Source organism: Ranitomeya variabilis, chromosome 6 (genome assembly GCF_051348905.1).
Source record: "Ranitomeya variabilis isolate aRanVar5 chromosome 6, aRanVar5.hap1, whole genome shotgun sequence".
In the NCBI taxonomy this organism is placed as follows: domain Eukaryota; kingdom Metazoa; phylum Chordata; class Amphibia; order Anura; family Dendrobatidae; genus Ranitomeya; species Ranitomeya variabilis.
Genome location: NC_135237.1, coordinates 58,676,439 through 58,964,796, shown reverse-complemented (window position 1 = coordinate 58,964,796; position 288,358 = coordinate 58,676,439). Strand labels below are relative to the sequence as shown.

Here is a 288,358-nt window from a genome sequence, read left to right as displayed (position 1 = left end):
TGCACTGAGTTGCCGCCATGTGATTGGCTGATTAGAAATTAAGTGTTAACAAGAAGTTGGACAGGTGTACCTAATAAAGTGGCCAGTGAGTGTATATATATACTGTATATATATATATATATATATGTATATATATATATATATATATATATATATAACCTGTACGTACGTGCACATGTTGTGTTGTAGTACATTCAGGTCATTCCTATAATTTTCCAAGGTGTTTGTAATGTGGTTTCATATATTAATATTTTGACGGCGGCTTAGGAAGTCATTGTATATTTCAGGTTTCCAATATTGTTGAAATGTGAAAAAGCAAAATAAAGTTCACTGATATCAGATCTCAGTATCCATGAATTTTATCACTGCCATCTAACCATTTTGAATTGAACTGACAGCCTTTCAATGCCTGGAAGTATTTTTCATTTAATAAAAAATGTCACTGTCTCTGTGTATAAAGCAACTCTAGTTTTCTGAATTGTTTGCAAACGCTCTCAGATCATGTTGATTTGTTGTATTGAAATTCAATGGCGAGCCACTGAAAAAGGGCATTCATTACATATTTTAAAATGTCAACCTAATTTCCACTCTTAGCTTGACTACAAAGCAATTTTATGAAATGTCAAGACGGACTGTTTTTTTTATTTCATCTCTGCTTAGTTAAATTTGGATAAAATTCCCATTGAATAATTCGCAGTTCTGTTAAGGTCTTGAAATGAAATGAAAAGAATGGTTTGCTTTGACAATAAATATGATAAAATGGTGTCTGAAAGGCTTGAGACAGTAAAAGTGAGGAGGAGAGAAAATCAAAATTGAAGGACAAATCTATCTCTATGCTGAATGTTCTAATTGTATAATACCAAAATGCAGCTCATCACATACAGCACCTAAAGTGCCCAATCCTGGCAGCCGGCATCCTTTCTAAAATCAGTACAAAGAGGTTAAAAAATGTCACTTGGAATCTTAATTGGTTGCTATGCAAACATCAATTTTTATTTGAACTCTGTTTCTTTGACCTGCGGGGTTTGCCTTCCTGTCATTATGGCTTTTTAGATCTGAATTTGTCCTTTGAAAGCCAAATTGTCTATGATAAGCCAGAAATTGTCTATGATAAGCCAGTCATCTTTTCTTCTGGATTTTGGAACATTGCTGCAGGGATTTCTATTAGTATTTCAGATGCAAGACCAGTGGAGAACAGCTGATTGAGGGGGCAACAATTTTCAGGGAATAAATGACCATAAATTTGCATCAGGCTTAAACATTCATGACAGAAGCTTGTGCCTGACACCCATCAAACCTATTTCACTGCTTGATGGTGAAATATGTCAATTCTTCAGAATCCAGTGGTGTTGCTTGGCATCACACAATAGACCTAGAAATAGAAATAGAAATTTCTTCTTTACTGGGATAAATATTCAGCTACAATTTACAGTATTACACATTAATGCATAGATAGTGCTGCTAGGCATGTAAGTACTACCATACACCGCATATACTTAATACCAATTTACTACACACATATATAATGCCACTTTATCATACACATATACAGTACTGTTATATCATACACACAAAAACTCACACATTACACAAACAAACATACATCCATATTACACATATACATAAAATACCCAGGCATATAGACACATTTAAATACACATTGCACATATATAAGTGTAATTTTGAAAATTGTTGTTAAGTGTGCTTCCTGTGAGTTTCTCTCTGCACCTTTTTCTAAATCTTCTTTCTATCCCGATAAACAAATTCTGCATAGATTAAGTTATAACAGCCAGTATGATGCTCCATCTTTAGCAACTTTCTGCAGTATACATGCTATGACACTGAGTCACTTCACGCAGACAAGCCAAGAGCCATGATAGTGAAGGCGTCCTAGGTCAAAAGCCAGGAGGGTATGTCATAAACAGAGGGAACAGACAAAGGCGTAGTCAGATAACGATACGAGTTCAGGTAAAATGGATGGTCAGAACGGTACAAGGTCAGGCAGCAAAAAGATCCACAAGCAGAACACAAGGCACAGGGAGGGAGACAAACCACACATACCTGAATGTACATCTGGCAGAGATCTGTGAATGAAAGCCCAACTAAGCAGCTGGACAATCATCTGGGACAGGGAACACCTGAAGGCAGCCCAGAACCTCCCAGTCTCAGATTGGCTGGCTGAGCCATCAATCAAAACACCGACAGCTCAGCACTCTCCTGCACCAGACTGGACAACTGAGCTGTCAGTCAAAGTACTGACAGCTTCAGCATGCCCTTATACCAGATTGGAAAGCTGAGCCGTCAATAACTGCATCCCAGACACATTGAGGGGTGGAACCGTGCCACACCCTGTGTAGATTTAGCCTTTAGTGGAGATTATTGCCATTTTGCCATATATTTGATAGCCACAGCATCTTCTCTAGCTCCAGTAAAATAATCAAAAAAGGGAAAAATAAACAAAAACTAATTAGATTGAAGAAAACACTTATTCATTAAAATGTACTATAAACAGGGTAGCAGTGATCCGTTGACGCATTCTAAGATTGCGGTGCGGTCAAAATGCGTCAACAGATCATCACTACCCTGTTTTTATCTACATTTTAATGAACATTAAATCAACTAAGTTTTATTTTTCAGTTTAAATTTCTGCCACATTTTGCTTCTTTTTCCCTTTTTTGCACTACATAACGAAGAGAGAGGGTTAAAGAAACTCATGTCCTAATCCTCCCTCCACATTTAATTGCACTTAGTCTCACTTCTTCAATACAACACACACATCATAATCTTAGGTTTGTGTACAGATGTAAGTACTCGATTGTCGACTTGTTGTTAATCTTAACATAGATGTTACCCTGTGCATTAAAAATGACAGTTGATTTGGGGTACCTCTAATAGGGTGGACATTTTTCAAAAAAAGCTATAAAGTTTCCTATTTTTTCAATTAAACATATTGGTTATGTTATCTGATAACACGGCTAAATCGTTGATTTCATGCAGCGGTCAGTAACAAAGTAATCTGTTGCAATTTGATTTACGGTACATATTTACTTTTTTTCCTTTAGAGGGAACCTTATAGGTGATTCATGCTGCCCTAACTGCAAGCAGCATTTATCAGCCACTGGTTGTACTATCACAGTAAGGTATCTTCGACTCTGAAACGCTGCGGCATTCCAGACAAAAACATACTTTTAATAGCTGCCGGAGACCAAGCAGCACTGTGCACTAGTCATACAGGCGGGTTCCCGGCAACTTCTCTCCATGTTTCAGAGTAAAGGTACCGTCACATTAAGCGACGCTGCAGCGATATCGACAACGATGCCGATCGCTGCAGCGTCGCTGTGTGGTTGCTGAAGAGCTGTCACACAGACAGCTCTCCAGCGACCAACTATGCGAAGTCCCCTGGTAACCAGGGTAAACATCGGGTTACTAAGCACAGGGCCGCGCTTAGTAACCCGATGTTTACCCTGGTTACCAGTGTAAATGTAAAAAAAACCCAAACACTACATACTTACATTCCGGTGTCCGTAACGTCCCCCGGCGTCTGCTTCCTGCACGAACTGAGTTGACTTGCTTTTGGTGTCAAACACGACGATACACGCCGATCTGACAACCAAATAAAGTTCTGAACTTTCAGCAACGACCAGCGATATCACAGCAGGATCCTGATCGCTGCTGCGTGTCAAACACAACGATATCGCTATCCAGGACGCTGCAACGTCACGGATCGCTATCGTTATCATTGCAAAGTCGCTTAGTGTGAAGGTACCTTAAAACACACATGACTGTGATTGTACAGCCAGTGGATATACAATATAAAAATACTAAAGTGCACATAGGATAACCAATTTAATATATCTAATGATGAGAAATACACCCATTAAATATATAAATAGTCTCCTATAAAGTTCAGGTGTGCTGGAGAAGCGAATCGGTTTATTCTGCGCTGCCATGTGGAAAAGATGAAGGATGCCAATATGAGTGTAGGTGGTTTATTTGTCAACGCGTTTCGAAGTATGCATACTTTTTAGCCCAGGGATGAGGCAAACACACATCAGAGAGTATAAGCTTTTGATTGGCAAGTCAATAAACCACCTACACTCGGATTGGCATCCTTTATCTTTTCCACATGGCAGTGTAGATTTAACCGATTCACTTCTCCATCACCTGCACTTTTATCCTTTCGTGGGTCTGCAGCAGCCTAAGAGTTATCAGTGGTTGTGTGCACACAACCCGACCAGATGAGCATCATTAGACAATTCCTTTTGGCTATTTGCGCTTTGTTTCTCCAGTCTTTTATTTGGCTCTCTTATGAACTAATTACACAACAACGAGAGAGTAAGCCTTAAAAAGCCATGGAAGAAAAGTCACATAAAAATTATAATATTTGAAGATCACCTAGTGAATTGGATCCACTAAAACTCAATGCCCGGGTAGGTACATAGACACCGGGCACTGATGCAGCTGACAGGATGGCATGTGGGAAGCGAGGACATGGCACACTCAGAAATTTTGGGAGCAGCCAGGACTGAAGACGTAGAAGTCAGCAGTGAATGAAGCAAGGTAAAGCAATGTATGCACAGAGGGTAGAGTACACCAACATTCATTTCTTGAAAGTCAATCCTAAAACATAGGTATTTGCCCTAATGGACCTTAAATAGGATCATGGAGATGACGTCACTGAGCCATGGTGGGCAACCTGAAAAACCCAACGCGGAGTACAACATAGGGCAACAAACCAAGGTGAAACAAGCAAAGGCCCGGATACCAGGTACAGGTTTGCAGTGTCAGACTGCTCAAAACAGAAGATTTCTGTATCAGCTCACAGAGTCTGGAGTTTTTCGAGTCTAATCTCAAAAGATGTCTCCTTTTAAACCACCCTGGATCGGCATCTATTCCTCCACAATATGCAATATCCAGGGAAATGCTCTAGCCCTAATGCTCTAAGACATGATCCAATAGCGTGAAACAGTAAGAATTCATTTATTAGGTTCAATATAATTTACTCATTTAGCTAAATCAAATATAGTTAATGATCTTGCCAATTTAGTCCTTACCATTAGAGCTCATGATCCTGATGGTTGGCCAATTAGCTTACTTGCAAAACATCAGCTTCAAAAACTGACTGTTCACTTGTTTTCTAGTATATCCCACCCCTTGAAAGGTTCATGACTCAAGCAACAGCTATCCTGAGCTATGGGTCTTATCTCTTTTTTTTGTGTGGGGTCTTTGTCAATGTTTTCTTGAAGATCACTTATCTTATGATAACTCTAACGACATGTCTTCTCAAACCGTGACTTTGAATCACTATATTCAATTTATTTATTTAATTTCCCAGAGGAGCATTGCACGGCGAATAAGCCTCCTTACCTTGACAAGCCAGCTGGTATGTCACTCTCCATAAGGAGAAATGTTACCCCTTAGACCCCAGTCCAGAGCCTCTCACCTAGCCAAATCAGTTCTCATGCTTCGCACTGACGAGGGCCAACAGCCTGAAACACTGTGTCTGCGAATTGAGATACTGATTTGGCTTTTATCCTAAGTCATATTGCACGACTCGTTAAAGGGTTGATTGTGACTTGTAGGATCGCTACTTCCAACAGGTGGCGCTATAGAGTTAAGTCCTCTTTTTCTCGGAAGAGGCAATTTGCATATATTCAATTTATAAACTCATCCAGATCATGTCATATCTACAAAATAGAGAAAATTCCTTTTTCATATTTTGAATAGCTCAAGTTGAGTCTTGTAGGATAGAAATCAATAGCTTGCTAGATGTTATTTTAAGGTATCATTGTGTACAATAAAGTAAGTCAGGGTTTTGTAGAGATTAGATCACAGCTCAAAGTGTGAGGTCAAAAAAAGGTTGAAAGTCTACAGGGAAATTGAACGCTTTCGCTCAATAACTACTCTGGGTGGAGAAACATGTTGTTTGTTGGCCTTTAAGGAAGAAGAAAAGTTGAAACTATATACCGCCTCCTGACGGTTACTAAATAATTTAAACTTTATTGCTCGGTATACTAAAGTCATAAAGACCTGAAGGAAGAGCAAATAATAAAAAGTAATTATCTTCCAGAAACTGACTTTCAGATGATGACAGGTCATGGAGGAAGTCTTTGTTTCTACTGAGTACACAGTTTTGCTTGAATAGAAATTGTGTGCCCCTTTTATTAATCCATAATCCCTTTATTGTGCGATCAGCCTCGGTATTCTAGGCTGCTAGAGTTTGTACTTACTTGGATTTACACAGTGTAAATAATATCTGAATATATTTCATGGGTGATAAGCCTACTTGTATTATACAACTTTCTCGTTTTATGATACTAAAATCCAGTAATAGTTCGTTAATAATTTAATAAGTTCCTATCATTCTATGTTTTTATTTTTGAATGTGTATGCATAGGGAGCAGCCTGTAGAACAGCAGCTTGCTCCTTTATAGCATAGGAGAGAAGCTGCAGCCTGGGCTTGTAATAATAGGATTTAAGACTACCATAGACTCCATATAAACAATGCAGCCAATTACACTGACTGATCTTAAGGCCCCGTCTCACATAGCGAGATCGCTAGCGAGATCGCTGCTGAGTCACAAGTTTTGTGACGCAACAGCGACCTCCATAGCGATCTCGCTATGTGTGACACGTACCAGCGATCAGGCCCCTGCTGCGAGATCGCTGGTCGTGTCAGAATGGCCTGGACCTTTTTTCGGTCGTTGAGGTCCCGCTGACATTGCTGAATCGGTGTGTGTGACACCGATCCAGCGATGTCTTCACTGGTAACCAGGGTAAACATCGGGTTACTAAGCGCAGGGCCGCGCTTAGTAACCCGATGTTTACCCTGGTTACCAGCGTAAATGTAAAAAAAAACAAACACTACATACTCGCCTTTCGGTGTCCAGGTCCCTTGCCGTCTGCTTCCTGCTCTCACTGACTGCCGGCCGTACAGTGAGAAGTGAGAGCACAGCAGTGACGTCACCGCTGCGCTCTGCTCTCAGTGTACGGCGGCTCAGTCAGAGAGCAGGAAGCAGACGGCAAGGGACCTGGACACCGAAAGGCGAGTATGTAGTGTTTGTTTTTTTTGGTAACCAGGGTAAACATCGGGTTACTAAGCGCGGCCCTGCGCTTAGTAACCCGATGTTTACCCTGGTTACCCGGGTGCTGCAGGGGGACTTCGGCATGGTTGAAGACAGTTTCAACGATGCCGAAGTCGTTCCCCTGATCGTTGGTCGCTGGGGAGAGCGGTCTGTGTGACAGCTCCCCAGCGACCACACAGCGACTTACCAACGATCACGGCCAGGTCATATCGCTGGTCGTGATCGTTGGTAAATCGCTAAGTGAGACGGGGCCTTTAGCTGTGCTTGACAGAAGAACTGAAAAACAGCCAACAATGGTGAAAACACAAGGCAGTTACTTTGCAATTCTGGGTTCAAATTTGTTCAATGACACTTCGAGATGAGCTGATCAGGCAAAATTCTAATTCTGCCCAGAAATTTGATTCACATTCAGACCCCAGAGAATAATATATGGAGGGGTTAAAACATAAAAAAAAATATTAAACTCATCTGAGCATGGTGGCTCAGTGGTAAACATTGTTACTTTGCAGCACTGGGGTCCTGTGGTCAAATCCCACCAAAGACAACACCTACAAGGAGTTTGTATGTCCCCCCTATGTTTGCGTGGGTTTCCTCTGGGTTCTCCGGTTTCTTCCCACACTCCAAAGATATACTGATAGGGAGTTTAGATTTTGTGCCCCATGGGGACAACAAGAGTGTATGAGGAAAACAAAATAACATGTCCTTCTGCCGCTGTTCTCTGGTTCTCTGCTGGCTCCCTTGTTTGAGCCCCGATCTTCTTCTCTTCAGTCTTTACTCTTCGGTACCTCAGGCGCTGTGTAGGAGTCACATGAAATAATGACTTGTTTTCCATCATGACGTGTGGAGCAACATACATCATGATATCTTGTGAGGCCTAATAGCTGATTATATCTCAAGTGACCTCATGATGTTGTGTCAGAATCCGAAAAAGACTGGATATAAAGAAAGGAAGCAGCAGAGGAAAGGATGGGAGCTGCAGTGGTGGGACAGGTCAGGAGTATTATAATAATGATGAAAACATATTTTTGTAAGCCCTTCCTGGCCCTAAAATCAGATTACAAAAATAATATGGTTCTGCCTAATTTGTATTTTTTGGAGGAAATTCTCCAGAATTTGATTCTCTTCAAATTGGTTCACTTATTTCTGATGGCGAAACACACGCATTTTGTCTGAGTTTCCGAGTTTCCACCAGGTCCTGCAGTTTCATTCCATAATCCAAAAGCATAATGATAACTTATTTGGCATCCTATGAAATTGGTCTGAGTATTCTGTGTAAGATAGTTAGCCTTAGTGACCAATGTTGCTGCAGAATATGCTGATGCTATATAGGCAACAAAAAAATAAATAATATTACATAACATATAGGGATGAAAACCATAATGTAGAGTGATGGGAGGTGCAGATCGGGACAACCAGAAACCTTCTTGTCTGTTTGGGCTTATAGGAATGGAAGTCATTCATCTAAAGAATTGGATAGCTGACAAGTGAAAAACGTGTGAAAATAGACCCGGGAATAGAAGATTATGTTGAATACTTTCATTATAGATTCAGGAAAGAGAGAAAGACAAAAAAATTTATAATTCTAAAATATAATACAAACAAAAAATAAATAAATGATGGAAAACGACATTGAGTATGAGTGCATTCCTCAACATGTGAAGCCCAATACAGTAATGCTATCATATCAACCCATGCAAACACTTATTGTGTCGTAGGTTGCTTCTTCCATCTGAATTTCCTCTGTCTGCTCTTGATTAGTTAGCATCAATCAGTGAAATCAGTGTTAATTAAAGAGACAGATCATAGCTGCATATGTCTTGTCATTATAAAGCCTATTTAAGTTCTTCTTCTTCCTTTCTTCCAGGTCACAGGAATGACAAGAGAAATTCAGCTGCCTCATGTCTTCACCATGTCCTGTCAAAACAACATGATTTGTATTTAATTACTCTGCTGCCTGGGTACATGAATCATTGTCACTTTGTCCAATATATTTACCAAAGAGAGAGAGGGAAGCGCCTGATTAAAACTGCTCTGGATGGCATGAAAAGTGAGTGCAAATTTGAAAGCAAGCCAACATTTAATGTAAGAGGAGACGTCTTATATGCATTTATTTTTTGTATATATTATGTAATATTTATTTTGCAGGTAAATATTATAGACATCTGTATTGGTGTGCCATGACATCAATAAGTGTTTTCATGCAAAACTGACGCTAAATGGTAATTGAGTAATATAGCAATGTCCCCTGATGTTCCATTGTGCCAACATTTGAGATTTAGTTCATTGTTGTATTTTTGTCAAGTTTTCTTTTCTGTATTTGTTTTTTTTTTTTGTTTTTTTTTTTTTTTTGTAATGTGTGAGTAACTGCCAATTAGTGACTTTTTTTTTTAATTTGCATTAAAATTAATTAAAGGATTTGCACTTTTTTTCCATTTTCTTTTGTTGTTCTGGTGTTTAATTAATGTTTTGATCTTTTACATCAATTTGACTTTACCAGATGTTTTACACTGATTCGTCTAAAGTAACTTTTTAAAAAGTATCAATTTTTTTCCCAAATGTACTCCAGTCCACCCAAGAACAATGTGGTGATACAAGTGGTTAAAAGGGACCTGTCACAGGATTCATGCTGTCCAAATCATGGGCAGCATGAATCAGATCCAGGAGGCATGATTGCAAACAGGTATACAGGTCCTTCTAAAAAAATTAGCATATAGTGTTAAATTTCATTATTTACCATAATGTAATGATTACAATTAAACTTTCATATATTATAGATTCATTATCCACCAACTGAAATTTGTCAGGTCTTTTATTGTTTTAATACTGATGATTTTGGCCTACAACTCCTGATAACCCAAAAAACCTGTCTCAATAAATTAGCATATCAAGAAAAGGTTCTCTAAACGACCTATTACCCTAATCTTCTGAATCAACTAATTAACTCTAAACACATGCAAAAGATACCTGAGGCTTTTAAAAACTCCCTGCCTGGTTCATTACTCAAAACCCCCATCATGGGTAAGGGTACCGTCACACAGTGGCATTTTTATCGCTACGACGGCACGATTCGTGACGTTCTAGCGATATCATTACGATCTCGCAGTGTCTGACACGCTACTGCGATCAGACACCCTGCTGAGAATCGTACGTCGTAGCACATCGTTTGAAACTTTCTTTCGTCGCTGGATCTCCCGCTATCATCGCTGGATCGTTGTGTGTGACAGCGATCCAGCGATGCATTCGCTGGTAACCAGGGTAAACATCGGGTTACTAAGCGCAGGGCCGCACTTAGTAACCCGATGTTTACCCTGGTTACCAGCGTAAAAGTAAAAAAAAAAAAACCGTACATACTCACCATCTGATGTCCGTCAGGTCCCTTGCCGTCTGCTTCCCGCTCTGTCTGTCTGCCGGCCGGAAAGTGAGAGCAGATCACAGCGGTGACGTCACTGCTGCGCTCTGCTCTCACTGTACGGCTGCACTCAGTCAGAGCAGGAAGCAGACGGCAAGGGACCTGACGGACATCAGATGGTCAGTATGTACTGTTTGTTTTTTTTTACTTTTACACTGGTAACCACGGTAAACATCGGGTTACTAAGCGCGGCCCTGCGCTTAGTAACCCGATGTTTAACCTGGTTACCAGCGAACCTCGGCATCGTTGGTCGCTGGAGAGCGGTCTGTGTGACAGCTCCCCAGCGACCACACAACGACTTACCAACGATCACGGCCAGGTCGTATCGCAGGTCGTGATCGTTGGTAAATCGTATAGTGAGACAGTACCCTAAGACTAGCGACCTGACAGATGTCAAGAAGGCCATCATTGACACCCTCAAGCAAGAGGGTAAGACCCAGAAAGAAATTTCTCAACAAATAGGCTGTTCCCAGAGTGCTGTATCAAGGCACCTCAATGGTAAGTCTGTTGGAAGGAAACAATGTGGCAGAAAACGCTGTACAACGAGAAGAGGTGACTGGACCCTGAGGAAGATTGTGGAGAAGGACCGATTCCAGACCTTGGGGAACCTGAGGAAGCAGTGGACTGAGTCTGGTGTGGAAACATCCAGAGCCACCGTGCACAGGCGTGTGCAGGAAATGGGCTACAGGTGCCGCATTCCCCAGGTAAAGCCACTTTTGAACCATAAACAGCGGCAGAAGCGCCTGACCTGGGCTACAGAGAAGCAGCACTGGACTGTTGCTAAGTGGTCCCAAGTACTTTTTTCTGATGAAAGTAAATTTTGCATGTCATTCGGAAATCAAGGTGCCAGAGTCTGGAGGAAGACTGGGGAGAAGGAAATGCCAAAATGCCTGAAGTCCAGTGTCAAGTACCCACAGTCAGTGATGGTGTGGGGTGCCATGTCAGCTGCTGGTGTTGGTCCACTGTGTTTCATCAAGGGCAGGGTCAATGCAGCTAGCTATCAGGAGATTTTGGAGCACTTCATGCTTCCATCGGCTGAAATGCTTTATGGAGATGAAGATTTCATTTTTCAGCACGACCTGGCACCTGCTCACAGTGCCAAAACCACTGGTAAATGGTTTACTGACCATGGTATTACTGTGCTCAATTGGCCTGCCAACTCTCCTGACCTGAACCCCATAGAGAATCTGTGGGATATTGTGAAGAGAAAGTTGAGAGACGCAAGACCCAACACTCTGGATGAGCTTAAGGCCGCTATTGAAGCATCCTGGGCCTCCATAACATCTCAGCAGTGTCACAGGCTGATTGCCTCCATGCCACGCCGCATTGAAGCAGTCATTTCTGCCAAAGGATTCCCGACCAAGTATTGAGTGCATAACTGAACATTATTATTTGATGGTTTTTTTGTTTGTTATTAAAAAACACTTTTATTTGATTGGACGGGTGAAATATGCTAATTTATTGAGACAGGTTTTTTGGGTTATCAGGAGTTGTAGGCCAAAATCATCAGTATTAAAACAATAAAAGACCTGACAAATTTCAGTTGGTGGATAATGAATCTATAATATATGAAAGTTTAATTGTAATCATTACATTATGGTAAATAATGAAATTTAACACTATATGCTAATTTTTTGAGAAGGACCTGTATATTTCTCTGAAATATTTGAGTAATACAGTGTTTTTATTCTCCCAACATAATGCTCCTCATTTAAACCAAAATGCTCTCTTTTGTTCTCATTGGTCTGCCTAGCATTGTTCCAATATCCTTCTGACTTGACAGGAGATCTTTAACAAAGAAGATGGGCAGAAGTGTTATTTTGGGAGATGAGTGGCTTTCTGCTTGCAAACCACACTATTGCTGTTCAGTTTGCTTCTGATGGTGGACTCATTAGCATTAGCTAGTATAAGAGAGGCCTTTAATTGCTTAAAGTTTACCTTGGGTTCTTTTGTGACCTCACAGACTTGCTCTTGGAGTGAGGTTTGTTGGTTGATGACTCCTAGTGAGAGTAATAATGGTCTTGAATTACATCTATCTGTGCACAGTCTGACTGTGGATAGGTACAGTCAAAACTCTTTAGAGATGGTTTGGTAACCTTTTCCAGCCTCATGAGCAACAGGAACTCTCCTTCTGAGGTCCTCAGGAATCTTTGATTCTGCCATGATACATTTCCAACAGACATGAGTGGTGAAGAACAGACTTTGATAGATTCATGCTCTTTAATTAAAACAGGCTGCCCACTCACACCTGATTGTAATCCTATTGATTTAAAGCAACAGACTCTAAAGGCCCCGTCTCACTAAGCGATTTACCAACGATCACGACCAGCGATACGACCTGGCCGTGATCGTTGGTAAGTCGCTGTGTGGTCGCTGGGGAGCTGTCACACAGACAGCTCTCCCCAGCGACCAACGATCAGGGGAACGACTTCGGCATCGTTGAAACTGTCTTCAACGATGCCGAAGTCCCCCTGCAGCACCCGGGTAACCAGGGTAAACATCGGGTTACTAAGCGCAGGGCCGCGCTTAGTAACCCGATGTTTACCCTGGTTACCAAAAAAAACAAACACTACATACTCGCCTTTCGGTGTCCAGGTCCCTTGCCGTCTGCTTCCTGCTCTGACTGAGCCGCCGTACACTGAGAGCAGAGCGCAGCGGTGACGTCACTGCTGTGCTCTCACTTCTCACTGTACGGCCGGGAGTCAGTGAGAGCAGGAAGCAGACGGCAAGGGACCTGACGGACATCAGAAGGCGAGTATGTACTGTTTGTTTTTTTTTACATTTAGGCTGGTAACCAGGGTAAACATCGGGTTACTAAGCGCGGCCCTGCGCTTAGTAACCCGATGTTTACCCTGGTTACCAGTGAAGACATCGCTGGATCGGTGTCACACACACCGATTCAGCAATGTCAGCGGGGCCTCAACGACCAAAAAAAGGTCCAGGCCATTCCGACACGACCAGCGATCTCGCAGCAGGGGCCTGATCGCTGGTACGTGTCACACATAGCGAGATCGCTATGGAGGTCGCTGTTGCGTCACAAAACTTGTGACTCAGCAGCGATCTCGCTAGCGATCTCGCTATGTGAGACGGGGCCTTAACTTCAGCTTCAAATTATCTGCTAATTATCTGCTTACTTTTGCCATTCACAGACATGTGACATTTGATCTTTTTGCTTCATTACAATTTGACAAGATCTAATATTTTTGACTCATTTGTTTGAATTAGTACTCTTTATCTACTTTTAAACTGCATCAATGCATCAATTATTCCAGGTACACTTGTACATAGCATCAACTAGGTATGGGATCAAAATGTCCATCAAACCCACTTTTGATTCCTATTTTAATTGATACTATATCTGTGAATTTGATAGTATGAGCTCTGAGTTATCCTTATGATATTGACATTGTATTTAAATACCTATGATTATTTTCTGTATTTAGGATGTATGGTTTAGATATTGTAGTCCTTTCCATAATATTCATTTACTGCTGCTCTATTGTGGTATGCATAGTATTCATTCCACGCCCCCTTGGCATTTCTTGGGATTTACTACCTTTCAATCTGGAATTTCACAGGTTTTTTTATGGTTTGCATCAGTTCATGTAAAGAACATGCCTACAACTGTGAACATTTAGTTTGCTTTTTATTGTGAAGCAAACAACAAATAGAACGAAATAACTGAAAACTTTAGTGTGCTTAACTATTCACCCCCCTAAAGTCAGTACTTTGTAGAGCCTCCTTTTGTGGCAATTACAGCTGCAAGTCGCTTTGGATAAGTCTCTATGAGCTTTCTACATGATGACACTGGGATTTTTGCTCATTCCTCAAGGCAAAACTTCTCCAGCTCTTTAAAGTTAGATGGTATAGACTGTTGAATACAAATCTTCAAGTATGGCCACAGACTTTCAATTGAATTAAGGTCTGGGCTTTGACCAGGCTACTCCAAAACATTTACACATTTCCCCTTAAACCACCAAGTGTTGCTTTAGCAGTATGCGTTTCGTCATTGTATTGTTGGAAGGTGAACCTTCTTCCCCGTATCAAATCACTGACAGACTGAAACAGGGTTTGCTCAAGAATATCCCTGTATTTCTCACCATTCATCTTCCATTGGGCCGTGTTATATGGTAGTGTGTGTCACTTCAGCCTTATGAAGATAATTACTTGCAAAATAAATTCATACCAAAAGGGGTGAATACATATGCACATGCCAATGTTTAGTCATTTGATCTCATAAATTTAATTTATTCCTATAATTCTCTCACTTCACTTTATCAACTTAGACTATTTAGTGCTGATACATCACACACATATTGAATTACAAAAATATTTAAACACAGGTTTTAATGTAACAAGATAGGTTAAAAGCCATGGCGGTGAATACCACCTTATTGTATAGGGTTTCTGGTTGTTCCACCTTTTTTATTGTATGGATTCATTTTAATTGTTTTTATTAAATGCATTTTCAATAAAGTTTGTGACTTTTTTATTGTATTCACACTACTTGGTAATTTACATGCCTCTTCTATGTGTTTGTAATCTAATACTTAATTACACTGAGAATTGTATAATACCTTGGAGCCCGAGTGATAAGCGAACCATGTAGGGGGCATGTGCCAACTTTTGCTTTAGTTGGTCCCTTGATTACTATGGTCTTCTGATGCACTCATTCCCGACACGCGCTGTTAGATTTTGAGTACGCCCACGAGTTGGCCTACATAGAGGTTTTAATCTGTAATTTTACATTCACTGGGGACTGATATATTCTTCCTCAGTAGGATACTTTTTTATGTACTCTAATAGTCACATTGTATCCAGTCATTTTGGTTTTACCTCATCATGCCTCACACACTATATAGCACCTTATCTCTTTAGGGTCATACTAGGATCTTATAGAGAATGACCACTTTTGAGCATGGGCACCACTTTCTTGGGATTTTAGGGTGCCAACCTCCATGGTCAGGTATTTTGTCTGTTACGTGACCATGTATGTTTCGATATCTGGATAACGCATCTATATTATCTTGAATTTCATTTCTGGATACAGCGGTTTATTCATTACTATTAGGGTATTTGCCCATGTTGAGTATTTGCTTGAAGAAATTTCTGCAAGGTTTCTTGGTGCGTTTTAGCATGTGTATTTTGCATGCGTTTTTTTACTGTGCATTCAATGGGTCAAAAACGCAGCAAAACGTGCACAAATAATTGATATGCTGTGGATTTAAATGCACAGCACATCCTGAAAGGAAAAATACTGCGCAATACTTCCGGATTCTCATTGACTTTGCTGTCATAAAGACTCCCTAGCATTTTTGGGCCAATTCGGAGCAGGAAAAAAAAGCATAAAAAATGCACCATGTACACACAGCCTTAGTGTCTTTTGTTTCTGATTATGCTCTGGAGAAAGATATTATTTATGCTTCATTTTAGCACTTTACTTGATTTTTCAGTGCGAAAAAAGGTGAAGTACGTGGAGCAGAGTCACCATTTACACTTATCGTTAGAGTGCCAACCTCCACTGGTCATGTACTGCATTGTTAGGGACATACAGAGTCTTTCTTATACAGATATGTGAAAAAGTATTTGTCCCCTTCCTGATTTCCTACCCTTGCAGTTTGTGGGATTGAGGTCAGGACTCATTGATGGCCATTTTAAACAGTTCATTTTATCTTTTTCAACCATTCCTGTGTACTTTTGGATGTGCGCTCTGGGTCATTGTCTTGCTGAAGGACTTATGCTTTTCGACTCAAACCAAGTTTTCTTATACTGGGAAGAACATTTCGCTCTAAAATCTCTTAATAATTCTTTGATTTCTTGATTCCTGGGAAATTGTCAAGGCCTCCAGTACCAGACACAGCAAAGGAAACCCACAGCATTATGGATCCTCCACATTGCTTAACTGTTGGTAGGGTATTTATTTCCTTATTAGCTTCATGGCACCATCTGTAAACAAACTGTTGCTTTGCATTGCCAAAAACCTCTATTTTTGTTTCATCTGTTCACAGAATATTTTCCCAGAAGGATGGTGGTTTGTCAGTGTACTCTGTGGCAAAGATCAGTCATTCCTTTTTATGTATTTTCTTCAGCAATGGTTTCTTTCTTGGCCTTCGCCCATAAAGCTCTCCTTGGTTTAGTGTGGGGCATATGGTACTTTTTGAAACCATGACCCAAGACTGTTCAAGGTTGGCTTTCAGGTCTTTAGATGTTAGATGTGGTGGTTTTTTTTCCACTATTCGTACCAACCTTTGAAGACATCTCTTGTCAATTTTCCTCTTTCCCCCACATCCAGGGAGGTTCTTGACGGTATAATGCTTGGCAAACTTTTTAATAACATTGCGCACTGTTGAAACTGATATACATGGTCTATTTTTCCCTCACATTGATTTTTGTTTTAAATTATTGTTTGTCATATGCTCTTTTGCATTTAACAAGAGTGCTATATACAAAAAAACTTTCACTTTTTTATTTCTTTTTTTTTCAGGATATGTTCTACATTATGTACTTAACATTCATGAGTGCCAATAACGATGAGTATGACTGTATCTGTTTGCCTACTAGTTCCTTGAGTGTATGGTTAATACAAGATATCACTACACTATAATATGTTTTGTTTTTTTGCTAATTATTGTTTTTTGTTGGTAATTAGTTTTTATTTGTTTGGGTTTTAATAGTGTTAATAAATATGATTTATCTAAGGGAATAGCTTTGTTGCTTGCTAAAACTATACAATTAACACTTCCATTTTTTAAAATGCTCTTACTTTGCAGCATTTCTTCCATACATGCCAGAAACTCTTGCACAGCGTTGGGTATATATATATATATATATATATATATATGTATATATATATATATATATATATATGTACATACAAATTATTGGCTAATGCAGATAGTAAGAGAAGCAGCTAATCTTTTTTGGAGACAGATTACATATATTTGCTCTATAAAAAACTCAATTCACTTTAAAACAGTGGAGCACTTCATGACGTATGAGAGATTTTATTGAAACAAAAGCCAGAAGACTCATAGAATTACTGTAATCATCTGCATGACTCGGATATCTGTTTCATATTATGAAGAAGACAGGAATTGTGGGTAATGGGAAATGCTCGTTAAATAACACGGTGTCGCAATTCAGTGCAGAAAGGATCTGGCCTCTGTGCACAGACTAATGATATTGTAATGAGAAACGCTGCACTAATTCAGTTTTTCATTAACAGACCAAGTTCTAAAGTATCCCCCCCACCACCAAAATAGGAAAAAGCTGGGAACTGCTTTCTGGATTAAACAGCACTTTGGCCATTGATGAGAAAATGTTTGTCCTGCTACCAAAACACATTGTTTAACAGGTAAGGTTTGGAAATATTAAATAACATTGGAAAGCCTGCAGAATAAACAATGGCTTTCAATGGACCTGGAATCCATTCAAAGGATTCCCATTGTTCAGATGATGTTATTGAAAACACACCTGCAAGAACTTCCTGTGATTCACACACCTTCAAAACTCAAACTAAAGTTCGGACTCATCCCCCCGATATCCCAGTAATAAAATCTGAAATATATACCCATATTATAAGCCACGGTAGTAGTCTATAGGAGTCCTATTAAGATTTATTAGGAACTAGCTGTACTACCCGGCTTCGCCCGGGTTAATGACTGCTGTTAGCAAAATAGAATGTGTTAACAAAAATTTATTCTGCACACAAAAACCACAAAACAAATAGATAGAAATGTAATTATTAAAAGGCAAAAACTAAGCAAATAGAAGCATTTCACAACATATATTAGCTTTGTTATACTGAGAATGTCTTTGTTGCCTATATTAACCAATCAGAGCTCAGGTTAATTAACTGTAGCAAAATAGAAGCTGAGCTGTGATTGGTTGCTATTGGCAGCCTGATAAATCCCCAGCCAACAGGAAGCCCTCCCCCCTGGCAGTATATATTAGCTCACACATACACATAATAGACAGGTCATGTGACTGACAGCTGCCGTATTTCCTATATGGTACATTTGTTGCTCTTGTAGTTTGCTTATTAATCAGATTTTTATTTTTGAAGGACAATACCAGACTTGTGTGTGTTTTAGGGCGAGTTTTATGTGTCAAGTTGTGTGTGTTGAGTTGCGTGTGGCGACATGCATGTAGCGACTTTTGTGAGATGAGTTTTGTGTGGCGACATGCGTGTAGCAACATTTTGTGTGTTGAGTTGCATGTGACAGGTTAGTGTAGCAAGTTGTGTGCAGCAAGATTTGTGCATGGCGAGTTTTGCGCGTGGCGAGTTTTATGTGTGGTGCATTTTGAGTATGTGCAAGTTTTGTGTGAGGCAACTTTTGCATGTGGTGCAACTTTTGTACATGTGGCAATTTTTCTGTGTGTGCAAGTTTTGCATGAGGTGAGTTTTCCATGAGGTGAGTTTTGCACGTGTGGCGAGTTTTGCGTGAGCCTAGTTTTGCATATGGCGAGTTTTGCATGTAGCGAGTTTTGAGTGGTGACTTTTGTGTTTCGACTGTTATGTGGCGAGGTTGGTGTGTGTGTGTGGTGAAATGTGTGCTGAGGGTGGTATATGTGTTCAAGCACGTGGTAGTGTGTGGCGCATTTTGTGTTTGTGTTCATATCCCCGTGTGTGGTGAGTATCCCATGTCGGGGCCCCACCTTAGCAACTGTACGGTATATACTCTTTGTCGCCATCGCTCTCATTCTTTAAGTCCTCATTGTTCACATCTGGCAGCTGTCAATTTTCCTCCAACACTTTTCCCTTCACTTTTTCCCCATTATGTAGATAGGAGCAAAATTGTTTGGTGAATTGGAACGCGCGGGGTTAAAATTTCACCTCACAACATAGCCTATGACGCTCTCGGGGTCCAGACGTGTGACTGTGCAAAATTTTGTGGCTGTAGCTGCGACGGTACAGATGCCAATCCCGGACATACACACATACATACATACACACATTCAGCTTTATATATTAGATATACCTGTATGTAATCTCCTGTATATAGTATATACCTGTGTGTCATCTCACCTATATATAGTATATATCTGTGTGTCATCTCCTGTATATAGTATATACCTGTATGTCATCTCCTCCTATACATAGCATATACCTGTGTCATCTCCTCCTGTATATACTATATACCTGTAGGTAATCTGCTCCTGTATATAGTATATACCTGTGTGTCATCTCCTCCTGTATATAGTATATACCTGTATGTCATCTCCTCCTGTATGTAGTATGTACCTGTATGTCATCTCCTCCTCTATATAGTATATACCTGTGTGTCATCTCTCCTGTATATAGTATATATCTGTGTGTCATCTCCTCCTGTATATAGTATATACCTGTGTGTCATCTCCCCTGTAAATAGTATATACCTGTGTGTCATCTCCTGTATATAGTATATAGCTGTATGCCATCTCCTCCTGTATTAGCCCTCGTTCACACGTTATTTGGTCAGTATTTTTACCTCAGTATTTGTAAGCTAAAATGGCAGCCTGATAAATCCCCAGCCAACAGTAAGCCCACCCCCTGGCAGTATATATTAGCTCACACATACACATAATAGACTGGTCATGTGACTGACAGCTGCCGGATTCCTATATGGTACATTTGTTGCTCTTGTAGTTTGTCTGCTTATTAATCAGATTTTTATTTTTGAAGGATACCAGACTTGTGTGTGTTTTAGGGCGAGTTTCGTGTGTCAAGTTGTGTGTGTTGAGTTGCGTGTGGCGACATGCATGTAGGGACTTTTGTGAGATGAGTTTTGTGTGGCGACATGCGTGTAGCAACTTTTTGTGTGTCGAGTTGCATGTGACAGGTTAGTGTAGCAAGTTGTGTGCAGCAAGTTTTGCGCATGGCGAGTTTTGCGCGTGGCGAGTTTTATGTGTGGTGCCTTTTGAGTATGTGCAAGTTTTGTGTGAGGCAACTTTTGCATGTGTTGCAACTTTTGTGCATGTGGCAATTTTTCTGCGTGTGGCAATTTTTCTGCGTGTGCAAGTTTTGCGTGTGGCGAGTTTTGCACGTGTGGCGAGTTTTGCATGTGGAGAGTTTTGCGCGTGGCGAGTTTTGAGCGGCGACTTTTGTGTTTCTACTTTTATGTGGCGAGGTTGGTGTATGTGTGGTGAAATGTGCACTGAGGGTGGTATATGTGTTCGAGCACGTGGTAGTGTGTGGCGCATTTTGTGTGTGTGTTCATATCCCCGTGGTGGTGTGATTATCCCATGTTGGGGCCCCACCTTAGCAACTGTACAGTATATACTCTTTGGTGCCATCGCTGTCATTCTTTAAGTCCCCCTTGTTCACATCTGGCAGCTGTTAATTTGCCTCCAACACTTTTCCTTTCATTTTTTCCCCATTATGTAGATAGGGGCAAAATTGTTTGGTGACTTGGAAAGCGCGGGGTTAAAATTTCACCTCACAATATAGCTTTGACGCTCTCAGGGTCCAGACGTGTGACTGTGCAAAATTTTGTGCCTGTAGCTGCGACGCCTCCAACACTTTTCCTTTCACTTTTTCCCCATTATGTAGATAGGGGCAAAATTGTTTGGTGAATTGGAAAGCGCGGGGTTAAAATTTCACCTCACAACATAGCCTATGACGCTCTCGGGGTCCAGACGTGTGACTGTGCAAAATTTTGTGGCTGTAGCTGCTACGGTTCAGATGCCAATCCCGGACATACATACATACATACATACATACACACACACACACATTCAGCTTTATATATTAGATTGTATTAATATTGTGACAAAACATTCTGTTATCGTAGTGTTTTCCCTCCTGGGTGAGGAGGACTTACATAGCGCCACTCCCTTACATTAACACTTAACCTGCTTTGGTGTTGTTCCAGCATTCTCAGCATGGCCAAGTCATATATTCATTTAAAGGATAGACTTGTCTTTCCCTAACGACCTCCATATAATGTTTCTTACGGTGACTGTTCAGAAGACTTTTTCGGATGTGCTGCCTTGTTATTGTGCCGCTAGAAAAGAAGATTACAGCGTTATGCACTGCACATACCCAATGCCCAGGCTAATGTTAAACCATTGTACCTCAAACATGGAACAAACATGGGATAAATAAGTTGGTGTTTTATTTTTTAACCCCTTGGATGCTGCAGTACAGTGGGGAGAACACTAGTTCTATCCATCACTCCTTGTCCTGATGCTTTTTTGTGGCAACCTTGAGCCTGAAATAGTCTTCAAATCGATTTTCCACATATGTCTGCCTCTTCCTCCAACATGGCCTCATGGATTGTCTGAGAGTGCAACACCGACATAGAAAAAATGCTTAGGAATAACGTGTATGTCAAAATATCATAGAATGGATAATGGAATAGAGGATTGACATTTGAAATTAAACTACAGATCTGTAGTTTATATTTGTAAAAGGGTTCAGTTCTAGCCTGAAACGCGTAATAAAACTACTTGCATCAACCTCGGAGTGTGGAACTTTTCTTCTCCTCCAAGGTCATTCGAATGCCTATCCTCCATTCCATTATCCATTGTGTGCAGAAGAAGAGGATCTTCTACCTGCTGTCGGACTGGAGTAGATGACTTAAAGGCTTTTATTGTAGTTATGACATTCACAACTCCACCAGGTGAGCAGTATCTTACCTCCTACCCTACACTTATCATTCCATATTACTCAATGGGTGCTTGACTATTTCTTTTCTTCTCTTAAAATATTATACAAGTGACCAAGTAATCACTGTTTCAAAAAAGTACAAAATAGTATAAATAAATGTTTTATATCACTGCACAAAAGAAGCTAAAATTTGTTTTTCTCTCAACTTTTTGCATGAGACTAGAAGGAAGGTGACTTGTGTTGAATCATTTCACTTGGTGTTGGTGCTGTGTGGTGGCCATTGCCTGGCAGGATGAGCGTTGTGGGGCACCGGAGCTGCCATGGAGCTGGTATGGAGTTGTGGCATCAGTGTCTGTCATGCAGTGCAACAACTAATTGATTAGGGAAATGCTTAGAGGTTTCCTGTGACAAACAAGTGGGCTCAAACATTCTGATCAAAATGATAACTAAGGACCTCATGTTTTGAACATTTTGATTAGCCACAATAGGTAAATGTATAATATTTGGAAGTGTTGTCCATATTTTTCTCTACAGTTATAGGATACGGCTTTTGGAATGCAACAATAAAACTAAGCCATTGCTTTGGTCTTAAACATGTCCAAAAGTAAAATAATTTTTCTTCTAGGCATGGATTAATTTAAAGTAATAAACAGGGGCATACTGACCTTCCAGCACCCCTAAGATCCAGCACAGGTCTCTCCGGAGGGCTCCAGTTGTGGTGTTTGCTCCATTTGGAAGTCACAGTACCTCTGCAGTCGGTAATTGGCTGCAGAGTTCAGGTAACTAGAAGAATGCATGGTCAAACAAACGTCCATTTTTCATTTTGAACTAAGTGAATCTGAAGTTCTGTATAAAAAATGGAGCTCTGATCCCAATAAAGATATATCATGTCATATGAACAAACTTCTGCAACTATTTGGAAATAAACTATGAAATTATAGGAACAACTGTATCACTAATAAAAGATAACAACTACATTTTTCTAAAAACGGTTTCTAAGTAATCACAGTAATCTGCTTAATATCAGGAATCTTTCTAACAAAAAATGCATTCCTCAATAAAATACTAATGTGACAGCTACTAAGGTAACACTTTCTGTTGTTACTACATTATTGTGCAATTTTCAGGATAATGCAGCACAAATTATCCATCTCTAATCTGCGCCGAGCACAAGTATAACACTTTGTTTACCTGGTTTAATACAATTGCATTCTTATCGAAAACAAACATTTTTTTTGCTTTTTTTTATACAGTACATTTATATCTGCTCTCCTAAAGTAGTGAGATCTGTTGGTTTGTTTGTCTCATTTTCCTAGCTCATGAGTGGAATCTGGAACCTGGGTTTTCCAACAATTATTTTGTAATGACAGTAGTAGGGACCAGTAAGTACTTGAGTTGAATTGAAATCTACTTGAATTTCTTTTAAAATCCATATTGTAATTGGCTGTTATTTTTCTGAGCTGTAGAAGGCCATCAAAGGGGTAAAAAAATCATCCATGTTCAACTTATGGCAGCACGCTGGCTCAGTGGGTAGCAGTGCAGCTTTGCAGCGGTGGGGTCCTGGGTTCAAATCCCACCAAAGACAACATCTACAGAGTTTATATATTCCCTCTGTGTTTGTGTGGGTTTCATTTCACACTCCAAACACATACTAATTATTATTTATTTATATAGCACCATTAATTCCATGTTGCTGTACATGAGGGGAATTTAGATTCTGAGCCCCATTGGGGACAGTGATGATTTCTGTAAAGCGCTGCAGAATATGATGGCAAAGCAATGCATAGCAATCCGCTAACCTCTCCTGCTCCTGACCATCATAAAACTAGTCCTCTTTACATCATCTGTTTACCGCTGCCGATATCATCCGAGTGCAGTCCGACATCACCGTTCTCAGAAGTTCTCCATCTTCTCCAAACCTGTGCTTCAATTCTCACATGCAAGAGAATTGCACTAAGATAACACTCTGCTCAAACCAAACTAGGATCAGAGCATGAACTGAGTCTCATTAACATAATTGAGCCAATTCTCTCACATGAGAAAACATACGCTCGTCTGACCCTGGCCTTAGTCTTATGCACCACCACCAAGTGAAGTAAAGCTCTACATAGTTTTTGTTCAAATCAATGTGCTGTCATTATAATGCATGGATATTCCAGGTCTTTTTAACAGAAAATATGCTCTTTGTGGCTATTCTCTGCGGGCTAATAGATCAGAGCCCTGAAAATGGGACAACTTCACATTAACACAGAATATCCTGGATATTTCAAAATCGGCTTACCAAACCAGTCAATACCTAGTGATAACTTTGAAAGAACACCAAGATTTGCTTAACTGTTAGAGGGGTAAGAGGAAAATCTTCTCAAAGTAAAAGACAGTATGACTAATATATTGTGAAAGCTTAAAACCTGTAATAAGAAATCTGGTCTGGAGATCTAGAAAGGTTTTAGTGACTATGACAATTGACTGAATGAATGTTAAGAAATAGAAATTTGTATCCATGTAGTAAATGGATATGATCTCACATATTATTATTGTAGCCTTGCTAGAAAAAAACTTTACTGATTACAAGACTAGTGTCATTGAGGTTCCCAAGAAATTTTTAAGGTGGCTAAAGTTTTTTATTCTTCCTACACTTGAATGGGGATTATTTTTTCTAATCTCTTACAATCTCTTTAGTGGATCTGTAAACCTACAAAAGAATCATAATAGTAATCAAGAGATAATCTAACCTCCACAATCAGTAAGACTTTTTTTTGCTAGTGCCCTTTCAACAAATGATCAAGGTAAAATTATTTGAATTGCTAAATATATATCGATATCCATTGTTTAATGTTACAGTACACAAAGATTCACACTTTTGAACTTTTGATCTATTGGGCAGGAAACCATAAACTTGCTTCCTGTTTCCTGTCCATCTATGATCAGAGTAAATAAACAGGAAATTATGTCAAACAGAACAATGGTCCTAGTGACAGCTGCCACTTTTTGATGGAGAAAGACATATATACAGAGGAATTTCTTAAGACTTGTTTTTAAGTAGGTTTTCTTGCATACAAAAGTCACAAATTTGGACCCAAGACAGAATCCTTGAGCCATGAATTATCCCCCTGTAACCAATGCATTAGTTATAAAACTGAATAATATTTGATCTATAATGTACAGCATCAGGCAGAATCAGGACTAAAATAGTTGAGCTTGGTGCATATTCATCTGAACAAATCTTCCTAAATTTGATTCTGTCAGATTCATTCAATTCGTGGTGTGAGATTTGATTTTCCAATAGTACCCTCTTAAGGCAGGTACAGACGACCGTATGTTCTCCATCTGAGAAAAACAATTGTGCTAATCACACTCTGATGAGATTCTGATCAGAGGTTCTTTAGAGTTTTATCTGTTTTTCTTGGATATGGAGAATTAACAAAAAAAAGTTTTTCCATCTTCTCTATTCAGTTTGTCCGTGTTATCCGAGTGAGATCCGAAGTTTTCCACAGACCCACAGACATGAATGGGTGAGCACCATCTGATCAGCTCAATCATGCATGCTGTGATTTTTTGCCGTAATCCAAGGAAAAAATCTGAAATGTTCATGGCCTCATTAAATAACATTGGTCGGAGTGCTACCCGATGTTTTGACTAGATTGTCGTTTTTTTATCCAGTCTCTGGATCGCACTAGGACCAAAACTAAAGTCATCTGAACAAGCACTTATGCTCATCTCTTCTCAGCCTTCCCCATACCTGCCATGTTTCAGCTCCCTGCTGCAACCTCCAATCAACCCCTCCAAGTTCTTTTCCACTTGGTCTTCTGGGGAGTGTTGTCATCAATGTTGTCACATAAAGCACAAGGTATGTCAATGAAACGGACAGCATCCCGTTGGATGTGATGCATGGCTGGGTCTAGTCGCAGTGACGGTGCCCTCTAGAAGATCCAAAGGGAAAAGAAGAATAGATGAGCTGATCAAAGTAACAGACAGGGTGTGGGTAGCAGTGACGGGGCAGGTATGAAAACAGCTGAGAAAAGTTAAGAATAAGAGTTTATTATTTTGCTAACTTCTTTTAACCTCAAAATCCAGCAAAATCTCACTTGACCAACTGCCATTTTGCTGGATTCTTGCAATGCGAAAAGGAAAATATTTGCCTAAATCCTCTAATTTTGTGAAAGAATAAACTCAATTGATTCGCAATATTGCCCAAATTGTCATTGGGACTCCTTATTATAGTCTACTAGTGTGGAAAATAAATTCAGAACAATAATCATCAAGCATACCATGAAATTGTGGCCGAGAGTGAAGAAATATAACTCTCCCAACATCAGTGCCCAAAAATTACTGTGTTAACAGGAGAACTCCAAAAAACATGGAAAACAAAAAAACGGAGTAAAAAAGTCCAACAGAACATAGTAGCAATTAAAAAGACTTTTATTGAGACAAAATCACATGTAAATTAATTAGTAAAACACTAATGTAGCACATACAGAGAGGAAATATGGAGGAGACATGAAGGTAAGCTGGGTTAAGAAAGAAAAGCTAAGTACATTCTGAGTAAGCTAAATAGTAATGACAGTCATTAAACCATAATGCCCTAATGGCTTAGGAAAGCTGAAGACATATATAGGTGCCAAAGAGTAGTACCCCATAATAGCTCCTAATCAAATGGTCATTCATACATGCTTACTAGTGATGAGAGAGTATAATCGTTGCTCGGGTTTTCCAGAGCATGCTCGGGTAATCTCCGAGTATTTGTTAGTGCTCAGAGATTTAGTTTTTGTTGCCCGCAGCTGCCTGATTTACAGCTGCTAGCCAGCCTGAGTACATGTGGGGGTTGCCTGGTTGCTAGGGAATCATCACATGTAATCAAGCTGTCTAGCAGTCGCAAATCATGCAGCTGCTGTGACTAAAATGAAATCTCCGAGCAGTCACAAATACTCGGAGACCACCCAAGCGTGCTCGGGAAAACCAGAGCAATGAGTATACTCGCTCATCACTTATGCTTACCGATAAGTAAACAGATGGCTCCCCCAACTTCCCCAGCAGCCTAGGAGCTATTATGGGGTACTGCTTTTTGGCACCTATATATGTTTTCAGCTTTCCTAAGCCATTAGGGCATTATGGTTTAATGACTGTAATTCCTATTTAGCTTACTCAGGATGTACTTAGCTTTTCCATCTTAACCCAGCTTACCTTCATGTCTCCTCCATATTTCCTCTCTGTATGTGCTACATTGGTGTTATACTAATTGATTTACATGTGATTTTGTCTCAATAAAAATATTTTTAATTGCTACTATGTTCTGTGGGACTTTTTTCACTCTGTTTTTTGTTTTCCTAGTGTAGAAAATAAGTATTTGATACACTGTCGATTTTGAAAGTTTTCCCACCTAAAAAGAATGGAGAGGTCTGTAATTTCAATTATAGGTACACTTCAGTTATGAGAGACAGAATCTAAAAAAAACCCCAAAAAACAGAAAATCACATTGCATGATTTTTAAATAGTTAAATTGCATTTTATTGCATGAAATAAGTATTTGATCACCTACCAACCAGCAAGAATTCTGGCTCTCACAGACCTGTTAGTTTTCATTAAGAAGTCCTCATACTCTGCACTTATTCGTGTATTAATTGCACCTGTTTGAACTTGTTACCTATGTAAAAGACACCTGTCCACAAACTCAATCAATCACATTCCAACCTCTTCACCATGGCCAAGACCAAAGATCTGTCTAAGAACACCAGGGACAAAATTGTACACCTGCACAAGGCTGGATTGGGCTACAGGAGAATAGGCAAGCAGCTTGATGAGGAAGCTACAACTTTTGGCGCAATTATTAGAAAATGGAAAAACACAATCTTTCTTGGTCTAGAGCTCCATGCAAGATCTCATTTCGTGGGGTAAGAATGATTCTGAGAAAGGTCAGGAATCAGCTCATTATATGCATAGAAGAAAACAAAAAGCTGCAAATCCTTGCTGCTTATAAAGTCCTTTATTCCAAATGGTGGGGTGTGCAGGTAAAACATGGGATATATGCAGGAGGGGGTGAATAATGGCCATTATGGGGCTAAACAGGCGCTTATACAGACCTGTAGAAGCGTCTGTTTAGCTTGAGATGGACATCGTTCACCCACTCCCACACATATCCTGTTTTTCACCTGCACACCACTGAAAATGTCCCATCATATGGAATAAAGAGCTTTATAAGCAACAAGAATCTGGTTAGTGCTGCTTTTCGTTTTCTTCTATGCATATACTTAGTACAAAAGTCTAAGCATATGCTTCACCACATAATTCTTTTTAATTTTCTTTGTGCCTACTGATAGAACAGGAATTGATGCGTTGCGTCAGATATTGCAGCCTGGGGGGTCATGCAGATCCACTCGCTGTTATCATTGGAGCGAACAGCTCCCCCTATGGTCCGTACAATTGTGCGATTGACTGATGACCAACAGAAAAGACCGTATGCTGTTTCCACCAATGATCCGGTTATCAGGAAGCTAACAGTGAGCATAAGGTATATACACTTCCGATTCCAACGCATGGAATATATGTATAAACTCCCGATACAGTCACTGCAAACTCCACGATAACCCAAGTACTACTCGCTGCCACCACCAGTCGTGTTTTATACAAGCTGACTGGAGGCCTGGTTCTGATTCTGGTAGTGTATAGCTTCAGGATGTGGATTAAAGAACAAAATGGCTCAAACTATTACATTTTATATTTAATCCAAAACGATGGGAAGTGTTTATAAAAGATATACAAGAGATATTTACAAAGGGGACAAAACAATACAGCATTTACAATTACATAAAATAAAACATGATTAACAAAAGAACCTACTATGCACATCACAGAGATGATTCAGCCTAGCGGATGGAAGCAATCCAATTGAAAATGTCTGTTTAAAGGGATCAAGCCTGCAATTGTATAGATACCTTCCTCAACATTAAACGCAGATCATCATGTGCCTTGACTTGATCTTTTATCAGCACCTGAGGTACATACAGAACAGACCAAAAGTTTGGACACACCTTCTCATTTAAAGATTTTTCTGTATTTTCATGACTATGAAAATTGTACATTCACACTGAAGGCATCAAAACTATGAATTAACACATGGAATTATATACTTAACAAAAAAGTGTGAAACAACTGAAAATATGTCTTATATTCTAGGTTCTTCAAAGTAGCCACCTTTTACTTTGATGACTGCTTTGCGCACTCTTGGCATTCTCTTAATGAGCTTCAAGAGCTAGTCACCGGGAATGGTCTTCCAACAATCTTGATGGAGTTCCCAGAGATGCTTAGCACTTGTTGACTGTTTTGCCTTCACTCTGCAGTCCAGCTCACCCCAAACCATCTCGATTGGGTTCAGGTCATCTGGCTTAGCACCCTTCACTCTCCTTTTTGGTCAAATAGCCCTTTCACAGCCTGTGTGTTTGGGGTCATTGTCCTGTTGAAAAATAAATGATGATCCAACTAAACGCAAACCAGATGGAATAGCATGCCGCTGCAAGATGCTGTGGTAGCCATGCTGGTTCAGTATGCCTTCAATTTTGAATAAATCCCCAACAGTGTCACCAGCAAAGCACCCCCACACCATCACACCTCCTCCTCCATGCTTCAAGGTGGGAACCAGGCATGTAGAGTCCATCCGTTCACCTTTTCTGCGTCGCACAAAGACACGATGGTTGGAACCAAAGATCTCAAATTTGGACTCATCAGACCAAAGCACAGATTTCCACTGGTCTAATGTCCATTCCTTGGGATCTTTAGTCCAAACAAGTCTCTTCTGCTTGTTGCCTGTCCTTAGCAGTGGTTTCCTAGCAGCTATTTTACCATGAAGGCCTGCTGCACAAAGTCTCCTCTTAACAGTTGTTGTAGAGATGTGTCTGCTGCTATAACTCTGTGTGGCATTGACCTGGTCTCTAATCTGATCTGCTGTTAACCTGTGATTTCTGAGGCAGGTGACTCAGATAAACTTATCCTCAGAAGCAGAGGTGACTCTTGGTCTTCCTTTCCTGGGGCGGTCCTCATGTGAGCCAGTTTCTTTGTAAGCGCTTGATGGTTTTTGCCACTGCACTTGGGGACACTTTCAAAGTTTTCCCAATTTTTCGGACTGACTGACCTTCATTTCTTAAAGTAATGATGGCCACTCATTTTTCTTTACTTAGCTGCTTTTTTCTTGCCATAATACAAATTCTAATAGTCTGTTCAGTAGGACTATCAGCTGCGTATCCACCAGACTTCTGCACAACACAACTGATGGTCCCAACCCCATTTATAAGGAAAGAAATCCCACTTATTAAACCTGACAGGGGACACCTGTGAAATGAAAACCATTTCCGGTGACTACCTCTTGACGCTCATCAAGAGAATGCCAAGAGTGTGCAAAGCAGTCATCAAAGCAAAAGGTGGCTACTTTGAAGAACCTAGAATATAAGACATATTTTCAGTTGTTTCACACTTTTTTGTTAAGTATATAATTCTACATGTGTTAATTCATAGTTTTGATGCCTTCAGTGTGAATGTACAATTTTCATAGTCATGAAAATACAGAAAAATCTTTAAATGGCAACGTGTGTCCAAACTTTTGGTCTGTACTGTACACCCCGCCACCGCTGGGATGATCTCATGTAAGCCGGGTTGTGGGATGTTCTCAACTCTTCAGGATTTTATGAAATTCCCAACTTATGTGATATCTTCACTTCTGATGATCACAGAAGTTCGAGATCGCCGCCATATTTTTTAGCAGGATTTTACCATTACCCAGAGTCCAAGCATGACATAGCTGCTATCAGCTATCACCCACTATTGATTTGTGGCTAATAGGCAGGGGTTACATTGATGAAAAAACATGCGTCCTGAAGCTGAAAATGTATGTCCCATCACTATCGGATCTATACAAGCTACAATATTCATATTGTTCTTCCAGAGAAATAAGTGTGGGGTCAATATTCAACATTTCCCCCTGAAGGGAGCACAGTATTTCCTGGGGACAAAGGAGGCGCTTTCACCTCTCTATCTATGTGTAAACACTTGTCTATTTTGTTATTCAACCCTGCGAAAATACATTTTCTATTCAATTACCTGTCCGTTCTATAAATCTCAGTCTTTTACAAAAGACATCCTAATTCTGTCACCTGGGCACTGCTGGGAGTCTGGGCTTTAAACGGAATTTTAATCAGAGTGGTCACTTCGCTTCCTTCCTAATCTATACATATCAGTCTTATTGATTTCCTATATGCTAAACTGTACAAATCATTTTACTAGTCACAATTTTTGGATTGTAAGCCCTTTTTGCTACTGCAATTCTGTGTTTCTATGAAACATTAGAAAAATGATGCCTTTATACTTCGTCTTCTCACACATATCCAGGAATCAGCCCAGAACTACATGGGAGGACCTAGTCAATGGCCCAAAGAGAGCTAGAGCTAGAAACACACTACGCCATCAAGGATTAAAATAATGCAGGACACACAAGGTCCACCTGCTCATGCCAACATATGTCCAGGCCCATTAGACGTTCACTAATGACCCTCTGAATGAGTCATAGGAGGCATGGGAGGAGGTCATACGATCAGATGAGACAGAAATAGAACTTGTTGGCATCAACTCCACTCACCGTGTTTGGAGTAAGAAGAAGAACCCCCATCCCCACATATGAAGCATGATGGGGGAAACAAGATATTTTGGGGGTGCTTTTCTGCAAAGGGGACAGATCAACTGCACCGTATTGAAGGGAGGATGGATGGAGTCATATATAACCAGATTTTGGCCAACAACCTTCTTCCCTCAGTAAGAGCAATGAAGATGGGTCGTGGCTGAGTCTTCCAGCATGATAATGATCAAAAACACACAGCCAGGGGAATTAAAGAGTGGCTCCGTAAGAAGCATTTCAAGATCCTGGAGTGGCCTAGCCAGTCTACAGACCTGAACCCAATAGAAAATCTTTGGAGGGAGCTAAAACTCAATGTTGCCCAGTGACAGCCCTGAAACTTGAAAGATCTGGAAAAGATTTGTATGAAGGAGTGGGTCAAAATCCCTGCATCAGTGTGTGCAAACTTGGTCCAGAACTACAGAAAACGTCTGACCTCTGTAGTTGCAAACAAAGGTTTCTGTACCAAATATCCATTTTTCTATTGCATCATATACACTCACCGGCCACTTTATTAGGTACACCTGTCCAACTTCTTGTTAACACTTAATTTCTAATCAGCCAATCACATGGCGGCAACTCAGTGCATTTAGGCATGTAGACATGGTCAAGACAATCTCCTGCAGTTCAAACCGAGCATCAGTATGGGGAAGAAAGGTGATTTGAGTGCCTTTGAACGTGGCATGGTTGTTGGTGCCAGAAGGGCTGGTCTGAGTATTTCAGAAACTGCTGATCTACTGGGATTTTCACGCACAACCATCTCTAGGGTTTACAGAGAATGGTCCGAAAAAGAAAAAAAATCCAGTGAGCGGCAGTTCTGTGGGCGGAAATGCCTTGTTGATGCCAGAGGTCAGAGGAGAATGGGCAAACTGGTTCGAGCTGATAGAAAGGCAACAGTGACTCAAATCGCCACCCGTTACAACCAAGGTAGGCCTAAGAGCATCTCTGAACGCACAGTGCGTCGAACTTTGAGGCAGATGGGCTACAGCAGCAGAAGACCACACGGGTACCACTCCTTTCAGCTAAGAACAGGAAACTGAGGCTACAATTTGTACAAGCTCATCGAAATTGGACAGTAGAAGATTGGAAAAACGTTGCTTGGTCTGATGAGTCTCGATTTCTGCTGCGACATTCGGATGGTAGGGTCAGAATTTGGCGTAAACAACATGAAAGCATGGATCCATCCTGCCTTGTATGGAGCATCTTTGGGATGTGCAGCCGACAAATCTGCGGCAACTGTGTGATGCCATCATGTCAATATGGACCAAAATCTCTGAGGAATGCTTCCAGCACCTTGTTGAATCTATGCCACGAAGAATTGAGGCAGTTCTGAAGGCAAAAGGGGGTCCAACCCGTTACTAGCATGGTGTACCTAATAAAGTGGCCGGTGAGTGTACATATTTCATGCAATAAAATGCAAATTAATTATGTAAAAATCTTGCAATGTGATTTTCTGGATTTCTTTCAATGTTCTGTCCCCTACGGTTTAAGTGTACCTAAGATAAAAATTACAGCCCTCTCCATTCTTTGTAGGTGGTACAACTTGCAAAGTCAGCTGTGTATCAAATACTTATTTTCCCCACTGTATATCACTTTATATTGACCTAACATTAGTGTTGGTCTTTCCCTCAAATTAGGCTTTAAAATTGCTTTCACTTCAATTACACTTTTATGACAGTGTCCAATTTTTTTCCATTTTGACCACATTTGAAATTATCTAAACTGGGTGAGTGTCATCAATTTGCAACTGAAGAACAGGATAAAAAATGTGACTAATTCAGTGCAAAGTCATCCAGCTAATTTTTTCTGGTCTATAATAAATAACACTTGCTTCTAGACAGAATCCTGTCTTCATAGCACTAATTATGTCTTTCCCTGCCACTGAGGGCGATGATTAAAAGTTTTCATAAGTTAACTGTTTATATCACAGTACACTCAAGAAACTTACAACACTCAAAACAAATCTTCTACATCTTACCTCATTGCTGGTTGTTCAAAAGGCAAACTAGCGGGTGTCTAAGAAAACTTTTCATTAAGTATGTTTCAATAAAGGGAACCTGTCACATTCAATATGCAGTTAGATCTTCAGGCAGCTAGTTATAGAACAGAAGGAGCTGAGCATATTGATTGACATTGGACCCAGTTTCATTATTTTTCTGTCTTGTGGTTTTCATTGCCATTTTTGTGCCAAATTTTTCAAAATGGTGCATGTGCATCCTGAATTTTTCACAAAGTAAAACATGGTCTTAGTTATTGTCTTTTACCTTTTGGGGGCTTTTAAGTGCAAAAAATAGCATGTTTTAATACATTTTGCAAAAATTGCTGCCGTCCATAAAATCACTTCGGGGAGAAACTGGAGTACGTTTGGGCGCAAATTTATCAGCTTTACAAAAAGATGCAAATGATGAATCAGGAGAAAGCAACTGGAAAATCCAAACTCCAGCCACAATGGCAAGCAAAAGAAAAAAAAAAAGGTGAACACATAAAACAGACTTTAAGAAAGGTGCAAATTAAAAAAACAAAATTGAATGCAAATGAAAAACAGGAGAAAAAAAATTGGAAAAAGGTACAAATGCACTGATTAATTGGCCCCATAGTTTTGTAGAATAAGATTTATCACATGTTCATTTTTTATTTTCTGCTCATTCTCGGCTTTGGAGTCCAGTGCACAGTTCTAATTGCTGACAGTTATCTCTGTATGATTTGCTGATTTTTTGGAAGGGGATGGTGGAGCAGCTTGAACAATTCATGAGTCAATTAAATGTCAATTCATGTAACATTTGATTGACTTATAAGTTTCACACTAGGAGGCTGGAGTTCCTTGACATCAGCATACATGTTGATAATGATGCCTACATTCAGACTGATGTCTTGAGGAAGTCCATGTCTGTTAATGCTTTGATGCATGCCACATCCACCCATAGTGCAGCCACTATTCGTGCTGTCCCGGTTGGTCAGTTCTTGAGGATGAAGCAGATCATCGGAGGAAAGATTTGAGATGCAGACTAGACACTTCAGGTCTAGGTTTGAGGATAGGGGTTACAGTCAGAGGTGCATTAAGGTTTGTTATAGAGGAACTAAACTAACATCACACAATTCATTCTCTACTCATCATCTAAATGTAAGAAGCAGGATGGGAAGGTGAAATTTATTTCATCCTATAGCCATGAGTGGCAGAACATGAGAGCAATTCTGAGTAAACATTGGTCAATTCTCAAAACCAAACTGTCATTATAATCTTGTTTACCAGCTGCTCCTCTCATGATCTCTAGACGTATAAAAAACTTAAAAGATATTTTAGTTAAAAGCAATTACACATACCAATTAGTAAGCCCCTTTGGAAGTCGGGGTCCCAATCCAGGCTTTTGACCATGCGGCCTCTTCTTGCTTGCACCAATGTCCTTCACAGCACTATTTTTGATTCTGCAGACGGACTACAACATTTCTCCATCAAAGAACACATAACCATCCATTATTGTCTTTCTGGTATTGATTTTTTACCACTCACAAAAAACTTGGGGGAAGAAGCCTGAGACAATTTATGACATCTGTGGCCCATACTACATGTCCAGAGGAAGTTATTACCAATTGGCAATGCATATTGTTTGCTGGATATAATATGTTATATTTTCTTTATATGTTGTTGGGCTCTCCACCTCTTTTCCCTTAATGTTCCATTCGGGTCTCCCAGATGGAGGATGATTGCTATATACCTTTTTGTATTTGTTGCCTCTGGGATTGGCGTGTGCATGCCCTCTTCTCCACTCTGACCTATACCCCAGCATCTTCATACCATTCTGCGCATGTCTGGGAGACTTGGCAATGCATCCTCGCTCTCATCCAATGCGTGGTAATGGTCTGAAGGCTGGGGGTGGATTATCGTCAAAAGTTGGCCAAAATTCGGTAAATGATTGAATTCACTAGGAGCTCTTTTGGATGTCAGTGTTTCTGGTAGCAGCATAGACAGCAAAATGACCCACACATGTGCATACTGATTACACATGGATGACATCCGTGTGTCATCAGTGTGACACTTACCGGCGCCTGGGAGTTAGTGGTACTGTTTGTGCTGTTCCCCTGCACCAGGAGCTGAAGTATGGTGTCCCCCTGTATTTTTGACAACCAGCCAGGCAAAACTGAGAGCTGCAGGCTGCAACCCTCAGCTGTCAGCTTCAGCAATGCTGAAGTCTATGCCACAGAGCATGGACTATTAGAGTTCTAATCCCATGTGAACTGATATTATGTTGCTCTGACATAACATGTGTGGATTTATGCTCCATTACATATGTGCTTTTGTGTTTGTGATTATTTTTTCAATAAAATACATGTTTTTATCAAGTAGCATGGACTCAGGTTTCTCCTTATTTGTACTTCACTAACATTTTGTTTGGTACCACGAGCCCCCCTTGTTTACTGTAGTCCATCCTTGCATGGCACCCACCTGACAGGTGATGACAGTTCAGAACTTAGATATTAAATTTAGCTGTTAGATATTGTTATCCCTTCCGCATCCTCCTCTGCTTCCACCTCTTCCTCTGGGACCACCACCTCCTCACACAGACTATTCAGTGTGCTCCAGAATGTAGATGACCAGAATAATGATGCTGATGATGGCATTTTCAGCGCAAACCACCTTAGTAGCCATTTTGAAACTATGCACAAGGGTGCAGAGGTCCTTCATCTGTGCCCACTCCGCAAGCGTGATTTGCATGATAGCAGGGCTTCAGCTCTGCTATGTATAGCAAAAATCATGATTTCACAATGACAGGCAGGGGAGACACCCAGCTGTAATGACAACCCATCAGAGTCCCCCAATCATGTGACAAGGGTTCTGATGGGTGGGATTTGTGATGCACTTCTGGCTGGCACTTGTTAAATACCGCTGTCAAAGATCGATAGTGGGATTTAACTGACTAACAGCCGCGGGTTGTGCACTGAACCACCCGCGGTTCACATGACAGCTGTTTTAATCAGCTGTCATGTGCGGGGAAAGATGCAGACCCAGCGCCAGAGCCACATCAAGGTCGGGGACATGAAATATGACATAAATATACAGTATGTCATATGTTGTGTAGGGGTTAAGGGAATCTTTGTTGAGTCAGTAAAAAGACAATGCCAAAACTTTGCTGTCGCCTATTATTTGATATGACTAGGGGAAAAGGTTGTTGTTTGAGGCTATGATTATACCTACCTAATGAATGGATATTTATTTGTATATCCTCACCAGTGGGATTAAATGGCAAGAAAGATATTCAGCCCATGGCATCACACTAAACATTTCATATATTGACAATGCACAAATAAACCCTGATACAGAGGCCAAGGTAGCATTCCAATTCACATGGTGGTTACGACATAACCTTCAAATTAAGGACATCTGTGTTATAAATTCTTTGCATTCTGTTAATTAAAGAAGAAAAACCCATGGCTGCGTAGCCCACTGTTTCTGTACAATAATAAGCACAGCATAAAGGAAGTCATGTCCTGTATGTAGAGCAAGGAAAGTCATTCTGAGCACAGATTGATCTGGGAAAATGATTTTGTACTGCTGGCAGTATAATGATTCCGGTATTCCTGGACATTATTAATAAGAGATAATGGATCATGCTATTGTTGGATGAGGACTTATAAGAATATGACCTGCTTGCTCCCATTTTATGTGACATTTTTTTTTGTTTTTTTATTTTACCCTTCTAATTTTCATGTAATAAAATTGTATAGCAGTCATTGTAAAAACACAGACTATTCCCAAATTACTAGCATGAAAGGAATGATAATGAATTAAATAAAACTGCTAGTTTCTCATTTTTATTAGATATTATTTACAGTCTTCACAAGGTTCTGGGAACGTTTTGCTGCTTTTCTATGACTTTTTTTCATTCCACACAGTGATACTTGAAAATTTAAGACCTTTTTTTGTAAGAGTAGAGTATATGCGATGTAAAGTAAAACTCCTCACAAGTGTGTAAGGGACTTGGCTATAAGGGTTTTGTGGTCTTAGGGTACAAGTTTGTGGTCACTCCATGTGACTGCAGGCCTTTGAATCCTCACAATGTGCAATATGCATGCTGTCAGGATTCCCTAATGCCGGTTCCGGAAGTGGGTGTGCGTTTTATCGCAGATATGCGATTTGCATATATGCTGTCACATGCCGACTACACGTACATGGCCTTTCTCAATGCAAGTGACTTAAGCGAGTCCGGACATGTCTAGTTGGAATGTGATCAGGAGTATGCAAATCGTGCCGGCACTGGAGAATCCTCAATCCACATAGTGTGACTGCAGACTTGTACCCCAAGGCCAGACAACCCCTTTAAGTTTATTACACGGAAGGCAATCCACACTTTAGTCCAGGGCTATACAGCGACATGTCACTTCAAACAAAAGGATCACAGCGCTCCATCCAGATGTAATATTTTTCAAAAAGGTAGCTTTATTATGCCATCAAAGCGACGTTTCGACCAATAGGTCTTTATCAAGCTTGATAAAGACCTATTAGGTCGAAACGTCGCTTTGATGGCATAATAAAGCTACCTTTTTGAAAAATATTACATCTGGATGGAGCGCTGTGATCCTTTTGTTTGAAGTTACCTGATTGTCCTGGAAGGTTCCCTGGACTTTGAACGGGCGCCCCAGCAAGTGAGTGCTGTCAGCCATCTCTCTTTACTCTTATACAGCGACATGTGTCGCTTGACATTGAAATTGCACCAACAAATTAAAACATTGAATGTAATGATTTCTTATGGTATTGCTTTGCGACTTGTGACATACTGCAACTGCAACATCGAGTTGCAAATGTTTTCAAATATGTTGTATATTTTCTTTCTTTGGTCACAAGACGCACACAACACACCTGCCATAGACCTCAATACAAGTTGCACATAACACACCTGCCATAGACCTCAATACAAGTAGTAACACAACTTGTCTGCAACTGTTTTATTTACTGCAAAATTACAACTCTAAAATAGTTGAGCTTTCAGATAATTGCTGTCGTACGACTTTTTTTTTGCCATGTAGCCCAAGCCTTATCTGACGTTTCAATCCATGGAGGACACTGGTAGGATGGTAGATATGTGGCAACAAGAATCATGGAGTAGATAGTAATTTTTCTGATTTATATGCTACTTAAGTCACAGATGGAATTCTGTTGAGGTCAAGTGACTGGAATGGGGAGTCATAGGATGTGCCTCTGATGATGTGCTGGTCCAGAAACCCGATTGCTGCAGCCATTGTTCCTTTACTGTCGCAAAGTTCACAGAAATTACACTACATTAAATGCTACTTTTTCTAGTTTACTTAAAATATTATAGGCCAGAAGCCAAAAAATCCTCAATTAGTAGAAAATGGAGGGAGGGGAGGGGGTGTAGGAGGGGGTGTGCTTTAATAGTAGTGGCAGGTACCAATACTGTACAAATGGGGCTGGGTCAACCAGGGTAGAGTATGGGGTCAAAAAAGATATCAACCCTATTACCCTCTGCTCTGATCCCTACCTAGCTTGGAGGTCGACACCCTCCAAGCGCAAATGGCGCCCCTGCTTAATGTCCGCTATCTCTGTTTTTCCCTATTGTGCACAAGAAGTGATACCATTTAGTAGAAATCGCTCATGTATAAAACTATGCACAATGGTAACCTATCACTGACTCAAACCACTACAATGACCAATTCACCATCTACCCAAACCAAGCACAGGCAAATCATTGCAGCTTAATGATGGATCAAAACAAGAATTCACACACAGTGGTAAAACGTTGCGTGTAGTCAGTGCATCACAGGATGGGATGATATATTTTGTAACAATTATAGTGGTACACTCAGGAATCTCTTGGCTTGAGACAAATAAAGCAACAGAACTAAAGTGCAGTGTAAAGTGTGTATTATTCAAATAAACACAGGTGCAAGGCGTGAGCAAGTTCAAACACAGCAAACAAGATGATATCAGGAGAAGTGCCTTAGCAGCTCTGCTGCAGGCAAAGTCAGTATTTTATATGCACAAACGTGGCTGCAGCATGTGCACAACAGTTCAAGTAAATAGCAAACAAGGTCCTTCTTAGGAGTAGTTCATTTGTAGCTCTGCTATGGGCAAAGTCTTATGGGTGTAGCACCCTCTGTGGTGAAGCAGATAATCAGACACAGTTCATACTAGGTTTGGCAGTCACTAGAAAAGAGTCCAGAAGCAGTGCAGAGCTTCGAGTCCAGAAACTGTCAAACTGGCAGCGGATACCAAACTAGATTGGCTGTAGCAGGCAGAGCTTACGTGTCCTAGCAGGCAGGAGAAGATTGCAGATAGACACAGACAAAAACAGCTTGCAGCACAGAGACCACTGAGAGCTGAGCAGGTTTGCTGAGGAGGCGGAGCCGGAGTATCTGAAGAGGAAAGTCTCTTGTAGCACAAGCCAGGAATTCTAGCAGAATACACAAGCAAGGAGTTGGATGTGAACCAGGGTTATAAATACAGGGAAGGCGGATCACATGAGCAGAAACGAGGCAGCAGACGCCATCTTGGAGCATAAATGAAACAGCGAATCCAGAGTCCTGACATTACTCCTTCCTTAACAGCGGCCTCAGGATGATCCTGGACCTGGTTTCTCTGGGTATCTTTGATGAAACTGAGCAATCTTCTGTGGGGCACAGATGTTAGCCATGGGTTCCAAGGAGTCCTCCTCAGGTGGATACCCCTGCCATCTTATTAGATACTGAAGTCAATTCCTGCGGATCCTGGAATCAATGATCTCTTCCACCAAGAATTGTTCCTGCCCGTCTACCAGTACGGGTTGTGGAGGGGGCACACTGCATCCCTGAAATATATTAGGAGAGACAGGTTTATAGAAGAGACATGAAATACTGGATGTACCTTCATAGTCCTTGGCAGCTTTAGACGGCAGGCCACAGAGCACACAATACCGCTGATCTTGAAAGGACCGATGAACTTCTGTCCCAGTTTCTGTGAGGGAACGTTCAGTCTTAGATTCTTAGTGGATAACCACACTGAGTCTCCTACCTTAAACATGGGTGCTGGCTTCCGGAATCTATCAGCTGATTTCTTGTAACGTTCCTGGGCTGAGGTTAAAGATTCCTTAAGAACTTCTAGATTCTCCCTCATAGTAGTCAACCTCTCCTCCACTGCCGGAACTGGAACATCAATCGGAGATCTAGGAAAGATGCTAGGATGATAACTTAGATTAGCGAAGAAAGGAGTTACCATAGTGGAGGCACTCTGAGAATTGTTGTAGGAGAATTCTGCTAAAGGAAGTAGCTCCAACCAATCATCCTGAAGATGGCAGATGTAGCATCGCAGATATTGCTCCAAAGTCTGATTTGTTCGCTCGGTCTGACCATTCGTCTGAGGATGATATGCAGAAGAAAGACGAACATTAATATTAAGTGCAGCACAAAACCCCTTCCAGAATCTTGATGTGAATTGTACTCCACGGTCAGAGATGACTTCATCTGGGACCCCATGCAGCCAAAAAATATTCTGAATCACTAAGTTCACAGTCTCTTTTGCCGTGGGGAGGCCGGCACAAGGAACAAAATGAGCAGCCTTAGTCGGATGATCAACCACCACTAGGATTGTATTCATACCATCAGAAGTAGGAAGATCCACAATGAAGTCCATAGAAATTGAGCCCCATTGGCCATTGGCGAGCTGGAACTGGTACTGGTTGAAGTAGACCCATAGGAGAAGCACGAGGAGTCTTATAATGAGCACATACCTCGCAAGAAAGAACATAGTCCTTAGTGTCCTTCAGGCAAGTTGGCCACCAGAAGAATCGGCTCAAGAATTCTTGTGTCTTCTGTAACCCCCTATGACCAGCCAACTTGGAGTCATGTACCAATTTGATAATCTGCAAACGTATGGCCTCAGGTATGTAGATACGCTGATCACGGAACCACAAGCCTCCTTTAATGACAAGATTGAGATCCACAGGCGGGTTAGCAAGATATACATCACCATCATAGGCCTCCTTGATCTCCATCCACAGGTCTGGATCATGGATTACTCCGATGAAGTTGGCATCCGATAAAATGGTCTTGGGTGGGGCTCCAGGTATGGAATCCGCAGAATGGATTCAGGACAAAGCATCAGCCTTTCCATTACGTGAACCTGGACAGTACGAAATCACAAAATTAAATCGGTTTAAAAATAAATTCCACCAAGCCTGACGTGGAGATAGACATTTAGCAGATCTGAGGAACTCTAAGTTGCGATGATCGGTCAGTACTTTGATCTGTTGTGCAGCCCCTTGCAGATGATGCCTCCATTCCTTAAAGGCTGCAATAATCGCTAGAAGTTCCTTATCTCCCACGTCGTAGTTACTCTCTGCAGGGGTAAGCCTATGGGAAAAGAAAGCACAAGGATGTAACAGGGCCTTCTCTCCAGTTCTTTGAGAGAGAATGGCCCCCAACGCCCAATCAGAAGCATCCACCTCCACGATGAAAGGAATTGCTGGATCCGAATGAATCAAGAGCGGAGCTGAAGTGAAACATGATTTAAGCCGATCAAAGGATTCCTGACCCTGTGAAGACCACTGAAGGATTGCTTGAATCTTACCAGATTCCATGTTTATCCCTTGAGGAGAGATGACATACCCCAAGAATTGTATTTCAGAATGATGGAAATCACACTTCTCTGGTTGGATATAAAGATGGTTTTCTTGCAAACGTCTCAAAACCATCTTGACATGTTCTTGATGTTCCTGTAGAGAATCAGAAAAAATTAGGATGTCGTCCAGATAGATTACGACAAACTGATCCAGTAAATCTCTAAAGATATCATTGGCAAGTTGTTGAAAGGTTGCAGGGGCATTGCACAGCCCAAAAGGCATCACCAAGTATTCAAAGTGTCCATACCAACATCTAAAAGCAGTCTTCCATTCATCACCAGGACGGATACGTACCAGATTGTATGCCCCACGAATATCCAATTTAGAAAATACCTTGGCATGATGGATTCTTTCCAATAGTTCTGGAATCAAAGGCAAAGGATATCTATTCCGGATGGTCACCTTGTTGAGTTCCCGATAGTTGATACAGGGTCTCAGAGTCCCATCCTTCTTCTTCACAAAAAAATGGGTGCCCCTGCTGGTGAGGAAGAAGGATGTATAAAGCTCTTGGCCAAATTCTCATCTATATACTCCTTCAAAGCTTGCAGTTCAGGAGCCGCTAATGGATATACATTGCTGAAAGGAATGGCTGCCCCTGGAAGCAGTTCAATAGGACAATCATAAGACCTATGTGGTGGAAGCTGATCTGCCTTCTTCTTATCACAGATATCCGAGAATTCCTTAAACACTGAAGGTAAAGTGAATACAGGTTCTGGAGGTTCCGAATCAAGGGACTTTGGTAGAGTTTCTGTTAATGTTGAATCACTTCTTGTTGGAAATGTAATCTCTCTGGTCTCCCAGTTGATTGTTGGATTCTGTGAACGCAGCCAAGGAATGCCTAGAATCACAGGAAAATGAGGAGAAGAAATTAAGAAGGAGAGCTGCTCCTGATGATCTGGCTCCAATACAATGGTAAGAGGTACGGTCTCCTGATCGACAGGCCCAGAAACTAAAGGTGACCCATCCACTGTCTCCATGGCAATTGGGGAAGCTCTATGCAGAATATCTATACCATGTTTCTTGGCAAAAGCAATGTCCATGAAATTACCCCCTGCACCAGAGTCAATCATGGCTGCACTAGAGATCCACTGTCCAGAGCATAAAACTTTTATAGGAAGTGAACAGTGAGAACTCCTCTCCTTCTGCTCAGTAGAAGAAGTAGTCATTGAGAGTGCATGGAAAACAGCATTCACTGGTAGACTAAATTCAGAGACATCTGACTCAGCATCACAGTTATCATATTCCCCTACTGCTGCTAACACCTTGTTAGGCCGCTTGGGACAATTGATCAGGAAGTGGTCAGATTGGCCGCAATAGAAGCATAGACTCTCACGGAAGTGGTGTTCCCGGCGTTCATTACTATCACGCTTCTGCACTTTGCATAGGCACCACCTCAGACTCCCGAGTGGCTTTACCTGCAGGTTCCTTGGGAGAAAGGGAATAGTTAGACATGCAATTAAATACTGCCATTTTCTCCTGTCTTCGCTCAGTAAGGCGAATATCAATGTGTACACAATGTTGGATAAATGTTTCTAGTTCTTGTGGTGACTCAGAACGAGCTAGCTCATCCTTTATAACACTAGACAGACCTCTCCTGAAAATAGGCAACTGTGCATAACAATCCCAATTAGTATCAACTGCTAACCTTCTAAAATCAGTGGCATATTCAATTACTGAATGTTTACCCTGGCGTAAAGACAGTAAGGCGGTCTCAGCAGAGGCACGACGGTTAGGATCATTGAACATTAAGGCCATAGCAGCTAAAAAGTCTTCCAAAACATTTAGACATGGGTCACAAGACTCGATCATTGGATTTGCCCAGGCGAGTGCTCGTGATGTCAATAACATAATTATACACAACATCTTAGAACGATCAGTGGGAAAGCGGTCGGCGTGCACATCAAAATACAACATACATTAGTTTAGAAAGCCACGAAATTTGTCACGATCGCCATTGTATCGAAATGGTGGCAGCTTAGGAGGACTGGCTGCCTGCGGTTGCCCTGGGGGTGAGACCGCCTGAGTGGCCATCTGAGCACTTAAGTCCTGAAAGGCCTGTCCATACTGAGACTCCATGCTCTTAAATTTATTTTCATGGGCGTCCATGCGAGTACTCAAATCCTGCAGAGTCTGTCCAAACACCTGCTGATTACGTTCCAAGCCTCCCACCTTACTCTGCAGAGTGCCCATCTCCTTTTGCAGAGATCTCATCATAGAGAACAATTGTTCCAACTTTGGCCATGTGCACACGTTGCGGATTTCTTGCAGAAATTTCCTGAAGAAAACCGGAAATTTTCTGCAAGAAATCCGCATTTTTTTTTTTGCGTTTTTTTTCCGTTTTTTTCGCTTTTTTTTTAGCATTCTGCAAGCGTAATTAGCTTGCAGAATGCTAAAGTTTTCCAAGCGATCTGTAGCATCGCTTGGAAAACTGACTGACAAGTTGGTCACACTTGTCAAACATAGTGTTTGACAAGTGTGACCAACTTTTTACTATAGATGCAGCTTATGCAGCATCTATAGTAAAAGATAGAATGTTTAAAAATAATAAAAAAAATAAAAAAATGCTTATACTCACCCAGACATCTCATCAGCGGCGTCCGTTCGTCTTCCTATAGCTGGTCTGTGCGCACAGGGCCTTCCGTGACGTCACGGTCACGTGAGCGGTCACATGACCGCTCACGACCAATCACAGGACAGTGACGTCATCGGCAAGGTCCTTCGCCGCACATCAGCTACAGGAACCGAACGGCAGCGTGCAGCGGTGAGGCGGGAACACTGCGCGGGACATCGAGGGTGAGTATAGGACTATTTTTTATTTTATTTCTTATTTTTTGACCACTTATATGGTGCCCAGTGCGTGGAGGAGAGTCTCCTCTCCTCCACCCTGGGTACCAACCGCACATAATCTGCTTACTTCCCGCATGGTGTGCACAGCCCCGTGCGGGAAGTAAGCAGATCAATGGACCCCTAGTTGTGCGGAATCCCTGCAATTCCGCATTTTTAAATAACATGTTGCTTTTTTTTCCGCTATGCGATTTTTTCGCGGAAAAAATCGCAACATTTGCACAAAAAATGCGGAATACCTTGTAAATAATAGGAGGCATATGTTAGCGTTTTTTTCGCGTTTTTATCACGTTTTTATAGCGAAAAAATGCGAAAAAAACGCTAAAAATCCTGAACGTGTGCACATGGCCTTAGGGTCAGTAGCCATTGTCTCAGCAGATTCCTTATTTGTCTTGTGTATCCTGTAACAATTATAGTGGTACACTCAGGAATCTCTTGGCTTGAGACAAATAAGGCAACAGAACTAAAGTGCAGTGTAAAGTGTGTATTATTCAAATAAACACAGGTGCAAGGCGTGAGCAAGTTCAAACACAGCAAACAAGATGATATCAGGAGAAGTGCCTTAGCAGCTCTGCTGCAGGCAAAGTCAGTGTTTATATGCACAAACGTGGCTGCAGCATGTGCACAACAGTTCAAGTAAATAGCAAACAAGGTCCTTCTTAGGAGTAGTTAATTTGCAGCTCTGCTGCAGGCAAAGTCTTATGGGTGTAGCACCCTCTGTGGTGAAGCAGATAATCAGACACAGTTCATACTTGGTTTGGCAGTCACTAGAAAAGAGTCCAGAAGCAGCGCAGAGCTTGGAGTCCAGAAACAGTCAAACTGGCAGCGGATACCAAACTAGATTGGCTGTAGCAGGCAGAGCTTACGTGTCCTAGCAGGCAGGAGAAGATTGCAGATAGACACAGACAAAAACAGCGTGCAGCACAGAGACCACTGAGAGCTGAGCAGGTTTGCTGAGGAGGCAGAGCTGGAGTATCTGAAGAGGAAAGTCTCTTTTAGCACAAGCCAGGAATTCTAGCAGAATACACAAGCAAGGAGTTCGATGTGAACCAGGGTTATAAAGACAGGGAAGGTGGATCACATGAGCAGAAGCGAGGCAGCAGACGCCATCTTGGAAAAGGGCAAAAAGTACCACAAATGAAACAGGGAATCCAGAGTCCTGACATACTTCTAATCAAAATATGCTCAAAGTTTAATGTCAAAGGTTTATTAAGCTAATTATCAAATGATATATACAAAAAAAAACTTTCAAAAAAAGAAAGTATTCTATAACTTGACAAGTTTCACCTAAATACAGTTGCGTGGAAAAGTGTGAAGGTTCACAACTGTTCCATGTTTTCACCATTTGTTTTGTAAATAATGTCTCTCACTGTGGTTCTCTGGAGTCCCAAAGCTTGAGAAATGGCTTTATAATGCTTCCCAGACTGATAGATCTCAATTACTTTGTTTCTCATTTGTTCCTGAATTGCTATGGATCGTAACATGATGTCTAGCTTTTGAGGATCTTTTGGTCTACTTTACTTTGCCAGGCAGGTCCTATTTAAATGATTTTTGGATTGAGAACAGGTGTGGCAGTAAGAGGATGTGGCTAGGGAATTTTAACTCTGCTTCCCGAAGATGTGATAAACCACAGTTAATTTATGTTTTAAGAGGAGAACATTCAATTTTCCACACAAGGCCCTGTAGGTTTAGATTTCTTTCTCCCTTAATAATACAGACCTTCATTTAAAAACTGCATTTTGTGATTACTTGTGTTATCTTTGTGTAATATTTAAATTTGTTTGGTCATCTGAAACATTTAAGTGTGACAAACATGCAAAAGAATAGGAAATCAGGAAGAGGGCAAACACTTTTTCAGAGAACTGTAAGTACATCAGGAGTGCAAAAAGATATATCCTTGACTTTAAATCTGACCTCTCCAATAAGTACTGAAGAGCCCAGAAGTGGCACCAGTTACGTCCCCAGGGTCCAAGAAGGCAAAGCATGTGCACCCTCCCCCCCATCTCCAGTTTATAGTAATTGAGGATTTTTTTGCCTAGAATATTTTAAGTAAACTAATAAAAATACCAATTTATGTTGTGTAATTTCTGTTAACTTAGTTGATAGATTCTACACTCTGACAGTATCTGTTAAATCAGTTAAATATTCCCTGTAGCAGACTAACTGAGCGATCTGTGCAATATACATTTAATTTAAAGGTTTCTGTTGGATACCTCCATTACTAATGCAATAATAATGTGTTCAAAAAATAAAATCACTTTATTAAAAAAAAAAAATAAAATACTACTCGATGCCATTCCCCTTTGACCATTTTATTAACAAATTACATCCCATGCTGGTCCAATGTAGTCCACGAAATCCAGTGTAGTACAAGACGGGAATCTTTTAAAATGTAGAAATACTAGAACACAATGTCAGTAAGAAAAACTAAAGAAATCTCTGATATTTAGCTTTACATGCTTATGAAACATGCTTAACATACCCAGTGCTGTCCTTATACTCTTGATTGCAGATTTTGTCTTATTTTTACATTGCAGCATGGTGGGCCCCATGTTCTCCTGTCCGACACGGTCCAGACTTGACTCCAATTGAGCATATCTGGGATGTCATTGGTCGACAACTGAAAAGCAACCTGCCAGCAGCGGATCTTGATGATTTGCACATGCACATTCATTGCATCAGAGCATTCTTCAGACAACCATTAATAACATCACTGATAGCAGCTAAGATGTGCAAGTGCGAGGATTTCTGTGTGACGCTCATATTCAATGCTGAATAATTTGAGATATTTTTAAAAATTTGTTTCCATTTTTTCATCATTTGGATATCATGATTTCCATCATTCCATGACTTTTCGTTCTTGGTATTTCAATTTTAATGATGAAGGGTATATTTCTTGACACAAAACCTCCTGAATTTAAACGCCTTTTCAGTCATTGACTTTAGGTGAAAATAAAAGAGATATTTTTCATCCAATAAATAGTCCACATTGACCAAAGCTGTAAATTTCCTCTTAAAAAGCTGCCACCCATGTGATTCTATGTTTGTATTTAAGTAGATTATAGATCGCTGACATTAAATGATATTTAGGGTCTGGAGCTTATTAATAATATCAGTTCCTGCCACAATCCTCTGAGACGCACATCGCTGCACAACTGGTGTCAGAGCATAGGCATTTGGCCAGAAGAGTTAAATTGCCTTTTTGGGCTATGAGGAGCACAGTCTAGCACTCGGCATGAGATGAGTCAGGACTGTTTGCTGTAATGATACTGAATATTTACAAGAGACAAAATACCTTTGAAAAAAGAATCTGCTGAATTAGGAAAGCGCTTCTGAATATTGTTTACTTTTTGATATTTACTTGTATACCTACAACCAGTTTATTGAAAGGATTATTCATTTATTATTCCTCCAATATTGTCAACAGATTTTATAAAACAAACTTCATACAGTATAATAGAAAATAGATCTCAAGGTTCCTTAGACCTGATAAAGAAGGTTGTACTTACTTTGAAAATTAATTTCAGAATGGATGCAAAATTCTTAAGCAAGTATTAAAATGAACATTTTACCAACGAGACTCAGGAAATGTTCATTTTCAGAAAATTTTCAAAAAAGATTTTACAGCCATTGTGACGTGGATATTTAAAGTAAATATACAAGTCCCTCAGGTCTAAGAGACCTATTTAATAATGTACAGTATGTACTTTGCATCCGAAAGATCTGCTTTAAAATCATTTTCGTACCAGGATTTCCGCTTTTTCAGTCTTCTTTTGGCTGATCCACATTCAGGTAGTTTATGTACAGTGGTGGGGGTAGGGTTACATGGAGCAGGAGGACTACATGGCATATGACAAGTAGGCCTCTAGTGATAATAGCCTGCTGATAAAACACTGATTTTAGTGAAACTGCAATAAGCAGCCCATTAAGTGAAACAACGCCGAAATCAGGGTGTCTGCCCCTATATCGTGCAGCTCTCAGATGACATAGAACAAACCTGATAAAAAATTCCTTTTAAATTGCATGCAAGTTCATAAAAGTGCAAGTGCATAAAAGTGCATAAAAGTGCAAGTGCATAAAAGGTTTTAGTACAACCAAACATGCCCAGGACCATTGTATTCACTTAACTAGAACAGGTCAGATGTGGCTGCGCAGGGAGCTACTGGACTTCTCCTAGCAATGCTTGCTCACAAGAACCGGACCATCCTCAAAGAGATATAGAGACTAGTGATGAGCGAACATGCTGGGATAAGGTGTTATCTGAGCATGCTCGGGTGCTAACAGAGTATCTTCAGCATGCATGAATATTATGTTCGAGTCCCCACTGCTGCATGTGTCGTGGCTGTTCTGCAGCCGCAACACATGCAGGGATCCCCTGTTTGTTAGGCAATCCCTGAATGTGTTGCAACTGTCAAATAGCTGTGAGACATGCAGCTGCAGGGGCTCAAACATAGTATTCATGCACGCCGAAAACACTCTGTTAGCACCCGAGCATGCTCAGATAACACCTTATCGGGGCACGTTTGCTCTTCCCTAATAGAGATCCATCACTGCGCAATCACAGTAATGGCTGTAACAATCGGAAAGACTTTATAAACTATATACATTGGGTGTGTGACGCCCGGCAGACCGAGGTGCCCAGCACCAGATCAAAGAGGTCCGTCTCTTGAGGGGGATGTCACTAGTGGCTTGACCCGGTGCTGTGGCCTCAGGCGATGCACAGTGCAAGGGATATCATGAAGGAACAGACACTTACTTGATCAGCAGCAGGTCCTCTCAGCTGTGATAACCCCGATCCTGGATCGATGGCTATTATCCAAATGAAAGACTGAGGCGCTGAAACGTTTAACCAGTTTACTTCAACAAAAAGGATTTGCAACCAATACTGTCACCGGAGTCTGTATAAGAACTCTGAATTACTTTGACCCTGTCAGGATTTCCACCTCTTATTATGCGCAGTTTCTGTATGGCCCTGCTGCTGTATGTGAACTGGCTGCCGACCCAATCTGTCTCTTCTGTGCTCTGGTTCGACGGACAACCCGAGTCCTTTTTGTCGGCTTACCCCCTTTGGGAGTACCGCTGAACTCTGTGTCTGTTGCTGCGTCTTACCCTGGTGAAGCTGATATCACCTCACTTTCTTCCGGTTGCTGTATTATATATAACGAATATAGCCACGGATCCGGTATCCGTCTCTGCGCCTATTTTGGGTAGAAATTATTGCTACCCGGTTCTCACAATGTCCTTTTTCTCTATTCCTCTTTTCCTACTATGGATATTACGGGCCTATAATCCGTCATAGGGCTGTTAAGAGTTCAGTTATACGACCTCTCACTTTCAGCTCCTCAACCCAACTGCCAGTCCTTTTCTCAGACCAGAATAGATCAAGGGGAGTCTCTGGAGCTCCCCCTTCTGGCCGGAGATGGTAGTGCAGTCTTGCTATTTTAATATTTGTATTTGGTGTCAATAACTATTTTTGTGGCAAATACCCCTAGGAGCGCCACAGGTGGTAGTACCATAAGCTACTAAACATAAAAAAGGAATATTTAAGATTTGGGATTACATGGCAATTTCGTTACCGAACATCAATCCGTAAAGCTGGTGCATTTCATCGTTATGCCGGTGAATGGAGTCGCGTTATGACCCTTAGGGCCCCTTTCCACTTGCAAGGAAAATGGACGAGTGCAATCCGATAAAAAATCGGATTGCACTCGGACCAATGTTAGTTAATAGGTGTCTTTTCATTTGCGATTTTTTTCTCAGCCGAAATCGGACTGAGAAAAATCTGGATCGGCTGAGAAAAAAATCGCAGCATGCTGCGTATTGCTGCGATTCTCGGACGAGACTCGCCAATGCAAGTCAATGGGTGCGAGAAAAAAATCGCACAGCACTCGCACCATGCGAGTTCTGTCTGATTTTTATGCACCGGTGTCCTTTGAAAAGCCGGCAATTCAGCGTGGTGTACAGTAAAATCACACTGACAGGTTAGAATAGAGTAGATATATACACATAGAATAGGTATATATACATATATATATGTCAGTGAGACACCTATATATGTATGTTTATATTTAATTCAGCGCTAGATAGCATAAAAGCCGCTAATTCAATTGCCGGCTTTTGCTCTCTCCTTCACAAACCCGACAGGATATGAGACATGGTTTACATATAGTAAACCATCTCATATCCCTTTTTTTATTACATATTCCTCTTCACTAATGTTAGAAGTGACTGTGTGTCAAATTTGGGGGCTGTAGCTATGAAATTAAAGGGTTAAATGGCGGAAAAAATTGGCGTGGGCTCCCGCGCAATTTTCTCCGCCAGAGTGGTAAAGCCGGTGACTGAGGGCAGATATTAGTAGCCTAGAGAGGGTCCATGGTTATTGGCCCCCCCTGGCTACAAACATCTGCCCCCAGCCACCCCAGAAAAGGCACATGAGGATTGAGGAATTTAGGACCTGAAAATTACATCACGGCTTTGTGATTGGTCGCTGAGCGGTCACGTGGGCCGCCGCGACCAATCACAAGCCGTGACGTCATCGAAAGGTCTTTCAAGCGCCATTCTTAGGAACGGAAGATGCCGGTTACCAGCGGCGATGTCCAGGCTGCGTCGGAGAGGTGAGTATATCAATATTTTTTATTTTAATTCTTTATTTTACACTTAAATATGGATCCCAGGGCCTGAAGGAGAGTTTCCTCTCCTTCAGACCCTGGGAACCATAGTATCCCATTGCACTGCATTGGGTTTCGTGTTTCGGCCGACCCCGACCCCGACTTTTTTATAGGATCGGCCGATTTCACTCGACCCGACTTTTGAGAAAGTCGGGTTTCGTGAAACCCGACCCGATCCTATAAAAATAAAAGTCGCTGAACCCTAATACACACTACTAACATCAGTAGTGTGGAATATGCAAACAAAAAGGGGATATGAGATGGTTTACTGTATGTAAACCATGTCTCATAACATGTCGGGTTTGTGAAGGAGAGAGCAATTGAATTAGCGGCTTTTATGCTATCTAGTGCTGCATTAAATATAAATATACATATATAGGTGTCTCACTGACACATATATATATATATATATATATGTATATATGCACATTCTATGTGTATATATCTACTCTATTCTAACCTGTCAGTGTGATTTTACTGTACACAGCACTGATTTGCCGGCTTTTCAAAGGACACCGGTGCGTAAAAATCGGACAGCAATACGGATGTCATACGGATGACATACGGATGTTGCGATTAAAAAATCGCATGACACTCGCATGACAATCGCATGATTTTCCTCCGTTTTTTCGGTCCGTTAATCGGACCGTTTTGTCTCTCGCAAGTGGAAAGGGACCCTTAGGGCTAAGACCATAACAAGAAAGTCACAAAAAATTCAACTGCTTCTGACTTTTTGCCATTTGCTTGTCACAGTCACTGTTCCTTAGTAGTTGCAGTGCGACCCCATTCACCGACATTATGACGCAATGTATCAGCTGCATAGAGCAGCCGCACGACCTATGCTGCTACCAAGGACACCGTGTAGCCCCAGCCTAAATAATAGCAAACCTGACCGTCCATATTGGTTTGGTGAGACCCGGTTCTTAGAATATTTAGACCATGTATCCAGCTGAAATGAAACTGAAGGTCTATCTGTTGCCTAGTTTTGTAGTTTAATAACTATTCAAGATGTTTTCACTTCTAAACAATTGGATGAATGATTAATTTTTTTTTGTTATTTTCTTTTATTGACTTTTTATGAGGTCAGAGTCATACATTAACAGAAACTGGTGAGGAGTAGCAGAGACTCAGCAAAGGAGCCCAGGGAAGGGGGGAGAGTAAAGCACAGTTTTTAATAAAACATTAAAAATGTCATAAAAGCTCAACCTCTCTACGAGGGTGGTCATCTCAAAGAAGTTGATCTTTTGGAGAGGTTTCAGCCATGGGTGAAAATGGATGTCATTAAACATGTAACTGTTATTGTGAGCAACCTCAATACTGATCAACAAAGGTCATCACAGAATATGGAAATTATAACAATTTTAGATGGGACAAAAAGTTAGATAAGGTTGAATACAAATCTTACATTTTTCATAAGTTATTGAATCCAAAGGAGAAAAAGATGTCGAAGGATTTTCCACTAGTGAAAGCAACAGCAATGACTTAGGACATGCTAATGATGTTATATGCAACTCTTAAAGAGAAAAAATATCTATAGACATTCATTAGAAAATTTGCAAAACTGTGTAAAAAATGTGACCACATTAAATTTGAATTTGAAGTGGTTTATTAGCTAAAATTTAACAAAGACATCATTGTTCAAGAGAGTAATGTCCATGGAGGATGGCCACAATATAGCATTCCCTTTTATCAATACCCATCCCTGTTCTTTCAGAATAAGTGTTCCTCCCAATCAGCACAAAAGACAACAAAAACGTGACACAAAACCACATTTACTGTAGTAAATATATATGTTTGTAAGGATAAGTATACACAGAGCATAAGATTCAGGTTCAGTCATAAGAAAAATACGTTGAGAAATCCATTGATGCTAATAATTGGCAAAAAATGCCAAGGAAAAAGAAAAATACTAGGAGTTGAGGTATAGTTAAAGTGACCCTCTAGTCCAGTGGTTCCCAACTTTTCTTACTTTGAGAGCCACATTCAGCTCTGAGAGATGATCACAAGCCGCATGCATTGCCTTACCATCCACTCGCCCACCTCAGAGCCCCCTATTAGGCCTCTTTCACACTTCCATTTTTTTAATCCGTCACAATGCGTCGGTGCGACGTATCGACGGATGCGTCAAAAATAGTGAAAAACGGATGCAACGCATCCAGTATTTCAACCGATCCGCTAGACGGTTCTGTCGAAAAACTGGATCCGTTGCATCCGTTTTGTCCATTTTTACCATCCGTTTCATCCGTTTTTTTGATGGATCCGTTTTCCATGCCTAAAAATGGGAGTCTCTCAAATGTGATTGGCTACTGGAAAATAGGGAAACCAATATATTGACTGGCTGGCTGTCTTCAGGCTGGCAGGAGTCTTGCTGGCACATTTGGGGGTGACACCCCGGCCAGGTTTATATACATTTGGGGCCTGTCTGGCCAATTGGCTACAAATTACTGATTCTGAGCATGCTCAGTGTAAAAAAACTGATTCCAGCGCTGGATTCCGTCATACGGCGTGTCACGACTGATCCTGCGTCAATAGGCTTCCATTCTAGTCAACGAGGTATGCCACAGGATCCGTCGCGACACATTTTCCCGACGCAGACAACAAAATGTTACATTGAACGTTTTTTCCAGACAACGGTCCGCCAAAACACGATGGATCCATCGCACGACGGATGCGAAGTGTGGCCATCCGTCGCGATCCGTCACTAATACAAGTCTATGGGAAAAAAAAGGATCCTGCGGGCATATTTGCAGGATCCGTTTTTTTCCCAAAACGATGCATTGCAACGGATCTGAAAAGACGGAAGTGTGAAAGAGGCCTTAGTGGTATATTGATAGCCAAACCTTCCCTGAAGAAAATACAGAGACCTTGCTCCCATCTCCCTTATAGGCAGTTATATAAAGCGGCTCCTACTCTATGTAAAGAAACAAGTCCAGCTCTCCAGATAATGCCTGATTCTGATCCTGTCCGGAGCACAGATAGTGTTTCTGCTAAAGCACTTGAACATGAAAGCAAGGAGAAAAGATCAAGATTCACAGATATAAAAATCTTTTTTAGTTGATGCATATTAAAAATTCCAAATAACATCCACTGGCGTGTTTCTGGTGCCATGACTAAGTGTACTTGATGAACTAGAAACGTGTTGGTGTTTTTTATTGTTCTAAGGCCCCTTTCACACATCAATTTTTAGCCATCAGTTCCAATCTGTTCTGTCTTTCAGAATTATAGTATAATATTAATATGTGCAGTCTATGTAGCTGTTTGAGCAGTTCAATTTTTTTTAGGTGTATTTTTCTACAAGAAATATTTAGCAAAGTGCAACTGGATTTACATGCGCATGCTATTTATATGACTGGGAAAAATGTAAAAATGTCATGCTGTTTGCCTAGCACCGTAACTATGTTGTGAAATTTATTGTGTCCGTTTTGTTATGGTTATACAGATACTAGATAAGTGTAACTTATCATCTAAAATGTTTGCTAAAATATGTGTTTTCTGTGCTTTGGAGATAGTTTTATTTTTCCGTTTTCCACTCAAAAAAGTGATTATATTTGCTTAGATACAGTTGTCATTGATAGTTAAGTAGAAAATAGCATATTGTGCAGTAGATAAAGAGGCTACCCTGGACTCTTTTTTTTTGCTTATGGTCCTAATTACTTAGCAACTATCTGCCTGCTGCTCCCGATGTCGATCACTGCATGCTCAGAGCGTTCATGGACCACTCCTGCCGGTGACTCAGCAGCTTCCACTGATGTCATGTCAACAGCACAGTTTCTTCTCCTCTGCTCTGTTGACAGGGCATGAGTGTTTATGACATGCTGATTGAAAACTGGCTCCCTGCTGCATACTGCAGGGAACTGGCTGTCTATCAGCATGACGTTGGCAGTGACGCCCTGTCTACAGAGCAGCCCGAAATAGGAAAAACTGCTCTGTTTATGTGAAACAGCAGAATCTCCGCAGGAGTGGTCTGTGATTGCTCTGAACCGGCAGCAGGCCGAAAAGGCAGCTACTAAAAAAAAAATAGCCCCCGATAACCTTTTTAATATAGTCATGCAATTCTATAATGATATAGGCTGTCTAGTTATAAAGGGAAACCCCAGTGGTCAAGTCAATACGGACAGCAGTGTTTATATATACAGTTCATAAATATATGTATGAAATCACAAATGTTTTGTGACCTTTACATCCCCAGTCAGTGAGTCACCTTGGTTTTTTATGGATTTTATTATCACCTAATAAAAATTTAATTTTAACGCTAATTTTTTTGAGCCACTTCCTTTTGTCCAGAGAATTACTCTTACTCAAGCCTTGTCTAATAATATGTTGGAAGTATCAAACTTTTTGGTTCAAAATTTTGTCGAAATTTTGACTATTAATTTTCGTTCTAAAAAATGTTTAAAAGGACAGTGCACTGAAAGATATCAAGACAATGAGACAATCTAGACATATTGATGCACACAAAGAAAATCCCCCAGCACTTCAGAATGACCATGTAAAATTAATGAAAACGACTTTAGTCTAATCATGTAAAGCAATGAAATAATCATTCAATAGTCCACGGTTGCAGAATTTTAATGAGATTTTTCGCTCTGTTATGTAGGAGACCTATCCATCATTCTCTGCATAGATCACATGCTTTATGTGATTGTTTCAAAAACATTCAGACCATTCATGCTCCCATCTTTTTTCTAACTCATGACAAGGGAGCTCTTTAGCCCCCATCACATGACCTAGGCTTCCAGACATGGTCTTGGATTTGAACGTAGCACACGAGGAACAAAAGAAAGTAAACATTACACCAACTTTTGTGTAAGAACAAACACCCTCTGCTGAGTAAAGGAAGTTTAGTTTTTCCCACATCCACTAGTTATTTCCCGGTTGTGTGATCACTGCTATAATAAAGACATTGCTGAGTCTGTGTATTTCACCCTTTAAGAAGACTATTGTTTATTGAGCTTGTTAAGAGTGGTGCCAATGACTGAATCTGAATAAAGAAAACTGTCGGAGCTCCAATTAACTGCACTAATTCCGTAGAAAAGTGAAAAAAAAAGAAAGCCATGTATTTATGTTAAAAGTCTGAATTTAGCAGTTTGTGCACACAACCATTAAATTACCAAAGGCTTTTATAGGTCCCCAAACCCACTAAAAAATGTAACGGACAGTAATGAGAGATAAACCAGTTGGTAATATTGTTCCATTTTACAATCGTACTGCTACATGTAGACTTTTAATGTTTTTTTTCTATGTCCTTTCTTTAATACATGCATAGCAAGGTCTTTAAGCTTTTTTTTAAATTTATTCTAGAAGATTGTTTTTGCAAAGTTATGCTTTGTTACCTTATTTGTAAAATGTGCAATCACAACTTTGATTGTTTTAGTATTTGAGTGGAAAGGAGCGGAGTGTTTGAAATTCTAGTTCGCAGGCTTTGCAAAATTTTCCCTTCAAATTCGATTCACCATACATTGTAAAACCTCTAATGGACCGGAAAATAAATATTATTATTATCATGCTGGTGCTGTACATGAGAAGGGGTTACATACAAATTACAGACATCACAAAGGCTATGTGCACACGTCAGGATTTCTAGCAGAAATTTTCCTGACAAAAAACGGACATTTCTGCCAGAAATCCGCATGCGTTTTTTCCGCGTTTTTTCATGCGTTTTTGATGCGTTTTTTGTGCGTTTTTTTCCAAATGCATAGAATTGCGGGAAAAACGCAGAAAATCCGCAAAATTAATGAACATGCTGCTTTTTTACCACAATACATTTTTTTCGAGGAAAAAAATGCACCATGTGAACAAAACATGCAGAATGCATTCTAAATGATAGGATGCATAATGTATGCATTTTTTATGAGTTTTTATAGCGTTTTTATCGCGATAAAGCGCGAAAAAACCTGAACGTGTGCACATACCCTTACATTAAACAAACTAAGGCTGGGGTCACACATGCGAGTTTTACGGACGTAAGAGCGCAGAAACTACGTCCGTAAAACTCGCATTACATACGGCACAATTATTCTCAATGGGGCTGCTCCTATTAGCCGTATATTACGGTTCAGTATTATACGGCTTTCTACGGCCGTACAAAATCGCAGCATGCTGCGTTTGTCAGCGTACTGCGCAAATAATACGCCAATGAAAGTCTATGGGGGCGCGAAAAATACGGATTCCACACGGACCTGCAGTGTGACTTGCGAGAAATACGCAGCGCTGTTAGTGAAAAGTCGGTAATTCAATTGCCGGCTTTTCATTTCTCCTGCACAAACCCGACAGGATATGAGACATGGTTTTCATACAGTAAACCATCTCATATCCCCTTTTTTGTTGCATATTCCACACTACTAATGTTAGTAGTGTGTATGTGCAAAATTTCAGCACTGTAGCTGCTGAAATAAAGGGTTAAATGGCGGAAAAAATTGGCGTGGGCTCCCGCGCAATTTTCTCCGCCAGAGTGGTAAAGCCGGTGACTGAGGGCAGATATTAATAGCCTAGAGAGGGTCCATGGTTATTGGCCCCCCTGTCATGATCTCAATGGCAAGAGATCATAGCATCAGCATATATAGGAACTAGCTCTTGGAAGATGGAAACTGAGCTGACCATGAACTAAACCTAACGCACAACTAGCAGTGGCCGGGTAGCATGCCTACGTTGATTCTAGATGCCCAGCACCAGCCGGAGGACTAAATAAAGCTAGCAGAGGAAAATATTAGTCCTAGCTCACCTCTAGAGAAATACCCCGAAAGGAGACAGAGGCCCCCCACATGTATTGGCGGTGAATCAAGATGAAATAACAAACGTAGTATGAAAATAGGTTTAGCAAATTTGAGGTCCACTTACTACATAGCAGAAGACAGAAAGGACTCTTTCATGGTCAGCTAAAAACCCTATCAAAACACCATCCAGAAATTACTTTAAAACTCTGGCATTAACTCATAACACCAGAGTGGCAATTCCTGTTCACAAGAGCTTTCCAGACACAGTAACGAAACTACAGCTGTGAACTGGAACAAAAATGCAAAAACAAACATGGACAAGAGTCCAACTTATCTAGTAGTTGTCTAGGAGCAGGAACAAGCACAGAGAGGCTTCTGATAACATTGTTGACCGGCAAGCAACTAACAGAGCAGCAAGGTTATATAGCGACTCCCACATCTTGATGGGAACAGGTGAACAGAGAAGATGAAGACACCAGTTCAATTCCACCAGTAGCCACCGGGGGAGCCCAGAATCCAAATTCACAACAGTACCCCCCCCTCAAGGAGGGGGCACCGAACCCTCACCCGAACCACCAGGGCGATCAGGATGGGCCCTATGAAAGGCACGAACCAGATCAGAGGCATGAACATCAGATGCATTCACCCAAGAATTATCCTCCTGGCCGTATCCCTTCCACTTGACCAGATACTGGAGTCTCCGTCTGGAAACACGAGAGTCTAAGATTTTCTCCACAACGTACTCCAACTCACCCTCAACCAACACCGGAGCAGGAGGCTCAACGGAAGGCACAACCGGTACCTCATACCTGCGCAATAATGACCGATGAAAAACGTTATGAATAGAAAAGGATGCAGGGAGGTCCAAACGGAAGGAAACAGGGTTAAGAATCTCCAATATCTTATACGGGCCGATGAACCGAGGCTTAAACTTAGGAGAAGAGACCCTCATAGGGACAAAACGAGAAGACAACCACACCAAGTCCCCAACATGAAGACGAGGACCAACACGACGACGGCGGTTAGCAAAAAGCTGAGTCTTCTCCTGGGACAACCTCAAATTGTCCACCACCTGCCCCCAGATCTGATGCAATCTCTCCACCACAGCATCCACTCCAGGACAATCCGAAGATTCCACATGACCAGAGGAAAATCGAGGATGAAACCCCGAATTACAGAAAAACGGGGACACCAAAGTGACACCAAGTTATTGAGAGCGAACTCCGCCAATGGCAAAAAAGCAACCCAATCATCCTGGTCAGCAGACACAAAACACCTCAGATATGTCTCCAGGGTCTGATTAATCCGCTCAGTCTGGCCATTCGTCTGAGGATGGAAAGCGGACGAAAAAGATAAATCTATGCCCATCCTAGCACAGAATGCCCGCCAAAATCTAGACACGAATTGGGTCCCTCTGTCAGAAACGATATTCTCAGGAATACCATGCAAACGAACAACATTTTGAAAAAACAGAGGAACCAACTCGGAAGAAGAATGCAACTTGGGCAGAGGAACCAAATGGACCATCTTAGAGAAACGGTCACACACCACCCAGATGACAGACATCTTCTGAGAAACAGGCAGATCTGAAATAAAATCCATCGAGATGTGCGTCCAAGGCCTCTTAGGAATAGGCAAGGGCAACAACAATCCACTAGCCCGAGAACAACAAGGCTTGGCCCGAGCACAAACGTCACAAGACTGCACAAAGCCTCGCACATCTCGTGACAGGGAAGGCCACCAGAAGGACCTTGCCACCAAATCCCTGGTACCAAAAATGCCAGGATGACCTGCCAACGCAGAAGAATGAACCTCAGAGATGACTCTACTGGTCCAATCATCAGGAACAAACAGTTTATCAGGTGGGCAACGATCAGGTCTATCCGCCTGAAACTCCTGCAAGGCCCGCCGCAGGTCTGGAGAAACGGCTGACAATACCACTCCATCCTTAAGGATACCTGTGGGCTCAGAGTTACCAGTCGAGTCAGGCTCAAAACTCCTAGAAAGGGCATCCGCCTTAACATTCTTAGAACCCGGTAGGTATGACACCACAAAATTAAACCGAGAGAAAAATAATGACCAGCGCGCCTGTCTAGGATTCAGGCGCCTGGCAGTCTCAAGATAAACCAAATTTTTGTGGTCAGTCAATACCACCACCTGATGTCTGGCCCCCTCAAGCCAATGGCGCCACTCCTCAAAAGCCCACTTCATGGCCAAAAGCTCCCGATTCCCAACATCATAATTCCGCTCAGCGGGCGAAAATTTACGGGAAAAGAAGGCACAAGGCCTCATCACGGAGCAGTCAGAACTTTTCTGCGACAACACTGCCCCAGCTCCGATCTCAGAAGCGTCGACCTCAACCTGAAAAGGTAGAGCAACATCAGGCTGACGCAACACAGGGGCAGAGGAAAAACGGCGCTTAAGCTCCCGAAAGGCCTCCACAGCATCAGGGGACCAATCAGCAACATCAGCACCCTTCTTAGTCAAATCGGTCAATGGCTTAGCAATATCCGAAAAACCAGCAATAAATCGACGATAAAAGTTAGCAAAGCCCAAAAATTTCTGAAGACTCTTAAGAGAAGAGGGCTGCGTCCAATCACAAATAGCTTGAACCTTGACAGGATCCATTTCAATGGAAGAGGGGGAAAAAATATATCCCAAAAAGGAAATCCTCTGTACCCCAAAAACACACTTAGAACCCTTCACACACAAAGAATTAGACCGCAAAACCTGAAAAACCCTCCTGACTTGCTGGACATGAGAGTCCCAGTCATCCGAAAAAATCAGAATATCATCCAGATACACAATCATAAATTTATCCAAATAATCGCGAAAAATATCATGCATAAAGGACTGGAAAACTGACGGAGCATTTGAAAGACCAAAAGGCATCACTAAATACTCAAAGTGGCCCTCGGGCGTATTAAATGCGGTTTTCCACTCATCCCCCTGCCTGATTCGCACCAAATTATACGCCCCACGAAGGTCAATCTTAGAGAACCACTTGGCCCCCTTTATGCGAGCAAACAAATCAGTCAGCAACGGCAATGGGTATTGATATTTAACAGTGATTTTATTCAAAAGGCGATAATCAATACATGGTCTCAAAGAGCCGTCTTTTTTTGACACGAAGAAAAAACCGGCTCCTAAGGGAGATGACGATGGACGAATATGTCCCTTTTCCAAGGACTCCTTTATATATTCACGCATAGCAGCATGTTCAGGCACAGACAGATTAAATAAACGACCCTTTGGGTATTTACTACCCGGGATTAAATCTATGGCACAATCGCACTCTCGGTGCGGAGGTAACGAATCAAGCTTGGATTCTTCAAAGACGTCACGATAGTCAGACAGGAACTCAGGAATTTCAGAGGGAATAGATGATGAAATGGAAACCACAGGTACATCCCCATGAGCCCCCTTACATCCCCAGCTCAACACAGACATAGCTTTCCAGTCGAGGACTGGGTTGTGAGATTGCAGCCAAGGCAATCCTAGCACCAAATCATCATGTAGATTATACAGCACCAGAAAGCGAATAATCTCCTGGTGATCCGGATTAATACGCATAGTTACTTGTGTCCAGTATTGTGGTTTATTATTAGCCAATGGGGTGGAGTCAATCCCCTTCAGAGGAATAGGAGTCTCCAAAGGCTCTAAATCATACCCACAGCGTTTGGCAAAGGACCAATCCATAAGACTCAAAGCGGCGCCAGAGTCGACATAGGCGTCCGTGGTAATAGATGACAAAGAGCAAATCAGGGTCACAGATAGAATAAACTTAGACGGTAAGGTGCAAATGGAAACAGATTTACCAAGCTTTTTAGTGCGCTTAGAGCATGCTGATATAACATGAGTAGAATCACCACAATAGAAACACAACCCATTTTTCCGTCTAAAATTCTGCCGCTCGCTTCGGGACAGAATTCTATCACACTGCATACTCTCTGGCGATTTCTCAGTGGACACCGCCAGATGGTGCACTGGTTTGCGCTCCCGCAAACGCCTATCGATCTGAATAGCCATTGTCATGGACTCATTCAGACCCGCAGGCACAGGGAACCCCACCATAACATCCTTAATGGCATCAGAGAGACCCTCTCTGAAAGTCGCCGCCAGGGCGCACTCATTCCACTGAGTAAGCACAGACCATTTACGGAATCTTTGGCAGTAAATTTCCGCTTCATCTTGCCCCTGAGATAGGGACATCAAAGTTTTTTCTGCCTGAAGCTCCAAATGAGGTTCGTCATAAAGCAACCCCAAGGCCAGAAAAAACGCATCCACATTGAGCAACGCAGGATCCCCTGGTGTCAATGAAAAAGCCCAGTCTTGAGGGTCGCCCCGGAGCAAGGAAATCACAATCCTGACCTGCTGTGCAGGATCTCCGGCAGAGCGAGATTTCAGGGACAAAAATAATTTGCAATTATTTCGAAAATTCTGAAACCCAGATCTATTCCCCGAGAAAAATTCCGGCAAAGGAATTCTCGGCTCAGATACAGGTGCATGACAAACAAAATCTTGCAAATTTTGTACCTTCGTGGCGAGATTATTCAAACCTGCAGTTACACTCTGAAGATCCATTGCAAACAGGTGAACACAGAGCCATTCAAAGGAGAGAAAAAAAAAAAAAAAAAAAAATTTCAGCAGACTACTTATTTCTCTCCTTTCTCAGCCAAGGATTTTAACCCTTTAGTGGGCCGGTCAAACTGTCATGATCTCAATGGCAAGAGATCATAGCATCAGCATATATAGGAACTAGCTCTTGGAAGATGGAAACTGAGCTGACCATGAACTAAACCTAACGCACAACTAGCAGTGGCCGGGTAGCATGCCTACGTTGATTCTAGATGCCCAGCACCAGCCGGAGGACTAAATAAAGCTAGCAGAGGAAAATATTAGTCCTAGCTCACCTCTAGAGAAATACCCCGAAAGGAGACAGAGGCCCCCCACATGTATTGGCGGTGAATCAAGATGAAATAACAAACGTAGTATGAAAATAGGTTTAGCAAATTTGAGGTCCACTTACTACATAGCAGAAGACAGAAAGGACTCTTTCATGGTCAGCTAAAAACCCTATCAAAACACCATCCAGAAATTACTTTAAAACTCTGGCATTAACTCATAACACCAGAGTGGCAATTCCTGTTCACAAGAGCTTTCCAGACACAGTAACGAAACTACAGCTGTGAACTGGAACAAAAATGCAAAAACAAACATGGACAAGAGTCCAACTTATCTAGTAGTTGTCTAGGAGCAGGAACAAGCACAGAGAGGCTTCTGATAACATTGTTGACCGGCAAGCAACTAACAGAGCAGCAAGGTTATATAGCGACTCCCACATCTTGATGGGAACAGGTGAACAGAGAAGATGAAGACACCAGTTCAATTCCACCAGTAGCCACCGGGGGAGCCCAGAATCCAAATTCACAACACCCCCCCGTGGCTAAAAACATCTGCCCCCAGCCACCCCAGAAAAGGCACATCTGGAAGATGCGCCAATTCTGGCACTTGGCCACTCTCTTCCCACTCCCTGTAGCGGTGGGATATGGGGTAATGAAGGGTTAATGCCACCTTGCTATTGTAAGGTGACATTAAGCCAGATTAATAATGGAGAGGCGTCAATTATGACACCTATCCATTATTAATCCAATTGTAGGAAAGGGTTAAAAAACACACACACACATGATTACAAAGTAGTTTAATGAAATAAACACAGCGGTTGTTGTAATAATTTATTGTTCTCCCATTCCATTTCCAGGACCTCGCTTGGCAACATAATAAACGCACAAGATACATACCTTCTGCTGTCAGATCTCGTCCCACGAAGTAATCCATCTGAAGGGGTTAACTAATATTACAGGCAGGAGCCCTGCAAATGCAGCTGTGCTCCCTGCCTGTAATCCCCAGCGAATGAATGAAATGTAGGTCATTGACCTACATTTCCTTCAGTCGCGGTGATGCGCCCCTGCTGGATGTTCTCATGAACTGCAGCCTGGGAACTTTTTCCCACGCTCCAGGTCATATGAGGACATCCACCAGGGGGCGCATCACCGCGACTGAAGGAAATGTAGGTCAATGACCTACATTTCATTCATTCCCCGGGGATTACAAGCACGGAGCACAGCTGCATTTGCAGGGCTCCTGCCTGTAATATTAGTTAACCCCTTCAGATGGATTACTTCGTGGGACGAGATCTGACAGCAGAAGGTATGTATCTTGTGCGTTTATTATGTTGCCAAGCGAGGTCCTGGAAATGGAATGGGAGAACAATAAATTATTACAACAACCGCTGTGTTTATTTCATTAAACTACTTTGTAATCATGTGTGTGTGTGTTTTTTAACCCTTTCCTACAATTGGATTAATAATGGATAGGTGTCATAATTGACGCCTCTCCATTATTAATCTGGCTTAATGTCACCTTACAATAGCAAGGTGGCATTAACCCTTCATTACCCCATATCCCACCGCTACAGGGAGTGGGAAGAGAGTGGCCAAGTGCCAGAATTGGCGCATCTTCCAGATGTGCCTTTTCTGGGGTGGCTGGGGGCAGATGTTTTTAGCCACGGGGGGGCCAATAACCATGGACCCTCTCCTGGCTATTAATATCTGCCCTCAGTCACTGGCTTTACCACTCTGGTGGAGAAAATTGCGCGGGAGCCCACGCCAATTTTTTCCGCCATTTAACCCTTTATTTCAGCAGCTACAGCGCTGAAATTTTGCACATACACACTACTAACATTAGTAATGTGGAATATGCAAAAAAAAGGGGATATGAGATGGTTTACTGTATGTAAACCATGTCTCATATCCTGTCGGGTTTGTGCAGGAGAAATGAAAAGCCGGCAATTGAATTAGCGGCTGTTCACAGATATCGCGCTGAATGAAATCTAAATACAGACTATATATATATGTGTCTCAATGACATATATATATATATATACTGTATATATGTTTTCCCTAACATTTGAGCACATAAATCCATTAGATGTCGGTTTTGCAAGCCTGCGCGAAAATCTCGCAGTACGGATGCCATACGGATTACATACGGAGGATGCCATGCGCAAAATACGCTGAAACACCCTGACTACGGATCAATATTTTGGGGACATTTCTCCGTATTACGGCCGTAGTACGGACGTATAATACGTGGCGTATTTTCTTACGCCATGTGTGACCCCAGCCTAACAATGACAGACTGATACAGAGGGGAGAAGACCCTGACCTTGCGGGCTTACATTCTACAGGATGGTGGGGCTTATGTGATTGGGTCATTATCCTAGTGCAAAACCCAATTTCCCTTGAGCTGAAAAACTGAAGGTTGGACAGTCTCCATCAGGATTTACTGATAGAGAGCCGCCTCACGTCATCATTCTACCACCACCACGTTTGACTATTGATATGAAGTCCTAATGGTAGTATGTGGTGGTAGCTTTACATTTGACATAACGGGAACTTGGTCTTCTAACAAGTTCCATATTTGACTCATCAGTCTACAGAATTACAGAGACCTTCAGTTCTTTAAATTTTCATCTGTTTTTTTTTTTTGTTTGTGACCCCCTGAATGAGTTGTTGATGCACTTTTGGTTTACTTTTGGTAGGCCATCACTCCAGGGTAAACCAACATTGTTCCAAGGTTTTTTAATTTGTGGATAATAGTTCTCAATGTGGTTTGCTGAAGACCCAAAGCCTTAAGGTACCTTCACACGAAGCGACGCTGCAGCGATAGCGACAACGATGCTGATCGCTGCAGCGTCGCTGTTTGATCGCTGGAGAGCTGTCACACAGACCGCTCTCCAGCGACCAACGATGCCGAGGTCCCCGGGTAACCAGGGTAAACATCGGGTTGCTAAGCGCAGAGCCGCGCTTAGTAACCCGATGTTTACCCTGGTTACCAGCGTAAAAGTAAAAAAAACAAACAGCACATACTTACATGCGTCCCCCAGCGTCTGCTTCCTGACACTGACTGAGCTCCGGCCCTAACAGCACAGCGGTGACGTCACCGCTGTACTTTCACTTTCACTTTAGGGCCGGCGCTCAGTAAGTGTCAGGAAGCAGACGCTGGGGGACGCGCAGGTGAGTATGTGCTGTTTGTTTTTTTTTACTTTTACGCTGGTAACCAGGGTAAACGTCGGGTTACTAAGCGCGGCCCTGCGCTTGGTAACCCGATGTTTACCCTGGTTACCAGTGTAAAACATCACTGGTATCGTTGCTTTTGCTTTCAAACACAACGATACACGGCGATCGGACGACCAAATAAAGTTCTGGACTTTATTCAGCGACCAGCGACATCACAGCAGGATCCTGATCGCTGCTGCGTGTCAAACTAAACGATATCGCTAGCGAGGACGCTGCAACGTCACGGATCGCTAGCGATGTCATTTCGTGTGAAGGTACCTTTAGCAATGTCTTTATCACACCTTCCAGACTGGTTGGTTTTTCAGTGACTTTGCTTGGTATCTGTTCTTATAAGACTATAAGGAACCAGTTTTGGACTCTGCAATGCAAAAAGTCTAATTAAACTCCAAAGCTATCCATCTAGGTGTAAACTGATCGAAAATTAAAATTTGCATGCAAAAAAGTAAGACATGAGAAACTGTTTATAGTTCATTTTTTTGAGGGGATAGGGGGAATTAATAAATATGCGATGTGCAGTTGCCAAAAATGAATATTTAAGTAGTTAAGCAAAAAGTAAAATGTATGTCAAAGTGTTTTTTATTTTGTCTTTTTTTCTTTTAAATTCTGCCCTCCCCCATAACACAACTTGCATAACTTTAAAAAACTAAGTCACAATGTAAATATATGCACAGAAAGTAAGTTATACATGAACAAAATCCAATAGTGGACTTGCCACCTCCAAATATACTACATATACCAAAACCACACCCAAATGGTAAAAGGTGAAGAAAAAGAGGCATGAGCAGTTGAATTAAAACATGATATTTTTATTAAACAAAAACAAACTATAAAAACACAAGACAAGGAAATTCAAGGAAATACTGATGGAACATATATCCAAAGAAAAAGGAGGAAACAGCTGTATGGCACTATATAACCTTTTAAGAAATTCAATTATATTTGTGGGAACCAGCCCTATCAAAATATAAAAATATATAGGTATAAAAGTGGCACGTGCATATTGGGAGGTTTTTAACTGAAAAACCGTATCACTATAATGTGAATAGCACCCGATGACTAGCCTACAGCTTAATGTATATCAGGTTACAAGCTGTACAATGTCTTAGTGCTACAGTAATACCATATTCAAAAAAAGGTTTTATTAATATATTTTTATGCGGTTATTATAACAGTAATCCAAACTATCATAATGTAAAATGCTAATATACCAGTACCATATGAACTAAACTGAAAGTGCCCCGTGCAAGGATAATACACAGATATAATCATGAATGGCGGCAGTTTAGAAAAAATACTTAGTGCTGTATAGATGCAATAATTTAAATTACTCACATATACGACAGCGCCGTTTCGCTATAGTAGCTTCTTCAAATGGGGGCATGTCACATGCCCCCATTTGAAGAAGCTACTATAGCGAAACGGCGCTGTCGGGGTCACTGATGGACATATAAAGAAAAGGCACATATATATGTGAGTACACAGGTTTTTTTGCTGTTATAATCTACCTCACTTGTTAACTACCTCATGCACTAGACACCTTTAGGTGATCTGATGTGGTACAGGCACATTGGCACTTTATCTTTTAAAAATTTAAGACCATTATGGTATTAACTTTATTTAAATTATTGCATCTATACAGCACTAAGTATTTTTTCTAAACTGCCGCTATTCATGATTATATCTGTGTATTATCCTTGCACGGGGCACTTTCAGTTTAGTTCATATGGTACTGGTATATTAGCATTTTACATTATGATAGTTTGGATTACTGTTATAACCGCATAAAAATATATTAATAAAACCTTTTTTTGAATATGGCATTACTGTAGCACTAAGACATTGTACAGCTAGTAACCTGATATACATTAAGCTGTAGGCTAGTCATCGGGTGCTATTCACATTATAGTGATACGGTTTTTCAGTTAAAAACCTCCCAATATGCACGTGCCACTTTTATACCTATATATTTTTATATTTTGATAGGGCTGGTTCCCACAAATATAATTGAATTTCTTAAAAGGTTATATAGTGCCATACAGCTGTTTCCTCCTTTTTCTTTGGATATATGTTCCACAGGTATGGCATTGCATTGTCAAATGGAGTGATAGCCTTCCTTATTCAAAATCCCTTTTACCTTGTACAAATCTCCCACTTTACCAGCACCAAACCAACCCCCAGACCATCACATTACATTTTCTCCAGTTTTTTGGTATTAAACACCTTTACATTTTCCGCACAACTCAAAAATGCACCAATATTTTTCAACTTTTGTCATTGTTACTCTAGTCCCAGCTAGTCCTGCCAAAGTGTGAAAAAGTTCGGCGGGAAGGGCACGACGAGACAAAATTATCAAAATTTATACCACTTCAGTGGCATCAATGACATCGGAAATCTACTCCAGTACTTTACTGAATTAACATATCTAGCGCCTTATTCATTACAAGGTGTGCGCCTCAACAAATTTCAGTGGTTCTCTCATTAAGACTGGCTAACAATATGCCAGTCTTCATGTCTGGGGCCCATAAAATCTGTGCCACGTGAGCCCATGTGGCTGCTAGTAAACCTGAAATAACGCACATTTCGGAGCAGTTGCAATAAAATAAAAATTAAAAATTCTACAAATATGGTTAGAAAAATATTTAGAATTGAGAGTCCTCAGTGGTTAATACCTTTTAATGGCTAACATGGTACCAAGATATATATCTTTCCTGTAACAAATATGGTTAGTATTTTTGATGTAATACATATTTGTTCAGTCATGTTAGTGGCTTTGTCCATTCTGACTTAATTTCTTGAGATGGCAAATGACTGCTGCTATAACTAGAGATGAGCGAATATGTTCGGAATGGGTTGGCGAATCTGAATTTGTCATATTCGTGCCATATCGGTACGCTATTCTTGTAGAATTTATGTTTGATGATTGGTTCCGAACATATTCGGTAATTTCTACCCCCATTGACCCCATTGACGTTCAGCTGTGTTCGTCAAATATTGCAAAAACATAATCGGAATTGAATTTTGAAAAATTCTCTCAACTCTAGTTATGATATGGACTTCATGTGATTGCATTCATCTCGTAAACAAGAGGATTTGCGATTAGCAGCACTGGAATAGAACAGAACCACTTTGAAACCACTCAAAGATTGAAGAATTTATTATCAGAATTGTAATTGTTTTATTTTTGAACAAACCATGAGAATCAACATATTCAGCTGTGCTTTACAAATTATCATCTCATTTGCCTAAAGAAACACACATACTGTAACGATATAAATAAGTTTATAAACATACTGTAACATTGTCATAATTAAGTTTACTCTATAAATACATATGCACTATTGTCACAATATACACAATGTAGAAATATATACATGCTCTCACATACAAACCAATATACACACTACTGGCATCATCTCACTGTATTAATAGTTGCCAATAGGCCTGAGACTGACCAGAAATGATCTGACACAATCCTAGCAAATTAGGTCATGTTTTCTTCTGTAGATGGATGAGGTTTATACAGAATTCATCCCAAAAAAAGGTGTCGCAATCTGGTTTTATATTGTAACATCACACATACTGTACACAGTACTGTGATATCAATACAATAGTGATCAGCCATTTAATACAAAATCCAACAGTCTCACAATACAAAACAGCCTATAACTAGTCTAAGGGGTAACGCTTCTCCTGTGGAGAGTGCCGTGCTGGAGGAAGGAGATTCATAAGCCATGCAATGCTCCTCAGGGAAATTAATTGTGCAAGCATACTCTTCAGTGAGGAAGAGGACAGGAACTTGAATGCCACCTATTGGAGGTAGCAATCCTAAAAGTCAATATCGACCTTTAAACAAGCTTTTGTCTTAGAATAAAAAGATAAACCAGATACTCCATTTACAGGCGTGTTTTTTGAGGTATTTCCCTTTCCCCTCATCCGAACAAAGCAGTAGGTCTGATTAGGCTACTTTAAAAGCTTCAGACAGAAGATCTAAGGGGGAACATTTCTTTTCTGGAGTGCCAAGCTGGCATAATAAGACCCGTCAGAGGACTTTCACTTAGCCAAACTAGGCATCCTGTTTTGCTCTGATAAGGGGCAAACACTCCAAGACACGTGTCAGCAAATTGCACTGATGAGGGGCAAGCAGTATGAAACATGTGTCTGCAAATTAAGTGTCTGGTTTGGTTGTTTATCTTAAGTCATGTGGCAAGTCTTGTTAAAGGGTCAATACTGACTTTTAGGATTGCTACCCCCAATTGGTGGATTTAAGTTCTTGTTCTCTTTCTCTCGGAAGAGGATATTTAAATATTTATTTTCCAGTAGGAGCATTGCATGGTCATTAAGTCTCCTTTAGCAAGCTTGTCAACTTAGACAGCTGTCGGAGGCCTCTCACTAAAGGTACCTTCACACTGAACAACTTAACAACGATAACGATAGCGATCCATGACGTTGCAGCATCCTGGATAGCGATATCGTTGTGTTTGACACGCAGCAGCGATCAGGATCCTGCTGTGATATCGTTGGTCGGAGCTAGAAGGCCAGCACCTTATTTCGTCGCTGGATCACCCGCTGACATCGCTGGATCGGTGTGTGTGACACCGATCCAGCAATGTCTTCACTGGTAACCAGGGTAAACATCGGGTTACTAAGGAGAAGGGCCACGCTTAGTAACCCGATATTTACCCTGGTTACTATTGTAAAAGTAAAAAAAAAACCAGTACATGCTCACCTTCTGATGTCTGTCACGTCCCCGGCGTCCGCGCTGCTGCTCAGAGCTTCCTGCACTGAATGTGGCAGTGCCGGCCGTAAAGCAAAACACAGTGGTGACGTCACCGCTCTGCTTTAGGGCCGGCGCTTACACAGTGCAGGGAAGCGGACGCCGGGGGACGCGACAGACATCGGAATGTAAGTATGTAGTGTTTGGGTTTTTTTACATTTACACTGGTAACCAGGGTAAACATCGGGTTACTAAGCGCGGCCCTGCGCTTAGTAACCCGATGTTTACCCTGGTTACCCGGGGACTTCGGCATCGTTGGTCGCTGGAGAGCTGTCTGTGTGACAGCTCTCCAGCGGCCACACAACGACGAAACAGCGACGCTGCAGCGATCGGCATCGTTGTCGATATCGCTGCAGCGTCGCTTAATGTGACGGTACCTTTAGCTAAATCAGAGTTCATGCTTTGCACTGATGAGACGCAAACACCTGCCTGCGAATGGAGTATCTGGTTTGCTTCTTCATCCACATCATGTGGCAAGGCAAAGCTCAAAATCGATTTTCAGGATTGCCACCACCAATAGGCCGCACTAGAGTTTTAGTCCTCTTCCTTTCTGAAGGGAATATTTGTAGATAGCCTATAAGTAGATGCACTCTAGTATGACATCAGTCTGTGAATATTCACACCATACTGTGACATTGTGTCAACTACAAGTACTATACATACACTCACTATTGACTGAAGCCTATACATAATACTAATAATAACCATGAACTTCTCTAATATTCTCACATTTTAGTAAGCAAAAAGATAAACACACATACAAAATTATTCTGCAATGATCACTAGAGAGTTCAGCCTATAAATACACACATGCCCATATAAATACAAGTCTATTCCCAGCATGACCTGGTTTATGAGCGTGAATTATTCTAGTAATAGAGCAAATAAGTAATGAGGAAATCAAATTGCACGTCACGTCCCTGGAGGTGCCATCAGCAGAATATAGGTGCTGTATACAGTCGCCTGTTTGCTCTGAATGCAGGGAACATAAAGGCTGCTTATTTTGCTAATGTGATCGCCCCTAATAGAATGATTACATTAATGTCCTGGATGCACAATTGTATCATCCTTGTATTTATTGGACTTTTATGCTTCAAAGGGAGTTAAAGTCATCAGGTATAGGAGAGCAACAGGGATTGCAATCACTCCACCTATTTATTACAGTAGGCATATATGTGCAAAAATATATATATATACTCTACACTTATGGTATTTATATTATTTTATGCTTTTTACACAAACTGTGAAAGTGACTTACAGTTGCATATTGTATGTTTACATTGCGTTCCACGAGATATAGTTCAATGAATTGTCATTTTTTAGGTTGAAACGCTCGCTCTGTGCATTTAACTGAAGATGAAAAAAGAGAAAATTCAGCCTGAGAAGGTCAGGAGTAGAACATTTTATTAAAGTAAAGGAACAATCTAGTAAAAATTGATATGCTGTGTTATACCTAGTGCTTGGTCTGAGGGGTGGTGCAAGACACAAAGATTCAAAGAACATTAAAGTTAAAATCACTGTTTTATACCTTACCCCATCATACCCTGCACAGAATTTCCCAAAATGTCTTCTTAAAATATAGTTATAGGATTTATAGAAATAACAAAAGACTGACTGACTCTTCCATTTACATGCTTTAGCACTACAGAGTGCAATTTTATTTGTTTGTTATGTATATTAACTAAAGCAATTGTTACCATCCACCTCTCGTGTCTCCCCTTTTCCTCATAGTTTGTAAGCTTGCGAGCAGGGCCCTCATTCCTCTTGGTATCTATTTTGAACTGTGATTTCTGTTATGCTGTAATGTCTATTGTCTGTACAAGTCCCCTCTATAATTTGTAAAGCGCTGCGGAATATGTTGGCGCTATATAAATAAAAATTATTATTATAATTATTATTATAGAGATGGCACCTCCTGGTTCGCACTTGTACACACCAGTTTTCTGATTTGGACATGACAGTCAGTGTTTTGTTATTTTTATATTAGCTCTTTGACCGAGCACTCCACCTTCCAGCCCATAGCGGTTTTAATTGCAGCAAGATCCTACCTACCTATAAATTTAGGCTTTAGCCTTAGAGAGGTATTCACACCAGATAGATTCCCAGAAAAACCGGAGATGGCCTTGTTGTTGGTTGCTGGGCATGCAAGAATTGGCCAATTATGTGCTAAGCATCTCCTGTTTGTCTTATTATCTAGAGCAGTAATGCTGTTCAGATTTCCTTTATTTCATATTTACATGCTTTAGCACTACAGAGTGCAACTTTATTTGCTTGTTATAGGATTTTTAGGCTATGAACTGTTTTAATTGTTCATTTACTACTTATATGCAACAGTAAGAAATTTGTTAAATAGTCTTAATTAAAAATGTGCTGTGGTAGAGGTTAAACTATTCCTGTATATAGCTATCTATGCTGTTGCTTCTGGCTTATGTCTGATAACACACCTGTTAAGAGGATGGCAGATTTTTAAAAAAGATGAAGATTAGTATGCTCCTTCAAATATAATATATGAATAAGGCATGACGCATAATGCTACAACAGTATTGAAGGAGACTATTATCTTGAGGTTCTAACAGTCTTACATGGGGCAAAAGTTTGACTTTAAAAGCAGTTGAAATGAAGTAGCTAGTTCACAATTGGTTTCCACTTGCATCACTTGGCTGACCCTTGCCACAGTTTGCTGACACCCGGCAGAGAGCTGTTTTCCTCAGACAATAAAGATAGACCTAATAGAAATTTAGCCCATCATCAATGTTGGACAAAAGAAACAATAGACTGGGTGTTTCTGCTCCTTTATTTAGCAATTGGTAGTAGAAATTAGCAGATTGATCTCTGAAGGATCGAGTTTGAGTCTATTTTCCTGAAATTTTAGGTACTGAGTGATTTTGAACAATTTATGATTCGATTCATGATTCATAATTCGCGAAAGCAAACTTGGCCGGCACCATTTCCCTCGCTGGAGAAGCATGAAAGAGCGAAGCAATGTAGATTTGTGTGGCTGAAAGGACACAATAATGCCCAACAGCTATGATTTCACATCCTGGTTTATCAAGTGGATTATCATACCTTTTAAAGTTGTGTATCGAACCCCACTTGGTCATTGGAGAACAGCAGTTTCCCAGTGGAGTAGAGTCAGGTGCCAGACTAGTGCTATGCAGGACTCAGATCTTGTTGGAACAATATGTATTATTCTTGTGGGAGATGGATATTATTCTAAGTGACACTTTATTTAGAAGCAGAAAAGATAACTTGGATTGGAGAACATCCAGACATATAACACGTATGTGTGGGTGCAAAAATGCACAAGATTCCAATTGTTAATATTACACATTTTTTCTTTTTATCTCAGGTGCAAAAAAAGTTTTCTGGGACAAAAGTGCTCATTTTTCAAGTTTACGAGTTTCTGATTTCTTCATAAACTATGGTGCTCCACAAGTAAGGTTGGCAAATGTGCTTGCAGAGATGGGGTTAACACATAATTAGCAGAAATATATTAGCAAACTGGAAGCTTGCTTTCAGAGATGCAGTACCTTGATTGCAGAGACTATGTGTGAACAGCACCATGTAAAGTGACATGATGTTGGTAATCTGGAATCTTGATTGCAGAATGATATAAGATGACCATATCTTGATAAGCTGTACTGAACATGAAAATAGCATTGCTAGTAGAATAGAAGTCAGGAGTAGCATGGAACATAAATAGACTCGTGCCTGGAGCTAAGCCAATTGTCTAGTTACCTTACCTGCTACTCTCTGCTTTTGGCTCCTAGCTAGAATTCAGCCAAGTAGAAAAATGAAATAAACTCTAGACAAACAAGTGGATATTAATGTTTTTTAAATATTCAGACACATGTAGGAACCTAAGCTGCTTGAGTTTAAAGGCCTTGGGTGATAACCTCAGAGATGCTTACCGGCATACCAAAGAAACCCGTCACAGGCTAGTACAGAGGGAGCCAACATTAGGAGAAAGGATCAAGGTCCAACGCAGAAGCTGGAACAGGTGAGATACACTCAAGAGATACATACGGCTCTCAGGCCCTTTGCATGTAACTTCTCAACTTCGGGTGACTCATAGTTTTACTTATATATCTTTAGTGTGGCTCAATGTTACCTTTCATTTCTAAAAGCAAGCTAGTAAAGTTTCAGGACTTGCGCTATAACTAAAAGAGAAGTCCACTACTGAATTATACTTGTTGCGAAGATAGTCTCATTACATGGCTCATCTTCAAGTGGCTTACAAGAGAAAAGTGTAAAACCTCTGTATTAAGGCTGGGATCCCTACACTCCCCTATACTAATTTTCTGAAGGACAAAATGATGTCTGGCCCAAGAGGTTTGAGACATTTAAAGTGGAAGATCCAGTCACATCACAATATTATTTCCTAACTGATCTCAATGATATGTACTGGAATTTAGATTTCATCCTTTTACCGCTTGCCATGCCCTGTATTGTGCATACTAAGGATTGCATTAGCATTTCTATATTTCTGTCTATGACTAATTCACTGCAGAGATTGTCAATGATATAGTTTGACACTATAATTTGGGATAAATTATGAGTCATGATAACAAGGTAATTCTTGGGAAAGCTCTTTTATTTTCCAGCATGTTCCTACCTATAATTTAATTCTCATGCTCTGTTTACAGGAAGACAAATAATGTAATTGATAATACTCTGGGGAAACATATCTCAAATCATGAGCGTATCATATCTATAAAGATGATGAATTAAAAAACACATCACAAATGCTGGGAGCCTTATTACAGGCAACACCATTATTATCAACGCTGATCTACAACTCCAAATACCCCCAACAAGCTACTTATTTATTACCCAATTAAACACCATAGGATCTCTCAATTCAATATTTAAATGAGCTCAAGATACGATATACCACAACATCCCAATTGTGTATTAATCAAAAGAAAGAAGGAAGGCGAAACGCGCGTCGGGGCGCCAGGTCCAGGGTCCAGGTCTTTAGTTGGAAGTAAGTTCAGCGGGCACCATTGGCACCATTAGTGCTTTATTTTACAATATTATTAGTAATCTTAGCTGTAATTGTACGCTGCATTGACAGCACATTTGCGGGTCTTTCAAGCGCTATAAATAGTGTTTGGACATCTATTTAACTCTATATAGGCAGCCCCTTGCTTACTTCCTGTCCTTAAAGGGCCAGTTATAATATTTTTTTCATAAAATTTATATATATATTTTTGGGCCGCCAGATTGCTAGGGCTCTAATTTGAATTATAATTAGTGGGGAATATTGGTACTATTAGCACCTTTTTATTGCTAGTATTTATAGCTGGATTTTGTATGCTGCACTGACAGCTCATTCTTTGAGTTTTCAAGTGTTATAATTAGCACTTGGATCTAATCCTATATTATACAGGTAACTTTCACCCTCTTGCTTACTTTTTCCCCTTTTTCTGCAAGAGCCATCTATATTATTCGTTTTAAAATATTTTCCCACTAATATATATGGTTCAAATATTTATGGCTTTGAAATAATATATTTAAAACATCGGCAATACTGATTGTTTCTTACTACTATACCTGGTTATAATTCCCTATGTACCTGATTTTGGTGGGTGGTACTTTACTTCTATATATATGTAATTTGTGTATGTATAATAAAGTATTTATGTTTTAAAGAAAAAGCTCTTTTTCTCTTTTGATTAATACACAATTGGGATGTTGTGGTATATTATTTATTACCCACTTTTGCCAAATTTTAGTTAAAAGAGTGGGACCTTGTTCAGGATTCTAATCTCTTGGCCAGAATGGAGAGTGGTTATTTTTATTTATTTTACTTATATAGCCTCATTAAATTCCACAGCGCTTTCCCGACATCATCATTACTTTCCACACTGGTGCTCATAATCTAAATTTCCTATCAGTATATCTTTGGAGCGTGGGAGGAAACTGGAGAACCTGGAAGAAACCCATGCAAACACGGGAGAACATACAAACTCCTTACAGCTGTTTTGAAATCAGTATCCCAGGGCTGCAAACAACAGTGCTAACCACTGAGCCACAATGTTAGTTGCAAACAGTATCTCTTACTCTGAAGAACATCTTTTGTCACGCATTACACAGTTTCATATTAAGGTGCACTGTGTAATGCTTCATTTCTCCTGCGGAGGCACTACAGGGAAATTGAGCACTTACTGCCGATCACTCTGTGATCATCATATTTTCAGAAACCCTTCTAACAAATAGAGATTGTTTTAAGTGAAGGATTGGGAAGGGAACAGTGAAGCAGGGATACATTTTCTTTTCTGTTGAATGATCATCTTTGTAAAACATTGACTGCCCGGGTCTTCCAGAGCCAGAGCTATTTCTTGTTAACAACTCCTTGTTCTAGCTAATAGAGGAAAATCTTAAATGAGAGATCATCCTTCTACTTTATCTCTATGCCCTATTGGTATAATTTACACTTATAGGATCTTCCATTTTCTTTTTTGGGAACATTTTGCAGTCATTAATAGGTAACCTTCCAGGTGCATAGTTCACTTCAGAAGATATTTTTCACTCTAATTTTTTTTTTTTTTGCTATGGCTACACTGCTTTAGGAGAAGCCTTTTTTTTTTGGGGGGGGGGCAGATTCCATCAAGAACAAGATATTTTTCACAACCTCTTCAGAAACAAAAAAGCTCAGAAACCTCTCATATGAAGAGCAATGTGTACTTTCCATAGAAATAAACAGGAAAAGTTTTCCAAGTATGTGTTTTTGAAGAGGATTTTGGAAAGGATCTACAAAATCCTAAAAATACTTGGTGTGAACATAGCCTTCTAACTGTACTGTATAGAGTCAAATACCTGTGTGTCCATCAGATGACTAGGCCAGAAGTAAACAGCTTAGGCTACCACTTAATCAATGCTAGCTGATATCTTAAAGAGTTAGGCTACTTTCACACTGGCGTTAACTGCATTACGTCGCAATGCGTCGTTTTGCCGAAAAAACGCATCCTGCAAAAGTGCTTGCAGGATGCGTTTTTTCTGCATTGACTAACATTAGCGACGCATTTGCGACACAATGACACACGTCGCAACCGTCTTGCGACGGTTGCGCCGTGCTGTGGCGGACCGTCGGGAGCAAAAAACGTTACATGTAACGTTTTTTGCTCCCGACGGTCCGCTTTTTCCGACCGCGCATGCGCGGCTGGAACTCCGCCCCCACCTCCCCGCACTTCCCCGCACCTCACAATGGGGCAGCGGATGCGCTGGAAAAATGCATCCGCTGCCCCCTGTTGTGAATTTGGATTTTGGGCTCCCCCGGTGGCCGCTTGTGGAATTGGACTTGTCATCCTCTTTCCTGTTTCACCTGGTTCCATCAGTAGTGGGTGTCGCTATTTAAGCTCATTTCTCTGGTGGTTTCTTGCCGGTCAACAATGTTATCTGATGCCTCTCAGTGCTTGTTCCTGCTTCTAGACTACTACTAGATAAGTTGGACTTTTGTCCATGTTTTGTTTTGCCTATTTGTTCCAGTTCACAGCTGAAGTTTTGTTACTGTGTCTGGAAAGCTCTCGTTGATCAGGGATTACTACTCTGGCGTTATGAGTTAATGCCAGAGTTTAAGGTAATCTCTGGATGGTGTTTTGTTAGTGTTTTTCTGCTGACCATGAAAGTATACTATCTGTCTTCTGCTATCTAGTAAGCGGACCTCAAATTTGCTAAGACTATTTTCCTGCTGCGTTTGTTGTTTCATCTGAACTCACCGTCATTATATGTGGGGGGCTACTGTCTTCTTTGGAATATTTCTCTAGAGGTGAGCCAGGTCTTATATTTCCCTCTGCTAGCTATTTAGGTCTTAGGCCAGAGCTGGGCATCTAGCTATAAATAGGAAATGCTACCTGGCTATTTCTAGTTGCGCGGCAGGCTTAGTTCATGGTCAGTATAGTTCCATCTTCCGAGAGCTTGTCCCTCTATAGGCTTGCTGTGATCTCTGCCTGCAGAGATCATGTCAGTTTGACCGGCCCAACAAAGACCCAGGTTGAGAAAGGAGAGTTATAAGAAGTCTGCTGGAATTTTTTTTTTTTTTCCTCCAGTCTGCCTTGCTGCAGTCTTTTTTCTCTCTCTCCTCCTAATCTCTGTATGGCTCTGTGTGCACCTGACAATAATGGATCTCCAGAGTGTAACTGCGGGTTTGAATAATCTCATCACGAAAGTACAAAATTTACAAGATTTTGTGGTACATGCTCCGGTATCTGAGCCGAGAATTCCTTTGCCGGAGTTCTTCACAGGGAATAGAGCTAGCTTCCAGAATTTCCGAAATAATTGTAAGCTTTATTTGTCCCTGAAGTCTCGTTCAGCTGGAGACCCTGCTCAGCAGGTTAGGATTGTGATTTCCTTGCTCAGGGGTGACCCTCAAGATTGGGCCTTCTCATTGCCAGCAGGGGATCCTGCGTTACGCGATGTGGATGCGTTTTTTCTGGCCTTGGGCTTGCTTTATGAGGAACCTCATTTGGAACTTCAGGCAGAAAAAACTTTGATGGCACTATCTCAGGGGCAAGACGAAGCTGAAGTTTTCTGCCAAAAATTCCGTAAATGGTCTGTGCTTACTCAGTGGAATGAGTGCGCCTTGGCGGCAACTTTCAGAGAAGGTCTCTCTGATGCCGTTAAGGATGTTATGGTGGGGTTCCCTGTGCCTGCAGGTCTGAATGAGTCCATGACAATGGCTATTCAGATTGATAGGCGTCTGCGGGAGCGCAAACCGGTGCACCATCTGGCGGTGTCTATGGAAAAGACGCCAGAAAGTATGCAGTGTGATAGAATTCTGTCCAGGAGCGAGCGACAGAATTTTAGACGGAAGAATGGATTGTGTTTCTATTGTGGGGATTCTACTCATGTTATATCAGCATGCTCTAGGCGTACAAAGAAGCTTGATAAGTCTGTTTCCATTGGCACCATTCAGTCTAAGTTTATTTTGTCTGTAACCCTGATTTGCTCTTTGTCATCCATTGCCACGGACGCCTATGTTGACTCTGGCGCTGCTCTGAGTCTTATGGATTGGTCCTTTGCCAATCGTTGTGGTTTTGATTTAGAGCCTTTGGAGACTCTTATTCCTCTGAAGGGGATTGACTCCACCCCATTGGCTAATAATAAACCACAATACTGGACACAAGTAACCATGCGTATCAATCCGGATCACCAGGAGATTATTCGTTTCCTGGTGCTGTATAATTTACATGACGATTTGGTACTGGGATTGCCATGGTTGCAGTCTCACAACCCAGTCTTGGACTGGAGAGCAATGTCTGTGTTGAGCTGGGGATGTAAGGGTATTCATGGGGACTTACCTTTGGTTTCTATTTCGTCGTCCATTCCCTCTGAAGTCCCTGAGTTCCTCTCTGATTATCAAGACGTCTTTGACGAACCCAAGCTTGGGTCGTTACCTCCGCACCGTGAGTGCGATTGTGCCATAGATTTGATACCGGGTTGTAAATATCCCAAGGGTCGTTTGTTTAATCTGTCTGTGCCGGAACATGCTGCTATGCGGGAATATATAAAGGAGTCTTTGGAAAAGGGACATATTCGTCCATCTTCTTCTCCCTTGGGAGCTGGGTTTTTCTTTGTCTCAAAAAAAGACGGCTCTTTGAGACCATGTATTGATTATCGGCTTCTGAATAAGATCACTGTTAAGTATCAATACCCATTGCCATTGCTTACTGATTTGTTTGCTCGTATAGAGGGTGCTAAGTGGTTCTCTAAAATTGATCTTCGTGGGGCGTATAATTTGGTGCGGATCAGGCAGGGGGATGAGTGGAAGACCGCATTTAATACGCCCGAGGGCCACTTTGAGTATTTGGTCATGCCTTTTGGTCTTTCTAATGCCCCTTCAGTTTTCCAGTCTTTTATGCATGATATTTTCCGCGATTTTCTGGATAAATTTATGATAATATATCTGGATGATATTCTGATTTTTTCTGATGACTGGGACTCTCATGTCCAGCAGGTCAGGAGAGTTTTTCAGGTTCTGCGGTCTAATTCTTTATGTGTGAAGGGGTCTAAGTGCGTTTTTGGGGTCCAGAAAATTTCCTTTTTGGGGTATATTTTTTCTCCCTCTTCCATTGAGATGGATCCCGTCAAGGTGCAAGCTATTTGTGACTGGACTCAGCCCTCCTCTCTTAAGGATCTTCAGAGATTTTTGGGCTTTGCCAACTTTTACCGCCGATTTATTGCTGGTTTTTCGGATGTCGTTAAACCACTGACTGATTTGACCAGACAAGGCGCTGATGTTGCTAATTGGTCCCCTCATGCTGTAGAGGCCTTTCAGGAGCTTAAGCGCCGTTTTGCCTCTGCCCCTGTGTTGCGTCAGCCTGATGTGAATCTGCCTTTTCAGGTTGAGGTTGACGCTTCGGAGATCGGAGCTGGGGCAGTGTTGTCGCAGAAAGGTTCCGACTGCTCCGTCATTAGACCTTGTGCCTTCTTTTCTCGCAAATTTTCGCCCGCAGAGCGGAATTATGATGTTGGGAATCGGGAGCTTTTGGCCATGAAGTGGGCGTTTGAGGAGTGGCGCCATTGGCTCGAGGGGGCTAGGCATCAGGTGGTGGTATTGACTGACCACAAAAATTTGATTTATCTTGAGACTGCCAGACGCCTGAATCCTAGACAGGCGCGCTGGTCTTTATTTTTTTCTCGCTTTAATTTTGTGGTGTCATACCTACCGGGTTCTAAGAATGTTAAGGCAGATGCCCTTTCTAGGAGTTTTGACCCGGACTCTCCTGGTAATTCTGAACCCACAGGTATCCTTAGGGAGGGAGTAATTTTGTCGGCCGTTTCTCCTGATCTGCGGCGGTCCTTGCAAGAGTTTCAGGCGGATAGACCGGATCGTTGTCCGCCTGATAGACTGTTTGTTCCGGATGATTGGACCAGCAGAGTCATCTCTGAGGTACATTCTTCTGCATTGGCAGGTCATCCCGGAATTTTTGGTACCAGGGATTTGGTGGCAAGATCCTTCTGGTGGCCTTCCCTGTCACGAGATGTGCGAGTCTTTGTGCAGTCATGTGACGTTTGTGCTCGGGCCAAGTCTTGTAGTTCTCGGGCTAGCGGACTGCTGTTGCCCTTGCCTATTCCTAAGAGGCCTTGGACACACATCTCGATGGATTTTATTTCAGATCTGCCTGTTTCCCAGAAGATGTCTGTCATCTGGGTGGTCTGTGACCGTTTCTCTAAAATGGTCCATTTGGTTCCTCTGCCCAAGTTGCCTTCTTCTTCTGAGTTGGTTCCTCTGTTTTTTCAGAATGTTGTCCGATTGCACGGTATTCCTGAGAATATTGTTTCTGACAGAGGTACCCAATTTGTGTCTAGATTTTGGCGGGCATTCTGTGCTAGGATGGGCATAGATTTGTCTTTTTCATCTGCTTTTCACCCTCAGACTAATGGCCAGACCGAGCGGACTAATCAGACCCTGGAGACATATCTGAGGTGTTTTGTCTCTGCTGACCAGGATGATTGGGTTGCTTTTTTGCCATTGGCAGAGTTCGCCCTCAATAATCGGGCCAGCTCTTCCACCTTGGTGTCCCCGTTTTTCTGTAATTCGGGGTTTCACCCTCGATTTTCCTCCGGTCAGGTGGAATCCTCGGATTGTCCTGGAGTGGATGCGGTGGTGGAGAGATTGCATCACATCTGGGGGCAGGTTATGGACAATTTGAAGTTGTCCCAGGAGAAGACTCAGCGTTTTGCCAACCGTCATCGTCGTGTTGGTTCTCGGCTTTGTGTTGGAGATTTGGTGTGGTTGTCTTCTCGTTTTGTCCCTATGAGGGTCTCTTCTCCTAAGTTTAAACCTCGGTTCATCGGCCCTTATAGAATATTGGAGATTCTTAATCCTGTTTCTTTCCGTTTGGACCTCCCTGCGTCCTTTTCCATTCATAACGTTTTTCATCGGTCGTTATTGCGCAGGTATGAGGTACCTGTGGTACCTTCAGTTGAGCCTCCTGCTCCGGTGTTGGTTGAGGGTGAGTTGGAGTACGTTGTGGAGAAAATTTTGGACTCTCGTGTTTCCAGACGGAGACTCCAGTATCTGGTCAACTGGAAGGGTTACGGCCAGGAGGATAATTCTTGGGTCAATGCATCTGATGTTCATGCTTCTGATCTTGTTCGTGCCTTCCATAGGGCTCATCCTGGTCGCCCTGGTGGATCTGGTGAGGGTTCGGTGCCCCCTCCTTGAGGGGGGGGTACTGTTGTGAATTTGGATTTTGGGCTCCCCCGGTGGCCGCTTGTGGAATTGGACTTGTCATCCTCTTTCCTGTTTCACCTGGTTCCATCAGTAGTGGGTGTCGCTATTTAAGCTCATTTCTCTGGTGGTTTCTTGCCGGTCAACAATGTTATCTGATGCCTCTCAGTGCTTGTTCCTGCTTCTAGACTACTACTAGATAAGTTGGACTTTTGTCCATGTTTTGTTTTGCCTATTTGTTCCAGTTCACAGCTGAAGTTTTGTTACTGTGTCTGGAAAGCTCTCGTTGATCAGGGATTACTACTCTGGCGTTATGAGTTAATGCCAGAGTTTAAGGTAATCTCTGGATGGTGTTTTGTTAGTGTTTTTCTGCTGACCATGAAAGTATACTATCTGTCTTCTGCTATCTAGTAAGCGGACCTCAAATTTGCTAAGACTATTTTCCTGCTGCGTTTGTTGTTTCATCTGAACTCACCGTCATTATATGTGGGGGGCTACTGTCTTCTTTGGAATATTTCTCTAGAGGTGAGCCAGGTCTTATATTTCCCTCTGCTAGCTATTTAGGTCTTAGGCCAGAGCTGGGCATCTAGCTATAAATAGGAAATGCTACCTGGCTATTTCTAGTTGCGCGGCAGGCTTAGTTCATGGTCAGTATAGTTCCATCTTCCGAGAGCTTGTCCCTCTATAGGCTTGCTGTGATCTCTGCCTGCAGAGATCATGACAGCCCCCGTTGTGCGGCGGAGACAACGCTAGCGTCGGGAACCTCGGCCCGACGCACCGCGACGGGCCGAGCCCGATGCTAGTGTGAAAGTAGCCTAAGGCTGGGTTCACAGTTCGTTATGGGCGTCCGTTAGACGGACTACGTTACACCGCAGCATAACACGGTGTAATGTAGTCCGTTAACGCCGCCATTAATTCCTATGTCAGACGAATTGCTAGCGCACGCCCACAATGGGCGTGCGCTAGCTATGTGCCGTCATTGAGTGACGGACCCTGGGACGTGGGCTGCAGCATTTCCGGGTCCATCACTGCTAGTGCAGATAGAGCATCTGCTAGCTCCATCTGCGCTAGCGCGAGGACACATCAGCACTTGCGTTAACAGCAGCCCAATAACACATGTGTTGAATGGGCTGCTGTTAACGCAATGTGAACCTGGCCTAACCGCTGTTTTAATTTTCATTTCAGAAATCAATTATACAGATGAAAACAAGAAATTTTGTAATATATCTTATGAGGGAAATCGGCTTCTTTCTCCTCCAGGACTGATCATTTTCAAAATTCTGAATTTCTGGGTAAAATCTGTAATCAGTGAAAACAGATTGTTACATTATGGAGATAGGCGTTGCTGCAGATAAGATTCTATGTAGGCAGAGGGTGGAAGAGGAGGGAGGAGCACTGTCTCTAGCTCCTCCCTTCTCCATAGAATCTTATCAGTAGCAACTGTCTTCTAACTCAGTGATAGAAAAATCTGTCTTCACTGAAAACAGGTTTTACTCACGAATCGAGAATTTAGAAAATGAATGATCAGTGCAGGCGGAGAAAAAAGCAGATTTCTCTGATAATCTATAATACAAAGTTTCTTATTTACACATGTATTATTGATTTATAAAATACAAAGTAAATTAACGATTACACTTTAACCCCTCCCTTTGATGCTCCGGTGCTGAGCCCACATCTTTCCCGGCACATGTCAGCTGTTTTGAACAGCTGACATGTGCCTCTAACAGCCACAGGTGGAATCGCGATCCACCCACGGCTGTTAATCTGCTAAATTCCACTGTCAATCTCTGACAGCGGCATTTAACTCCCGCTTACCGGAAGCGCGCTGGAAATCCCGTCAAACGGTGACCCCGTCATGTAATTGCGGGTCACCTATGGGTTGGCATGACAACCAGAGGTCTCCAGCAGTCCTCTATGGTTGTCATAGCTGGATTGTTATGAGCGCTGCCAGATGGTTGGCCCCTATAACAAGTAAGCATTTCTGCTACAAACAGGTGATCTGATCATCGCATGTGTGTAGCAGAGGCAATCAGACAACTGCAGCTTCTAGTCTCCCATGGAAACTATTGAAGCATGCAAAAAGTAAAAAAAAAGTTTTAAAAATATTAAAAGAATTAAAAAAAAAGTTCAAATCACCCCCCTTTTGCCCTATTCAAAATAAAACAATAAAAAAAATCAAACATACACATATTTGTTATTGCCGAGTCCAGAATCACCCGATGTATCAATACAAAAAAAAGAATTAACCCGATCGCTAACCGGCGTAACAAGAAAAAAAGTCAAAACGTAAGAACTGCACTTTTTTGTTCACCGTTACATTGCAATAAAATGCAATAATGGGCGATCAAAATATCGTATCTACACCAAAATGTCATCAATAAAAGCTATAGTGCACAAAAAATAAGCCATCACGCAACCCAAGATCATGAAAAATGGAGCTGCTACAGGTCTCGGAAAATGGCGCCTTTTTTTTTTACCAAAGTTTTGATTTCTTTTCACCACTTAAATAAAAAAGAACCTATACATGTTTGGTGTCTATCAACTCGTAACGAAGTGGCATATTGGCAGGTCAGATTTATCATTTAGTGAACATTTTAAATAAAACAAATTAAAAAAAACAACTGTGGGATTGTACTTTTTTTGCAATTTCACCACACTTGGATTTTTTTTCCCGTTTTCCAGTACACGATATGCTAAAACCAATTAAGTCATTCAAAAGTACAACTTGTCCCGCAAAAAAAAACAAGCCATTTTTTACCAAAAAAATAAAAAAGTTATGGCTCTGGGAAGAAGGGGAGCAAAAAACGAAAACGCAAAAACGAAAATACCTCTGGTCATGAAGGGGTTAATTTTTAAAAACCACAAGGAATTAAAAGAGAAAACACATTTAACCCTAGAACGCGTACCTGGGGCCTCGCAGGCCTGCTAGGTTACTTGTTTTCTATTATCTGTAAAACTACATTAGTTAGAATTTTGAAACTCAAGGTAATCCTCAGGTATATAGTTGTTAGTAATATCCAGTTGTTCATATATTTTTATGTTATAGGCATCTCGTATAGCAACGCTTTTTTTGTGACTACCCCAGATTCACGTACCTGGGGCCTTTGAGGCCTGCTTTGGTTTACATGTACTCCTCAGTCTTTTTGTCTGTACTGTTGTTGGGGAAGAACTTATGACTCAGTCTTTATGACTATTGGTCGATGGCTGTTGCTGGGAAGAGTGTGGATTCTGCCTGACATGGTAGTGTGATCCTGGAAGGGAGTTTCCCCTCACAAAGTAACGTGATTATGATGTCAGTACAGGTTCTTTAGTCCTAAATCCTAGTTGCTGGAGAGACTTTGGAGGAAGAAGTCAGCTTTCTTTGGTCTGTAACAAAGAACCTTTCTGAGCTCCAAAACCAGAGGCATCTACTGCACTTACAAGAAAGTGATCTGTTGAAGGTAAGAGTAGGGGGGCTGTACTTTACCCTAAGCACACAAACACTAACAAAGTCTTAGCACACACAGTGTATAGTGCACAAGCCTGATTGTAATCTTTATTTTTTACTTTTCATTTTAGTTTACTCACATCTAAGATTACAATGGCACAGTCTACATCAACGGGATTGACTGTCCAAGAAATTGAGGCGATTATTTTCAATAGTGATGAAGACAGTGACATTTCTTTGTCGGATGAAGAGTATATTCCACCAGCTAATGTATCAACTTCATCGTCCAGCGATTCCTCAGATGATGAAGAAGTAATGGATCCAGAAGAATGTGCAAGTAGAACATCTAAAACAAATGTTTTTTGGAACAGTACTGCTGTGGCTCATGCACGCACCCCATCACATAACATTATTAGAGTTCCTCAAGGAGCTGTCGGAATTTCCCAATTCATGTCCAAAAAAGATGTTTTCAGTAAATTTGTTTCAGATGATATTGCAGATGAGGTAGTTTTGTGTACGAATGTGGAAGGAAAACGTATTGCTTCGGAAAAAAAAAAACTTGGAAAAATTTTACTAAAGAGGAACTATATGCCTATATTGGCCTTACTCTTCTGGCAGGGTCGACTAAATCATATGATGTGCCAATCAGAGAGTTATTTCTGAACCCATTTGCAGATCCACATTACAAAGCCACTATGTCCGTAGATAGATTTGAGGCTATTCGGAGATGCATTCGTTTTAATGAAAAGAGAACTCGGCCTGTGAGGTTGGCAACCGATAAATTAGCGCCTATTAGCTATATATGGAATCTTTTTATCAAGAACTGTTACAAACTTTACAATTCTAGCGAATATGTGACAGTGGACGAACAACTTCTTGCCTTTAGGGGACGTTGCAAATTTATCCAATATATGCCCAGTAAGCCAGCTAAATACGGCATAAAAATTTTCTGGATGTGCGATTCAGCAACTTATTATGGGATGAATGGCATGATTTACTGTGGCAAAGAAGCTGATGCTCCAGTCCAGAAAGATCTATGTTCCAACATAGTGAAAACACTAGCTTTACCAATTTTCCATTCTGGAAAAAATATCACTATGGATAATTATTTTACTAATTTAGAACTGGCCAATTTTTTGCTTCAGAAACAACTAACACTTGAGACCAAACCGCCGCGAAATTCCACCAATAATGAAGCACAATGCACAGCGACCAATCTACGAGAGTGTATTCGGTTTCTGCAATGAGGCAACAATGGTGTCCTATAAAGCCAAGAAAGAAAAATCTGTGATATTACTGAGCACAATGCATCACGATGAAAGTATTGACACCAATGACAGGAAACAAAAACCTGAAATTATACTTCATTATAATAAGACAAAAGGAGGTGTCGACAAGATGGACGAAATGATTACTGAATATTCGTGTAAAAGGCAGACTAAACGTTGGCCTGTTGCCCTTTTTTCCAATATCCTTGATGTGTCATCCCTCAATAGCTACATTGTTTATTGTCAAACTAATCCAGAATTCCATGCCAACAGGAAGGACAATAGACGTATATTTTTGACAGAACTTTGTTATGAACTTTTGATGCCTACTATGCTAGAGAGAGGCAGCACAAAATGCTTACCAAGGCAAATTACAGAGGCAATGATCCGATGTGCAATATGCTTTCAGGAACAGCCAGAGCAAAGAGAAAAAAAAAGAAAGCGCTGCTATATTTGTCCAGCAAAGAAAGAAAGAAAATCGGAGCGTTTCTGTTCTACTTGCGGACAAAATGTATGCAGGGAACATTCTGAAGAAAAAATAATATGCAAGAATTGTCGGGGGAATATGTAAAGTGGAAAATAAATATTCCTGCACCAAGTTTGCAACAGACTTTATGTAAAAACTTTTTATAAGAAAAAATATATCCATCATAAAAAATTGTACTGAGTGAATATATTGGGCGTGCCCGTTTAGTTACATTTTTGTTGTTTTATGTACATAATTTTTTTTGGGAATTATACACATCTTAGGCTATGTTCCAAGTAGCGCTGGGGTTCACCAGAATGGGATCCATAATGGATCTGACCTCCTGGTAACTCCAGCTAAGGCTGATGGAATGCCGGGATTCCACCAGCCTTAGCTGAGGTCACCAGGAGGTCAGATCCATTACGGATCCCCTCCTGGTGGACCCCAGCGCTAGTGGGAATGCATCCTTACTTTGCAAATTTAAAATAAACTTTGAAAAGTATTTTTATTTGAGTTATTCCATGTTATTTGCACACAGGCCTAAAAGGCCCCAGGTACGTGAATATGGGGTAGTCACAAAAAATGCGTTGCTATACAAAATGCCTATAACATAAAAATATACGAACAACTGTAAATTACTAACAACTATATAGCTGAGGAATACCTAGAGTTTCAAAATTGTAACTAAAGTAGTTTTACAGAAAATAATAAAAAAGTAACCTGACAGGCCTGCGAGGCCCCAGGTACGCGTTCTACCAGCCTTAGCCGGGGTCACCAGGAGGTCAGCTCCATTACGAAATCCCGTCCAGGCGGACCCCAGAGCTAGTGGGAATGCATGCTTACTTTCAAATAACTTTGAAAAAAAATTTTTTTTTAGTTATTCCATGTTATTTGAAAACAGGCCTCAAAGGCCCCAGGTACGTAATAGTGTAGATTTCTATGGTCACGCATTCTAGGGTTAACCCCTTAATGACAGCCAATACGTCTTTTAACTGACCTGACATATAAGAGAATAGCCTCCCCATACAGGTGACAATCCAGCAGCTGTCAGCTGTACACTATAGCTGACAACTTGCTGTATCAGACACGATCAGTGTTGGCACCGTACATATCTGTTTAACCCCTTAGATGCTGCTGTCAATAGTGACTACATCATTATAAATGGTTAACAGAGTGTGGGGGCTTCCTCTTTATCCCAATTGGTGACCTCAGATTATGATTGTGTGGTCCTGATGTTTGCGATGGCAATTCACGACCAAATAGTGACCTTAGAGTCTGACGGTTGTTGTAACCTGTTCAGAAGTTAGCGGAATTTAGGTGTAAAAATACATATTTTCATTTCTGTCATGCCACATTGCATTAATTCCTGTAAAGCACCTGAAGGGTTAATAAACTACCTGACAGCAGTTTTCTATATATCAGGGGGTGCTGTTTTTAAAATGATATAACTTTTGGAAGTTTCCCAATATATGAGACCCCTAAAGTCACTTCAAACATGGATAGTTCCCTAAAAAAATAAATGTTGTGAATTTCCTGCTACATTTTTAAACTTCCTAAAATGCTAACAAAATAAAAGAACATTTTACAAATGGTGCTGATGTAAAGCCGACATGAGGGAAATGTTATTTATTAATGGTTTGCTGTGGTATGACTATCTGGATTAAAGGGATGATCATTCAAATTTAGAAAATTGCTAATTTTTTAACATTTTTCTAAATTTTTTGATATTTTTTATAAATAAACACAAAACATATTGACCTACATTTACCATTATCATAAAGTATAATGTGTCACGAAAAAACAACCTCAAAATCACTGGGATTTGTTGAAGCGTTACAGAGCTATTACCACATAAAGTGACACTGGTCAGATTTCAAAAATTTGGCTCTGTCACTAAGGGGTTAAAATAAGTAATTATTTTCGCTTTATAGAAATAAACTTCATATGCTGCCACTGAAATGCTCTTTATATGTGGATCGTCTGGGAGTGTATGTGTATTTCAGTAGAGAGAGAATGTTGTTGCCAGACAGTTCTGATAAGATCTAGCTAGGTAAATAAACATATGTCAGACTAACCAAGCAATTGCTATCTATCTATCTATCTATCTATCTATCTATCTATCTATCTATCTATCTATCTATCTATCTATCTATCTATCTATCTATGTCTATCTTTACCCCATCTATGTATCTACCTTCTGCTTTGTTTTTTGTCATTGTTACCTTATTATCAGAGGGTGGGGAATATCCCAGTATGGTGAAATAGGTTGATGAGCAAATGTTCCACCAGAAAAGCTGTGTCAGATTATTTCACGCTGGATTTATATTAATCAGTCTGACATAATTAGAATTTGCATGCAGCTTTCAATTACAACATAATAGGAATCATATTGAGCAAGATTAGAAGATAAACTGATTAATTCTTCTTTTTAAGTCAACAGGGTGCATTTAATAGCATCGCATTGTGGTAAATCATGGCAACCAATCAGATGTTTAACGTCACTGTGTAACACGCAGTGGACAAATAGGAGGTAATTACTGATTAATTACCATCATTCAGAGAAAATGTTGTACCCAGATGAGCCATTACTGGTACATAAAGTTCAGGTGGCTGGTCATTTCGAGATTCAGCGCATTAGCATTGCATAACATTTATCTTATATTTAGAGCCTGTGCGCCACCAGAGATTTCTCCTTCTTATCCTAGAAGGCTATGTTTTCACCAGGAATTTCCAAAAATAGTAATTCATAGTAAATTATGTACTCCAAATATTCTAGTAATGTTTTTAGGGGACTCTAGAACTTTTGCAATTGAGTGTGATAAAAATTATATATATATATGCATCTATGCAGAATGCTAGCACAGGCTTCCAGTATCCATTGTTTCAGATGCTGCACATCTCATATCTTCACAGCATAGACAATTGCCTTCAGATGACCCCAAAGATAAACGTCTAATGGGGTCAGATTGGGAGACCTTGGCGGCCATTCAACTGACCACGACAGCCAATCCACTTTCCAGGAAACTGTTCATGTAGGAATGCTCAGACCTGACACCCATAATGTGGTTGTGCACCATCTTGATATATATATATATATGTATATATATATATATATATATATATATATATATATATATATATATATATATACACACATAGTCAGGGACAGTAAGGGCACCTTCTTGCAGATTTGGGATTACAGCACCTCAATGTTGCAGCGTATAGGATTAAAAACGTTTCTTCTTTAGTCTCCAGAACATGTAGATGTAGTCTCTGTTATTAATGCACAAAGTGGACATACTATTGATAGGATCTAATAGATGGTTGATGCACCAACCCATGAAAATCAGACCCTTTGTGCAAGTGATTGGCTCCGACCATTTTGAGGCCCCTTATTGCATCAGTCTCTGGGTTTATAAGAGGATCCTCCACAGGACAAGTCTGACCCTGAACTTTTCAACACTGAAACAAACTCCAGATGGTAGTCTTGTAAAATCTATGCCAAATGACATATTTTTTTCAATATATGAGGCCCATAGAACCCTGTCAAAAATTATGGATTCTCGCTATTAGCATCCTTCAGATGTAGCTCGTAACCGAGTGCTCATAAACCTTCACATTTTTCTACCCTTCTATATTGACATCTGACATATTTAGGTAATAGGTCTATGAGACTAATAAAGATGAGATTCTGAGTATAGTCTTATTAAAAGAAGTTTTTCTCCAGAATACAAAAAGTAAAGATATATGACCAATTTCTTGATAAACTAGCTGTCTTTACAATAAAGTTTACAAGCTCGTACAGAGCACTTAGGCTGATTACACAGAGCTGTGAAATACAGACCATGCTGCGATCGCACGAGCCGGCCCAAACACCGGATCCCCTGAGGTGAGTTAACTGCCTGTTCTGAGTCGTGCACATGACCGATTATCTTGTATGAGCGCTATCCTTGGTTTTCACAGATAGTATTCATTCCAATGATATTCTATGGGGTTGTGCACCTGTACAATTTTTCCTTGGACCGAGTCGTCCACTGAAATAACAGTCAAGTGCATTGCGGTCTCTGAGGAGTGCAGAGGAAGCAGATAAGTCGCATGGAATGAAAAGTACACCACAGCTCCAGTCATATGCCTCCAATGGAGGGTGGGTGCAGTAGTAGAATGAAAAAACGGTCAGTGGAGCGCTAAGAACTAAAGGACACAGGTGTCTTGGATGAATCCACAACGTGTTTCGATGGTAACCCCGTCTTCATCAGGTGGAGATTACCTCTACCTGATGAAGACGGGGTTACCGTCAAAACGCATTGTGGATTCATCCTAGACACCTGTGTCCTGTAGTTCCTAGCGCTCCTCTGACCATTTTTTTATTCTACTACTAGACCATTGCAATAAATCAGAGACATCTCCACTGAGTGTCTTATCAAAATTGCCAATGCAAGTCTATGGATCCATGAAAATAATCAGAATGCACTTGGATGACATCCGAGTGCAATCCAATATTTTTTTCTCTTCACCTCCGAGAAAAAATTACACCACTCTGATCAACACTGACCAGAATAATTGGACTGTATTGCTCGAATGTGGAGAAGTTGGTAGTGTGAGCCTACCCTTTAGGCATACATCGTTATCTCTGGTCATTAGACTCTGCGGTCATGCTGGGTCTTAAGGTACCGTTACACTAAACGACTTACCAACGATCACGACCAGCGATACGACCTGGCCGTGATCGTTGGTAAGTCGTTGTGTGGTCGCTGGGGAGCTGTCACACAGACAGCGCTCTCCAGCGACCAACGATCAGGGGAATGACTTCGGCATCGTTGAAACTGTCTTCAACGATGCCGAAGTCCCTCTGCAGCACCCGGGTAACCAGGGTAAACATCGGTTTACTAAGTGCAAGGCCGCGCTTAGTAACCCGATATTTACCCTGGTTACCATTGTAAAAGTAAAAAAAAAAAAACAGTACATACTCACATTCTGATGTCTGTCACGTCCCCCGGCGTCCACAGGGTTGAAACTGCTTTCGGCAGGAGCGCTGGTAATGCGCGCGCTGCTGCCGAGAGCTTCCCTGCACTGAATGTGTCAGCGCCGGCCGTAAAGCAGAGCACAGAGCTGACGTCACCGCTGTGCTCTGCTTTACGGCCGGCGCTGACACAGTCAACCCTGTGGACGCCGGGGGACGTGACAGACATCAGAATGTGAGTATGTACTGGTTTTTTTTTAACTTTTGCAATGGTAACCAGGGTAAATATCGGGTTACTAAGCGCGGCCCTGCGCTTAGTAACCCGATATTTACCCTGGTTACAAGTGAACACATCGCTGGATCGGCGTCACACAAGCCGATCCAGCGATGACAGCGGGTGATCAGCGACCAAAAAAAGGTCCTAATCATTCCCATCGACCAACGATCTCCCAGCAGGGGCCTGATCGTTGGTCGCTGTCATACATAAAGAGATCGTCAGCGGGATCGTTGCTTACGTCACCAAAAGCGTGACGTTGCAACGATATCGTTAACGATATCGTTATGTGTGACTCAGCCTTTATGATCCACGAATGGTCTGTGCTTCAAGGATTTGTAAAACCAGCTTGTCCAGAAACACTATACTCATGCAGATGTCATGCAGCTTGTTCCAAAAAGTTAAACAATAGAATCAAGAATAAAATCTACAGGTGAACAATAAACAAACAATAGAATCAAGAATAAAATCTACAGGTGAACAATAAACAAACAATAGAATCAAGAATAAAATCTACAGGTGAACAATAAACAAACAATAGAATCAAGAATAAAATCTACAGGTGAACTTTGATCATTAAAGAAAAAATAAACAGTAATTTTCACATTACATACAATATGACTAAGCCAAAACATGCACAAGATAAATGTTCACATACATGAAGAGGATCGATCTTACCGCATGGCGGTAATCGTACTGCACTCTGATTTCTGCTCTCCAAGATCTTGTTGTTGTTTTTTATGTTTTTCTTTTATAATGATCAAATTCAACTGAATATTGTGTTCTTACTATACGCAACTACATTACAATGACACAATCCTGGAGTAGTGCAGCCAAACTGAGTGCAGATGATGCCAAAGTCAGATGTGCATTTATATCCTTGTCCCTGCAGAACCATTCTGGACTACAAACAAGTGCTACAAATCTAGTGCAAATGTTCATATTTGTCATCAGCCCCCGCACATTTTCTCATAATTACTTTATCTACTAGAAATGCTTTTAGAAAAGAATATAGTCATATAATAAAAAAATATAATAGAAAAAAAAGAACAGCTTTGAATTACAGGTCTTTCAGAACATTATCACATTACATATTCCTGATGCTCCAGCTCAAAACAATGTCACAAAGGCTAATTGTAAAATGTTCAGCGCTGTGAAAATGACGGCTAGGTAATTTAATGCCAAATCAGAACTAGGCTTTTTAAAGTTGTGACCTGCCTGGTCTTTGCTCATTTTGTTTTATTAGTAGAATTTTTCCATTTTGATACAATATTAGTAAATATAGGCAAATCATAGCAATGGCCTTCACCTTTTCACCAGCGATACAATGGTTTATTTATTTTACTCACTTATATAGCATCAATAATTCCACAATAATAAATTATCATCACTGTTTCGACTGGGACTCACAATCTAGATTCCCTATCAGTATGCCTTTGAAATGTGATAGGAATTCAATTATATGCAAATTGCCTCTTCTGAGAAAAAGAGGACTTAAACTCTACAGCGCCACCTATTGGAAGTAGCGATCCTACAAGTCACAATCAACCCTTTAACGAGTCGTACAATATGACTTAGGATAAAAGCCAAATCAGTATCTCAATTCGCAGACACGGTGTTTCGGGCTGTTGGCCCTCGTCAGTGCGAAGCATGAGAACTGATTTGGCTAGGTGAGAGGCTCTGGACATGGGGTCTAAGGGGTATCGTTTCTCCTTATGGAGAGTGACATACCATCTCTGGCTTGTCAAGGTAAGGAGGCTTATTTGCCGTACAATGCTCCTCTGGGAATTTAAATATGCAAATTGCCTCTTCTGAGAAAAAGAGGACTTAAACTCTACAGCGCCACCTATTGGAAGTAGCGATCCTACAAGTCACAATCAACCCTTTAACGAGTCGTACAATATGACTTAGGATAAAAGCCAAATCAGTATCTCAATTCGCAGACGCGGTGTTTCGGGCTGTTGGCCCTCGTCAGTGCGAAGCATGAGAACTGATTTGGCTAGGTGAGAGGCTCTGGACATGGGGTCTAAGGGGTATCGTTTCTCCTTATGGAGAGTGACATACCATCTCTGGCTTGTCAAGGTAAGGAGGCTTATTTGCCGTACAATGCTCCTCTGGGAATTTAAATATGCAAATTGCCTCTTCTGAGAAAAAGAGGACTTAAACTCTACAGCGCCACCTATTGGAAGTAGCGATCCTACAAGTCACAATCAACCCTTTAACGAGTCGTACAATATGACTTAGGATAAAAGCCAAATCAGTATCTCAATTCGCAGACACGGTGTTTCGGGCTGTTGGCCCTCGTCAGTGCGAAGCATGAGAACTGATTTGGCTAGGTGAGAGGCTCTGGACATGGGGTCTAAGGGGTATCGTTTCTCCTTATGGAGAGTGACATACCATCTCTGGCTTGTCAAGGTAAGGAGGCTTATTTGCCGTACAATGCTCCTCTGGGAATTTAAATATGCAAATTGCCTCTTCTGAGAAAAAGAGGACTTAAACTCTACAGCGCCACCTATTGGAAGTAGCGATCCTACAAGTCACAATCAACCCTTTAACGAGTCGTACAATATGACTTAGGATAAAAGCCAAATCAGTATCTCAATTCGCAGACACGGTGTTTCAGGCTGTTGGCCCTCGTCAGTGCGAAGCATGAGAACTGATTTGGCTAGGTGAGAGGCTCTGGACATGGGGTCTAAGGGGTATCGTTTCTCCTTATGGAGAGTGACATACCATCTCTGGCTTGTCAAGGTAAGGAGGCTTATTTGCCGTACAATGCTCCTCTGGGAATTTAAATATGCAAATTGCCTCTTCTGAGAAAAAGAGGACTTAAACTCTACAGCGCCACCTATTGGAAGTAGCGATCCTACAAGTCACAATCAACCCTTTAACGAGTCGTACAATATGACTTAGGATAAAAGCCAAATCAGTATCTCAATTCGCAGACACGGTGTTTCGGGCTGTTGGCCCTCGTCAGTGCGAAGCATGAGAACTGATTTGGCTAGGTGAGAGGCTCTGGACATGGGGTCTAAGGGGTATCGTTTCTCCTTATGGAGAGTGACATACCATCTCTGGCTTGTCAAGGTAAGGAGGCTTATTTGCCGTACAATGCTCCTCTGGGAATTTAAATATGCAAATTGCCTCTTCTGAGAAAAAGAGGACTTAAACTCTACAGCGCCACCTATTGGAAGTAGCGATCCTACAAGTCACAATCAACCCTTTAACGAGTCGTACAATATGACTTAGGATAAAAGCCAAATCAGTATCTCAATTCGCAGACACGGTGTTTCGGGCTGTTGGCCCTCGTCAGTGCGAAGCATGAGAACTGATTTGGCTAGGTGAGAGGCTCTGGACATGGGGTCTAAGGGGTATCGTTTCTCCTTATGGAGAGTGACATACCATCTCTGGCTTGTCAAGGTAAGGAGGCTTATTTGCCGTACAATGCTCCTCTGGGAATTTAAATATGCAAATTGCCTCTTCTGAGAAAAAGAGGACTTAAACTCTACAGCGCCACCTATTGGAAGTAGCGATCCTACAAGTCACAATCAACCCTTTAACGAGTCGTACAATATGACTTAGGATAAAAGCCAAATCAGTATCTCAATTCGCAGACACGGTGTTTCGGGCTGTTGGCCCTCGTCAGTGCGAAGCATGAGAACTGATTTGGCTAGGTGAGAGGCTCTGGACATGGGGTCTAAGGGGTATCGTTTCTCCTTATGGAGAGTGACATACCATCTCTGGCTTGTCAAGGTAAGGAGGCTTATTTGCCGTACAATGCTCCTCTGGGAATTTAAATATGCAAATTGCCTCTTCTGAGAAAAAGAGGACTTAAACTCTACAGCGCCACCTATTGGAAGTAGCGATCCTACAAGTCACAATCAACCCTTTAACGAGTCGTACAATATGACTTAGGATAAAAGCCAAATCAGTATCTCAATTCGCAGACACGGTGTTTCGGGCTGTTGGCCCTCGTCAGTGCGAAGCATGAGAACTGATTTGGCTAGGTGAGAGGCTCTGGACATGGGGTCTAAGGGGTATCGTTTCTCCTTATGGAGAGTGACATACCATCTCTGGCTTGTCAAGGTAAGGAGGCTTATTTGCCGTACAATGCTCCTCTGGGAATTTAAATATGCAAATTGCCTCTTCTGAGAAAAAGAGGACTTAAACTCTACAGCGCCACCTATTGGAAGTAGCGATCCTACAAGTCACAATCAACCCTTTAACGAGTCGTACAATATGACTTAGGATAAAAGCCAAATCAGTATCTCAATTCGCAGACACGGTGTTTCGGGCTGTTGGCCCTCGTCAGTGCGAAGCATGAGAACTGATTTGGCTAGGTGAGAGGCTCTGGACATGGGGTCTAAGGGGTATCGTTTCTCCTTATGGAGAGTGACATACCATCTCTGGCTTGTCAAGGTAAGGAGGCTTATTTGCCGTACAATGCTCCTCTGGGAATTTAAATATGCAAATTGCCTCTTCTGAGAAAAAGAGGACTTAAACTCTACAGCGCCACCTATTGGAAGTAGCGATCCTACAAGTCACAATCAACCCTTTAACGAGTCGTACAATATGACTTAGGATAAAAGCCAAATCAGTATCTCAATTCGCAGACACGGTGTTTCGGGCTGTTGGCCCTCGTCAGTGCGAAGCATGAGAACTGATTTGGCTAGGTGAGAGGCTCTGGACATGGGGTCTAAGGGGTATCGTTTCTCCTTATGGAGAGTGACATACCATCTCTGGCTTGTCAAGGTAAGGAGGCTTATTTGCCGTACAATGCTCCTCTGGGAATTTAAATATGCAAATTGCCTCTTCTGAGAAAAAGAGGACTTAAACTCTACAGCGCCACCTATTGGAAGTAGCGATCCTACAAGTCACAATCAACCCTTTAACGAGTCGTACAATATGACTTAGGATAAAAGCCAAATCAGTATCTCAATTCGCAGACACGGTGTTTCGGGCTGTTGGCCCTCGTCAGTGCGAAGCATGAGAACTGATTTGGCTAGGTGAGAGGCTCTGGACATGGGGTCTAAGGGGTATCGTTTCTCCTTATGGAGAGTGACATACCATCTCTGGCTTGTCAAGGTAAGGAGGCTTATTTGCCGTACAATGCTCCTCTGGGAATTTAAATATGCAAATTGCCTCTTCTGAGAAAAAGAGGACTTAAACTCTACAGCGCCACCTATTGGAAGTAGCGATCCTACAAGTCACAATCAACCCTTTAACGAGTCGTACAATATGACTTAGGATAAAAGCCAAATCAGTATCTCAATTCGCAGACACGGTGTTTCGGGCTGTTGGCCCTCGTCAGTGCGAAGCATGAGAACTGATTTGGCTAGGTGAGAGGCTCTGGACATGGGGTCTAAGGGGTATCGTTTCTCCTTATGGAGAGTGACATACCATCTCTGGCTTGTCAAGGTAAGGAGGCTTATTTGCCGTACAATGCTCCTCTGGGAATTTAAATATGCAAATTGCCTCTTCTGAGAAAAAGAGGACTTAAACTCTACAGCGCCACCTATTGGAAGTAGCGATCCTACAAGTCACAATCAACCCTTTAACGAGTCGTACAATATGACTTAGGATAAAAGCCAAATCAGTATCTCAATTCGCAGACACGGTGTTTCGGGCTGTTGGCCCTCGTCAGTGCGAAGCATGAGAACTGATTTGGCTAGGTGAGAGGCTCTGGACATGGGGTCTAAGGGGTATCGTTTCTCCTTATGGAGAGTGACATACCATCTCTGGCTTGTCAAGGTAAGGAGGCTTATTTGCCGTACAATGCTCCTCTGGGAATTTAAATATGCAAATTGCCTCTTCTGAGAAAAAGAGGACTTAAACTCTACAGCGCCACCTATTGGAAGTAGCGATCCTACAAGTCACAATCAACCCTTTAACGAGTCGTACAATATGACTTAGGGTACTGTCACACAGTACCATTTTGATCGCTACGACGGTACGATTCGTGACGTTCTAGCGATATCGTTACGATATCGCAGTGTCTGACACGCAGCAGCGATCAGGGATCCTGCTGAGAATCGTACGTCGTAGCAGATCGTGTGGAACTTTCTTTCGTCGCTTGATCACCCGCTGACATCGCTGGATCGTTGTGTGTGACAGCGATCCAGCGATGTCTTCGCTTGTAACCAGGGTAAACATCGGGTAACTAAGCGCAGGGCCGCGCTTAGTAACCCGATGTTTACCGTGTTTACCAGCGTAAACGTAAAAAAACAAACAGTACATACTTACATTCCGGTGTCTGTCCTCCAGCGTCTCAGCTTCTCTCCACTGTGTGAGCGTCTGCCAGCCGGAAAGCGAGCACAGCGGTGACGTCTGACGTCACCGCTGTGCTTGCCGGCTATGGCGCTTACACAGTGGAGAGAAGCAGAACGCCGGGGACAGACACCGGAATGTAAGTATGTACTGTTTGTTTTCTTATTACTTTTACGCTGGTAACCACGGTAAACATCGGGTTACTAAGCGCGGCCCTGCGCTTAGTTACCCGATGTTTACCCTGGTTACCGGGGACTTCGGCATCGCTCCAGCGCCGTGATTGCAACGTGTGACCGCAGTCTACGACGCTGGAGCGATATTCATACGATCGCTGCGACGTCACGGATCGTGCCGTCGTAGCGATCAAAATGGTACTGTGTGACAGTACCCTTAGGATAAAAGCCAAATCAGTATCTCAATTCGCAGACACGGTGTTTCGGGCTGTTGGCCCTCGTCAGTGCGAAGCATGAGAACTGATTTGGCTAGGTGAGAGGCTCTGGACATGGGGTCTAAGGGGTATCGTTTCTCCTTATGGAGAGTGACATACCATCTCTGGCTTGTCAAGGTAAGGAGGCTTATTTGCCGTACAATGCTCCTCTGGGAATTTAAATATGCAAATTGCCTCTTCTGAGAAAAAGAGGACTTAAACTCTACAGCGCCACCTATTGGAAGTAGCGATCCTACAAGTCACAATCAACCCTTTAACGAGTCGTACAATATGACTTAGGATAAAAGCCAAATCAGTATCTCAATTCGCAGACACGGTGTTTCGGGCTGTTGGCCCTCGTCAGTGCGAAGCATGAGAACTGATTTGGCTAGGTGAGAGGCTCTGGACATGGGGTCTAAGGGGTATCGTTTCTCCTTATGGAGAGTGACATACCATCTCTGGCTTGTCAAGGTAAGGAGGCTTATTTGCCGTACAATGCTCCTCTGGGAATTTAAATATGCAAATTGCCTCTTCTGAGAAAAAGAGGACTTAAACTCTACAGCGCCACCTATTGGAAGTAGCGATCCTACAAGTCACAATCAACCCTTTAACGAGTCGTACAATATGACTTAGGATAAAAGCCAAATCAGTATCTCAATTCGCAGACACGGTGTTTCGGGCTGTTGGCCCTCGTCAGTGCGAAGCATGAGAACTGATTTGGCTAGGTGAGAGGCTCTGGACATGGGGTCTAAGGGGTATCGTTTCTCCTTATGGAGAGTGACATACCATCTCTGGCTTGTCAAGGTAAGGAGGCTTATTTGCCGTACAATGCTCCTCTGGGAATTTAAATATGCAAATTGCCTCTTCTGAGAAAAAGAGGACTTAAACTCTACAGCGCCACCTATTGGAAGTAGCGATCCTACAAGTCACAATCAACCCTTTAACGAGTCGTACAATATGACTTAGGATAAAAGCCAAATCAGTATCTCAATTCGCAGACACGGTGTTTCGGGCTGTTGGCCCTCGTCAGTGCGAAGCATGAGAACTGATTTGGCTAGGTGAGAGGCTCTGGACATGGGGTCTAAGGGGTATCGTTTCTCCTTATGGAGAGTGACATACCATCTCTGGCTTGTCAAGGTAAGGAGGCTTATTTGCCGTACAATGCTCCTCTGGGAATTTAAATATGCAAATTGCCTCTTCTGAGAAAAAGAGGACTTAAACTCTACAGCGCCACCTATTGGAAGTAGCGATCCTACAAGTCACAATCAACCCTTTAACGAGTCGTACAATATGACTTAGGATAAAAGCCAAATCAGTATCTCAATTCGCAGACACGGTGTTTCGGGCTGTTGGCCCTCGTCAGTGCGAAGCATGAGAACTGATTTGGCTAGGTGAGAGGCTCTGGACATGGGGTCTAAGGGGTATCGTTTCTCCTTATGGAGAGTGACATACCATCTCTGGCTTGTCAAGGTAAGGAGGCTTATTTGCCGTACAATGCTCCTCTGGGAATTTAAATATGCAAATTGCCTCTTCTGAGAAAAAGAGGACTTAAACTCTACAGCGCCACCTATTGGAAGTAGCGATCCTACAAGTCACAATCAACCCTTTAACGAGTCGTACAATATGACTTAGGATAAAAGCCAAATCAGTATCTCAATTCGCAGACACGGTGTTTCGGGCTGTTGGCCCTCGTCAGTGCGAAGCATGAGAACTGATTTGGCTAGGTGAGAGGCTCTGGACATGGGGTCTAAGGGGTATCGTTTCTCCTTATGGAGAGTGACATACCATCTCTGGCTTGTCAAGGTAAGGAGGCTTATTTGCCGTACAATGCTCCTCTGGGAATTTAAATATGCAAATTGCCTCTTCTGAGAAAAAGAGGACTTAAACTCTACAGCGCCACCTATTGGAAGTAGCGATCCTACAAGTCACAATCAACCCTTTAACGAGTCGTACAATATGACTTAGGATAAAAGCCAAATCAGTATCTCAATTCGCAGACACGGTGTTTCGGGCTGTTGGCCCTCGTCAGTGCGAAGCATGAGAACTGATTTGGCTAGGTGAGAGGCTCTGGACATGGGGTCTAAGGGGTATCGTTTCTCCTTATGGAGAGTGACATACCATCTCTGGCTTGTCAAGGTAAGGAGGCTTATTTGCCGTACAATGCTCCTCTGGGAATTTAAATATGCAAATTGCCTCTTCTGAGAAAAAGAGGACTTAAACTCTACAGCGCCACCTATTGGAAGTAGCGATCCTACAAGTCACAATCAACCCTTTAACGAGTCGTACAATATGACTTAGGATAAAAGCCAAATCAGTATCTCAATTCGCAGACACGGTGTTTCGGGCTGTTGGCCCTCGTCAGTGCGAAGCATGAGAACTGATTTGGCTAGGTGAGAGGCTCTGGACATGGGGTCTAAGGGGTATCGTTTCTCCTTATGGAGAGTGACATACCATCTCTGGCTTGTCAAGGTAAGGAGGCTTATTTGCCGTACAATGCTCCTCTGGGAATTTAAATATGCAAATTGCCTCTTCTGAGAAAAAGAGGACTTAAACTCTACAGCGCCACCTATTGGAAGTAGCGATCCTACAAGTCACAATCAACCCTTTAACGAGTCGTACAATATGACTTAGGATAAAAGCCAAATCAGTATCTCAATTCGCAGACACGGTGTTTCGGGCTGTTGGCCCTCGTCAGTGCGAAGCATGAGAACTGATTTGGCTAGGTGAGAGGCTCTGGACATGGGGTCTAAGGGGTATCGTTTCTCCTTATGGAGAGTGACATACCATCTCTGGCTTGTCAAGGTAAGGAGGCTTATTTGCCGTACAATGCTCCTCTGGGAATTTAAATATGCAAATTGCCTCTTCTGAGAAAAAGAGGACTTAAACTCTACAGCGCCACCTATTGGAAGTAGCGATCCTACAAGTCACAATCAACCCTTTAACGAGTCGTACAATATGACTTAGGATAAAAGCCAAATCAGTATCTCAATTCACAGACACGGTGTTTCGGGCTGTTGGCCCTCGTCAGTGCGAAGCATGAGAACTGATTTGGCTAGGTGAGAGGCTCTGGACATGGGGTCTAAGGGGTATCGTTTCTCCTTATGGAGAGTGACATACCATCTCTGGCTTGTCAAGGTAAGGAGGCTTATTTGCCGTACAATGCTCCTCTGGGAATTTAAATATGCAAATTGCCTCTTCTGAGAAAAAGAGGACTTAAACTCTACAGCGCCACCTATTGGAAGTAGCGATCCTACAAGTCACAATCAACCCTTTAACGAGTCGTACAATATGACTTAGGATAAAAGCCAAATCAGTATCTCAATTCGCAGACACGGTGTTTCGGGCTGTTGGCCCTCGTCAGTGCGAAGCATGAGAACTGATTTGGCTAGGTGAGAGGCTCTGGACATGGGGTCTAAGGGGTATCGTTTCTCCTTATGGAGAGTGACATACCATCTCTGGCTTGTCAAGGTAAGGAGGCTTATTTGCCGTACAATGCTCCTCTGGGAATTTAAATATGCAAATTGCCTCTTCTGAGAAAAAGAGGACTTAAACTCTACAGCGCCACCTATTGGAAGTAGCGATCCTACAAGTCACAATCAACCCTTTAACGAGTCGTACAATATGACTTAGGATAAAAGCCAAATCAGTATCTCAATTCGCAGACACGGTGTTTCGGGCTGTTGGCCCTCGTCAGTGCGAAGCATGAGAACTGATTTGGCTAGGTGAGAGGCTCTGGACATGGGGTCTAAGGGGTATCGTTTCTCCTTATGGAGAGTGACATACCATCTCTGGCTTGTCAAGGTAAGGAGGCTTATTTGCCGTACAATGCTCCTCTGGGAATTTAAATATGCAAATTGCCTCTTCTGAGAAAAAGAGGACTTAAACTCTACAGCGCCACCTATTGGAAGTAGCGATCCTACAAGTCACAATCAACCCTTTAACGAGTCGTACAATATGACTTAGGATAAAAGCCAAATCAGTATCTCAATTCGCAGACACGGTGTTTCGGGCTGTTGGCCCTCGTCAGTGCGAAGCATGAGAACTGATTTGGCTAGGTGAGAGGCTCTGGACATGGGGTCTAAGGGGTATCGTTTCTCCTTATGGAGAGTGACATACCATCTCTGGCTTGTCAAGGTAAGGAGGCTTATTTGCCGTACAATGCTCCTCTGGGAATTTAAATATGCAAATTGCCTCTTCTGAGAAAAAGAGGACTTAAACTCTACAGCGCCACCTATTGGAAGTAGCGATCCTACAAGTCACAATCAACCCTTTAACGAGTCGTACAATATGACTTAGGATAAAAGCCAAATCAGTATCTCAATTCGCAGACACGGTGTTTCGGGCTGTTGGCCCTCGTCAGTGCGAAGCATGAGAACTGATTTGGCTAGGTGAGAGGCTCTGGACATGGGGTCTAAGGGGTATCGTTTCTCCTTATGGAGAGTGACATACCATCTCTGGCTTGTCAAGGTAAGGAGGCTTATTTGCCGTACAATGCTCCTCTGGGAATTTAAATATGCAAATTGCCTCTTCTGAGAAAAAGAGGACTTAAACTCTACAGCGCCACCTATTGGAAGTAGCGATCCTACAAGTCACAATCAACCCTTTAACGAGTCGTACAATATGACTTAGGATAAAAGCCAAATCAGTATCTCAATTCGCAGACACGGTGTTTCGGGCTGTTGGCCCTCGTCAGTGCGAAGCATGAGAACTGATTTGGCTAGGTGAGAGGCTCTGGACATGGGGTCTAAGGGGTATCGTTTCTCCTTATGGAGAGTGACATACCATCTCTGGCTTGTCAAGGTAAGGAGGCTTATTTGCCGTACAATGCTCCTCTGGGAATTTAAATATGCAAATTGCCTCTTCTGAGAAAAAGAGGACTTAAACTCTACAGCGCCACCTATTGGAAGTAGCGATCCTACAAGTCACAATCAACCCTTTAACGAGTCGTACAATATGACTTAGGATAAAAGCCAAATCAGTATCTCAATTCGCAGACACGGTGTTTCGGGCTGTTGGCCCTCGTCAGTGCGAAGCATGAGAACTGATTTGGCTAGGTGAGAGGCTCTGGACATGGGGTCTAAGGGGTATCGTTTCTCCTTATGGAGAGTGACATACCATCTCTGGCTTGTCAAGGTAAGGAGGCTTATTTGCCGTACAATGCTCCTCTGGGAATTTAAATATGCAAATTGCCTCTTCTGAGAAAAAGAGGACTTAAACTCTACAGCGCCACCTATTGGAAGTAGCGATCCTACAAGTCACAATCAACCCTTTAACGAGTCGTACAATATGACTTAGGATAAAAGCCAAATCAGTATCTCAATTCGCAGACACGGTGTTTCGGGCTGTTGGCCCTCGTCAGTGCGAAGCATGAGAACTGATTTGGCTAGGTGAGAGGCTCTGGACATGGGGTCTAAGGGGTATCGTTTCTCCTTATGGAGAGTGACATACCATCTCTGGCTTGTCAAGGTAAGGAGGCTTATTTGCCGTACAATGCTCCTCTGGGAATTTAAATATGCAAATTGCCTCTTCTGAGAAAAAGAGGACTTAAACTCTACAGCGCCACCTATTGGAAGTAGCGATCCTACAAGTCACAATCAACCCTTTAACGAGTCGTACAATATGACTTAGGATAAAAGCCAAATCAGTATCTCAATTCGCAGACACGGTGTTTCGGGCTGTTGGCCCTCGTCAGTGCGAAGCATGAGAACTGATTTGGCTAGGTGAGAGGCTCTGGACATGGGGTCTAAGGGGTATCGTTTCTCCTTATGGAGAGTGACATACCATCTCTGGCTTGTCAAGGTAAGGAGGCTTATTTGCCGTACAATGCTCCTCTGGGAATTTAAATATGCAAATTGCCTCTTCTGAGAAAAAGAGGACTTAAACTCTACAGCGCCACCTATTGGAAGTAGCGATCCTACAAGTCACAATCAACCCTTTAACGAGTCGTACAATATGACTTAGGATAAAAGCCAAATCAGTATCTCAATTCGCAGACACGGTGTTTCGGGCTGTTGGCCCTCGTCAGTGCGAAGCATGAGAACTGATTTGGCTAGGTGAGAGGCTCTGGACATGGGGTCTAAGGGGTATCGTTTCTCCTTATGGAGAGTGACATACCAGCTCTGGCTTGTCAAGGTAAGGAGGCTTATTTGCCGTACAATGCTCCTCTGGGAATTTAAATATGCAAATTGCCTCTTCTGAGAAAAAGAGGACTTAAACTCTACAGCGCCACCTATTGGAAGTAGCGATCCTACAAGTCACAATCAACCCTTTAACGAGTCGTACAATATGACTTAGGATAAAAGCCAAATCAGTATCTCAATTCGCAGACACGGTGTTTCGGGCTGTTGGCCCTCGTCAGTGCGAAGCATGAGAACTGATTTGGCTAGGTGAGAGGCTCTGGACATGGGGTCTAAGGGGTATCGTTTCTCCTTATGGAGAGTGACATACCATCTCTGGCTTGTCAAGGTAAGGAGGCTTATTTGCCGTACAATGCTCCTCTGGGAATTTAAATATGCAAATTGCCTCTTCATTCATTCAAAGAACCCTGAGGGAACCCACGCAAACATGGTGAGAACAAGCAAAATCCTGGCAGATCTTGTCGTTGGTGGGATTTCAACTTCGGACCACAGTGCTGCAAGGATACAGTGCTAACTACTGAGTCATTGTGTGCGTTAATGACAGAAAAAGTAAAACATGTTCTGCTTCAATATTAGCCACCAGCAGGCAAGCGAATCTTCATCTGTTGATGAAATAGAACACTGGCGAACACAGACAGATAAGAGTCCTTGTGCCAGAACTGTTTTGCAGGTGGAAGTGGGACCCCTTACCTCTTGGTAGGGCTGCACAGGTTTCTCCAATGATATGTCTGCCCCTGAAATAGTACATTACCATGTAGTCACTATTAAGCAGTTATATGTGAGCAAGGTACGTTCAGTGTTATTTATCTGTATGGGTTTGCTTAATCCATTTTAACCCTAATGGTTTCTCCGTAGATCTCCATAGACCTGCTCTGGTAACACAGTACCATCACAACCTTTATTTCTGTTGTCCACTTTCTACTAAGTTTTACAAATGGCCAAGAAAGGGGCACATGACTATAAAAAGGGGGTTGCTTTACTCTTGGGCCAGGGTCACACCAAGTAGTAAAATGCAGCGCCCCAGAGTCCTGGTCGTTGCAGTACTGTGGCTCCGCCACTAAGGGGAGCTATGGTACGTCTGATGGCACTGAAGGAGTTCATCTGATCAGGTATCACAGACACCAATACATTTCACAGTCGGGCCTCCGGGGGGAGCTAAGGGTTCTATTCATTAGGCCACTCCCCACCATAGTGGGTAAACTAGGGGTCAGGCAGGAAGTTAGATCAGAAAGCTGACTGGATTGGACGAAGCAACACCTGGTGGCAGAGGGTGTTGTGGAGGAAGAGACAGTAGGGTCTCTGTCAGGGGTGGGATCCTGACAGAGGCTTGGCAACGAGAAAGAACGTAAAGGGACCGCGCCTGCTCTGGGTAGCGGCGGTGCCCAAGAAAGGATTAGAAGAGAAATAGATTGTGCTGAGTGAGAAACGAGATCAAGTGATAGGAGAATACCAGTAGGGGTCGTGCTGTAAGACCGGAGCAACACCCTGCTGAGGCGCACTACCGGTGGCCGGAACGCCGAGAGAGTATTTCAACATTCAGCTTCAGGCAATACTCTAAACAGCGGCAGGACAGTCAGTCTAAGGCGGGCTGTCTCACACAAATCACCTATGAAGTCTTGGGGGGCACCTTGTGGAGAGGGGCGACTCTAGGGTCCCGGAAGAGCTCCGAGCCTACCCGTCAAACGGGTGCCGTCCCAACCAGAACACCAGGGAGGGACGGAGGATTAGAAGAACATCATTTAATCGAGTTGTGAGGGAACTTAAGAAACAGACACAACGGTTGTGGGGACTCTCCGTAAGCACAGCAGGGAAGGACCACAACACATAGCGCTAGAGGGAAGGCACCGATTTCCACCTGTGAGAGAGCTCTGGAGGTGCCATTGGACCGGCCGGACTTGCGCAGCCTGGTGAACCGTATTCTGGACTGAGGACCCAGAGATCTTCAGTAAAGAGGTAAAGAGACTGCAACCTGGTGTCCTCGTTATTTACTGCACCGCACCACCACCACCGTCTTCTACATTTATTATTCACTGCGGCGGGTGGGGGCGCCACAAAAATATGGTCCATTTTTTACGTGCGCAATACGCATAAATCTTCCCAAAACAGTGTTCCGTATGCAATCCGTTGCTAAGGTGGGGCTGCGTATTTTGCGCAACTAAACCAGGGTATGTAATCCGTATGACATCCGTAATGCGTTTTTTTCACGCAACCTTACAAAATGGACATTTAACGGTTTTCTGGCCTGCAATTCATTTAAATAATCATCAGCGACCCTATTTAAGGCCTCTACAACAGGTGTAACCTCCCATCTGGCCATTTTGCTGCTGTGCTTCTAATGTAGTGTTGGTGGTACTTTGGCAACATGTGTGACCTCCTGCATTTCACACCAACTGAGCAGGTGTTATTTAACTGGGTGTTGTCACGTCGCTTTGGCCACACATACCCCGTGATAGTAGATCCGTGAAGGAGGAGAAGATTGTGGGTGCATCCACTTTTGCAGCAACGCCTCACTAAAGGCCATTTCCACAGGCTCTATACATCACTGCGGACACATCCCTCCAAATTCTACCATTACTGTCGCATGACCATACCCACCTTTGACATCTTGTTAGAGACAATCCGACCAGGCATTACCTACCAGTATACCAGGATGCGTAAAGCTATATCCGCAGAGAAGCTTCTTCTACTTACTTTACGGTATGTATTCATCATCCTCACATACTGTATGTTGATGATGTGTTAAAAAAGACCTTTTTTGGCTGTTTAATACAACTTTAGTTGTTGTTCTTCAAAATAGATTGGTAAAGTCTATCAAAATAACATAAACAATATTTGGAAAGCCAAATTTATGTAGTCAGCGTATATTTTTAAAGGTACACTGTTAAGCACCCTTATAAAATACAAACATTACTAATTGTTTACCATATGATTTCACACAATCATTAGTACATTGCTAATTAGAGATTTTCATTGTTCTTTCAGGTTCCTGTCAACTGGCTTGTCTTATGCCAGACTCCATCTGGAGTTTCTTATTGGGAGGTCCACTATTTCCGGCATAGTGCGGGCTACGTGTATGGAAATTTGGTCCAGACTTCAACAACTTGTGATGCCAGAGCCCAAAATGGAGGATTGGCTTAAAATATCCTGTGGATTTAAGGACAATTGCGATTTTCCCCACAGCATTGGAGCCCTTGATGAGAAACATATCAGGGTGCGTAAGCCGTTGAACTCTGGGTCCCAATTCTTCAATTATAAGCAGTTTTTCTCTGTAGTTGTTGTTAGCTGTAGTTGACAGTCACTACAGGTTTATAATTGTAGATATTGGGGCCTATGGTCTAACTGGAGACTCTAGAGTCTTCAATTCGTCCATTATGGGTCGGCGGCTGCGTGAAAACCAGTTGGATCTACCACCACCACAACAACTTCCAGGCTCCAATGTTACACTACCCTCACCCTCTACCCTCACCTACTGTATCCTCACCCATCCCTTGTAGACTGTGAACCCTCGCGAGCAGGGTCCTCTCTCCTCCTGTACCAGTTGGCGACTTGTTTTGTTTAAGGTTGTTTTACTTATTTTTGTTATGTATATCCCCTTTCATATGTAAAGTGCCATGGAATAAATGGTGCTATAGTAATAAATAATAAAAATAAATAATAATAAAAATGGTAACATCAGCCAGGGGCAGTTTAGCTGTTAAACACTGGAATAAAGATCTTTGGTAGAGTCATTGGTGTCCTTTCAGTGGGCTGAGTTGGCTAATGTGGCCAGTTGGAGCATGTCGCCCCCTGGATTGATGTCTGCCAGTTGTCTCACCCCTTCACATTGCAGCACTCTGGACCGGAGGATGGCTGATAATAGTGGGACATGTTGCCAGATCCGTCTACCAGTAGCCTGCAATAACAATGCATATGTGCTGCGCCGTGAGCAGTGTTACTCAATAGCGACCATTGATGAACAGGTTTAGTTAGTCACCTGCTCCTCCAACTGGCCACATTACAAACCAGAAAGCCAGTCTGTAAGGGACCCATCATTTTGAAATGAGGACATCAGCACTTCTGTGCTAATAAATTAAATTTATTCCTGATTACATTTATTAAGCATTTGAAAAATTAGAAAGTGAACAACCTTTCTAAATTTCTAGAACCTTGTGAGCTTTCTAATATTTACCCATTGATATATTCTTATAAATCTAGCATTTTGCATTGTTTAAGCACTTGACATTTTCTAAAACTTCATTTCTTTTCAATGGTAAAATATTTAGGGACTGATTCATCAAGAAATTCATGCTATTTTTCAAATGTTTTTGAATTGCTGCATAAAATATACTTTGTACACTCGAGTACTATGAGTATGAAGAGGACAACATAGTGTTCCAGCAGGACAACGACCCGAAGCATATGTCGAGATTGGCAAATAAATTATCCACTGACAATGAAGTAGAGGTGCTGGATTGGACCCCAAATTGTCCAAACCTCAACCCAATCATACATCTGTGGGTAGAGTTGAAGAAAAAGCTGTACACATACCCAAGTGAGTCTACCACTATACACCAACTTTGGGAACGTGTAGAAGAGACCTGGGATCAGATTTCGGTTGAGACATGCTTGAATCTGATTGAGAGCATGACCAGAAGGATTCAGGCAGCGCTGAAAGTCAAAGGTGGATTTGAAAAATAGTAACGAAATAATAAAAAATAAAATTTTGATTTTTTTGGGAGCAAATCAGTAACAATGCTGTGACATTGCAAGAATATGCATAACTAATCATTTGCTAAATAGTTGCAAGTCAAATTTATGTATGAGATAGCCAAGATGATTGTCTATAAAATGATGGCAGTCTCACGTTCGAAGCAGTTATTGGATGGCGAGATATGGAATTTAAAAGTAAAAAGTTCAAAACATTGTTACCTTTTTGCTCATCAGTGTAACATTATGGTAGAATATGATAAAGATTTTTTTTCAGAACATTTTCTTGCCATTCTGTATAGGTTCCAAGTCAGCATATTGACTTGATTTTGAGTTAATGTAGAAAATTATATTATCTCATTTTTACAATAATATTTTTCCTGGGTCTCATCCAAACCTGTGAGCTGTTATTGCATCCAAACAGCATCTGCCTAATGGTTATACACACCAATTAGATATGGCACCACTGAGTGTAAAAGCTGAAAGTGATAAACAGAAACTGACCTTATCTGATCCACAGTGCAAGTGAGACGTTTAAAGGCCCCGTCTCACATAGCGATTTACCAACGATCACGACCTGCGATACGACCTGGCCGTGATCGTTGGTAAGTCGCTGTGTGGTCGCTGGGGAGCTGTCACACAGACAGCTCTCTCCAGCGACCAACGATCAGGGGAACGACTTTGGCATCGTTGAAACTGTCTTCAACGATGCCGAAGTCCCCCTGCAGCACCCGGGTAACCAGGGTAAACATCGGGTTACTAAGGGCAGGGCCGCGCTTAGTAACCCGATGTTTACCCTGGTTACCAAAAAAACAAACAGTACATACTCGCCTTTCGGTGTCCAGGTCCCTCGCCGTCTGCTTCCTGCTCGGACTGAGCCGCCGTACAGTGAGAGCAGAGCGCAGCGGTGACGTCAGCGGTGCTGCGCTCTGCTCTCAGTGTACGGCGGCTCAGTCAGAGCAGGAAGCAGACGGCGAGGGACCTGGACACCGAAAGGCGAATATGTACTGTTTGGTTTTTTTGGTAACCAGGGTAAACATCGGGTTACTAAGCGCGGCCCTGCGCTTAGTAACCCGATGTTTACCCTGGTTACCAGTGAAGACATCGCTGGATCGGTGTCACACACACCGATTCAGCGATGTCAGCGGGGCCTCAACGACCAAAAAAAGGTCCAGGCCATTCCGACACGACCAGCGATCTCGCAGCAGGGGCCTGATCGCTGGTACGTGTCACACATAGCGAGATCGCTACTGAGGTCGCTGTTGCGTCACAAAACTAGTGACTCAGCAGCGATCTCGCTAGCGATCTCGCTATGTGAGACGGGGCCTTAAAGCTCTATACCCCCAAATTCATTAGCATCCTTTATGGGCAAACACCACCAATCTAGAAGGAATGTCAGCTCACCCATCATGGATGGAAGCCTAAAGAACATTGACCAATAATGCAACTGGGTGAATGTATTAAATTACAAGTAAATGTGTTGTTGGACATTCTTCTGCTTAGCGGTGCAAGCAGGAGATTGAAGCTCTGACCCTTATGATGGCCATACTCAATTGTTGGGCCAACAGCTTTATTCCCCAACTCGGTTGTGCAATCTTATTTTATCTATGAGAAAGCCGCTGCCAAACTCCTCTGGCAGAGACTTATCTGCCAACAACAAATAGTTTGGCTGTTGAAAATCAACAGGCTAGATTCTTCTCTTCCCCAACATCATCTGTCAGTGGAGAGTTGGGAAATCAACTTACACATTAGATGGTCAGCCAATCTCATAGAAATTAATGGATTTGGGTAACCTATATCTAATGTGTATGAATAATTTTAGTTAGTGTTAAATATTAGTAGACAGTGCTGACACATAAACTTTGCATAATTACATATCCTCACAATGTGCGGTGTGCGCGATGTGAGGATTCACAAGTCTGCAGTCACATAGAGTAGTTTTACACTTGACAACCTCTTTAAGCTTCTCAGAAAAGTTTAATAGGCGTACAGCTATTCCACCTTACGTCTCCATACTCAGTTTTGCCGAGCATTCAAGTATTCTGAATGGGGAGAGTGGAGCAAGCCAGTATGGGCATCTCTAGTGATGATTTATCTTTGCAGAGAGCTAAAGGACTAAGTGATAAAAATTACACGTGCATTATCTTTCTTTTTGTTGACATCATCTTTTGGGTGGCCCCATACACATACAATACTGTGAAAAAATATATATATATTTTTTTTTAATAAGCATTTGGTCTTCAAAATTTCTTCTATTTTGTCACTATTGAATCATTCAGAAATTTTAAAAACTTGTAATATTAGACAAGTAATCACAAGATCATGCTAAGGGCCATATTATCAGTCCAAGCGCGATCCGACAAAAGATTGGATTGCACCCGGACCAATGTTATACTATGGGGCCATGCACATGACCAATTATTTCCTCAGGATGAACTTGTCCATGAAAAAAAATTGCCACATGTGTGAGTTTGATCTGATCACATGTCGGATCGCACTCGGCCATGCAAGTCAATGAGTGTATGGAAATCATCGGATTGCACTCATATAAAATTTGAGTCTAGTCCGATTTCCACAGACTCACAGAATGGAGAAATTTTGCTCTCCACTTTCTCCTCACAGTGTGCTCGAGAGAATCATATCACACTATGATTATACTATGATCAAACTCTGATCAGGATGAAAGATTTGAGAATCTACGTCTGTCTGCCTCTACCCTAACAGTCAAATGTAGTGATAGTGTGATGGCGTGCAGCTGCTTTGCTTATGTGAGACTTTGATGACCTGTTGTAATTGACGGAGCGATTAATTTTTATCTCGATCTGAAAGACTTCAAGGAGGAATGTGCCATCACTTTGTGATCTAATGTTTAATTTTTGCAGCGAAACAATAATCCAAAGAAATTCAAGCAAGTCCCCCTTTAATTTTCTCAAAATAATCAAAATTAAAGGGACCCTCAAGATTGAGATCTTGATTCTTAGAAAATGTTGTTAATAACAGATAGTTGAGGATCCAACACCCAGCACCTCCATGATCAGCTCTTAGCTGCTCTTGAAGCCACATAATTATACAACAGAGCCCGTACAGCACAGTTCCATACACTGTGTAGTGGCCGTTGTCAGGTACTGTGGCTCAGCAGCCATTAAAGTGGATGTAAGAACTCGGACTCAACACAAGATGTATTTGCCCCTCACCCCTGGTATTTCTGAATTTGAAGGGTTTCACCAACTTTTTTATGTGTTTGGGGACTTTTAGTGTTATTTTATACCCTGGCATTACTGTGTTAGGAATTATCTAATCATGAACTTTCCTGACATTTTCTGCATGTATGATCATTTACAAGGAGTCACTGTGCCACAAATGTAATTATTCTTTGTGATTCATGCATGTCATGATTACATGATTTCTATTGCTTGATTCACAATAACAAACAATTATGACTAAGACTCATCTTTGGTTGTGCCAAAAGTAAAATCGCCCCATCAATGTTCATCTTTATGCATAACACATGCTCTCATAGGCAAACTGTTTAGTCTCTAAGTAAATATTAGAACAAGATCACCTTGCTGTTATGTCAGCTCCAATATCCTCAAAGAGAGCAGAAAGAGCTTGGCATAAAACATAGAGCTTGTATCCATGATAAGAATGCAAATGGAAGAAGGAATCTGGCATGCTCCATTGTAAAAATCCTCCAAAGGTTAATCTCGCATCTTTATTTAAATCACAAACATCTTGAGGAATAGTCCATGTTTAGAGCTACGTGTAGAATATCCATTTCTCAAGATGTGACTTGAATAAAGATACCAGCATAACGTTTACATAGTTCTTAAAGTGGAGAGAATTGGAATCCTTCTTCATTTATGTTTTGTCTCTTTTGTATGGCACGTCGCTGCCAAGTCTGTGTAGGCGGTCACCAGAATTCTTTTATTAAACAATATGGACACCTTTGCAGGAAATGATTACTTCAATTATTACTTATTTATTACCTGTCAGGTCCAATAATGTTATAAACCTGCAGATATAGAGTTATTCTGTAGGTTACTAGGATTATGAAGGTGCTCGGCCGCGGTACTAAAAATGCAGCACCTGGGAGAAAATATTGTTTATTTCTCCCAGGAGCTGCCAGCTTTCAGTTACTACTCGGAGCACTGATTGACAGTCGGCTTGTCACTGTTTGACCATAATAAATTTGTGTGAATGTCAATACTGGAAATCTTGTAATTGCTTGGAAAATACACTTGGGGAGAAGAGAGAAAAGGAACTCTGCTGACCATGAAAGCTTAAATTTCACAGACGAAAGAGAAAGAGAAGACCCCGCTGACCGTAACAGCTTACACTTTACATGAGAGAGAGAGAGACCCCTCTGATCAAAAGAGCTTATACTCCACAAGAGACAGAGAGGAACCTGCTGACCTTAAGTGCTTACACTTTATAGATGACAGAGAGGACCCGCTGAGCTTACGCTTCACAGACGAGAGAGTGCAAGAGAGGACCATGCTGACCATAAAAGTTTACTCTCTACAGAAGAGAGACTAAAGCCCCACATACACAATAGACTAATGTTGGCTAAATCCTTCTATATCAAGGTGTTTGGCCAATGGTCTAATATGTATGGGGGCACCAACAAACCGTTGGTAGGAAGAGATGTTAATCATGGGGATGTGTCAGTCAGCAATTTTTTCATAGAGAACAGAGGAGCACTCTGCCACAAAACTGAGCTCCACTGGAAACCACTGATCTGTGATGGCCCAGGTACTGACCATCACTGTACAAGGTATGATAATCCAAAACATGTCATAGCTGCAGGAAATTTCAGGAAATTCTATTCCAACTCAAGCCCCTGTGGATTGAGCCACTCATCTCTAGTCTCTATGGATCAATTAGGCTCTATGAGTTGGTATGATGTTTGGGAAAAAAAAGTGAATGTGCGAGTGTAAACTTTGAGGTTGCAAAAGCTGTCCTGAGGCTTGCTGGATTGAAATTTTGCACCCCATTTTGCACTCCATGTGGATCCAAGGGCAACCACTCATTGACTCCCTCATCTACACTATACAGATAATCTGTACTGAAATTCAAACTGATAGGGAATATTTTGCCCAGAGGTCTAGCTTTGGCTGAGCATCTACATATACAATCCTTGAAATTCGTACAAAAATGCCACATATGGAAAATAGCTTGTGGACAATAATGAACTTAGCAGACAAAGACCAGACTCAGTGATAAATGTAAGCCCATTTTTATTTGAACATTTACAAAAAGTAATAAAAAACTCCTTCCCAGAAAGTTTTACCTTAGCATTAGGATATTAGTGCGATGGTATTTCCACTCAAAGGTCCGGCATTATTAAAGTGTGGCCGGCAAGTAATAGTGCCAGCATTCTTTATTTTCACCAGGTTTATTTCTCCCTATGAATAATTCCCTTAAGTGTCTCTCGCTATGCCTCTACATGGCTATCCCGTCGGATCACATTAATGCATTTCTAAAAAATGCTTTTGTGAGTCAGAGATTTGCTCTGCAGTTGGAAAATCCCTACATTCTTTATTTTATACATCTGCGCTCTAATCCTAATAGTTTCTTTCAATCATGTTCTACCAAATAAATGGCATCATAAAAAGAGCTGTTCAGAAGGCCTTGTAATATGATATAGTCGCTCCACAGTGCTGGATAGAGGTTATACATACATATAATACCTTACCACAATGGGAAAATGTCAGCAAAACACATCATTATATGTGGACTGGGACTATTATGGTAGCCACTTATTACAATTGCGAAACATTTATTAATGTAAAGTCTACTTATACAAAGCTAGCGGGACCAGACACTGTTATAGAAGTGCTATGGGAACAGTAGTGGAAATTTAGAGAGGTTTTCTGATTTTAAAATGTCACTTTCAATTGACCTATTAGGGAATTTAGGTTTATTACAGGAGGATCCCCGGAGCCTTATCCATTAGCTGAAGCAGAGAGGACCAAGAAAGAGCATCTCCAGCACTGAGGACCAGGCATGTCCATGTATTGCACGGACAACCTAGTGATGAAAGAGAGCACTGTGCTAAGCTTCATTGGTGCTATAATGGCATTTCAGGGAAATTGAAGACTTGATGTTTCTTTATTGGTGTTAGTTTGTCCGTTGGCTTCTTGGAATACCTCTTTTTCAACCTGTATTAAAAGGCATAATTTACTGCGTGGTTTACCTTCCTTATAATAGGAGTCAGTGACAATAGTAAGCAACTGTTTGGACACACCAACAGAAAGAAAAAATACTTTGGAAACAAGACATTCCCTTTTTGATATGATGTCATTTCATCAAAAACATGAGACACAAAAATCTATTAAAGGTAATCTGAATCAATCCTCTTAAACTGTCTATATGGGCATGTAGGTCATAGAAAGTTGAATAAAATTCTATCTTGAGATCTGAGATCTGATGTCTTATTCCTGAGAAATTGATGTGTTTTCTTAATATGTAGATGACCTGTTAAGATCTTTGGGTCAGACATAGATCTTCTTGAGAAACTGTTTCCACAGCTCATTTTAATTGAAAGGGGGTGCTACCAGTGTGAGACATGTAGATCAGGAGTGTAGACTGTCAGTCATTACAAGTCTCACACTGGTAGCACTCACTTTAAGAATAAGCTCTAGAGGCAGATTCTCAGGGAGATCTGTATCCAACAGATAGATCTTAACAATTCATTTGCATATTAACAAAAATATGGATTACTCTGGAATAAAACATTAGATCATAGATATCAAGGTATAATTTTATTTGATTTTTTATTACCTGCATGCTCATATAGACAATTTAGGAGGGTTGAACCTACTGACAGACAGCATTATTAGAATGTGAAATACTTGGATGTTACAAATTATTTAATGTCTTCAGGTCCGGATGAATTATATCCTAGGGTACTGAAGGAGATAGCAGAGGAAATTATTGAACCACTCTCCATAATCTTTCAAGAATTAATGGAAAACAGGACAAGTCCCAGAAGACTGAGAAGAGAAAATGTTGTCCCGATCTTCAAAAAGGGAAGAAGGTGGACCCAGGTAGCTATAGGCTGGTGAGTCTTATTTTTATGCCAGGAAAGATCTTAGAACAAAATATTAAACAACATGTATACAAGTACCTTAATGAGAATGATGTGATTAACCAGAGCCAGCGTGGGTTTGGAACTAATAATTCTTGTCTGACTAACTTAATTTCCTTCTATTACAGAATCACTGACTGGGTGGATCAGGGAAACACAGTATAGATAGAATATCTTGACTCCAGCAAAGCATTTAACAAAGTATCTCCTTAGCATCCTTATTGAAAAATGACCAAGTATGGAATGGAAAAGGCAACTGTTATGTGGATTCATAACTGGCTTGGTGACTGAGCCGAAAAAGTGTTCATACATAGCTGCACATGCAGTAGGAAGAATGTCTCAAGTGGGGCACCACAGGGCTCTGTCCTGTGCCCTGTGTTGCTCAGCATCTTTATCAATGATTTAGATGAAAGAATTAAGAGTAAACTGATTTAATATGCTTGTGGCACAAAGTTAGGAGGGGTACCTAATACTAGGGAAGAGAGAGAGAGAGGATTCAAAAACATCTAAACAGACTGGAACTGTGGGCAGTAATTAACAAAATGGTTTTTAACAGGGAGAAATGCAAAATCCTACATCTGGGAAGGAAAAATGAAAAAAAGCATATAAAAAATGGGAGGAATTGGGCTAAGCAACAGCACATGTGAAAAAAATGTGGGCACAGTAATAGATCACAGACTGAACATGAGTCAACAGTATGATGCAACAGCAAATAAGACAAACACAATTCTGGGTTGCATTAACAGAAGCATACAGTCTAGATCAATGGTGGCAAACCTTTTAGAGACTGAGTGCCCAAACTGCAACCCAAAACCCACTTATTTATCACAAAGTGAAAACATGGCACTTTAACAACTCATAAATAGAGCAGGCAGGGTCAGCAGAGAGCAGGGAGGAGCAGAAGAGCAGGCAGAGGCAACAGAGAGCAACCACAGATAGGAGCAGCGGTGCCATACTGCTGATATAAAGGAATGTGTTTTCTATCCTGGTATATGCTCCTCATTCTGGTATATGCACCCACATCCTGGTATATGCCCTTCATCATGGTATATGCTCTTCATCCTTGCATATGCCAATCATCCTGGTATATGCCCCCATCATTGTATATGCACCCAATCCTGGTATATATGCTGCCATTCTTGTATATGCTCCCTCAATCCATGTATAAGCGCCCCTATCCTTGTATATGCTCCCCCAATCCTGGTATATTCTCCATCATTGTATATGTTCCCCATCCTTGTATATGCTCACCCAATAACATGTATATGCCCCCATCCTAGTATATGCTCCCCATCCTGGTATATGTTCCCCCATTCTAATGTGTGTTGTGTTCCCCCATCCTTGTATATGCCCCCTCCTATCCTGGTATATGCCCTTCATCTTGGTATATACTGTATGCTCCCCTTCCTTGTATATGCCCTTCATCCTGGTATATATGCCCCCATCCTTGTATAATATATGCCCTTCTGCCTTGGTATATATGTACCCCATCCTGCCGGTGCCACTGTTCAATGCATGGAAAAAAAACAAAAACACAATAAATACTGCTATGATTCTCATCCTTGTGTATGCTTCCCCAATCCATGTATATGCCCCCATCGTAGCATATGTTCCCCCATTCTTGTATATGCTTCCCCAATCTATGTATATAAATCCTCCAAAGAAAAGCAGATAGCACTCACCGGTCTTTTGTGGAAATTCCGCTCTTCATTTGTAGTAAAAACGCATGTTGGCCGGGGGAGTGAGGACAGGAGTGGGCAGAAGCTTGACGATGGCCGTTTCGCGCCTACTAGCGCTTCCACGGGTCAATTAGTGGAAGGATGTGATGGAGGGAGAAAATATCCCATCACCACATCGCTCCTCCTGTGTTATGGTATGACATTGACAGCACAGGAATCAGCAGCACTGGCGGTGCCGTCCGTCTTTGAATATGTTCCCCCATCCTTGTATATGCTCACCCAATCCATGTATATGCCCGCATCCTAGTATATTTTCCCCATGCTGGTATATGTTCCCCCATACCGATATATGCCCCCATCCTGGTATATGCCCTTTATCCTAATATATATGCTTCCCCCATCCTTGCATATGCCCCCATCCAGGTATATGCCCTTCATTCTGGTATATATGCCACCATCTTTGTATATGCCCTTCATCCTGGTATATATGCCCCATCCGCAAAATTACTCACTATCCTGCTGGCACCACTGTTCAACGCATGTAAAAAAAAAGAATAAATAAACATTGCTACTCCCCTTCCTTCCTCTCGGCCAGCAGCTGACTTCAGCATCCAAGCGACAGGGGTGCATGACGTCATTGCCGTGCGCCCATTCGTGTGTAAACCAACATCAGCTGCTGGCCTCTGATTGGCCAGCAGCATCTATTACAGCGCACGGACCTGGAAAGTTCGTGCGCTGCAATACACTTGAGCTGGATGTGTGTGTCCTTGCACACATATCTAGCTGAAGTAGTGGCTGGAGTCGCTGAGCTCCTCACCCGCTTGACCCGGTCCACTGATATGGAACGGCGATGGCAAGCCCCCTCTGGCACATGTGCCATAGGTTCACTACCACTGGTCTTGATCACGTGAAGTTTTGGGAATGTTTAGCTTGCAAAAGAGAAGATTGAGAGGAGAATTAATTGCTGTCTACAAATATGTCAAACGCTGTCACACTGTAGAGGGATCAGTTTTATTCTCATTTGCACAAAGAAAGACTAGAAGCAATGGGATGAAACTGAATGGGAAGAGACAGAATAGATATCAGAAAAAACTTTTTTACAGTGAAGGTAATCAATGAGTGGAGCCAGCTGCCATGAGAGGTGATGACTAGTGATGAGCGAATATACTCGTTACTCGAGATTTCCCGAGCATGCTCGGGGGTGCTCCGAGTATTTTTTAGTGCTCGGAGATTTAGTTTTCCTCACCTCAGCTGAATGATTTACATCTCTTAGCCAGCTTGATTACATGTGGGGATTCCCTAGCAACCAGGCAACCCCCACATGTACTTATGCTGGCTAACAGATGTAAATCATTCAGCTGCGGCGATGAAAACTAAATCTCTGAGCACTAAAAAATACTCGGAGGACCCCTGAGCGTGCACGGGAAATCTCGAGTAGCGAGTATATTCGCTCATCACTAGTGATGACGAGTAGAGTTGAGCGAATATGTTCTGTTGCCAAATCAGAATTTGCCAAACTCGTGCCATGCTGGTACGCTATTCATGGCGAATTTATGTTTGACGATCGATTCCAAACATGTTCGGTAATTTCTACTCCCATTGACTCCAATGACGTTCAGCTGTGTTCGGCGAATATTGTACAAATAATATTCACTGCCCATCGTAATCAAACTTTGAAAAATTCGCATTACTCATGAATTCTCCTTCAATGGAAGTCTTCAAACAAAGGCTGGACAGACATCTAACTGGGATGATTTAGTGAATCCTGCACTTAACAGGAGGTTGGACCAGATGACCCAGGAGTTCCTTCCAACTGTATTATTCTATGATTCTATGAAATTCATCTGTGATAAAAACTGGTATACTGTAACAAGAAATTTTATTATACTATCGTTTTCAATGGATTTGTTTATATTTCATTACCTAAATGTTTTTTTCCACAAAATAACCCATGTACATGTATCCTAATTAACCATATGGTGGTGTTAGAAATCCAACAATTCGGACCCTTGCTATGAACCAGAATTGAACCACTAATTGCAGATCAGGAGGACTACACCTGAATTTTATTAACAGCCTTTTAAAGGGGCACTACATTTATCATGTGCCATTCTTAATTCTGTTGTCATCATATGTGGCAGAGGGACCTTCTTAAGGCCCTTTTAACTACCATAGATTAATTCCCTGCTCTCCCAATAACTCTTCCTCTATTCACTTGATTGGTCGCCATGAGAGGAAATGTTTGGTCAATAGAAACTTCAAAATCTGGCAAAATCTCCAATCTGTCTGCTTGCACCATTTTGATGTGGGAAGCTAGAAAAGGAGCCATGAAGAATATAGCCATAGAGAATGGAGGCTAGGAGAGTAATTATCACGCACAAGAGTTTTAATTCTATCAAGAGCCCAAAGTAATTGTTCCTTTAAAGGGATATATTTCATACAATAATTCAAATCTAAAAGTTTTTCACTGCGGTAAGTGATAGTAAAGTATGTAGGATTTAAGATGTCTTTATCCATTAATTATTGAGGCTGTGGATCTACAGTACATCAGCATAGCACTTTCAGTATTAAGTAGCAAAAAAGGGGCCCAGTTCCTGAGTGTTAATTCCCTTCTTTATTAGTTATGCTATCTTCAGATTAGCGTTCTTGTTCCCTCTGTGCCTTCCAGCACTATTGTTGTTTTCTTTTTCTAAGAAATCAAAGCCTAACTGTGGCCAGCGGTATAGCATTACTGGTAAATGGATGGAGTGATCCTTGCTTAATTAGCCTGAACACCATCAATCTGAAACACTTAAAAGCTACAAAGGAAACAGATCTATCCATTTAAAACCAACACTACATCAAAACCAATCATCTGGGAGTTCCTAAAAAGGCACTTTGCGTTATTTCAACGAAAAAATGTTGACAAGTCTACAATAAACAGCTGTGTGATGTATGAAGTGTTCAGTAAGTGTTATTTTTCTTCTTATTCGGGAGTAGCTTGGAAAATATGTTTATAATAAGATGATAAATTTGATAATATAAACAGCTAACTAGAGAGCAAATCTGTATAGTCTCTTGTACTTTAAGTGTATTTAAGAAAAACTAAAAAAATTATTAATATTGGAGCCTCATATGTTAATGTCCACCAGTCTCCATGCACCAGATTAATCCATAGAACACACAACAAGGTAATTAATCTGCTGCAGGCGTAAAACAATGCAAGGTTACACCTTCCATTAATGCTTGACACTTGACCTGTCCATTTTTCAGACATGTTAATATGTGAAAAAAGTGTCCATGATGCTTTGGCCCACTGTTTCTTTATCTATCAACTTATGATAAAGAAGTCCTCTTTAGCATAAAGATGTCAGCAATCAACTAGAATGATGGCTCCCTCCCTGCTGTACTTAATTTACTTAATTGGTAGCCATGTTATCCTACATTTCCCCACTGGAAGCTACACAAGTTGATTGTTGAAGACTAGGCTATGTTCACATCTGTGTTAGAGCTTTTGTTATGAGCCTCCTCCTAGATTCCATCATATTCAAGAAAAAAAACAAATAAAAACAAAACAAAGGCAGCACTAATAATTCCAGCCAAGATGATGGACATCTTGATTGGAACTCTACAAACCCCATCGTAAGTCAATAACACGCACTGTGAACTGTTGGTGTCCATAGTATGATGCAACCGAACCGGTCATTTGTTTGCATTCTGAAGAGACACCATCATGTGGATGTTCAGATGTAAGCCTAGCCTTAGAGAATATTGACTAGCAGTGATCTGTTGGAAGGCACTAATGCTTCATTCTGTGAAGGGACTGTCCAGTCGGGGCAACCATTTTTGATACAAATATTTAATGATTCCTATAAACAGATTTAATCCAATAATAAACTGCACATTCTAATAAGATATTGTTCACTGCTAATCACAAAGCTCAATGCTTCTGATGGGTGGGATATATAAGCAGATCCTACTTGTATGAGCAAATTACTTCCTTCAGTACACATTGCTTCAGAGTTCAACACATGGGCTGACACCGCAACATATGACCAAGTTAACCGCTGCCTATACTGGTACGAAAAATATTATTGACACGATACATGGCTTCTACAGCTCCAGCAATAGAGATTAGAGTACTCTCTGCATGGATCCTAGAAGATCTACCATCTCTAGTCAGTGATCATAATTCAGAGACAGACAGTGGAATACACAGAAGAAAAGGAGCCCCATAAAAAAGATTGATTGGGTCCCCCCAATTTTGGTATAGGGTTTGCCAGCCATGATAGTAGACAGGATATTTGTGTTTTCTACCTTATGTAACCTTTCATGACCCTTGGGGTTGATTCCCCATATCCTTGCAGTGCAGTTTACCTAGAAAGGCTCTGCAAAGGAGATTGGACCAAACATGGCAGAGAATCCTCTTATGGCACCATTGCATCCACGTGATTTGCCTATATCGCACATATGAGTATAATGTATATGGATATAAGAATCTAATGAACTTCTCCAAATACACAGTAACTTTTCCGGTATAATAATAATTTTATGTATATAGCGCCAACATATTCCAGAGTGCTTTACAATTATAGAGGGGATTTGTACAGACAATAGACATTACAGCATAACAATAAACACAGTTCACAACAGATACCAAGAGGAGTGAGGGCCCTGCTCGCAAGCTTACAAACTATGAGGAAAAGGGGAGACACGAGAGGTGGATGGTAACAATTGCTATCGATGTTTGGACCAGCCATAGTGAAAGGCTCGGGTGTTCATGTAAAGCTATGCAAGTTAAACCATATTCGTCTTTGCCTTAGGTGTTGGTTCATCCCACAGAAAGAGGGTGAGAGAATAAGTGAATATTCTCTACTGGTGCTGCAGGCAGGGACTCTCCTAGCTGCTGATTTGTCTGATGCTTCTCCTCTTTGCTTGTTCCTTCAAACTAAATAGCAATCTCATATGTTCAATAGTGGAGGACCTTTGAGCTCATCACAATAAATTGCACCAGTGCACTACAGCAAGTTCAGTAACAAAACATATATGCTGTTTTTTTTGTTCATGGGTCCTACACAGAGCTTGTACTGCCCTGGTGTGATTTATTGAGTTGAGCCAAAATATCCACCTCTATAGCACATATGATTGCTACTTAGATGAAAGGAACATTCATAGAGGAGAAGCATCATACATATCACCAGCTAAATAGTCCCCACTACTGACATCAGTAGAAAATATTCACTTATCCTTAGAGATGATTGAATCTTTTAAAGGGAGTATCCAGGACTTTACAACAAAATTAAAAATGTGCCTAAGGCTACTTTCACACTTGCGTTGTGTGACGTACCGAAACTCCGCCCCCTCCTCCCCGGACATTACAATGGGGCAGCAGATGCGTTGAAAAACTGCATTGGCTACCCCGTTGTGCATTTATTTCACAACGTGCGTCGGTACGTCGGGCCAACGCATGGCGACGGCCCCGTACCGACGCAAGTGTGAAAGTAGCCTAAGCAACAGCAGCTTATCTGCCTGTTGTGAACTGTGCCTATCTCCCCCGACACAGAGCAGTCATGTACCATCCCAGCCAGGGATTCAGAAGCCTCTCCTAAGTCGATGGGGTGGGACTTCTGAGATCATTCTGATTGCCAGCCACTATCAATTAGAATGACCTCGAAAGCCCAGCACCTTCGACAGAGCTGCCAGGAAAGAACTGCGACATGCCCTGAAAAAACTTGTGCAACTGTCTGAGGTCTCCTACATCTATATCCAACCCCTTTTAAGCTCTTTAATATAAATGCAGCTTTAATAATGTTAATGTGACCTAACAATAGAAATAGATAGCAACCCAATAGTAACCAAAAGCTCATTTAGTAGGACAGCATACTGACAGCATTTTCATGTGTTATATAATTAAAATATAGTCCAAATGTTATCCCTCTTAATATTTTGTAATTAGATACACTTGTGTACAAAACACTGAAACAAACCGATGGTGTCACTGTCAGAGGTAACATTATTCTGGTGTGACTGAGATGAGTAATATGCCATATATTTCATTATACCCTCTACTTCCTCCCCACAAATAAGGAGGCATGGTTAGGCATGAATGGATGTAAAATTTGACTAGTTACAAACGCACAAAAAAAAATAATTGCTTGCAACACACACACAGGTTCCAGTTAATTATCTGGATTTTGGGGAATTTTATTTTACATTTTTTAATAAACAATCATTGCCGCTTCACAAAAAGGAGTGCAGAAGAAATAAAAAACTGAACACAGTCACTTGTGACAAGCAAGCACACTGCCGCTTACTAACTTTGATTTCAGGGTTTTTTTCCATGGCTTGCTTGTGCTTTCAAAGGCATTGAGAATGAAGAAAAAAAGGGAAATTGTATATCAACTGCAGGCGGATAAATGCCAGTTACACCTTATCACTGAGCAATCACACTGAGTCTCACACTGCTACTGGCACCTCTGTTATCTCTCTCCCCCTACCAACAGAATCTCTGTATTATTGGCAGAGCATTACTACTCTCATCTTCTTAAATGCTGCATTGGTACAACATATTACTGTCTGGAGTATTTGTCCAATATTTTAGGGCTTTCTCTTCAGATCTTTAAGGCTATGTGCACACGTCTGGAATTGCCACGGAAATTTCCGTGGCAATTCCGCAACTGTGCCGTGGGTAAAACGCATGCGGAATTGGCATGCATTTTCCCGCTAAACACTAGCGTTTTACAAGCGTAATTAGCTTGCAGAATGCTAGCGTGTTCCAAGCGATCTGTAGCATCGCTTGGAAAACTGATTGACAGGTTCGTCACACTTGTCAAACATAGTGTTTGACAAATGTGGCCAACTTTTCACTATTGATGCTGCCTATGCAGCATCAATAGTAAAAAGATATAATGTTAAAAATAATAATAAAAAAAAATCGTGATATTCTCACCTTCCGGCGTCCCTCGCAGCGATCCCGCTCCTCGCAGTGCTCCCCATTCCCAATAATGCCTCGTGGGAATGACCCCAGATGATGTAGTGGTCTTGCGAGAACGGTACATCATCACAGGTCATTGCCTCAAAGCATTCCTGGGAACAGAAGCATCGCAAGAAGCGAGAAGACTGTCGGGGCCGCCGGAAGGTGAAAATATCACAATTTTTTATTTTAATTCTTTTTTTTAACAATTATATGGTTCCCAGGGCCTGGAGGAGAGTCTCCTCTCCTCCACCCTGGGTACCAACTGCACATGATCCGCTTACTTCCTGCATGGTGGGCATAGCCACATGCGGAAAGTAAGCGGATCAATGCATTCCTATGTGTGCATAATCCCCACGATTCCGCACAAAGAATGAACATGCTGCGTTTTTTCTGGAATGCGATTCCTCCGCATAAAAAACGCAACATGTGCACAAAAATTGCAGATTGCATTCTAATAATAGGATGCTTAATGCATGTGTTTTTTTTGCAGTTTTATTGCATTTTTATAGCGAAAAAACGCGAAAAAAATGCGAACAATCCTGAACATGTGCACATAACCTAATACTGAGCTGTGACATTTTCACACTATCCTAAATCATCCTAAAGTGGCTGCTGCATTTCTAGCCTTATAAAGGCTATGATAGTCCTTCCTGATTGGCTGTACCATGTGATGAGATGGTTGCAGGGCTATTATTATGTGGAAGCCTGCCTAGTCGCCTCTGAAGTTATGTGACCCTGTTGCGGCTGATGCAATATTTAGCAATATGCAAAAAGGGAGCAAATCATATAAAAAATTGCTCTAATTCAGGGACCTGCGAATTTCATAAATTTCATCAATTTCTTCTCAAATGTAATTTGCATCAATTTTTTTTGATCATCTCTACTATTCCTGCCTCCCTATGCTAATTTATATGGGATGAATACAAACACTATAACTTGACCAGCAGCTAAAACACATCTATATCATGTAAAGGAGCAGGTGGTAAAGTCCTGGATGGGAGATATGTGTTACCGAGGTGGATAGCCTTGGTGATGTAGATCCAGTAGATGAGGGTTACAGCAGTGATAGATTGCAGAGAGTTTTTTTTTTTTCTTGGGATCGAATTTTGGGCCCGGGATTTAGGAGTGGCCAAAGAACTTGGGTGGGAATGACCACTCCCATATCTCTAATCCTGTTTTTGGACCTCTAATAAAAGGCAACTAAATTGGTTCAGGTGTGTGTGATGTTGGAGAGGCAGTCAGTCTGGGTGGTGATCCAAGTGAGTGACAAGCAAGACCTGTGTCGATGCAAGGGTGAAAGATCATTTTCTTAACCTGCCTGTGTTTGTTTTAGTTTGCCTTTGTTACTTTCAATTGTATCCTGATGGTTAATAAATCTCACCCTGTTTAAAGAACCTAGTGCCTGTGTATACCTGAAGCACTGCCAGAAATCGAGTGATCCTTACAATGGTCAAACGTGAGCAGTTACATAGTATCAGGAGCTCCATCATAAGTTTTTCTCTGCACAAACCATTTTTTTTAAACAGACTCAATTGCGGAGGTGCTTAATTTTCCATTATCCATTGATTAAACAGCATTTTTATTAATAGGACAATCCTTTTAAGGTCAACAGAAAAAAAAACTTTTCCCAACCCTTTAAACATGCAGTACAGTGTATTTACAACAAAAAAATTGAAGGACTGTTTCTAACTACATATTGAGCTGAATAAAACATCAAGGGTGCACTTGTCAGACTTTGTTTTCATCTTAAGGCAGATGGCAATTTTTAGGACATCTCATGCCTGCCAAGAGAATATGCTATTTCGGTGACTAAACTTGATTGACATGCTTTTAGTGAAACTATGCAGAACATAAAATAGAAACTACCGAATGTAAAGGAGGAAGAAAAAAAAATATGATGCAGAAAAGAATTCACGTGTATGCTGACACTGACATGTGAGCTACATAGCAAACAAGTTTTAACATCTGCTCCTATGGTTATAGATACATTCGTTGACTTCTTTTATTCTGTCGACCATTTCCTAAAGATGTTATTCATTTTGGACAATCCTTTTTTTAACCAATTATTAGAACCCCTAGAAACCAGTTGCAATTTGCTAGGAAATCTGGCATCAAGGCATCAATTTATTGATTTTCATGCAGCGCCACCACAGGTAAAATTAAGTATTACATGGTGCATATTGAAATAAATGGGCTGTCCATATAATCCACAGATGTGCAGGATCCTTCAAAGGTGCCCTTTGTGGGCATCTAATGGAGGTCTCAAATTAGGCACTGCCCTCTTTTCCAGGGGCGTAAGACACAGTTTTAGTTACAAGACTGATAATTGTATAATCACTGCAGTCCCCTTCTTTCGACCCCCATCAATCATTATTAAGGCTGTTCTACAATAGAGCCCATTATTATATATAAGACTGGGCTAAATGGTCGTCCCTCGGTGGTTCATTCAACTCTGACAACTACTATGACTTCAATGACTTCAAGGAGTTGTCATCAAGCTTTTCAGATTCCTAAACAGCATAACCTACATAGCTAAATGATGATAAACACTGAATATAGCTAACCAGAAATTTAGTTCAAGACTTGGGGTAAGGTTGGTGGCTAGTTTAAGAGAAAGTTGACAGTTGAGGAAAGAAAGAACATTTTTTTCCGAAATGAGCTTTAATGTTCTGTGAAGACATCTTGTTGTGTAAGTAACTTCACCCCTGCTTTACCTTTTACTGTTTAATATACTAAAAATATTTGGCACCATTGAGTCATCACTGCGGGCTAGACATAAATTTGCAACCTAGGTGTTATCGCGCCAAGTCTCCTTTGCTCAGAGCAAGATAACAGGTTCAGAGTCGTCTCTCCTTTTTATTATTTATTGATTTTTTTTTATTATACAGCACATTTCATTTAATTCAGGTTTCTTAAAAATACACTTATGTAAAAATTTGAAAACTGCAAGTAATAGTTACCAGATGCTGTCAGACAGTCATAACCAAACAAGACCACCTTCTGACTCTGGTGACCTTGATCAAGCCCTGGGAATCGCTGGGAATATAAGTATCCAGACCTTCTGATCAGCTAATCCCCAGAATAACTTTCTTAATGGAAATGATCATATTTTAATATTTTAAGAATAACCCATTGAAATGCTAAATATTTGTGCTGGTATATAAAAAATACTGCACAAAAAAATAAATATTCAATGGTGAATTACACGTTCCACACTCTCCATACTTTCCTTAAATCCATGTTCCCAAAATGTCATAGGGTAACTAGCTTATGATGAACCATACATGGAGCATTTTTTTCTGTCATGCCTGGAGGCTTCATATTCTATGTCACAGGGGGAAGGCAGGGGGCTCACATTATATGGTACTTTTACTTTACTCCATGGGAATAAATTAAAATATGTTCATAGGTTGCAATTGAACCAGGAATGTGGAGGGAGAAGATCAAAAGATCTGCAGGTCCAACCGGAGGAGATGTACTATACAAATGATGCATGATTTTGAATCGCAAGCCAAGGAATATCAATTTTTGCTCAATATTAAAAGTGTTGTCCAGGCTTGGAATTAGGCTATGTTCACACTTTGCGGGTTTTGCCACGGATCCGCAGCGGATTTGACACTGCGGATCCGCAGCAGTTTTCCATGCAGGGTACAGTACAATGTTACCCTATGGAAAACAAAACCCGCTGTGCCCACGTTGCAGATTTCCGCGGAAAAAGCCGCGGCTTTTCTGCGGAAAAAAAGAAGGAGCATGTCACTTCTTGGTGCAGAATCGCAGCGATTCTGCACCCATAGAAATGCATTGATCCACTCACTTTCCGCATGGGGCTGTGCCCACGTTGCGGAAAGTTAAGCGGATAATGTGCCGATGGTACCCGGGGTGGAGGAGAGGAAACTCTCCTCCAGGCCCTGGGAACCATATTTTGGTTAAAAAAAGAATTAAAATAAAAAATCATGCTATACTCACCTCTCTGCGCTGCCCGCGGTGTCCGGTCTCAGTTGCTGTGCTTGCAGGACCTGTGGTGACGTCGCGGTCACATGACCGTGATGACGCCGCGGTCACATGACCGTGACATCACGAAGGTCCTTGTCGGCACAGCCGCCTGCAGCGCCGAGGAGATCGCGACGTCAGAGGGTGAGTATAACCAATTTTTATTATTTTTTACATTACTATTGATGCTGCATATTGCTGCATATGCAGCATCAATAGTACAGGAGTAATCCCGCAGCGGAAACCGCGGAACAAACCGCGATAAATCTGCAGGGATAACCGCAGCAGTTTTGCCCTGCAGATTTATCAATTCCGCTGCGGGATTAACCCGCAGAGCATGCCGCAGAGTGTGAACGTGGCCTTACAGTCGGCAGTCATTCTATATGACTGCAGACGTGTGAATTCTCATAACATGTACATTGCAATTTCCTATCACGATCACATGCCAACTAGACATGTGCAGCCTCGCTCAAAGCAAGTGAATTGAGGAAGACCAGACACTTCTAATTGGAGTATGGCTGGAAGTATGCGCATGACCCATAGAGAAGAATCCTGACAGTGTGTGCACTGTGAGGATTCACAAGTCTGCAGTCATATAGAATGACTACAGACTTTATCCACAAGCATGGGTAACTACTTTAAATCACAATCCTGTGTAGTACATCAATATTTCTATTTATTTTAACTGGATCACACACACACAAGCACACACACACTCTCAGCATTTTTTTAGAAGCTTTTCGTAGTGTTTTAGTAACATTTTTATTATTGCTATCGCCAAATGGGTAAGTTATTGCCTATTCCCAGGATTGGTGATAGCTTAGTGATAAATAGGAGTTTTATGTCACCGGAAACCCCACTGATCTGAAAAGCCCTGCTAGAATGGAGTGGTGACCTCGCACAAAATATTTTTTGGTTTTGTAGTATTTTAGTACTATTTTTTGGGTCAGTGCAGCATGCTACGGATATATTGTTTTGTTTTTCCCATTGGCTTTTCTGTAAAACTTGAAAACAGAAAAAAATGCATTTTGTAAATGTGACAAATAAAAAATAACTTTTTGAGAAACGTTTAAAAAATGCTGAGCTTTGTTCCCTTTTTTGCATTTATTGTATCTTTATAATACTAATGTACAGTATATTATTCTATAAAATTATTGCACAAGCTAACAAAGTTGTACAGTGCTGGATTTATTCAGATCTGTGTGATGAATGTTAATCAATATTTTACATTTGCAATGGAGTTTTTAACCTTTTAACTTTTACAATGCAATAATTCATGTCAGAGCTCACGTCTAACCTAAGTTCCATGTTTGTGTAACCCCTATCCACCATTCACTATCTTTTCAAACACACCTATTTACATAACCCTTTCATTTCACACCCTCTCAGCCTTCTACGGAACCTATTATTCCATACCCTACTGTGGACATCGCAGTACATTGATATTTTAGCTATAATGTGGGTTTTGACCTAAATCCTGTATGAATACAATACTACATTAAAGGAAATAAAAAAAAAAAAAATTCAATAGATACTTGTTCGTTGGAATCTTTTCTTTTCATCTATCCAGTAAAGATAAATACTTTGCTGTATTGTGATTTTATTGATGTTTTGAAAAAATAATCTCATTTTTATTTACATACTTGCATGCAGATAGAAATTACAATCTTATGTTTTCTGGTGAAGGATTGCTTAGGAATGTACTAGACTGTTACTGGGACAGGTCCAAAGTAAGGCAACATTTTTACAATGATTGGGAGACAGCTGGCATGTAAGCAGGCAATGAAGACATTTATTAAAAAACAGTGTCAAGACATGCATATGGTCGTGTAATGGTCGTGTTATGGCTCTTTACAAGGTCCAACTTGTACAACATTGCATTAGGGTATTTACATGTAACAAGGTGGCAAGGGGTGGTAGCCATGGTCAATTACACAACAGTCAGTGAGCACTGTGCACATGGAGATGAATCCTCACTGTGTCTGCTGGAATTCTAGTCCCAGGAAGCACCACGGAGTCACAGTTCTTTCCCAACAGTAGAACTTTAATAATGGTGAAAAGAGAGAAGATAACAGTTCCTGAGCTGTCCCTATCCAGATACTCTTCTTCAGACGCTCCCATTCCATTTTGGGGGAGCAAACAGTCCTTTATGGGGCACTCACAGTCTTAATACCCATTTCAGCTGCCCAGTAGTCCTTTTGGCAGCACTTTCTCCCCTCTGCGGGTATACAGTGCCTAAAAGTAGTATTCAACCCCCTGCAGATTTAGCAGGTTTAATAAGATGCAAATAAGTTAGAGCCTTCAAACTTCAAACAAGAGCAGGATTTATTAACAGATGCATAAATCTTACAAACCAAAAAGTTTTGTTGCTCAGTTAAATTTTTATAAATTTTAAACATAAAAGTGTGGGTCAATTATTATTCAACCCCTAGGTTTAATATTTTGTGGAATAACCTTTGTTTGCAATTACAGCTAATAATCGTCTTTTATAAGACCTGATCAGGCCGGCACAGGTCTCTGGAGTTATCTTGGCCCACTCCTCCATGCAGATCTTCTCCAAGTTATCTAGGTTCTTTGGGTGTCTCATGTGGACTTTAATCTTGAGCTCCTTCCACAAGTTTTCAATTGGGTTAAGGTCAGGAGACTGACTAGGCCACTGCAACACCTTGATTTTTTGCCTCTTGAACCAGGCCTTGGTTTTCTTGGCTGTGTGCTTTGGGTCGTTGTCTTGTTGGAAGATGAAATGACGACCCATCTTAAGATCCTTGATGGAGGAGCGGAGGTTCTTGGCCAAAATCTCCAGGTAGGCCGTGCTATCCATCTTCCCATGGATGCGGACCAGATGGCCAGGCCCCTTGGCTGAGAAACAGTCCCACAGCATGATGCTGCCACCACCATGCTTGACTGTAGGGATGGTATTCTTGGGGTCGTATGCAGTGCCATCCAGTCTCCAAACGTCACGTGTGTGGTTGGCACCAAAGATCTCGATCTTGGTCTCATCAGACCAGAGAACCTTGAACCAGTAAGTCTCAGAGTCCTCCAAGTGATCATGAGCAAACTGTAGACGAGCCTTGACATGACGCTTTGAAAGTAAAGGTACCTTATGGGCTCGTCTGGAACGGAGACCATTGCGGTTTAGTACGTTACTTATGGTATTGACTGAAACCAATGTCCCCACTGCCATGAGATCTTCCCGGAGCTCCTTCCTTGTTGTCCTTGGGTTAGCCTTGACTCTTCGGACAAGCCTGGCCTCGGCACTGGAGGAAACTTTCAAAGGCTGTCCAGGCCGTGGAAGGCTAACAGTAGTTCCATAAGCCTTCCACTTCCGGATGATGCTCCCAACAGTGGAGACAGGTAGGCCCAACTCCTTGGAAAGGGTTTTGTACCCCTTGCCAGCCTTGTGACCCTCCATGATCTTGTCTCTGATGGCCTTGGAATGCTCCTTTGTCTTTCCCATGTTGACCATGTATGACTGCTGTTCACAAGTTTGGGGAGGGTCTTAAATAGTCAGAAAAGGCTGGAAAAAGAGATAATTAATCCAAACATGTGAAGCTCATTGTTCTTTGTGCCTGAACTACTTCTTAATACTTTAGGGGAACCAAACAGAATTCTGGTGGGTTGAGGGGTTGAATAATAAATGACCCTCTGAAAAAACTTTTCACAATTTAAAAAAAAACAAAAACAAAGAAATAACATTCTTTTTTGCTGCAGTGCATTTCACACTTCCAGGCTGATCTACAGTCCAAATGTCACAATGCCAAGTTAATTCCAAATGTGTAAACCTGCTACATCTGCAGGGGGTTGAATACTACTTGTAGGCACTGTATCTTGCTCCCATCAGAGGAGCACATCATGCCATGGGCAAGCCTGCCCGGGCTCTGCCTGGAGAACAGGAACTTTCTGTTCCTTTGAGGCAGCTGACCCAGCCTATGAAATTAACTCTTTGCTATCCCTAATGTTAACATGTTCATTACAACACAGTATATACAATACAGGGGCATAGGGTAAAAGGAACATCACACATTACACGTAGCATTAATAAAACAGTAGCTCATAACAGTCATAGGTCAATACACAGCCAAACTATCAGGACACTGCATGGGGAACACATGCCCAACATCCAGGAGAGAGGGAGCACTGAAGGTCCCTGCCACCTCCTTACATACATCTACAGTTAGGTCCATATATATTTGGACAGAGACAACATTTTTCTAATTTTGGTTATAGACATTACCACAATGAATTTAAAAAAAACCCAATTCAGATGCAGTTGAAGTTCAGACTTTCAGCTTTCACTTGAGGGTATCCACATTAATATTGGATGAAGGGTTTAGGAGTTTCAGCTCCTTAACATGTGTCACCCTGTTTTTAAAGAGACCAAATGTAATTGGACAGATTCAATAATTTTAAATAAAATGTTCATTTCTAGTACTTGGTTGAAAACCCTTTGTTGGCAATGACTGCCTGAAGTCTTGAACTCATGGACATCACCAGACGCTATGTTTCCTCCTTTTTGATGCTCTCACTGCGGTGGTTTTCAGTTGCTGTTTGTTTGTAGGCCTTTCTGTCTGAAGTTTAGTCTTTAACAAGTGAAATGCATGCTCAATTGGGTTGAGATCAGGTGACTGAGTTGGCCATTCAAGAATATTTCACTTCTTTGCTTTAATAAACTCCTGGGTTGCTTTGGCTTTATGTTTTGGGTCATTGTCCATCTGTAGTATGAAATGACGACCAATCAGTTTGGCTGCATTTGGCTGGATCTGAGCACACAGTATGGCTCTGAATACCTCAGAATTCATTCGGCTGCTTCTGTCCTGTGTCACATCATCAATAAACACTAGTGACCCAGTGCCACTGGCAGCCATGCATGCCCAAGCCATCACACTGCCTCCGCCGTGTTTTACAGATGATGTGGTATGCTTTGGATTATGAGCTGTACCACGCCTTCGCCATACTTTTCTCTTTCCATCATTCTGGTAGAGGTTGATCTTGGTTTCATCTGTCCAAAGAATGTTCTTCCAGAACTGTGCTGGCTTTTTTAGATGTTTTTTTTAGCAAAGTCCAGTCTAGCCTTTTTATTCTTGATGCTTATGAGTGGCATGCACCGTGTAGTGAACCCTCTGTATTTACTTTCATGCAGTCTTCTCTTTATGGTAGATTTGGATATTCATACACCGACCTCCTGGAGAGTGTTGCTCACTTGGTTGGCTGTTGTGAAGGGGTTTCCTATCACCATGAAGATTATTCTGCGATCATCCACCACTGTGGTCTTCCGTGGGCGCCCAGGTCTTTTTGCATTGATGAGTTCACCAGTGCTTTCTTTCTTTATCGGGATGTACCAAACTGTAGATTTTGTCACTCCTAATATTGTAGCAATTTCTCGGATGGGTTTTTTCTGTTTTCGCAGCTTAAGGATGGCTTGTTTCACCTGCATGGAAAGCTCCTTTGACCACATGTTTACTTCACAGCAAAACCTTCCAAATGCAAGCACCACACCTCAAATTGAGAATGACATAATGAAGGGATTGCCCACACCTGTCCATGAAATAGCCTTGGAGTCAATTGTCCAATTACTTTTGGTCCCTTTAAAAACATGTTACATGGAACATGGAGCATGTTAAGGAGCTGAAACTCCTAACCCTTCATCCAATTTTAATGTGGATACCCTCAAATGAAAGCTGAAAGTCTGAACTTCAACTGTATCTGAATTGTTTTGTTTAAAATTCATTGTGGTAATGTCTATAACCAAAATTAGAAAAATGTTGTCTCTGTCCAAATGTACAGTATATGAACCTAACTGTATGAGGTTCTACTGTACTTTCACCCACAGTGACTCCGTATGTGATCACACAGCTTCTTGCCTCTTGCATAAGTCTTCAACTTAGAAACAAAACACCATTACTAACCAACTAGATTATTGCTTTAGTTGTGGTCTCACAAGTTGCTTTGATCATCAACACTCAATGATCCATGGTAAACAATCATCAACAAAACATTGTTTTTGTACATGAGAGGTTTCAGGTGTTTTTTTGATATCTATATGTTTTTGGGTTTTTTTAAAAACACCTATAACCCCTTTTTGTCTATATTTATTGTGCACTCTGAGATGGCTACCATTGTATATGCTAAATGTCTGCATAGGGCTCCAGTTGTGAGATGTCGGCCAAAAGAGTGTTCTTTCGGCCTTGGTGTGACCAGAATGAGTCACAATATGTAATAAAAAATGTAAGAAACCGGAGAGTTACAGTAACTCGACTACTTTAGTGGTATTATTCTGTTTAAAAAAATGTATTCTCTAGGGGCCCGATTCATTGAGAGTGTCATCGTGCATGCCAATCTTAATGAAGGCACTGCTGGAGTAAGAAGCACATTTGACAAAAATGTAACTGACAGGAGTACATTTCTGGCATAGTTTATGCCACCAAAATGGCATAAAATTTGCAGAATTAGTCAGAGAGTACTTTGTCATGCCTTTTCCAAGTTCTGCCAATTTTGGAGGCGTTTCCTGAGACTGATTAAAAAAATGTCAAAAGTGCCAAAATTTTTGCGCAACTGCTAGTTGTGCAAAAAAATTGTTCAGCATGGACTTGGCATTAGAGTCGGCTGTCAATCAGAGGTGGGAGCGAGGTTACAGCCGCTGCTCTTTGTACACAGAGCAGTGACTGAAACCTGACCAATGCCGCAAGAAATAAAGTTAATTTTCTCCTGGGGGTGGGGCTCTAAGTGCCAGAGCTGGGCAGGTACAGAATACTATTAGTCTGCAGACTAAACCCATATCTGCAGGCTAATAGCGTTTACTGCGGGCTAATAGCATTTTTTCACTTGACAGTTTCCCTTTAAAGACAATACCTGAGATTGGGCAGCAGGCATTCAATAGTCACAGTGCTGATGAGTGTTCGCATGTCTGTCACCAGTTTTGCCAGTAATTGGCTTCCATGTTCTCTAGTCAAGTTTGTCACATTGGGATTGGCAGGGAATTTGAAAGGAGATTATTTGACTCTTTGCTCTCCTTACCAGCATGCAATTTATATTAAGGTTTTTCAAAATGTTCAAAAAATCCTGTTCTCCCTGACTGAATTCCTTTCTTAAATAATATTTTTAAGAAAGTGAAAGTAACCTAACATTGTAAAATGTGCAGCTTTCACTTGTTCTAACTGTTGACAAAAGTGATTAATTGAATGAGTTGCCATCAGAACTGGAGAAAACCCTCTTAACTCCAAGCAAAATAATGTTTATCCAAGTGAAGAGACCACTTAAGGTCTGAGATGTGTGTCAAGCATAAAACCATTGGTGTTTGGCTGTAGAGCTGAACCCATCCTGACATTTACAAAGTAGGATATATTAGAAACACCTTGTCATGTTTTCTTTACCTATGACATGCTTGGGAGCGCAGCCAAACTTAAAGCATCAAAGACAAAATCCAGGCTTCAAAAAAGACAAAAATAAAATATGCTGAAATAGCAAAAGCCGTAAAAGGAGTGGGCTATCGATATTTGTTTTTTTATTTTTTATGCATATAATTTGTATTATTTCATTTTCTTGTATTTAGGATTGGTATATATTAAAATATACTGAATAATAATAAAAGGAAAAATCAAATTCTTTTTTAGGGAAGGTGTAGAAGAACATGCAGGCTCGGACTGGCCCACAGGGTAACAGGGGATTCCCCCGATGGGCCCCTGTGCAGACCTGGGCCACCAACCCCACTGTATGGGCAGTACTTGGCATAATTCACCTGATTAACTCTGTACAGAAAAAAAGCAGCATCTCATCATTCATTAACCAAACTACCCAGTTTATTATAATATAGAGATATAGGTACATTTGTGAACGAGGATAGTGTAATAACTATAGAGGTGGAAAGTGGTCCCTCAAATTCAATGTTACGAATGGGTCCTTGGCAACCCAGTCCAATATTGCAAAAGTGTATTTTTTATTCCGAGAGAATCAGGTCGATTATGCTAATCACACTCTGATCAGTGTTTGATCAGAGTGTGAGCACAGTTTGATCCGATTCTCTCAGATAAGGAGAAGGAAAAGAAAAGAATCTCGCCATCTTTTCCATTTTGACATCTGAGTGCAATCTGATGGTTTCCACTGACTCGTTGACTTGCATGGCTAAATGTGGGCATGCAGCAATTTTTTCCTTGGACAGGCTTTGTTGGATCAAAAAAATCGGACATGTGCATGGACCCATAGAATAATATTGGTCTGACTGTTTTGCTGGATCGCACTTGGACCAAAAATACAGTCTTCTGCATCTGCCCTTAAAGAAAGAGTTGAAAATATAAGCTTTTATTGGGTTGATGGTCGCTGAGAGTCCCAATAATGAAAAATAATATGATAATCTAACTGATTTGGGCGACTTGGTGCACACTGAAGTCAATGGGAGTCCATACAATGCATGAAAAAGCCTTCAAATTGCAAGAGGGATGTAAAGCTGAGTTCACCCATGACTTACAGCTTCTGTCACAAATTTTAGCGCATATATTTTACACTAACTATAGTAAAGGTGTGGTTTCCACAGGCTCTACTTCACCCTGAGGGTGAAAACTACAGTCAGCAATTTGCTTTATTGACAGCAGTTGTTTTTCCACTTACTCAAAGTGAATGTTTAAATTAAAGAAGAAATATAGGTGCCCCCGTTTGTAAGCACACAGCATCCTGAAATCATCAGTCTTGAAGAAATCCTACAAACAACAAATGGAATAATCTGATGATACGTTCTCATCAGATGGTGGTCTTCGGAAGGCCTGCCCCCTTGTCTTAGCAATCTTCTGTCCACTGCAAAGGGGAAAAGCTCCTGCTGCAGTCAGTTGTCCTACAGCCAAACACTTAACATATGACGGTAGGGAGGTAAAGTAAGGGGGCATGACTAATTGCCTAAAATACATAGAGAACATTTCTTTATATATTTCCCAGTTTTAATTGGAATATAAGACAATTATTTTTGAGAAAATTGAGAAGGTTACTAACGCAAGGTCAATATTCCACAGCGCTTAATCAGAATGTCTCTGGAGTGATGGGAAGAAGCCAGAGAACTTGGAGGAAACCCATGCAAACACGGGGAGAACATACAAACTCCTTGTTGGGATTTGAACCCAAGACCCCAGCTCTACGAAGCAACAATGCTCACCACTGAGCCACCGTGCTGCCTAGATTTGCTTTGCATTTTCTTGGTTTTGTGTTGCTATTCTCTAATTGGTTGGCATTTGATTACTTGCTGATATTATTCATCACGGGAAAAGGAATATTATCTGTAATTATGAAGTCAGGTTTTGGGACAGATTTTATTTTTGTGATTTCCTTTTACCGTGGCAATGCCAGTCCCGTACTAACCTCACTGAATAGGAGTGTAACCTGAAACTATATGAATTACTGAAAATGAGAACATGTTTTAGTCTTCACGAAGAATGTTTACAAGAATGTGACCTATAACGAGATGACTTTGGCTAGTACATTAGCTTCAAATCTGCTAAAGGCAGCAACTACACGGGGAACAAAAAAGACCTAACGCGTATAGCAGCCAACAGATTGTCCTCTGGAAATAAGGAGGTGTCTTGTTTGTAACAAGCTGGCGCATAGGTAGTGTCTGTCAGCTGCTTATTCGTTTCTCATGATTAAAATAAATATGCTCGCCCAACAGTGCACATATGCTGAAGTACAGAGTAGGGTGTGAGGGAAGCTGTTGGCCAAATGAGCATTTGCAGGACAGTTTTCTAATGTGTATGTCTGACTTAAAAGAGAGTCTTTCTTCTCTTATGAGCCACTTCTCCTCTCCTCCACCTTCTGAGCTCCTCATTCACTCTGATAAACTGCTAAAATCTTTCAGAATTAAAACAAGGCAACCTACTGGGATCAGTTTACAGCTGCTTATTGAAATCTCTGGAGAGAGCAGGAGGAGGAAGGACCTGAACAAAACTGGCAGATAAACAAATCACAGTTTTCTAGTAAGTGTTTATTTCACCCTTGGCCTTTATTCACAGTTTCTCTGCTTAGTACTGCTGAATACTGTCCTCCATGCTGCTGCTACATCTGAGAATGTGCTACATAGGAGCAAGGATCCCGTGTTTCTTTTGTTTTGTGTAATAGAGATATTAGAGCAGCTAGTCTCTACCCACTAGCTCAGAGAAAAGTGAATTTTGAGACCCAGCCTGCATTGAAACAAATTTCTGAAAAGCGAAGGACATAAGTCATACATACTTTGCAAAAGGTTGAAGTGAATACCCTCCATGGAAACCAACCCGTTTTGAATGCTACAGTATTTTTAGTCCTGGTACTCTTTAATTTTTCATTTATTAATATAAATAAGATATCTACCTCTTGGTAGGTTAAAACTTTGAAAGCAGAGTCATTCTGGTTAGAATATTATTTTAATGGAGAAAAAAAACAGACTCATTTTACTAACAACCTACATACTGTGTGTTAAGATCTTGTCTCTGCAAATGATGCCTTTTATTTTTTATCAATGTCACTAACCAAGTCCAACTAGAAGTTTTCAACATTCCAAAATACTGCAAAACTGGCAGCGAAAGACAGAATAGAGATATCCCATAAGATTTACAGGCCCGCATGACAATTTAATGTGTATGGGTAGCTGTCAAACTTGACATCAGTCCTCAGGGGAAATTAGAATGGCAGTGTTATATTATATTACTCCATACTATTAATACTCCCTAGGTAATAAGAGCTTAAAATCTCTAGTAGTACTTCAACCTTCCTGCCTCCTTAGACATTGACCTAATGAATAATTGGATAATAATGGAATCTATTGGATGTTCATAGGATCAGATTTATAACTTTTCTATTTTTGATTGGAACTTTTGTTTGGCTGCAGACTTTGGTACAAACTTGGAGCCTTCGGAGCTCAGTACAAAATCGTTATAACGACTCTAACCTGCTATTTTATGAAATGATTTACATTGTATAAGATACATGTAAATTATAGTAAGAAGTTATTTACGAATATAAGATCTGCTACTGTATTATATTACTGCTGTCTAGGGTCTGGGAATGACTGCAACATTGGAAATCCCATTAACTATGGTTCTTCTCTTCAGTCTTCCCAAAATATTTTTATCCTTGAAGTGAATTTCCACTTTTTTTTTCTCCATAACACTTTTAGTACCATGATCTTATATTGGTTAATTTGAAAATATAACTTTATGTAAGACGATAATTTTTCTTATAAATCTATTGCATAAACATTGCATTTAAATTAGAGAGATAATATTTCAACACAGGTGCATATTAACCACAGGTAGAAGGAAGTGCTACAATGTTGAGGGTAAAATACTTCATTTTTATTGATAACACAGTAAAAAGTGGTTAAAATGCAGGATAAAAAATGAGGTACGGGGACTAAAAGAGTATAATTTGCGAAACAGGATAAATAAACTTCAATAATTATGCTTTAGCATATTTTTTTGTGAAATAATCATATGTTATACCCCCGCAGTATGCCCCATAGGCAATCAAGAAAAAAACACGAAGTGCACAAAAGGTGTCAGTATATTTAAATATACAGTATTCAAGCACCGAATGCAATCAATTATTCTTACAAAATGACTTTGTTATGCACATATTGTTTTTTTTTTTTTTTTTTAATATACAAAAAATTACATACTATATCATCACATTAGACTACTCCTTCAGCAGAACTATTGAAAAAGTGGGTCCATGTATGCATAATTAAATGCTGCTGAACCTAGCATAATAAAAGAAAAAGGGGAAGCCTGTATTTGGATTTCACAGTCATCTTAGCATTAATCATGACAATAATTGTCATGAACCCTCTCTGGCGGTAGGACTAGGGATGAGATGCTCGAAATCACATATAGACAAGCAAGCTGTAGCATCTCATTTATTCTGCACCTTTCTTTGATTTTAACCACTTTTTTAGTGTGTTATCAATACAAATTAAGTCTTTTAACCTCAACATTGTAGAACTTCCTTCTACCGGTGGTTAATATGCACCCGGGTTGTTATATTATTTTGGTTGTCTTTCAGGAACTGTCCACCTACTGGTATAGGATTATTTAATCACTAGGACATTAAGCTATATAATTTAAATTAGAGATGAGCTAATCAATTCAATGTTAATCGAATTCATGTTGAATATTTAGAATTTCGCTGAAAAATTTGCAATGTAATTTGCCTAAAATTGCTAATTTATACATGGCAGAAAATTCCTTTGATTTCGGACGTCCCCTTGAGGGAAACTTGATGGAGCCACTAGAATGAGGGAAACAGTCTTTTTGTGCTCCTACTGGCCTCCTAACCACCAATGTCAATCTGTTTTTTAGGTGAGCAGAATAATTTCGCAGACTACTCTGTTGTGTCTGCCTAAAAACACACTGCCTGTACTTAGGCCAGAGAGAGTATAAAGTGACTCATTATCGTGTACAGTCAATTGGAGCTCATTCAGAGGCACATCTGAATCCTGTTTTTTGAGGATTCAGACACAACTCGCAACAAGGTCACAAATTTGGGAGACAAATATAATGAGAATAGGCCCTAACTAGAGATAGGTGAACCAGAACAGTAAAGTTCGGGGTCCATACCAAACATCTACTATTCAGGCATGGCTCAAAACACTGACTTCTCCAGGAAGTCTCTGTTCTGGTTCAGCACCCTGAATATTGGGTGTTGTCCAGGCTGTCATCTGCATGACAGCACGAGAAACACAAGCTGCTGTGATTGGCGGTAAGATTAGAAATGCTGGTAAGAGAGCTGCATGAGCCAGGAGCTGTGACCAGACGTAAAAAGTTTACTGCCAGTCACAGAAGCGTCGACTGATGAGAGAGTACTACTCCCATCAGCCTACACCTGCTGTTGCTGATAGCAGCAAGAGCAGTCACTGCTGATGGGAGCATTCATCAGCCAGCGCCTGCGCTGTAATTTTTTTTTTTTTAAATGACGTGGTTTCCCTTCTATTTTTGATCATCAACATGGCAAAACTGACAGCTGTTGGCTTCAACCCTCAACTGTCAGCTTTATCATGGCTGGTTGTCAAAAATAGAGGAGTCACCATGGCGCTTTTCTAAATTACTTAAATAAATAATTTTTAAAAATGGCATTGGGTGCCCCCCATTTTTGACAACAAGCCAAGTTAAAGCAGAGAGCTGGGGCTGGTATTCTAAGGCTGGTAAGGGGCCATGGATATTGCCCCCAGCCTAAAAATAGCAACTCACAGTCTTCCCAGAAAAGGGGCATCTATTAGATACACCAATTCTGGTGCTTTGCCTGGCTCTTCCCACTTTACCTGTGGCTGTGGCAAGTGTGTTAATATTGGTGGGGTTGATATCACCTTTGTATTGTCTGGTGACATAAAGCCCATGGGTTAGTAATAGAGAGGCGTCTATAAGACATCTATCCATTACTAGCCCAATATTCATACTGCAAATAAATGTACAGCCTAGAATAAAGTCCTTTATTTGAAAAAAGTTGTACTTTTTTATTTAAAAAGAAAAAACAAAGTGATAGTCAGCTTATGCCAATTCCATTGAAGCCCTTGTCCCCTGTAAAAAACAAAACTAAAAAACAACGAGAGCCAGTGTTTGCCGCTCTATCATGCAGATAACAGTCTGGCAAACAATAGATATTCCGGCCCCTCATCTATCTGAAAGGGTTCCGGGTTTGGGTACTGTTCTGGTACCCAAACCAAACGTTTTTTAACTGTTCGGCTGAAGCCGCCGGACTCGAATTTCCAGAGGGTCGCCCATCACAAGCTCTAACAATATGCTTGAAAAGAACTACATCAAATGAGCATTAGGTTTTTCAAGCTAATTGCTCAGCATCATCTTCATGGTTAATGCCCTTATTTTTCTAGTCTTTCTTAAAGGGTTGGAAACAATATGAATAAAACATAATGACTTTGTTTGGTGAGTTTAATGTTCAATGACATAACATAAAAGTGCTTCAAACTGAAGCCCGTGTCCTGATTAAATATTTATCCACTCAACAGTCAGTTCAACAAGAAACAGACGTTGAAGTGAATATTTATTTTGGAAAACTGAAGCTATCAAAGACTTTGTGCATTGATTGCTTTTCTTTTTTATCTATATTGTGTTTATAAACGGTTCTTTACCCTGCACCATTATTGCATACAATACTTTACATGTAAAAGAGCTGAATATATTCAAATCCGGTCAACACCATAAGATATGATAAAAATGTATTAAAAATTGCCTTGTCTGAGATTTGCAGCAAATTTCAACCTCTAATGTCTTATACATAAGTAAACAGTTTTTCCACTGGCGGGCACAGACAGAAAAGGGCCCCTGTGCAAGAACTATATATGGGCCATTTGCAGCCCAAGAGCTCCTAAAAATGCAAAACTGCACTTGCTTTGGAAGTAGAAATGGATCCTCCTTACCTCTTTTGCACCTGTTCGACCACACAGGTTTCACCAATTATATGTCCACCCCAGGGTTTTTCATCTCTTGGTATCAGACTGACAAGGTATATTTTTACTTATTCAATTAACTCTTAGTACAAGAAGAATGTATTCTTAATTATAACATATTTGTATGAGAAGGGCCTGCACATACAGCAAATCCATAGGCCATGCATGAAATAAAAGATTAAAAGGGAATTATTGTATCAGCAAATTAATCTTATCGTGTAAATAATGCAAAATGATACCATTCCCATATATCCATATATACTTTCAACATCAACCCCTCACATTTTTCTATATTTCTGCTTTAAATGGAACTGTGTTGAATATTTTAAAGAGAATCTGTCAGCATGCTTTTGCTATTTAATTTGAGAGCCGCACAATATAGAGGAAGAGAGTCTGATTCCAGGGATGTGTCACTTACTAGACTGTTTGTTGTTGTTTCAATACAATCAGTATTTTATCAACAGGAGATTATCACTGACTGACTAGGTCTCACATGCACACCAGTCAGGCTGATCTGTGTAACCCCGCCCCCACCACTGATTGGCAGATTTCTGACAATGCATAATGTACACAGGAAGCTGCCAATCAGGATTGTAGGTGGGGTTTTATATAGCTCAGCATTCTAACCACTGCTATATCCACAGTAGAGAAAATAGAGATTCTATCAAAACTGTACCAAGTAGTCCAGTAAGTGAGACAATGCTGGCCTCAGGTTCTCTTGTCTTATATAATGCTGCTCTAGGATTACATTGAAAAAACCTGCAGAAAGATTCACTTAAAGGAGAAGTGAGGCTAGCAGGGAGGGTAGAGCTGTCTATTTACACCCATGCTCTTAAAAATAAATTACAAGATTATATAAATAGGGACTGATAAGGTACTGCATGATACCATATTACAGTGACCATATAGTGGTAGATATCAGTTCTACTCTATGTAGATATAGTACAGGGACATCTAATGGCTAATAAGTGACATGTTTTTTGATTAAAATTGTTCTCTTTCCTTTTCTTTACCATCCGGCCCTGACCATTATGACAACTTCTCTGGATGGCTGAAAAGTTTACTTCCACTACACCCCGATACACAAATACAGTTCATTATTTTAATAAGCCAGGTATCTTTTAACATGACAAATCATTGTATATCCTTGGAAAGAATATTCAAAAGTTCCTGTTAAATGGCTTCAAGCAGAGATCATGAAAACCTTGTTGATTTGTTAAAGCCAGAATACCCCTTTCATGACAGACTGTATTCTGCCTATGGTATAGCGGGAAGGTTAGCCATGCTCTGCCTGCTTATGACCTGCTATCTGGTAGGAGTACATTTGATTTCCCCAAGGGTTCCCTGCACAAATTGTAAACCTACACTTCAGAAGCCAAAGTACATAAGGTCTAAATTACATACAGGCGGAAGCACAGACACAGAAGAGATAGAGTAGGGTTTAGGAAAAGGCAGGTGACATCATTCAGGTTACAGCCCAGTAAGCAATGTCAATTGTACCCTGTAGTCTGCATTTTATTAACACTGTTGTCTTATAGCAGTAGCTTATTTTTCTTCTTATTGTGAAAGCGTGCACACCTGGCCGAACGGAACTGATATCTCAGGACTTAGTAGTGGTGAGGCTGACACATCGTGATGGGCTCAAATGCTGGTTTTTCAAACTCTCCCCCATGTTTAGCATTGTTAAAAAAAAAACGTTTAGGGGTGAAGTGTTCGTAGTTGTGCCCAGACGCTGTTGTGTAAAGAGGTCTCTTTGCCCAGTATTATAAAAGAACAGTACCATTGGTACAACCTGTGCGGTCGCATAGGAGCTCGAGAGGCAATGGGGCACATTTCCATCTCCAAGGCAGTTAGAATTGTGCATTATGATGAGCTTTTGGGCTGCCAAGGGCCCATATATTGTTCTTGCACAGGGGCCATTTACCGTTTGTGTCCACCAGTGACAGTGCTTTTGTATGACAATTGAGGCAGATATTAGAATGTGGCCTAGGATCTGTAAGTTACGTCACTGCATGATAGATAAACGGTATATACTAGAGATGAGCGGGTGGAATTCGCTTTGAATTTCCCCAAAAATTCAGATTTGCTAGAACCCAAATTATTTGCTATTCGATTCACTTGAATCAAGCAAAAGAGTAGACTGCAGGCCGCCATTTTGCTTGATTCTTTTTAGTGCCTGTGAACATTTTTACAAAATAAAATAACATCATAATTATCTCACCCCCAACCCGTCCTGGCATCACAGTTCCTCCACTGGCTCATTTCCTTCCTCTGCTTCTGGTCTTCTCTTCTGTCCGGTACCGTCTAGGCCTCCTCGAGTGACGTCATTATGGCACATTGTGATATTGCACAAGGCCTAGTCAGCATTGGAGGCACCAAAGAGTGACAAAAAATGATGGTGGAGGAGAAGAATGGAGCCAGAGGAAGTAAGCGAGTGAATGTAGGGTCAGGCGGAGAGCTATGACACCAGGACAGGTGAGGGGCGAGGTGTGTCTAATATTTTTTTTATTTTTAATCTCTCCATTTATTATAGTTTGGGATGTAGAAAGACCTCTGAGCACAATAAACAGCTTTTATAAATCATTTAATTTGTGGCAAATAAATAAGATTTTCCAGCAAGATTCCAGCTAATTTGGCTTACTAAATTTTGATAGATTTGCTCACCACTAAAACGTAAACATGACTTAAAGGGTTATCCCACAGCCAAGATCTCACCCTGATATGTAGCAAGTGTAATAATAATAATAATAGCAAATACATCCGATTAGAAATGTGGTATAGTTCTTCAGATTTGCTATGTTGCTTACCCCATGTGCAGGTGCAGTAGCTTAGGTATCTATGATTACAACCAATCATATGGTGACAGTTAGTTAGGCTTCTTTCACACTTCAGTTGTTTGGCGTCAGTCACTTCCGACATAGTGACGGATCGACGGATCCGTCACAATTGTTGAGAAAACGGTTCCAACGGATCAGTTTTTTTGACGGATCCGTTACTTGGGGGTTGTCTGGGAAAAGTATCTACTTTTTGGAGCATGCGCAATTGAAAAAGCGGATTGGGGCGACGGATCCACCGAAATGACGGTCACGACGGATCCGTCGCCCATAGGCGGCCATTCTATGGAATGACGGACGCGACGGATCCGCCGCGAACCGTCATTTCGGTGTTGACAAAAAACGTTTCAATGTCCGTCTATGTCTAGACAACGTCTGCCAAATTTCGAAGGATCCTTCGCATGACGGATGGAACGGACGACCATGCGTCACAATCCGTCGCCAATGCAAGTCTATGGGAAAATAACGGATCCGCCAAAAAAAAAGACGGATCCGTTATTTGAGGAAACTGGCGGTTTTAGACTGACGCCAAACAACTGAAGTGTGAAAGAGGCCTTAGTTGTTAGTGGTTATAACCATGGATACCTAAAATACTGTAATGCCCTGCACATGAGGAAAGAGACATAGCGAATCAGAAGAACTATACTACATATCTAATTTGAGGTATTTGCTAATACTATTATTATTACACCTACTACATATTGGGATAGGATCTTAGATACGGGATTACCACTTTATGGCAGTATAAATTTCCTTTATAATTATGTCAGCTTCTTACCACTATATATCTATCTGTCACATTTTGCCAATTTATCTCTCACTTGTCTGTGCTTAGCAACAGATCACTGGTGTTGGTATTGTCATCATTACATCATGAGCACCTCATTCAGTACTCATCAGCGTTACTTATTAGCTTAATTCAAGGTAATCTGGGTTATCTGAGCAAACACATTGTTTACTTGACCAGTGAACCTTCTCTGCCAGCCCTGGGCTGTTCATGTTTGGTCTGTGCCTGTTCATTTTGTACTGTCCTGCATTATTTGGGTTTACAATGGTGTACCTTACCACTTGATATCTATGTTGCCTGACCTAGGTAATTTTTTTGTGTAAAATTTTGAGGCAAAATATAGTGAATTTATGAAATCTATTCACATCTATGGATCTGGATAAGATTTCACCCTCTAGGTTTTCAGCTCGATGCCATTTTAATTTGAAGCTGCACAGATGAGCCATTTGTGACAGACTGGTTGCTAAGGATGTGTTCCCTGACAGCAGAAGCCTTTCACACGAGGTTGTTCGGCAGTGTGATCCGAGCAAGGTCTTTGTCTGAAGTTGATTACTCTGAATTAACTCTTAAAGAATTGTCCCTCGAACAAAGAACATTTTAGTTAATAGATCTTAGAATAATAAGAAATTCCACAATTGGATGTGTTAAAACTGTTTCTGTCTCGAGATAACTTATAAATGTGCCCCTGTGTAATGGCTGTGTCTGACCATGCAGGAACATGGCCAGATATGCCACATCTCCTGGGAAGGGGAGGAAGCAAAAGAGAATACAAACATTACAATATAAAAAGTGGCTTTGTGGAATAATGGGGTAAAATCACACCTGAGCAATGCATGCGACTAGTTTCTCCACACAGGAGGCGTCTTGAAGCTGTCCTCACCAACAAAGGCTTTTGTATGAAGTATTAAATACATTTCAGTAATACTTTTTCCTGCGTCATTTCTCATTATAAAACATAGCTTAATTTATGGTTTGATTTATTTGCCTGTGTGGATTGGATGGATTGATACCGACATATGATGAGAATTTCATGTCAATAGCACCTTTAGAAATAGGTTTACTTAGAAAATTGGTGACGTCTTCAATACCTATTTCACCTGCTGTATGTAAAAACGCATGATCACCGAGCAAGAAATCGCCTATACGAGTGAAAAAACTCTTGTGCAACCTTGGAACATTGTGTAATGTAGATGGAGATTGTTCACTCAGTCAACAATTAGACCTGCAAAAAGGAGCGTGGATATTCAAGTCCTAGATAGGTATGGCTTTCAGTGACTGGTTGATCGCGTTCTGAATTGTGTAAATGCAGTTGGTGCTTTGGATTGAGTACATATTCATGTCATATTGTTCACTGTTATTATTGAAAATACTACTGTTCATATAAAGCCATGAATTTAATATTTGAACATTTTAATTGTTAATTCGAATATATTTTTATTTTGTACAGTTTCAACAGAAATTTGTAAAATACTTCATAAATTTATGTATTCAAAATAACTGGGTTTGAACGTTGAAGTAACCTATACTTCAGAGTATCTGTGTGAACACAGTGCATAATGTTTGATGTAATGATTATTATTCAACCATTTCATTTATGATTCTCGTCTTATATAAGGATACTGTTAGGTAGGGGTAAAGTACGATCAGATCGTTCATTGTTTAAATCATTATCTGCTTGTGTAAACAAACCCGTAAAGAGGTTGTCCACTACTTTTACACTGATGTTCTATCCTTAGGATAGTTCATCAATGTCTGATTGGCCAGAGTCCAACACCGATCAGCCATTATTGGTGTTTGTGGTGGCAGTGCTCACGTGCTGAGGTGCTCTGTCTTCTGATAGTGGCCGAGGTTTTGTGCACATCCACCTTCTATTCAAATCAATAGGAGGCAGCCGTTACTACCAGAAGAAGGACAGCTCCGCAAATGAGCACTTCAGACCGGCGGCCGCGGCTGCTGACACCAATAACAGCTGATCGGCAGGGGTGCCGGATGTCGCACCTCAGCTGATCATTCAGGAACTATCCTAAGGATAGGTCATCAATGCAAAAGTAGTGGACAACCCCTTTAAACTCCCCATAAACATTAGACTAATGTCAGCTGAACCCAACGATTGGTCCAGCTGATGAAATGGGGTGCTGGCCAACTGATGGACAGGAAAGATGCCGATTGAACATGTAGGATTTTGCATTTCTGCTCACATTGCTCTCCCTGAGATAAGCTGCCAGCCAACGTGTCAATCTGTGGCCTACTCATACAGGATACAGGTGAACTCAGCTGAGTGAGCCCTCCTGTGTATGGGAGTATTGGCTAAGCTGACAGTGATATAATATTTATGCCCAGTCTTGGAGTTTCTATTTTATTAGAAATCAAATTATAATACAGTAGTCATAGATAGTTCTCTAAACAGAGAGTAGACCTCATGTCTTACTATTACTGTCTTACTATTTGATTTGGCATAAGACTAAACTGTGCTAGACATCACAAAAGAATTTATAAACTCGTTTATCTCTTGTAAATTATATATATATCACATTTTATAAATATTATATTTGCTATAATACTCAAGTTTACATTAATTCAAGAAATATGGAAACATAATACTTTTACTACATAATGTAATCAAACTCGCAAAAATAAAAATAATCAGGGAGGATTGGTTCACAGTTGTGCAGTAATGTTAATGCCAGATACACGCAGGAATTTATGAACCAGAATTCCATTCCTTAGATAAATTACTAAATGATCCAAGGGCTCAAGTCTTGTCAAACCATTTGCTTTAATAATTAATCTTGATGTGCTCCATGGAATCAGTGAGGCCCAAAGGGAAAAATTACAATTTTAACTTTCCTTTCTCTTGTACCCTGAGCACAGTCTCAGAAACACTAAACAGAGGGGAGAAAATACAATTTTCATAATCATTTTCATAATCAAAAAAGCTGCGATTGGGGACATGACTCCACTTGGGCTGAAAAGTTCTGAACTTTCAATGCTGTATCCAAAGTTTAGAGAATGCTGCTTTTTTGAGTTGTCTTAAAAGCTGGAAATCAGTTCACTACCTGAAGTGCTCCATTAATAAAGGTCCGGACAAATGCTTAATACCTAAAGGAAATGTATCAGCTATATTATTTATAAAAAATTAAGATCACCTAAGTCTTCATTCAGATGCACATGTTTCATCAATATGTTCTACTCGTCTACACATCCCCATTATAGCCTTTGATTGTCCATGAGAAAAACTAACAGAAATGTCTGATTTTTGATCCGATTTGTTGATCGAAGTCACCCATTCCAAGTGTCTCATGAGCTGTTTATCAACACGCCGATTGCTTATAGCGTGCACTAGTCTGACCTGTTTAATTACTCATGCACCACACTAGTGCCTGTACATCGCAGAAAGTCCCTGCACCTATCCATTATGCAGTCCAGCACGTGAAGCAGCAAGTCGTGTCTGCAATGTTCCCTCTTGACACAACCAAACACTGGGAAATCTATTATGACAAATTTTTACCAAATAGTATGGCATTGGGGTACATTTGGTTGCAGATTTATTGCACCACACTTGAATGATATCCGAGTGATGTGCAGATTTATTGTTGTACATTGTTGAAAAAAAAATGCTACACCTCCCATTGGTATTGTTTGCCTGGTGCCCTGTTGGTATCTACAGTATATGCTTATCCTTCAGCAAAGCCAAGTGATCACTGCAGACTGATTAAGGATAGAATATGGAGACTGGTGGGTTACCTGTGGTGCTGAGTACTGTATTTTATTTTATTTTATTTTTTTTATTCTGCTTAGTTTTTTTTACTCTGGATTTAAGAATTTTAGTGCAAATGGCACCATAAAATCTTCAATCCTTGGAATATATTCCAGTTTTTCACATGCTCATCAAAAGGAATGGGGGAAGTGCAACAAATCTGCATTAAAATCAGGGTATAAATTGAGGTTTTGTGGAATTAAAAATTTGCTCAAATCTCATCCACTTTGCTGACCCTGTATTCTGTCCGAACACATGCAAGGAACTTCATCAGCCACATCCCTACAGTGAAACAACAAGAAACTGACTGACACAGCCAATGTAGTCTGAATATGTGCATACCAGGAGCAGCTAGCTCCATATACAATATACATAAAAAGGTTGCACTCTATTGTGCTAAAGCTTAGCTACAGTATGTGAAATATATGACATATGAATAGCAATACGGCTTTGGAAAAACATCCCTACAGTGGGCAAGTGAGAATTAGAATTAGATCATGGAGCAGCTGACAAAGGTGGCACCGGGGTATTTATGGGAAAGATGACAACCAGCGAAGGCAGTGTAATGCTCTGGGCAATGTTCCTCTGGGAAATCTTGCGTCCTGGCATTCATGTTATCTCGACAGGTATTACATACCTAAACGTTATTGCAAACCAGGCATACTCTTTCATGATAGAGGTAATCTCTATTGGTAGCAGCCTTTTTCATCAACATACACTGCAAAAAGAGTTTACCAAATCATTATAGGGACATGAAAGAGTTCATGGTGCTGTATTTGCATTTAAATTCCCTAGATCTGATCAAAGATCTGTGGGGCAATGATGGCCATACTTCATACTGTATCCGGTATGAGAGCAATATGATAATGACCCTCGGCTCCTGCTCTGCTGCGAGCGGGAGCTGAGTGTCATGCTACTGTGCTCCGAGAGGATCGAACCACATCTGTGGAGGAGATGGAGAAATTAATTTCTCTATCTCGTCCGCTGCCGGCGTCGGCGTATATTGCACCACACTTGAATGATATCCGAGTGATGTGCATTGTGTCACTCGCACCCATAGACTTATATGGGTGCGAGTGAGCCAAGACTCAGACGAATCTCGGTGCCAATCGCAGCATGCCAATTCGGCATAAGAAAATAATTGCAGATGTGAGCTGCCCCATAGAATAAAGGTACCGTCACACTAAACGATATCGCTAGCGATCCGTGACGTTGCAGCGTCCTGGATAGCGATATCGTTGTGTTTGACACGCAGCAGCGATCAGGATCCTGCTGTGATATCGCTGGTCATCGAACAAAGTTCAGAACTTTATTTGGTCGTCAGACCGGCGTGTATTGTCGTGTTTGACACCAAAAGCAACGATACCAGCGATGGTTTACACTGGTAACCAGGGTAAACATCGGGTTACTAAGTGCAGGGCCGCGCTTAGTAACCCGATGTTTATCCTGGTTACCAGTGTAAAATGTAAAAAAAACAAACTACATACACACCTTCGCGTCCCCCGGCGTCCGCTTCCCACACTGACTGAGCGCCGTAAAGTGAAAGTGAAAGTACAGCACAGTGGTGACGTCACCGCTCTGCTGTTAGGGCCGGCGCTCAGTCAGTGCAGGAAGCGGACGCCGGGGGACGCGAATGTAAGTATGTACTGTTTGTTTTTTTTACATTTTACGCTGGTAACCAGGGTAAACATCGGGTTACTAAGCGCGGCCCTGCGCTTAGTAACCCGATGTTTACCCTGGTTACCCGGGGACCTCGGCATCGTTGGTCGCTGGAGAGCGGTCTGTGTGACAGCTCTCCAGCGACCAAACAGCGACGCTGCAGCGATCAGCATCGTTGTCTGTATCGCTGCAGCGTCGCTTAGTGTGACGGTACCTTTACACTGGGCCGAGTGCTATGTGATATTTTATCGCATAGCACTCGGCCGTATTGTACAGTAGTGTGACTCCGGCCTAATTGTTCCAATCCCGATTTTGGCTTACAAATACTGATACAAAATACTGACCAAATACCGAACGTGTGAACGTGGCCTTAGAGTAAAAGAGTAGCACACCCGTCTAAGGGTAATGTATGATACTGCAGCTGAGATCCACTCACTTCAAAGGCGCTGATCAGCAATATGGCTCACATCATGTAGACTGGAGGAGCGCTTTCCTCAGACATCCATTCCAACAAGGTAACATAGTCAGAAGACTATTCACTTTTTAATCTTTGAAAAGTTGTATAAAACAGTCAAGATCTTAACAGTTAAACCTTAATTCTCAAGTTGATTCATGTCAGACGACCGTTTTCATTATGAAGGGGCTGAATGATATTATTCCTCATGTTTACACTGCCAGCTAGTGAACTGTAATGTAAAGGTGAAGATTTATTTCTAGTATAGCATGCATGTGTATCTGTGTGTACATGTTCTTATAGGCTTCATGACAGCTCCTGGATTGCATTCTTAACCTTTGGCATAACACCTGTTTGCCAAGATTACAAAACCAGGACATTTCTCTGTCTTCATGCCAAACACTGATATTTGGCAGAGAATTTTAGAGGTAACCTGGAAAATGCGATTTTCTTTCAAAATAATTTCTTTATTTTTCGCTTTATACATGTGAAAAAAATACAGGTATGAATAAAGAAAAATTCCTAAGACTTATAAATTATTTGCAGAAATCTTTGAAAGGCTCGGTCAGATTCACGACTACATGAATGACCTGAATTCCGAATTTTAAGGTGACCTTTCTACTGCTGTTTTTGTGCAACATTCATTTTATTTATTAGGAAATATTTTACTGTTTCTTTAGAAACATTTAAAAACAAAAGCATAGAAAATTGAGCCAAAAATGGCACATGTGAACGTATGCTTTTTACCTTATTATGTGACTACATAGCTTTGATATATAGTCATATAATATTTTCTAAGCATTAATTCAGACATGGCAGAACAGCTACAGACATTTCCTCAACTTAAAGAAGACCTTTCACCAAATTTTTCATGTTGAACTTGACACACGATGTAATAGCTGCTTCGTAGAGGAATATAACGCTTGGGTTTTTTGCCTCTATTTGCTTTTTAAAGTCCAAGTGGGTGTTATTAGTCTTCACTAGGGATGTTTAATCTTCTCCCTATATGATGCTGACTAATCACAAGCAGGCAAAAACACTAAAAGGAAAGAAGAACACACCCCCATGTATTTCAATTGACTTTTAGCCAACACATGATAAGAAAGACATAGCGTCAGTTGTGTATTTAACCCCTTCATGACCCAGCCTATTTTGACCTTAATGACCTGGCCATTTTTTGCAATTCTGACCAGTGTCCCTTTATGAGGTAATAACTCAGGAACGCTTCAACGGATCCTAGCGATTCTGAGATTGTTTGTTTTTTCATGACATATTGGGCTTCATGTTAGTGGTAAATTTAGGTCGATAATTTCTGCGTTTATTTGTGAAAAAAATGGAAATTTGGCGAAAATTTTGAAAATTTCGCAATTTTCACATATTGAATTTTTATTCTGTTAAACCAGAGAGTTATGTGACACAAAATAGTTAATAAATAGCATTTCCCACATGTCTACTTTACATCAGCACAATTTTGGAAACAACATTTTTTTTTGCTAGGAAGTTATAAGGGTTAAAATTTGACCAGTGATTTCTCATTTTTACAACAAAATTTACAAAACCATTTTTTTTAGGGACCACCTCACATTTGAAGTCAGTTTGAGGGTTCTATATGGCTGAAAATACCCAAAAGTGACACCATTCTAAAAACTGCACCCCTCAAGGTGCTCAAAACCACATTCAAGAAGTTTGTTAACCCTTCAGGTGTTTCACAGCAGCAGAAGCAACATGGAAGGAAAAAATGAACATTTAACTTTTTAGTCACAAAAATGATTTTTAGCAACAATTTTTTTATTTTAATAAAAAGAAAGCTATCTGCGCTGGATTAGAGTTAACCCCTTATATATGAAGAGACCCAAAAGACTGATAACTATGGCAATGCTGGAACCAGAAAATTAAAAACAATCTATGTACCTGATAAGATTTCTTCAATAAAATGTGAATTCCTAAACTTGGAGCAGCTCAGATGAGGATCCGGTGGAATCCAAAGCTGTGTAGAGTCTTTTTAAGCTGGTAAGTCCGGTCACCGTTTAAAATGCACAGTCCTCTCCGGGGCCTTATACTTCCGTCTCCCAGAAAGAAAGAAAGAAGTCCAGAAAACGCCGGGTATTACCTTCAAGCAGCGAGTTGCAGGAGCTGCCCCGGCCGGTGGCAGTGTGAAATCCTGCACTCGCTGTGCTCTGGAGTCGGTCAGTATCACTGGGCTTAGCCGCTCGGTGCTCTGCCGTAGCAGGACCTAGTGTGACGTCACAGTCACGTGAGACCTCACGTGACGGGCTATGGAAGGAGACTAAGACCAAAAATCCTACGCGTTTCGGAGCCAAAAACGAGCTCCTTCATCAGGGATGATCTTACCTGAATGGTAGATGTCTATATAGCCTCAGCAATCACATGACCGCAAATTAAGAATTAAAGGCAAAAAGTTCTATATCACTATTTAATCCTTTAGGGATTAAAGAGTCAAAGATGAAAATCATTCTGGACTCCTCTCTGGACATTTTTTGAATAAAATCCCCTCCTCTTTGGCATTTTTGAACCACTTTGAGACCAGTAATAACGGTGCCACATACTGCCCCCCCATGGTACGTCAAAAAATGTTTAGAAAGGGGGTGCCCTTCAAACTTCTTGTTAATATTGCTCATATGTTCATTAATCCTTATCTTCAGGGCCCGTTTTGTTCTACCAATATAGATTTTATCACACGGGCATCTAATTGAGTAGATAACCCCTTTCGTATCACAAGAAATGAAATTCTCAATTTTCCAGTCGATGTTTCCTGCAAATTGTTTTTTCGTTTTAAGTAGTTTACAAGATTTGCACTTGTGACAAGGAAAAAAACCCTGAGGTTTTTGAGGACACGCTCTTTCAGTTGGAGCAAAATGCGGAACTGTAGGGGCTATTCTATTTCCCAAATTTCGGGCTTTTTTATAAATGAACACTGGATGTTCGGGAAGTTTTTCGCCAATGACCTTGTCCTCTTTCAAAATGTCCCAATGTCTCTGCACAATCTTTCTAAAAAGATGTGTGTTGGCATTATACCTGGTAATAATCGGGATTCTCTCCAACAATACTCGATTGTCACATCTTTCTTTAGTTTGAAAGAGGCTAGATCTAGATAGTTTCTCCACCTGATTTTTCGCCACAGACAAGGAATTCTGTGAATAGCCTTTCTTAACAAACTTATCCGTAAGAATTTCCACCTCATGTGCAAAATCCTGTGGTCGGGAGCAATTTCTATATGCCCGAATCATCTGACTCTTGGGAACATTCAACAACCAGTGGGGAAAATGACAACTGTCTAGCGAAATATAATTATTCCCATCAGTAGGTTTATGGAATGTTTTCGTGTGGATTCTACCCTCCTCAATAAAAATATTAAGATCCAGAAAGTCAATGGAAATTGTACTGGTGGTACCCGTGAAGTTTAAAAAATAAGAGTTTTTATTTAAATTACTGATAAAATTGGACAAAGAATCGGGCCCACCAGACCATATAAAAACAATATCATCAATAAACCTGTGCCAGAGTACCAGGTTCGCTCTCAAGAGGGGATCATTGTAGATGGTATCGTGCTCCCATTTGCCAACATACAAGTTGGCATAACTTGGAGCGAACCTGGTACCCATAGCAGTACCCCATTGCTGGGAATAGTAACGCGTTTCAAATTTAAAATAATTATGGGTCAGAATAAAACGCATACAATCCAAAATAAACAAAATTTGGCTTCTGGGAAGTATGCCCTGTTTGTCCAGAAAAAATTCTGCAGCCGCACATCCCTTTTCATGCTGGATGACCGTATAAAGGGAAGTAATATCCAATGTTCCCAAAATAAAATGATCCTTCCATTCTACGTTTTCCAAAATCCTAAGTACATGAGTACTGTCCTTCAGATGTGATGGAAGGTCAGGAACTAATTTTTGTAAATGGCAGTCTACATATTTTGATAAGTTGGCTGTTAAACAGCCTACACCCGATATTATGGGTCTGCCAGGAGGATTATCAGGATTTTTGTGGACTTTAGGGAGATAATAAAAATAAGCCAACTGTGGGTGATTAATGTTAATAAAATCATACTCCCGTTTAGTAATAATTCCTTGGTCCCATCCTCTTTTGATTAAAACTTTCATTTCTAAAATAAAGGCATTGGATGGATCTGTGGAAAGGAGCCTATAGGTATGTTGATCCCCAAGTAATCTTAAACACTCTTTCGTATAGTCCTCTGTGTTGAGAATAACGATACTCCCTCCTTTATCCACCGGTCTGATCGTTATATTTTTGTTAGTTTGAATTTGCCTAATGGCCTTTTGTTCTGCATGTGTTAGATTATTTCTAAATTTTGAGCATCTTTTATCAGGAATTTTTCTAATGTCCCGAATCACATTCTTTTGGAATGCTTCAAATGACTCGGAGTATTCCTGAGCAGGATTAAAATTAGACTTAGTTCTCAATGTAGTATGTATAAATGGGTCACTTTGTGGGGAAAGACTACCTACTGGATTTTTCAAAAAGTGTTTCTTCACCGCCAATTGTCTCATGAATAATTTAATCCCAATGAAAGCCTGGAATTTATCTAATTTGGTACTGGGTGCATATTTTAGTCCTTTATTTAAAAGAGAAATTTCCTTTTGATCTAACGTGTGACTGCTCAGGTTGAATATTTTTTGTTGTGATTGATTCCCTTCTAACTCTTTTTGTTTGTTTTGTTTCCTCTTTTTTTGGGCAAATTTCCCGCCCCTACATCCCCTTTTCCTAGTCTTTTTTGGCCCACCTGAAAAAAAGGGTGATGTCTATGCGTGTTTTTCTGTTTCGGTTGTTCATTAAAAAGAGTCTGCCCTGTCGGTTTCTCTATCTTTTTTGAAACTTTTTTGGGGGCTTTTTTGGGTTGTTGTAGATAAAAAGAATTATTGATGTAAATTTCAATTTCATGCAGTGGGTCCCTCCCACTAGTGGCAGGGGAATCTGCCTCGTTCTCAAGAACCTGGAATCTATTCTGAAATGCATGTGATGAGATCGGAGTGTATACTGACATATCGTGGGTAGAAGGCCAAGATTCCGCTGAGATCGTACTTACTCCCAATATGTTAGAAGAGATTTGATGTTCAATCTCTCCCACCTCTTCAGTGAGATGAATAGAAAACTGATCGTTCATAATAGGACTACTGGACGTTTCGTCCAGTGTTATAAATTGATTAGCATTCATATGGCTTTGTTGTTCCTCTCTATGTATTGAATTTTGATCAGAGTTGTCAATGTTCTGATTCCGGGAAGAAAGTCTGGAGGGGGGATGTGTCCCCCAATTGGGGACCATATCCCTTCCAAAAGAGGAAACAAAACAAACAAAAAGAGTTAGAAGGGAATCAATCACAACAAAAAATATTCAACCTGAGCAGTCATACGTTAGATCAAAAGGAAATTTCTCTTTTAAATAAAGGACTAAAATATGCACCCAGTACCAAATTAGATAAATTCCAGGCTTTCATTGGGATTAAATTATTCATGAGACAATTGGCGGTGAAGAAACACTTTTTGAAAAATCCAGTAGGTAGTCTTTCCCCACAAAGTGACCCATTTATACATACTACATTGAGAACTAAGTCTAATTTTAATCCTGCTCAGGAATACTCCGAGTCATTTGAAGCATTCCAAAAGAATGTGATTCGGGACATTAGAAAAATTCCTGATAAAAGATGCTCAAAATTTAGAAATAATCTAACACATGCAGAACAAAAGGCCATTAGGCAAATTCAAACTAACAAAAATATAACGATCAGACCGGCGGATAAAGGAGGGAGTATCGTTATTCTCAACACAGAGGACTATACGAAAGAGTGTTTAAGATTACTTGGGGATCAACATACCTATAGGCTCCTTTCCACAGATCCATCCAATGCCTTTATTTTAGAAATGAAAGTTTTAATCAAAAGAGGATGGGACCAAGGAATTATTACTAAACGGGAGTATGATTTTATTAACATTAATCACCCACAGTTGGCTTATTTTTATTATCTCCCTAAAGTCCACAAAAATCCTGATAATCCTCCTGGCAGACCCATAATATCGGGTGTAGGCTGTTTAACAGCCAACTTATCAAAATATGTAGACTGCCATTTACAAAAATTAGTTCCTGACCTTCCATCACATCTGAAGGACAGTACTCATGTACTTAGGATTTTGGAAAACGTAGAATGGAAGGATCATTTTATTTTGGGAACATTGGATATTACTTCCCTTTATACGGTCATCCAGCATGAAAAGGGATGTGCGGCTGCAGAATTTTTTCTGGACAAACAGGGCATACTTCCCAGAAGCCAAATTTTGTTTATTTTGGATTGTATGCGTTTTATTCTGACCCATAATTATTTTAAATTTGAAACGCGTTACTATTCCCAGCAATGGGGTACTGCTATGGGTACCAGGTTCGCTCCAAGTTATGCCAACTTGTATGTTGGCAAATGGGAGCACGATACCATCTACAATGATCCCCTCTTGAGAGCGAACCTGGTACTCTGGCACAGGTTTATTGATGATATTGTTTTTATATGGTCTGGTGGGCCCGATTCTTTGTCCAATTTTATCAGTAATTTAAATAAAAACTCTTATTTTTTAAACTTCACGGGTACCACCAGTACAATTTCCATTGACTTTCTGGATCTTAATATTTTTATTGAGGAGGGTAGAATCCACACGAAAACATTCCATAAACCTACTGATGGGAATAATTATATTTCGCTAGACAGTTGTCATCTTCCCCACTGGTTGTTGAATGTTCCCAAGAGTCAGATGATTCAGGCATATAGAAATTGCTCCCGACCACAGGATTTTGCACATGAGGTGGAAATTCTTACGGATAAGTTTGTTAAGAAAGGCTATTCACAGAATTCCTTGTCTGTGGCGAAAAATCAGGTGGAGAAACTATCTAGATCTAGCCTCTTTCAAACTAAAGAAAGATGTGACAATCGAGTATTGTTGGAGAGAATCCCGATTATTACCAGGTATAATGCCAACACACATCTTTTTAGAAAGATTGTGCAGAGACTTTGGGACATTTTGAAAGAGGACAAGGTCATTGGCGAAAAACTTCCCGAACATCCAGTGTTCATTTATAAAAAAGCCCGAAATTTGGGAAATAGAATAGCCCCTACAGTTCCGCATTTTGCTCCAACTGAAAGAGCGTGTCCTCAAAAACCTCAGGGTTTTTTTCCTTGTCACAAGTGCAAATCTTGTAAACTACTTAAAACGAAAAAACAATTTGCATGTAAAAAAGGAAACATCGACTGGAAAATTGAGAATTTCATTTCTTGTGATACGAAAGGGGTTATCTACTCAATTAGATGCCCGTGTGATAAAATCTATATTGGTAGAACAAAACGGGCCCTGAAGATAAGGATTAATGAACATATGAGCAATATTAACAAGAAGTTTGAAGGGCACCCCCTTTTTAAACATTTTTTGACGTACCATGGGGGGGCAGTATGTGGCACCGTTATTACTGGTCTCAAAGTGGTTCAAAAATGCCAAAGAGGAGGGGATTTTATTCAAAAAATGTCCAGAGAGGAGTCCAGAATGATTTTCATCTTTGACTCTTTAATCCCTAAAGGATTAAATAGTGATATAGAACTTTTTGCCTTTAATTCTTAATTTGCGGTCATGTGATTGCTGAGGCTATATAGACATCTACCATTCAGGTAAGATCATCCCTGATGAAGGAGCTCGTTTTTGGCTCCGAAACGCGTAGGATTTTTGGTCTTAGTCTCCTTCCATAGCCCGTCACGTGAGGTCTCACGTGACTGTGACGTCACACTAGGTCCTGCTACGGCAGAGCACCGAGCGGCTAAGCCCAGTGATACTGACCGACTCCAGAGCACAGCGAGTGCAGGATTTCACACTGCCACCGGCCGGGGCAGCTCCTGCAACTCGCTGCTTGAAGGTAATACCTGGCGTTTTCTGGACTTCTTTCTTTCTTTCTGGGAGACGGAAGTATAAGGCCCCGGAGAGGACTGTGCATTTTAAACGGTGACCGGACTTACCAGCTTAAAAAGACTCTACACAGCTTTGGATTCCACCGGATCCTCATCTGAGCTGCTCCAAGTTTAGGAATTCACATTTTATTGAAGAAATCTTATCAGGTACATAGATTGTTTTTAATTTTCTGGTTCCAGCATTGCCATAGTTATCAGTCTTTTGGGTCTCTTCATATATAAGGGGTTAACTCTAATCCAGCGCAGATAGCTTTCTTTTTATTTGGATTTGATTATTTTTAGTAACGGAAGGGTGTGACCGCTACACTATCCGCTGCAGGTTTATGAAGGTATAAGCGCTACTGGTGTTTTTTAGAATTTTTTTATTTTCCCAAGGGTAAAAGGAGAAACTGGACCACGAAAATTGTTGTACAATTTGTCCTGAGTACGCAGATACCTCATATGTGGGGGTAAACCACTGTTTGGGCGCACGGCAGGGCTCAGAAGGGAAGGAGCAATATTTGACTTTTTGAATGAAAAATTGGCTCCAATCTTTAGTGGACACCATGTCGCATTTGGAGAGCCCCTGTGTGCCTAAACATTGGAGCTCCCCCACAAGTGACCCCATTTTGGAAACTAGATGCCCCAAGGAACTTATCTAGATGCATAGTGAGCACTTTAAACCTGCAGGTGCTTCACAAATTGATCCGTAAAAATGAAAAAAGTACTTTTTTTCACAAAAAAATTCTTTTAGCCTCAATTTTTTCATTTTCACATGAGCAACAGGATAAAATGAATCCTAAAATTTGTTGGGCAATTTCTCCGGAGTACGTCGATACCTCATATGTGGGGGTAAACCAGTGTTTGGGCGCACGGCAAGGCTCGGAAGGGAAGGCGCGCCATTTGACTTTTTGAATGGAAAATTAGCTCCAATCGTTAGCGGACACAATGTCACATTTGGAGAGCCCCTGTGTGCCTAAACATTGGAGCTCCCCCACAATTGACCCCATTTTGGAAACTAGACCCCCCAATGAACTTATCTAGATGCATAGCGAGCACTTTAAACCCCCAGGTGCTTCACAGAAGTTTATAACGCAGAGCCGTGAAAATAAAAAATAATTTTTCTTTCCTCAAAAATGATTTTTTAGCCCGGAATTTTTTATTTTCCCAAGGGTAACAGGAGAAATTGGACCCCAAAAATTGTTGTCCAGTTTGTCCTGAGTATGCTGATACCCCATATGTGGGGGTAAACCACTGTTTGGGCGCACGGCAGGGCTGGAAAGGGTAGGCATGCCATTTGGCTTTTTGAATGGAAAATTAGCTCCAATCATTAGCAGACACCATGTCGCGTTTGGAGAGCCCCTGTGTGCCTAAACATTGGAGCTCCCCCACAAGTGACCCCATTTTGGAAATTAGACCTCCCAAGGAACTAATTTAGATGTGTGGTGAGCACTTTGAACCCCAAAGTGCTTCACAGAAGTTTATAACGCAGAGCCATGAAAATAAAAATAAAAAATTCTTTTCTCAAAAATTATTTTTTAGCCCAGAATTTTTTATTTTCCCAAGGGTAACAGGAGAAATTTGACCCCAAACCTTGTTGTCCAGTTTCTCCTGAGTACGCTGATACCCCATATGTGGGGGTAATCCACTGTTTGGGCACATGTCGGGGCTCGGAAGTGAAGTAGTGATGTTTTAAAATGCAGACTTTGATGGAATGCTCTGCGGGCTTCACATTGCGTTTGCAGAGCCCCTGATGTGCCTAAACAGTAGAAACCCCCCACAAGTGACCCCATTTTGGAAACTAGACCCCCACAGGAACTTATTTAGATGTGTGGTGAGCACGTTGAACCCCCAAGTGCTTCACAGAAGTTTATAACGCAGAGCCATGAAAATAAAACATCATTTTTCTTTCCTAAAAAATAATGTTTTAGCCCGCAATTTTTTTATTTTCCCAAGGGTTACAGGAGAAATTGGACCCCAAAATTTGTTGTCCAGTTTCTCCTGAGTACGCTGGTACCCCATATGTGGGGGTAAACCACTGTTTGGGTACACATCAGGGCTCGGAAGGGAGAGAGCACCATTTGACTTTTTCAACGCAAGATTGGCTAGAATCAATGGTGGTGCCATTATGCGTTTGGAGACCCCCTGATGTGCCTAAACAGTGGAAACCCCTCAATTCTAACTCCAACACTAACCCCAACACACCCCTAACCCTAATCCCAACCCTAACCCCAACACACCTCTAACCCTAGTCTTAAACCTAATTCCAACCCTAACTCTAACTCCAACCCTAACCCTAAGGCTATGTGCCCACATTGCAGATTTGTGTGCGGATTTTTCCGCACCGTTTTTGAAAAATCTGCAGGTAAAACGCACTGCGCTATACCTGCGGATTTACCGCGGATTTCCAGTGTTTTTTGTGTGGATTTCACCTGCAGATTCCTATTATGAAGCAGGTGTAAAACGCTGCGGAATCCGCACAAAGAATTGACATGCGGCGGAAAATACAACGCAGCGTTTCCGTGCTGTATTTTCCGCACCATGGGCACAGCGGATTTCGTTTTCCATAGGTTTACGTGGTACTGTAAACGTGATGGAAAACTGCTACGAATCTGCAGCGACCAATCCGCTGCAGATCCGCAGCCAAATCCGCACCATGTGCACATAGCACTAATTCTAACCCTAATTCCAACCCTAGCCCTAATTCTAACCCTAATTGTAACCCTAACCCTAATTCTAACCCTAATTCTAACCCTAACCCTAATTCTAGCCCTAACCCTAAGTGCAACCCTAGCCCTAAGTGCAACCCTAGCCCTAAGTGCAACCCTAACCCTAAATGCAACCCTAACCCTAAGTGCAACCCTAAGTGCAACCCTATCCCTAAGTGCAACCCTATCCCTAAGTGCAACCCTAGCCCTAAGTGCAACCCTACCCCTAAGTGCAACCCTAAGTGCAACCCTATCCCTAAGTGCAACCCTAAGTGCAACCCTAAGTGCAACCCTATCCCTAAGTGCAACCCTATCCCTAAGTGCAACCCTAAGTGCAACCCTAACCCTAAGTGAAACCCTAACCCTAAGTGCAACCCTAACCCTAAGTGCAACCCTAACCCTACCCCTAACCCTACCCCTACCCCTAACCCTAACCCTACCCCTAACCCTAACAGAAAAACAAAAATAAATATATTTTCTGTATTTTATTATTGTTTCTACCTATGGGGGTGATAAAGGGGGGGTTTATTTACTATTTTTTTTATTTTGATCGCTGTGATAGAACCTATCACAGCGATCAAAATGTACAGGGAACGAATCTGCCGGCCGGCAGATTCGGCGGGCGCACTGCGCATGCGCCCGCCATTTTCCAAGATGGCGGTGCCCATACGAGAAGATCGAGGACACCGGGAGGGACACCGGGACTAGGTAAGTATGGGGGGTGCGATCGGACAGCAGGGGGGCAGAGGGGAGGACAGGGGAGGGGCGGAGGGGAGAGGAAGGCGCTTAGGACAGGACGGAGGGGTAGGGAACACTGACGGCGGCTGCAGATCGCCGCCGCCAGTCAGTGGGGGGGGGCCAGATCGGGGTCTCCAGACATGGCAGATGCTATTGCAGCATCGGCCATGGCTGGATTGTAATATTTCACCAATTTTCATAGGTGAAATATTACAGATTGCTCTGATTGGCTGTTTCACTTTCAACAGCCAATCAGAGCGATCGTAGCCACGGGGGGGCGAAGCCACCCCCCCTGGGCTGAAGTACCACTCCCCCTGTCCCTGTAGGTCAGGTGAAATTGGAGTTAACCCTTTCACCCGATCTGCAGGGACGCGATCATTCTGTGACACAGCATATGCATCACAGGTCGGATTGGAACCGACTTTTATGATGCATACGCTGTGTCAATCTTAAAATGTTTCTAAAAAAGTTAAAGTTTTATTAGGTCATTTTTTTACATGAATGTTGTTATTATCAGTAAAATATAATAATTTTCAGGAATAGAAAAATTCTTTAGATTTCCAGTTTAACAATCTTAAATATGTGCATGTTTCTTGTCACTTGATTATAACCTTCAAAACAGCTCACTTTAGAGCATGCTCACCAAATCGGCAAGCGTACGGCATCTGTGCGTGAGTTTCAAGCAGTCGGTAGGATAGGAGCCTATATTCACTTCTAAGGGAAGAACAAAACAGCTAGTACAGTTTGTTCACCTGCTTCAGTTGTCCCCATGGTAGCCCCGACCACCGGTTGACATGATATAGAGACAGAATTTCTTATTGCAACCATGAATCATTGCATTAAAAAAATCTGAGCTTTATTTAAGAAGTATTCTCAAATTGGAAAGTTATCCTCTATCTGTTGGCCCCCAGTGATGCCAAAAACCACCTGGTTGAATGGAACAGAGTTCCATTCATTCTTTAAGGACTGTCGAAGGTTGCCAACCTGATCTTCAGCACTCTCATTAGAATGAGCAGCATTGTACATGATTGACCATCACTTTCAAAATCGTGAGGACCTAGCGATCGAACCGCCAAGTGCTGTTAGCCCAATTTTGTAGCCTTTTTTTTGAGAAAGTACTTGCCTACTGTGGTCATCATCAAACAGCTACACTTGAACACAGCTATTTTCCTTATTGGCACTATGCAAGATCAGGCTATATCAGACAATCAGATATTTTTTCTAGTAAGGGCAATAACCGTGTGAACCATTACTTTTAGGGGTAGATTATTTGGATCAACAAACCATCAGGTGCCATTTCAAGGGAATTTCACTCTAATATGATCTTTGTAATATTTTTAGCTGACTTTTAAGATTATTGTGTTTTTCTTTAATGCCATTTACAACATTTTATTTTCCATTTAGTATTTTGTAAGCTCTGCTGCACATAAAAACCTTAGCTTGAGTCTCATCCTTGAAGTGAAGGTTAATGGAAACTACTTTCAGACTGAATGACACACAGGCATGTTTTAAATAACACTCACTGTGCGGCTTTCCTCTCAATAAGAATTCCTCACCTTGAGTTATTACCTTGCAAGCTCAAGGTAGAATCTTTGCATAAAGTATATATGCTATTAAATATTTTCATAGTTGAAAAAGATATATAAGAATGCAAAACAAGCCATTTTTTTCTATCAACGATGCTATAAATTTTGTGCGCTTAAATTTGAAAATTTTTAATCCGAAGCTTGTGGGCCCCAATGTAAAATCTGTAACAGATCCCCACTCTCCTTGTGCTTTTTCTAATACTGGTTTCTTCTTACGTGGAAAATAGGCCTTTAGGCCCTTTCTGTCATTGTGCCCTAGGAGCAACTGTTATCTTTATACCCCATATATCTACACCCCTAATGCAGCCGATCACAATTCTAAATATTTCTATAAATTACAGTGGACCAGTATAAAACAGTTAATAATTTGTGTGATCCTCTGTGAGGAAAATACGGTAGGTCAGCAGCTCAAATTATCTAGGGCTTGAGAAAAGTAGTCTGGAATGGGTCTGTTAAAACACTTTCCTTCTCCAGTTCAAGATTGTTTATTCTGTTTTAAAGGAGCATTTAAAACAAAAAATGCAAAAAAAAAATAAAAATTATGCCAGCAATTCCTGCTGTAATCTTCTTTGTTTTTTATCCTGTTTGGTCTACCATTACAGTTTAAACAGAGAAATTCGAGCTCAGCCAAGTTCCTCCTTCTCCTCACTGTCCTGTGTGTGGCTGTAAGGCAACCTTCTGCAGCAACAACTTTCACCTTCTACCCTGTCTGCAGTAGGACAAAAGATCATTAAGTCCTGCCCCTCATTATAACATTTACCAATGTGAGTCAAAGATCCTGATTCAATAAGCAGTTTTTGTAAATTTTCTGTTATAAAACTTTTTGAAATTTCTGAACTTTTTTCAGCAAGAATTTAGCAATTTTTCACACTTTGCCATCTCTGTGAACTTTGTGAAAAGTTCATAAAACTTACAAGATAGGGAACGGATGAAAAAATATATAATTTATACAGAAAAAATGGCGTAAATTGCAAGTGAAATGTAACGCAGTACATTTCTTACTGTAGAACATGGTAGCTGAAATACATGCCAAATTCATAAAGAAGTGCATGCCCCTTAAGGAATTAACGGCAACTTACAACATTTTAATCGTCATTAATCGGGGTCTAAGTTTGAAAGTTTGGAGGAACTGCCCAGACACTCGTATACAGCTAAGAGTTTAGTTTCATTAAATCTTGCCATACATACAGTGGATATAAAAAACCTACACACCCCTGTTAAAATGTCATTTAAAAAAAATCATACTAAGAAGAATCATTTCAATCCTTTTTCCACCTTCAAAACAATTCAAGACAGAAAAAAACGACCATTTTTTACTTTGTGCCAAATTCATGAATCGTGCACTCCATTTTGAAAATGGCATCTAATACCAAAAGATAAAAAATTAAAGTGTCTTAAAAACCTCCAAATTTTCAATTGGATTCAAACATGGGTTCTGGCTGGTCCATTGCAAAACTTTGATCTTCAACTGAAGCTATTTTTTTGCAGATTCAGAGGTCACTTAGGGTCAATGTCTTGCTGAATGGAAAAATTCCTCATCATCTTTGACTTTTTTAGCAGATAACTGAAGATTTTGATGTAAAACTGACTGATATTTGAAGCTGTTCATAATTTCCTCCACCTTGACTAAAGCCCCAGTTCCAGCTGCCAACAAAAACAGCCCCAAAGCATAATGCTACCTCCACCATGTTTCATTGTGGGTATGATGTTCTATTGTTTATGTGCAATAAGTTCAACCTTGGTCTCACAGGACCATAACATGTCTCTCTATATGTTTTTGACAGATGATGTAGGTTTTGGCAGAGCACTGTTGGACTTGGATGGGTTTTTTGTTAATAAAAGGCTTCCTCCTTGCCACCCTACCCCACAGGCCAGACATCAATACGGAAGATTGCTGTCACATGCAGTACACAACTAGTACTTGTTAGAAATTCCTACAGCTTCTTTAATGTTATTGAGTTTTCTTGGCAGCCTCCCAAACCAATTTTCTTCTTGTCTTTTCATAAATTTTTGAGGGAAATCCAGTTCTACGTAAAATCCTACTAGAACAGCTAAATATTATATGAGATTAATCAAAATCATTGTAAATGATGGCACCCATGTTGTGACTACTAGTTAACATGAGTTTAACCCCTTCAAGACCTTGCCCTTTCCATTTTTGCGTTCTCATTTTTCGCTCCCCTCCTTCCCAGAGCCATAACCTTTTTAGTTTTCTGTCAATATGGCCACGTGAGGGCTTGTTTTTGGCGGGACAAGTTGCGCTGACATCATTGGTTCTAGCATGTCGTGTACTAGAAAATGGGAAAAAAATTCCAAGTGCGATTAAATTGCAAAAAAAGTGCAATCCCACACTTGTTATTTGTTTGGCTTTTTTGTTAGGTTCACTAAATGCTAAAACTGACCTGCCAATTTGATTCTCCAGGTCATTATGAGTTCATAGACACCAAACATGTCTAGGTTACATTTTATCTAAGTGGTAAAAAAAAATCCAAACTTTGCTAAAATTTTATTTTATTTTTTTTTTAAATGCACAATATTCCAATACCCGTAGCGTCTCCATTTTTTGTGATCTCGGGTTGGGTGAGGGATTATTTTTTGCGTGCCGAGCTGACGTTTTTAATGATATCATTTTGGTGCAGATACGTTCTTTTGATCGCCCGTTATTGCATTTTCAATGTCACGACGACCAAAAAAATGTAATTCTGGCGTTTCAAATTTTTTTATCGCTACACTGTTTAGCGATCAGGTAATGCTTTTTTTTATTGATAGATCGGGCGATTCTGAACCTGGCGATACCAAATATGTGTAGGTTTGATTTTTTTATTGTTTTATTTTGAATGGGGCGATAGTGGGGTGATTTAAACTTTTATATTTTTTTTATTTTTTTCATATTTTTTTAAACTTTTTTTTAAACTTTTTTTACTCCATGGGAGGCTAGAAGCTGGCACAACTCGATCAGCTCAGCTACATTGGAGCGATGCATAGATCGCTCTTATATAGCTGAATTACAGGCTTGTTATGAGCGTTGACCACAGGGTGGCACTCACAGCAAGCCGACATCAACAACCATAGAGGTCTCAAGGAGACCTCTGGTTGTTATGCCGATTTGCTCATTTCCAGCCCGATGGCTGTAAGCTGTAGTTAAATGCCGCTGTCGTGATTCCAGCCGCTGCTGTTGCGGGCACATGTCAGCTGTTCAAAACAGCTGACATGTCCCGGCTTTGATGCGGGCTCACCGCCACAGCCCGCGTCAAAGCGGGGGTACCGACCTCTGCCATACTAGTATGGCGGAGGTCGGTAAGGGGTTAAATGTGATTGGGTAATTCTGAACACAACCTCATCCCCAATTATACTTTAGTTTTGTATTTTTATTTTCACCCTTCAAGGTTATTTCAATTTGTTTCTCAATGGATTTGTATAGATTATGGGTGACTTGAAAGGTGGAAAAATGTTTGAAATGATTCTTTTAGTATGTTTTTTTACATGACTAAAACCCAGCACTTCAACAGGGGTATGTAGACTTTTTATATCAACTGTAGGTGCCTATTTCATCAAATAATACCAAGCACTTGCAAAAGCTGCAACAGAATATATTCCTCTGCAGCCGTTATCAACTATTTCACATCATCCTTAATCAAATATTTACAATTACAATATGGTTTTAAGATGAAATTAGATTGTGCTATCGTTCAGCAAGCAAATGTTTAATCGCTCCACCCAATTTTATCTCCACGTTCAGTATGTATTCGAGATAAGGAACAGGCTCCTTGATTAAATGCTGCACCAAATATCAGTAATAGTGATGAGCGAGTATACTCGTTGTTCGGGTTTTTCCAAGCTCGCTCGGGTGATCTCCGAGTATTTATTAGTGCTGGGAGATTTAGTTTTCATCACCTCAACTGAATGATTTACAGCTACTAGCCAGGCTGAGTACATGTGGGGGTTGCCTGGTTGCTAGGGAATCCCCACATGTAATCAAGCTGGGTAGTAGCTGTAAATCATTCAGCTACCATGATGAAAGCTAAATCTCTGAACACTAACAAATACTCGGAGATCACCCGAGCGTGCTTGGGAAAACCCGAGCAACGAGTGTACTCGCTCATCACTAATCAGCGACTAACCACAGTAGAGATGTACTTTGTTATTATGTGCCTATACACAATTGTAGTGTATTCTACAGCCATGCATTATCACTGCATAAATAGGCTCAAAAAGGCTCCAACTAACAAGTACCCATTCATAGTCGATGGAAAGGATCCTGACAATCATGAAGTTGAGAACTAAAATAACTCTTTAATTTTGCATTTCTCTTACTTTTTGTATTTTTCATGACCCCAAAACATATTGTTAGGGTTGGCGGATTGCACTAAAATAAAATATAAAATTAAGTGCAATCGCAACCCAGGGTCCACCGTGCAGAGATGAACCCTGCTGCTAGTGTGAACAATGACGGAACTAAACAGCAAGCGTTACCTTGAACACACTGAGTTAATGCCACTCAATGTGAATGGAACATTGAGTACCAAGCTTAGTTAATTCACCGAGAGGTACGGCATGAGTAAGCGAAATGCTATACCGTTATAGTCGCAGGCATAATGGCTCGTGGATTAGGCTAGCTCTGCAACTAAAAGGTGCTAACTACACACATGAAGCAGATGCTGATCCAGGAGAGAGAGCTCTTTGACGCTAGGTACCATACCCGTCACTTTCACCAAGAAGTCTAGCATAAGGGTTGAGCTTGCTCTGTAACTAAGCTGTGCCAACCGCGCACATGAACAAAACAGATGCTAAGCCAAGCTGCTAGTAACCCCAGTCCTGCCACTACTGAACCTGTGCCTGACCGGCACCCTAAGCATGTAGCAGAGTAGAGACTCAGGCGTTGAACCACGGGAACGAAACCGCATAAGTGTGCAACGTGTCTGCCAACGAATACAGTCTCAGAGCAAAGACCCACACAGAAACGTGCAGACAGAGTGGTAGAGTAGCCACCCACTCACACCAAACATAAATGACACTAGCGCGCCCTCGTGCACCGCTGAGAGCCTTTATAGGCTAAGCTCCACCTCAAACACTCATGCCCAGTTGGCCGAGACATCATCCGTGGGCCAATCCGGAGCTGCCACATCATCAGAGCAGCTAACGTCCGACCACCAATGAGAAGCCACCACATTATTATTATTATTTATTATTATAGCTCCATTTATTCCATGGTGCTTCACATACGAGGAGGGGTATACATAATAAAAGACAAGTACAATAATCTTAAACAATACAAGTCACAACTGGTACAGGAGGAGAGAGGACCCTGCCCGCGAGGGCTCACAATCTACAAGGGATGGGTGAGGATACAGTAGGTGAAGGTAGAGCTGGTTGTACAACGGTTTGGTCGATCGGCGGTTACTGCAGGTTGTAGGCTTGTCGGAAGACATGGGTCGTCATGGACATGCTCAGTAAGGTGATCTCTGGACTTAGACTCTAGAGCTCAAAGCTGCACCTGTATATCACTGGTTACCATAGACTTGACTGGAGAACCAGCAGTAACCAAACGTATACACAAGCCTGAGCAAGATGCTGGGACAGATGTCTGTGCTGAGTAGCAGTCGGAGCAGCTGGACCTGAATGGGAGACCGCAGAAGCAGATAATGCTTGGCAGAATCCTGACGCCTAACACATATAGTCATATTTTGAAGAACTATCTTCAGCATAAAGAAGAAAAAGGAGTCCTGGAGGTAATGATACAAATCTTACAGAACCCTGATCTCAACATCATCTAGTTTGTCTGGGAATTCATGCAGAGGCAGAACAATTTGCACAAGTATACATCCACAGAAGATCTGTGGCTAGTTCTTCAAGATGTTTGGAACAACCTCATTGTCAAGTTCCTTTAAAACAAAATGTGTAAGTACCTAGAGGAATTAATACTGTTTTAAAGGTACAGGGAGATCACACAAAAATTGATTCATCTAGATTTATCTTTTCTTTATTCACTTCGAATTTTGTTAGTTAATAAAAATAAACTAATAAAACTTCTATATTTGAAAGCATTCTTACTTTGCAGCTTTTTTTCCATACCTGACTAAAACTTTTGCACAGTAATGTATATCTAAACATTTATATCATATCCAAAGGACACAAATCCTACAGCAAAAACACATATCAAGCATTTGATATGTATTACTTGGGTATGCCATGAATGTTTATGATGAGAAACCCATTTTAAAGACACTCTGTCTTTTGCCATAAATATGTAAAGAGGAATGAGTGGAATGGATAGGCGCAAGAATACAAAAAGAAACAATGATGGATTCAAGAGAACAGAGTTACTTACACCAGGTAAAATAAATGTAAAAAAATTGCATATTTATGGCAAGTGACAAGTCTATTTTAAAATAAGCTTGGCTGCGTAGCTCAATCACTGATCCAATACCGAGTTGGCTGAGTTGTAGTACTAGATACAGTCTCATTGACATACGCATTACTGCCACAGATACTACAGTGAGCGTTGCTTTTGGTCACCAGGTAGATGGGATATGTCATTAAGTTTTGAACTTTAGCAAACTTGGCCCCAATTATTTGCTATACATATAATATAACAAAACAGAGCAGTTACTCACCCTCCCTAGGTCCAACGCCAGCTCTTTGACACTGCTCCAGTCTTTGTTTACTGGCGTCATGTCTGCTGCACACATCACCTTTAGTGCCAATCACCGAGCTCAGAAGCTCAAGCCATCTACATAGATTTGGTATTCTTGGCTTCCCTTTTTCAGGGTTTTCACCCTTATTGAGGTTTTTCCAAGCATTCTAGTAGGTGACCTTCTTTGAAGAAGAATAACAAGAAGAAGAAGTCAAATAAAGAAGAAGAAAGGGAAGAAGATAATGTCAATTTGCCTGTTACCATATGAAGTGTCTAGCCAGGACTGCACCACACACGTTTGTTTTCCCTTTTAGTTTACTGCAAGTCCAAATGCTTTGGAAAAGATTTTCTGTATATGTGACAAGCAAACAAAATAGATACAAAGAACAACAGAAAAACACAGATTCCAAAACAATGACAATACTGTACACAATGGAATTAGAGTGGTAGAGGGTGGTTGAGCTCTGCTTTATTTCTGTTGATCATCCAAGTAAATTTACTTAGTGATGACTACTTTTACTTCTACTTTTAGAACTATTATTCTATTTGACATATTTTGCACCCTCAAATATATTTTTGACGGGCCAATATTTAAAGTATCAGATTGTAGCAAAGCACGGCTAGGATAAATGGAAAATTGCTCACGTTAGATTAGGAACGGATAGTTTACAGTCTATGAAGAAAAGGAAATAGCTATGCACTAGAGATCAGAGAATAGATAAATCAGCTCTAGACATGTCAGATGGAGGCGATGTTTGAATACTGGATGAGGGACTCTACGACAAGTTGTATCAATCATATGAAGAATGATAATTGCAGCTGCCAGAATCACAACTATTTAGATCATTGCAGATATCCTGCAGGGTTATGCCCCAACAAAGTAAAGTTTCCCATGTGATAAAAAAAACTTTCAAAACACTAGTTGGATTGAGTACAAGCAGACCAGTGTATGGTATAGTAAATAACTCATTACTTACTCGGGAGGCAGTTTAGACTAGCGCTGCCCAAAAGTTTAGACTACCACTGCCATTCATGGCCAATATCTGAAATCAGTCATTCGTAACTGTCAATAGAGGCTGCTGACCTATAATACTAAGCCCATATAAGCCCATATAGTCCCTAACCCTAGACTTTAGCACAATTTACTTTATCAAGCGAACACGCAGAGGCTAGTAATTTCACTTATTTGCATCTGTTCACCTTCTTCAGTCTAAAATGCCTGTTAAAAAGGTAATGCCTACGTCAAAAAGACTTAGCGCTATAGTTTCTATCACCAAGCAGTAAAAAGAGGACTTGAAAATCCTCCAAAAAATGTAAAAACCAGCAGAAAAAAGGTAGAGATGTTTATCTGCCCATGCCTCCAGACAAATGCACTAACAGGATGCAGTGGACCCATTTAACACTGCATCCTGTTAGTGCATTTGTCTGGAGGCCTGGGCAGGTAACCATCTCTGCCTTTTTTCTGCTGGTTTTTCGCTGTAGTTTCTACGCATATATATTTTTATGGCTAGCAGTAAACATCTGTTCTGCAAGAGGAATTAGACAGTAAGTTTAAATAGGTTGTCCATAACTTTAACATTGATGGCCTATCCTTAGGCTAGATCATCAATGTCTGATCGGTGGGGGTACGACACCCGGCACCAATGCCGATCAACTGTTCTCAGTGTCAGTAGTTGAAACTGCTCGAATGTGCAGTACCTGTCCGTGGCAACTATTCCCTTGACGGATCTGCGCTGTGCAGTTCTGTAACTGATCAGTTCCAGCTGCTGACACCGAGAACAGCTAATCAACGGGGGTGCCGGGTGTCGCACCACAGATCAGACATTGATGATCTAGCCTAAGGATTTTAAAGATAGGCCATCAATGTTTAAGTAGTGGACAACCTTTTTAAAAGGATTTTCTAGAAACTTTTGTCAACTCTGTCTTCTAGAAAAATGTATACATGTTTTCTTGCTTCTTTTGCTTCTCACCGATACTAGGCTTCGTTCATCCGTGGTCAAAGCACAGTAAGTCAATTGATCGATAGGTCACCAAGGTCAAATGCCATTTTACAGTTTATTTCCAAACACTCTTAATTTTATAAGAACCCTTTGGAAGGGAAAGAATTCCAAGGGCAATCATAGTTCAAAAGTAACATGAGGTTGGAGTTTGATGTAGCATCCCTACTTACTGATTACATCTGTTTTCTTAATGTTTCATGAGGTTTATCTTGGCGTGTGAGTTGGTGGTTCGTTCAGCAAATCTCTCATAGACACATTTAAAATGTCTATTTCCATTACTGCCGCTTCAAAACAAATCGGAGACTTCATAAATGTTTTTACATCTATCATCTCAAAGAGACTATATCACTGTAAAGTTCTTCAGGCTTATGAAATTTGATCAGCTTACGTCTTTGGCTTGACCCTGCTGCACGCACATTACATTACTCCTGGTGGAGAAGACTCACCTGGAAAAGCTTATTACTTGCTTTATTTTTCAGAGACTATGCAATGAACATTTCAGAGTTTCTTACAGTTAGATTCACAAACTCAGCAATGCAAAGGTGAAAACAAATGAGTTATTCACCCTATATATATGTTGTAGCCTAGCAAAAATTGATAACGGTATGTGGTGCTTTGCCACTATATGTGTTGTGTAGGAATGCTTAGCTTCATGATGACCTTTTATGTTATTTCTATTATTATTATTATTATTTATTATTATAGTGCCATTTATTCCAAGGCGTTTTACATGTGAGGAGGGGTAAACATAATGAAAACAAGTACAATAATCTTAAACCATACAAGTCACAACTGGTACAGGAGGAGAGAGGACCCTGCCCGCGAGGGCTCACAATCTACAAGATTGCAAATTTAGGAGATAGAGAAGTTGTGATTTCCCCTGGCCCTGTAGCTGAAAGGTGCCTATTGGAAAACATTAATGGGAACATGACTAGAGCCCCAAATTCATCAAGGTATTTTGCCAGAATTCTGGAGTAAAACACTTTAATAAGCTGTAGAATTTTTCATCAAATTAAGGTTGCACCTAAATTTTGCAACTTTGGCTCAGCTTGCAAAAATGGACAAAGATAGGGTTGATATAAGGGTGGGACACCACAGTCATGAAGAGTTCTGGTGTACCCTATGCCAGAAATATTACTCTAGTCCAGTGTTTCCCAAACTCCAGTCCTCATGGACCCCAACAGGTCATGTTTTCAGGATTTCCTTAGTATTGCACAGGTGATGGAAATATCAGGAGTTCTCTCACTTGTGCACCACTGTGGAAATCCGGAAAACATGACCTCTTGGGGTCCATGAGGTCTGGAGTTTTGGAAATACTACTCTAGTCTATAGTCTGACTGAAGTAAGAGTTGTGGCGAGGTGCATGGAGGCTCTTGCAAGAATTTAAATAATGCCTAGTTGGTTTACTGGAAACATGGCTACAGGGAGAAAATGAAGTTACTTTGCCCCTGCAGCTGCTCATTTCCAATCATCGAGGCGGTGCAAATGCAGTAATAGTCACCATTCTCTACATAGTGAGCATGCTGTAATCAATCTCCCTGCCCCTTGATTGACAGCCTCCTCTGCATCGTAGCTGTCAGTCAAGGTACAGGGGCAGTGATAACAATGTGCTCACTATGTAGTGAGTGTTGACTGTAACAGTCCCCAGGGTAAATGGAAATGAGCAGCTGCAGAGAAAAATAACTTAATTTTCTACCTGTAGCTGTTCTTCCAGTAAGGCAGCAAGAAATTATTTAAATCCAGTTTAACTACAGATTACCTCTCTATGTGAAGGCAAATAACCTTTTTGGATGTGACAGGTTCTTTTTAACATAGCATTTTAGAGGATATAGCCTATAAGCATATAGTTATCTGATCAGAGTGTGATAATCATAATTAGCCCAATGTTCTCGGATGACAGAATATACGCTCATCTGCACCTGTCCAAAATGTAAGTATTTTTTTTATTTGAACTTCTGTATCTAAATATTGATGTTACATACTTGTTAGGACACCCCATGATGTTTTTTTTTGGTTCTTTCCCAGAATGATGGTATTTACGTGTACAGTAGCTCAGCCTCATCTCAGTAGTGGTTGAGTGATCCTTGCCATTTTACAGGCCAGCCAATAAGTAATATCACACTAGAAATGGCTTATTCGCATCAGCATTGGACACATTAGGTGGATGCCCTGAGTATGAAGTTAAAAAGAAACACCTGGGGGTGCCATATCAAGCGTGTCAGCATTTTCTAGTCACAGGGGCATTTTTCAGTGAAGTAACAGGCCAAATTATTACATAACTAGACAGGATAATTTTCCCACTTTTGTCAAGCATAAATAAAAATGTAAATAAAGTAATAAAAAATTGATAATATAGCCCTATATCCATATATTGTATGAGTAAATACAACACACTTTGAAAAACTGGTACTAACTTTTATGCAATTTTGCATCAATTTTTTTTAAACGTACTCTTTCTAGTCCTCTTCCTCTCTGAAGAGACAATTTGTATATTTCCCAGAGGAGCATTGCGGCTTAAAGTCTCTTCTCATCTCGGCATGCTTAACATGTCACTCTCTGCAAGGAGAAACGCTACCCCTTGGATCCTGGTCAGGCGCCTCTCACCCAGCCAAGCCAAATTTCACACTTTGCACTGACGAGGGGCAGTACCCCGAAACACAGTGTCTGCAAATGGAGATTCCGGTTTTGGCTTTTATCCTAAGTCATGTGACAAGGCTCGATAAAGGGTCGACATTGACTTTTAGGATTGCTACTTCCTATAGGTGGTATGAGAGTCCTAGTCTCTTGCTCTCTGAATAGAAAATTTGTGTTTTTTTTACACACAGAAATTCTTATTATTGCCTAAAAGACTGAGTCAAGCAAGGCTTAAGATGCACAAAAGTTCAGGATGTGCAGAGTTGAAAAAGGTCAATTATGCCTACTGTATGTCTCCATGCATATATTTCAAAACACTGAAATCTCAATAAATCAGATGCTAGTAAATATTTGATTCGGGAAGTTGATAAATGGTATGTTTAGGGCAAGGGGATGATTGGATGTGTAAATGCTCAGTTTTTCGCGCTTTAAGTAGAAATAATAAAGCTCCCCTATTCTCAAATTTATCAGGGAGCACACATGTTCTCTAATTGGTAATGGGGGTGATAACATGAAGAAAGGTTCTTGTATTCTTCCTCAAGGGGAATCCAAGATGTGATGTTTCTTCTGGGTGTAACCTGCCACAATCCTACTTTACGCACAGAAACGGGGAATGAATCTTTTCCTCCTGTAACCAGACATGAAATCATAGTTGCAAGACAGGTTAAAAGCATTTAAAATACAACAACATATACAAAAAACACCCCAAAAACAATAGTAATAGGAAATAAATTCATGTGGCCATATAGCCTGTGAGCAAAAAATGATAATAAGTAAGGAAAATGCATAGGCATATATCCTCAAAAACTAGCACAGCCAGACACACACAGCTCCTAAAGTCTACACTATGCTGTAGTGACTACACTGGATGAAACACAAGCCACCTAATGAAGTTCTAATAGAAAATGGCAATGAAGTGTATAGCTTTAATAAGATCCGAGCTGCATGCATAAGTATTAGCATTCAGCTAGATAAATGAGCAGCTGTGCTAGAGCCCATACCTAATCCGGCCAGATGATCCTAAAATAGAGTCCGTGCCAACATGTCTGGCATCAGGACCGAAAATGGAGTGGGTAAAAGGAATCCCACGCGTATCGCCGCCGCAGCGGCTTCCTCAGGGAAAGTGAGAGAAGTGGTGGTTTAATCCAAATATATAAACGCTAATAATTACCGTCCGGTGTGCAGACAGCTGGGCCGCTCAGGAGCAGAAAGCGGAAGTACAAGGGCGTACGTCAGTTCAGTCTAATGAAAAACATACCGGAAGTGACAGAGATCTCCATGGAGATAGATGGCGGCTGCGCAAAGCCGACTCACAAATGAGTCAGAATGCGCAAGCGCCTAAGATAAAAGAGAGGGAGCGTACAAGATACCATAAAGAGAGGACCGTGGAAACAAGGAAAAGATTAAGATAAAGGTACAACTTGACATCAAGCATATATTTTGGTAAGCCGATGTAAAGGAAAGGACACCTAAGGGAAAGAACGCATGTTAGTAAATGTACACTCATGTATGCAGATGAAGAAGACACATGCCCATATAAATGTATGGACCAAGTATGGTATGCAAGAGTACACATACATGTCACAATCCCATACATATGACCACCCACCAAAACAAACAACTCCGCTGATATCCACAAATAAAAAGTCAATAACCAATACAGAAACAAATAATAATATAACACCGCCGTAATGGCGTAAACATATAATAATCACATAACAGATGTTTCTTCAACATTGAGTGTCTGTTTGGGGAAGCCAATACATGTTGTAGTATTGGAATATTCCACAAGGGCATCCCACATGAGGTATTCCGATGAACCCTACATTGTCCGTGGTAACGCCATAAGGCTATAATATCCACAAAGGGCAACATCGAAGTTCAGGTCATGTACAGACAAAGCCCAACAAGTCCAATACCCGATCCGGATCCAAATGACACAATGTCCTAGTGGGTGAAGTGGATTCCTATGAAGAGACGGGAAAGGCAGGCGAAATATCAAGTTGATGCAAGTTCTTCCTTGCGTATCCATAGAAGTCCACAAGAGGTCCAGTAGTGGTGCTTTCATGCTCCAAATCACAAAAAGGTTATAGCATAACCATATAAACAGGTTGAGGCCATGTGGAAACTATGAGAATAGAATAATATAAGAGATTATAATCCAAAAGTATATGTTAGAACCACAAAGAACACATATACATGTAAACAAATAAATATAAAGCGTTCCATTTGTTAATCCTCAACCTAGGAAACCCGTGAAAAGGAGCTCCTCATTCAATCCAAATGGGGATACCGTTTGTAATTGAAAAATCCACCTGGATTCGACCTGTAGTAAAATCCTACGCTTATCCCCTCCTCTCTCATTATAACTCAGTTTTTGCAGGCCAATGATCCGAAGACCAGAAGAAGTGCCGCCATGATGCACCAAAAAATGTTCAGACACTGGAGTAAGGGCCTTACCCTTCTTGGAATCAGAAGCCGCTAGGTGTATTGTCGAAATATGTTTCTGGACACGTTTTCTAAGTTCTTGTGACGTCTGTCCAACATACAATAACTTACACGGACAGATAAGAGCATAGATCACGTCCCTCGATTTACAATTAATGTAAGCCTTGAGTGGATGTCTACTCGAACGGATAGGGTGGATAAACACATCCCGCGTCACAGCCATGTGGGGACAGATGTTGCAGTCCCCACAAGGAAAAGAACCCCTAAGAATAACACCCCTGTTCAATCTTGTTGTAGGTCTTTGGAAATGACTTTTTGTGAGAAGATCTCTTAAATTTGGTGCTCGCCTAGCTACCATGAGGGGTCTCTCGCTGGTAATGTCCGCCGTTTGAGGATCTATTCGTAAAATCTGCCAGTGTTTAGATAAGATATCACTAACCTGCTTCCAACCACTATTGTAGTCTGTGATGAACCTGGTTTGTGCATCCTGACACCGTCTCCTGGAAGACAGAAGTGATCTCTGATCTTGGTTCCTTGCCTTTTGATAGGCCATAGAGATAATGCGTTTCGGGTAACCCCTCTGGTGGAAGCGGTCCGTAAGATCCCGAGCTTGAACCGAAAAATCACAGTCACGAGTGCAATTGCGCCTCACGCGTATGAACTGTCCTGTGGGAACACCCACCTTAGTATGCCAGGGATGAAAACTCGTAAACTCCAGAAGCGAGTTCGTTGCTGTCGGCTTACGATATAGATCTGTTGCCAAACCATTCCCATGGGAGAAGATCCTCAGATCCAAAAATGTGATCTCACTGGTAGAAAAAGAATAGGTGAGGTAGATATTAAAGGGGTTAGAGTTTAGAGTATTAAAAAACTCAACACAATCTGCTTCCGTCCCCTTCCACAAAATAAAAATGTCATCTATGAAGCGAAGCCAGGCGTGGACGTGGGTCGCGAATGCTGGTAGTGGGTATACAAACTTTTCCTCCCACCAGCCAAGAAAGGTGTTCGCATAGGCCGGTGCACATTTAGCGCCCATCGCCACGCCTGACCTCTGCAGATAGTATGCCCTATCAAAAAGAAAGAAATTATGATGTAGTACAAATGTCAGCAAATCAAGCAGGAAAGAGTCATGGCCTCTGTCCATAGAGCTGTTCTGGTCCAAGAAATGCGTCACTGCCTCAACACCCTCTTTATGTCCAATATTAGAGTATAGCGATTCTACGTCACATGTAATTAGGAGAAAATTCTCAGGAAGTTCAATACGCCCACATAAATCAATAAAATGTGCGGAATCGCGGACAAATGAGGGGAGAGAAGAGGCAATCGGCTGAAGGAAAAAATCTAAGTACTCACCTGCCTTTTCACACATACTGCCAACGCTGGAGACAATCGGTCTACCAGGAGGTCTGTGACTGTCTTTATGAATTTTCGGCAGCATGTAGAATGTGGCCGTGACTGGGTTGGCTACCCATAAGTATTGTTTTTCTTGTTGGGTAATGATGGAAAACTGTAAGGCCCTACATAGAAGCTGTTCAAATTTAGAGAGAAAAAGAGAAGAGGGGTCAGATGGAAGCCTTTGGTAGTATTGGGTGTTACTAAGCTGTCTCTTGGCCTCAGCCTCATAAAGTTGGACAGACCATAACACCACATTGCCCCCTTTATCTGCCTCTTTGATGGTAAATTCCTTATTATTTTGTAGAGCTGTTAAAGCTCGTCTCTCGTCTATATTTAAGTTTGACGGGCCACTTACCCAGTTGGGCATAGACAGAATATCCCGCTTGACCACTTCAAAGAAAATCTTAATGGCAGGTACCAAAGAAAAAGATGGTGTTCTAAGTGATTTATTCTTGTGTGGGAACCTTCTCCCGTTCGAACTGGGTTCATTTTCCTCCAGCAATTCCAGCAGATCTTGGAAGGTGCGGCGTTCGTCTAGGGACATAGTGTGTAGAACATCGGGCTTGTTGTACATGACCTGAAAAGTAAGCTTCCTGCAAAATAAATAAAGGTCCTTAATAAGGGTAAACTTATCAACCGAGTGTGTAGGAACAAACGAAAGACCTTTCTGAAGGACCGATATCTCCGTCGACGTCAGATTATAATTAGAAAGATTAATTACCTGAAGCGCCATAGACCTTGTATCCAGATCTGTTGTATTTTGACCAGAGGTCCCCAGGTCATTTATTTCCGCCTGGTTTGATAATTGTGGCGGTATGGGGGTGTATGTCCCCTGTGCCGTGTCAGTTTTCTCCTTACGCTTCTTACGCTTCCCCCCTCGTCGGGTCCGTGATCCACCTCGCTCCCGGTGGAGGACAAAAAATCACTTGAATTCTCGTCTCCATGAAGGGGAACCACAGGCAAAGATGGTGATTGGCTCCTAGGTGCTCTGGGGCGACGGGTATTACCCGTATGCCTCCATTTATAGGCCATCTTCTGTTCGAAATCAGACTTGTCCCTTTGGAATTTCTTACACTTACGTTGGGTTATCTCAATTTCATATTTGTCAATAGTATCCTTTAACTTGTTTTTAAAAGTCAAGACTTGCCCCTCGTCAAAAGTGCACAGTTTACTTTCTAATTCCTTAATGGTTATTTTGGTGGAAGTAAACAGCAATCTATCATGATCCAAAAGTAAATTCATTAGGATAGTGGAGCAGCGCATTAAACCTTGTTCCCACTGTTGCTGGAATGCACTAGAAGGTTCCCAGGCCGGGAAAATAGGTATACGCAGCCCCCTGGGGACAAAACCTGATTTAATGTATTCATCAAGGCTCCTAATATTCCACCAAAGTCTAACACAGGTCTTATGGGCCCTAGTCAGATCTGAACATAATGACGAAAAACCATTATCAAGATGCACTGTCGGGGTAGCAACATTCCCAAACATACTAGAAGATTTAGCTAATAGGGCTGCTTCCCTAGTTTCCCAATCCATAGCTGAGCCGGCAAAAAGCACACCAAGAGCAAAATAAAACTATATACTAAACGACAGCACCATCCAAATAGATGTGTGCAACCCCAAGAAAAATGCCCTGGAATACAGGGCTACACTCTTGACAAATATTGCATGCAGGGGTGCACTCTAGCTGTTTAAAGAAAAATAAGAAAAGTGTGCAGAGCCAAGTCCAATAAATAGGGTATAAAACAAAACAGAAGAAAGAATGGACTATGGAAAGGCCCGCACAACTGAATATGGTAGAAAAATACAATATCGTTTATTTAAACACCACAACACAGGTTAAAAGCATTTAAAATACAACAACATATACAAAAAACACCCCAAAAACAATAGTAATAGGAAATAAATTCATGTGGCCATATAGCCTGTGAGCAAAAAATGATAATAAGTAAGGAAAATGCATAGGCATATATCCTCAAAAACTAGCACAGCCAGACACACACAGCTCCTAAAGTCTACACTATGCTGTAGTGACTACACTGGATGAAACACAAGCCACCTAATGAAGTTCTAATAGAAAATGGCAATGAAGTGTATAGCTTTAATAAGATCCGAGCTGCATGCATAAGTATTAGCATTCAGCTAGATAAATGAGCAGCTGTGCTAGAGCCCATACCTAATCCGGCCAGATGATCCTAAAATAGAGTCCGTGCCAACATGTCTGGCATCAGGACCGAAAATGGAGTGGGTAAAAGGAATCCCACGCGTATCGCCGCCGCAGCGGCTTCCTCAGGGAAAGTGAGAGAAGTGGTGGTTTAATCCAAATATATAAACGCTAATAATTACCGTCCGGTGTGCAGACAGCTGGGCCGCTCAGGAGCAGAAAGCGGAAGTACAAGGGCGTACGTCAGTTCAGTCTAATGAAAAACATACCGGAAGTGACAGAGATCTCCATGGAGATAGATGGCGGCTGCGCAAAGCCGACTCACAAATGAGTCAGAATGCGCAAGCGCCTAAGATAAAAGAGAGGGAGCGTACAAGATACCATAAAGAGAGGACCGTGGAAACAAGGAAAAGATTAAGATAAAGGTACAACTTGACATCAAGCATATATTTTGGTAAGCCGATGTAAAGGAAAGGACACCTAAGGGAAAGAACGCATGTTAGTAAATGTACACTCATGTATGCAGATGAAGAAGACACATGCCCATATAAATGTATGGACCAAGTATGGTATGCAAGAGTACACATACATGTCACAATCCCATACATATGACCACCCACCAAAACAAACAACTCCGCTGATATCCACAAATAAAAAGTCAATAACCAATACAGAAACAAATAATAATATAACACCGCCGTAATGGCGTAAACATATAATAATCACATAACAGATGTTTCTTCAACATTGAGTGTCTGTTTGGGGAAGCCAATACATGTTGTAGTATTGGAATATTCCACAAGGGCATCCCACATGAGGTATTCCGATGAACCCTACATTGTCCGTGGTAACGCCATAAGGCTATAATATCCACAAAGGGCAACATCGAAGTTCAGGTCATGTACAAAGCCCAACAAGTCCAATACCCGATCCGGATCCAAATGACACAATGTCCTAGTGGGTGAAGTGGATTCCTATGAAGAGACGGGAAAGGCAGGCGAAATATCAAGTTGATGCAAGTTCTTCCTTGCGTATCCATAGAAGTCCACAAGAGGTCCAGTAGTGGTGCTTTCATGCTCCAAATCACAAAAAGGTTATAGCATAACCATATAAACAGGTTGAGGCCATGTGGAAACTATGAGAATAGAATAATATAAGAGATTATAATCCAAAAGTATATGTTAGAACCACAAAGAACACATATACATGTAAACAAATAAATATAAAGCGTTCCATTTGTTAATCCTCAACCTAGGAAACCCGTGAAAAGGAGCTCCTCATTCAATCCAAATGGGGATACCGTTTGTAATTGAAAAATCCACCTGGATTCGACCTGTAGTAAAATCCTACGCTTATCCCCTCCTCTCTCATTATAACTCAGTTTTTGCAGGCCAATGATCCGAAGACCAGAAGAAGTGCCGCCATGATGCACCAAAAAATGTTCAGACACTGGAGTAAGGGCCTTACCCTTCTTGGAATCAGAAGCCGCTAGGTGTATTGTCGAAATATGTTTCTGGACACGTTTTCTAAGTTCTTGTGACGTCTGTCCAACATACAATAACTTACACGGACAGATAAGAGCATAGATCACGTCCCTCGATTTACAATTAATGTAAGCCTTGAGTGGATGTCTACTCGAACGGATAGGGTGGATAAACACATCCCGCGTCACAGCCATGTGGGGACAGATGTTGCAGTCCCCACAAGGAAAATCTGCCAGTGTTTAGATAAGATATCACTATTTTCGGTTCAAGCTCGGGATCTTACGGACCGCTTCCACCAGAGGGGTTACCCGAAACGCATTATCTCTATGGCCTATCAAAAGGCAAGGAACCAAGATCAGAGATCACTTCTGTCTTCCAGGAGACGGTGTCAGGATGCACAAACCAGGTTCATCACAGACTACAATAGTGGTTGGAAGCAGGTTAGTGATATCTTATCTAAACACTGGCAGATTTTACGAATAGATCCTCAAACGGCGGACATTACCAGCGAGAGACCCCTCATGGTAGCTAGGCGAGCACCAAATTTAAGAGATCTTCTCACAAAAAGTCATTTCCAAAGACCTACAACAAGATTGAACAGGGGTGTTATTCTTAGGGGTTCTTTTCCTTGTGGGGACTGCAACATCTGTCCCCACATGGCTGTGACGCGGGATGTGTTTATCCACCCTATCCGTTCGAGTAGACATCCACTCAAGGCTTACATTAATTGTAAATCGAGGGACGTGATCTATGCTCTTATCTGTCCGTGTAAGTTATTGTATGTTGGACAGACGTCACAAGAACTTAGAAAACGTGTCCAGAAACATATTTCGACAATACACCTAGCGGCTTCTGATTCCAAGAAGGGTAAGGCCCTTACTCCAGTGTCTGAACATTTTTTGGTGCATCATGGCGGCACTTCTTCTGGTCTTCGGATCATTGGCCTGCAAAAACTGAGATATAATGAGAGAGGAGGGGATAAGCGTAGGATTTTACTACAGGTCGAATCCAGGTGGATTTTTCAATTACAAACGGTATCCCCATTTGGATTGAATGAGGAGCTCCTTTTCACGGGTTTCCTAGGTTGAGGATTAACAAATGGAACGCTTTATATTTATTTGTTTACATGTATATGTGTTCTTTGTGGTTCTAACATATACTTTTGGATTATAATCTCTTATATTATTCTATTCTCATAGTTTCCACATGGCCTCAACCTGTTTATATGGTTATGCTATAACCTTTTTGTGATTTGGAGCATGAAAGCACCACTACTGGACCTCTTGTGGACTTCTATGGATACGCAAGGAAGAACTTGCATCAACTTGATATTTCGCCTGCCTTTCCCGTCTCTTCATAGGAATCCACTTCACCCACTAGGACATTGTGTCATTTGGATCCGGATCGGGTATTGGACTTGTTGGGCTTTGTCTGTACATGACCTGAACTTCGATGTTGCCCTTTGTGGATATTATAGCCTTATGGCGTTACCACGGACAATGTAGGGTTCATCGGAATACCTCATGTGGGATGCCCTTGTGGAATATTCCAATACTACAACATGTATTGGCTTCCCCAAACAGACACTCAATGTTGAAGAAACATCTGTTATGTGATTATTATATGTTTACGCCATTACGGCGGTGTTATATTATTATTTGTTTCTGTATTGGTTATTGACTTTTTATTTGTGGATATCAGCGGAGTTGTTTGTTTTGGTGGGTGGTCATATGTATGGGATTGTGACATGTATGTGTACTCTTGCATACCATACTTGGTCCATACATTTATATGGGCATGTGTCTTCTTCATCTGCATACATGAGTGTACATTTACTAACATGCGTTCTTTCCCTTAGGTGTCCTTTCCTTTACATCGGCTTACCAAAATATATGCTTGATGTCAAGTTGTACCTTTATCTTAATCTTTTCCTTGTTTCCACGGTCCTCTCTTTATGGTATCTTGTACGCTCCCTCTCTTTTATCTTAGGCGCTTGCGCATTCTGACTCATTTGTGAGTCGGCTTTGCGCAGCCGCCATCTATCTCCATGGAGATCTCTGTCACTTCCGGTATGTTTTTCATTAGACTGAACTGACGTACGCCCTTGTACTTCCGCTTTCTGCTCCTGAGCGGCCCAGCTGTCTGCACACCGGACGGTAATTATTAGCGTTTATATATTTGGATTAAACCACCACTTCTCTCACTTTCCCTGAGGAAGCCGCTGCGGCGGCGATACGCGTGGGATTCCTTTTACCCACTCCATTTTCGGTCCTGATGCCAGACATGTTGGCACGGACTCTATTTTAGGATCATCTGGCCGGATTAGGTATGGGCTCTAGCACAGCTGCTCATTTATCTAGCTGAATGCTAATACTTATGCATGCAGCTCGGATCTTATTAAAGCTATACACTTCATTGCCATTTTCTATTAGACCTTCATTAGGTGGCTTGTGTTTCATCCAGTGTAGTCACTACAGCATAGTGTAGACTTTAGGAGCTGTGTGTGTCTGGCTGTGCTAGTTTTTGAGGATATATGCCTATGCATTTTCCTTACTTATTATCATTTTTTGCTCACAGGCTATATGGCCACATGAATTTATTTCCTATTACTATTGTTTTTGGGGTGTTTTTTGTATATGTTGTTGTATTTTAAATGCTTTTAACCTGTCTTGTGGTGTTTAAATAAACGATATTGTATTTTTCTACCATATTCAGTTGTGCGGGCCTTTCCATAGTCCATTCTTTCTTCTGTTTTGTTTTATACCCTATTTATTGGACTTGGCTCTGCACACTTTTCTTATTTTTCTTTAAACAGCTAGAGTGCACCCCTGCATGCAATATTTGTCATGAAATCATAGTTGCACTCCAAATATTAACCTAATCTCAGCTGTAACCCTTATTTTCTTGCCACAGCAGATAGTTAAAATCAAAAAATAATATTTGGTGGTAACACGGTAAAAGGGTTTTGCAATTAACGTACTGTCACCAATTCAAAAGTGGTCAGTATTGGTTTTATTTTATTCCCATTCCTCCTCTGAATATTCATTTTTCTTGTTAATCTGCCATACAGTTTCAGAGATATGGGCCTTTTTAGCTTAGTGCTAATTTGTATGATCTTTACCAAGGAGGCGGTTCTCACATGGTTATTCGGAAGCCTTTCTTTAGGCTGCTCTGAATAATCACTTTGTGGCCCCCTTAGTAAGGACCATAAAAATTAGTAATATATTAAAAGGCTCATTTCTCTTGAATAGTATGATAGATTTTAAAAAACAATACACACAAGAAAGTAGAATATTTAGGCAGCAGAGTGAATAAAATAAGAGTGAAAATATCCAACTTTAACCTAATGACAGCTCCTCTTGAAATACTATGGGGCCGATTCATCAAGACTGGTGTAACTCACACTCGCTCAATGTCAAGCTTGATGGAGAAGAAGAGGCACGCAAAATCACTAAGACGAGCATGCTACTTAATGAATTTGGCACTTCTCACTTGCATGCGCCTCAGTGTGCTGCACCAGATATGCTACTCCAGTCAGGGACTGGAATAGCATTTCTAGTGTAAACAAATGCCCACAATTAACATGAATCGGATGGGCGTGTAGGACAATTACTTGCCGTGCCCCGGCTCCTCCCCAGCCACACCCATTTCATCAAAGCTGATCGAAAGTGGTGTGAAAATGCCCCGAAAACATAAAAATGTGCAAAATTTGCAACTTTTCAAAGCTTTTACGCCACTTTTGAATATACTTCTTTCTTTTTAAATTGCTTTACATTGTGAATAATCAGTTTCACATTTATTTCTATTGTTCCATAGAGGTCATTGGAGCCTATAGAAGTCTATGGACACAACTAAGCATGCACTATAATCAACAGAGGAACGCTTCTTGACTTTGACAAAGAAAACAGAGATACTGAGAAAATGCATAGTATAGGTGATAACGGTTTAGAATATATACAACTGCTGCAGGCTGGGCCATCTTTAACTGGCAAGCAGGACTAAATTTTGGTATTAGGCAAACTTCCTGAAATTTCAACATATTGTCAAGGAAATTCTATATCTCTGAAATGTGATATGTATAGTTGTGCCTTCTGCATTTCAAGTCAATTTCTGCATTCAGGAAGTGTCATTGATACCATTTTACGTAGAAACTCTAAAAAAGCAAAAAAACATAAAAAATACGATATATGTCTATATATGAAATTACATTCCTCAAAAATATTGATATTTCTTGTACATTACATCATCAAGCAAAATCTGCAGTTTGATAAGCCCCATTTTATCATTCCCACATATTCCAATCTGACAGAGTCTATTGTGACATCTACACAGATGGCAAGTAACAGATATTCCGGGAGGCCAGGATCAGCTTCGGAGCTTGAAGAGAAGTAAATTAATTTAATTGCAGTTGTATTAACGGATCATTACATTTCACACTTGGAGATTCCTCATGACGCACTCTTTGCCAAAGTACCAGATTTCCCCTAAGGAGGCGCTGCTTTAGATGGCGATAAAACTAATTTTAGATCCCACATGTTAAAAAGAGAACTGCAAAAGAACTTTGAAATGTTTTCTAGGGCAACAAATCACTGAAAATTGCTAAAGTTTACTTCAACTATTGCGTATTGTGAATATGAAATACAATAGGGAAAATGAGTATTTCGTACACTGCCGATTTTGCATGTTTTCCTACCTACAAAGAACGGAGAGTTCTGCAATTTTTATCATAGGTATACTTCACTGCCAGACATAGTCTAAAAATAAAAACCAGATCACATTATATGATTACTAAATAATTAAATTGCATTTTATTGGTTGACATAAGCATTTGATCACCTACCAACCAGCAAGAATTCTGGCTCTCACAGACATGTAGACATGTTAGTTTTTCTTTAAAAAGCCCTCATACTCTGCTCTCATTACCTGTATTACTTGCACCTGTTTGAACTTGTTACCTGTATAAAAGACACCTTTCGACACAATCAATCAAGCTCCAATCTGTCCACCATGGCTAAGACCAAATAGCTGTCTAAGGACACCAGGGATAAAATTGAAGACCTGCTCAAGGCTGGGATGAGCTACAGGACAATAGTCAATCAGTTTGGAGAGAAGGCAACAACTGTTGGCACAATTATCAGAAAATGGAAGAAACATAAGATGACTGTCAATCTTCCTCGGTCTGTGGCTCCATGCACGTTCTCACCTCGTGGGGTAAGGATGATTCTGAGAAAGGTCATGAATCAGCTCAGAACTACATGGGAGGACCTGGTAAATGACCCCAACGATAACTAGGACTTAGTCTCAAACATTACTATCATTAACACACTTCACTGTCATGGATTAAAATCCTGCAGGGCATGCAAGGTACCCCTGCTCAAACCAGCACATGTCCAGGTCCATGTGAAGTTTTCCAGTGACTATCTGGATAATTCAAAGGAGACATGAGAGAAGGTCATGTGGTCAGAAGAGAACAAAATAAAACTTTTTGGTATCAACTCCACTCGCCATGTTTGGAGGAAGAAGAAAGATTAGTACAACCCCAAGGGCACCATCCCAACCATGAGGCATACTTTGGGGGGTGCTTTTCTGCAAAGGGGAAAGGACGATTGTGCCATAGTGAAGGGAGGATGGATGGAGTTATGTGTCGTGAGATTTTGGCCAACAATCTCCTGCTATTAGTAAGAGAATTGAAGATGGGTCATGGCTGGGTCTTCCATTATGACAATGACCTGAAACACACAGCCAGGGCAACTAAGGAGTGGCTCCATAAGAAGCATTTCAAGGTTCTGGAGTGGCCTAACCAATCTTCAGAACTGAACCCAATAGAAAATATTTCGAGAGAGCTTTTTAAATATACTTATACTTAGGACTTCTTTCCAGATGTGATAATCCAAAGGAAATGTCACAATTAGTGTTGAGCATTCCGATACCGCAAGTATCGGGTATCGGCCGATACTTGCAGTATCGGAATTCCGATACCGAGTTCCGATACTCTTGTGGTATCGGGAATCGGTATCGGATCCATATTAATGTGTAAAATAAAGAATTAAAATAAAAAATATTGATATACTCACCTCTCCGGAGGCCCCTGCACCTCACCGCTGTTAACCGGCAGCCTTCTTTGCTTAAAATGGGCGTGTTTAGGGCCTTCCATGACGTCACGGCTTCTGATTGGTCGCGTGCCGCTCATGTGACCGCCACGCGACCAATCACAAGCCGCGACATCATTCTCAGGTCCTAAATTCCTAATTCTAGGAATTTAGGACCTGAGAATGACGTCACGGCTTCTGATTGGTCGCGTGGCGGTCACATGAGCGGCACGCGACCAATCAGAAGCCGTGACGTCATGGAAGGCCCTAAACGCGCTCATTTTAAGCAAAGAAGGCTGCCGGTTAACAGCGGTGAGGTGCAGTGGCCTCCGGAGAGGTGAGTATATCAATATATTTTATTTTAATTCTTTATTTTACACATTAATATGGATCCCAGGGCCTGAAGGAGAGTTTCCTCTCCTTCAGACCCTGGGAACCATCAGGATACCTTCCGATACTTGGTGTCCCATTGACTTGTATTGGTATCGGGTATCGGTATCGGCGATATCCGATACTTTTCGGGTATCGGCCGATACTATCCGATACCGATACTTTCAAGTATCGGACGGTATCGCTCAACACTAGTCACAATAATTCTTATAAAAAATGTAGTGGTTTATTGGATTGTCCACAAAAAATTATCTTTGAAGAAAAACTTAAAATAGGTTAAGTAGTTATAATGAAATTGTCCATTTGTCCATAATTAACTTATTAGATTATTTGCTAGTCCATGAGTGTCCATTCAAATTACAGTAGGCTGTAGTACATCTCAGTTGCTTTCTCAGGAAGTTGTAAACTTCAGAAGCACATGCCTCTGTGTGTGTAGGCCCAATATGCCGTATGGACAGGATCACATGTAAAGCCTTTATCCATCTTTTCCTGTGTTCTGAATGGAAATTTTGCATCTGTCTGTCTCAATATCATGACAGTAGATGTTGCAAGAATAGGAGCATGTGTGTCAGGTCTTTATCCATGAGTGAATGTTCAAGCTCTGGTACCAAGAGGAACACGTGTCAGCTGTTGCACTTAGACCCTTCTAATGAATGAAGTGAGTGAAGAGCCTCCCCTTGTGTATGTCACGTGGTTTATATACTGTATATGTCTCACATAGCACCTGTTTCAATATATGGCACTACTATCTAACCTGAGCTAAATGTACAAAAATAAAACATGTAACATCAGCATAACTTCTTTCTCAGCCCTCAAAAGTATCCAGCAAAATTGAAAGCATCTGGTCACTAATTTGCTAGATTAGTGCAAATTGCACTGCAGACATACAGCGCTGGAGTCCTGGGATCAAATCCCACCAAGGGCAACATCTGCAAGGAGTTTGTATGTTCTCCCCGTGTTTGCGTGGGTTTCCTCCGGGTTCTCCGGTTTCCTCCCACATTCCAAAGACATACTGATAGGGAATCTAGATTGTGAGCCTCAATGGGGACAGTGATTATGGTGTCTGTAAAGCGCTGTCGAATTAATGGTGCTATACATGTGAGCAAAATAAATAAATAAACATATTGCACGAGCCACTGACTGTTGACAGACTAGGGGTTAACTTGCACTTTTTTGTGCCTTGATATCCCTCTGCTGTGTTATCCGTGCCACGCTAAGCTTAGCTAAATCTGTTTAAACAATACTAAAAAATATATTATTATGTCAATTGGCATCATAAGAAATTGACCCTAATGTGTGTCTAAAATAGGTAAAGTCAATTGTGAGACCCATTGGAAAGAGGGACTGGTGTGAATGGTGACAGTAAAGCGCTGTAGGATATGTTGACGATATATGAACCTCAGGACATACATAATATGAGAAAAAAAGGGTTATTGAAAGAGTAATTTTATTCATTATTGAATAGCACACATGAAAATAAGAAACTTTGTAATATAGCTAATTAGACATACCGCTTTTATCTCTTTCTTGATTGATCTTTCTTTCTTTAAGTGGCTACAGACTTTCCCATTACTGAGATAGGAGATGCTCATAAAGTTTGGTGGAGAACTGTAACTGTCATTTCTGGAGAGAGCCAGCAGTAGCGTGCCTCTAGCTCCTCCCGCCTCTTTCCCCTCCCCCTCCATGGAATTTTAAAAGCACCAACTGTCGTCTCCTATCTCAGTAATGGGGGAGAGTCTCTATGCGCTAAATACAAATTTTACAGGTTTTTTTGTGTACTATTGATTTGTGTAATAACAATCAAAATGATGTTTACTCTTTAAGAAGGAACATATCTTATGATCCAGCATTACAATAAACATTATAAGCATTAGGATCATCATTTATGCTTTTTTTCTGACACCAGAGGCAGTATATGCAGAATGGTCTTTTTTATTTGGCTACACACATCATTCCAATCTGACAACTGAGCCAAGCAGTGATTAAATCTCCCTGTATGGTCACCTATCGATTTCAGCATTTTGCTTGCTTCATACAAGTCAGACTTGTCATGTTCAGTGTGTATACTCGATATATACCTCAGGCTAAAATCCTGTATTGAGAAACATCTGTGGACTGGACATATGCTAATGGGGACGTACAGTATATGCATTTTTTATTGCATTGGAAACATTTTTTATTTCTATGCTATTTTTTCACATCCTATTCCTGACACATCATTTCCACCGGGTTCATGTCAGGTCTCTGATTAGGGAAGCAGGATATTAGGACAGAGCAGCATGACACAGGGGAAATGAATAATGGTAAGAGCACTGTATACAAAGGAGATGTCTATGTGTCCTGTGTCATTGATCTCGTCTTGTCTATCACTTTAGAACAGTGCTATGAGTCACAGCGCCTATTTTTCCAATTTTAATCCAGGCCTTTAATACAATGCGTAGACAAAGACGGAAAATGACACGTTTTTATTTTAGATAAGAATACAATATTACACTACAGGCACCGAGTACAAATTAAAGTTGTATCACAATATGTGATCGACAGCCTCTCGGCTTCAAACAATAGGAAAGTTGTCGGTTTAATGAATATTCCCAGTGTCTCTGCGGTGATTCAGTATAATCATCTTCCAAGCATAGGCAGACACAGGATTCCCCTGCAGGGCGTGACAAACACCAGAGAATTATATTGAGGAAAGCTCCCGACTGAGTTTCCGGAACAATGAATGTATGTATTTTGTAAGACCAAGGCTAATAAATATTTCACTTATTTCATATGTATTTTATTACATGGTAAATGTCTTTCAATTGTGGATTATGCAATTATGGGAACAAAAAGCTGCCAGCACAATTCATATATTTTTCAGAGTTGCTATTCTTTAGATGCAGTTGGGAGCTTAAAAAGGAGATCCTTAGAAATACAACCAATTTTGTCCTATGACTTTGTGTTTTTGAAGGCAACATTTGCCCCAATTTAAAAGGTTTTTTAGATGATAAATATTATTCTGAAAATGTATATATATATATACAGTATATATATACACTGTGTTCCAAATTATTATGCAAATAATATTTCCTCATATTTTCTCTAAATTACCTATCTGAATTGCAGTCATTGTTATTTTCCAGTCATCTACTATTCTAGTATAATTGCAATGTTTTGGAACTAACTGCCTATGAAAACAGTATCTTTTTAAAAAAAATAAACACTCAAAATGCATGTTCCAAATTATTATGCACGGCAGAGTTTTCAACCTTTTTTTTTATTTTGAACAAAAAAAAAAGGTCAATTGTGAAGTTGGTTTTAGTCACAGGGGCAGCTCCAGCACGGCTTCAGCCACTGCTCTGTGTATAGAGAGTGGTGGCTGTAACTGCGCCCCTAGCACTGACTAACAGCAGTTCAGCATTAAAGCCAGCTGTCAGTCAGTGCCGGGGGCGCGGTTACAGCCACCACTCTCTATACACAAAGCGGTAACTGAACCCACGCTGGAGTCACCTCCTTAGCTAAAACTCGAATGCTGTCGGTGGGGAATAAAGTTCATTTCCTACTGGCACTGGGGTCTAAATGCATGCACCGGGCAGGTTCAGAACACTATTAACCTGCAGAGTAACCCCATATCTGCAAGTTAATAGCAATTTTATTTACGTGACAGGTTCCCTTAATTTCTTCTGTGGAGGTGCGACATGGAAATCTCCACAGTTGATCGCTGGAGAAAAGCTTCTTTATCACTTCATCATCAAGGGACTCTTTAACCACAAGGGTTTGTCCAAAGCAAAAGACCCCTTATATGTGTAGCATGGGTCAGAGCAGTAGCCGTGGGCAAGGAACTCATCTCCCATCTCCCACTCCTTGGCACGTTACATGAAAGTGAGGGTCCTGGCAGGGAGTGTGGGCTTGTGCTGTGAATGCACTTGGTCCATGCAGGCCCCATGTAGCCGATGTTTTGCCAGGACCAGATGTTTGACACTTCAAGGAGGGAGACCACTAGTTCTTTGAAAACTTAGTTTTACTGAGCAAAAGTCTGATGACAACTATAAACATATAGTAGCAGGCATTTCATCTCGCACATTTCAATATCATACACATCTCTATGAATATTCTTTTCACTTCCTTCCTTCCTCTGGTTTCAGTCTCCACTAGTCCTACTTTTTTCCTCACCACCCACCCAGTACTGCATTACAGTCCGTGAAAGTCCCCCTCTACTCCTCCTTGGTCAGGCCTCATCTGGAACACTGTGTCCAGTTCTGGGCACCACATTTTAAAAAAGACATTGAAAAACTGGAGAAGGTTCAGAGAAGAGCTACCAGGATGGTGAGCGGATGGCAAGGCATGTCCTACGAGGAACGGTTAAAGGATCTGGGAATGTTTAGCTTGCAAAAAAGAAGGCTAAGAAGAGACTTAATAGCTGTCTACAAATATCTGAAGACATGTCACAGTGTAGACGAATCATCATTATTCTCATTTGCACATGGAAACATGAAAAGCAATGGAATGAAACTGAAAGGGAGAAGAAAAAGATTAGATATTAGAAAAAACTTTTTGACAGTGAGGGTGATTAATGACTGGAACAGGCTGCCATAAGAGGTGGTGAGTTCTCCTTCAATGGAAGTCTTCAAACAGAGGCTGGACAGACATCTGTCTCAGATGGTTTAGTGAATCCTGCATTGAGCAGGGGGTTTGGACATGATGATCCTTGAGGTTCCTTCCAACTATAACATTCTATGAAAGTCATCTTTTCCTCCTGCCAATATGGCATGCTAACTTGTCGCTTATTGATGCCTAAGGAACTTCCGCCAGGGACACACGCTTCGTTCCATGTTTTGGTCTATCCAGTACCAGGACCCGTCTCACTTAGTCTCTTCGGCCACCAGTCAGTCTGCTGATCCATCTCACCTTGATCACTCTGTACCTCGGTCAACTCTTTCTATCTCTCTCAATATTCAGGATCTTGCTATCCTTTGCTTTGGTTTCCTCTTTCGGCTAAGGGACACTTAGGAACTGCGGCACTGCACACACTGGACCTTATATCTGTCTCTGTCACTCGCTGGGCCTTAACTAACTTTCTAACAGGAAACTGTGTCTGTCCCTTGCACTAGCCCCTTCCACTATGGGCTATCCCAACACTTAATTCTATCTTATTTTACTCACTGTCGGTTGCTGGGAAAAACACCACTTCCTCACAGTACAGTGCAGAACAGTACAATGCTTCACAACACAAATCACATTACACATCACCAGCACAATAATGCATGACATTATACACATTATACTTTACATTACATAGCTCTGATGTCTTTAAGGGGGAAAGGACAGTATGTGCATTTCCTTACATATGAATCTTTATAGTGGGGAATGCATAAGACACCTAAACCAGGAAAGACTTTGAATTGCTGGGATACGCACAATCAGGTATTACAATTTTTATTGACTGTTCACAGTTTACAGGTCAGATAGGCTTTATCTGCCCTGAACATAAAATTGAATGAGTTGATTGCTCAGTGTAAGCATAATGGGATCCCACGATCTGCACATATTTAGCTTTCACATCTTCAGATCTAAGATCCTTCAGAAGCATTCACATTAATATGAGTGGACAGAACACCATTACCTTCGCTGTCTGGATTTGCACTAAGTGTTCGTTTAAAATCAGATGCTACGCAACTGCAAACTTGATTTGATGGCTTTTACTAATACCTCCAGATATTAGTTAACTTCACCAACTGCTATGTTGCACAATGAATCTTTCATTTTAGGTTTAGATGTACTCAAAACCTACTTTGTATGTGGTTGGGACAGGGGGATGAAAGGCCTTATTCACAAAAGGGTGAGTAATAGGCTGATTGAATCATCGGGCTTTTCGCACTATTCATCAAACCCTGATGAAATTTGGTTCAGTGAGAGTGACCTGTAAATGTATGGGAAGTACACGCCATGCCGATGACCAGGGTGTCAGACGGATTCCCTGAATAGGAAAATGTCTTAGTCATAGCACATACCAGTAAGTGCCCGGTCAATGTCGTTCCCACCAGACTGCTATTCACAGCTAAGCTTCTTCGGCTGCTACTTCATATCTTAAAATACTTCAGTACAGGATGCAGAATTGTTCTTTAGGAAGCAAACATATCTGATCCGCGAAAACCCTGTAGTATATCAGAATAATCCAAAATGGTTTAGATCCATGACAATATTATAGATTGACTTTTAAAAGAATTCCTGATATTCAGGGGTGTAAATCCAGAAAGTGCAGAGGTTGGCCCTGGCATTCAGCCTGGGGAACTGGATTTTGCATTGGAGCCAAGAAGCTTTCATTACCAATCTGTTACCAGAAGCCTTCTCTAAAAAGTTGTCCTACAATTAAAACGTATCCACAGGAAAAGCAATAGGCTGCTGATCGATTAGAAATTCCAACCAATCATGAGAAGTTTGGAAGTTGGACACTATAAATTGAGTGGAGGCAGCTCATGAGCACAGTGGGGTAGCTGAGAATACTATTTGGCTATCTACATCTGCACCCCCATACATTTTTAATACTGGGACCCACAACCCACATTATTTTTATTGGTGAAAGTCTCAACTATTAGCAACTTATTACATATCCTAAATTGTAACTGTGAAACGACACCTTTAATTTTTATTTTTTTTGTGGATGAGCTGTAGATTTTAGTGACAAAATCCTTTTTACCATATAATGTACTGAGAAAAGAGAAAAAAATCAAAGTTAAAATGAAGAAAAAAAACAATTCCAACATTGTTTGTTTTGTTTTTTTATGGTATTCAATGTACTGCAAAAATGATCTGGTAATGTGATTCAGGTCAGTATTATTATGGTGACAGCAAATTTTAACTATTTTCTTTCATATTTTCCTGGTAAAAAAAAAAAAAATTAGACTTTACAAATAAATGATTTGTGACGCCGTTTCCTGAAATCCATAGCTTTTTAATTTCTTCATCATATCTGTGTGAGAGCTTGTTTTTAGTATGTTGAGATGATATTTTTGTTGCTATTATTTTGGGATACATACTTTGAAGTGATTGCTTTTATTGTATTTTTGAAGGAAGTGCACAGACCGATAAACAGCAATTCTAGTATTTTAATTTTTTTAAATCTTTCTGGCACTTAACACAGGATGTAAATAAATGTATAATTTGACAAATAGATCTTTCACAAACACAGTGATACTAAATATGTTTAGTTTTGTATTTTTTTATGTCTTAATTTTTGAACTGACAAAACAAGCATGATTTAATCTCAGACTGGGCCACGGGGGGAAAGGATTAATTTATAGAAGCAGAGATAAATTAGTATATGAAGGTAATGTAGTATTTACCTGTAGCCAGAAATAGGGTCCCCCGAGTCAATGTTACTGGTGGGCCCTTGCCACTCCAGTTTGACACAGTTTTAACTTTTATAAACCAACAAAGAAAAGACAAAGCCAACTACCTAAAAAATAAATATATTTTATTAGATACTTTTTAGAATAAAATAAAATACATATAACACTAGGTCTCTTAAAATTAAAAGGTCACCCGCAAACACAAAAAATAGTGTACTTGCAAAGACTAGCTTTAATCCTCAAATAGAATTAGCCATTGTAAACAGTTTCAAAATATTTAACATGTTATAATGTGTGCTTGATGTGCATCCCCGTGTCCTGATGTGCGTTTCACCATTTCTTCCTCAGGGGGTGTAATTTAACCCCTTTCTGAACTCAGATGGGATAGTATGTCCGAGGTCAGAAAGCCCACTTTGATGCAGGCTCCGGCGGTGAGCCAGCATCAAAGCCGGGACATGTCAGCTGATTTGTACAGCCGACGTGCCCGCAATAGCGGCGGGTGGAATCGTGATCCACCCACTGCTATTAACTAGTTAAATGCCGCTGTCAAACGCTGACAGCGGCATTTAACTACCGCTTCCGGCCATCGGGCCGCAAATGTGCGCATCGCTGACCCCTGTCACATGATCAGGGGTCAGCGATGTGTCGACATGACAACCAGAGGTCTATTGAAGACCTCTATGGTTGTTGATGCCAGATTACTATGAGCGCCAGCCACCCTGTGGTCGGCGCTCATAGCAATGCAGTAAATCTACTACATAGGAGCGATATGAGCATTGCTCCTATGTAGCAGAGCCCATCAGGCAATGCCAGCTTCTAGACTCCCATGGAGGCTACTGAAGCATGGCAAAAGTAAAAAAATGTTTTTAAAAATATGAAAAAAAATAAAAATAAATAAAAGTTTAAATCACCCCCCTTTCGCCCCATGCAAAATAAAACAATAAAAAAATCAAACCTACACATATTTGGTATCGCCGCGTTCAGAATTACCCAATCTATCAATAAGAAAAGGATTAACCTGATCGCTAAACGGCGTGGAGAGAAAAAAATTCAAAACACCAGAATTATGTTTTTTTGGTCATTGCGACATTGCATTAAAATGCAATAACGGGCGATCAAAAGAATGTATCTGCACCGAAATAGTATCATTAAAAACGTCAGCAAGGCACGCAAAAAATAAGCACTCACCTGACCCCATACATGAAAAATGGAGGCGCTGCGGGTATGGGAAAATTGCGCAATTTTTTTTTTTTACCATTTAGATAAAAAACAACCTAGACATGTTTGGTGTCTATGAACTCATAATGATCTGGAGAATCATAATGGCAGCTCAATTTTAGCATTTAGTGAACCTAGCAAAAAAGCCAAACAAAAAACAAGTGTGGGATTGCACTTTTTTTGCAATTTCACCACACTTGGAATTTTTTTCCCATTTTCTAGCACACGACATGCTAAAACCAATGATGTCACTCAAAGGTACAACCCGTCCCGCAAAAAACAAGCCCTCACATGGCCATATTGACAGAAAAATAAAAAAGTTATGGCTCTGGGAAGGAGGGGAGCGAAAAACGAAAAAGCAAAAACGAAAAAAGCTCTGGTCATGAAGGGGTTAATATTTTTGATCTTAAAAAATATTTTCCACCTGAAACGTAAAAATTAATCTCTGCCAGTAAATCCAAAGTTAGAATAATACTATGTTTAATTAAAAGAGAAATTTTCCTTCCAGTTGTGGTGACTTTTATGCAAAAGTGATAACATGATGTGCAGATATAATGGTTTTCACCTCTAACATGGGTCAAACCAAGGAAATCCTCCAACTACCACCGCTTACAGTAGATGGCAATTCAACCTACTTCAATGTCGGATGAAGTGTCAGCTCTCTCTCACTTCCCCAGTTATAATTAATCCCATATGTTCAATGTGAGGGTGATATGCCCCTTACCAGTAATATCTTTATGGATTTTACAATTTTTCTCTATTACAATACACTGTAGGCTAAATAAACAGACACAGTGTATGCTTAAATAGTTATTCCCATTTCCAAGATCCTATTTCAATATGTAGTAGGTGTAATAATAATATTAGCAAATACCTCAAATTAGAAATGTAGTATAACTCTCCTAATATCTCTCTTACCCCATGTGCAGGGCATCGCAGTTGCTTAGGTATCCATGGTTATGACCGCTCATTTAGTGACAATAGTTAGTTAATTGCTACTGTGTCCTGCACATGGGGTAAGTGGCTTAGTCAATCAGAAGAACTATACTACATTTCTAATTGGAAGTATTTGCTAATAATATTATTATTACACCTACTACATATTGGAATAGGATCTTGGAGATGGGAATACCTCTTTAACCTATCTCCTTCATATGGACCAATAACACCATAAATCAATGATTTTGTGCAATCTTTTGCCTCTTGACATGGACCACAATGAGGTAGGGACACTCTGTCACTTTAAAACAGCTGCCTACTAACTATTACATCGCATACAAGGGAATGAGCTAATACATTTTGTGAACCATGTTTACTGGTGGATTCACAAGCAGAAATTTTTGTGATTAGTTTCCATGACACATAATTGGCACCTCGCGATCGGAGGGACCAATGGGTGCCCAAATTAACTCACCACTGGAATTGCACAATTGAAATGCCACGGTCGGAGACTATATAACACATCCGGCACCTGCCCTGCCCTCCCATAGTTCAATAGAATGACAGTTAGAACAATATACGGTAACTGATGGATTTTTCACTTCGGTTGTGATAAACCACAAGTTCTTGGGTGTAAAAATTACCCAAATTATACCTCTCTAAAAAAAGGAATTATACCACATTCAGGCAACCGTTTTATCATGTACATGTTCTACCAGAAATTTTTATGGCTAGCCTATGAAGCTGTTCACATGTCCATGTTTTTTTGATGACTGTATGTCCAGTTCAGTAACAGTAGGCCCTTATTCAGACATCTGCGTTTCATGTATGTGTTTTTTCTGTAATTTTCACTGACAGAACATGTACCCATTACATAGGTATGCAAAATTTAGATTTATGAATATTATTTTGAATCCAATGACTTATTCGTATGTTTTCTTAAACCCTGATTTCAAAAAATTCCCCTATTTATAACCATCACGTATGGATTTTGCACAAAATGACCATGAATTATGTACAACCGACATGAAAAATCTTTATTGTAGCCAAAAATGTACACAATATTAGATATAAACATTTATTGAACATTCCTTCTGTAACTTTATTCTAAATTAATTCTTGCACCTTTTCCTTTTCAAAACATCTTGTGATACCTTTTCTCATGTGGATTTTCTCTGTGAAGCATCCATCACCAGTCTACCATCATATTCACGTTTCATCTACCTTGGATTCATTGTTCCATCTCCTTGATATTCTGATTAAATATTTCTCCTTGCTCTTCGCTAACAGCACCAAGGTTTTCAGGAAAGTAGTCCAAATGGGAATGTAAAAAATGTAACTTAAAAATCATCAGACATCCCAAGGCTTTCAAATGTTTCAGCATGTTCTCCATGATTGACTTAAATTTTCGATCCTTGTTGTTACCTGGAAATTTCAGCACGACTTCTGTAAAAGAATCCCAAGCCCTTTTCTCATCAGCTTTTATTTTCATTTCAAACACATAGTCCTTCATGAGTTTACAAACATGCAGACCCGCAAAACTGCCTTCCTTCAGTTTTGCTTTGTACAGTCCCTGAAACCTGATACACAGATTCTTAAAAGTCTCTCCTTCTTTCAGTAGAGTTTTCAGAAATTGCTTCATCAGTCCAAGCTTAATGTGCAGTGGTGGCAGGAGAACTTTAGTGGGAACAACTAAATGATGTTATTAAGTCCAGGTTGCAAAGATGCTCTCGTTGGCCAACTTTTTAGGCTCCAGTGATGAGAACTATCCAGGCTGTCCCATAGACACAAAAAGCATAGGTTTTTTTTATATCCTCCATGCTGCCCAAGGAGAAAAGAGAGAACTTTCAGATTGCCACATATTAGCCATTCTTGATCCTTGTAGTTAAGTTTATGGAGAATAAAGTCTAAATTCTCATAGCTTTCTTTTAAGTGCACAGAATGCTCTACAGACACTGAAGCATACTTGCTGTCATTGTGCAGTAGCACAGCTTTCAGATTTTTTTTGGATGAACCAATAAAGAGTCTCCACTCGCTCACCTTGTACTCAATGTTACATTTTTCAATCACCCTAAGAACATCAGTGCAATACACCAGAGCACTGTCTTGAGAAAAGTATTTTCTCTGCCTCTGTACCATTAAAAATAAGTACAAGAATCTAGCAGGCTATTTTCCTTTAGTCTAGAGCCCAAAATTCTGAAGAAAGATTAGGAAGGTCCAAGTCCCTGACTAAATCATTTAGTCTGAGCTGTGAAAAAAGCTGTGGCTCGTTGGAATAAGCGTGAAAGTCTTCGTCAGAATCTTGCTCTTCATGTCATGAATCTTCTGAATCAGGTGTATCTTCAAGTTTCTCTGAAGGTGAAGGGACAGGTATTGCTCGACCATGAGGCACAGGACAAATTACTGATGGGAGGTCTGGGCATATAATTTCCTTCTTATTTTTAAGGATACATCCCTTCACGTTGCACATAGAAAGGTAGCAGTCATCACTATGATTTTGTAGTTCACTCAAGATCATAGGCAAGCCAAAACAAAAACTCTCTTTCTTCACTTTAGATGACTGTTTTACACAAACAGAACACACTACATGCGGAGCCTACAACTTGTCCTGATCACCTAGTTTTACAGCAAAGTACGCACAATACACTTTTCTAACGAAATGCATAATGTTCCTTCGCTGTTTCTTCACTACAAAACAACCGCAAATGTAGCAAAAGTTGTCAGGTTAATTATGACACCCCTTTGTAGCAATTTTGATCACGTTGTTAGAAACAAAAGCTTAATCCACCACAACTACTAAATACTGAAAGGAGTCATGGTAAACGCACCACCACACTCTTATTAACTCTGTCTAAAAGAAAATCTGCCTTTGCTCCCCATAGCAACCAATCACAGTGCAGTTTTCAGTTCTTATACTGCTGAGTAGTGTTGAGCGATACCGTCCGATACTTGAAAGTATCAGTATCGGATAGTATCGGCCGATACCCGAAAAGTATCGGATATCGCCGATACCGATACCCGATACCAATACAAGTCAATGGGACACCAAGTATCGGAAGGTATCCTGATGGTTCCCAGGGTCTGAAGGAGAGGAAACTCTCCTTCAGGCCCTGGGATCCATATTAATGTGTAAAATAAAGAATTAAAATAAAAAATATTGATATACTCACCTCTCCGGAGGCCCCTGCACCTCACCGCTGTTAACCGACAGCCTTCTTTGCTTAAAATGAGCGCGTTTAGGGCCTTCCATGACGTCACGGCTTCTGATTGGTCGCGTGCCGCTCATGTGACTGCCACGCGACCAATCACAAGCCGTGACGTCATTCTCAGGTCCTAAATTCCAAGAATTAGGAATTTAGGACCTGAGATTGACGTCACGGCTTGTGATTGGTCGCGTGGCAGTCACATGAGCGGCACGCGACCAATCAGAAGCCGTGACGTCATGGAAGGTGCTGAACGCGCTCATTTTAAGCAAAGCAGGCTGCCGGTTACTACCAGGGCGCGTCAGAGGGTGAGTATATCCCTATTTTTTATTTTAATTCTTTATTTTTTACATGGATATGGATCCCAGGGCCTGAAGGAGAGTTTGCTCTCCTTCAGACCCTGGGAACCATACACTGGGAACTTCCGATTCCCGATACCACAAAAGTATCGGATCTCGGTATCGGAATTCCGATACCGCAAGTATCGGCCGATACCCGATACTTGCGGTATCGGAATGCTCAACACTACTGCTGAGGTAAAATGAAAGCTGTGCTCTGATTGGTGCTATGGACACCACCACACTGGTATGAACTGTGACTAAAAGAAATCTGTCTTTACAGCCCACAACAACCAAACACAGCGCGGTTTCCATTTCTTATACTGCTGAGGCAAAGTGAAAGATATGCTATGATTGGATGATATGGACCCCACCACACTCTTTGGAAGCTCGGTTTGGAAGCTCACTGCAACCAATCGCAGTACAGCATCCATTAATTTTTAGCCAATATAATACCCAAATCATCCACCAAATGTCACGCAGAGGTTTCAAAGTACAGTGCAAGAAAAAGCCTATGGAGTCAGTGATTGTGATCAAACTATACATGATGGAATTTTTTCAATATTTTTACAGAGTTCACCGATCGAATGTATATAAAAATCACATTTTATTTTTCAAACAATTTTACCCTTGCAGACCTGTGTTACAGTCTACAGGGCTGTTCACATGTCCTTGTCGCTTTAGCGGACCATGTGTCCATGCAAAAATCACAGAGACATATCTGGGTTTTTTCTGTTTTCTGAGGTGGGTGGGACATATACATTTTACACATCTTAGCAGACACACATGGCACCACATATCAAACCAAAAGCCTTGTAGTTGTAGGGGGTCCAGGTCCAAAAGTTTCCCCGTGACCGAAAGGAGTCTTGCTATGCCCCTGATCTGATCCAAAACACTGCAGAAACTTGGAATGATTTTTGCGTACCAGAAAAGTCACTAATGTCTGAATGAGGACTTAAATTCTGAAATCATTGATTTTTCTAATTTTGCAAAAAAAAAGAAAAAATGGCCAGATTTTCATGAGTTTTTTTAATCAGATTTTCATCAGTGTTTGGTCAGTATGCCAGTTTTTTATAATCCGTGTTTCCTCCTTTTTTCTCACATAACCTAATTTCTCAAGCTTCTCCTATCAAACAGTCAGTGAAAACCGACAGCACACAGATGACACACAGATAGCGTTTGAGTGTGGTCCAATTTTTTGATAGACACATAGTGGCCCATTTACCAAACTGTGAAAAGTTGCTCAATTTTTGCGCAAAGGGGAATTTCACAAAAATTGTGAACATCAACAAATCTGATAGGAGGGACAAGCTCAACTAGTGAAAAACACAGATGGTACTTCTGTGAAATTAAAAACTGACGTCTGAATGAGGCTTTACATTAAATAACTGGTCAGTAATGATGAGCGAAGGTGATCAGATAAGGAGTTATCCCAGCATGCTCGGGAGCTAGCTGAGTGTCTTCAGCATGCTCGAATAATACGTTTGAGACCCGTGGCTGCATGTCTCGTGGCTGTTCTACAGCCGCAATACATGCAGGGATTACTCATTTGTTAGGCAATCCCTGCATGTCTTGCGGGTGTCGAACTACTGCACAGTAGTGCGCAATCCCTTTAAACAGCAATAATTAGCATAAGTGAAAGCAGTTTAAAATGGACAATAATTCCAAAGCTGTTCAGAAGGTATATTTTACTGTTTAGCTTAGAAATTTGTACTACTTTATGTCATTTAATAACAGTTTGGGAATTCAGCAGGAAGCCAGATGAGGACAAGTTGAATAGCAAAGAAGCTCTAGCTTTACTAATTATGACGAATCATTAGTCACCAAATGCCGTTCCAAATGATTTTGCTGCTGTGCAGATAAATATGTGACAAATCTCGCAATGATGGGTCCAGTATATAAGAAGGACTATATATATGTTCTTAATGTCTTAAAGAAATATACAAAAAATGTTTTTTTCATTGCCTTTTGAATAATAAAGTGGATATATACTACATCCTACATCGAGCAATTAAAGTGATGATAAATGTTACATATATAATAACTAGATTGTGGCCCGATTCTAATGCATCGGGTATTCTAGAATATGCATGTCCCCGTAGTATATGGACAATGATGATTCCAGAATTCGCGGCAGACTGTGCCCATTGCTGATTGGTCGAGGCAACCTTTATGACATCATCGTCGCCATGGCAACCATTATGACATCTACGTCGATACTGTGCCCGTCGCTGATTGGTCGAGGCCCAGGCGGCCTCGACCAATCAGAGACGCGGGATTTCCAGGACAGACAGAAAAACCCTTAGACAATTATATATATAGATAATATATAATATAATATATAGATTAATTCATTAAACCTAAAATAGATATCGCTGTGTTTGATTTGTGCTTTGCTTTTGTAGTGAGTCCCATAGACTTTAAAAAATAACAAAAATGCACATGCTAAAGCTCTGCTACAATTGAAATCCTCCTCTCTGCAGACATAAAGCGGAGGGATAAGGGGTCCCCTACTACATTGATGGGGGGATTAATGGTGTAACATTTAACATCATTTTAATTGCTCAATATAGGATGTAATAGTACCACATAAGTCAAGTGAGGGTGTATGGAGCAGGCTCAGGAGCTGAGCTTGCACTATACCCAGAAGATGTCAGCTGTCTTAGGCTGGTTTCACATTTGCGTTTTTTGCCGCAGTGTTTTTCCGCAAAAAAACGCATACTTTTTTTTCCTATGTTTAACATTAAAAACGCATGCTTTTTTTGCATGCGTTTTGCCGCGTTTGACAACGCATGCGTTTTTTCCATGCTTGCGTTTGGTTGCAGAAATGCAACATGTAGTAATTTCTAGAGGCGTTTATTTGCCGCAAAAAAACTTTTCACATATATCGCGCTGAAGTAAATATAGCTTTTTCTATTTATATTGGGTTTTCTAGATGATTTTGATGATTGGCAGCTGTCACACACTTCTCAGCATGCATTTCAAAAACGCAAATGCAGGAAAAAACGCATGTAAACGTGGCTTTTTTTTCCTGCATGCAAAAACGCATGCGTCTAAAAAACGCAGCGTTTGCACACGTTTACATGCGTTTTTTCACCACATGCGTTTGCGTTAAAAACGCTGCGTTTTTAAACGCAAATGTGAAACTAGCCTTAGCAGGTCTAAATCTCACGGTGCAGCGGTGAGTTCACTGCAGTTCACCGCGTAGCACAGGTGAGGAGATGATGGAGAACTTAATTTCTCCATCTTCTCCATTGTGGGAGTACGAGGTAATCGGACTGTACTCGATGTCATCCGAGTGCACTCAAATGTTTCACAGGCACCAATAGACTTGAATGGGTGACGGCATGAGAAAAAAATGTAGATCAGCACTGACCCATAGTATAGCATTGGTCCGTGCGCTATCTGATAACACATCAGATAGCACTCGCCGGATTAATACAGTGGTGTGAGTGATCCCTTAATGTAGTACTAGCCTCAGAAACACATAAGAAGCAGCCTTTATGTAAATGCCCATGTATACATCATATTAAAATCATGTGAGTCTGTGGATCAGCTGACTCTCCACAGATCCTGACGTTCTCTGGCTGTCTCCTCTTCTCCATTAAAAATACTTTTATGTTCAGCCAAGGTCACGTGTCTATGTTCAATATAATGGGCACATGTACTGTTCCTGAGCAGGGGCCCTCAGCTATTCAACCCGTACATAAACGATAGAGAACAAAAAAAACAATCATTATAGATATTGCAGAGTCCATCACAGTGGATATTCTGTGGAACTTATCCCTGGAGAAATCGTCGGATGCACCATATGTTCAGACACAAACGGCGACCATTATAATTCCATCTTTAATTGACGGCAATACAAATTCCAAATCTCATATTTTACAATAGCTACTTATTCAACTTGTCTTGTTAAATGCCGCTCTATACATTGATTGTTTTCTCTTTTTAATGCTGGTGTAGTCTGGTTCAAGCACCGTTCATCACCTCTTACATCGATGTTACCATAGCAACAGCTGAAATGTGATAGCTCGCTTTGTAGAAACTTCTCACTAGATTCACACATTTAGCTACTGTGAAAAAGAAATGGGTTATTATGAGATTTTAGCAGAGGATTTATTTTTATCTTTTCTATCTATCTATCTATCTATCTATCTATCTATCTATCTTATCTAATTTATTTATAAAATTGGACACCACTCTAAGTGATTCAGTAATAAAAGTCTGGATAGTTTATTCACCCACATGTGTAATACTAACTTCCTTTATACATATGGATGTTGGAGATTGTAAACGACTTTTGAACTTTGACCAGGAAATTGTCCTGGAGAAATCTGTATGGTTCTGGTTTCTTCTGTATTTTGACTCCATCCATACAATCCCAAAGCACCACTCCAATGTTTTTTCTTATTGCAGCCCCCAGACTTACACTCCGCCACTCTTTTGTGATCTTCCAGATCGCTCCAGTGTTTGACAGAGGTCACATTTTAATGCAAGTGTATCAGAGCCTCGATCTGACTCTCATAGATCTACACTGAGCTCTTGCGACATTGGCCAGTCAGAAGTTGTGGTCACAAGATGACATTGCAGGACTAAAGCGATGCCAAACAAAGGTGAAGACAGAGGTGGGTAAATATAAGGCCGGTGTCACACTTACCCACCTCTGTCTTCACCAGCCTAAGGGTACCGTCACACTCAGCGACGCTGCAGCGATATAGACAACGAGCCGATCACTGCAGCGTCGCTGTTTAGTTCGCTGGGGAGCTGTCACACAGACAGCTCTCTCCAGCGACCAACGATCAGGGGAACGACTTCGGCATCGTTGAAACTGTCTTCAACGATGCCGAAGTCCCCCTGCAGCACCCGGGTAACCAGGGTAAACATCGGGTTACTACGTGCAGGGCCGCTCTTAGTAACCCGATATTTACCCTGGTTGCCATTGTAAAAGTAAAAAAAAAAAACTACATACTCACCTTCTGATGTCTGTCACGTCCCCCGCCGGTGGCTTCCCTGCACTGAATGTGTCAGCGGCACCGGCAGTAACAGCGGTGACGTCACCGCTGTGCTCTGCTTTACGGCCGGCCGGCGCTGACACATTCAGTGCAGGGAAGCCGCCGGCGGGGGACGTGACAGACATCAGAAGGTGAGTATGTAGTGGTTTTTTTTACTTTTACAATGGTAACCAGGGTAAATATCGGGTTACTAAGCACGGCCCTGCGCTTAGTAACCCGATATTTACCCTGGTTACCATTAGAAAACATTGCAGGCATCGTTGCTTTTGCTGTCAAACACAACGATACACACCGACCTAACGACAAAATAAGGTGCTGGCCTTCTAGCTCCGACCAACGATATCACAGCGGGATCCAGATCGCTGCTGCGTGTCAAACACAACGATATCGCTATCCAGGACGCTGCAACGTCACCGATCGTTGTCGTTCTCGTTGGAAAGTTGTTCAGTGTGAAGGTACCTTTAGACTAGGATCAGGGACATTAGATTAAAAGAACCACATCAGCACTGAAAAAAACTAACTGCTGGTGTGGTGGTTTAATCTATATATGGCATAGCATAATAACTATAATGGTATATTTCCGAACTAATCTCTCAGTATCTTCCCTCACATAATCTCCGGTCTTCCCAAGACCTCCTCCTCTCCTCCACGCTTATTCGCTCCTCATCCAATCGCCTCCAAGACTTCTCCCGAATATCCCCCATCATCTGGAATTCTGTGCCCAACACAACCGGTTATCCACCACATTTGGATCCTTCAAACTGAACCTGAAAACCCATCTCTTCAAAGAAGCTTACAACCTGTAATGACCACACAACCACCTCAACACCATCGGAGCTACTGCAATTCCTGACCTGCTGTCTACTTCCCCACAATCCTGTAGAATGTAAGCCCGCAACATGTCTAACAGAATATCTGGACAACCCCCTCTAGTGATATTAATATTCAAAGTTTTGTTTGCTGAGAGACCAATTTGTTGGTAGGGCTGGTATGGAAGTCTATGAGGCCATTACTGTCCCTACATACTTATGCCTCCTATTTCATATGGAAGAATGCAGAGGCTTTTCCTATTTGTTTCCATTTGAAGCAACCGAAAAAATAATTGTACGTTCTGCAAGATTTCTATGTACATGCAGGGCCATATTTAGAGTTTCTGCTGCCCTAGGCACTTTTAGTGCTGCCTCCCCCTTTGGTGAGTATGACACTATCGGCAGTGACTTTGGCAAGAATCGCTGATGTGAAAGTCGCCTTTTGCAGCAGATCCGGCGTGGCCTAAAATTTGCCGTGGCGCACTACGCGCGCCGCAAACTTTATACCTCCTTCCCTTCTTCAAAAGTTGGGGGGTATGGTACTGCATTTGCCAGATCAAGGCAACTGCCGCAAATCCCATAGGGAATGAATGAGGCTGAACGCAGTGTTGCCGTAAGTGATCCGTTACGCGGCACATGCAGAAAAACTGCCGGATCTGCTGCAAAAGGCGACTTTCACATCAGCGATTCTTGCCAAAGTCACTGCCGATAGTGTCATACTCACCAAAGGGGGAGGCAGCACTAAAAGTGCCTAGGGCAGCAGAAACTCTAAATATGGCCCTGCATGTACATAGAAATCTTGCAGAACGTACAATTATTTTTTCGGTTGCTTCAAATGGAAACAAATAGGAAAAGCCTCTGCATTCTTCCATATGAAATAGGAGGCATAAGTATGTAGGGACACGTGCCCTCAAGTGCCTAGTGGCAAATACGGCTCTGTGTACATGTGTATTCTCCTCTAGTAAAATTATCAGCAGTCAGATGGATTCTACAAGACAGGGTATGAGGGTTGTGCAACTTATTACTACTGTAATAAGTTGCACAACCCTCATACCCTGTCTCGGAGAATACTGTATACTGTAAAGGCTGTGTGCAGCAGGATCTGTCATTTCACATGTTTTTGGTGCAAGACAGTCTTGGTTACTATAATAGATAGAAGTTTTAAAAGTGGGCATATACATTAGATAAAAGTAATATGAGAACGATCATTTCGCAGATGCAGTCCTACTCATTTTAGTCCATATTGTCCTTTACAGTTTTCAACCTGGCCATAAATGATACCGGGTGAAGGCTGAGCGATCCTCCAAATAAAAATGATACTTACTTTGTATAGATTCGGTATGTCAGGAGAAATCTAGAGTAGAAGCCAAATGCAAATCAGACTGGAAGTGCACTGGGGAGGGAGTGTCAATGAAATTGTTAGAAGTTGTTCAAGTGCACTGATGCGCCCCAGTGCACTAAAGCGCCCCAGTGCACTTCCAGCCTGATTTGCACTTGGCTTTTGCTCTAGTTTTCTCATTACTGGCACATCAGGTGTCTACAAAAAAATACATTTTTATTGGGAAACAAATACCTCTGCAGCCATACCAAAAAATGTAAATGTAAACATGTGCTGATAGGATCCCTTTAAGGTTTAGTGCAATTGAATTAGAGAACCCCTTGGAAATCAAAGCTACCTAATTACCTCTTCAATTGATATTTCATGTGTTTATGTGGTCTGTCACCTAATATGCATGTCTCTGTTCTGTTTTTTTTTTTTTCATAACAGAAAACCAGAGAAGACAAGAAAAATTGTAAGTGGGAGACAAACAAAAGTCATTGTTTTTCTAGTTTACGATACATATCAAAACAGATCCATATTAGTCTATACAAATTTGTTGCATTTTTGTCACTTTTCCTGTGCACAGATTTGTCACAAAACTTGAAGGGTTTCTTGATGCCAGAAAAGTGAATGAGAATCCTGAAGTCTCATGCGCATGTTGCTTATATTTCACTTGCAGATTTGGTGCAGATATAAATCTGCCACTTGTCAATTCTTTCAACATTTTGCCACAGATTTCACCCATACTAGTGAGTGGGGAAAAATCTGCAACAAAACCGCATGTAAAACAAAATGGTGCAGAAATTTCGGCAACAAATACTTACTATGTGCACATACAGAGGTGCATAAACACTGCGTGATTTTGGGGAACGAGATTTCCTAGGAATAATATAATTTTGTTTTGTATACAGGCTAACAATCACACCATAAATGAGGAAAAGGCTCGCTTATTAGGTAAAATTATCTTTTGGCTTCCTTGAAAGATTGGCATTCTCAGCTGCACATTATCCTGTGTAAACAGGACCTGTGCTGCCGAGAACACTGGCAGTCTATGTGCATGGAACTATCTATTGCTTATCCTTTAGTGAGCATGTTAAATGCTATCTGCCAGTCTAAACAGCTATTAAACAATTGGCAAATATGTGTCAATGGGCAGTCGTTTAACACAGCAGATGGCATAAAGTAAATGCACCCTTACCTTCTTTTTTTAATGTTCTGCTTCTGCAAGGTTTTTTTTTCTTAATATTTCCCATGAGACGTATAAAGGAACATCAACAGAGAGGAAGAATAACCTACACCTAAGCAAATTATTGAAATGATTAGAAGATGTGCTTGTTGGGTTATGTAACAAATGTTGGTGCTAAAAGCATGGGCATGATTAAGTGTAAGGAGATAAAGTTAACACATGGCCTTGGCATCAAAGAAATATGACAAGTGATGGCATTGCTGTAATTCAATGACAGACTCACAACCTGTAAAATCCAGCAACTTCCCACAGCCATTGAAAAGGAGTGGAGCAACATCCACAGGCCACAATCACCAACTGATCAACTCTACATGAAGGAGATGTGTTGCACTGCATGAGTCAAACGGTGGTCACACCAGATACTGACTGGTTTTCTGACCCCCAAACCTCTCAAGACTGTAAAGGCCCCGTCTCACATAGCGAGATCGCTAGCGAGATCGCTGCTGAGTCACAAGTTTTGTGACGCAACAGCGACCTCAGTAGCGATCTCGCTATGTGTGACACGTACCAGCGATCAGGCCCCTGCTGTGAGATCGCTGGTCGTGTCGGAATGGCCTGGACCTTTTTTTGGTCGTTGAGGTCCCGCTGACATCGCTGAATCGGTGTGTGTGACACCGATCCAGCGATGTCTACACTGGTAACCAGGGGCAGGGCCGCGCTTAGTAACCCGATGTTTACCCTGGTTACCAGCGTAAATGTAAAAAAAAACAAACGCTACATACTCACCATCTGTTGCCCGTCAGGTCCCTTGGTGTCTGCTTCCTGCTCTGACTGCCGCCGTAAAGTGAGAGCACAGCAGTGACGTCACCGCTGCGCTCTGCTCTCACTGTACGGCGGCTCAGTCAGAGCAGGAAGCAGACGCCAAGGGACCTGACGGGCAACAGATGGTGAGTATGTAGTGTTTGTTTTTTTTGGTAACCAGGGTAAACATCGGGTTACTAAGCGCGGCCCTGCGCTTAGTAACCCGATGTTTACCCTGGTTACCCGGGTGCTGCAGGGGGACTTCGGCATCGTTGAAGACAGTTTCAACGATGCCGAAGTCGTTCCCCTGATCGTTGGTCGCTGGAGAGAGCTGTCTGTGTGACAGCTCCCCAGCGACCACACATCGACACAACAGCGACGCTGCAGCGATCAGCATCGTTGTCTGTATCGCTGCAGCGTCGCTGTGTGTGACGGGGCCTTTAAGCTGCACATTTTCGAATGACCTTTTAATGTGGCAGCCTAAGGCCCACCTGTGCAATAACTATGCTGTCTAATCACCATCTGGATGTGCCACACCTGTGAGGCAGATGGATTATCTCCGCAAAGGAGAAGTGCTCACTAAAACAGACTGAGACAGATTTGTGAACAATATTTGAGAGAAAAAAAACCTTTTTTTGTACATACAAAAAGTCTTAGATTTTTGAGTTCAGCTCATGAAAAATGGGAGCAAAAACACAAAAGTGTTGATCGGGCACTGTTTTGATCAGTGGTGAACTTAGCTAATGTATGCCTCACGATAACATCTTCTGATGTATCTCATAGATGACTGCAGCAGGACTTGCCTTGTAGTTATGGCCATTATGGTCTTTCTTCCTTTCCCATTTGATGGGAAACTATAGAGATTAACACCACCAAAGACCCTTCCGTCAAGCTTTGATCTATAACTAGCACTCCAGCCCTCTGTATTTTAGGAATGGGGTATAAGGGGTAACAGTTCTCCTTGTGGAGAGTGACATACCAGCTCTGGCATGTCAAGGTAGGGAGGCTTATTTGCCATGCAATGATTCTCTGGGAAATTTAATATGCAAATTGCCTCCATAACTCTATAACTCTTTAACGAGTCTTGCAATATTCTAAGTCATATTGCAAGAATAGTCAAAGGGTTGATTGTGACTTGTAGAATCTCTACTTCCAACAGGTGGTGCTATAGAGTTCAAGTCCTCTTTCTCTATGAAGAGGCAATTTGCATATTTTAGGAATGATATGTCTGCTGTATCAAAGAAAAGCAAACAAAAATGTAATTTTTTTTTCATTTGTTCAGGATTTTCTCATGCTTTTTTTTAATTAATGTACTTTGGTGTCACATTTTGCCAGTCTTTTGAACATCACAATTACAAATCATGTGACTGATAGATCTGTAATGTACCGTATATACTCGAGTATAAGCTGAGATTTTCAGCCCAAATTTTTGGGCTGAAAGTGCCCCTCTTGGCTTATACTCGAGTCACGGTCGGCGGCAGGGTCAGCGGGTGAAGGGGAGAGAGGACTGTCATATACTCACCTAGTCCCGGCGCTCCTGGCACTCCCCCTGCCCATCCCACGGTCTTCGGTGCCGCAGCTCTTCCCCTGTTCAGCGGTCACATGGTACCACTATTAAAGTTATGAATATGGACTCCACTCCCATAGGGGTGGAGCCGCATATTCATTTCTCTAATGAGCGGTAACGGTGACCGCTGACAGAGGAAGAGGCTGCGGCACCCGGAGACCAGCTGTCCGGGATAAAGAGCCAGGGACCGCGCCAGAGCAGGTAAGTATGTCATAGTTACCTGTCCGCGCTCCACACGCCGGGCACCGCTCTGTCTTCACGTCCTCTTGCTCTGACTGTTCAGGTCAGAGGGCGCAATGACGTACTAGTGTGCGTGCCGCCCTCTGCCTGAACAGTCAGTGCGGGGAGAAGCCGAGACGGGACGCTGAGGAGCTGCAAGCAAGAGAGGTGAGTATGTCATTTTTTTTTCTATTGCAGAAGCAGCAGCATTATATATTGCACAAATTTATGTGGAGCATCTATGGGGCAATAATCAACGGTGCAGAGCATTGTATATGGCACAGCTTTCTATGGGGCCATAATGAACTGTGCAGAGCATTGTATATGGGGCAGCTTTATGTGGAGCGTCTATGGGGCCATAATGAACGGTGCAGAGCATTCTATATGGCACAGCTTTATGTGGAGCATCTATGGGGCCATACTGAACGGTGCAGAGCATTATATATGGCACAGCTTTCTGTGGAGCATCTATGGGGCCATACTGAATGGTGCAGAGCATTATATATGGCACATCTTTCTGTGGAGCATCTATGGGGCCATAATGAACGGTGCAGAGCATTCTATATGGCACAGCTTTATGTGGAGCATCTATGGGGCCATAATGAACGGTGCAGAGCATTCTATATGGGGCAGCTTTATGTGGAGCGTCTATGGGGCCATAATGAACGGTGCAGAGCATTCTATATGGCACAGCTTTATATGGAGCATCTATGGGGCCATAATGAATGGTGCAGAGCATTGTAAATGGCACAGCTTTCTGTGGAGCATCTATGGGGCCATAATGAATGGTGCAGAGCATTCTATATGGCACAGCTTTCTGTGGAGCATCTATGGGGCCATAATGACCGGTGCAGAGCATTATATATGGCACAGCTTTATGTGGAGCATCTATGGGACCATAATGAACTGTGCAGAGCATTCTATATGGCACAACTTTATGTGGAGCGTCTATGGGGCCATAATGAACGGTGCAGAGCATTCTATATGGCACAGCTTTCTGTGGAGCATCTATGGGGCCATAATGAATGGTGCAGAGCATTATATATGGCACAGCTTTATGTGGAGCATCTATGGGGCCATAATGAACGGTGCAGAGCATTATATATGGCACAGCTTTATGTGGAGCATCTATGGGGCCATAATGAACGGTGCAGAGCATTCTATATGGCACACCTTTATGTGGAGCATCTATGGGGCCATAATGAACGGTGCAGAGCATTATATATGGCACAGCTTTATGTGGAGCATCTATGGGGCCATAATGAATGGTGCAGAGCATTATATATGGCACAGCTTTATGTGGAGCATCTATGGGGCCATAATGAACGGTGCAGAGCATTATATATGGCACAGCTTTATGTGGAGCATCTATGGGGCCATAATGAACGGTGCAGAGCATTATATATGGCACAGCTTTATGTGGAGCATCTATGGGGCCATAATGAATGGTATGGAGCATCTATTTTTAATTTTGAAATTCACCGGTAGCTGCTGCATTTTCCACCCCAGGCTTATACTCGAGTCAATAAGTTATCCCAGTTTTTTGTGGCAAAATTAGGGGGGTCGGCTTATACTCAGGACGGCTTATACTCGAGTATATACGGTAAATAATGCAACATAAATCATAATACATATTAAAATTTGTCCTTATAAAAGAAAAAATACAACCCCAATTCCATAAAAGTTAGGACATTGTAAAAAATGTAAAGAAAACAAAAATGCAATATAGACAGTTTTTTTTCCAGACAGAACATAGAACACAGATCAGGAGGTGAACATTAGAGACATTTCCGTTATTTTGAAATTGTTAGGGAAGTGAGGAAACCACTTTCTGGAGTTTTGAGTTTTGAGAGGAATGTTGCCCCATTCTTCACAAATGTATTAAACTTGTTGCTCCACAGTCCGAGGTCTTTCCTGGATTTTTCATTTCATAATGTGTTGAATGTTTTCTAATGGTGAAAGGTCTGGACTGCAGGTGGCCAGAACATCACCCAAATGCTTCTTCTGCGAAGCCATACTGTTATACACTGCTCAAAAAATAAAATAAAAGGAACACTAAAATGCCACATCCTAGATATCACTGAATAAAATGTTCCAATTGCAAATCTTTATTCATTACACAGTAAAATGTGTTGAGAACAATAAAATATAAAATTGATCAATGTAAATCTAAATTAAAACCCCGTGGAGGTCTGGATTTAGAATGATACTCAAAATCAAAGTGAAAAATCAAATTACAGGCTGATCCAAATTTACAGTAGTGGAAATACCTCAAGACAAGGAAATTATGCTCAGTAGTGTGTGTGGCCTCCATGTGCCTGTATGACCTCCCTACAACACATGGGCATACTCTTGTTGAGGAGCAGATGTTCTCCTAGCATCAGTCAACTTCTTGACAGTCTGTGGTCTAACGTGGTGTTGGTGGATTGAACGAGACATGATATCCCAGATGTGCGCAATTGGATTCAGGTCTGCGGAACTGTCAGGCCCGTCCATAGCATCAATGACTTCATCATGCAGGAACTGCTAACACACTTCAGCCACATGAAGCCCCTAGCATTTTCATGCATCAGAAGAAACCCAGGGCCCAGTGCAAAGTGCACCTACATATGATCTCGCAATGAGTCTGAGGATCTCATCCTGGTACTTAATGGCAGTCAGGGTACCTCTGGCGAGCGCATCGAGGGCCCTCTCAGAAATGCCTTCCCACACCATTATTGACCAACTGCCAAACCAGTCATGCTGGAGGATGTTGCAGGTAGCAGAATGTTCTCCATTGCATCTCCAAACTCTGTCACGCCTGTCATATGTGCTCAGTGTGAACGTGCTCTCATCCATGAAGAGCATAGGGCAGCATTGTCGAATCTTGGTGTTCACTGCAAATGCCAATCGCCCTGCACGGTGTTAGGCTGTAAGCTCAACACCCAGTTGTGGACGTTCGGCCCTCAATCCACAATCATGGAGTCTGTTTCTGACAGTTTGAGCAGACGCATGATGTTAGTGGTCCGCTGGTCATTTTGCAGGGCTCTGGCAGTGCTCCTCTTGTTCCTCCTTGCACAAAATAGGAGGTAGCTGTCCTGCTGCTGGGTTGTTGCCTTCATATGGCACCCTCCACGTCTCCTGGTGTTCTAGCCTCTATCTTGGTATCTGCTCCATGCTCTGGACACTGTGCTGAAAGACACAGCTACCCTTCTTGCCACAGCTCGCATTAATGTGCCATCCTGGATGTGCTGCACTACCTGAGCAACTTCTGTGGGTTGTAGATACTGCATCATGCTACTCTTCAGTACCTCTAGGGGTGAGAGCAATGACAAAATGCAAAAGTGACAGTGGAGATGTAAGGGTGTGTTGGGGTCAAGTCATACCCTGCATCCCTTCCTAGTAAAACGGGTACGTTTTACATGTAAGATGCTTTATTACGTGATGATGTATGTGTAACGTACAATTATGTATCTTTATGGGACTAGTAGTAAAAAATGGAAGGCAGCACTCCAAAAAGTACTGTAGTTTCAAAATAAGGTGGACTTTATTAGGTCCACATGGCGTGGTGACATTTCGGCTATAAGCCTTTTTCAATAATACTATACTACTATACATACTACTACATACATAATACTATATGTTGGCAAGTATGGATTGATTGCTGGGAGACTTTGCACCCATTTAACTTTTAGTGCTGTTCCATTTTTTTCTAACTAAATCTTTATGGTACTAGGGATAGAGTTAGGGAATAATTGTACAAGTGTAAGATTTAAGTAACGTAATAGTAATGGGTAGTATAAGGTTTCGTACAGTGGGGGCACTGTAGATTAGGAAATTAGATAAGGTTAGGATAGAACTGGTTAAGGAAATAAGGGGGTCTGGAAAAAGTTTGGAAGAGCCATATTTAATTTGACCCTCGGAGGGGAAAACAGGCGGGGACCCCCAAGAAAGAACTAGTCTGGCTAGTCGGGAGGTACTGGATGGTATGTTTCAGGAACAAAGATTGCAAGGAGAGCAAGGAATAGCACAGTGGCAAGGATCTGTGATCAGTGAGGATTTCTGTCCAGTGTGTGTCTGAACTGAACCTGTTGAGTAAACTTGAGTTGTTAAAAGTGGACTTGGACTTTGTCAATCAGTGTGGCCTAGGCAATGTGTAATCAGCATATCAGCAAACATCACTAGTCATCCAGGATAACAGCACAACATGTTACATCAAATGTCAACTTACAAGTCAACATTACAGGCTTACACGAACAAACATCTGTGTTTTCTTGACCAACCAGAAAGAAACACATAAATTCAAAAGTCAATATATAGATAACAGTCTATTCCTCCTGGCTTTCTGAAAATAGATGTCTGGTTAATATAGATAAAATGTTGTGTTGTCACATTGACCAAAACAACAGCCAAAAAAGATGAGAACAGAGAAATGGTCTGTGGTCACCCTCTGCAGAACCACTTCTTTATAGGTGTTGTCTGGCTAATTGCCTATCATTTAAACCTGTTGTCTGTTCCATTTGCACAACAGCAGGAGAAACTGATTCACAATTGGTGTTGCTTCATAACTGGAGAGGTTGATTTCACAGAAGTCTGATTGACTTGGAGTTACATTGCGTTGTTTAAGCGTTCCCTTTATTTTCTGAGCAGTGTAGATGCAATATGATATTTGCATATGATGTTTAGCATTGTGTTTGCAGAAATATGTAAAGCATTCCCTGAAATAGATGTTCTTTGTATGGGAGTAATTGTTCTAAAACCTTTATATGAAGCTCAACATTGATAGTGACTTTCAAAATGTGTAATCTGTGGATGCCACATACACTAATGAAACCCCATACCATCAGAGATTTGAACTGTCTACTGATAAGCTGGATAATTCAGTTGTTCTGTTATTTAGTGCACGGGAGGAAGGAATTTCACATTTTGATTCATCTGACCACAGAACAGTTTTCAATTTTGCTTCTGTCCATTTTAACTGTACTTTGGCCCAGAAAACACAATGTTTCTGGATTGTGTTGTTATTTGGCTTCTTCTTTGCATGACAGAGCTTTAACTTGCTGTGAAGGGTTGACAGGCTTAGCTGCTCCTCAAGGTAGACTCAGGCACACGGGTGGTTAAAGTCTCTTGGTGGTTTATTGCCTCGTAAACCAAAAAACAAAATGGTGACAGAAAAACAGGCTGCCTGGCTCAAATGAAAATAAACAGTTCATACACCATACTCCCCAGGTCCTCTGGGATAACACACACGGCAGCTCTCGCAGGAGCTAGCAATCCAAAGGCTTGCTTTCCTCCACACACATAGACAGAGAGAAAAAAACTGGTTAGACATTTAACTTACCTACAGCCACACGCTGGAGGTGGAGATATGGTGGATAGGCGTCCCGCCCATCTCTGACCTACCCACCATGAAAGCCAGGCCCATACAGCAACTTGATTGCTCTCAGCACATATCATGCTGGAGAAAACACTTATGGCTTTCACATCACACAGGAAAGCAATCTTTGTGACACATATCTCCCCTCATGTACAACACCAATGACCCTGTCGCCCAACTGTGTTCACAGACAATGATTTCTGGAAGTATTGATGAGCCCATACAGTGATTTATATGACTGAATCGTGCCTATTTTTATTCCAATGATGGCTGAGGGCCCGTAAATCATGAGCATTCAATATTGACCATCGACTTTGTCCCTTGTGCACATGGATTTCTACAGATTCTCAGGAATTTTTGATGATATTATGTACTGCAGATAGTGGGATATTCAAAGTCTTTGTAATTTTATGTGGAGGAACATTTTTCTGAAATTTGTCCCCAATTTTTAAATGCAGTTGTTCACATATTGCTGATCATCTTTGCTTCTGAGAGACTCTGCCCCTCTTTTTACACACAGTTATGTCACTTAATTGAAAATTGACCCCTTAATTGTTTTTCATTAGCACCACTTACTTTTTCAGCATTACGTTAACCCTGTCCCAACAAGTTTTGAGATGAGTTGCTGTCATCAATTTCTAAATGAGTTGATTTTTGTTTCACATGAAATGGAAAAATTTCTACCTTTCACCTTCTGAAGTTTCCAAATCATCGCATTCTTGCTTTCTTTACATTTTACATGGTGTTCCAACTTTTTTTTGGAAATGGGGTTACATAATGGAGATCTTTGAGAGAAAAATGTCATAAAGTGCCTGAAAAACACTATATCTAGAACTAACTGCGATTTTAAAGATACATTAACATTTAATATTTCAGCACAAAAAACACTAAAAACACAACATATTTCCTAAAAAAACAGTGAAGGTATAATAAAGTCACCTTAAGGACAGACTAAAATAAACAAATCCTTCAAGACATCTAACCATGATATGTTCTGTTAAGTTCATGCATGCAATGCTTAGGTTAAATGCTGACTTTACATTTCCATTTGATCTTAAATAGCTGTTTTGTACTGAAATAGATCCCACAAAATATTTGTGGCAAAGTGAGTCAGGCAGATGTTTAGCTAAAATTACAATTACACGTGTAAAATGGAATGACGGTGCATTATATATAGAAAGTAGACTTGCGTAACTTAATGAGCACTATGAACTTACTGCACACTAGGAATACAACTAACACCAAAAGAGAACCTCTGTTTTTTGCACTGTTTCCACTGGTCCTAAACTATACTAGGTTAGCATCATATCCAAATGTATCACATAGCTTTATGCCGTGTGACAAATCTGGCACATTTTGCTTTACATGTTCGATACTTTCCTGCTGCATATACAACCTACTGATTGACTTATTTTTGACCAATAATTTGCTGTAAATGTTAATCTATGATTCCCTTCTCATTTACAATTTTTTTCTCAGCTGAAATCTGACTGAGAAAAAAATTGCTGTGATTGTCCTCATATCTCGGCAATGCAAGTTAATGTGTTTGATAAAAAAAACGGACCATGCGAGAGCCATCCAATTTTTACACATCAATGTACTTGAAAACCCAAAATTTCAGCAGCTGCATAAGGTAAATTCACAGCGTGTTCTTATAAAATAGAATAGATAGAATAGATAGCTACACATAGAATAGATTGATATAAAGATGTAATGTAAGTGACATATATAATTAGTACAGTGCTTGTGTAGCTTACTATAGATGCATTTCATTGATAAATATATTTAAAAAATAGCATGGGATCCCTCTAAATTTTATTAACCAGTAGAGGGAGAGCGGAAAGCTGGAAGCAGTTGTTTATAACCTGGGAAGGGGGTAAGTGTCATGGGAAAAAGTTCTAACGGCGCTCGTGCTGACGTCATTGAGTTGAACTGAGTTCATTAGCTCTGATCTCCAATGACCTTTCTGACTGCACCATGACGGTGAGAACTTTCTCACGCTGGCAGTGATGTCAGAGAGGTGAAAGGAGTTCACAGCGAGGTGCTGAGCTGAGCAAGCATGTGCAGCTCATTGTCTCTGCTGGATGGCAGGCTGTATAATCACATCGTGCAACAATGCAGCCTTCCATCTAGATATAGCAAAGCTAGACAAGTTGTGAGACAATTGGATTATTTTCTTCTTTGTGGACAGGTGAGCAATATGGTTGTTTATTATTTTAATTATTTTACAAGAGATATTGGCTTCAGTGGACTGGGTGAGTATAAGGCTCCCGTCACACTAGCAGTATTTGGTCAGTATTTTACATCAGTATTTGTAAGCCAAAACCAGGAGTGGAACAATTAGAGGAAAAGTACAATAGAAACATATGCACAACATATCACCCACTCCTGGTTTTGGCTTACAAATACTGATGTAAAATACTGACCAAATACTGCTAGTGTGACAGCAGCCTAACTGTTTTTGGTAAATTTAGATTCATTAAAGGAGTCTGCCTAATTTCTTCAAATAAAGGACTTTATTCCGGCTGTACATTTTTTCACTATGGTGTTAATAATTGGGGCATCTTATAGGCCACTCTCGATTACTAACCCCTGGGCTTGATGTCAGCTGACAATACAAAGCTGACTTCAACCCCCCCAACTATAACCCTGCTTGCCACTGCACCAGGACAAATGGGAAGAGAGAGGCTAAGTGCCAGATTTGGTGCATCTTATGGATGCGTCATTTCTGTGTGTCTGAGAGCTGATGTTTTTAGTCTGGGGGGAGCCAATATCCATAGCTCCTTCCTAGGCTATTAATATCAGCCCGCAGCTGTCTGCTTAGCCTTTGCCAGTTATTAATTATAGGGTGACCCTACAGCATTTTTTTGGGGGTCCCCATTTTAATAACTAAGAAAAGCTAATCATACAGCTGTTAGCTGATATTAATAGCCTGGGAAGCTCCACGTGTTTTATTATTCGTCTGTGCCACTCAATTACAAAGTGCTCACTAATCATAATGAAGAAAATTTTCTCTTAAACCAATACAACATATATCTTACAACTTCTGGTCAAGGAGCCGTGCCAACAGCATAGGAGAAAATTTAAAAGGTTGAATAGAACATTTACTTATTTATGATTTAGGGGTATAACTTTGGGATGGAAGGGCACAGGTAAAAAAAAAAAGAGAAAAGTGTTCCATAATCACTGGAATAGCAGCAATTAGAGGATGTACTCAGTTGAAATTAAAAAATCCAGTGGAAGGTCCTTTATAAATAAAATCTGTCACCAGCTTTCCCATTATTAATTTGCTGCGAGCACATTATGTCATTCTTAATTAGGGTTCTAATGATCCTTATCCGTTCCGGCATCCCGCAGCCCGGCATGCTTCTAAAAATTATCTTGTATTACCACTCTGTTGCATGATGCTAGGCACTTTGTCCAGATATTCCTTAGCACCTGCAGTGAACTCCTTAGCTTGCCCCCCTGATTTTGAATGGTGGGGTCAGGTTAGTGAATTCACTGTAAGCTGCCAATTCACTGCTGCAAAGTTGGTCTGTACATGCCCATCAGAAAACATGACACCGAGTACCATGTTGGAGAGCAGCGAATAAAGATACTATTTAGAGGTATGCCAGGATAGGTGCATGTCATGAATCATTAAAAATTAGAAAAATTAGGAAGAACAAAATGTGCTGGCATAAGTTTAATAACGGGAAACCTGATGAGAGGTTCTCTAAGGCTAGTTTCACATTTGCGTTTAAAAACGCAGCGTTTAAAATGCAAATGCAGGTGGTGAAAAAAACACATGTAAACGCGTGCAAATGCTGCATTTTTTAGATGCATGCGTTTTCGCATGCGGTAAAAAAACGCGGTGTTTGCCGTGTTTACATGCGTTTTTTCCTGCGTTTGCGTTTTTTAAACGCATGCTGAGAAGTGTGTGACAGCTGCCAATCATCAAAATCAACAAGAAAACCCACTATAAATAGAAATAGCTAGGGTTGGGGTTAGGGTTAGGGGTAGGGTTAGGATTCCTAGGGTTAGGGTTAGGGTTAGGATCCCTAGGTTTAGGGGTAGGGTTAGGGGTAGGGTTAGGGGTAGGGTTAGTATCCCTAGGGTTAGGGGTAGGGTTAGGGGTAGGGTTAGTATCCCTAGGGTTAGGGTAGGGTTAGGATCCCTAGGGTTAGGGGTAGGGGTAGGGTTAGGATCCCTAGGTTTAGGGGTAGGGTTAGGGGAAGGGTTAGGGTTAGTATCCCTAGGGTTAGGGGTAGGGTTAGGGGTAGGGTAAGGGGTAGGGTTAGGGGTAGGGTTAGTATCCCTAGGCTTAGGGGTAGGGTTAGGATCCCTAGGGTTAGGGGTAGGGTTAGGGTTAATATCCCTAGGGTTAGGGGTAGGGTTAGGGGTAGGGTTAGGGGTAGGGTTAGTATCCCTAGGGTTAGGGGTAGGGTTAGGATCCCTAGGGTTAGGGGTAGGGTTAGGGGTAGGGTTAGGGTTTGGATCCCTCTATCACCTTGATGGTGGGGGGTGGCTTATCAGTGTGTATTCTTGTTTTTTTCTATGAAAACGCATGCGTTTAAAATGCAACCAAACGCATGTGCTTAAAAACGCATGCGTTTACATAGACAGCAATATGTTTTTTTGCCGCAAAAAACATGAATCAGTTAAAAGACAATCAAAATACCGAGAATATGCACAAGTCATTTTAATATAGAAATGCATACAGGAAAGAAATATATCTTGGTACCGTGTTAGCCAGTAGATAGAAAAATATTTAGAATTGAGAGTCCTTAGTGGTTGATACCTTTCAAATCGCAGAAAGACAGGAGAGTCTGGGAATATAAACTGATGACGACCTTTGACACTCTAACTGCAGGCCTGAATGTGTCACACGGATTTATGTATTTTTACATTAACTAAGGAACTTGCCCATCAGACCATGTGGGGTCATCACAACAGAACCAGACCCTAATCACAGGACAATAAAACAATCCTTATCTAAGAATTGGCCCAATATTTATGGACGTAACTGTTTATCACCCATGGTAATTCTGCTTCATGTCACCTAGCTTATCCATGGTTTTTTTCCCCTCTTTTTTTTTCTCTATACTATGTTGTGCATAAATATGTGATTCTTCAGAATTTGTTTTAGTCTTTGCCTGATGAAGAGACGTATGTAGTCTCGAAAGCTTGCAATTTGTTACCATCTTTTCAGTTAGCCATTAAAAGGTATCAACCACTGAGGACTCTCAATTCTAAATATTTTTCTATAGAAATGAATATATTCAATTTTTTGAGTGTTGTTAGGGCACTTTTCCAGGAAGGTTTCAAAGCTGATACACCTGAAAAAGATGTAATGTGCACCTACCCTAAGGCTTACTGACTCCATAGACTCAATAAGCTTTGAGATGTTACCAGACGTTACCAGTGTGAGACAAGTAACTAACACAAAACTGGAATACTGAATTTTGTCTTCTTGCAAACACAATTTTTGCAGTTCTCTCGACTCTGCTATAATGCAACAATATTACAACCCTATCTGCCTGTGAAATGGAAGCTGGAGCCTTGAGAGGAACCTGCAGTTGTGTCAGATGTGCAGTGAGATCAGGAGAGCAGAGCGCAGATATCACACATCACACTGGTAACTCTCCTTCACGTAAAATAAGCTATGGAGGCAGAGTTATCTTCCAGGCAGCATCCTCCCCAGAGCCTGGCAGAAGACAAATAGTAAACTTCGGGGTCTGTGCTGAGCACTAGTGATGAGCGTATATTGAAATATTCAGATTCGGGAAAATCTACACAGATACTTTCTAAGATCCATGCATTCGGACCGAATAATGAATCCAATGCAAGTCAATGGGAAAGCCAAATATTTTTCTGCTGAACCCAACAAACAGGTCTGGGGCCTGAGAAAATAGTTGAAATGGAGGATGCCTGCATGCCTTTCTGACTCACATATGGTATCTGGGAATAATGCTGTCAGACATTTCTGCCTTCATAATTACATGTGTATATATATATATATATAATATAATAGAACATTATAAATCTCTTTTAGACAGACAATTAGATAGTTGAAAAGCCAGCAATCCCTCTGCCTCGTAGAGTAAAATCACAGCGTGACAGGTTAGAATAGAATAGATAGAACAGATATATATACACATAGAATATATAGATGTCAGTGACACACATATATATATATATATATATATATATATATGTACAGTATATATTACATAGATAGGTAGAGGAAAAGCCAGCAATTCAGCAGCCACGTATTGTAAAATCACAGCAGGACCCAACAGGATAGAATAAATGGATTACATACAGTATATAAGCATAGAATAGATAGTTATACAGATATCAGTGACAAATACAATTAATACAGTGTGTGCAGCTTACTGTACATGTATTTAATTATTAAAATATTATTTTTCAGAATAAAATGGCATGGGCTCCCGTGTAATTTTCTTAACGAGCAGAGGAAAAGCCATCGGCTGGGGGCAGATGTTTAAAGCCTGGGAAGAGGGAGCTCCCAGGCTATTAATATCAGCTCACAGCTGTATACTTAGCCTTTACTGGTTATTAAAATGTTAGACCCCCCAAAATTGATGTAGGGTCACCTATAATTAATTATTAGCAAAGGCTAGGTAGACAGCTGCGGGCTGATATTAATAGCCTAGAAAGGGGCCATAGATACTGCCCCCCGGGTTAAAAACATCAGTTTTCAGCCACCCCAGAAAAGGCGCATCTGTAAGATGTGCCAATTCTGGCACTTAGCCTCACTCTTCCCACTTGTCCTGTAGCAGTGGCAAGTGGGGTGGTAGTTGGGGGGTTGATGTCACCTTTGTATTGTCAGGTGACAGAGATTAGTAATGTAGAGTAATGTTAGGTGTCGAGTTCCCGCCACTGAACAGGGGGAATCTCGAACCACCTCCTCTGCGGTCTCCTATTCTCCTCCAGCCACAGTGGAGTCTGCTCAGTGGAGATGTCGGTCCCAGTGTCTGGCTCAGGCTAATACTCTACGCTTGGTTACTGCTGCTCTTCCAGGCTCAGCCATTGTAGCCAGTACTGGTCTGCGGCGAGCTCTGGGTCTAAGTCCTGCCTTTTCCCTTCTGAGCATGCCCAAGGGAGAACCTCTCATTGGAGGTCAGAGGTCACAGGCTCAGGTCCTGTAGCAGCTCCCATTGGACCACTAGGATGTCCTTGTCTGCAGCAGCTATAAAAGGCTTGAATGGCCGCACAGCCATGCGCTAGTATCAACCTATGTTATGAGCTTTGCTACCTAGTGGTCATGTCTGCATGTGGTCAGGGTTGGCTGACATAAGCCCCTAGAATACCGGCACCTCTGGTGAAGAGTTTTGTGTGTGTGAATTCAGGGTTGGCATATACCAATAGAATTCCGTCTCCACCAGAGAGGAGTTGTTCATGTGCTATGCTGACTGCTTGACCACTGTTTGCTTTCTGCTCTGTTAGGTAGCTGTGATCCTCTGTGAGGTTAACAGGGCACAGCGTTTTCCTATCCTACCGATTCTGTGAAGTAACAGAGTTCGCTTATACCGCCATATAGTGCCGCCAATTTCTAGCAGCAGGTTCTGTCCTGCACGGTGGACCCCGGGAAGCGAACGCACCTATTATAACACATACATATACTCAGTGTGTTCCGCCAACCCTAAGGGTATGTGCACACGTCAGGATTTTGTCAGGATTTTGTCAGGATTTTTTATCAGGTTTTGTAGCCAAAACCAGGAGTGGGTGATAAATGCAGAAGTGGTGCATATGTTTCTATTATACTTTTCCTCTAATTGTTCCACTCCTGGTTTTGGCTACAAATCCTGATGAAAAATCCTGACAAAATCCTGACAAAATCCTGACAAAATCCTGACAAAATCCTGACGTGTGCACATACCCTAACAAGACGCCCCATAGTCATATTGTACAAAAAACACAGACACCCAGGAAAAAGTCCTTTAATTGAAAGAATGACACATACTCCTATAATAATACTTAATTAAACCATACTTATGACATTGCCCATTCCACACATGCCATGTCTCCTTTAAAAAGTCAAAATAAAAAAACAACAATATTCTCACCTTTCCGCAGAGAAGATGATAATCCATCTGTCTCACGACGGGTCTAGCTCTGCTACATCTAGATGACAGGCTGCATGGTTGCATGATGCAATCATACAGCCTGTCATCCAGCAGAAACACTGAGCAGCATCTGCTATTGCTGCCCAGCAGGGCCGGACTGGGACTAAAATTCAGCCCTGGCATTTGAAGTCACACAGGCCCACTTGTCGCCTGGTGACTGTATAATATCTTTGTACAATTGTAGGTTACAAGAAGTGAGGGGAGTGTAACACGACTATATAACATATAATTACAGCTGTATCCAGCATTACAGCTCAGTCCCCATAGAATGTAATGCAGCACAGCCCCCATAGAATGTAATGCAGCCAGTCCCCATAGAACGTAATACAGCACAGCCCCATAGAATGTAATGCAGCCCAGCCCCATAGAATCATGTAATGCAGCACTGCCCCATAGAATGTAATGCAGCCCAGCCCCATAGAATCATGTAATGCAGCACTGCCCCATAGAATGTAATGCAGCACTGCCCCATAGAATGTAATGCAGCCCAGCCCCATAGAATCATGTAATGCAGCACTGCCCCATAGAATGTAATGCAGCCCAGCCCCATAGAATCATGTAATGCAGCACTGCCCCATAGAATGTAATGCAGCCCAGCCCCATAGAATCATGTAATGCAGCACTGCCCCATAGAATGTAATGCAGCCCAGCCCCATAGAATCATGTAATGCAGCACTGCCCCATATAATTTAATGCAGCCCAGCCCCATAGAATCATGTAATGCAGCACTGCCCCATAGAATCATGTAATGCAGCACTGCCCCATAGAATCATGTAATGCAGCCCAGCCCCATAGAATCATGTAATGCAGCACTGCCCCATAGAATGTAATACAGCCAGCCCCCCCGTACAATCCAGTTATCATTCATTGATATGTAATAATAAAAAAACAAACACTCTACTCACCTTTCCTCTTGCCCCGCGCTGCCTCTCCTGGCTCCGGTCTCAGCAGCTGCAGTCTGCCCGCCCGGTCACACAGCAGGTGCGCGATGATATGAAGTCATCGCGCACCCGCAGTGTCAGCGGCAGGCAGAGAGGGGAATGATGGGAGAGGGAGCGTCAGCAGACGCTCTCTCCTCCATCATTGCATTCAACTGTACCGGTGTCTATGACACCGGTATAGTTGAATGCGGGGCCGGGAGTGTGCCGACAACAGGGGGAGTGTGCCGACAGCGGCACACTCGAGCGGCCCACTACTGCCACCGGCCCTTCTGGCATTTGCCAGAACTGCCCGATGGCCAGTCCGGCCCTGCTGCCCAGTATCTCGCGGTGAACTTGTAGGACCTGTCTGATGTCACCATGAGCATGAGAAAGTGCTCATGCTCCAAATGCCATCAGAAAGGTCCTGTGAGTTCACAGCCAATGAACTCACTTCCCCTATCTGATGTCAGCATGAGTGCCGATAGAAATTTTCCCACGGCGCTCGCACTAACATCAAATCGGTACTGGAGATGTCAATGTCCATGTGTGTAATATATGTGGCACACATGTGGCAACCGTGTGCTGCCCATGTGACGCATCAGTACCACACCACTGGTGCCAGGAAAGCAGCGGTACAGTAACCACTGTTCCCCGATGCCTGGTGCTGAAGACCACTCTCCTCATTCTTCCCTGCTCTGCCAGTGATTAGCACAAGCAGGAGAGAATGATGAGAGTTGTATTCAAGTGAAAACAATGACAGCAGGTGGCAGCTTTTGGGACTATTACTCCCATCAGCCTACACCTGCTGCCACTAATAACACTGACAGCAGGATCCGCTGATGGGAGTATTTTTCACCCGCCGCCTGCGTTATAAATAAATACATAAATGAATCTGTATTTTCTATAACCAGCCAGTCAAAACTGACAGCTGGGGTCTGCAACCCTCAGCTGTCAGTGTTAGCAAGGCTCGTTATCAAGAATAGAGGGGTCCCCATGCCGTGTTTTTTCACCAATTTGAAATGCAATTTAATTATTTAAAAATAATACAGCCCTCCCCAGTCCTTGTAGGTGGGAAAACTTGTAAAATCAGCAGTGTATCAAATACTAGTTTTCCCCACTGTACGTATTCCAATTTAATACCAATAAAAAACAAGCACTCAAACAGTTGCAACAATAGAAAAGTAATAAAATCACAGGCGTCAGGAAATGGTGACACAAACCAAGTAATTTTCTATACGAATTTCAAGTCTTTGTTTTATTTACTTAAAAAAACCTTTAGTTTTAGTTTAGTATTGCAGTAATCATACTGTCCTAGAGAATCATGTTGCATGATTATTTTACCGCACAATGAACACTGTAAACACAAAACCCAAAAAACAATAGCAGAATTGTCTTTTTTTATTATTATATTTTCTCCACTTCAAAGCACACTATACGCAAAAATAAATGGTGTAATTCAAAACTACAACTCATTCTGTAAACATAATAATTCACACATAAATAAGGAAGACAAGACTCTTGGAAGAAGGAGAGGAAAAAAGATAAAGCTCGGAAACTAAAATTGGAAAGTTTGAACATCCTTTGATAGAAATCCTTATCGATGTTGTTAAACCATAAATATCCAATAGGAAATCTCTCTACATCTTTCCGGTATAGTTACTGGTGATTTATTTTCCTTAAACATGTCGGCTTACCTGACAGTGACAGCAGTTACTTGACGGCTGAAACCTCAGCTTGTTTCTTAAGACAGCTAATTACATTGCCAGGTTTTCTGATTGCAAAGCTGAATAAACCATTACAAGCAAGTCTCAATCAACAAGAAAATGAAGCAGAAGGGTTCTTTATTATTGAAGCTTCTTGGCTCAGAACATTAAAGGGGCATCAAACTAGAAACAATCACTTAGCAGGAGCAGAAGATGCTTAAATGTGTTTGTAAATCTTCCTATCGGGTTTTGTCTGATTTATGGTAAATCATTCACAGTGAGTTTCCTGTGTTTTGTTAGTTAGAATTCATTTACTAGTTTCTTTTCTATTGATTCGCTGGCTTAATTTTTTTTGCTACATCTGTTAAAGTGATGTTTAGACAGAACTTTTTTTTACTTTCTTTTTTTCCATATGGTCTTGAGATGAAGAAATACATATGATGTAACCCTTGCTCCATGTCTGCAATTTGAGGTAATATAAAAATTAGAAATTACAGCTCATCAAAATAAGGCTGGTCACATAGATAATTGGGTCAATATGCTTGAAGATTTCGGCTGATGGTACGCATTCACATTCTAACTTTCTGGTATTATTATAGTCAATTTTACCATCCAGTTTATTACAAAACAGTTTTATTCCTCATGGGTGGATTTTTCCTGTTAAGTTTATAGCGGGAAACTTCTATATTCTATGGCAAAAACAATTTTCACCCTACGGCCTACTATCCAATGATGATTTCACATGTGGTTGTAAGAGGACACACTGTGTAGGATCTAGATACATGATATGAACCTGTTCCTCAGTTGTAACACATCGGTTTAGTTTATATAGGTTTGAGTTAGTATATCCTCAGACAACGTAAAGTTTGTAGCGATTTTCTTATTTTCTTCCAATGGCTGAGGTTATGGGATTGTTGGATTTCAATATACACAAGTCTTCTGCTGGGATCTTCTGCCACTACTGTCTCCAGCTCTATATTAAATTGTATATGCCCACTTTAGGGATCTCATGTAATTATCATCCAACTTCACATGGAGATATGTTTTTCAGAGTGCCCTTTTGTAATCTCTGGTTAGTGATGAGGGCTAGGATACTGGAACAGCAGAGTCACTACATGGAAGAAAGCAGTGACTGATTGTAATCAGAAGAAAATAATGGAGAGAATCTGACCATACACATTGGATTAATGTCAAACATACATCTGGGCTAGATCACTATGTAATGTCTGAAGAAACAAATTGTTTGATGTTCTGGATTCTACTGTTTTCGAAGGGGATACCTCTTTTTGGAATGCGCAATCAACACTTAAGGCAAGCATGTATATTCTGTAGGTAAGCCATAAAGGGGAAGATGCAACTTTTGGTTAGTAGCTATTATGGTATATGTACACCAGAGAGAGTAGCGGGCATCGCAAAAAATTGATAAATCTGGGATCAACCATATGCATATAAAGGAAACCATTAAACACTAAACAAGAAAAAAGATATGCATAGTGATGGGATCAACCAAGGAATAACTTTATTAATACAAAAAACAAGGTAGAACACACATTTAAAAGCATTTAAAACCAGAAAGCAAGCACGTGGTAAATACACTACATGCAATCCCCCAGCAAATGGAAAATAAATGCCAACCAGCACCCAATAGATTACAATACATCGAATAAATGGCGTATGCATATACATGTCCAATCCAAGCTGCCCATCTATTACCAGCTATACCCTACCTATATCATACAATTAAACCACACAATAGTGCTAGGAACCGGACACCGATTTCATATCCCAAACATATTTACCAAGTGGTGCCACACCAGGACAAATGCCCCGAGATAGTAGTCGGCATTACCCCCAAGCCTGGGAGTTGAGCATATACTAAGGTCCAAGGTCCTAAAAATAAAACCCACAAAGATGGGCGCCAGGTAGAGATGCAGCAGCCGAAGTAAAGGTGCTCGTGCTGGGGGGATGAGAGCCCCACGCGTATCGACGCTACAGGAGCGTCTTCATCAGGGGAGATATAACATAAAGACGCCCGACCCTGCTTTTATATAGTAAAATAATGAGGAATAATATTTACCACCTGTGAGGATGCGCAGCGTGCAGCTTTTCCAGAGCGTGTGCTAGCCGATTACCATTTCCGGTTCAAAAGGCACTGCACCAACGCGCCTGCGTAGAGGAATAACCCAGCCAGCACATAGAGGCTGCGCACTGAAGAGCGCCCCTATGATGTGAGAGTTTAGCATAATCCAAGAAACACCAGGCTGATCACGGGCTGCGCTTGCGCAGTCCAGCAAAGGGGAATGCATACAGATCGAAGAGCGCAAAAAACAGTGCCTGCACAAATGAGCAGCCCCGCCCATCACAAAAGGCCCAGCCAGTTTAACCCATTACAGACCTAAGAAATAGCAGATGCGGCCAAAATAATACAATTGCCATAGGCACGCTGACGCGATACATGCGCTTTCGCACTAAGATTTTATGTTCAGAGAAAACCTGCGCAGAACAGCCACAAGTATAGTATACGGATATGATGAGGAGAGTACAGCCCCATCAGTATTAAAGACCCCCCGCTCAGCACAAATATTAAAGACCCATATAGCTGGGTCACCAAGACTGCACAGAAATTTCGTGCAGCCTCGGTGCAGATATCACCATGGTTTTAGGACAAGCGCTGGACCGGTCCAAAGGAAGGAGCCTATGCACATACAACATAGCAGTGAGAGGGCCTCCCTCAAATAAGGGGCATGATGAAAACAGGTTGCGCGATATACAGTCACCGGCCACTTTATTAGGTACACCTGTCCAACTTCTTGTTAACACTTAATTTCTAATCAGCCAATCACATGGCGGCAACTCAGTGCATTTAGGCATGTAGACATGGTCAAGACAATCTCCTGCAGTTCAAACCGAGCATCAGTATGGGGAAGAAAGGTGATATGAGCGCCTTTGAACGTGGCATGGTTGTTGGTGCCAGAAGGGCTGGTCTGAGTATTTCAGAAACTGCTGATCTACTGGGATTTTCACGCACAACCATCTCTAGGGTTTACAGAGAATGGTCTGAAAAAGAAAAAAAATCCAGTGAGCGGCAGTTCTGTGGGCGGAAATGCCTTGTTGATGCCAGAGGTCAGAGGAGAATGGGCAGACTGGTTCGAACTGATAGAAAGGCAACAGTGACTCAAATCGCCACCCGTTACAACCAAGGTAGGCCTAAGAGCATCTCTGAACGCACAGTGCGTCGAACTTTGAGGCAGATGGGCTACAGCAGCAGAAGACCACACCGGGTACCACTCCTTTCAGCTAAGAACAGGAAACTGAGGCTACAATTTGTACAAGCTCATCGAAATTGGACAGTAGAAGATTGGAAAAACGTTGCTTGGTCTGATGAGTCTCGATTTCTGCTGCGACATTCGGATGGTAGGGTCAGAATTTGGCGTAAACAACATGAAAGCATGGATCCATCCCGCCTTGTATGGAGCATCTTTGGGATGTGCAGCCGACAAATCTGTGGCAACTGTGTGATGCCATCATGTCAATATGGACCAAAATCTCTGAGGAATGCTTCCAGCACCTTGTTGAATCTATGCCACGAAGAATTGAGGCAGTTCGGAAGGCAAAAGGGGGTCCAACCCGTTACTAGCATGGTGTACCTAATAAAGTGGCCGGTGAGTGTAAGTACCCGGCTAAAAAAGAACCGGACAAAAATGATAAGCTGTATCAAAGGGGGTATTTATGCAAATATGCTCTAAGTGACATCTTCTCAGAAATAATATTTGATATCATTAATCCTAGAAACAAACATGAACCGCCAATAACGTTACACTGGACGCAAAATAGCACACACAGCCAATGGGACCCAAAGGGCCAGAACCCAACTTGATACAGCTTATCATTTTTGTCTGGTTCTTTTTTAGCCGGGTACTTATATCGTGCAACCTGTTTTCATCATGCCCCTTATTTGAGGGAGGCCCTCTCACTGCTATGTTGTATGTGCATAGGCTCCTTCCTTTGGACCGGTCCAGCGCTTGTCCTAAAACCATGGTGATATCTGCACCGAGGCTGCACGAAATTTCTGTGCAGTCTTGGTGACCCAGCTATATGGGTCTTTAATATTTGTGCTGAGCGGGGGGTCTTTAAAACTCATGGGGCTGTACTCTCCTCATTATATCCGTATACTATACTTGTGGCTGTTCTGCGCAGGTTTTCTCTAAACATAAAATCTTAGTGCGCAAGCGCATGTATCGCGTCGGCGTGCCTATGGCAATTGTATTATTTTGGCCGCATCTGCTATTTCTTAGGTCTGTAATGGGTTAAACTGGCTGGGCCTTTTGTGACGGGCGGGGCTGCTCATTTGCGCAGGCGCTGTTTTTTGCGCTCTTCGATCTGTATGCATTCCCCTTTGCTGGACTGCGCAAGCGCAGCCCGTGATCAGCCTGGTGTTTCTTGGACTATGCTAAACTCTCACATCATAGGGGCGCTCTTCAGTGCGCAGCCTCTATGTGCTGGCTGGGTTATTTCTCTACGCAGGCGCGTTGGTGCAGTGCCTTTTGAACCGGAAATGGTAATCGGCTAGCACACGCTCTGGAAAAGCTGCACGCTGCGCATCCTCACAGGTGGTAAATATTATTCCTCATTATTTTACTATATAAAAGCAGGGTCGGGCGTCTTTATGTTATATCTCCCCTGATGAAGACGCTCCTGTAGCGTCGATACGCGTGGGGCTCTCATCCCCCCAGCACGAGCACCTTTACTTCGGCTGCTGCATCTCTACCTGGCGCCCATCTTTGTGGGTTTTATTTTTAGGACCTTGGACCTTAGTATATGCTCAACTCCCAGGCTTGGGGGTAATGCCGACTACTATCTCGGGGCATTTGTCCTGGTGTGGCACCACTTGGTAAATATGTTTGGGATATGAAATCGGTGTCCGGTTCCTAGCACTATTGTGTGGTTTAATTGTATGATATAGGTAGGGTATAGCTGGTAATAGATGGGCAGCTTGGATTGGACATGTATATGCATACGCCATTTATTTGATGTATTGTAATCTATTGGGTGCTGGTTGGCATTTATTTTTCATTTGCTGGGGGGATTGCATGTAGTGTATTGACAACGTGCTTGCTTTCTGGTTTTAAATGCTTTTAAATGTGTGTTCTACCTTGTTTTTTGTATTAATAAAGTTATTCCTTGGTTGATCCCATCACTATGCATATCTTTTTTCTTGTTTACTGTATTATGGTATATGTATGATAAACATATCGTAACCAAGACCTAAACAAATGAAGCCAAGAAATTTACAAAAAGTCCCAACAGAAGACAAAACCAAAGCCAGGATGCAAAATTAAAGAGCGCTCTATAAACAGGAACAAGTAAGCATAGAGTAAATGTTAAAATAATTAGATTTCATACTAGGAACCAAGGCTAGACTCAACTTTTTAATGAAATAATTGATTGTTGCTGGATTTCATGACCATACATTTTTGAAATTTGCTAGCTCATTCGGCTATCAACTATTCTTCTCTATTTTTCCTCCTTTAAAATACATGCTTCTGGTTTCAATTGTTGAGTGGGGGAATAAGCAAGTACCAGAAATATTTTGTAGCAGCTTATCTATTTTGAGAATAAAATATCAAACATGGCAAGTTTGTCATTTCCTCAATATCAGGGAGAAAGTTGTGATACCTCTCTACACTAGGTGGTCAGATGGTTCCATCAATTTTCATTTAATGTGTAAGAAAGCATTTAACAATTACGAAGAGTTTTGCAAGACTAGCTGATTATCTAATGGGCTAGTAGTCCGGAATTCTTTGATCATTTTTTATTATTATTACCAAGGGAGAGAAGTCACTAACACAGGTGTCTGACAGGGGCTTATTTCCTTCTCCCTATTAAGAACGTATGGACATTTGACCAGGTTGAATGTGTGTATTGGAGGAGAGTATGAGAGGAATAATTATTGAATGAAAGTGCGTTTGCAAGTTAAAAAAGGTGTATGTGCACTATTCGCTCACCGAACATGGAACCTAGTTGCAATTTTAACTCCAATGTTCCTAGCAGAATGGAGAACATGCATAGGGTGATAAACAGGAATGTGGAAGGAGATGAAGGGTGGTGCAGAATTGTGGAAAACTATGTGGGTGAGTGTGATATGTTTATGTTTTATTCTACAGTGGTTGGGTAACCAGTGCAATGACTGGCACAGAGTGGAGGCATCTATGCAGTGGCTGGACAGAAATATGGGCCTGGCTGCTGCATTCAGCATAGAATGGAAATGCGAGAGTTTTGGGAGAAAAAGACCAAGTACTAGTGAGTTGCACTAGTCCATATGGGAATAAGAGTGTCAGTAAGACATTTTTATAATTTTGGCATTTGCAACAGTATTGAAGCAGAAAAATGGTAGCTCTAAGTTACTGAAACGTTTTGAATATTTTCATAGTAAACACGGCACCATATTGAACTACTATTATCTTCACTATGACAGGATATTAATAACAAACTGGAAAAATCTATAGCTGGAAGCTGCATGATATTATAAAAGCTCTACAAAAATTATATTATGAAACCATTGATTTTCCAATTTCTGCAATGATAATAGCACACAGTAATTATTAATCCAAATCATTACACTTTATAAACACAGATATTTAAAATGCATTTTGGGACCAAATTGACAGAGATCGTTAAGATATTTTTGTTAATTCCCTGGATATTTACTGGAGGATAATTCACCCACAATATGCTGCTTTACTAATACAGTACTAACATTGCCAATAATATGTGTTTCAAGCTAAGGCAAAATGACTTTTTCCCCAACATAATAACAACATGGTCCATTAAATGTACATTACATGCTGCTTGTACTAGAGATTCATGCAAATTAAATTATGTCCCAAGGACTAGATGAGCATTGGTTTAATGATGTAGAAGTAGATTTTTTTTCCTCTTGTTCAATCAGGCAGATAGAATCATATTTGCTGAAAGCTGATATTCCTTGGTGCTATATGATGGAAGCAAAATTATTTCTCGCAATGAAAGATTGAGTCAGGGACGTAGCTGTAAGGGGAGCAGAGGTAGCATATGTACTCGGGCACTGCAGACTGAGAGGACCCAAAGGCCACACAAGACACTAGTACTATAAATAGCACTTGGTAGGTCAGGGGTCTCGTTGCAGTTCTCAGGTCCATCCATCACAAGCTGCACCTTTTGATTGGGTTAATTAGAACAGGCAATTTGGAAACTGCAGCATAATAAGTTGTATTCATTTGCAAGTCCCTTTAAACAAGCCATACACATTAATGTGCTATCTGCAGAAACGGCCATGCACGTCAGGGTCTGCAAATGATCTAATTTAGAATAAGGCTAAACACCACTGGGTGTCCTAAAAAAGGAATCAAACAAGTATTGATGTAATAGACCATTCTCTATAGACCCTCAAAGATAAGCATCATCTAACATCAAATTGGGATTCTATTGACCCATCAGTGAAAATGGTTCTGATGGCCTACACGCAATCCATTCTAGGAACAAGTTTCCAATCCTGACAAATCCATTTAAATACTGCAGTTGTGTGGAATCTAGTAACCACATCTAACCCTACTGTCTGATCAAGGTCAGACCTGGACACTTTTATCAGCCTAATCTAAGGAGCAACCTAGTTTTCACCATTTAAGGCTACGTTCACATTTGCGGTGTGCGCCGCAGCGTCGCCGCCGCAACGCACAGCGCAAATGTGAACACATGCACAACGCTGCTTTTTGCGCCGCATGCGTCCTTTTTTCCATTGATTTTGGACGCAGCAAAAATGCAACTTGCTGCGTCCTCTGCGCCCCGACGCGGGCGCCGCAGGGACGCATGCGGCGCAAAAAGCAAGTGCACCGCATGTCCATGCGCCCCCATGTTAAATATAGGGGCGCATGATGCATGCGGCGCCGCTGCGGTGCCCGACGCTGCGGCGCTAGCCGCGAATGTGAACGTAGCCTTAATCTGTTGCAGGGATCTGGACTTTGCTGCATGGATTTACAGGTGGCATCTGTATGGTATATACTGTCTGGTGAAGTAAACTGAATGGAGTAGCCAAACAAGTCAGAATATAGAAGAGCAATCCAATATAAAGTGAATTAAAGAGTAATATATAAAATATTGTTAAGACTGATGTTTCCATTGGCCAGAAGGTCTGGATCTCTTAGTGGCTGGAAGCATTAGACATATGTTGTCCAGCAGAGTGGTGGTACCTTGTAGAATAAAACGTTGCAAGAGAATGTGACACCAGGCTGTCAGTCATGCCTTTCAGAACAAAATTCACACCAGTTTTGTGGTAAGGAGGATATTCTAATAATGTTTTAGTGCAAATGTACTACATTAGTATATTTATTTTTTGACAACAGGAGGAACACCACCAGAGGTTGTGACCAGATAAATTTCAATAATACTAAAATACTTTTTTTTCTACTTAATGAGTCCCCCAAGTTATACATTAGTCATTGGCAGAGTTGATCTGTGTCTGATAACACTTGCCAACTCTGCGATGCCGAGGAAGCACCCAGTGATTGTGTGATCGCCAGGTCAGCATTGGCACTGCCGATACTTTCATTCTGGAAATAGTTTTCATAAAGCGCTATTTTGGCTAAAAATGGAAGTAAGACATAATTAGAAATGACTTTTTGTCTCCTTAGAGTCCTAGTGTAATGGGGCTCGGGGAGGTAGCCGCGGGTGAGGTACTCATCTTCCGCACCCCGGTTCGCTACAGAAAAATGGAGTTTTGCTTTAGTGTGTGTGTGTGTATGTTACTGGAATGAACACCTCCCAGCTCTGTTCTTCCAGGCATTGCATGGCTCTGGCTCCACTGACCCCACAAACAGGTGGCCACACTAGTGCATAAAGACAAAATCCTTTAAGGATATGTGCACACGTTCAGGATTTTTCACATTTTTTTCACGTTTTTTCGCTATAAAAACGTGGTAAAAACGCGAAAAAACCGCTTACATATGCCTCCTATTATTTACAGGGTATTCCGCATTTTTTGTGCAAATGTTGCGATTTTTTCCGCGAAAAAATCGCATTGCGGAAAAAAAAGCAACATGTTCATTAAAAATGCGGAATTGCGGGGATTCCGCACACCTAGGAGCCCATTGATCTGCTTACTTCCCGCACGGGGCTGTGCACACCATGCGGGAAGTAAGCAGATTATATGCGGTTGGTACCCAGGGTGGAGGAGAGGAGACTCTCCTCCACGGACTGGGCACCATATTATTGGTAAAAAAAAAAGAATTAAAATAAAAAATAGTCCTATTCACCCTCTGATGCCCCCCGAAGTGTTCCCGCCTCTCCGGTGCATGCTTTCTCTTCCGTTTCTATAGATGTTGTGGTTCAGGACCTGTGATGACATCGCTGTCTTGTGATTGGTCGCGTGACCGCTCATGTGACTCATGCGACCAATCACAAGCCGCAACGTCATCGAAGGTCCTGAACCACACCGGCATCTATAGGAACGGACGCCGCTGAGGAGATTGGCTGTCTGCAGAGGGTGAGTATAACCATTTTTTTATTTTTTTTATTATTTTTAAACATTCTATGTTTTACTATAGATGCTGCATAAGCAGCATCTATAGTAAAAAGTTGGTCACACTTGTCAAACACTATGTTTGACAAGTGTGACCAACTTGTCAGTCAGTTTTCCAAGCGATGCTACAGATCGCTTGGAAAACTTTAGCATTCTGCAAGCTAATTACGCTTGCAAAATGCTAAAAAAACGCGAAAAAAACGGAAAAATAAACGCAAAAAAAAAATGCGTATTTCTTGCAGAAAATTTCCGGTTTTCTTCAGGAAATTTCTGCAAGAAATCCGGACGTGTGCACATACCCTAACAGTTTGACTTGAACACACAGAACAGCAGGAGATGCAGTTATCCTCCTCTTGGTTACAATACAGGGGCATGTTTCCAGTAAACAGCTTCAGTGACACAGTAGGTACATTGCAGAACAGGTCGGAGCATGGCCGTACCCAGGATCAAAAATAGAGGGGGCAAGCCATGGTCATTCAGGTTGTAAAATTTTAGAACAAAAAAGGTGAATGAAACGAAAATTTTAAGAAAATTATATGTAATTATAGCAGTGCACTTTCTTTCTGTGCTATTTACTCACCTCGATGCCAGGTTCCCATGGCGATCGCTCCTCATCCCGGCACCATAGAACCTGGCACAGGACCTTAAACAGCACTATGTGACCGGGTGATGTTTCATGGACAAGGTTTTTGAGGGCAGGACAAATGCAGGTATGCAGGCAAAAGAACAGGACTAGGGCCCTTTCGTGTTTAACACGCTTCCACGGGTCCAGATCAAGCGTGTTAAACGCGAAACGGATGTAGTCCTGTTCTTTTGCCTGCATACCTGCATTCGTCCTGCCCTCAAAAACCTTGTCCATGAAAAGCTTTCTTAAATAAAGGACTTAGGTTTTAATGACACGGTAAACGGAGTCTTGCTGCTTTTTTCTCTATTTTGGATTGCTACACGTGTGTTATTCCAAGCAAGCACCTGCATCACCGTGATTTCACCCAGCAAAGTGTCACTGACTCAGAGCCCACCTACTCCACCAGTAAGTAGACTGTTTCTTAGTGCCATTCTATTTTTTTCCTTTTTGGCTTACCTCTTTATACACAAGCCCACAGCACTAGTGATTAGCGAATATACTCATTACTCAAGATTTCTCGAGCATGCTCGGGGGTCCTCCGAGTATTTTTTAGTGCTCGGAGTTTTAGTTTTTCTTGCCGCAGCTGAATGATTTGATTTACATCTGTTAGCCAGCATAAGTGCATGTGGGGATTCCCTAGCAACCAGACAACCCCCACATGTACTTATGCTGGCTAATAGATGTAAATCATTCAGTTGCGGCAAGAAAAACTAAAACTCAGAGCACAAAAAATTACTCGCAGGACCCCCGAGCATGCTCGAGTAACGAGCATATTCGCTCATCACTACCCAGCACCTGTATATAAATCAGACCAGCCAGACCCCAGACCCTGTATATACATCAGCCCAGCCACAGCCAGGCCGTGTATATACATCAGCCCAGTCACAGCCAGCCCCCAGCCCCTGTATATACATACATCAGCCCAGCCACAGCTAAACCCCAGTCCCTGTATATAAATCAGCCCAACCAGCCCCCAGCCCCTGTATATACATACATCAGCCCAGCCACAGCTAACCCCCAGCCCCTGTATATAAATCAGCCCAACCAGCCCCCAGCCCCTGTATATACATCATCCCAGCCACAGCCAGCCCTCAGCCCGTGTATACATCAGCCGAAGCCCCCAGCACCTGTATATACACCAGACCAGCCAGCCCCCAGCCCCTGTATATACATCAGCCCAGCCACAGCCAGCTCCCAGCTCCTGTATATACATCAGCCCAGCCATCCCCCAGCCCCTGTATATACATCAGCCCAACCAGCCCCCAGCCCCTGTGTATACATCAGTCCAAGCCCCAACACCTGTATATACATCAGCCCAGTCACAGCCAGCCCACAGCCCCTGTATATAAATCAGCCCAGCCAGCCCCCAGCCCCTGTATATACATAAGACCAGCCAGCCCTCAGCCCCTGTATATACATCAGCCCAGCCACAGCCAGCTCCCAGCTCCTGTATATACATCAGCCCAGCCATCCCCCAGCCCCTGTATATACATCAGCCCAGCCAGCCCCCAGCCCCTGTGTATACATCAGTCCAAGCCCCCAGCACCTGTATATACATCAGCCCAGTCACAGCCAGCCCCCAGCCCCTGTATATAAATCAGCCCAGCCAGCCCCCAGCCCCTGTATATACATCAGACCAGCCAGCCCTCAGCCCCTTTATATACATCATCCCAGCCACAGCCAGCGCCCAGCCCCTGTATATACATCAGCCCAGCCCCTGGCCCCAGCTCGGCACATGTAGTGATTGTCTCAGGAGCGCGCAGGAAACACAGGTGGCAAGGCCTCATCATGATAGGTGACTGGCACACCCCTGCTTCTGGGGGGGCAGCTGCCCCCCCACCCCACGGTGGGAAAGCCCATGGGTCGGAGACATTCATCCTGCCATATACAGTGTCACTTTAAGCTGTGCATTTTAACGGTGATCATTATCATTCAGCTTATTTTTTTGAACCGCACAACGATCCACTTGTGGCTGTCACCCTGTTGTGTGTGACCCACCTTTCTGACCCTGTCCCTCTTGGACTTGCAGCTTTCAAGGTTTTGCTGACACTTGTCCGTTCTCTAGAGACTTTTATGGACTCTAATAAAGTTCCTGACTGCTCGTTCCCCTCCAACTTTCCTGCTAGGTAGAATTCTGTTGGCAGCTATGGAGATTTTCCTTAAGCGCCTTCTCACTGCTTTCTCCTGTCTTTCCCACACCACACACTTGCTGATGATCACCTATTTTCTGAGGGCGTCTTTTCTTCTCTCTTACTAATCCTTAACTAACTTTTATAATCCTGCAACTCAGCCACAGATTCTAATTCCTCCTCCCCAACTAAGGGCCGGCCCTACAGTTAACCCTGTCCAACCTAACTAACAGGAACTGCAGTCTAACAGTAGGTTAACAGTAAATACAGTACATTTTACACAAATAAAACATCAACAGTTGTCACAGAGATCCAACTCCATACTATAATATGTATTATAAATAAAAAAGTCCAGAGATCGCAAAAGAAGGATGGAGGGGGTGAATGAGTTCCATCACAAAGCTATCTGAAACTGCTGAACATCAGGGTTTGAGGATATGGGGGAAACACAATCTGAAACCCGTGTCTAGTGCACCAAAAGAGCTTTAATGGCAATAACCTGTAGCCATCACTGGCAAGGGTAGTTTCCAAAAATCATTAAAATCTTAAAAGCTAGCTAAAGTTTATAGTATGAATGATGTATGAGAAGCTACATGAGATACATCTGAAAATAAAGAGCAGAGAAATACATATAAAGCAGTGAAAACAAATGATGCACATTATAAAGCAGAGTTGGGAATTAAATTACCAGTCTCTAAGAAGGATGAGCCTCTCCTGCCAAATGCACTGTAAGCAGATAAAAAGCACATTAAAAACACATGACAAAAGCACAGACTGCAATGTGGAGGACTCCCGCTCACTTCTGCTGGCAGAATGGAAGTCTTTGCTAATTCTACATGAGCCCTGGGAGAACAGACTTATGCTAATCGTGGACATATTGCCCGGTAGGCCTTCGGCACATTGGCGACTATTATGGTTCCTTCCAGCTGTTTGCCAAATGTAAATGCTCTTCCTCCCAATAACACTGAAGGCTAGGAAAGTAAATCTTTGTCCCCTAAACCCATTTACTGTCAGATATAGATAGGATGCTATGTTTGTTCAGGTGAACTTGAATTTGTTTTGCCTCATTACTTTTCAACAGTGACGACTTTTACAACATTGTCTCCGCTGTGTGACGAATTTTTCATTGTGGTGGGGAGAGGATTTAAGGTGGCAAAGTAGGTTACTATACTGATTTTCATTGAAAATTCAAACTAGCTAAAAAGAACATCCAACAAAAAACAAAAAAATAGTTAAGTTTTGCTAGTAGGAATTTAATCTTTAGGTTGAGCATTGGGTGACAGTTTTAAGCCATTTCTCTTGATATCTACCTGTTAGGCCACCACAGGTGAACACAACATCAGAGTAAATCTATTCATAAAGTTGTGTTTCCCAACAATAACTCCCAGCATGACCTGATGGCCTGCAGCTACCAAACTAAAATATGAAGGATATCACTTAAAATCACCAGATCCCTTGTTGTGAAAACTGGTGGCTGCGTGGAGCCAGTGGCAATGTCACTCAGAAGCTTTACAGATGTCTTGGAAGACTTTGAACTTAGATTTGAAGTGTCGTTCACATTGAAATCGGCTTTAATAATGCGTGAACATGGCTCATAGAGTAGGTCATTACATTCAAGTTTATGCTACAAGCAGAAGAAAAACAAACGATCAAAGTAAAAACAGTCGTATAGTTTATGGTGACCCTGAAAATAAGGTTCTATTATCATTGCATTTGCAATTTATGCCAACGGCATAAAAAATGACTTTTAAGAAATACATTGATCATCTGCTTGGTTCAATGTTACCCTAATTTCATAGATATTTTCTGAATTTAGTAGAAAATTGGCTCAGTGGAGTAAATGGTATTTGGTTTTCCCCAATAATCTTTTTTTACCTCCCTGCAGCAATGATGTGCCCGCATATGTACTCGACCACTGGATTCACTGGCTTGAGGAGTTATGTGCTGTATAAGGCCAGTAATTGGATAAAAAAGAAGTCAGCTTGGGTGAATAAGCACATCATCAATGCAGTAAAGTAAAGAAAAAACAAAGTGGTGGAACTAGATCAGATGGTGTTTTATCAGTTTAGTATATTTTGTTATTTTAGGCTTTTTCCTCCATTTAATCAATTTTCTCCCAATCTAAAGCATCCATTTTTGAACCATTTTAAAGTTGGACATACAGTGGCATGTAAAAGTTTGGGCACCCCTGGTCAAAATTACGGTTATTGTGAACAACTGTTGAAGCAAGTTGAAGAGTAAATGATTTCTAAAAGGCCCAAAGTTAAAGATGACACATTTCCTTTGTATTTTAGGCAAAAAAAATATACATTTTCATCTTTTACATTTTAAAAATTACAAAAAGGAAAATGAGCCAGTGCAAAAGTTTGGGCACCCTTGGAGATTTGTGTGCTCGGATAACTTTGACCAAGGTTTCAGACCTCAATTAACCTGTTAGGGTTGTGGCTTGTTCACTATTATTGTTAGGAAAGGCTAGGTAATGCAGATTTCCCAGCTTTATAAAACCCAGCCTCCTCTAACTGTGTCTAAAAAACAGCAGCTATGGGTTCTTCCAAGCAGATGCCTAGCACTCTGAAAATGAAAATGGTGGAAGTCCACAAAGCATGAGAAGGCTATAAGAATATAGCAAAGCATTTTCAAGTTGCCCTTTCCTCAGTTCGAAATCTAATTAAAAATAGCAGTTAACAGGAACGTTGGAGGTTAAGATAAGTTCTGGTAGACCAAGCAAAATTTCAGTGAGAACTGCTCGTAGGATTGCTGGAGAGGCAAATAAGATCCCACACTTGACTGCAAAAGACCTTCAGAAAGATTTAGCAGACTTTAGATCTGTTGTACATAGTTCTACTGTTCAGAGACACCTGCACAAATATGGCCTTCATGGAAGAGTCATCAGAAGAACATTTCTAATGTGTCCTCAACATAAAATTCAGCGTCATAAGTATGCAAAAGAACACCTAAACAATTACGATGTATTTTGGAAACAAATGCTGTGGACCGATGAGGTTAAAATAGAACTCTTCGGCCACAACGATCAAAGGTATGTGTGGAGAAAAAAGGACACAGAATTTAAGCAAAAGACCATCTCACCAACCATTAAGCATGGGGGTTGATCAATAATTCTTTGGGATTGTGTTGCAGCCAATGGCACAGGGAACATTTCACAAGTAGAGGGAAGAATGGATTAAATGAAATTTCAACAAATTCTTGATGCAAACAAAACACTATCTGTAAAAAAAAGTGAAGTTGAAAAGAGGATGGCTTCTACAAATGGATAATGATTCTAAACACAAGTCAAAATCCACAATAGAATACCTCAAAAGGTGCATTCTGATGGTTTTACAAATGGCCCTCACAGTACCCTGATCTGAACATAATTGAAAATCTGTGGCTAGGCCTACAAATAGCAGTACATGCAAGATGACCCAGGAATCTAACAGAACTGGAAGAATTTTCCAAGGAAAAATGGAAAGAAATCCCTCAAACAAGAATTGAAAGGCTCCTGGCTGGCAACGAAAAGTGTTTACAAGCTGTGATACTTTCAAAAGGGGGTGCTACAAGGTACTAAACATGCAGGGTGCCAAAACTTTTGCATTGACCCATTTTCCTTTTTATAATTTTTAAAATGTAAAAGATGAAAATATATATATTTTTTTCTCTAATACAGAGGAAATGTGTCATCTTTAACGTTAAGCCTTTTAGAGATTATTTCATCTTCAACTTAACTGTTCACAATAACAGTAATTTGACCAGGGGTGCCCAAAGTTTACATGCTACTGTACAGACAACATCTTTCAGCAATTAAAAAAATGTTGCTTTTCTCACAACTCTGTTTGTCAAGTGTCCCGGGACCAGGGCTCCTTCCCTATCCCTAAAACTAGGAGCGCCTTAGCACTCCCTGTTCCTCTATTACTTCTGATGGTGAAGATGCTGGGGTCACATACCTTGCCTTAGCTCCGAAATCCACCCTTAGTCTGTACCCTTCCCCCACCCAGGGAAGATGGGAGCAGCAGTGTACCATAATACATCAGCCAGATTATCAAAGTGATATAAACAAGGATAAATTAAAATACCAATCATACAAATATACACACACAAACATCAGAGGAAAACACCTGGGAGTGGAGGATAGGGTAAAACCAAAGTAGAAGAAGGAGGGTAGTTAGCACACACCTTTCTCAAACAACAATCACAAACCACCATCTCCTAACCATGCAGCATAAGCTAACTCTGGCCATGAGTGCTAGCCAGGGCCCAGATTTTATAGGAGATGGGAGTGCCTAACAGTGAACAGCAGAGAGCCTTAATGCAGGAAAGTTTCCAAGAAATCTCAATGAGCAGATTAACTCTTACACTGCTAAAAGAAACCTGCACCATTTAATATGAAGGTGAAGTGCTTCAAAACAGTGCAGGAGTAGGAGAAATCAGACACTGCAGTCTTCTGGATCCTCTCTGTCACGGTAAATGCGTGACAGTTTTCTTTTGTAATTTAAAAACTATTCAAAAAAATAAGAGTTAAAAGAATATGTTTCTTTACAATATTTAGTCCATTAAAGTGATTGTAGTTATGTGAATTTTTAAAAATTGAGAGAAGTGAACTGCACACATTGATAATGTACCTCTAGATGAAAGGGATGCTTCCGCAAAAGATTTATGAAGATGTGGTGCAGATAATGGGTAACAGTGCACTGCATATTGTAAAGTGGCATGGACAGTTTCTCCATTCTTGAAGATTTCATCACCTTATTCTCTTTAATGCTGTATACAATTTGTTATGAATGCAGGTGGCGCACATGGTTTTGTGGATCCACTGTGCCACGGGACCGGGCTTACCTAGAAGGGGAGAAGCTAAGTGGCTACCAAGTGTTCACTGGAGCAACTGATGGTGGAATCAGGCTTGGCTGCAGGAATCTGCCACTTACCACTCCTAGCCAGTCCCCAGTACTGCACCTGCTGACCCCAGGGGTCAGGTATGCAAACATGGATAGGACTAGGGCTCCATTCTGACTACTAAATTCTGGATCCTCTGTAGATTGGTTACTGACACAGAGTCTCAAAAAGGGCTAATTTGGGGACTGATTGTAGCAGTACGGATATACGGGATACTCGGATAGACACATGTTCAGACACACAGGTCTCACAATTACCTGGGATTTCGGGTTCAGGACTGGTCACTCAAGGGTCAGGGTCTATGGGTTCAGGACACTGGTCACCCCAAGAACAGGGGCTTCACAATTCACCATCAGACCTCCTCGCTCACCAATGATTCACTGTGTTGCTTGGCACTTCATTATTGAGGATGGTGCCTATTATATAAGATGCCTTCTGACTATAGGATGGGAGCCATCTTGCAGGTACACTGTAATACTAAATGCATTCCAGCCATTGGCTAGGGGCATTTTACTATGTGCGTGCGCTGCCCTTTAAGCACAGGGGAGCACGTGTGCACTAGGCACACCGCCATAAACTGCGATGTGCACACAGCTGGAGTCAGGCAGCACACCGAGAACATGTCATGTGGCAGGGCAGTGAGCATGCCGGCATCCCTGCATAGAGAGGGAAGGGGAACCATGCAGGGCCACCAACAAATAGCGTTACACAATTTTAAGACATATTCCCAGAATTGAACATTATCTCTTATCCATAGGGAAAGTTGGGACCCCCTAGTGGTTCCAAAAATTGCTCTGTAAACCTAGAGAACCAGGCTTTGCAGAAAAATGTCTTGGATTCTGTGAAGGTGGGCAAATTCAACCTCTATTCCATTCATTGCTGGACTTACAGAAAGAGTTAAGGGCTATACTTTGCTTTCTCCAACAGTCCCATTGACGCACAATAGAGTGGAGGTTGACACATATTTTTGGGCATTCCAGAGCCACTATTAAGACCCCCAAGGATCAGTATATTATACACTGTGGATAGAGAATAACTTTTGATTCTGGAAATAACTGTCTACAAATCTATTAGTTTGCCTGAAATTTAGCATACCACTTTACAAAGATGCACACTGATGAGCAAAATGGTAACAATGTTTTGAACTTTTGACTTTCAGGCTCCATATCTCATCATCCTCTTCTGCTTCGATCGTGAAACTACCATCACTTTATAGGCAATTATCTTAGCTATATTATAAATAAATTTGACTTTCAACTATTTAGCATATGATTAGATATGCAGATTCTTGTCATGTCACTACATTGTTACTGTTCTGCTCCTAAAAATCTAAATTTTTATTTTTATTATTTTGCTAGTATATTGTAAATCCACCTTTGGCTTTCAACGCTGCCTGAATCCTTCAGGCATGCTCTCAATCAGATTCAAGCATGTTTGATACTTGGTCTCTTCTACATGTTCCCAAAGTTGCTGCATACTGGTCAACTCACTTGGGTATGTATACAGATTTTTCTTCTATTCTACTCACATGTGTTTGATAGGGTTGAGGTCTGGTGGCCAATCCGGCACCTCTATTTCATTGTTTCATTGTCATTGAGCCATGTCTTCACCAATCTCTTTGTATGCTTCTGGTTATTATCCTGCTGGACCACTATATGATCTTTTTCATACCCATAGTACTAGAGTGTACATCATCATCAGGCTTCCTCCACCGTCAGCCTTCAATTCCTTCAATTTCTGGATCTGTCAGCCTCTTTTCCCTTGTTTCTTCCAGATGCATTTGCACCCATCATAGCTTAGTCAATTGACTTTCATCTCATTGCTCCAAATCACCCATTTCCTATCTTCTACAGTCCACTTTTCGTATTTTTTTGCAATCTCAGGTCAACACTTCTTATGACGATATTGAAGTCGAGGCTTCTTCACCTTTTTTGGGCCACCATTCCAGTTTTGTGCAAAGTGCATCACACGGTACTTGCATGGACATCTGTGATGTCACTATTACAAAGCTTACGAGCCACCTCCACTGCAGGGCCTGAACTGATAGACCTTGTGATGAGCCAACTTGTTGACATCAATATTTTGCCTGGACATCCACCTCTTGCCATTTCAATGGATGGATGTACTTCATTTTGTATTCTTTCAACTGTCATGAAAGTCAAAAGTTTAAAACATTTTTCTCTTTTACTCGCTCGTGTATAATATATACCCCCAACATTTCAGGTTTCCATTTTAGCCACAAGTCGATTAGAATATGAACTCTTTTTATGACCCATGTTTTACAATAAAGAAAGGCATGATATGGTTTATAGTCAATTGAATTATTTAACATCATAGGTTTGCATATTGTGAATTTGTTATTTACTAACTAATTCACCATTTTGACTTGGTGGCTTCTTGAACCATAAGGGTGCATTTACACTTGCCGATTTGTGGTGTTAAACAACCGCCGATTGGCTAAGTGTTTGCTAATTGTTGGTCGTTTAACAGAACCAACCACACTTCTAATGCACACAGAACAATCGGTGATAGGTCATTCAGTGAGAATAAACTGTCAATATTTTAGGCAGCACATGTACACAGGATGTGCTGCCGAAAACAATGATTTTAAGCTTAAAAATCATTTCACACAACAAATGAATGTTTTTCTGGTTTGTCGAGTATTTGCTAGCCTGTTTACACTTTCTGATAATAGGGAAAAGAGTCTTTCTAGGAACGCTCATTCCCGATTTTCAGATAGTTTAAATGAACCCTAACTTGCCTTCTTGAGTTTCCCATGGCCATTCAGAATAAACCAGCTGCCCACTTCGGTTTGCCACAGTCAGTTAAACATTTTAAGACATTTGGGTGATTCACTAATCAAGATCTAAAGCATTAAAATAACCTAAATGAAATTAAACACAGCCATACTAACCTGATTTACAATGATAGATTGGGTAATGGGTTTTAAACAAATTTGATTTGAAATGATGTTCTCGGCAAGGAAATAAAATGAGGGTCAGCCAAATGAAACCCATAAGGTTTAAAGCTGACAGTTCTAATATATTACATTACCTTTTTAGCAGCCGTTTAGAGTCATTACAGAAATCATTTAAGAAAATGTTCAATTTACATTTGCCAGATGTCATAGTATGTCAGCTGTGCGGAGAACCTTAACGGGGTCAGCAACAAGGCCATAAGGCCATGAAGGGTTAGAAAACATTAATCACTTATAAGTAATTATTTGTTTCCGATTGCTTCAGTTGCCCATTTGGTTCTCGCTGTCTACAGTGTGGAATACAGGGAAAAGCTGAAAATGAAAGTCTGTCTGCCTCTAAATCCCATTAACTATGTATCTGCTTTTATAAACTATCGACTCATTTTACTAAATGAGATCCAGAGTAAGGCTGCAATGCATTAGAGTCTCAAAATCCTAAATACTAATATAAATATTTGATGCAAGAGCACAAGATGAAGAAAAATCTTGATAGATAAAACTTCCATAGCAGCCAAGGTCATGACCTTCATTCTCATTGCATACTACTACATAGATAATAGACTCATATGAACCAGCCAGGATTGCTACAATAAATGCAAATTAAAACCAAAAAAAGAGCCAAAGCATATGATGGTATATGTGCAAAGTGTAACAGCACATTCACAAGGAGACAAAACCCAAGAAGAAAACAAAATGAACAGACACCCTATAGTAAATAAATAGTAATAGTACATGTAAATAACATAGGGTACTTAGTTATCACTATTTTGATGAAAACAGCATAAAAGTCAGGATGGTCCTGTCTCTGGTATTAAAACCTTACCATGTGTCAACCGATCTCAATGTGAATATGGCCAGAGCAGGAGAGGAGCCTGACTAGTTCAGACACCTGTCCATGGGAAGCTACAGTATATGGATAAAATGCTTAGCCACCCTTTGTCAGAGTAGGCATTTTATCTTTATAGCTTCCCATGGTCGGTTGACGCATGGTAAGGTTTTAATACTAGAGACAGGCCCGGCCTGACTGGGTACACCTTGTCGCGGTGGGATGGCTTTATTGCTGTTTTGATTAAAATAGCGATAAATAGTACCCTATGTTATGTTAGATATATGCTCATTTTGCTTTGTTTTTGTTTTTTTGTGAATAAATGCAAATTGTATTGCTGTATGCATACACACATCTCAAAGAGACATGCTATTAAGGCCCCGTCTCACTTAGCGACGCTAAAGCGAACCCGACAACGATACGACCTGTCAGGGATCGTTGCTGCGTCGCTATGTGGTCGCTGGTGAGATGTCAAACAGTGAGATCTTCCAACGATCGCTGCTGCGATCTCACTGTTTGACATCTCACCAGCGACCTGTAGCGACCTGTACAACGATGTCACATGGGAGCTATTATGACGATTCAGTGTCTGAGTCGTCAACGAGGTCGTTGGTAAGGTGTCAAACACAGCGATGTGGGAAATTAGGGAGGTTAATAAGTGGCTCAAGAATTGGTGTAGGAAGGAGGGGTTTGGGTTCCTGCAGAACTGGGCCGACTTCTCAGTTGGCTACAGGCTCTACGCTAGGGATGGGCTGCACCTCAATGGGGAAGGTGCAGCTGTGCTGAGGGAGAAAATGGTTAGAAGGTTGGAGGAGTGTTTAAACTAGGGAATGGGGGGGAGGGTATTCATTTTATAGGTGGGGAAGATAGTGCAGATAGAGACCTGGGCACAAATAAGGAAGTTGGGGGTGGCGGAGACATGGGGGGTGGGGTTAGAACAGTTAGTAATTTAAGAAAGAATAGAGGTACAGAGAGGAACATCAAGTGCATGTATACCAATGCCAGAAGCCTCGCCAACAAAATGGACGAATTAGAACTAATGTTGTTGGAACATAATTATGACATGGTGGGGATATGTGAAACATGGCTGGATGAGAGCCATGACTGGGCTGTTAAATTGCAGGGCTATAGCCTTTTCAGAAATGACCGTACAGATAAGCGAGGGGGTGGGGTGTGTCTGTTTGTAAAATCGACCTTAAAACCCATCCTACGTGATAATATAGGTGAATCTAATGAAAATGTAGAGTCCCTGTGGGTGGAGATAAGGGGAGGGGGAAAAATAATAAATTACTGATAGGGGTTTGTTATAAATCTCCAAAAATAATGGAAACAATGGAGAATATCCTTGTAAAGCAAATAGATGAAGCTGTGACTCAAGGAGAAGTCATTATTATGGGGGACTTCAACTACCCTGAAATAGATTGGGGAACAGAAACCTGCAGTTCCAGTAAAGGTAATCAAATTTTGACAACTATGAGAGACAATTACCTTTCACAACTGGTTCAGGACCCAACAAGAAGGGGGGCACTGCTAGACCTAATATTAACCAACAGGCCAGACCGCATATCAAATATAAGGGTTGGGGGTCACTTGGGGAATAGTGATCACAAAATAATAAGTTTTCATGTCTCCTTTAATAAGATGTGTAGTAGAGGGGTGACAAGGACACTAAACTTCAGGAGGGCAAATTTCCAACGGATGAGAGAGGATCTTGGTGCAATTAACTGGGACGATATCCTGAGACATAAAAGTACACAAAGAAAATGGGAGACATTTATTAGCATCCTGGATAGGACCTGTGCACAGTATATACCATATGGGAATAAACATACTAGAAATAGGAGGAAACCAATATGGCTAAATAGAGCTGTAAGGGGCGCAATAAGGGACAAAAAGAAAGCATTTAGAGAATTAAAGGAAGTACAGTGGGGCAAAAAAGTATTTAGTCAGTCAGCAATAGTGCAAGTTCCACCACTTAAAAAGATGAGAGGCATCTGTAATTTACATCATAGGTAGTCCTCAACTATGGGAGACAAACTAAGAAAAAAAAATCCAGAAAATCACATTGTCTGTTTTTTTATCATTTTATTTGCATTTTATGGTGGAAAATAAGTATTTGGTCAGAAACAAAATTTCATCTCAATACTTTGTAATATATCCTTTGTTGGCAATGACAGAGGTCAAACGTTTTCTGTAAGTCTTCACAAGGTTGCCACACACTGATGTTGGTATGTTGGCCCATTCCTCCATGCAGATCTCCTCTAGAGCAGTGATGTTTTTGACTTTTCGCTTGGCAACACGGACTTTCAACTCCCTCCAAAGGTTTTCTATAGGGTTGAGATCTGGAGACTGGCTAGGCCACTCCAGGACCTTGAAATGCTTCTTACGAAGCCACTCCTTCGTTGCCCTGGCGGTGTGCTTTGGATCATTGTCATGTTGAAAGACCCAGCCACGTTTCATCTTCAATGCCCTTGCTGATGGAAGGAGGTTTGCACTCAAAATCTCACGAAACATGGCCCCATTCATTCTTTCATGTACCCGGATCAGTCGTCCTGGCCCCTTTGCAGAGAAACAGCCCCAAAGCATGATGTTTCCACCACCATGCTTTACAGTAGGTATGGTGTTTGATGGATGCAACTCAGTATTCTTTTTCCTCCAAACACGACAAGTTGTGTTTCTACCAAACAGTTCCAGTTTGGTTTCATCAGACCATAGGACATTCTCCCAAAACTCCTCTGGATCATCCAAATGCTCTCTAGCAAACTTCAGACGGGCCCGGACATGTACTGGCTTAAGCAGTGGGACACGTCTGGCACTGCAGGATCTGAGTCCATGGTGGCGTAGTGTGTTACTTATGGTAGGCCTTGTTACATTGGTCCCAGCTCTCTGCAGTTCATTCACTAGGTCCCCCTGCGTGGTTCTGGGATTTTTGCTCACCGTTCTTGTAATCATTCTGACCCCACGGGGTGGGATTTTGCGTGGAGGCCCAGATCGAGGGAGATTATCAGTGGTCTTGAATGTCTTCCATTTTCTAATTATTGCTCCCACTGTTGATTTCTTCACTCCAAGCTGGTTGGCTATTGCAGATTCAGTCTTCCCAGCCTGGTGCAGGGCTACAATTTTGTTTCTGGTGTCCTTTGACAGCTCTTTGGTCTTCACCATAGTGGAGTTTGGAGTCAGACTGTTTGAGGGTGTGCACAGGTGTCTTTTTATACTGATAACAAGTTTAAACAGGTGCCATTACTACAGGTAATGAGTGGAGGAAAGAGGAGACTCTTAAAGAAGAAGTTACAGGTCTGTGAGAGCCAGAAATCTTGATTGTTTGTTTCTGACCAAATACTTATTTTCCACCATAATATGCAAATAAAATGATAAAAAAACAGACAATGTGATTTTCTGGATTTTTTTTTCTCAGTTTGTCTCCCATAGTTGAGGTCTACCTATGATGTAAATTACAGACGCCTCTCATCTTTTTAAGTGGTGGAACTTGCTCTATTGCTGACTGACTAAATACTTTTTTGCCCCACTGTAGGTAGTGAGGAGGCATTAAATAAATACAAAAAATTAAATAAATTATGTAAAAAGCAAATCAAGGCAGCAAAGATTGAGACAGAGAGACTCATTGCTAGAGAGAGCAAAAATAACCCCAAAATATTCTTTAACTACATAAATAGTAAGAAACTAAAAAATGATAGTGTTGGCCCCCTTAAAAATAGTCTGGGTGAAATGGTGGATGAGGATGAGGAAAAAGCCAATATGCTAAATGACTTTTTTTCATCAGTATTTACAAAAGAAAATCCCATGGCAGCCAATATGACTAGTGATAATAATTCCCAATTTAATGTTACCTGCTTAACCCAGCAGGAAGTACGGCGGCGTCTAAAAATCACAAAAATTGACAAATCTCCGGGCCCGGATGAGATACACCCCCGAGTACTGCAGGAATTAAGTACAGTCATTGATAGACCTTTATTTTTAATCTTTAAAGAGTCCATAATAACAGGGTCTGTACCACAGGACTGGCGTATAGCAAATGTGGTGCCAATATTCAAAAAGGGGGCAAAAACTGAACTCGGAAATTATAGGCCAGTAAGTTTAACCTCTACTGTGGGTAAAATCCTGGAGGGCATTCTAAGGGATGGTATACTGGAGTATCTGAAGAGGAATAACCTCATGACCCAGTATCAGCACGGGTTTACTAGGGACCGTTCATGTCAGACTAATTTGATCAGCTTCTATGAAGAGGTAAGTTCCGGTCTGGACCAAGGGAACCCAGTAGATGTAGTGTATATGGACTTTTCAAAAGCTTTTGATACAGTGCCACACAAAAGGTTGATACATAAAATGAGAATAATGGGGATAGGGGAAAATATGTGCAAGTGGGTTGAGAGTTGGCTCAGGGATAGGAAACAAAGGGTGGTTATTAATGGAGCACACTCGGACTGGGTCACGGTTAGTAGTGGGGTACCACAGGGGTCAGTATTGGGCCCTCTTCTTTTTAACATATTTATTAATGACCTTGTAGGGGGCATTCAGAATAGAATTTCAATATTTGCAGATGACACTAAACTCTGCAGGGTAATCAATACAGGGGAGGACAATTTTATATTACAGGCTGACTTATGTAAACTAGAAGCTTGGGCTGATAAATGGCAAATGAGCTTTAATGGGGATAAATGTAAGGTCATGCACTTGGGTAGAAGTAATAAGATGTATAACTATGTGCTTAATTCTAAAACTCTGGGCAAAACAGTCAATGAAAAAGACCTGGGTGTATGGGTGGATGACAAACTCATATTCAGTGGCCAGTGTCAGGCAGCTGCTACAAAGGCAAATAAAATAATGGGATGCATTAAAAGAGGCATAGATGCTCATGAGGAGAACATAATTTTACCTCTATACAAGTCACTAGTGCGACCACACTTAGAATACTGTGCACAGTTCTGGTCTCCGGTGTATAAGAAAGACATAGCTGAACTGGAGCGGGTGCAGAGAAGAGCAACCAAGGTTATTAGAGGACTGGGGGGTCTGCAATACCAAGATAGGTTATTACACTTGGGGCTATTTAGTTTGGAAAAACGAAGGCTAAGGGGTGATCTTATGTTAATGTATAAATATATGAGGGGACAGTACAAAGACCTTTCTGCTGATCTTTTTAATCATAGACCGGTGACAGGGACAAGGGGGCATCCTCTATGTCTGGAGGAAAAAAGGTTTAAGCATAATAACAGACGCGGATTCTTTACTGTAAGAGCAGTGAGACTATGGAACTCTCTGCCGTATGATGTTGTAATGAGTGATTCATTGCTTCAATTTAAGAGGGGACTGGATACCTTTCTGGAAAAGTATAATATTACAGGGTATATATATTGATTCCTTGATAAGGCGTTGATCCAGGGAACTAGTCTGATTGCCGTATGTGGGGTCGGGAAGGAATTTTTTTCCCCATGATGGAGCTTACTCTTACCACATGGGGTTTTTTTGCCTTCCCCTGGATCAACATGTTAGGGCATGCTAGGCTATGGGTTGAACTAGATGGACTTAAAGTCTTCCTTCAACCTTAATAACTATGTAACTATATAACTATGTAACTATGTGCTACCCACCGGGACCTCAACGATCAAAAAAAGGTCCAGGCCATTCTGACACGACCAGCGATCTCACAGCAGGGGCCTGGTCGCTGCTACGTGTCACACATAGCGAGATCGCTACTGAGGTCGCTGTTGCGTCACAAAACTTGTGACTCAGCAGCGATCTCGCTAGCGATCTCGCTTAGTGAGACGGGGGCTTAAGACAACAGTTAGCATGTAGAAGAAAAAAAATAATAAATATGTGTCAAATATGTCAAACTTCAAAAACAATCTGTCACTTGATTTATGCTGCCCAAAGCACCTGCAACATGAATTAGAGCCTGGCTAAATGCGTTTCAGAGAAAGCTTAGATTGAGATGGCAGCCTTGGACTACAGGGATAGACTTAACAAAAGACTGACCATCACTTCCAAACTGGAAACTGGTGTGAACAGGTGCATACTAAGCATAGCCATCTCTATGCATAACTAACAAATAATGTATGTAGTGCTATAGCATGTAAATATATTACATTTGAATTGCATTACTGTTCTAGATAATAGGAAAAAATGGAGATATTTAGCACATAATTTGGGCAATTCATGCATGCCCAGCAGTCAATGACAAGGCGATCTCCTGTTGCTGGGAACCTAACCTGATGTCAATCCTCTCCTAAGCTGAAGCCTACATTTATATGGATGCGTAGGATCCTGCTGCAATTAAAACTGCCATGGGCTAATGGGTGGAGGGCTCAGTGAGAAAGCCTACTTATAAATAACAATAGACTGACCATCACTTGCAAACAGAAAACTGGTGTGTACAGGTGCATACTAAGAGTCGCCATCTCTATGCAGAACTAACAAAGTTGCACTCTGTACCGCTATAGCATGTAAACATGAAATATATGAAATTTGAATTGCATTACTGCTCTAGATAATAGGGAAAAATGTAGGTACATCTAAATGTAGGCTTCAGCCTAGGAGAGGATTCACATCCAGTTAGATTCCCAGCAACAAGAGATCACCTTGTCATTGGTTGCTGGGCATGCATGAATTTGCCAAGTTATGTGATAAGTATCTCCATGTTTTCCTATTATCTAGAGCAGTAATGCAATTCAAATTACATATATTTCATGTTTACATACTATAGCATTACAACTTTATTTGTTACTTGTAGGGATAAATTTGACTGGTTCAGCACCACCCCTGGCAGGCTTCTCCCCGCATGGCTCTCCAGCTGCTTTCCCTGTGCAAAGAGAAGCTAGCTGGGGATGGTACCAGATTGGTCTCATCTGTTCCTACAGTCCCCAGCTGGCTCCTCATACTCCGACATTTCAGAGAAAAACAGACCTGGTTGCAATCGTGGTTTAGGCAGCATGAATTGATTGACATAGATACCATTAATAGCGTTGTGCAATTTATAGTATACAAATAAACCGTATTAATGTATATAGTTGTCATAGGCATAGAGAAAAATCACTACTTTTATCTTGACCAAAATGAAGCTCTAGTTCTGGCAGATTAAGTATTACATAGCCAGTAGTGATGAGCGAATAGCATTGTTGCTTGGGTCTCCCCGAGCACGCTCGGGCGGTCTCCGAGTATTTGTTAGAGCTCAGAGATTTCGTTTTTGTCGACACGCAGCTGCATGATTTATGGCTGCTAGACAGGCTGAATACATGTGGGGATTCCCTAACAAACAGGCAATCCTCACATGTATTCAGCATGTCTAGCAGCCGTAAATCATGCAGCTGCATCAACAAAAACTAAATCTCCGAGCACTAACAAATACTCGGAGACCACCCGAGTGTGTTCGGGAAAACCCGAGCAACGAGTATACTCGCTCATCACTAATAGCCAGCCATAAAAGGGAATCAATTAGCGGGATTTCACCCCCTAAAACCATTTATATGCACATATAGTGCTTTCAAAGACAAGTCCAGTAATACATTTACATGACCAGTCTTTTCCTCCATTACTGAAAAATTGGCGTTTGAACTGATATGCAAATGAGGCTGAAGAACTCTGGTAAAACTGTAGCCTCTGTCAATCCAGCGCTATTCCCTGCCCAATGCCATGATGCCCTTCTGCTTGACTGACAGCCTCTATGATGTATCACTTTAGGTATAGGAGCTGTCCATCAAGCAGGAAGAGAGGAAAAAAATGGTAGTGACAGAGGCTTCAGATCTACAGCCTCACATGAATATGAATTATTATTATTATTATTTATTGTTATATCGCCATTTATTCCATGGCGCTTTACATGTGAGGAGGGGTATACATAATAAAAACAAGTACAATAATCTTAAACAATACAAGTCATAACTGGTACAGAAGGAGAGAGGACCCTGCCCGCGAAGGCTCACAATCTACAAGGGATGGGTGAGGATACAGTAGGTGAGGATAGAGCTGGTCATACAGCGGTTTGGTTGATCGGTGGTTACTGCAGGTTGTAGGCTTGTCAGAAGAGGTGGGTCTTCAGGTTCTTTTTGAAGATTTCGATGGTAGGCGAGAGTCTGATGTGTTGTGGTAGAGGGTTCAAGAGTAGGGGTGATACGCGAGAGAAATCTTGTATGCGATTGTGGGAAGAGGAGATAAGAGGGGAGTAGAGAAGGAGATCTTGTGAGGATTGGAGGTTGCGTGTAGGTAAGTACCGGGAACCAAGGTCACAGATGTATGGAGGAGACAGGTTGTGGATGGCTTTGTACGTCATGGTTAGGGTTTTGTACTGGAGTCTCTGGGCAATGGGGAGCCAGTGAAGGGATTGACAGAGGGGAGAGGCAGGGGCATAGTGGGGGGACAGGTGGATTAGTCTGGCAGCAGAGTTTAGAATAGATTGGAGGGGTGCGAGAGTGTTCGAGGGGAGGCCACAGAGCAGGAGGTTGCAGTAGTCAAGGCGAGAGATGATGAGGGCATGGACTAGGGTTTTTGCAGATTCTTGGTTGAGGAATGAACGGATTCGTGAAATATTTTTGAGTTGAAGTCGGCAGGAAGTGGAAAGGGCTTGGATATGTGGTTTGAAGGAGAGATCAGCGTCAAGGATAACCCCGAGGCAGCGAGCTTGTGGGACTGGGGAGAGTGGGCAGCCATTTACTGTAATGGTTAGGTTCGTTGGGGGGGTCGCGTGAGATGGGGGAAAGATGATGAGTTCTGTTTTGTCCATGTTAAGTTTCAGAAATCTAGCGGAGAAGAAGGATGAAATAGTGGACAGACATTGAGGGATTCTGGTTAGTAGGGAGGTGATATCTGGTCCAGAGATGTAGATCTGTGTGTCATCAGCATAGAGGTGATATTGAAAGCCATGAAATTCTATGAGCTGTCCCAGGCCAAAGGTGTAAATGGAGAAGAGCAGGGGCCCAAGAACTGAACCTTGTGGGACTCCGACAGATAGGGGGCGAGGTGAGGAGGTGGTGTGTGAAAAATGCTGATTTCTCTGTAATGGAAGCACATACTGGCCATATAAAGGTATTGCAGGAATTGGCTTTCAAAGAGCTACTTGTGCATATGAATAATTTGGGGTGTAAAATCCTGCTTACAGATTCCCTTTAAAGGGTTTTTCTGATCTAGGATATTTGTTTATGTCTGAAAGATATGGGTCAAAGCATTGTTTCCCACATCTATCTGCAGAATTATAACCCATTCTGTGCCGCCAGAAATGTAAAGGTGGTTGCTGGTGAGCAAGCAGGGTTATCAATTGTTAGTACTCCCATCTCATGCAAGTAAATTATGGGGGACATGTATGCATGTGGAGTCACTTCTACATTATAAATGTCAGGGTTAATTTTTAGGGTCTTTACCAAGGTGGCATGGATCACAAGCTTCTCTGTGGACATGACATTAGGTTGTGCATTATTCACCTGTAAGCAAACACCCACTTGGTAAAGATATAAAAATCTGCACAAGATGAAAAAAGGCCCATATCTCTGGAACCATATGTAAGATTAAAAAAAAGAAAAATGTAATACTAAGGGGAGAAGCAGGAATAAAATAAAAACAAAAACTGATCATTTTGACATGGTAGCATGGTATTATTTTTTTTCCCATTCCAACATCTTTTATCTGATGATCTATCACACTCTCCATTTCTTTCATATATAATGTACTTACTTCAGCTCTCATATTGATTACCTGATTTCACTCTGCATTTTTCCTCAATGCTATGCTATCAAACCCATGAAGCAGCATTATAGTATTACATGAGCAGTTACAGACAGTACCATACCTGCATGCTTAGATGACAATGTTATTACCCTTCCATCTATATTTTTGGAGATGAGCTAATAGAGGCTGAACTGTGATCTTCATTACAACTGTTTGACAGCAGCTGTCTAATCATCATTAGTAACTGTGATAATAGTCTGTCTCCCAAGCGTAGAGAACGACATGTAGTAGAATAGATAGAAAGGAACAACTAAATAAGGTAATACTAGCTGAATTATATATATTGTGGGGGGACTATTAACAGAATGAACAAAATCATTCACTGGAGTGCTACTTTAAATATTGTTATTTCATGAGAAATAAAGATACATACCAAGCAGATACTGCTTTAAAAATTGTTTTTGGATCTCCATAAACACATAGCTCCATATACGACATGACCTCCACTCAGGGCCACCATCAGGGCATTACTGCCCTTCCTGGCATATGGGGCCTGGTGAGCGGAGGTGGCCAGCATAGAATGTCTATCATTTTATGTTCAAGCTGATTCCGTTGAACAGCAGGTTTTTACCTGGCAACATGGCTGAGATTATAGAACAGCAGCAACAGAATGTGGTGGTAAGGTTGATAAAGCTCCCACTGGTGACCTCTAATTATGACATTGTGTCCTGTGTCTATCTGACCAGTAAAGACCACCATTCCTACCTGAAGTCTGTATGTGACACTGCAGAGAAAAGTGTGAGGAGAATCACGTCTGTGGCCATCACTGTTGTCATGCCAATCCTGCTGACACTAAACTCTGTGTACTATATACAAAGCTCCTGGTGCTTATGGTAAAATTAGCATTTTTTTATTAATGATCAGTATTGTAGTATTTGGTCATTATGTGGTTGTAGTATGTGGTCCAGCCATGGTGTGGCCATATTTGTCCCTTGTATGTGGTATTATTCAGTAACTATGTGGTGGCAATATGTGGTCCAGCCATGGTGTGATGGTATTTGCCCCTTGTATGTGGTATTATTTAGTCACTATATGGTGGTAATACCTGGTTTGATGTTTGATCATGGTGTGACCATATTTTTCCCTTGTACGTGGTATTATTCAGTCACTATGTGATAGCAATATGTGGTCCGGCCATAGTGTGATGGTATTTGTCCCTTGTATGTGGTATTATTCGGTCACTATGTAGTGGTAATATGTGGTCCAGCCATGGTGTGACAGTATTTGTCCTTTGTATGTGGTACTATTGTTCATTTTAAAATTTGCATGTGACACATTTCCTTAAAGAAACATAAATAAAAATATACCTAAAAAGAGTATTGGATATTTTAACAAATATTTAATAGGTAGAGTTGAGTAGGGATCGGTCAAAAGAGTCTACTTTGTCGTGGTGGCGCCTTTAAAAAAATCTTTTAGCCAAAACAAAAGCTGCTTGCTATGTATGTGATCTTGTGTTAGATGGGAACTGTTAATATCTGATTGGTGAGGACGTAGTGCAAATGTGGAGTTTTTCTATGAGTGGGTGGTGGGACTGTGGAAGATTCAAGGGCTGGAGGCGGAGTTGGGGTGGAGCATGGGTGGAGTCTCAAGGGGGCCCAAAAATGTTGCCAGTATGGGGCCCTGAAATTCCTGGTGGCAACCCTACCTCCACTGATAAAGTCTGTATTTCCAGAGAAACTCTGTAGACAGTTGTGAAGTATAATGTGTCCTGCTTTGCCACTTCCTAATTACAGGTCTGGAAATTTTTATTTTATAATTTCTGATGTGCATGATTCTGCAGCTTCATCAGTCAATTGTATAATAGATTGTGAAAAATTTACTACTGTGAGTTCTTATAATGTATAGACATTAATAGAAGCGTATAATGTGCTGAGTCATGACCAGTGCTTTTCATGCAGTCTATAGTGGACAGTCCCGCAGGTACTCAACTAGCCTAGTCTTGTTGAAAAAAAAAGGGAAAGCATGTGGAAACTCTTTAATTCCAGCTGCTGCCGCGTGTGTGCACAATGAGGATTTTATACACATTTTTACAAAATAGAATTACCGGTATATAGAGATAATAACTCAGCAATTAGACTTAAAACTCTAAATATTGTTTGGGATATGTACTCAGAGAAAGTAAAGTGCTGAATCCTACTAAATGGAAATTGATATTGCATTACTATAATTTGACATACAGGTAAAATGTGTCATACATGATTTATATCACTCACTTAAATGAGACTGAGTAACCTGAATATTCATTATGCAATGAATGCAAAATGTTAATGCTTAGTCTTTATAGCCAAACATGATCAATATCTAATTGACCACTGTGTTCCTCCTAGGATTCGGAAACTCAGCAGAATATTGTAGGCAACGTCTTGTAGCTAATTCTCATTATTATAATAACGTTAGAGAATCTTACCTCGTCAGAATAAGACATGTCATGGTGTAACTTATAAAGCGTTCAAAAGGATGGCTCAGCTTTTATCATTTTGGAATATTTTAAAAAAAATTGAAATATTTCAAGTATTAGCACTGGAAAGAAAATGAGGCAGTTGTGTAAAAAGGGCAGCATCTTGCTATTATTTTTATTTTGCTTTTAGCACTCTTTCTTCAAATATCAAGCTCCGGTTAGAAGTTTGTGAAACATGGTTATAAGCACATATATAGTACTTATTCAAAGTGTACATTCAGTTTAAATGTCATTCATATGTCACAGTGGACAATAAGAAGAATGTATATTGTATAAGCGCTCCAAAAAAGATATGTAATTTATATCTAAGATATATGGGCTATAAGTAATGCGCCTAAGAGCATATAGAAAAAAAGCCTAGACTTATAGCAGATGATACAAAAAGGTAGCCTTAGTCATAAAGGGTATGTGGCAAAAAAGAAAATGCCTACAGCATGATATACACAGGCCCTTGTAATCCTAAATGGGGCTAATAAGCCTACCCATATACTATGACATATGAATGACATTTAAACTGAATGTACACTTTGAATAAGTACTATATATGTGCTTATAAATTATTAGCTATTTTTTGTCTAATTGATATTGTTGGGCTATGTAAACTAGATCTTGTTACCTCATGTTTATCTAGGTTGGTTCCTGTTTATATTCTTTTGTATTTGGAAACTCTGGGATCACTTGATTGTTTATAGGTTTTTTTGGTGTATGTTTCCTATGCAGACAGTATATTCTGTCTTATGTATCTCCACTGACTGTTATTGGACTTGTTTAGAATTTTTTATGTGTATTAATAAAATTTAGTGTTTTTACTGGCACAAAGCTTCCGTTTTTTCTCTATTTTGATATATTGTGCAATGTGGAAGTGCCTTTGATATAGGCCTTTGTTTTGGGTCAGACTCAACAAATGTTGATCACATTCTGACAAAGATTGGCCATTGATGCATTAGATCATTGTTAATTGGAACCACAGAACCCTTGTGTATGAGTCAAAGAGTCAAAGTGAATGGAGTTTGAAATGGAGTACAATCTGAATTTTAATTTTCTTAAATGTCTCACAACACCTTTTTTCTGTTTTGAACTAAAAATGAACGCTTATACAGTCGTCAGGAGAAATAAGTGTGATATAAGCAACTGTGTGTGTATGGCTGTCTATTGTCCCAAAGGGTGCGGAATTTAAAAGGATTAACCTTTAGTTAATGAAATCCTTAAAGTGAAGCTATAATCAGAAAATGACCTATTGATTACATAAGGTTTTTGTATTGAATGTATTTTTTTTTTTTTAAATCTGTATTAAAAATAAAAAAATAAATATTTTCAATTTTCACACAGGCCAGTGGGGCTTGTTTAAACTTATACTTTCTTTTTTTCAGGAAACAACACATGTACATAGCCACAATGATCAGATACTGACCGTATCTTTTGTATTGAAATTTCCAATGAGCATGTGCAGACGTCATTGTGAGGGGGGAGAGAGCAGGGTCAGATGTAACATCGAGTATTGTGATTGGTGGATCCTGTGTTATTAGCTGTGCATAGGGGCGTTACCTGTCATTGTAATCCTGCCTCTGCTAATAAGAAAACTCCTGTAAACTCTTCCCTTAAAGGACAGGAAGTAAGAGTCTAAAGAAACCCCAGTGGCCATAGTGAAAACTGCAAGATTGTTAATTGCAAGATTACTAATTTTAATAAAGATCGCGATATATACACAAATATACCAATTTATATATAACATTACCAATTTTTATTTCTGATGAGAGGATAGCTTTCCCTTAAGGCAGCATGGAGAGGTACATTATCATGAAAGGCCCATTCTCCTGTAGATGTCTTAAATGAATGACCAGATGTTTTTGGTGCATGAAACCACTCTGTGTAAGTGATAAAAGTACAAGGCTTACTGGAGAGATATACGGATCTCTTATGTATAATCAACTGCCCTATATACAGATTTTCAGATACAGACTTATGGTCGATACTGTCCAGTGGAGGTAAAAGTCCCAAATCACAATAATATGGCATCTCATTTTCCTTTCTTCTGATGCATCTCCTTTCAGAGGACCTTGAAGAATAAACATGGGTGCATGTGCACATATATCCCTTTCCAGGGAATCCTGCTTATTTAAAGGGTCACTGGGCAGTAAAATTGCCAAAGCAACGCTACAGTACGACAGAATAGGATCCGTGCACAGGACTCTCATCCGGTTGCCTCAGCAACTGTCTGTGTGCTACCTGCGTCTCTCTGCTTTTTTTTTAAATCTCAGATTAGGCTATAGAATGTAATTATATTGATACCTACAGTCAATGAAAGTAAGAAATTAATTTTTTTTGTAATGATGGTGGAGCTAAGAGAGCTCCGAAACATGTTTACATGATTTTTTGCAACATCGTAATCTGATGCTCACAAAATAATCTAAGTAGTAAGAAATGTAGATTGCTTGCTCCTGTTCACATGGTCTATAATGACACTTTGTAGATAAGCAATGTGCAATTAATATCTACAAACATATGACTAGAATAGAATAGAAAATCTTAATTACATACAGTATGTGGCATGGCTAACATCATGATATTTAGACTACTTCAAGGGCACAATTTTATCCTATTTATTATTCTTTTATTTGTGCATGAATGCCATGAAATATTAATAATAGTTTTTATCTTATGTTGTTATACTTTATGTGAGGGATTTTATTTGATATGTGCTGAATTTGAGCAGACATTGGGGCACATAATGTGGGCAGAATGGTGGCTCAGTGGTTAGCACTTTTGCTTTGCAGTGCAGGGATCCTGGGTCCAAATCCCACCAAGGGTAACATCTGTAAGTAGTTTGTATGTTCTCCCCGTGTTTGCGTGTGTTTCGTGTTTGTGTGGGTTTCTTCCAGGTTCTTCCGTTTCCACCCACACTCCAAAGACATACTGATGGGTAATCTAGATTGTGAGCCCAAATGGGAACTATGACAGTGATGTGTGTAAAATGCTGTGGAATTAATGGAGCCTTCAAGCTTCCTGGTTGCTGAGGGGCAGTAAACACCTGAAGATTGATAGTTCAGACCAGAAGAATGGTCACACCACCCTTCAAACTAATCACCCTCTGTGAAGGTTGGAGGGATGTAATTGCAGCTTACAATTGTCCTGTAAGTATGTGCAGCTATAACAAGACACCTGGCTCCACAGGTGGTCCTTCCTTTCAGCTACAAAGTCAGAATTCACACCCCCACCAGCTAGCTAGAACCCAGCTCCTACAGGAAGATCCCCTATGGATCCAATCCATGCGGTCTGCTTTGTGACAGCAGCATTGCTTCTGTCACCGTCCAAGAAACAAATTGTCATCAGGGGCGGTGCTGGTGTCACTGACCCTGCTTTTATCACTGTCCCCTGATGATGATTCATTTCACTGAAAGAAGAGGATACATCAGCATATCATTATTTTCAATAGTATAAGTAAAGATATTTGGGTACACTTTTCATTAAAAATATTGTCACTAAAAAGGATTATGTTTTTTTACGAGCGGGTATCAACAACAGACACATGCAAAATTATAAACATAAGGGTCTGCTCACATCTGCATTTAAATTTAGCGAGTGCAATGTGAGAAAACCTTGCATTGCACTCGCTAGCATGTTAGTCAATGAGGCAGTGCTCATCTGTGAGATTATCCTCACCTGGAATTGTGGTGAGGAAAAATTCACAGCCTGCTGCGCATCGCCATGAGAAATGGCTGAAACTCATCAATGAAAGTCAGGACTTGAGAGAAAAAAATTGCACGGCACATGGACCATGCATGTGCTGTATGATTTTTACGCACCCATCTCATAAGAAACCCAATATCTTATCAGCCGAGTACAGTAAATTCACAGCGTGAACCGTCAGAATACAATAGAAGAGATATATAGATAGAAGAAAATAAAAAAATGGCGTGGTGTCCTCCATATTATTCTTAACTAGCTGAGGGAAAGCCGACAGCTGAGGGCTGATGTTTATAGTCTTAAAAGGGGGAAATAAACATGGAGCTTCCTAGGCTATTAATATCAGCTCACAGTTGTCTACTTAGCCTTTACTAAGCTAGGCAGACAGGTGTGGTTTGATATTAACAGTCTATGAAATATAAGCCCTCAGCCACCCCCTCCATTACCTATATGAATTCTAGCTCTTAGCCTACACTCTTCCCACTTGCTCTGGTGTGGTGGAAAGTGGGGTAATAGTATTGGGGTTTATGTCAGCTTTGTAACGTCAACTGGAGTTCATAGCCAATGAACTGCGGTCACTTCACTGATGTCACCGCTTGCTACATGAGGATTTCCTAGATTTTTTTATTTTTCTTTGGATATTAATAAATGGATAAAAGAGGGTCAGGGAGGTTTTATATCAAACAAAGGACTTCATGTGTTTATTTCACTTAAAGCACTTTACTCTGTGTTTGTCTTTATTACATTTACTATGGAGTTAGTAATGGAGGTGTCTTATAGACGCATCTCCATTATTATCAACAGGGCTAATGTCAGCTGACATTACAAAGCTGACATCAACCTCAATACTATTACCCCACTTGCTACCGTGCCAGCACAAGTGGGAAGAGTGGAGGTTAAGCACCAGAATTGGCACATCTAATGGATGCGCCATTTCGGGGGTTGCTGAGGGCTGATGTTCTTAGTCTGGGAGGGGTGCAATATCCACAGTACCTTCCTAGGCTATTAATATCAGCCTGCAGCTGTCTGACTAGCCATTAATAATTATTAAAAATAGAGGGACCTCACATCATTTTCTGGGGGTGTCACCCCTTGTTAATAACCACAAAGGCTAAGTAGGCAGCTGTGAGCTGATATTGATAGCCTGTGAAGATCCATGTTTATTACCTCCTTCCCAGACTATAAACATCAGCCCCCAACTGTCGGCTTTCCCTCAGCTGGTTAAGAAACTTAATGGAAACACCACGCCATTTTTTTCTTTAATTTATTTAATTATTAGTTAAATACTTGTACAGTAATCTGCACATGCACTGCACTAATTATATATCTCACTGCACTGACATATTTCTATCTATTTCTATCTGCACTAACTGTAAGCTTCAAATAATAGAGAATTACTACATGTAAAAGCTGATGTTAAAAATGTATTGCATATGGATGCTAGGTGAGAGAAAAAACGCACACTCGCATAGCACTCTCATGGCATACAGATGCTAGGTGAGGCTAGGTGAGAAAAATAAATGCTTGACAGTCGCCTGACACTCTCCAACTTTCTGGCTGAGAATCTTGCTTCTTTTTATACTCAGATGTATATATTTGTGGAATGTGTATATGCAATATACTTAGACCAAACTTGTTATAAACAAAGGCTTACCAGGTCCAGGTTAGAGAATCACCTTGCTTAAATTTTCTGCACTCTAAGCCGGATCCATCACAAGACGGAAACCAATAGTGACAAATAATAAGATTTGATGGGTTCTGTCATAGTGTCCGCCATTTTGACCAGAAGACTATGACATCAAATTCTTGTTCTGAATGTTGATCTCGTCTACTGATCAGGGTCAGGAGGGAAATATCTGCTTTTTTGGTTCATGCATTATGGCTTTTTCCTATACTGCATTCCCTTTATCTCTCCCCTCCCTCCGCAGAACTTGATGGACATATGCCTTTTTAAAACCTTACTATGAAACTCTGTGATCTCCACCCAAGTGGCATTCTGCACCATCGCTCATGGTTATCTGTTTGATTATGCAATAAATATCATATTGGAGAAGAGAATATTATTACAAGTATATGAATACACAAAGCAAATACACGCAAGGAAAAAGCAGATCAGATGACACCATGGGGCAGCAGGATGTCAAAATCAAGTCACTCAAATGCAAAAAAATCACTTTATTCTCTGTATGCTGTAGGCTTGACAATGGCTGGAAAACTTCGATGACACAAAATGTGTCACACGGACATAGACTATTTCATCATTTGAGTATGCCTCTGATATTTGACTTAAAAAGTCCCATCTTCCTGCGGCTAATACCATAGAAAAGTCAGTGGTACATAATGCCAGTGAATGGCTCTTTAAAGATCTCAATGGCTTTGTAGTAGAGTCTTTCATGACATTACTAATAGCAACATAAGAAAAACAATCATGGTTGTTGAAAGAAGATGTATCCTCTGTGCCGTACATCAAAAAAAGCATTTCTCTGTTTGAAGACTATGGAAAAATGCTGTCCCCTGCTGAACTTCAAAATGTATAATGTAGATTTCAGTCCTGCTTGGCATGACCAGCCGTCTATTTCCTAATATCATCACCTAATTATAAGAGGCCACTGGACATATTCATTACAGAAAAAGATTAGCTAAAGTGCAATTGAAAATATTTAATAGTATACGTAATATTCCTAGATAAATCAGAGAATTGTTAGATAGATAGATAGATAGATAGATAGATAGATAGATAGATAGATAGATAGATAGATAGATAGATAGATAGATGCAGTGGCTTGTAAAACTATTCACCCTCCTTGCTTTTTACCTAATTTGCTACACTGCAACCTGCATTTAAATATTTTTGAAACCAGATTTGTGTGTGATGCTTCAGCACTAAATAGTCGAAGCTGGTGAAGTGAAGTGAGAAAAATATAGGCATAAATTAAATGTATAGGATCAAATAACTAAAAACTGTCATGTGCATATGTATTCACCCTTTTTGCTCTGACACCCTTAACATTTTCTGCTGCAAGAAATTACCTACATAAATCACATGCTTAGTGAAATCAAGTCCACCTGTGTGCATATGTGTATATACACACCTTTTCTGAAAGGCCACAGAGGCTTCAGCACCATAAAGCAAAAGGCGCCACTAACCAAACACCATGAAGACCAAGGAGATCTCCAAACAAGTCAGGGACAAAGTAGGTGAGAAGTACAAGTCAGGTTTTGGTTATAAAAAAATCCCAATCTCTGAGGATCCCCTTGAGCCCCATCACATGGAAAGAACATGGTACCATAACAAACCTGTCAAGAGAGGGCCGCTCACCAAAACTCTCAGTCCGGGAAAGGAGGGCATTAATTAAAGAGGCAGCACAGAGACCAAAAGTAACCATGAAGGATCTGCAGAGTTCCTAAGCAGAGACTGAAGTATCTGTCCATATGACCACAATAAGCCATACATATCATAGAGGTGGCCTGTATGGAAGAGTGGGCAGAAAAAAGCCTTTAATTACACACAACAAAATTGTAAGGCTCGTCTTGAGTTTGCCAAAAGACATGCAGGAGACTCCCTAAATATATGGAAGAGAGTGCTGTGGTCAGATGAGACCAAAGTTTAACTCTTTGGCCACCAAGGTAAACGTTATGTCTGGTGCAAACCAACACAGCTCAAAACTGCAAAAACACCATCCAAACAGTAAAACATGGTGTTGGCAGCATCGTGCTGTGGGAATGTTTTTTGGCAACAGGGACAGGGAAAATGGTCCAAGTCGAGGGGAAGATGGATGGTGTGAAATACAGGGATATTCTGGAACAAAACCAGTTTCAGTCTGTCTGTGTTTGACAACTGTGACTGAGGTTCACCTTCCAAAAAAACAATGACCCAAAACATACTCCTAAAGTAACACTTGAGTGGTTTAAGGGGAAACATGTAGATGCTTTGGAGCGGCCTAGCGAAAGCCCAGATCTTAATCCAATTGAGAATCTGTGGCCAGACTTGAAGATTGCTGTGCACCAGAGGAAACCATCTAACTTGAAGGAGCTGGAGCAGTTTTGCCTTGAGGAATGGGCAAAAATCCAAGTGGTAAGATGTGGAAAGCTCATAGACTGTAAATGCCACAAAAGGAGGCTTTGCAAGTACTGGCTTTAGATGGTAAATAGTTATGCACCATGAAGTTTTCACTTATTTTGTCCTATTTGTTATTTTCTTCACAATAATAAGAAAACCAAATGTTCACAGTTGTAGGCATGTTCTTTACATAATCTTATGCAACCCCCCCAAAAAAAAAACAGTGTAACTCCAGGTAGTGAGGTAGCAAAACCAAAAAAATGCCAAGGGGGTGACTACTTGAGCAAGCCACTGTAGATAGACACAATAGAACATCAACCAATATCATTATAGGTACAAGGCATCTTGGACAAATAAGCCAAATCTTACAACTATTGAGAAAAAGAAAATGAGATTGTGCAAACAAGTGGACTTTCTATTAGACCATGTAGTAACGTTTCAGTTCTATCACAGAAAGGTTCGCCCTCGGGCTAATAAAAAGTCCACTTTTTGTACAAGACTGATAAGTAGATAAATAGATAGAGAAGACTTTACAACAAGTCTATAAATTGTCAGACGCATGTATTGCTTATTAGCTGGTTAAATGTAATAAACTTCAGCTAGACAATTTTTTATAATGATTTCAGGTTATCAGACACTACCTTTTAGCACTGTGGTTAAACTATAGTCTATGATCACCACTGTGACTTAAGCCTCATTGGGATAGCAATATTATGGTCAGTACATATTTGTCAAATTGGCTATCAGTGATAAATGTTTATTCGTGACTATGCCCTCTTTTGAGGTCAAATCCTTGCTCCTCCCCACACCACCTCACCCCATCAGCAGTGATAACAAATTACAGCATTTGGCAAAGAAAATCTTTCAGAAACTATTGTATCCTGGAGGATTATATGGCACCCGTAAGTTTCAGATTTTCCTATTCTGGGACTGTCCCTCCCGGGAATATAGGCTGATGTGAGCTCTAGATGTAACAAGGGGGCTGCCGTCTTCACTTGCTTTCATTTATCAACTCATCTCCATTACTGCACTTTCTTTTCATGTGTTTTCTTCCTTGTCTACATCCTGTATTTTTATTCTCTCTATAAGGTTATAGACACTTTGTCCCCTCTCCACTGCAAATCTGTGAACATCCGCCATATCCTGGCATCTAGTAGTTAGAAAATAAGGGGAATCAAAGAGAGACTTAAAAGAAACCTGTAACATGAAAAACCTACAAATATGGGGATAATCAGAAGCCATGCGGCCGCCGCACTAGGAGCTCGGCTGCTGGGGTAAATTAACTTTATTCCGCTAGTTTTCAGTGAGTCCAGTATTTAAGCTGATGTTATTTGTGGGTTTATCTTTGCATCCCGAACAATTTTCCTGGCATTTGTCGCAGGTCACAGGTGAGGATGTTACCTTCAGTAGCCATTCAAACCCATTTGTGTCATCTTCTGTGCATGTTATCAGGCCAAAATCACCAGGGTATGTGAACTTTTCTTCAGGGTCATATGGATGTTTTGGGCTGTCATTATGACTTAAAAACAGAAAACAAAAGTTTGAAAATAAATAGCTTCACCCAACCACTAACCATGAGTGGAGGAAAAGTTTTGGTGTTATCATTCATATTCTCTTAAAAAGGCCAAGAAAACAAAAATTCTGTTAGGGTATGTAAACTTTAGAGCACAACTGTGCATCCATCCTCAACCTGTAACAAAACACGAGGTCATAGGTCACTGCCAAATACTAGGTTCCCACTTGAACTAACTATAGACTGGTACCCTGACATTCCCTATCTCTAACCCACTCACACAGATTAGGTATAATCTCTACAGGCCCCTTCACTAGCCCTTGTTAAGTTTCTTGACCTGCAGCATCTCAATTCCTGCACTAGACAGTTTCTCTTTAGATTCATAAAACCTTTGGCTTTTCTTGGTAATACCCATGAGGCTTTGCTGTGCACTCTCTATAATTTACATAGTGCTGCACCAACATGTACCCCTGTAATCCACCTGTCTACAAGTCTACCATTGCTCTGAATATATATAACTCTGCTCTACAGTCAAATTGGTTCAGAGATAAAACCGTTGAACTTAACTAATATTGTGGTGCTGGAAACTAATATGATGCTTAACTTTTCTGACTGGCTCTAATTTCAAGATCCAGAGAAGGTCGTAATTACTTATGACATCTTTCATGCAGGCATATAGAAAAATTGCGTCTTTATTATTTCATCATCATTTTTGCATTGTTAGACGCTCGTCTATTACATCATCTATTTAGTCTATTGAGCCTTCAGTATTCTATCTTCTTGGGCCCCTGTCACACATCAGTTTTTTTGCCATCAGTCGCAATCCATCGAATTTTGAAAAAAATGGATCCGGCAACTGATGCCACCGGATCCATTTTTTTCTCATAGACTTGTATTAGCGATGGATTGCGACGGATGGCCTCACGTTTCATCCGTCATTCGCCAGATCCTTCGAAAATTGTTTGTCCTTTGATAGATGATTTTGGTGTCATTAGATTGGTTAGAAATGCTTTTTCATGGTATAGAAGCAGAGAAAAGGAATTCCTTCCATACTTTTCTCAAGAGGGTCCTCTAGTGTATTGCAGTGATGTTCCTGGACTAATTGCAAAATTGAACATTGAGTACAATGTGAGCGAGGGGAGACTCTTTGTTGATTCATCAAAAAAAGTCTGAAAGTTGTACTACTGCACAATGGCAGCAAGAATGTATCAGTGCCTGTAGGGCATTCTGTGCACTTGTAGGAAAGCTATGAGAATTTATTCTAAAGAAACTTAACTATAAGAATCAAGGATGGTTAATATGTGGTCATCTGAAAGTTCTCTCTTTGCTCCTTGGCAACAAGGAGGATACAAAAAGTTCCCATGCTTTTTGTGTGAATGGGACAGCTAGGATAGGACTCATCAATGGAGCCAAAAAAGTTGGCCAATGAAAACATCTTGCAACCTGGACTCAAGAACATAATTGCGGAAAGTTTAGTTGATCCCACTAAAGTTCTCCTACCACCACTCCATATTAAGCTTGGACTGGTGAAGCAGTTTGTGCAAGCTCTGCCGAAAGAAGGAGAGACTTTTAAGTACTAAGTTTCATGGATCTGTCTGAAGCAAAACTGAAGGAAGGCATTTTGTGGGTCTGGATATTCAGAAATTCATGAAAGAAGATGTGTTCAAAACAGAAATTAAAGTTGTTGAGAAAAGTGCTTGGGATTCTTTTAAAGAAGTTGTGAAGAAATTCCTAGGTAACAGCAAAGATCCAACATTTAAGTCCATTGTGGAGAAAATGCTGAGACGCTCCAAAGCCTTGGTTTGTCTGACTGATGAATTTGAAGTTTCATTTTTATATTGCCATTTGGTCTACTTTCCTAAAAACCTGAGTGGTGTCAGCGAAGAGCAAGGAGAAAAATGTCATCAGGATATCAAGGAGATTGAACGACGATACCAAGGTAGATGGAATGTGAACATGATTGGGTATTACTGCTGAATACGGTACTTCACAGAGAAGATCCACAGACCTTATATAAGAAAAATGGTATCAAGAAAAGTTTTGAAAAGAAAGGGAAAAGTCACTAAAAATTAATTTCCAATAAAGTTGCAGAATGAATGTTCAATACATTTTTATATATAATATTGTGCACATTTTTGGATACAATACAGATTTTCCTTGTTCATCTCATTTGTACGTAAGTTCATGAGCGTTTTGTGCAAAATCTGTATGTGATGATTAAAAATAGAAGTGTTTTAGCAGTGGCAGCCCTTGCCCTTCCTGTGATGTATGTATGCCCCTGCCCCTCCTGTGATGCATATATGCCCCTAGCCACTCTTGTAATGTATGTATGACACCAGCGTCTCCTGTATTGTCTCATTGCTTCCAATGTGATGTATATACTGCAGGACCCCACTCTTTGAGTTCTGTAAATGTAACATTTGCATTTACTTCCCCCCTTGTTAGGAGACATGCAGAGTAATATGCATCTGTGTTCAGAACTCACTGCTTTGAGTTCTTTTCAAAATTCATCTCAAAGAGTCCCACTGCGTTCCAGAGCGACGCAAATCTGGAAAATCAGCTGCACCAGAGAGAAGAGGTTCCAGTCATCACATTAGAGGTGAGTCAATTAAATGTTTGACCAAATAAATCAAGATAAATTTCAAGTTGATAATTTTGTACGGCCCCCGAGTGATGGTATAAATATCCAAATGGCCGCCAGAAAAAAACCTTCTCTGTAGGACCTCTAAAATACCAGAAAGAAAGATACATGAATTAACAAAAAAAGCAGCAAAAATGCATGCGAAAAAAGCTATTAAAATCCTAACACATAACAATTTTTCTGAGCATTTTAAAACTGAATGAGTCCTGAAAGATGGAGAGATTACAATCAAAATTATAAAAATTTCTCTTATTACATTTTGGCACATTTTCACCTCTCTGATATAGAATTAAATTTACTCCTACCATGAACAGGCATATGTTTGCATCATAATTTGGGCTATTTCTCATCATCACAAATAAATTTGGCATGTGATGAGAAAAGCTGCTCATTTTTCAGCGAAATAGTCACGTTATCATTTGCATACACTGGCGTGGCGTAAACTATTTTGTAAATTGTCTTAATGGGGTTGTCCACAATGTGATAACCTCAGCTTAATCATTTCAGCACCTCAATTAAAATAAAAACAATGTACACTCACCTCCGAAAATGGGGCTGTTCCAGCAATGTTGGTGCCGCTGCTCCCCAAGAGGGATGTGACATTGTTGTGTCACATACCGGCTGCAGCCAATGAGCGGACGTCCATCAGGGAGGACGTCCTTTGATGAAATATCACTGCTGCAGCTGACAAGCAGCCGCCTATTGGTACATGACACAACAATGTCACATCACTCTCCAGGAGTAGTTGCGCCCACTTCGCTGGAACAGAACCTCTGCTAGAGGTGAGTATCCTTTTTTTTTTTTTAATCTTAATAGGGGTTCTGAAATAATTCAGCTGTCCAGTAGTGGACAACCCTTTAATATTTATAGTATACGTCCTAATTTTTGATAAAATTTAAAAAATGTCATAGATCGTCACACCCCAGACAGATAATTATTAGCAATGGAAAGTTAATTTTGTTTAATTACTCAATAACACCCACTATTTGGGGGTGTCTTTTTATTATAGCTGGTCTTTTCTGCATTATCAATCCTAACAAAAAAATAAAATATATAACATTTTTCAAAATCTAAAATTAAAATAATTAATGGCACATGACTGAGCTCGTCTAGACTGTTTGGTGTTAAATGGCAGGAATTATTCATCGAATATGTGAAAAGTTGAATATAGTCTTGGTTTTTGGCATTTCATCTTCATGCCTCCACCTTTGGGGAATCCTGCTTTAACAAAAAATTTTGTTGTCTTATTCTGCCTTCTCGAGTTCAAAGGAAGTGCAAATCCAGATGTTCTGCATTAAGCTGTTCACTCCCTTATGATGTTCTCAGAGTTCTCACAGGGAACCACCTCGTTTGCCCTTGCAAAGTCCCATCAACATTTTGAAAAGGAGATCTTTACTGGTGTTGTCAAGGAGAAAAAACTGGAATGACATGGTCATAAGTCTACAGATCTGGTAGCAATCAAGATTCCTTTTCAATCAGGGTTCCCAAATGTTAGGTCATTTAATGCGGGCATGCATTAATTAACATGCTGTTTTACATTAGTCGACAGATTTGTTAATGTGTGATTTCCGTTTAAAGATTTGGGAATTTTACAGTTTTACTTTCGAATTAAGAAATTACACCTAATTATTGCATTACATAGTTTACACAATCTAAGATGATCTACGTATTGTGACAGAGTCACTGGCACAGTATGTGAAGGGAGATACGTGTCACTGCGCCTACTGTGGTCAGTGATGTAAAACCAGAGTGTTTTTTCCTCCAGCACACTAAGTGCTGAGAGGGTTAATAGGAACGTAAGTTATGGACTAGTTTTAGTGGATCTTCATAGAGCGGGTGGGCGGAGGTCCACCGTATCTCCACATGCAGAGTCCTGCCAGGACCTGTGTGAGGTCAAGGTCACGTGACCATCACACGGGTGTTAAATACCTGGCCATGAGAATCAGTGGGTTGTTGTGTATTGGGAGAGCATGAACTCCCACATAGCTCCTGGAGGAGCTAAAGGACTGTGCGGGATAACTGCAGGTGAACCCTGCAGGGAATGAACTCATAAGGACTGTGTTTTTGTTTGTTTTACCATCATGCTAGCAAGGTTCTGTTTATTTTGCTGAACTCTGCCAAGGTTTATGGCATCCCCAATAAACCAGCAGGTGATTCTCTACCAGAACAGTTCCTGTGTCTACCTGAGGAAGCAGCCAAGTGGGTCAACCCCTTACAGAATATAATCAGGATAAAATAAGAGTGGAGCACAAATAAAACAGCTCAATAGCTCTTCAAAATGACATCCTGGAATTCTCCTCTTAAAATATATTGTTAGAAATGTTAATCAACTGGTAGTATTGTGACTACCATTAAAGGCAGAAAATCTCAAATTCTGAAAGAAGGTACCCACCCGTACAGTAATGGTGTATTTATACAGATAATCCTTAAATGAGCATTCGTAGGATCTCATTTCCATTTTCCATCCATGTAAGGATAGGGTCACAGGACAATTTTTCCACATTCATGAAAAATACATTTTTCTGATCACACATTGGTCAGACTGTCTCCATTTCCTCCATTCTGCCAGTCTGCGAAAATTGGACCACAGTTTGATGTCATCCAAGTGTGGTAAGATTTTTTTCTCAGACCCATAGACTTGTATTGCGGATTTTAATCTGACACTCAGATCAGAATCAGACATGTCACCGATTTTTCCTGCTGACTGCTCGATCCGAAGTAAAAAGTCCGACATGTTCACAGCCCCATACAGTATCATGGGTATGAATGCTATCTGTGAAAGCCACAACCTTGTTGTAATGTCAATCGATGCTTGTTAAGGTGCATTGACAGGCTGAAATTGGCATGTTTAAATGCACCATAATACCTACCGGTCCTTCTCAATCAAGAGAACGTTAGGGGCTGAGCAGCAGTTCTCATGACCAACATGGAGCACTCTATTTAGGAAAAAGATTTTTTACTAAAAAAAAAAAAAAAAGGACACTATTGGGCTTTTAAGGGGCTGTTACCAGCCTCCCCAATTTGCTAAGCAACAACTCTTAAAGGTTAAGTTTCCGCAATGATTTTTGATGCTGCATATTTTCCTTTCATAAAACAAAAACACTGCATCTTACCGCTCCAGCAAACTGGATGGGATTTCTGGAGATCTCAAGACCACTGTGCTTGTTCGGTTACGCTGCTTAAATTCACCTGCGTGTGTTTTAGAAATCCACAACATGTCAATTCCTCTACGCTGAGATTTATGTGCAAATTTTACCACAGACTTGCATTAGATGTGGAAAATCCACAGGTAAAAGCCTCATATACCGCGGCGGAACCGCACTAAAAACACAGGTAGTCTGCACATGACTGCATCAATAAAGTTTTTTCAAAGCTAAATACCAGGATGTATCAAAAACAAAGCAGTTTTATTTAAAACAAGACATGCAAAAAAAGCAGCATCTAAAATGTGATAAAAACACATGTAAAAAAAAAAATTAAAAACCCAAAAGTGACTTAATATACTTAATAGTTGCAGAAATGCTGAAGAAAAACCTGCAATGTCAAAAAGGTATTAACCCCTTCGCGCCATCTGCCGTACTGGTACGGCACTGCCGACACTGCATTTGTGCCAGCCGCAGTACTAGTACGGCGGACCGATCACCGCGGTCTCGCGCTGATCGGGTGCGGGTGTCAGCTGTATATGACAGCTATCGCCGATCGCGGGCATTTAACCCCTCTGATGCAGCTGTCAATAGTGACAGCGGCATAGAGGTGGATCGCGCAGGGACGGGGGCTCCCTGCGCTCTCCCACCAGAGCAACGCGATGAGATCGCGCTGCTCCGGTGACCTGGAAGGAGTCCCCGGATCCAAGATGGCCACAGGACTCCTTCCGGGTCATTTACTGACCTGGCTTGCCGGCGCCTGCTGAGAGTTCCTAATAGCAGGCATCGGCAAGCCTCTGGAACGTGCCTGTCACATCGTTGATCTGACAGAGTGCTATGCACACTGTCAGATCAACGATCTGATCTAAAACAGTGATGTCCCACCCTGGGACAATGGTAAAAAGTAAAAAAAAAAAAAATACAATGTATAAAAAATAAAATAAAAAAATCCCCAAATAAAGAAAAAAAAAACATTTCCCAGTAATTCCATTTATTTTTGTAAATAAATAAAAACAATAAAAGTACACATATTTGGTATCGCCGCGTCCGTAACGACCCGCTCTATAAAACTATCCCACTAGTTAACCCCTTCAGTGAACACCGCAAAAAATAAAATAAAAAACAAGGCAAAAAACAACGCTTTATTATCATACAGGCGAACAAAAAGTGGAATAACACGCGATCAAAAAGACGGATATAAATACCCATGGTACCGTTGAAAACGTCATCTTGTCCCGCAAAAAAATAGCCACCATACAGCATCATCAACAGAAAAATAAAAAAGTTATAGCTCTCAGAATAAAGCGATGCAAAAACAATTATTTTTTTTATATAAAATAGTTTTTATTGTGTAAAAGCGCCAAAACATAAAAAAATTACATAAATGAGGTATTGCTGTAATCGTACTGACCTGAAGAATAAAGCTGCTTTATCAATTTTACCACACGTGGAATGGTATAAACGCCCCCCCTAAAAGAATTTCAGGAATTGCTGGTTTTTGTTCATTCCGCCTCCCAAAAATCGGAATAAAAAGCGATAAAAAAATGTCATGTGCCCGAAAATGGTACCAATAAAAACGTCAACTCGTCCCGCAAAAAACAAGATCTCACATGACTCTGTGGGCCAAAATATGGATAAATTATAGCTCTCAAAATGTGGTGATGCAAAAACTATTTTTTGTAATAAAAAGCGTCTTTTAGTGTGTGATGGCTGCCAACCATAAAAATCCGCCAAAAAACGCTATAAAAGTAAATCAAACCCCCCTTCATCACCCCCTTAGTTAGGGAAAAATAATAAAATTTTAAAAAATGTATGTATTTCCATTTTCCCATTAGGGTTAGGGCTACGGTTAGGGCTAGAGTTAGGGCTAGGGTTAGGGTTGGGGTTAGGGCTAGGGTTAGGGCTGGGGTTAAGGTTGGGGTTAGGATTTCAGTTAGAATTGGGGGTTTCCACTGTTTAGGCACATCAGGGGCTCTCCAAACGCGACATGGCGTCCGATCTCAATTCCAGCCAATTCTGCTTTGAAAAACTAAAACAGTGTTCCTTCCCTTCCGAGTTCTCCTGTGCGCCCAAACAGTGGTCCCCCCCAACATATGGGGTATCAGCGTTCTCAGGACAAGTTGGACAACAACTTTTGGGGTCCAATTTGTCCTGTTACCCTTGGGAAAATAAAAACGTGGGGGCTAACATATCATTTTCGTGGAAAAAAAAATATTTTTTATTTTCACGGCTCTGCGTTATAAACTGTAGTGAAACACTTGTTGGTTCAAAGTTCTCACAACACATCTAGATAAGTTCCTTGGGGGGTCTAGTTTCCAATATGGGGTCACTTTTGGGGGGTTTCTACTGTTTAGGTACATCAGGGGCTCTGCAAATGCAACATGACGCCTGCAGACCAATCCATCTAAGTCTGCATTTCAAACGGCGCTCCTTCCCTTCCGAGCTCTGCCGTGCGCCCAAACAGTGGTTCCCCCCATGTATGGGATATCAGCGTACTCAGGACAAATTGGACACTAAGTTTTGTGGTCCAATTTCTCCTGTTACCTTTGGGAAAAAAAAATTGCGGGCTGAAACATCATTTTGTGGAAAGAAAAAAAGATTTTTTTAATTTTCACAGCGCTACATTCTAAGCTTTAGTGAAACAATTGGGGGTTAAAAGTGCTCACCACACATCTAGATAAGTTCCTTAGGGGGTCTTCTTTCCAAAATGGTGTCCATTGTGGGGGGTTTCCACTATTTAGGCATGTCAGGGGCTCTCCAAAGGCGACATGGGTTCCGATCTCAATCCCAGCCAATTTTGCATTGAAAAGTCAAACGGCGCTCCTTCCATTCTGAGCTCTGCCATGTGCTCAAACAGTGGTTTATCCCCATATATGAAGTATCAGCGTACTCAGGACAAATTGCACAACAACGTTTGAGGTCCAATTTATCCTGTTACCCTTGGGATATTAAAAAATTGGGGGCAAAAAGATCATTTTTTGTGAAAATTAATATGAAATTTGTTTTACGGCTCTACATTATAAACTTCTGTGAAGCACTTGGAGGTTCAAAGTGCTCAACACACATCTAGATTAGTTCCTTAGAGGGTCTACTTTCCAAAATGGTGTCACTTGTGGGGGTTTCCACTGTTTAGGCATGTCAGGGGCTCTCCAATCGAGCCATGGGTTCCGATCTCAATTCCAGCAAATCTTGCATTGAAAAGTCAAATGGCGCTCCTTCCCTTCCGAGCTCTGCCATGTGCCCAATCAATGGTTTACCCCAACATGTGGGGTATCAGCGTACTCAGGACAAATTGTACAACAACTTTTGTGGTCCAATTTCTCCTGTTACCCTTGGTAAAATAAAACAAATTGGATCTGAAGTAAAAATTTTGTGAAAAAAAAGTTAAATGTTCAATTTTTTTTAAACATTCCAAAAATTCCTGTGAAGCATCTGAGGGGTTAATAAACTTTTTGAATGTGGTTTTGAGTACCTTGAGGGGTGCAGTTTTTAGAATGGTGTCACTTTTGGGTATTTTCTGTCATATAGACCCCTCAAAGTCACTTCAAGTGTGAGGTGGTCCGTAAAAAAAATGGTTTTGCAAATTTTGTTGCAAAAATGAGAAATCGCTGGTCAACTTTTAACCCTTATAACTCCCTAACAAAAAAAAATTATGTTTCCAAAATTGTGCTGATGTAAAGCAGACATATGGGAAATGTTGTTTATTAACTATATTATGTGATATAACTCTCTAATTTAAGGGCATAAAAACTAAAAGTTTGAAAATTGCTAAATTTTCATAATTTTCGACAAATTTTTGTTTTTTTCACAAATAAATGCAAGTCATGTCGAAGAAGTTTTACGACTATCATGAAGTACAATATGTCACGAGAAAACATTGTCAGAATCACCAGGATCCGTTGAAGCGTTTCAGAGTTATGACCTCATAAAGTGACAGTGGTCAGAATTGTAAAAATTGGCCCTGTCACTTAGGTGAAAACAGGCTTCAGGGTGAAGGGGTTAAATAATTATTATGGGATTGTAGTGTTGAGGGCAGACAGGAGGATGTATATCTCGTGCGAGGATCACATTGCAATCCTCGGACTGACCGTTGGATCTCCTGACAGCCGCATAGAATACATCACGCTGTCATGAGGTCAGGAGAGGTGCTGGCCCAGTCCGCGCACTGAGATTAAATCCTCGCACGAGTTATAGGGCTGTTTGTCTGCCGTATATTATTCCATATAGCGAAAAAATGCCAGAAGGACTTATTGTCAATAAGAACCCAGGATATGTTCGTCATTTGCACCAATAACTTTTCAAGGCCATACGCCAAATGCAGTTCAGGATTTTTGTGTGAACAAAGCCTAAAGATTCTTGCTGGAAATGCAATGGTTGCCACAAAGGTTGTGACCAAGATGCCCCAGAAACAGATAAAAAAAAACAGAAAAAAACAAACAGGCTAAAACAAATTTATGAATTTTATTTGGTTACGAAAAATGTATCTTTCATTCTTTTAGTTGCTGGCTAATTATGTGATCTACAATGGATGCAGAGATGCTCCTGCATTCCGTGTTCTTGTTCTGTGATTTATTTGCCAGAGCGCGCCGGCTTCAGACCGGGAACAGATCTCTGTGGGAACTGCAGCGTCAGCACTCTGGAAATCTGGATGTAGTTTGATAGATTTCTCTTTGTCGGGGCGTTTGAAGTCCAAACCATGAGGGTTGATAATACAGACACATTATAAAAACATCCATCACTCTTCTTAAGTCTTTTCATGTTGAGGACCATATCTGCAACTTTTTACAGGAAAACAAATAATCACAAGCAATGATTACCAGCGGTAACAAAATGTAATATATCAAATATGGAGTTTTCCTGGGGGCTGAAATTTGTTCGTTCACCTTGTGGCATCAGGGTTCTGCTTCTTGAAGTGTCTGTCGCCCCTGACAATTGAGATAACATACTCAGCTGCACTATCCTGACTGATAAAAAAGATTCAGAAGTCCGATGAATTTATTATAGGTCAGTGGGATCTGCCGGGTGTGAACCTTATAGGCAGAGAGTTCAGGAGGCCATAGACTTTAGATAGCTGACATCTATTCCTTCCAACTCTCCGTATACATTCATTGTTGGCTCCTTTGAATGGGCATGTGTATTTAATAGTGGTTGTAAAACACAGGTGCTTCTCACAAAATTAGAATATCACCAAAAAGTTAACTTATTTCCGTACTTCAATACAAAAATTGAAACTCATATATTATACAGAGTCATTACAAACAGAGTGATCTATTTCAAGTGTTTATTTCTGTTAATGCTGATGATTATGGCTTACAGCCAATGAATACCCAAAAGTCATTAGTTGTTTTGGTGTTACCATTCATATTCTCTGAAAAAAGGCCAAGAAAGCAAAAATTCTGCCGGGGTATGTAAACTTTTGAGCACAACTGTATGTATTGTGATGTTCTAAATTCCCTATAGGGTAAAGAATGGAGGGGGAAAAAAGGATCAAGACAAAAACAAATAAGTGAGCACCACTCAGTTGATAGCATCAACAGGAGTATTGCACTCGTGTACAAGTGTAATGTTACCAAGATGTTCCAGCGTAAGGTCCAAGATGTAAAAAACACAGCTAGACTAGAAGTTTAACGCATACATCCAAATTTAGAATCTATTTGTTCTTTATTCAATCCAGCACATAATCCAATAAAAATAAAACATTTCATAGAAAGAGGGATCCACTAATCAATCTTATGTAGTCATTAGAGTGATGATTGGAAGATGCAGGACAAGAATACTCATGGAGGAGGCTTCCAGCTAGTACAGCACCATGGAGCCTCCACCATTATTCTCTACCACTGATTACACCATGCTGTTTGGTCACATGACTCACTACAATGTCATATTGCCACTCTATCATCTTCGAAAGGTCTATAATATAATATACAACATTGTCTGGAATATGTGTTTTGAGATTTCAGTTTTTGCTGATGGCACATACTATAATAAAGGTGGATAATTTAGCAATTTTTTGAGGCCTCTTTAATGCTACTCAGGGATCTTTTGACCAGTGAGAGCACAAAAGATTGATATGTGGATTCCTAGTGCTATAAGATGATATAAAGGAAAGAAGTATCACGCTTGCTGGATATTTTGCTCATGTCTGGAATAAGCCGTGACCAATAGTCTATAGCAGAAACTCACTCTTCTGACTTTATTGTACGTTCCAACATGACAACGATCCAAAACACAAGGCCAAGTTGACCAGTCATTGGCTACAGCAGAACAAAGTGAAGGTTCTGGAGTGGCCATCTCAGTCTCCTGACCTCAATATCATGCTAGACAGCCCAGGAATTTACAGGAACTGGAGGCTTTTTTGCCAAGAAGAGTGGGCAGCTTTACCATCTTAGAAAATAAAGAACCTCATCCACAACGACCACAAAATACTTCAAACTGTCATTGATGTTAGAGGGGGCAATACACGGTATTAAAAAATGGGGTATGTGAACTTTTGATCAGAGTCATTTGGATGTTTTGAGTTGTCATTATGATTTAAAAAGAGAAAACACAGTAGTTTGACAATAAATGGCTTCAACCCACCACTAACCATGGGTAGAGAAAAAGTTTTTGAGTTATCATTCATATTCTCTAAAAAAAGGCCAAAAAAGCAAAAATTCTGCCCGGGTATGTAA

The 288,358-nt window shown here is 41.0% G+C and overlaps 1 long non-coding RNA gene across 1 annotated transcript; it reads right to left on the bottom strand.

Moving 5' to 3' along the window:
• Positions 1 to 210,418: 210,418 nt before the first annotated feature.
• Positions 210,419 to 215,640, bottom strand: LOC143783429 (uncharacterized). Its single transcript, XR_013217163.1, has 3 exons — positions 215,551 to 215,640; positions 214,777 to 214,876; positions 210,419 to 210,509 (listed from the first exon to the last, which is right to left on the bottom strand). It is a non-coding gene; the product is annotated as an uncharacterized LOC143783429 (long non-coding RNA).
• Positions 215,641 to 288,358: the final 72,718 nt, after the last annotated feature.